The following is a 288,358-nucleotide window of genomic DNA, read 5'->3' as shown; positions in this document are numbered from 1 at the left end:
ATTGATTTTGTTCTGTCAGTTACAGTCATAATAAACAAAAATATAGGAGATAAACGCATTCCACTTGATAAACACAAAAAAACTAATAAAAGATTCCACTGGAATCATTACACTTTTCTCTCACTGTCATTTTGCATAACACAATGTTTATAAACCAACTGACCCTCTTCGTAATTACAGGGACTTTGTAATGTGCATTAGCGTAATGTTTCCCAAATTGTCTGCCTAAGCTTGTGTGAATTTGTCCCAGCTCTCCAAAGCAGCCTCTGCGATACCCTGGAAGGCCTGCGGTGGGACAGGGCGATTTTGAAGTGGACCACGTATTCTCAGTGCAGTTGAGACCTGGCGGTTGTGCGGGAAATTCAGTCCGACCGGTTCTGTAGTCCATTAGCAAGCTTTCGCAAGACTGTGACGATGAGGGTGTGCATTGTCGGCTATCAGCATGAATTTCACTCCTGTAAGTTCACCAAATAGAGCCATGAGGTGCGCAAGGGTTTCGTACCGATACTTTATACCATTCATCCTCTCTTGTATTGGCACAATGGGATGACCTGCGGCCGTACGTGATTCCACCCCAAAATATGACTGAACCGCTTTGATAAGGATGGCGGTCTGCACACAGTTAGGGTGCAAGCGTTGTCTTCGTTGCCTCCACGCACGAATATCAATACTGCCAGGGTGGAGATTGACAAAGGTCTCTTCAGAAAATAGCGTTGTGACCCATTGCTGTCTAGCCCGCAAAGAGTGGTTGCGTGTCCATGCGATACGAAGCCTTCTCCGAACCTGATCTAGAGGACGAGCTTCGAGAGATCTTCTGGCACATAATCCCTGCTTATGGAACCTATTTCGTACTGTTCGTGTTGCCACTTCCATTCCTGTAGCTGTTGGGAACTCCTGCCATAGACGTGTAGCATTGCGTTGAGGGTTTCTGCTTGCAATTATAAGCAGATATCGGCCCTGCACACCTGTTGTCTTCCTTCCGCGGCTACTTCTGTGACGATCCTCAACTGATCCATTCGCTAGGAACTTGTTCCATGTTCTAGAGACACACTTGACTGACAGAGACGTTCGCTTCGACATTCTCTTGTCACTTTCCTCGCTCTATTAGAATCACTACACGGAGCCTCTGGTCGTACCTCATCGTTGTCCGAACCATCCTGAAACAACTCATCTCTCCTAGTAACACACATCACAAAGTACTGCAATGCCTCACAGGAGAAACTTGGACTGTTTCAGTTAGAATTACGCCACAAACAAACCGATGTACTGATATCATAGCGTATTTCTGGATCAAAACGTTCAATATTAAAGTTTCGATAATGTGCAACATTTATTTTGACCACTGTAGTTTAAAACGTTTCTGAGGTACCTCGTCGACAATGAGCAAACACAAATTCAGTGACTTTGCCAACTTGAGCTTGTAAAAAACATTGTAGCCATGCACTAATTTATTTTGCTATAAACGTTTGTTTAGGAGGTACTACCATGCGGCGTAAGGCTATTGTTTAATATTATCATGTCACACTTGCTGTTTCCTGACGGAGAGAGCATTTTTTGATAGTTTAGTTTTGTCCAGTATGGCCAACAGTTTTTCCTCGCCAGACACTCTACCCAGCGAAACCCAAATTGAGATGGGGAATCCATCCCTTACGGTGTCGTAATGCTTGATGAATTTTGTCTTGAGAGATAACTTTTCTTTGCTGTATTAGTTTCGTATAAGATAGATTCCACCAGGTGCTGCAGTCGATGTTACCTTAGTGAATGAATTCTCTTTCTGCAAGAGGGGTTCAGTGGTAAACAATAATCATAATCTACTTTACGTTCAGAGTTTGTCCCGTAGGGACTACTAACAATAGCAAATTCCCCACCCAATTACTTCACCTCTCAACTTTTCGATCGTCGGCTTCAGTCCGTTTTTAGAAGAGAGGGAGAGGGGGGTGACCCATGTGCCATGTGCACCATCTGTCCGTGACTTGCCTACTTTTATTTTTTGTGTACTCTACAAATTTTTTAATTGTCCCCATGTAGTGTTTCATAGGCAAAGATAGGGAACTATCCCAACAGTTTATAAAAATGTGGGACGTCGCACTTATGCTGGTCTGTGTGATCGTATCCCATCAGGATCTGACTCACTGCCTGTCTGACAAACTAGGGCATTGCACTTTACGCTTTGCAAACTGGGCAATAGTAACAGTAATAATAACGTAAGACAGGGTAGCACAAAGGGCTGCAATAAGACGGTACAGGATTAGAGACGGTATTTAAACATATAAGGTTTTGGACAGATAACTGATTCACGACTGTCGAAATCGCATTAGTATCCCAAACTTTTAGCCTTGAGTAAATCAAAATATTAAGACTTGTTGCGTTGCACTGTACCCAGTCAGTCTACGTATTTCTCTATAATTTTTATTTCTGTATTATGGTGGTGTTTTCGATAGTGAACGACGTGTTTAGAACGCCTCAGCCATTAAAAATTGAAATTCTTTTTGTTTTTTTTTTTTTGTTTTTGGAGAAACGGGGGGAAACAGGACTGAAGCTATTTTATGGACAGATGGCATGATGGTGGTGTCCAAGCTGTAACTTAAGTCTACTTGTGAAATCGCTACCAACCAGTGAACTGATTACTTATTTAAATAATTTTATTGTTCCTTACCGATACCGCAATCGAAGAAAACATTGGCCATGGGGTAGTGTAGTACGTTAATGACGTGACTCACTCGTCTTCAGTTGTTGCAACTTTTTGAGCGCCACGATAGCCTGCAGTAAAAACATTACGAACGGAATTGTAGATAAACTCAAGGCAAAAACAATAGGACAAGTGTATGGGCCGTGCACTTACTGTCCGCAAAATATCGTTTTGATTTAGTTTTCACTGTATGATCTGCTTTCAGAGACATAGTCACGAAATACTTTAACATAAGTTATGGATCGGGAACTATTTGCACTCGCATTTGAACGCCACTACCTCGTAGTATCACAGTGTGTTTGAACGTGAAACTACAGCACAAAGAAACGTTACAGAGCAAAGATTGACATTGATTGTGTGAGGCTTTAGGAAGAGAGTACAAGAGATAACAATATATATCGTCGATAATGGTGAAAATAATGCAACTGAGCAACAAAAACTGATATAAATTTATTAAGAGACACGGTATGCGAAGGAGCTTTTACGCAATTTGGAAAGCAGGAGAAGCGTACTGACGAGACTGGAACTATAATTGCGGATCGTGCGCTGCGGCTTGGTAGCTCAGGCGGTAACGGTAGTGGCCACGAATGACAGGATTATGGGTTTCGTGTCGTGTCCGGCACACTGTTTAAGTTCCTGAGGAAGTTTCAATTCGCCATTCGGATCTAATTATTGTATTAGATTTTGTAAGTACTACATTTGACGTAATATTTTATATAAAACAGGACGTGTGTCACACATATTTGTACTGGTTGGATGCCTTACGTGCCAGTTCTGTTTGTTCGTTGACCGCGTTACACTTATCTATTACTGATGTCGTAGAATATCTTGACTGTGTATTAACTGAATATAGATACAGATAACTGCGACCAATCAAACTATTTCTGTAAACTAATTTTCAAGCCCTTTCAGGCTCACCTCCGGTTGAAGCATTCAGAAATTGCATGTGTCGCGCAACAAAACATAAATGTGTAACTTCTTCATTGCACATCCGAAGACGATCCTGAAAAGTCTATAAAACTAGTTTATGGAAATAGAAAAATAGTTCATATGTGACTGGTCGCAGTCTTATGAGTATTCAACGATGAGGAAGAGCTGTGTAGATTCTCTTTTATATTCTGATTAATGTACAGCCGCTAGCTAATGATGGACGTTATGTTCGAGCCAGTAATCGCAAAGAACAATGAGACGTTCAACTTGTGGTTGAAGCTTATGTTTTCTGCATGTTCGCTTTCAAATATAGGATTACGGAAATATGGTTCTGCCTTGAGAAAACAATTTTTTTTGAACGCCCATCCATGTTTCGGTGAAATTTCATGGTCGTTATTGGATTCATTTATTATCTTACTACACATTCTGATGTTTATGTAGCTCTCTAGCTTGCTGTATAGCTGATATTTTGTTTCAGTTTGTCATTTGTTTTCGTTTCCAGTTCTTCAATATCTATACAAGCTGTGCTTTCTAACACGCACAATTTCACTGTTTACATCTTGCACGGAACAACTGAATATCTCGTAAGACGTTAACAGTGACACTATGCGTCTTAGAAGCTACAGTGTGCATGGATGCATGAAAAAGTGGGGAAGAACGTCGAAATGAAGCAAAATTATCAACTGCAATGCAAAAGCGAGGCGCCACATAAACATCAACTTGTGTTATTAAGACAGTATATAAACCCACTGACCATAACTAAACAACAAAATTATTTAAACGTGTAACAAATTCAGTGTTGTCTAGCTGATACACAACTTATCTGACCTAATTTGAACTTATTACCCCACGGGAGAAGGTCACCCTTTTTTCGGCACTCCGTTTGGTAGATACGTGAACCATAAGCAGACGTGTATGTCGAAAACAAAGGAGTGAGATACGGCGGCGAGCGTGACTTCATTACGACTCTCAGTCAGTGAGACAAGCCTGCAACTACTTCGAACAAATTGTAGCTATACGCACAAGCGGCGTTAACAGAGAAAAACTTGCGGTGGCGCCAGCCGGCGGCGTGAGAAAGCTACCCGGTATGCATAAGGCGATGGCGAGTGGCGCGCCAGTAATATTTGTTAGCGCCGGCCAGGAGCAGGTAGGAAGGGCCGCCGGCGTCTGATTTACGCGCCGGGCGCTCGCTTAATTATCCCATTGGCCGCCTGGCGCCACCGTCGCTACTCCTCATTTACTGCCCCGCTTAGCTGATGGAGACCGCTGCCTTCTGAGAACCACATCCGAAAAGGTGCTCGTAATATTAATACGACCGAGGTGCAGCAACGCCGGTAGCGCTTTCCGAGGATCTTGCTGCACGTCTGCCACAAATATAGAGCTGGGCTATCGCAAGGGTCAAGGCACTAGGATCACACTCAAGGCGGGCTGTTCTTATTACACAGCGTGGAAAGTTGCTACTCTTGAAGGGTTAAAGCTGTCACCAGGGTGAGATTAGATCAAGCAGAGTCCGCCTGCTTCGCTGGGTGCTATCGTGCTTGCCTCCCGTCCACTGGGCATGCAGTGCATTCGCTGACGACATACAGGGCCTACCTCAGACTTCATGGTGTTGGAAGCCACCAGTTACTACTCCCGTCTACATTTGGTGTTTCTAAAGAGTAAAGGAACCAGTGCCTGCTACATTGCACCGGCTGTTATCCTCTTGCTACTGCCATTTTTCCGACACGAAGGCAATGTGCTTTTTCAGCATGACAATGCACGTCCACATACGGCCGCTGTGACGTGAACTGCTGTTTGTTGTGTAGAGCTGGCCTAGCCAGCAAGATCACCACATATTCCAACAGCTGAACAGGTATAAGACATGATGAACGGGGACTCACTCGTTCCATTAACAACCATTGCCGCTGTCCGCCTCAGTAGCTGCGCGGTCAGCGTGGCCGGTTGGTAACTGAAGGGGTCCCGTTTCGATTCCCGGCCGGGTCAGAGATTTCTCCTCTCGGGGACTGCGTGTTGTGTTGTCCTTACGTTCGTGTCGTCATATTTCACAATACACTATTTATATTCTCTATGTTCACTACTGAAAGTCAGTAAATTAAAGAAAAAAGAAAAAAATTGCCGAATTGCTACAAACGTCCCGAGTTGCTTCGAAAAATCTTTCGCAGGATGCCGTTCGGCACCTTTATGACCGTTTACATGCGAGAATACACGCCTGCATTGCCGCTAGAGGAGAGTCCACTGTGTTTTGACGCGAGTGTTTGGGCACCCTTTACTGTGAAGTGTGCTTTTCACTTGGTTTGAATTTATGATGTTCTCTCCTACAATAATGTACCACCTTTCACCTCACTTGTCAATAAAATGACCTTGCCTTCAGAGTGATGCAGTTTTTCCAGCACAGTAGATACCGACCTCTAGCGGGAGATTCGAACTGTCAATCTTTCTTCCCTAGTCATAGTTCTACTGGACGTGGATACGCACTTGCCTTACTCAGATCTCTCAACCGTCTTACACAGCAATTTATAGGAGGCACAGGTTCCAGTCTTTGTCAAACTTTCTGGTTTTAACTGCTCGACGATCCCCTAAGGAACTTGGAATTTGCCTGATTATCCATTCAAATTTTGTTAAATTACGCGCAAGTATACATTGATGTGCCAGTTATTTATTTTAGTGTCTCATCGTTATAAATCTAAGTAATTTTCTGTATATTTAGTATTAGCAGTTAATTTTTTAATGGTTATAAATTCTTTGCTGTTTACATTTCTTCCATTATCAACAACAAAATCGTTGTCAGTAACGCTAGACAGGGGGTTAATAACCCAAAACACAAAAATAAACAACTGCTACACTAAACGGCAAACAAGTATTTTTTCTGTTGAGTAAATGTAGTAGAAGTGAATAAATCTGTTCTTGTATAATCGAGAGGTACCGAAAATTTTGACGCCTTAAACGTGAAACATTGCTGACAGAATATTTGTGTTGAAAGAAGTGAAGCAGTAGTCGGACATCTATCGACTGCTGCCATTTGAGTGTAGCAAAATATTTGTCGACTTATTTCTTAGACGTCAAAGAGCCAAGCTTTTCGAACGCAACTGAATGTGTTGTAAGGTTTGTGAAAACTCATCATGTGAAAGTGGCAAAACTCCCGTTATTCACTGAGCTGAAACCGTTCGCGACTTTGCTGTTAATCTGTGCGTGGCTTCTGGATCTCGTTCTGTGCTAAGACACACATCCAGCCAACCTTAAAGAGTAGAATTCGCGCCTTCTACTTTGACTAAGAAGTTATCAGCTGCAAAGTTATTAGACTTCCGCGAGCCCGTTCTCGTAAGCGGAATTTGCCAACGTCGCTCGTCGCCACTGCGAGGAAAGCCAGACAGCCTCTAATGGCGCAGGCCCCACCAACACATGCCGCCGGCGGACCGTGCCATCTTGATCGCTCAATTCCCCCGGACCTGTGACGTCACGAATGCGCCGCCAACTGGCGCCCGGGTGCGTATATATGGCCACGCACCTACCGACGACGCTTCGGCGCACGGTGTTCTCGCGTGATACTCAACTGCGCATGCGCGGCTGCACGCCATCTGTTTTTCTGCACATTTCCTGTGCACAGCTCGGCAGAGGGGCGTTTCCTTCCCAGCAGCACGCGTGCCGGACGGTCTGGAGATAATGTAAACGAGAATATCGCTCCCGATCGTCACAGCTGCTGCCTCGATAGGTTTCCGTGCAGCGCGGCACGAGCTACGTAAATAAAATCTGAACGGTAATTACAGGTAGTAAAACGCGATGTAAATCATTTCAGTCAAACATTTTGGCTCTTGGAGCGCTTGTTTGCCTTCTGTTTGATACCGGCACTAAAATAGTAAGTTTCTTTTCTTGTCTGCAATAATCGAAATTCTCGCAATTTTTTGTTGCTTTTCTGTCATTACTTTCGAAGGCAAAAGTTTTATTGTCCGAGCGACAGACATGACTGTACCCAGGGTGAAACCGAACTTCAGCGACAAAATGTCGAAGATTGTTCTGCGATATTTCCTGAATACTGGTTCATTGTGTTCGTGGTCTCTGGTGACTCGTTTCAGGGTAATTATTATTCGGTTTAGTGCAACAACTGGATTTGTTTATGTGTGAATGCCGCCACATCAGCGAGCCTGTAATATGCAACCGCCAAAATGTACAGCGCAAAACAAAGTGCAATACAACAACCCTCAGATACAAAAGTACGATGCAACTGCAATCGCTGAGGAAAGAGCTCGGCAAAAGAATCGCTGTTGCATTTAAGTGAGTCCATTCGGGACATGGATATCGGCAAACACCTAATCAGTAAACCTATCCATACTGCTTGTGTCACTGTTAACGTACAATGATCGCTGACGGAAATGCAAAAGCGAGACGGAACCGACAAGTAGTGGATGCAATTTTGAGGACGAAATTAGTTTTTGGCAGTAAGTATCCTGAATGATTGGAAAAAATTTGATTTCAAGCAAGACATACGTCGCATACCATCGACTTTTCAACTACTGTGTAGCGATTTTCAGTCCAATACTGGTACAAAAACAAAGGGGGATAAGAAATCAAACGAAATGCAATTGCTGTGTATCTGGTCGCAGGCGACCGTAGGTTCCTTTTATCAAAACACTCAGAAAATATCAATAAACAACTTCTGAATTTTTGTCGGTGGAATTCTGGTTCACTCTGTACAGAAAAATACTAGGCACGTAACAGATTGGTTCTGTCTACTATAATACGACGCTTCTTAGATTTTACAACATAAGGTTTCGGAACTATTGTCACGAAATGTAGGTAGTTAGTTCGTAACATGAAATGGAAAACTTTCCCTGTAGCACTTTTTACATCTAAACTTCGTACGCATCGCGTAAGAGGGACATGTTTTATTGATGACGAAAATTAACTCCTCCTCTGCGATAATTAAGGTGGTTCAATTTCTAAGTATACTTTACGTCTACATTACAAAATCAATATGTTACTGCTCATTTGTTATGTTTTTTTACGTCATGCTATCGTTTACTGCAAACAGCGCAACGAAGTCCAATAACGGACCAGCTCGCATAGAGTAACGCTCCGCGCGCTAGTTACCAAGCAGGAAGAATACTCAGACCCGAATCGAAACCGCGCGTTGGATTAATAAACGTGAGCTGGTAGACCGGCCAGATTGAAATGATTCAAATGGCTCTCAGCATTATGGGACTTAACATCTGAGATCATCAGACCCCTAGAACTTAGAACTACTTAAACATAACTAACCTAAGGATATCACACACATCCATGCCCGAGGCAGGATTCGAACCTGCGACCGTAGCGGTCGCGCGTTCCAGACTGAAGCGCCTAGTACCGCTCGGCCCGGCCAGATTAAATGTTGTTTTTAGGCGATTTCCCCCTCTAGTCTGGCAAATATTGGCCTGGTTCCCAGCTTCCACCTCGGAGAAAATGATACGCAACCAAATAAGGTTTATGAGTTTGACTAACAGTGGTTTATGTGGAGGTTAGGTTATGTGGAGGACTGTGGCGTCGTAAAGGACATCCTGGGACAAAATTTAACAAAAAAGAGTGAAAAACCGGACCCTTTAGTAGACTGAATAAAAGTTAGCGTAAGGAAGGGAGAAGATGAAGCGCAATGTCAATAAGGAATTTCATACTTAAAGGTACCCACGGGGTGATGGTATTAAATTTATTTTGTGCTCTAGACAGGAAGTAAATTTTAACTAGGAGAATGTTGCGAACAAGTAAATCACCCTTCCCCCCCCACTCCCACCCTTCACCCCCCCCCCCCCTCCTTCTACCCCCGTCCCACCCACATAGACACACACAGTCAAGCTTTTGCCCCGTCGACACCTATCTGAACAAAAGAATAAAATCGAAACTACTGAACTCTGCGTAGTTAGCGTTCCATACCTCAGTCAGTAAAAACGGAACCCTCATAAGATTACTTCTTGTCTGAATTTTATCCAAGTGGATACTGTTGAGTTCCGTGACTGTTCCTTTAAAGGGTGTAGAAAAATTTCTGCTACCAGTCACAATAAAAGATTATTTATTCGTCACATGACCGGTTTCGGGCTTGTACCCATCCTCAGGTGTTTATACATTCATGTACACGGTTGTATTGCTGGACATCACTGTTTAAATATGCATCTAAATTGTAAAAAACTGAAACATGGACGTGAAAGTGATAGCAGATGGGCGACAGAGTGGAAAAACGGTCGATACAGCATAATTATAATAAGGATGCTACATCTTTATGTACATACAGATATATTTTCGACAAGTGCTGCCTTGCCACTTACAATTGTTTCCACTTGTATCTTAGTCACCAGCAAATAATTTCTTTGTAATTAAACAGTGATCTCCAGCAATATAAACATGTACATAAGTTTATAAACCGCTGAGGATGAGCACAAGCCCGAAAGCTGTCGTGTGACGAATGAATAGTCTTTTATTGTGACTTCGTTGTCTGTATGTGTGGATCTCCGACTATCAACCTTTTTCTCAGGGATAGCTAGGCGTACCAAGTTGAAATTTGTGTTCATCCTAAGGATTATGGTCCCTTGGCGATGTAAACAATGGAAACTTCTAAGTCAATGCAATAAAAAGATATGGCCATTATGTCACATATTTTGATACTCGAAAACTGACTCATCGAAACTTACAGGGCACTCCCCATTTTATCTAGAGTCGTGAAATATCGCAAGAAGCAAGGCTTCACAGTACAACGAAAGGAAAAAAGGTCCGAAAATTGTTAATTTATAATCACATCACACGATTAGTTTGGTCATTTGTTATCAGACTGTCTGTCTCTTAAGATACTTTTTTTCTCAGTAACAGCTAGGCGTATCAAGTTGAAATTTATGTCACATGTTGAGGTCTACGGTCCGTTGGTGGTGTAAAACAGTTAAGCTTCTAAGTCAATGCAATCAAAAGATTGGGCCTTTCATGTCACATTTTTTGATACTAATTCACTCACGACAATTTATAGGATAATTCCCGGTGACGTAGAGTCACGAAATTTGGCAAGAAGGATAATATCACAGAACACAAGGATAGTTTCACAGTACAAAAGGATAGTTTTACAGTACAAGTAAAGAAAAAATTCCCAAAACTGTTAACTTGTAATTATACCAAACCAAAATTTTTTTCCTTTGTCATTTGTTATCCGAAGTCGAACATGGAAAAGAAAAAACATTGTCGAAAGTCAGTACAAAGAAAAACCAGCCAACTCGGTGACTAGTTTCGCACAGCACTGTAACTGTTCGTTTGCATATTTTTGACGTGGTTTTTGCATGTTCGGAAATACCATTTTTGACTACGTTACGATGAACTGAAAATGGGTCTGGCCCGAACATGTCATCGAGTGAATAAAAAAAGTTAATTTTGCAGCTTTGGCGGGTTTTCTTTGTACTGATTAACAGAACTTGTTGGCCCACTGCAATTCCAGCATACTAGAACTTCGCAATTCTCGAGAAAGTCTTGAAATTCCTGGGACCGACATCTTGCAAGTATCAATGTCAACTACAGGCAAAAATTGTCGAGATTCTCTATTCCCGGCATGGATACACGGTCTACACCCATAAATAAGTTTGTACGAAACCGTCAGTGTGCAAGTCCTTCTCGCAACTGGCTTTTTTTTTTTTAATTATCAAGCAGAAAACATTACGCACGATGTACGCTGATAGTGGCACTGCATTTACTAGTAGTGACTAACGACTATTTTTAAAATTTAGTGCTCACTGACTCCTGTTCCTGGCGGCCGATAACGTACTGGCAGCGTTATGCAAATCGTGTTTACCGAGTGCGCGTAAGTTTTATCGCTAGGCGGGTGCTGGTTCTTCCGGTGCTCGCAGCGGTGACGTCACGAAACACTTTGCGTGCGCCTCCGTTCGGCTCGAAAAGTCTCCCGCAAAATGCTGAAATGAGGTAATATCGCCCTCTGTGTTATAAGCGCCGTAGTATCGGAACAACTGCTTTACTCCTGCTCACGCGTTCGTAAGTGTGGGCGAGTCCGCGTGCGCTGACTCTCACGTGACTCCTCGTGCGTGATCGGTAATTCCGCGGTCTGTTTATATCTTCTCTATGCGGGGGCCGTCAGGTCGTATATCACCCCAGGTACGTAAAGCAATTTAAGTCGCAATACGCTGTGAGAAAATGCCGCCTCTTAACCGGCCAACATTCCAACAGTAATGTGCGGTGTTCCTGACGCCTCACGTTTCGCAGTTTTATTGCCGAAGGTCCTACAACCAAATCATGTCATACAGCATGCCGTTAGAAAGTCGCTTAGGCGTGCGGGAAGGCCCGGAATCAGATCGGACCTCCCTTTTCTCCGTTCACTCGTGTGTGTGTGTGTGTGTGTGTGTGTGGGCGTGTGTGTGCGTCGAAAGCGCAACCGGAGGGCGAAAGGAGGGGAGGCATCGAAGACTTCGGCGAAACGCCTAATAACAACGTGTTTACGAGAGTCGGCTGGCTCTCCGCTCTGTCTGAAGTTATCGCTCCGCTTCTGACACGTCGCCGTTTGCGGTTTGGAACGGCGCTAACGCCGCCTTTCGCGGAAGTGTCGTTTTGGAGACTAAGTGGTCGCTGACACAAACGACGAAACACTGTACAGAGCAGTCTTTTGAAACGGAAAATGTATCTGTGTAACAAAGAGCAATGACTCTACAGTGTCTGATTATAAGGTTAGTGATGCACATCTTGAGCACGTCAAAATCGTATACGTATCTGGGGATAATACTAATATACATTTAGAAAAGACGGACATATAAGATAAAAAAATTTTGGACTATACCGAAGTAATTGAAGGAAAAAAAGGAAGCTATAACTGTGTTGCAGCTTAAACACGTGACGTAGAAAATCAAGACGAAAATAAAGATCCGATCATGTGCGGTTTATTTCCCTCATATGTGAGTGGGCAGTGAAGGAAACAAAAGAAGAATTTGGAGTAGGTATTAAAATCCATGGAGAAGAAATAAAAAGTTTGATGTTCGCCGATGACATTGTAATTCTGTCAGAGACAGCAAAGGACTTGGAAGAGCAGTTGAACGGAATGGATAGTGTCTTGAAGGGAGGATATAAGATGAACATCAACAAAAGCAAAACGAGGATAATGGAATGTAGTATAAGTCGGATGATGTTCAGGGAATTAGATTAGGAAATGAGACACTTAAAGTAGTAAAGGAGTTTTGCTATTTGCGGAGCAAAATAACTGATGATGGTCGAAGTAGAGAGGATATAAAATGTAGACTGGCAATGGCAAGGAAGGCGTTTCTGAAGAAGAGAAATTTGTTAACATCGAGTATAGATTTAAGTGTCAGGAAGTCGTTTCTGAAAGTATATGTATGGATTGTAGCCATGTATGGAAGTGAAACATGGACAATAAATAGTTTAGACCGGAAGAGAATAGAAGCTTTCGAAATGTGGTGCTACAGAAGAATGCTGAAGATTAGATGGGTAGATCACATAGCTAATGAGGAGGTGTTGAATAGAATTGGGGAGAAGAGGAGTTTGTGGCACAACTTGAATAGAAGAAGGGATCGGTTGGTAGGACATGTTCTGAGGCATCTTGGGATCACCAATTTAGTATTGGAGGGCAGCGTGGAGGGTAAAAATCGTAGAGGGAGACCAAGAGATGAATACACTAAGCAGATTCAGAAGGATGTAGGTTGCAGTAGTTAATGGGAGATGAAGAAGCTTGCACAGGATAGAGTAGCATGGAGAGCTGTGTCAAACCAGTCTCAGGACTGAAAACCACAACAACAACATGTGAATGGCTTGAATAATTCTTAAGTAATACGAGCCAGTACGTTGTTCTCGACGGCGATTAGCCGGCCGTTGTGGCCGAGCGGTACTAGGCACTTCAGTCCGGAACCGTGAGACTGCTACGGTCGCAGGTTCGAATCCTGCCTCGGGCACGGATGTGTGTGATGTCCTTAGATTAGATATGTTTCGGTAGTTCTGAGTTCTAGGGCACTGATGACCTCAGATGTTAAGTCCCATAGTGCTCGGAGTTATTTGAACCATTTCGATGACGATTGTTCATCAGAGGCAGGGAAGTGTGGTAGCACGGCCCTCATTTGGTACATACCTAAATAATCAGACGGACAGGGTGAGCAGCAACTTGCGGCTGTTTGCTGATGACGCTTCAGTGTACGCTAAGGTGTTCAAATGGTTCAAATGGCTCTGAGCAATATGGGACTTAACATCTGAGGTCATCCGTCCCCTAGAACTTAGAACTACTTAAACCTAACTAATCTAAGGACATCACACACATCCATGCTCGAGGCAAGATTCGCACCTGCGACCGTAGTATTCGCGCGGTTCCAGACTGAAGCGCCTAGAAGCGCTCGACCACACCGGCTGGCCACTAAGGTGTCGTCGTTGAGTGACAGTAGCATGCGAGATGACTTAAATATAATTTCTAGTTGGAATGATGAACAGCAGCTTGTTATGGTTCAAATGGTTCAAATGGCTCTGAGCACTATGGGACTTAACTGCTACGGTCATCAGTCCCCTAGAACTTAGAACTACTTAAACCTAACTAACCTAAGGACAGCACACAACACCCAGCCATCACGAGGCAGAGAAAATCCCTGACCCCGCCGGGAATCGAACCCGGGAACCCGGGCGTAGCTTGTTATGAATCTATAAGAAGCAGTCAAATGGAAACGAGACACTTGGGAAAAAAGTAAGTAAACTGTTTATTATTTCGAATTTGCGGTTCCGTAGGCAACTGCAAACAGTTTTCCATCACGGTACTGACGTCTCACAGAGGGATAAGGGCAATAACAGTTACTGTGATTACTTATGAAATAATACGCAGTCTACCTACTATTTTTTTTTACATCTGTCTCGTTTTCATTTGACTTCCCGTCATAGAAGGTGTTTCCGTAAGAGCGTGCAAAAATGTAACATGACATAGAGAATGCTGTAATGAACAGTTTGAAGCAGGGAACCTGTGGTCGGAGAAGCCAGATTAAGCAGATATGGAAGTAAATTTGTATGCCGCTTTCTGTAGCATTAATGTTACTTACAACTAATATGCGTACAAGCTTACACGTACTGTGCTGTTTATTTACATGTACGTTCTTTATTTCCTGCAAGGAAACAAGAAGGACGAGCCTGTGTACCAGGAAGTCATGGTGCAGGCTTTGTTTACTTTACTTGTCCACGGTCTCGTGTATCGTCTATATTTCACTTCCATACACGGCTACACTCCATACAAATACCTTCAGAAGAGACTTTCTGACACTTGAATCTATATTCAACGTTAACAATTTCCCCTTCTTCAGAAATGCTTTCCCTGCCTTTGCCAGTCTACATTTCATAGCCTCTGTACTTCGGCCCTCATCAGTTATTTTGCTGCCCAAATAGCAAAACTCATCTACTGATTTAAGGGTCTCCTTTCTTGATCTAATTCCCTTAGCATCACCTGATTTAATTTGACTATATTCTATTAAATTTGTTTTCATTTTGTTGATGTTCATCTTTTATCCTCCTTTCAAGAACACTTCCATTCTGTTCAGCTGCTCTTCCATGTCCTTTGCTGTCTCTGACAGAATTACACTGCCGTCGGGAAATCTCAAAGTTTTTTTTTATTTCTTCTCCCTGAATTTTACTTCGTCTTCGAAATTTTTATCTTGTTTCCTTTATAGCTTGCTCAGTATACGGATTGAATAACATCGAGGATAGACTAAAACCCTGTCTCACTCCCTTCTTAGCCACTACTTCCCTTTCTTGCCCCTCGACTCTTATAACTGCCATCTGATTTTTTGTACAAATTGTGAATACCCTTTCGCTCCCTGTATTTTACCTCTGCCACCTTTGGAATTTAAAAGAGACTGTTCCGGTCAGCATTATCAAAAGCTTTTTCTACGTCTATAAATGCTATAAGCGTAGGTTTACCTCCTTCTAATAAGGGTCGCAGGGACAGTATTGCCTCGCGTGTACTCCGGAATCCAAACTGATCTTTCCTGAGGTCGACTTCTATCAGTTTTTCCATTCTTTTGCAAAGAATTAGTGTTAGTATTTTGCACCCATGACTTATTAAAGTGACAATTTGGAATTTTTAACTTTCTGTATATAAACAATAAATAAAATTTCGTTAGTTCGTATCTTCCTGGTGTTGCACTGTTAATGGCCAGCTCTATACAAGTGGAGAATTCAACGGATACGTGGATGGTGACGCTTTCCTTGTTATTCGACGTAAAAATCTCACCGCCCCCTTTCTTCGCTAGACTCTGGGAGTGCTAGCGAGACAGGACTCATAACGCTGATTAGTCATCGTGGCGCTGCAAATGGAGCGCCACCTGCTACAACTTCAAAGGTCCGCGCGAAGGGCGTGGCCCCGCCGCCGGAAGTTGACGTAACCGCGCTTCTGATCCTTCTGACGGCCATTTACAGCTTTCACACCGAGCCGCAACAGTGCGTGCCCCGGGTACCGCTGCTGCGGTGCTGTCCACTAAGTGGCCGCCCCGAGTGTATTAGGCGCTACGTTTCACCGTAGGACCGGCGTGGGCGGTGACCCCGGACGTGTATTACGGTATGAAGCTGCTCTAAGATGTTGTTGCTTATTACGCCATAACGTCATACTACTGCACGGCTGTGAGTCAAATAGTCATACCGTAGGGGATATCGATACAGCTCACCCTAGTCAATAAACAGACTTACAATCAGACAAGATGAGGGAGTGAAATGATCGTTTAGAAAATAATAAGAGAATGATCGTTCAGTTTCAATGAGAATAACACGCTTATTGGGTCGCCTAAATATGGAAAAGCTGTAAGACAGTTTAAAGGATCTTGTACCTCCTCTTATTATTGGATACAACGGTCAAGTACTTAACAGACAGCAACGTTTTCTACAAATCTAGGATGAATTGACATAAAATGACGCCAAAAATGCGAGGAGGTACCAAATTTTATGGAAGACTGTATGAAACAAACCCAACGAGTTAGCCTTATCTGGCCAGGTAGTGAATTCAACATCAATGAGACAAAATCACAATTTACAATCAAATCGGCAACTCAAGTTGCATATCAAAACAAGTAAGTAATGAGTGGCTCAAAGTAGAGATCGCGCTACTGCAGATTGCGAAACTTATATTTCCCAAACATCGGTAAATAGTGCACACACTAGCACCAGACAGTGGCCAGGAGACCTTTCGCACAGCGGCCAGAACGTGAGTGCTACTGAAACTTGGTTCTCCATCCTCAGCTCTTCACTTTCAAAAAAATACTGAGACAGGAAGATGGACGACATCTCATGAAGAAACAGGCGAACACAATAGAACTTTCCCACTTTCGGCGTTCTAACAGCAATATTAAAAAAAAAAAGAAAACCTGAGGTTGGCACTTGCCTAGAGCAGTGTTTCCTTTATTTGTCGGCCTCTTGCGCCAAACACAGTGGCAGGGCGACTGAATTTGATTGGATGCCCAAAGTTTGGAGCGAAAGCAATTGTGTTTCTCAAGCTGGCTGGGCGGTCCCATGGCAGCTCAACCTTGGTTGTTAATACAGAAAAGCAAAAACTCACGCACAATTTTTCTCTGGGTATGGCGATGGTGGCAAGGCAACCCCTGTCCTCAGCTAGGCCAGGCACCGGCTCTGCCCAGAAAGGTACAAAGCAGGCCACAGCCTCACGTCTGCGAAAAGTTCCCGTCTCCCTGAGAAGGCTCTCCTAAGAGATTCACTCACTGCCTGCTGCCAATAACGAGGTCATACTCACCGCCTGTTGCCAATAACGAGGCCATGCGACCACACTAGGGGTGCACCTACCCAGTGTGAAAAATACAAAGCTTTCCTTCCAAGCCCACATGTCCAGCACTTTCAATAAACCAACCAGCAAATATCGGAAGAAAATGAAGCAATATCTCTTAGCGACGGATAGCAATAATGTCACAAACATAACATTCAAAAAACACGGGATAGTGCATGACACACAGTTAAGCATTCACAAAAACATACCGGTTAAAGGCATACAGCAGCATCAACTTTACAACATCCGCTTTGATGTCGTAACTGATAAAAAGTTCATCAGCCATTCATCAGCCATAATATTTGTCACCTCCTTAAAAGAGCTTACAGGTCAATCTGAAACGCTGTAAATGAAGCAGAAGAGGTACCAGGTGGTTATTTAACTCTCCTCTGCCGATATCAGTCACGGCAGTGGATTTGTGTGTATCTGCAGAACGGTTATGTGAAAAAGCCCTGTAAGATAGGTCGACTTACAGAACTCACCCAATGACAAAGGGGGCTATCACCTTTGGAGGTGCTCTCGATCACACCGTGAATGATGTTGGCCAAGTTATCGGGGTATCAGTGCAGATTGTCCAATGTGTCTACAATGAGAGGTATATCACTCGCAACTATGCAGCATAGCGGAACAGCAGTGGTCGCAAAACGACCCTAACCGACACGGAGCGGAGAAGAGTGTCACACTTTGTCTATGATAATCGGTTACAAATCCGACAGGACATCTTTTCAAACGATGCAAGGCGTCGTGTGTACCGGTGGAAACAAAATCCAGAAGAAATGTTTCACTCCGTTGCGGTGTGCGTGATGATATGAAACTTCTGGCAGATTGAAACTGTATGCCGGACCGAGTCTCGAACTCGTATTCTTTGTCCTTCGCGGGAAAGTGCTCCACCGACTGAGTTACACAAGCGAGACTCACGACTCGTTTTCACACCTTTATTTTCGCCACTACCTCATCCTCTACCTACCGTAATTCACATAAGTAGTCCTACGAAACTTGCAGGACTAGCACTCCTGAAAGAAAGGATGCTGCGGAGACGTGGCTTAGCCACAGTCTGGGCAACGTTTCCAGAAAGAATTTTTCAACGCTAATACGAAACTTTCTGGCGGATTAAAACTGTGTGCTTGACCGAGACTCGAACTCAGGATCTTTGCCTTTCACACGTCAAAGATCCCCAGTTCGAGTCTCGCTCTGGCACACAGTTTTAATCTGCTAGCAGGTTTCATGAACCAGAATGTTTATTTCAGTATTGTGGTAGACAATACAAGTGCTGGCCCTTCTTCCAGATCTTCAGCATCAATATGCTGTGGACACTCCTTTCTTCCATGATGAATACAGCCGCGTTCACGGGGCCGCAAGGAGACGTTCTTGGTTCGACGAACACCTCAGCATCCCACCCCACTTCCAATGCTCCACTACATCCACAGATTTTGAGCCCTTAGAATGTGTCTGGAATTATTTGGTAACAACAGACGAAACATAGCAATCAGCATCCATGTAGTTTGGTAGCTTTACGGGATCTACAATAATCACAGTTTCTGCTGAATATTGCATTTCAGTAGCGCAATATCTCCAGGGGGTCACTACTTTTATGTCCGATGTGTTTGTATCTCTCCTTGAGAACAGAACATTGGGTTTCGATAGCTAACCGCCTCTGTCGAATGTTGCAACCAACAATATATTACTGCTTCTTTACTAAAGGTTTCGTGGCACCGTGCAGTAAATAACATCCTTACGGCGTACGTGTGAGTATCTGTGCAGATAAACAAAGCAGAATGTGAGTCAGTGTGCTAAAAACGTATCTGACTTGGTGTTGCGCGAGGATTCTGCTTCAGCAATTCACGTATAAAGTGCGCATGATCTTAGAGTTACAAATGTCGATAGAGACATCTTATTGCTAATGATCGGCATTTCGTTTTTTTTTGTTTTGTTCCTGTACATAATTTCTGGAAGTTTGTTACATCACAGTGGAATATGGCTATATGGAGAGCACAGGTGTAAGCCTCTGCGGAACTGACCTGGCCTTCCGTTCTCCTTTGTCATACCGCTGTAGCTAACTTACTCTGAGGCCATTAATGGCGTCTCAGTATGCACCAAGGATGCGCAAAGGTAATGAACACCAAAGCGTTTTGAACACGGAGCAAGGTTGGTCATCTTTTTTACTCTCGGCTGCCCTAATTTTCTCCGTCCAATGACAAAACGTAACGGATAACCCGTTCCCCTGGGTCAGGATAATTATCCACACGCAAGTAGGGCGGGCAAAAAAAATTAAAATAAAACCAGACTGTCCAGTCTAAGCAACGAACAGAGAATTAAACGTAGCGGCAGCTCGGCTGCGCCGATGTAAATTGTGTCCTAGAGCGACAAGAAATTCCTAAGACGGGTCAGAAGAAGAGTTCCCCTGCCCTATGCATCCTGGCATTTTCGAGGGTTATGGATGTGAGAATCGGCTTATAAACCATCGTTTAACGTTGTTTACGCACTCACTTTACAACTGCCGGCACGCTGAACACCACGGAAGTAATGTATTGTAGCTGATGCGTCATGTCTAAGGGTTTCTTTTCCTCCTCCCCCCCCCCCCCCCAGATTAAGATGTATGTGATGAACATTTCTAGTGTGCTGCAAGTGAGATGTTAGCTGTCTCTGGTTAAACTAGGAGTACCTTCTCGTGACTTAAATGAACCTCTTTTTCTAGAGCCTATGCTGTATAGCTTTTCAAAACTATGTAAAATGGTAGGTGTTAGTCCTGTGGTACATTTCCCACTTTCTGACATTGTAAGCTTGCTATCTCTGTATATTACTAGACGAGAAAAACCACCTTGATCTTGAAAACGAAGTTTTTTCAACATATACTAACTTTGTAAGCTTATTACTTTTGACTGACCCAGTTTTGTAGACACCAATATCATATCTACTCCTATATTTCAGTACAATGATTGAATGATAGGATACGGACCAGATTTTTTAACAATAATACTAATAATAATTATTATTATTGTTATGTAATACAGCTCGTCTCTGATGTGCGCTTATAGCTTTAAATGCTCTGACTTGATATGTTTATGCCGACCGGGGTGGCCGAGCGGTTCTAGGCGCTACAGTCTGGAACCACGCGACCACTACAGTCGCAGGTTCGAATCCTGCCTCGGGCATGGATGTGTGTGATGTCCTTAGGTTAGTTAGGATTAAGTAGTTCTAAGTTCTAGGGGACTGATGACCTCAGAAGTTAAGTCCTATATTGCTCAGAGCCATTGAATCATTTGATATATTTATAAAACTGACAAACTGGATCATATGAGGTGTAATGCTGAAAAGGGGTAAATTCCAGGTTAAAAAATTTGTTATTAGAACGGCACACGTGCTCTTCTTAATAAGGCATATGAAGTTGTGAGACGAACGTCGAGAAATATTTCCCCCTCATTTTTTATTTGACATGTATTTTGTGGACAGTAATACTAGTTCTTTACTCACACAAAGCGTTTAGTGATATTGACATGGGATTTCCAGAAGCCTTTTGACACTGTACCTCACAAGCGGCTTGTAGTCAAATTGCATACTTACGGAAAATCGCATCAGTTATGTGATTGGATTCGTGATTTCCTCTCAGAGAGGTCACAGTTCGCAGTAATTGACGGAAAGTCATCGTTTAAAATGGAAGTGATTTATAGGGCTTCCCAAGGTTCTGCAGTTCCTTATCTATGTAAACGATTTAGGAGACAATCTGAGCAGCTGTCGTATGTTATTTGGGGATAATGCTATCGTTTATCAAAAAATGGTTCAAATGGCTCTGAGCACTATGGGACTTAACAGCTGTGGTCATCAGTCCCCTAGAACTTAGAACTACTTAAACCTAACTAACCTAAGGACATCACACACATCCATGCCCGAGGCAGGATTTGAACCTGCGACCGTAGCAGTCGCGTGGTTCCGGACTGCGCGCCTAGAACCGCGAGACCACCGCGGCCGGCTACTATCGTTTATCATCTAACAAAGTATCAGAACATCAAAACAAATTGCAAAACGATCTAAAAAAAAAGGAGTGATAATCGCGTGGGGAGAGATCAGCACTATATGGGGGTGTGCAGTATCATAAAGTGACATCACCCTTTGTCGCAGTTTCCGGGATGTTGCTTCCTAATTGCACGCCATAATTTCTCCAGCGTTGAACATTACCGTACCCCAGTGATGGAGACACGACGTTCCCGTTCCTAGAAATGAGTCTAGCCTGCCAGATCGACCGGTGTCTTGTGTCGAATCCCGACCAGCACGGAACTTGGCACACCATTCGGTAACGGTGAGTTTCGAGAGAGATACTGCCCCACACACAGAGTTCATTCTCTAATGGATGTTTGCAAGCCCTTAGGCAGCCAAGAAAGGAATAACAGCACGTTGGTCCTGCTTGGACGCATTCGGTAATTAGTCGCTACAGTTTCAGCGTTTACCACACGCACGTCGGCAAGACACGAATGGCACAGTAATCCCGTACCCACATTTCGGTGCTTGTATACCCGCATCGGAGTGGCACTACGTTATGGCAACGACCTCAAACGGAAACGTTTTGACCATGTCTCATAATTATGTAGTATTTGAAACCTGTCCTGTCACTAGACGACCTATGCAGCTGCAGCTGCTACTACTGTCGGTTACACTGCTACGGTTGCAGAATAACATGCATTTACTTGTCAGTGACTGACTGAAAAAAGGTCAATAAAAATTACGCAGACTGAGTCAACGCCGACGGTATGCTTTTCTAAATAACACTTATTGCCCAAAGGTATCTTTCAGCCGTAATAAACAGTCAAAGTCTTAGTAGTAACACGAAAAAGTAGCAACAGATGTGTCTACCACTGAAGTTCTTTCTCATCTCAAAAAAGACGATAATTTTTAAATAAATCAGAAAAAGCCAAGCTTTGAATGAACGTGAGCCATCGTCACTTGAACATAGTCGATTCAATACGTTATTGAGAGATCTGGCACCCTTTTTGCTGCTGGTTCGGAATCCACTGAAGTTGCAGTAAATGATCACCACACAAACACGTATCGCTAGAATGTCATCGCAGTCCTTTGGAGTTACAGACTGTCTGCTTCTGTTATTTGGCTCTGGCCATCTATTCACACACGTTGTCCTGTTTCAACAGTTAATACGAGCGCGGTAAGTCACCGAAAAAAGCCGTTCTGGAGAGAGGCCACCAGCAGAAGGTAAGTCGCCTTGTTAGGCGCCAGCTGTAGGAAGCGTTTAACTTAATTGCACACCACATGTGCTGCATCTTATCTCCCACAGGCTAGCAGCAGACGGGAAAAAAACCGGACATCTCCTCGCCTGGCACATTTTGGTAATTTCAGCCACACGCAGATGACGTGATAAGCACACTTAGTTTACCGCGCAGAGGCAGCGCGAAGTGCAACCACGCACGTTTGCTGTTCCCTCTCTCTGTACCACCCCCACCGACCGAGGTGGCGCAGTGGTTAGCACACTGGACTCGCATTCGGGAGGACGACGGTTCAATCCCGTCTCCGGCCATCCTCATTTAGGTTTTCCGTGATTTCCCTAAATCGCTTCAGGCAAATGCCGGGATGGTTCCTTTGAATGGGCACGGCCGATATCCTTCCCCATCCTTCCCTCACCCGAGCTTGCGCTCCGTCTCTAATGACCTCGTTGTCGATGGGACGTTAAACACTAATCTCCTCCTCCTCCTGTACCACCCCCTTCTCCCTTGTGTCTCTAACACACACACAGACACACAGACACACAAGTTCGCGCGCGCGCACGCATACACACAGTATCTAACAGATAATGTGAAAAAATTCAATTCACTGATACCAGTATTCCACGAAGTTTCAAAAACAGCCGTATGCCCTCGAACATTTTACACAATAAATGAATAAAAACAACACATAGTGACCTAAAATGCATATAGATCCAGACTGTGAGACGGGTAGCCGGGAAAGGGAAAGAAGATTAGGAGTTAAGATCGCATCGACGATGAGGTCATTAGATACGGAGCTAAAGCTCGGACTGAGCAAGAGCTGCCAAGGGTGTCTGCCCTTTCAAAGGAATTAACCCGAAAGGCGAAGAACAGGAAACCTAAGTTTTGGTGATTTGAGAACCATTCCTCAATGATACAATAGTGTGTTAAACACAGCACTGCCTAACTCTTTTCGTGTTCTGACGAGGACTACCGCGTAGTTTAGTATTATTTGAGATGCCGTGTATTAGATTTCTTAGACTGTATTGTTTTCTACTACTTCTCTGTGGAGGGCACTGTTAAAGACGTTGGTAGCGTACACTTCGATTCCCATTGTTTCTTTTGATTGGGAGCCCGCTTACACGCAAGTTTCATTTCCACAAAGTTCCTCAGACTTGTCTGAGGTGGAAATACACTCCTGGAAATGGAAAAAAGAACACATTGACACCGGTGTGTCAGACCCACCATACTTGCTCCGGACACTGCGAGAGGGCTGTACAAGCAATGATCACACGCACGGCACAGCGGACACACCAGGAACCGCGGTGTTGGCCGTCGAATGGCGCTAGCTGCGCAGCATTTGTGCACCGCCGCCGTCAGTGTCAGCCAGTTTGCCGTGGCATACGGAGCTCCATCGCAGTCTTTAACACTGGTAGCATGCCGCGACAGCGTGCACGTGAACCGTATGTGCAGTTGACGGACTTTGAGCGAGGGCGTATAGTGGGCATGCGGGAGGCCGGGTGGACGTACCGCCGAATTGCTCAACACGTGGGGCGTGAGGTCTCCACAGTACATCGATGTTGTCGCCAGTGGTCGGCGGAAGGTGCACGTGCCCGTCGACCTGGGACCGGACCGCAGCGACGCACGGATGCACGCCAAGACCGTAGGATCCTATGCAGTGCCGTAGGGGACCGCACCGCCACTTCCCAGCAAATTAGGGACACTGTTGCTCCTGGGGTATCGGCGAGGACCATTCGCAACCGTCTCCATGAAGCTGGGCTACGGTCCCGCACACCGTTAGGCCGTCTTCCGCTCACGCCCCAACATCGTGCAGCCCGCCTCCAGTGGTGTCGCGACAGGCGTGAATGGAGGGACGAATGGAGACGTGTCGTCTTCAGCGATGAGAGTCGCTTCTGCCTTGATGCCAATGATGGTCGTATGCGTGTTTGGCGCCGTGCAGCTGAGCGCCACAATCAGGACTGCATACGACCGAGGCACACAGGGCCAACACCCGGCATCATGGTGTGGGGAGCGATCTCCTACACTGGCCGTACACCACTGGTGATCGTCGAGGGGACACTGAATAGTGCACGGTACATCCAAACCGTCATCGAACCCATCTTTCTACCATTCCAAGACCGGCAAGGGAACTTGCTGTTCCAACAGGACAATGCACGTCCGCATGTATCCCGTGCCACCCAACGTGCTCTAGAAGATGTAAGTCAACTACCCTGGCCAGCAAGATCTCCGGATCTGTCCCCCATTGAGCATGTTTGGGACTGGATGAAGCGTCGTCTCACGCGGTCTGCACGTCCAGCACGAACGCTGGTCCAACTGAGGCGCCAGGTGGAAATGGCATGGCAAGCCGTTCCACACGACTACATCCAGCATCTCTACGATCGTCTCCATGGGAGAATAGCAGCCTGCATTGCTGCGAAAGGTGGATATACATTGTGCTAGTGCCGACATTGTGCATGCTCTGTTGCCTGTGTCTATGTGCCTGTGGTTCTGTCAGTGTGATCATGTGATGTATCTGACCCCAGGAATGTGTCAATAAAGTTTCCCCTTCCTGGGACAATGAATTCACGGTGTTCTTATTTCAATTTCCAGGAGTGTACATGCATATGGATCAGCATACAAAAGTAGAGCCGAGGTGGCGTTAAATCTATTACCTTGTACTAGGACGGGATTCACAGAAGTAAATGTTATTATTTCCCTTGGTAACACTCATCCGAATACACACTGCGCGAAAAAAAGGGCAATATCCCCAATGACTGAGTTCAACGTCACCATATTATAATGCGTGAAAACTGAGGGGTTGCAGTGTTAGCGAGCCATTTATCACAGTCACGGGCAATCAGGTGGCGCTCATGAGGCCCGTCTGTGCGGCCTGTGTTTTGACACATCAGGCAGTAACTCTGCTGAGTTCAGAGGTGAAGAGTGCAATCATGCTAGGAAACAACCATGCGTCACCTACGGAGTACGTTCTTCTGTGGAACAGTTTCAGCCGTTTGAACCAGGTCGCATTGTGCACCTGCGGGAAGCTGGGTGGACGTATCTACGGACAGCTGCACACATTGGGCACAGTGTATTGGCGGTGTGTCGCTGCTTTCAGCAGTGGTCTGTGGGACTCTCCCACACCTGCAGACCAGGTTCTGGACGTCCGCGGTGTGTAGACACACGTCAAGATCGACACATTGCGAGGTGGCCAAACGAACACGATCCAGGAACGAAATCTGGGCAGATGTAGTACATGTTGTGCCATCCGGAAACATTTCGAACTGTGTTCTTGAAGTAGGTCTAAGAAAACGCATGCCTTGGGCCAGACTACAACTGAAACCACGGCACCACCAAGCATCGCTACTACGGCGTCGTGAAAGAGCTCACCTGAGATGGAGCGGCACTCTGTGAATAGGTTGTGCCTATACGCGAGTGATGAACGTACACGTCTGTGGCGTAGACCTGATGAGGTGCCTATTCAAGAGTGCATCCCTCCAGGACCCACAGATCCTATCCCAGACTCCACGGCGCGGGCGCCATCCGTTGCAACACCCAGAGATACTGGGACAGCGTTGTTAGAGAGGCCATCGAAATTCGCACCAATGACGACCTCATAAACCGTGACTGTGGCTATAATCTTAGCAAGGCTTGGGAACCAGCGATTGGGTTAATCAAGAGTAAATCTAGCAAACGTATAGTTGTGACGACCACGGCGGACAGAGCCATCACACCGACGTCATCTCAGACGCCGTCGCAATCTGTTCCACCGCGCGACCGTGGCGCGGGGCGCGGACGGCGGAGGGAGCGCGCCGCGGGCGGAGGGTATTTAAATCGGCCGCCGCCGCGACCGAACCCAGTTCCCTCTGAACAGCCATAGCGTACGGATCTCCGTGCCGGCACGTTCACAGGAGCTCAGTCCGTCAGTTCACCTGATGATGGCGACATGTATGATCGCCGAAATATTGTGCCCGTTGGACACTATAGACCGGCAGCACACCCGTGGATATTTTGATTATCAAATACGCCGGGAGAAACTCAAGAATCACAACTCCCATTCATGTTTGTTGTTTCTTAAGAGTAAAGTAACCAGTGACCCCTACATTGCGCAGGCTGCTATTCCCGTACTACTGCGTTTTCACCGATAGCAGGGTGATGTGCTTTTTCAGCGGGATAACGCACTTCCACACACAGCTGCTGCGACACAACGTGCTCGTCGTATTGTACAAGAACTGCCCCGGCCAGGAAGCTTACCAGATATTTCGCCAATTGAAACTTATTGGACACGATGAAGCGGAAACTTACTCGTTTTCCAGGGCCTGCAAGAATTTGCAACGAAAGATGCAAGATGCTTGGGAGTATCTATCACAGAATGCCTTTCAATACCTTTGTGATCATTAGCATGCTAGAATACGCCCTGTCGTTGCTGGCGGAGGTGAGTACACCGTGTATTGATGCGACTGTTAGGCGACGCATTACTGTGACATGTGCATTTAATTTGCACTCAGTGTTTTGTCGCGTACTCGTACAAATATGAACTGCCTGTCATCTCACTTGACCAGAAAATAACCTTGTCCTTGAGGGTGTTGCATTCTTCTCTGCGGTGATTCCATTTCCAGGTAGTTTCTCTCTTTTGATTACGATCTGCACCTTTTTTGGAAAGCACCTTCTCATCAAATGTAGACACGCAGTTCACCTGCGTCCAAAATTGATAAATTGAAAATATGTTTCTTAACAAATCTTTCACTCAATAGCACAGTGTGCGCAGTTTTTAAACTTCCTGGCAGGTTAAAACCGTGTACCGGAACAGGAATGCTACCCGCAACCCTGCCTTCCACACTTGACACACGTTCTCCCGCAAACCTCGTGAGACTAGATCACTTAGAGAGCTAAGCAGGTTCTTTCCATAATGAATCTTTTTTTCTGCAAAGTTGTGTGTGCCGTTTTTAAAACATCCTGATCGATGTGACGGGTCAGGCATTGATGCCGGGAGGTTGCAAATTACAGTTTGTTATTATACGGTCCAGTGACATTAATGTGGCCACCACCAATGTTCAACGTCAACGTGCACTAACCACTCACAAGCGACAGGTAGAAACGCTAGCAGTGGTGGGAATATATGCAGCGTGTCGGGGGGAAGCGGAAAACAATGCAGTCGTTGTCGTAATGTAAAAACGGAACTATTTATCTGATGTGCAAATGGTCATGATCATTGGTTTTCGGGCCAAGGGTGGAAGCATTTCGGCGACTGCTAAGTCTCTAAACTGTATACCGTGTCTGGTACAATGTCGCTGTCCAAAACAGGCGCCGAGGCATCCGTGATGCTCCATGGGCCATAGATGACAGGGCTGAACGACGGCTGCGGAGATGTATACGGGCGAAAAAACGTGCAAGTGTTGAGCAACTTATCGCCCGGATGAACTTAAATGCTAACAACTGTGTCTCCACAAGGACTGCTCCGGGAACGTCGCTGCATATGGGCCTTCCCAGCAGGCTCCTGATTCATGCACCCAAGCTGACAGCTGTTCATCGGCGGTGAAGACTGGAATTTGAGCTCCAATACCGCAACTACACGTCTTCTTAATGACAACAGGTGGCCTTTTCAGATGACTTACGTTTTATGCTTGGCCGTTGGCTGACTCATACAGCGTGAAACGTCTGAAAACAAACATCCTGCAACAGTCGTCGGAGCGTTACGGTCTGGGAAATGTTTTTGTGCCATTCCCTGGGTGATCTCGACATCCTGGAAGGCACAGTGGATGAACGCAAGTATGTATCTATGCTTGGAGACCATGTCCATTCCTACATGTTGTTTGTCCTTTCTCGGTACGATGGCATCTACCAGCAGGACAATGCAACGTGTCACACAGCTCGCAGAGCACGTGCGTTGTTCGAAGAGCACCAGGATGTGTTTACCGTATTCCTCTGGCCACCAAACTTCCCGGATTTAAACCCAATCGAGGGACCAACTCGATTGGGCATTTCACGCCATGGATCCTCAACCGAGGCCACGCCACTGGAGTCGGCATGCCTTCCCACACCGCACTGGAGTCGGCGTGGCTCCACATCGCTGTCAGTGCCTTCCAGAACCTCACTGAGTCTCTTCCTGCACGTCTCACAGCGATCCGCCCTGCAAAATCTAGTTATTCAGGCTCTTGACAGTTGGTCTTTTCAACGTAACTGGGCAGTGTTTAAGATTACCAGATTACCACTTATACGATAGAAAGTTACTAAGTTAATTTTAATAATTATTCATCTTTTCCCACCTGTTACTTACGCATGGAGATAGTGTGTCACAGAAACGCCCGTCGGTTATCACAGTCGCTAGTAATGGTAACACTCGGGATACGCCTAATACAACATGTCTGATTGTTAAAAGAACTATACAGTTTCAAAGAAACTTACATTTCAACCACCAAGAGCTTGTGACAAATAATTCTTATAATTCTTATTCGATCTTCAACTTGTCTTCAGTTGTCTTGTACACCTAGTGAGGAACACATGAGACACGTTCAGTATTTAACTGTAAAGGCAACGGTACGTGGTGCACAGGTTCACGAAAACATTTATAATACGATCTCACATACTCACTTATTTCTATCAGCTTACATGGTAATATTAAAGCTGTGGCGCCCAATCAGAAAAAAAGGCAAAATTTGAGGGATACAAAGTTATTGCAAAACAGAAACATTGTACTTTCAAAATTTAAGGTGTCGATTATTTCATATAGAGTAGAATGTAAAGATATAAATTTGTATCTAAGTCACTTCATTAATGTGTCGCTAACGTATTTGTAATATACATAGTAGGCTGTTGCATGTGGCTTATAGATCGTAAGTTTTTATGAATGATTGTCACAAATGCTCAATGCTCACATACAATTGGACTGTATCTATCTGTGAAGAAAATGGTAAGATATTAGTTCCCGGAATCTTTCCGTAAATATCGATGAATGGAGACTCTCTGCATTCTATACTGTATCAGCTTTGAAAGTAAACTCCTCGCGTACAGGCCATGAAGGCCCAAAGGTACCGACCAGCCGCCGTGTCATCCTCAGCCCACAGGCGTCACTGGATGCGGAGATGGAGGGGCATGTGGTCAGCACACCGCTCTCCCAGCCGTATGTCAGTTTACGAGACCGGAGCCGCTACTTCTCTATCAAGTAGCTCCTCAGTTTGCCTCACAAGGGCTGAGTGCACCCTGCTTGCCAACAGCGCTCGGCAGACCGGATGGTCACCCACCCACGTGCTAGCCCAGATCGACAGCGCTTAACTTCGGTGATCTGACGGGAACCGGTGTTACCACTGCGGCAAGGCCGTTGGCCTCAGCTTTCCATATACTTGTGAACAAAAATCCGTTGTGTATTCGGCAGTGTGTAGAGTGCCTCCGCAGGAGAAGTTTGATCCCGAACTGTAATGTGTAGACGAAGATTAACAGAGGTAGCACGTTTTATACGTGACTGTAACATATACTGTGTGTTGCTATTGACGGCAGGTAACACTGTACAGATCTTTAGTATTTAAGTTTTTCATTGTATGTTTGGACACTGACTATCCTATTACTGTATGCACCTCTATACTCCTAATTTCAGTGATGTGGGATAGTTTTTATTCGCGCCACAGATTGAGTATTGCCCTGTAAGATGATGAAAACAGATTTAAATGAGTATGTAACATTGTTTGAAGAGAGTTTTCTTGAGAATGTTCTATACACAACGCTATACTGACAGTTAAATTTTAAATCCGTCTCATGTGTTTTCTCATTTACTACGCGTTCGGAATATCGCGTCGCATAGCCTTGAAATTCGGTTATGTCGTCAGTGCGTTGACCTGTCATGCGAATTTCTGCAATTCGTCGTTTTGTGGAAAGTTCGAAATGATAACGCAAAGTCTCGTCACCCTTGATGACATTTTACAGAACAGAGTTGTCTGCATTTGGGATTTCAATCGAGTCGTGGCAGGTATCTACGCCAAGAGTTGAATTTTTGGCTCGTGAGTCAAGGGGTACGCGGCACACTTTGCAAACATTTTGCTCTTCTTCTAAACATTCTGCGGAATTTCGTCAACACTTGGTATAGAGATAACGTTCGAATGCGATTTGAGGCAAAACAACTTTGACACACTACGGCCTACTATCTAACAATTAGCCGGCCGATGTGACCGAGCGGTTCTAGGCGCTTCAGTTTGGAACAACGCGACCGCTACGGTCGCAGGTTCGAATCCTGCCTCGGGCATGGATGTGTGTGATGTCCTTAGATTAGTTAGGTTTAAGTAGTTCTAAGTTCTAGGGGACTGATGACCTCAGATGTTAAATCCCATAGTCCTCAGAGCCATTTGAACCATCTAACAAGTGCGTATTGCCAACTGACTGGTCGAATGCACATCTGTTGTTTAGTTGTTAGTTCAAGCTACCTCCGTCATTTCTTTGACGGATAGTACGTCTAATTTACTTAGCGTTCTATCCAATACTTTTGATTCTCTTAGGTTTCAATAGGTGCAGTCTTGCTGTAAATAAAAAGGAATTCAAGACTAAGCCTTCTGCAGCTGATCAATAGTCGTTGTGCGTGCAGATAACAATTTTCAGTTTGACAAACAGTTGAAACCTCGTGTAAACAAACGTTAACTCTGCCACTGATCATCGGCTGCATTGTCATCTTGGGTCGTAATGTCACTGGAAACAGGTCTGACATATGTATTGGGTATTTTTTGTTATTCTAGCGAGAATGAAACACTGACATTTGTTAAAGTATCGCAAGTCTTTAGGTATCACTTCTAATCACTTAACTCATTAATTCTTGTGTTAAATTTCACTGAACATTCTTTTTTTTATATAGTCCTGCCACTTGTGGCCATATGGATGTGTCGTTCGTATGCGCGTATCGGAGCGTATAAAAAGTTGCAGAATGGTAGAGGAGGAGGAAGTGGTGGGAGGGGAGCAAGTTTGGCAGGTCTGCCAGAGGCCCGGGATGACCTCCGTACGCTTCTGCTTGCGTGCGTATGTAAAAACTGATACGCGCGTATTTCGATCGCTGGTTGGCAACGGCAGTTTCTGGCCATTGGCGTGAAGTGGGCAGAGTGCGCTGAAACGGCGCAGAACAAGTGGAGTGGCAGGTGCGGGCAGCTACCTGCTGGGATTGCCAGGATGACGAGCGAGGGAGGAGGACCTCTGCGCCCTCGGCTTTTGTCAGCCTGCCAACGCGATGTTCCGCGACTGATACCTGACCCAGCTGGGCGCACTTCAGGCTGCCGTCAAACCTCTGTTACAGGTCCCTTTCTTTCTCGTTGAATGGGGTTCGGTAAAGTGATCGGGGTTGCCCTCGGCTAAAGGGAGTGCATTTGCGTGTCTCGTTTGGGTGTGCTCACTGCAGGCAGCAACGTGCAGGCGGATCACCAAACGAGCAACCCAGAGATAACAGTTTACATGCATTGTGACTGAGCACGTCACACAACCGTGACACCACAGCTATTACGTTATTTGTGAAGAACGATACATATAAAACTAGCAAATACATACTGAAGAGCTGAAAATCTGACCGCTATTTCGAAACAAACTGGAACGAAAGCTTCAGCGAGACCGGCATTTCCTGTTACGTCGGTGTAAATATGTTTCGCACAAGGACTTGTTTGTGATATACCAGGCTTTATCGCACATCCAGAACATAAAACTAGATTTGCATAAATTTTTATGACAGAGTACTACTTCGGTTCTAATCTCACTGTTAGGAGAGGCACTGCTAAGTAGTTTCGGTCGTTAACGTGCAGTGTTAGATGGCATGTGTGTGATGAGTCTGAAATGTGACTGTTCCTTTGACTCAGCTCGTGCATCACTCAAACTGGCGTACAGCAGATAGTGAGTGGAACCTACTGTTCTTCTTGAGGCTGATAGCAGAACTCACTGGCTATAACGTCACTCAGGTGATGTTTCTATGATGTCCGGCAGCACCACAATCTACGACGAGACTGGAGAACTTTTCTGCAAAAGCACAGTAAAACGCGAAGACGTTTTTCACATATTGGAGACTATTATTGGCTGCCTCTTTAAATAACTGTAAATTTATAAAATGTATGCATATGATATGTAAGCTACGTACGATTAGCTGACTGGACTCCGTAACACTATTCAAGCTGACAATTTTCAGGTACACGTATCGTCGTCGGAGGCGACATGATTGATAGAGAAGAGTAAATATGATAGAAATGACAAAATTTCGAACTCGTGACGGACGTAAATGTCCACACCGAAGTACTGAGCTCCACTTTACAAAGAGAAACTAGCGATGTCTCCATTCTCGCGAAATCCAACTCCTGTGCTTACGTGGGCGCAGGTGAAATATGAAATAAAATGTAGAAATGGTGACGTCGTGGGCGGATACTCATCAATGCCCACAAACATAACTTAATGTATGCTCCACTGAAAGATAGCAGTTTATCATACTCTGTGTATCTGCATTTCCAATACAAACTATTTGCCTTACCAGATATTACAGAAACAATGCGGACAGGCAAATTGTTATTTAAAAAAAAAAGCTTTTTTGTTATCCAGCCTGTCTTGAAAAAGATTTGTATTGTAGTAACTGACGTTAACTGAATATTAAGCACTAAAATGTCTTCATTATGCAGAAAAATGTTACGGCCTTTGACAGCACTATAACAAGTCACAATGACGGATATAAGTTCGAGTACTTAGTAGTAAAGCGACCTTGAGAAGGGATAAGGAGCATGACCTAGGTTCCATCGTGTTTTCTGCAAGTGACAACCTCTGGCTCATTGGAAGATTGTAGTTCATAAAGAACAAGTTAACGAATGTATTGCGTATGACTTAATTTGAGATAGGGTAAGAAAGACCGTGTAAGGCCATTTATTGAGACATTCCGAGTCGTTGTTAGGTCATATAATCAACACGAATTTCTTCTCTTGCACACGTTGGTATCTTTCCCTCTTAAAATATCAGTGTCTTGTATGTTATGTATCTGTTTAGACTATAAAGCAATCAGATTCTAGTGTGCGTGTTTTACTGGGAAAGAGAAATGGTGGAACTTGGTTTCATCATATAAACTGCTCTCTTCAGATATGACAGGACGTTAGAGGAAATCGGCCTAGTCTTTTACAAACGAATTGTCCCAGTATCGCCTTCAATGATGTACTGAAACCATTGATAACCTTAGACCTATGTAACCTATGTAGACTACACTTCCATGCTTGATTATCGGGCTTCCGATTTTAACACTCTCATGGGAGAAACGAATCTCCAGCCGCAGTGTCACATACCAAAACTCTATATGACACTGCACAGAGATTTGGAAATTAATCCCAGGAAAGAAACAGAATCCGGTCTCGCTGGGCAGATTCCAGTTGAACAAAGTTACTACACCACACTGACTCGAAATGACCGTACTTGCTACCGATGTAGTTGCCTGCTTCGTGCCATGTAAGACCATGACGGAACATCGCACATATACAGAACCAAGGTTTGATGATATTACGCGAGAGCGTTAGGGCCACTTTGAATAACTTAAATTGACGAGTTCGTGACGAAATACATCAGGACTTAGGGAATGTGAAGTCATTTTGCTGTAAAGGATTTAGGAATGTCTTACAGTCACACAGGTACTCGGTACCATGCTACAGCCGTGGAGCCCACATTTTGCACTGAACAGCAAATTTGAGATGATGATGATCTCCCTCTCTCTCTCTCTCTCTCTCTCTCACTCACTCACTCTCTCTCTCTCTCTCTCTCTCTCTCTCTCACTCACTCACTCTCTCTCTCTCTCTCTCTCTCTCTCTCTCTCTCTCTCTCTATCTATCCACCTATCTACCTTTGACACAGAAACAGCAAATGTTTGAGGTATATCTCCCACGTCCACCGCTTCCCTCTCTCTCTCTCTCTCACATACGCAACAATGACCTAGACTATGAAGCTTCTTTATCCTGCCCCCTCCCCCTTCCCCTACACAAAACACTAACTACAGTAATGCAGTCCTCTCCTCCCCCCTTTCTCTCTCTCCTTCTCTTACCCACATTTACACACATACTCTCACTCACTTACACTTATTTATGTTAGTCCTTTCACCAACAGCCCCCATTCACTCGCCCCGATATTACTGTCTACAGCCTTCTGCATCACAAGTACACATACGCACTACAGCGTCCTAAGTGCCCACACACAATGACCTAACTGCTGCAGACATACAGACATACACACACACACACACACACACACACACACACACACACACACACACACACACACACACACACATACATACATACACACATTACATAGTGTCGGTATGTAAAAAAGCTTATTAAAATAATTAACATAAAAGTTCCACATAAGATTGCCTCATTGAAAGATGCCCTCTTTGTTATATGAATAGTGACCCTATATTTCGGTATATGAAATAATTTACTGCCGTGTAATGCGCAACCTTCTAATCACCGAAACTACGTCAACTAAGCAAAACATGTGCTCGACTATAACAATACATGGCATAACAACTACTGTTCTGAAGTTCTCTGCAAACTTTGCCGAAAACAATCTATTTCAATTACGCCAATGGTTTTGTTCTTTCGAAACTGTTCATAAAACATAAAAAAATGGCTCCCAACGAAGCAACTATCGTGGTGAAGGCAGAAGGCTATGATCCTTTATCATCGCTATACGAGACATCAGTTCATGTGTATTCATTTAATATGATGAGGGAATGACCAAAAAAAAAAAATGAAAATAAAAAAAATTGATATTTGATTTTAATCTCTGCTAGTTAAAGTCCAGAGAATACAGTTGCTTTACGTAGAACATCAGAACTAGTGTTACATTAATCACGCGGTGCTTACGCCACAGTCAAAGATCTAGCTTACAAACTATTCTTGAAGTCAGAAAAATCAGGGAAACGACGAACGAATGAGAACTTGTCTACTCATTTCAGTTACGAAACAATATACCGTGTAGCAAACAAGAGACTGGCTCATGTGACACGAAAAAATGCAGTTCACACAATGTGAGCTGACATGTTTCGATTCTACTTCAATTTTGACTCGCCAAAGTTCTGTTATATGATCCGGTTTACGCTGCTCGTCTGTAGAGAAAATGCAGTTCGCAATTCTCTTATTATTATTACTGATACAAACCCTGGCTCCAGTTATACATCTCTATGTTTACTTCTCAATATGTTACATGGCAGCCTCCTTCCTTAACGCTCCACAAAACAGAACTATCAAGAATGAACGAGGAAAGCATTGTGTGTTTCAAACTTGCAGTCAATGCGCTCGTTGTAACCACCTTGGAGTTTCATTCGCTGAACAGACACCTTAGTGAATGTAAACCAATGAAAGCACAAACTCACAGATAATCAGCTGGTGGACGCAGGTATTACAGCAGAAGACTGTTCACGAGTAACAGACGAGTGAAACGTAATTCATGGAGTTTTTCAATGTAACAGACACCTTTCAAGACACACACACACACACACACACACACACACACACACACACACACACACACATACCCAAACTGATCCGACTGCTGCAGTTATTTGAGGCTACACACATCACTCCTGTACTGACCTGGATGGTGAAGCTATTCCATACTCACATCCCATTTGGCTCTTCCCTTCTCTTTTTAAACACAGGCGTGACCTAGGCGCCGCAGGTGTTTGGGACCAGAGGACACTGAAGCGGGGAGCGGCATTTGAATTGAATGCGTCACAGGTGGGACAAGCCGGAGGATAGCACACTGATGCAGCACGAATTTGAAATTCTAGCGCGCCGCGTTTACATAAACTGCTTACCATGAGACAGACAGTACGTCCTGCAGGAGCAACAACAACAACAGCAGCAGCAGCAGCAGCAGAGGCCGCGGTGTTCGCCGCGCTTGAATCCCTTTGTATGAAAAGTACGTAATTGGCCGCATTGTGTGTTGTACACGCGGCGGACCCATTCGTATTCTCTTTTGTGCGCCCTCGGGCACGTAGTATGAATAATCCGGAGGCGGCCGCCACCACGCCACAACACCATTTTTTCGTGCTTCGTGCCGCTGCGATTGCAAATCTCGTTCTTCCTCTACGCCGCCCAGCTCCGGCATGCCCACGTGTCAGATACGTTCGCTGATTCCGCATTTACCGCGGTGTACCTAACAATTTCCATATCGGATTAGCCGCCCTCGCTTTGTTACTTTTCTCGGTTTAGCCATTTATTTTAACATTTCAGAACTCTGTCAGGACGGAAGCCACGTTTTATTTGCTTGTGCCTCGGATCAGCCATTATTCCGCAATCATTTGCTTGACAAGATCTGTTCCCAGCGTTTTATTTAAATGTCAGAACCGCACGAGAGGCTCATGTATTCAGTAAATCTTTTCGGGACAATGCGAATTTGTTTGTGTTCCGGAACACATTTTTTTCTTGTCTCGGTGTTCGTTCTGAGACCGGGCTGACTGGCAACACAAGTGTCTCTCCAGCAAAGGGGAATACTTTGCCTTGACAATTAAAACAAAATCGAAACATATAGACACAGAACTTTTTTTCCTGTTGTTCTTGTGGTCTTCAGTGCTGAGACTGGTTTGATGCAGCTCTCCATTCTACTCTATCCTGTGCAAGCTTCTTCATCTCCCACTACCTACTGCAACCTACATTCTTCTCAATCTGCTTAGTGTATTCATCTCTTGGTCTCCCTCTACGATTTTTACCCTCCACGCTGCCCTCCAATACTAAATTAGTGATCCCTTGATACCTCAGAACATGTCCTACCAACCGATCCCTTCTTCTAGTCAAGTTGTGCCACAAACTCCTCTTCTCCCCAATTCTGCTCAATACCTCCTCATTACTTATGTGATCTACCCATCTAACCTTCAGCATTCTTCTGTAGCACCAAATTTCGAAAGCTTCTATTCTCTTCTTGTCCAAACTATTTATCGTCCACATTTCACTCCCATACATGGCTACACTCCATACAAATACTTTCAGAAACGACTTCCTGACACTTACATCTATACTCGATGTTAACAAATTTTTCTTTTTTTCAGAAACGCTTTCTTTGCCACTGCCAGTCTACATTTTATATCCTCTCTACTTCGACCATCATCACTTATTTTGTTCCCCAAATAGCAAAACTCCTTTACTACTTTGTCTCATTTCCTAATCTAATTCCCTCAACACCACCCGACTTAATTCGACAACATTCCATTATCCTCGTTTTGCTTTTGTTGATGTTCATCTTATACCCTCCTTTCAAGACTGTCCATACCGTTCAACTGCTCTTCTAAGTCCTTTGCTGTCTCTTGACAGAATTACAATGTCATCGGCGAACCTCAAAGTTTTTATTTCTTCTCCATGGAATTTAATACCTACTCCGACCTTTTCTTTTGTTTCCTTTACTGCTTGCTCAATATACAGATTGAATAACATCGGGGAGAGGGTACTACCCTGTCCCATTCCCTTCCCAACCACTGCTTTCCTTTCATGTCCCTCGGTTCTTATAACTGCCATCTGCTTTCTGTATAAATTGTAAATAGCCTTTCGCTCCATGCATTTTACCCCTGCCACCTTTAGAATTTGAAAGAGAGTATTCCAGTCAACATTGTCAAAAACTTTCACTAAGTCTACAAATGCTAGAAACGTAGGTTTGCCTTTCCTTAATCTTTCTTCTAAGAGAAATCGTAGGGTCAGTATTGTCTCACGTGTTCCAATATTTTCTACTAAATCATATTCTTCGTCGTAGCTATTCTTGATTTCTATGTAGAGCCGTTTTGCCGCATTGTGGCCTCTTGATTGTTTCTTCCATATTTTCACCCTTTATTACCAAATTGTTAGGCTTAGTATCGTATGTTCCATTATAGAGGTTGTACGGAACACTTCGGTAACTGTGTGAGGCAGGTCTGACTTCTAGGTAGCGAGAGCGAATCCTAGTGGTAGAGGACTTCATCTTCGGAATTTGGCTGAGGGATAGCTGTCGAAGTGACTTTCACGGTTCCTGATGAGAACTCCGTGTTGATGTTGTGCGTCAGAAACGGTCTGAGAGAGAGAGAGAACTGTCGATATTGACCCGCCTGTCAAATGGAGATGTTAATTTCTGCGACCCCGATGGTGCTCTACGAAATGGGTATCTTTGTAGGCTTTGTAATAGTACTGGGTTTTTATCTACCGTTTGTTTCAAACACTACTCCAGGAGTCACTTCTGTTTAATATCTGGTAGTGGACATACGGAGCGAGTTGGAGTGGAACGGCTACATAAAACAAATCAGAAGGGAATCAGATGTCAGACTGAGATTCGCTACAAGCGTCTCAGGAGGTACAGGTCACTATGCTAAGGGCGTAGCCTATAAAACACTTATTTGAGGGATACTTTAGTATTGCTCCTCAGTAATGACCCTTGCCAGGTTGTGTTAATAGAGTAAGTAAGACTAAAAGAAGGCAGCGCGTTTCGTCAGGGGTTAGCTTAGATCGGTAAAAAGATAGAGATTACCGGATAATATAGAGAACAATGTAATCAGATAAGGCTGTAAAGCTTTTAGTATCACTGACCACATGAACTATGGAAGGAAAAAGTGTAAAGAGAATTTAAATAGTATGGGAAATACCGGAATGTCACAAACAGTTTACAACTACAGGCCAGTAGAACGAAGAAGTATTTGAAGACCTAGAAAAAAATGAGAATGATGCGAGCTGGAACTGGTCGTGTGTTTTAGAATCCCTTGAAAAGTGAGAAAAAGAAGTAGGAATTCTTACCATTATAAATTCTTTGTTTTAGACAGTTAGTGAGGAGCCTGTTAGTCATTTTAACCAGGTAAAAATCGACTTTTCAATGATACTATAATAGTGGTCCCTAACCTTCTGCGACCTCTGAGTGAAATCAGATATTAGCCAGTATCTCCTGTTCAGGCCATCATAAGGGTGATGGGTGTACACTAATAGGCGTTCAGATACTTTTATCATAAAGTGTATGAAAGTATTGAATGGATTATGTGAAGAAGATTTTATTCATAGGATCATTTCATAAGCAAAGTGTAACATCCACTAGGTTATGTCACACGTTAATGCTAGTATTTTTAAAAAAAGTAATTTTTAGTAACTTTTACAGAATTTCCAGAATGTCGGGACAAACTTCTAGGAGATTTAGAGGGTGTCTTGAGGAACAAAAAGAGGTCAGTAACCAGTGCCAGGAAACATTATCCAACGATGCTACAAGGCACCACATTCATAGGAGACAAGGCCTGCCTACGCAGCAGCTAGCTCCATTTCTCCACTGACGATCGTGGCAAAGAGTCGCGATCACTGAGTAACGACAACACTGCGAGACGTTCCGCCTACGTTCCGTCAGCGTTCAGAGTCACGTTTGCTGCCTGAGGGTTGGCCTAGTGGCAGGCGCCAGCGCCTACAATTTCGACCTCCACAGAGTTGTTGGATGACGTTTCCGGACAACGGTTCCTATCATCTATTTGTTCCTCCTCTACAACTGGGACATTTCTGGGACAATCTGTATAACCAGTTTTAGAGTCCTACGAAGTGGTGATAATAATAACGATCTTCTAAAATAATTAATTTTGTGACCAAATTGTATTGGAACTCTTTTGTCCCTCAGAGAATTATATTTTACCCCACCTGGGAACCCCTGTACTAGAGAGGGCTGTAAACAGACCCTCATTTTGTTACCTTTCTCTTGGTGATGAACAATGCGAAAGACTTCTGAAAACAGATCACCAATAAAAACAACGAGAAAGTAAGGCGATTGAAAATGTGTGAAATAGCTGATGCTACAGGTATAACAGAGGAGGAATGTGATACAATGCACATGTAAAATAAACAATGGAGAGATTCTGTGATACTTTTGTCCCTGACCCAAAGTAGACAAGAAATCAGTTTCTCCGCAACTCCGAAAAGCATCCGGCTGAATATGTGTGTCAATTTATTACTGTGGACCTGAACCCGCCTCCGTAGCCGAGGTCGCCGACGCATGCCTGTGCGATGGCGCTCCACTCGGCGGTAAGCCAGTTCGAATCCTGGTGATGAATGAAACTTTCACTGCTTGTATTCGGCCAGCAAGAGAAGAAGAGGTGGTGTTGCTAAGTTACTGATTATCAGTCTTTGTGGTAGTGTCCTGGATCAGATTCACAATCTCGCTGCTGTGTGTCATGAAATGAAGGCATGTGGCTCTGTTGATACTGATCCACCCTAAGCTCGACGACCCCCTCGGTGCAATTGGAGAGGCCCAGACCATGTGCCGGCACCGGGTTGTACCGTCTCTCTTCGCTCATATTATCAACATCATCATGACCACCACCACCACCACCACCACCACCATCATCACCAGGTAACGTCAACATAAGGCTACACTACACACACATACATTTCACTCACTCCCTGTCCAAAAACACACATACGACACAACTCTCTCATATCCGCAAGGAAAGGGACCTGTGTATGCGGAGGAACAACACCCTTTCCGCTAGGCGGCTGAACACACATCGTGAGGTGCTCCACCCAATAATGCCATACAAAATTTACATGTTTTTACTGTGGTGTGAAGCGGACCCAACACTTCACAACAGAATCGAAACAGTAGTCAGAGTGTCAGATGAAAATATCTGGTTATTCACCGAAAAAGACGAAGTTGAAGCCGTCTGCCGGCAGTGGCTGGTCTCTGTTAGGAAATATTAACTGACAACACCACTCTAGCGTTTGGACAAAGTAAATGAAAAATTATTTGATTAGAGGCTCGTATTTCAGTCTTTCATCGGTACACCTACAGAGTTGCTTTGGTCTTGAGAAACTGCCGTACCTTAAGCGATAGTTTTTGTAACATCCACCATACTTACCAGTCTTTGTATTGTCATTGTTTTATATGTAGCCGTCTCCATAGAGATTTATGGCAGGAAAACTTTTCGTGTCCAATCAAGAGTCTAAGGCAGCCGTAGACGTATACTTTTTTCCTCGCCCAGAATCGCATTGCGGGTATAGAACCTGTTCACTAGAAAAACGCTGAACAAAATCCAATTCCCTAAAGGGTGCTACGTCAACAAATAAGTGCACTTCGAAATAACAGTCAGTGACTGTAGACATATTCTTCCTGTCCTCATACGCAAAAACCACAGCGAACACCGACCATCCGGTCGTTTTGGCCGCCTCGGTCGCTTTGCCAGGCTGCCGCCATTCCGGCGCAGGCAGAGAGTGTGCTGGTGAAGCCCACGCCCACTGCACGCAGCCAGCATCGATCCCTCCAGGAAGCTGAGCCTGCAGCCTGAGCGCCCGGTCCACGGCGCTCGTCTTTTCGCAGTCGGGCCACTGCTTCCTTCGCATCGCCTGGTACTTCGTGCCTCATCCTCAAAGACGGATATGTTACAACAGGTCGCGAATAAGATACAACTGCAGTGATCGTTTCCTTGTGAGAGTAACCAGGCAGCTTGGTCGACTTTGAGTGGCTTTCCATCCACTTGCTGAAGGTGTACAGACAAAAAAGACAGTAAATGCGGTTGTTACTTCCTAAGTCACAGCTGCAAAATACTAACGCGAATTCTTTACAGACGAATGGAAAAACTGGTAGAAGCCGACCTCGGGGAAGATCAGTTTGGATTCCGTAGAAATGTTGGAACACGTGAGGCAATACTGACCTTACGACTTATCTTGGAAGAAAGATTAAGAAAAGGCAAACCTACGTTTCTAGCATTTGTAGACTTAGAGAAAGCTTTTGACAATGTTGACTGGAATACTCTCTTTCAAATTCTGAAGGTGGCAGGGGTAAAATACAGGGAGCGAAAGGCTATTTACAATTTGTACAGAAACCAGATGGCAGTTATAAGAGTCGAGGGGCTTGAAAGGGAAGCAGTGGTTGGGAAAGGAGTGAGACAGGGTTGTAGCCTCTCCCCGATGTTATTCAATCTGTATATTGAGCAAGCAGTAAAGGAAACAAAAGAAAAATTCGGAGTAGGTATTAAAATTCATGGAGAAGAAGTAAAAACTTTGAGGTTCGCCGATGACATTGTAATTCTGTCAGAGACAGCAAAGGACTTGGAAGAGCAGTTGAACGGAATGGACAGTGTCTTGAAAGGAGGATATAAGATGAACTTCAACAAAAGCAAAACGAGGATAATGGAATGTAGTCAAATTAAGTCGGGTGATGCTGAGGGAATTAGATTAGGAAATTCGACACTTAAAGTAGTAAAGGAGTTTTGCTATTTAGGGAGTAAAATAACCGATGATGGTCGAAGTAGAGAGGATATAAAATGTAGACTGGCAATGGCAAGGAAAGCGTTTCTGAAGAAGAGAAATTTGTTAACATCGAATATAGATTTAGGTGTCAGGAAGACGTTTCTGAAAGTATTTGTATGGAGTGTAGCCATGTATGGAAGTGATACATGGACGATAACTAGTTTGGACAGGAAGAGAATAGAAGGTTTCGAAATGTGGTGCTACAGAAGAATGCTGAAGATAAGGTGGGTAGATCACATAACTAATGAGGAGGTATTGAATAGGATTGGGGAGAAGAGAAGTTTGTGGCACAACTTGACTAGAAGAAGGGATCGGTTGGTAGGACATGTTCTGAGGCATAGAGGGATCACAAATTTAGCATTGGAGGGCAGCGTGGAGGGTAAAAATCGTAGAGGGAGACCAAGAGATGAATACACTAAGCAGATTCAGATGGATGTAGGTTGCAGTAGGTACTGGGAGATGAAGAAGCTTGCACAGGATAGAGTAGCATGGAGAGCTGCATCAAACCAGTCTCAGGACTGAAGACCACAACAACAACAACTTCCTAAGTTAAACGTTTTTTTTCCAGGCGCAGTAAAGCTGGAGTATATAATTTGGAACTTTTCCACATCGTTGAATTGATAACATTTCACTATTAAAATGTTTTTTGTTGCTTCCCGACATAATCACAGTTATTTTTACAGATGACCATTTTCAACCGTTTGAGATGATTTCTTCGAATTTAAATGTTGTTTTGTTTTTATTTATAGTTCGGAAGGTGCCAGTTCGAGATGGACGAAACCGATAGTCAATAAAGATAACTGTGATTGTGTATAAAAATAATAGTAAAAACATTATAATTACTTTAACAATCACAGTCCTCTCAATTCCGTACTCTGTAAGGAATTTTACCATGACATTGCGCCAGATAACTGCACTAACAGACATGTTTGTTGTCATACCTTTTACTGTGAACTCTGAGAACGTTTCCAGGTTCCTACGATTGTACTGCCACTCGTGTGAATTGAAGAGTTCATGAAGTCTCGGGCAAGAACAGTTATTCTGGTGGGTTGTATTTGCGTACAGGTTTGACAACGGCTTCAGAGCCGAATCTGTACAGCAATGGAAAGAAAATAAAGAGACGTTCTACTTCAGAGAATGACACCCTCTGTGGTGTAAGGTTTCGTTCAGAAAATTTGTGATGGCTGTGGAAACCTATTTTACAGCCAATATTTGTGGTTGTTCTGGATTATTCGACTTTCATTGTGAAAAGCTTAGCTAGTTCGCAAGGAACCGTCAAATGAAACTTCCTCGTCCAAAGTTTTGTGCATAATTTTCAGCCAAATGCTTGCTGAGTGCAGAGTCGCGTAAATAATTGGTTTCAAATGGTTCAAATGGCTCTGAGCACTATGGGACTTAACATCTGAGGTCATCAGCCCCCTAGAACTTAGAACTACTTAAACCTAAGTAACCTAAGGCCATCACACACATCCATGCCCGAGGCAGGATTCGAACCTGCGACCATAGCGGTCGCGCAGTTTCAGACTGAAGCGCCTAGAACCGCTCGGCCACACCGGCCGGCTAATTTGTTTCATACAGTCCAATAAGGCGGTCACTGCGATACTGAGTCTCAGACCAGAGTCCAACTATCCGTTTGGTCGTCCAGAAAATTGTTCGTCTTCCACATTTCCTCACCCATCCCTCTAAGGTCTAATACTTGTACGACAGTCGTTCAATGCTACACATATTGTTTCTCGGCCAATTTTGGTTGAAAAATACAGAATTTGTTGTAGGATATAGTGGAATACTTCCGCTGCGGCCATCATAGTTTCATGATGTTCTGATAGGTGGCGGTGCTACAGGTAGCCTTTAAAATGGCGTCTTTTGACGGAAAACCAGAGCATCGCAGGTTTTCATAGGCGCATGCAGAATGTCTAAGGAGACCTAGCACTGAACAAAAGAAAGCACAGGGAGTCATGGGGCACAAACCTGTCGGATCCTTCGCGTGCCAGCCGGCTGCACGCAGCTGTGACCCTTGAACTGCTGGAACATTCGAGGTGGTCGATGGATGCGAACTAACATCTCCTCCTTCGGGACAACGTGAGGCTAAAACAAGTCTGCACACCCGAAAGGAGCTCACAGAACTTCATTGGACTGTTCCTCCTCATCCACCTTACCACCCGGATCTCGCAACTTCCGACTGTCATCTGTTTGATCCAAAGAAGGATACAGTCCGCGGGAAGCAGTACGTGGATGATGGGGAGGTTATTGATGCAGTTGGCTCCCACGTCGACTAGCGGAGTGCCGCCGTAAGGGCATTATGGCACTTCCGGTAAGGCGGCGTAAGGTGTCACATTGAACGGAGATATGTTGAAAAATAGGATTTTGTAACCAAAAGAGTGGGAAATATATGATGTAATGTAACTGAGAGTAAGAAAATATGTTACATTATTTAATGAACGCCCCTCGTATAAACTTCTAGCAAAGAACAGAGCTTTTCTTTGCTCAGTACCTTTCCCTGCTTTCCAACATTTATTACAAAACTTTAACGAGCAGATTTTTTCAAAACTACGCAGTGCCTTTTGCTTCAGTGATACACCGCTGTATGTGACTACCGATGGAGGCTTGAGATGTTCCTGCTCGTTCGTCGTCTCGCAGCTTCCGTGGCACCGCGTGCAATCGCAGTCGCGACCGCGGTTAGGGCTCACGCACCCTTGGTGATACGGGGCGCGCAAGGCAACTTACTGTTCTGCAGACTGGATCGCAGATGCTTACTTGTGGGCCCGGATTCATTCTCTGCTGTGCTCCGCCTGTGAGATCACTTAAACAAGGATCGCCAGACAGATGAGACAAGGTGAAAACTCGTTACTGCAACAAAGCCAACAATTAACAAGGGCTATAACAATAAAACTACTTTCATAAAGTCTGAAGACTGGGATTGAATGTGTACACCGCTTACAGTTTCTACACAGCGTCCAACTGGCTGCAAACAACTTCCATCGACCTTTTTATTGTTCTCTTCTCCTTCTTTTGCATTTATCCCGTACCTACACGTGGTCGACATGTGAAATATCGAATTTGGAATCGCTAATGTTAACAGATTGGTCGGTTGCCCTTTGTGTCGCCAACTACTTACCCCCTAGGAAGGAATCTGTGTACCCAAAACTATCTGCGTGTGGCGTTATCCACGTGTGAGTGTGCGACCATTTTCTTTTTTCTGAATCTTTGCCAGTCATGTAACCGAGGTGCAACTTGAGAACCAACCCGGTGTTCACCAAGTAGGATGTGGGGCTGGGAAACCGCCTAAAAACCACATCCAGGCTGGCTGGCGCACTGTCTCTCGTCGTCAGTATACATTATGCTTACTACCTGAGCCCCCACTTTACTCTGTTACACGCTCCTGTGAACGGGAACGCGTTATGCAGATCTTCGTACGTCTCGCGTCCATCTAGAAAAGGTAATGATTTTACTATTTTATATTTCTAGTTTTTACTGAGTTTAGCGAAGGCGATGTTGGCCTGATATATTCGACGATGCCCTTTGACTACACTGACAAAAGGCTTCTTCTAAGAAATACCAAATTAAGGTATTTGGTCTTTCAATATTTGATCTGTTTATACATGCTTATAGGTTATCCAAGCCTGCACAATGCGATCGCGATCCTTAAATAGATGTATTTGTTTTCTATTTTCTATGTAGATAACCTGAAGATGCCTAAATAAGGCGAAACGCGTCGTTGAAAATAAGAAGTAAAATTGCAACCAAGACTGTTTTTAACCAATACTGTTAAGCACTGGTTTGCTGTATGCCACATATGGATTGGAAGATTTTCTAAACTTACCGCTTCATTAACAGTAAGGGTAGTACTGTGGGCCCCTTCTAGTAACTTGGGCCCTCTCAGTAACTGATGAACAAAACAGCGCATTATTGTTGTGAATATATCTATTAAGAGTAGTAGGTAGGTGTCACGCCTATAGAGCACCCTGGCGCTGCAGTTGATTTTGCCACTGACTAGAAAAGTTATCTTGTTTTCACTGCCGACACAAACCTTTAGATATAGCGGTTTGTACCAAAATTACTGCAGGTTAACCCCTATAAATTCTCGTATTTTCCTATTATTACACTGCAAGGATTACACTGCAGTATTAACTTCCTTTTTGTTTATGAAGATGGTAGTGTTGGTATTACGAGCCCCTTTGGTGCTGGCAATATGAACAATCAATATAAAAGGGCACAAATTACAAATTTCAAATTCAAATGGCCCTGAGCACTATGGGACTTAACATCTGAGGTCATCAGTCCCCTAGACTTAGAACTACTCAAACCTAACTAACCTAAGGACACCACACACATCCATGCCCGAGGCAGGATTCGAACCTGCAACGTGGCGGTCGAGCGGTTCCAGACTGTGGCGCCTAGAACCGCTCGGCCACTCCGGCCGGCCACAAATTACAATCACTACAGAACTTCTGTTCAATTTTGTGATGCAGAAGCCTTATAAAGAGTTAACACCTAGGAGAAAACAAAACAGAAAGACTTGGGATAAACAAGTCGTGACAAGTACTTTAATGGCAGTATCGAGCAAAGCATAGGCCAAAAGAAGGCAACAAAACATTGTACAGCCTTATAACAGTATATGATTCCATGAAACTCACGGCGCTCATAATTCAAGGATAATTTGTTCGCAGAATGTGTGAGGTCCCATTAAATAAATTGCTTTTTTGTGTCATGCATAATACGTCAAAAGTTGTGTGACAAATAAGTGAAAGACATGTCATAGTATGTATTCAGAAAGTCTGAAGTAGATAGGAGAGAAATTGTGACAGTAAGGACAAAAGAAAAAGAAAAGGAAGGCAGGAGGGCCCGTATATCACTCGTGAGACAGACTGCGCGTGGCCACTTGGTGGCTGCGCGGAGGACACACTACCTGTCGGCTGCGTGGTGGCCAGCGCCTGGCGGTGCCTGGCTGCCCGTCGTCGCTTCCGGCGCCGCTAATGCACGACAACAGCCCCAGGCGATAGGCCCGCGCCGCTGACGCTCGAACGCCGCTTCTCGGAAAGTGCATTGCGCCATTTCCGGCCCTGGCGGCGCTACCAGCACACAGGTGACGCACGCGGATTTACGAAGCTGTCGCTGATCTCTTCTTCCACGCCACTTCGATACTTTTTAGCACTGCAACCTGCTCCCAGTGTGATCTCACGTGGCTCATTGGACATCGTTCTAAAATCTAGGGCAGTTGACACCATGATAGTCAGTGGACCGACAACAGCACACTTGTGTTAGCAATCAGTAGACTTACACTACTGGGCATTAAAATTGCTACACCACGAAGATGACGTGCTACAGACGCGAAATGTAACCGACAGGAAGAAGATGCTGTGATATGCAAATTATTGGCTTTTCAGAGCATTCACACAAAGTTGGCACCGGTGGCGACACCTACAACGTGCTGACATGAGGAAAGTTTCCAACCGATTTCTTATACACAAACAGCAGTTGACCGGCGTTGCCTGGTGATACGTTGTTGAGATGCTTCGTGTAAGGAGGAGAAATGCGTACCATCACGTTTCCGACTTTGATAAAGGTCGGATTGTAGCCTATCCCGATTGCGGTTTATCGTATCGTGACATCGCTGCTCGCGTTGGTCGAGATCCAATGACTATTAGCAGAATATGGAATCGGTGGGTTCAGGAGGGTAATACGGAACGCCGTGCTGGATCCCAACGGCCTCGTATTAGTAGCAGCCGAGATGTCAGACATCTTATCCGCATGGCTGTAACGGATCGTGCAGACACGTCTCGATCCCTGAGTCAACAGATGGGGACGTCTGTAAGACAACAACTATCTGCACGAACAGTTCGACGAAGTTTGCAGCAGCATGGACTATCAGCTCGGAGACCATGGCTGCGGTTACCCTTGACGCTGCATCACAGACAGAAGCGCCTGCGATGGTGTACTCAACGACGAACCTGGGTGCACGAATGGCAAAACGTCCTTTTGTCGGATGAATCCAGGTTCTGTTTACAGCATCATGATATTCCAATCCGTGTTTGGCGACATAGCGGTGAACTCACAGTGGAGGCGTGTATTCGTCATTGCCATACTGGCGTATCACCCGGCGTGATGGTATGGTGTGCCATTGCTTAGACTTCTCGGTCACCTCTTGTTCGCATTGACAGCACTTACATTTCAGGTGTGTTACGACCCGTGGCTCTACCCGTCATTCGATCCCCGCGGAACCCTACATTTCAGCAGGATAATACACGACCGCATGTTGCAGGTCCTGTACTGGCCTTTCTGGGTACAGAAAATGTTCGACTGCTGACCTGGCCAGCAAATTCTGCAGATCTCCCACCAACTGAAAACGTCTGGTCAATGGTGGCCGAGCAACTGGCTCGTCGTAATACGCCAGTCACTACTCTTGATGAACTGCGGTATCGTGTTGAAGCTGCATGGGCAGCTGTACCTGTACACGCCATCCAAGCTCTATTTGAGTCAATGCCCTGGCGTATCAAGGCCGTTGTTACGGCTAGAGGTGGTTGTTCTGGGTACTCATTTCGCAGGATGTATGCACCCAAATTGCGTGAAAATGTCATCACATGTCAGCTCTAGTGTAATATATTTGTCCAATGAATACCCGTTTATCATCTGCATTTCTTCTTGGTGTAGCAGTTTTAATGGCCAGTAATCTATTTCAGTGCTTTCCCGTCCTTTCCCTTTTCTTTCTTCTTCTCTGACCCCCACTCCCTGCCTGTTTCTCTCTCTCTCTCTCTCTCTCTCTCTCTCTCTCGCCTCATTTCTCCTTTTTCGCTTTCTCCCCCTGCCAGAAATCTGCCGCTCCACGGAAAAAGTACACGCCAACTGAAATATACTAGTTACGTCTATGGTCCTCTAAAGGCCCCCGCACACGATCAAACAGTTGGTGAAATTTTTCTCTGCTGAATATTTGATCCGTTTATAGTTCTGTTTCACCCGCGTGTCAAACATAGTGTGTTGACTTGCTTGAAAGAAATTTCAACTGACAGAAATTTGACAAAAAGGTGGACGTTGCTGAGTTGATGTTTCACCGCATATACTCGTATTAAGTGCAAAAGAGTTTCATTACAATTTATTCAACTGTATAGTGAGTTTCCACGACTATGGAAACAACGATCAGGGCTGAAAATAAAGTAGCACTGAAAATTACCGAAATGTTAGAATGTTGCTTCTTTCGCAAGCATATACACTAAAGCGCCAAAGAAACTGGTGTACGTATGCGCATTCAAATACGGAGGTATGCAAACAGGCAGAATACGGCAAGGGTCTGGCGCAGTTGTTACTGCTGCAAAAATGGTAGGTTATCAAGATTTAAGTGAGATTCTACGTGGCGCTGTAGTTGGTTCACGAGCGATGGGGAACAGCATCTACGAGGTAGCAATGAAGTGGGGATTTTCCCGCACGACCATTTCACGAATGTACCGTGAATATCAGGAATCCGGTTAAATATCAACTCTCCGACATCGCTGCGGCCGGGAAAAGATCCTGCAAGAACGGTACCAACGAGGACTGAAGGGAATCGTTAGACGTGACAGAAGTGCAACCCTTCCGCAAATTGCTGAAGATTTCAATTCTGGGCCATTAACAAGTGTCAGCGTGCGCACCATTCAACGAAACACCATCGATATGGGCTTTCGGAGCCGAAGGCCCACTCGTGTACCCTTGATGACTGGACGACACAAAGCTTTATGACTCTCTTGGTCCCGTCGACACCGACATTGGACTGTCGATGACTGGAAAAATGTTGCCTTGTCGGACGAGTCTCGTTTCAGATTGTATCGAGTGGATGGACGTGTACGGTTACGCAGACAACCTCATTAATCCACGGACCCTGCATGTCAGCAGGGGACTGTTGAAGCTGCTGGAGCTCTGTAATGATGTGGGACTTGTGCAGTTGGAGTGGTATGGGACCCCTGATAACTCTAGATACGACTCTGACGTGTGACACGTACGTAACCATCCTGTCTGATCGCCTGTATCCATTCATGTCCATTGTGCATTCCGACGGACTTCAATTCCAGCAGGACAATGTGACATCCCACACGTCCAGAATTGCTACAGAGTGACTCCAGGAACACTCTTCAGAGTTTAAAGGCGTGCGCTGGCTACCAAACTCCCCAGACATGAACATTACTGAGCACATATGGGATGCCTTGCAACGTGCTGTTCAGAAGAGATGTCTACCCCGTCATACTCTTGCCGATTTACGGAGAGCCCTGCAGGATTTATGATGTCAGTTCCCTCCAGCACTAGTTTAGAGATTAGTCGACTCCATGCCACGTTGTGTTGCGGCACTTCTGCGTCCTCGCAGGGCCCTACACGAATTAGGCAGGTATACGAGCTTCTTTGACTCTTCTGTGTATTACGCAGGAAAGGGTTAAGAAGGAAATCAATATTCTATGTACAACCAACATATAGTAGAGAGTGCAATAAAGAAAATATCGAAGTTCTTCAGTTCTTCAACGGACTATGTGGGCTAGGTGCTATGTGTTCTTAGGTTGTGATGTTTCAAATAATAGTAATCAAAGGATCAAGTGTAAGAGAATAAATTTTTGCATACTTCTGTCTTCTTTTTCTTTGTGAGAGCGGAGTAACTGTAAAAAGATTATTAAAAACTTCACTGTCCATTCGGAGACAATTGATCTAGTAAAAAAAAAAAAAGGTCCAAAGGCTCTAAGCACTATAGGACTTAACATCTGAGGTCATCAATCCCCTAGACTTAGAACTACTTAAACCTAACTAACCTAAGGATATCACAGACATCCATGCCCGAGGCAGGATTCTAACCTGCGACCGTAGAGGTCATGCGGTTCCAGACTGAAGCGCCTAGAACCGCTCGGACACTCGGTCACAGCGGCCGGCTTGATCTAATCATGAGGTTCCTATTGTAACATTTCTTTTAACAGGTTTTCATGTGTTTATTTCTATCGTTTTAAAACATTTCCTGGACCAACGTCTTATCTCCCCCTTCTTCTACCTCTTCTTTAAACACTCTGCCGAAATTAAAATTTGAAATGGTTTATCTGCATCCCTAGCCATTCCCTCTAGTGTCAAAATACAGCATAAACGAATAGCGTCTGTTTCAAAGGAGAGGTAAAATTGACAAAATCGTGGATATATAAGAGCGACTTTGACAAATGAGCTAGATCGTGCATGGGGGCCTTCACAGTGGCGTTGGTGAACTGCAACCAGCCGCACTGCCTTGAGGCAGGTAGCACACCCAGCGGTAATTGCCAAGTAGGCCACGCGGCACACAGCAGAGGGTCCGCGCTATCTCGTTCTTTTCTGTCCTGTGCCGCTCTGTTCTGGGAAGGCGCCTTATCTCAGTGGCCTACAAGCCGTCGCCGGCTCGCCTCAACCTGTTTCCTGGAACGCCGATTGTCTGCATTTGTTTTCACTAGCCTCTTTCCCTCCCCCCGAGTGTAAATGTCTCGCTGTGAATTATGTAGCTGAATATGATAATATTTTCTGTCAAACGGAGGTATTTACGAGTATGGATGGAACAACTCTGCTAGTTTTAAAACGAACTGTGGCGTCATGCTGCGGAAACGTACAAAAATAAGACATATATTTGCCTAATTGTAATGTAAATGTAGGTTCCGCTTGTAAGTGAAAGTCGTTGCTGGCCTATTCTGCTACTGTACGTTTCTCCCCCTTTGATGTACAGGATGTATCACACGCGGCTCAAGGGCTGTCTGCATGGGACCGATGCCCGGAGGGTGTGTAAATGACCTGTCGTTTTGAGCCCAGAGTTAACTAGACGAGTTACGAGCAGTCTTGTAAAGAAGTCCGAGAAAATCTTTGCTATAATTAGCACTTCAGACTGGTGCCAGAAGCATCTGCTCACATGGAATTGCACAAATTCAAACTGAAACCTTCCAAAGTAACGTTAGTGCACTGACTGATTAATTCAGATAGTGTTCTTCAGCGTGTATACTGCGACTGCCTGTTGCAGTATGAACGTTATGGAGAGTTTGATCGTGTAACGCTCTTTTTTTACTGATGAGGTGTAGCAGCATTTATGGTGACAGGCATGGTGGTTGGGGGAGGGGGTGGGGGAGATGGAAGGCAGCGGGGAGCGGGTCGCCTGGGGAGGGGGGGGGGGAAGGTGATACGTCAATTCGAAGAACAATCGACGACTTTAGGTTTCTGAAAATCCCCATCAGTTACCTGCAGGGACTTATCATGATGTGAAAACAAGATTGTGGTGGTGTAGCGTGGAATACGAATGACTGTATCGATCCTTTTCCATTAAAACCGAATTTCCGAAACGTGTACTATCGGCAGTTCAGCCAAGAAGAGATTCAAATGGTTCAAATGGCTCTGAGCACTATAGGACGACATGTGAGGTCATCAGACCCCTAGAACTCAAAAATTACTCTGAGCACTATGGGACTTAACATCTATGGTCATCAGTCTCCTAGAACACAGAACTACTTAAACCCAGCTAACCTAAGGACAGCACACACATCCATGCCCGAGGCAGGATTCGAACCTGCGACCGTAGCAGCAGCGCGGTTCTGGACTGAAGCCTCTAGAACCGCTCGGCCACAGCGGCCGGCCAAGAAGAGAAGTGAAGGTTCTGAAATATGGTGCTACAGAAGAATGATGAAGATTAGATGGGAAATTCGCGTAACTAATGAGGAGATCCTGAATAGAATTGAAAGAAAATAAATATGTAGTATAACTTGAGTAAAAGAAGGGATCGGTTGATAGGACACATGCTGGAAAACCATGGAGTCGTCAGTTTAGTACTGGAGGAAAACGCAGGTGGTAAAAACTGCAGAGGAAGACCAAGAGACGAATACCGTAAACAGGTTCAAATGGATGTAGGTTGCAACAGTTATTCGGAGGTGAAGGGGGCTTGCACAGGATGGAGAAACACGGGGAGCTACAACAAACCAGTGTTCGGAGTGAGGACCAAAACAACGACAATGACATTTGAATAACATACTGCAGCGTTTCTGTCAGAGACCTAACACCTATCACCGTTTTACGAGGTGTTTTTGACGATAGAGTGGTTCCTACGATTTTCATGGGCTTGCGATAGTGTCCTGTCGGATCTCGATAAAGCAGCTGCTTGTTGGAAGTATCAACAACAACCTCAATGTAAAGAAATGTAATCTTGCGAAAGTATACAAGTATAAAACGGTTACAAAATTTGGCGACTCAGTAAGTTACAACTGTAGTCAGTGTTGTCATATACCTTTGGGTATGTATGAGTGGAGATATTAAGTAGAACAGACTCGCAACCTCAGCTATAGGAAAGTAAAACGCAAATTTTGAGTGACTGTTGAGATGCTGGGAAACTGTTGCTTGACTACGATAGGGATTGCTTATCTGACGCTCTTACAGAAATCACATACAGTCGAAGAGAGAAGCTATGCCGGCCGGTGTGGCCGAGCGGTTCTAGGCGCTACAGTCTGGAACCGCGCGGCCGCTACGGTCGCAGGTTCGAATCCTGCCTCGGGCATGGGTGTGTGTGATGTCCTTAGGTTAGTTAGGTTTAAGTAGTTCTAAGTTCTAGGGGACTGATGACCTAAGCAGTTAAGTCCCATAGTGCTCAGAGCCATTTGAACCATAGAGATGCTATGTATCTCGCGGAAATCTGATTATGAAATTCCAAGAATCAATCTCACGGACGGAATCTACAAGTACTTTTCAGGCCATCTACCACTCCCTCATAGATAGTGAATATAAAACGTTGGTCTAATTTTATATTCACGATCTATGAGGGAGTGGTAGATGGGGAAAAGTAATTGAGAATGATTAATGAGTAATTAATGAGTAATTAATGAGTAATTGAGAATGATTCTTGGAATTTCAAATCAGATTTCCGCGAGATACATAGCTTCCCTCTTCGAGTGTATGCGACTTCTGTAAGAGTGTCAGATAAGTGACCCCTGTCGCAGTCAATATACTTAAATACTCTAAATAAGTTTTTGTCCAAAAGTAAAATGAAAACTGTATAAAGCATCTGTTGTTTGGCTACCAGGGTAGCGGACGTTACTAATATGGCTGCCTTCCACGTAACTTTGTTCGTTACGAAGATATGAACAGCCGTATTCTTTTGTAAGCAGAAGCCTATCTTTTTTATTGAGTAATCAACTTCCTATCCTCACGCCTTGTCGAAAAACGTATGGCATTATACCATTCACGTAAACATTAAGTTGTTAAAAACGTAACAAAAAATCTACTTTGACTCTTCTGCACAAGCACAAAGTGTATTCAAACTCCAGCAACAATTACCATATATGCATACATGGTAATTGTTGCTGGAGTTTGCACTAAACAAATGGAAACGCAAGAGAAATGCACATTTGTCACGCAGTGAACTGCCTTCACTTGAATGCAGTGTACACCAACGAAGAAAAGTAGAAATGCTACTCGTTAATGGAAAATGCAAATTATGACCAGTTGGATCTGTCCTTTTCTTTCCATTTATTTACTGTCAACTCCAAAAATTGATTTACTGTATGAGAAAAGTAGGGTGACATTTTAAGAAAAGATGAACTGCTGTTCATGTCTTCGTAACGAACGAAGATACAAGAATGCCAATCATTCCGTTTAGTGACAATCTGCTGGCTAAACAATATTTTTTTTGGACAGAAAGATATTTGTGTGACCAGGATAAATAGGACACACTCAATAACATATGGTGCTTCCAGGCTACACTTTGCAGTTGTGCACAGTTGTAGATAGCTAGCTGACATCGTTGTGTGATCTGCATCTCAGTCCTTTGTTATTGAACGATTTGGTTTCTGGTTTCAGTTTCACGCTGCTTTAAAGAGCCAGTACATCTACATCTTCATTTATATTCCGCAAGCCACCCAGCGGCGTGTGGCGGAGGGCACTATACGTGCCACTGTCATTACTTCCCTTTCCTGTTCCAGTCGCGTATGGTTCGCGGGGAGAACGACTGCCGGAAAGCCTCCGTGCACGCTCGAATCTCTCTAATTTTACATTCGTGATCTCCTCGGGAGGTGTAAGTAGGGGGAAGCAATATATTCGATACCTCATCCAGAAACCCACCCTCTCGAAACCTGGCGAGCAAGCTACACCGCGATGCAGAGCGCCTCTCTTGCAGAGTCTGCCACTTGAGTTTGTTAAACATCTCCGTAACGCTATCACGGTTACCAAATAACCCTGTGACGAAACGCGCCTCTCTTCTTTGGATCTTCTCTATCTCTTCTGTCAACCCGAACTGGTACGGATCCCACACTGATGAGCAATACTCAAGTATAGGTCGAACGAGTGTTTTGTAAGCCACCTCCTTTGTTGATGGACTACATTTTCTAAGGACTCTCCCAATGAATCTCAACCTGGCACCCGCCTTACCAACAATTAATTTTATATGATCATTCCACTTCAAATCGTTCCGTACGCATACTCGCAGATATTTTACAGAAGTAGCTGTTACCAGTGTTTGTTCCGCTATCATATAATCATACGATAAATGATCCTTCTTTCTATGTATTCGCAATACTTTACATTTGTCTATGTTAAGGGTCAGTTGCCACTCCCTGCAGCAAGAGACTATCCGCTGCAGATCTTCCTGCATTTCGCTGCAATTTTCTAATGCTGCAACTTCTCTGTATACTACGGCATCATCCGCGAAAAGCCGCATGGAACTTCCGACACTATCTATTAGGTCATTTATATATATTGTGAAAAGCAATGGTCCCATAACACTCCCCTGTGGCACGCCAGAGGTTACTTTAACGTCTGTAGACGTCTCTCCATTGAGAACAACATGCTGTGTTCTGTTTGCTAAAAACTCTTCAATCCATCCACACAGCTGGTCTGATATTCCATAGGCTCTTACTTTGTTTATCCGGCGACGGTGTCGAACGCCTTCCGGAAGTCAAGGAAAATGGCATCTACCTGGGAGCCTGTGTCTATTATTTTCTGGGTCTGACTGTTTGCAGATCTGTTATATCTCTGAAGGTAAGCGGAGCTCTAGGAGCACGCTGTTTCGAAGTTCTCACAGTACTGAAAGTTGAGTCACCGACAGCGACCCTAAGTTATTTTCCGTGACGCACACTAAGTGTTGGCACGCAGACCTCGAAATGGCAGACACACCCGCACCACCGTTGAAGGAGGCGTTATTTCTCCATCGGGAAGCCGAATACTGAACGGCGAACCTCATCACCGACGCGCCATTAAAATTCATACGTATGTACAATTAGTTTTTAATTGGGCGGAGAGCGTGCACGTTACCAGAAAAAATAAATTACAGCCGTCATTATCCGGATGATGAAATTGTTACCAAAAAACGTTTATCGGCCCGTTAGGCGGGTCGGGGCGTCTCTTAAACGGTTCCGGGAAATGCGGCGTGCGTGGAGAAGACGTGGGCCGCGGCGTGCGGGAGGGAAACCCGGCGACTCGCGGGGCAGCTGCTCGCTCGCGCATGCGCACCACGATCGCCTCGCCCGGCTCGGCCACGCCGACGTAATTGCGCCCGTCGTAAACGCATTTTTTTGTGCCTCCCGTGTTAACCTCGAGTAATTTTTTTTACAGTCATTATTCTCATCTACCTGTCATCCTAAGCTCAAACAGTGGACCATCCGTAGTCTGAACGCGGTAATATTGGAAAAGACTGGTCTTAACCAGTAACCAGTTCGTAATTGAATTCCACGGCATTCCTATGGTACGAACGTCGTAAGTTAACATCTCACTTATCTTTGTGCTGCTTACTATTTCTTCGTCTAGAGACCCTGAATAGAACTATGTGTTTCACAAGATGTATAAAGGTTAATACTGTCTCTTACGACTGTCAGTGTTATGAAGTCCGAACGCATTTCGCATTATTTTAAATCATCCTCAATGGCCAGTATCTTTTTTTTACGTCATTCTTAACATTCTTTTACATATAAGTGTTAGATTTTTTCGCACAACACTTTCACTGACTCGATAAAATACTTACGATTTTACGTTTTTTACGCTCACAGCCGTGTACAGGCAGTTGCAAGAGGGAGAGGTGGCCATCTCGCCATTTCGTGAACATGGCAGTGGAATTATAAAACGTAAATCGTAAATATATTTCGTGTCATTGACGGTGCAGTGTGAAAAAAAGTCCAAGACATATGTGTAGGAGAACGTGAAGAATAAAGGAAACCTGACCGCAGAAGATGCTTCAAAAGAAAACAAATCGCGTTTGGTCTTAATAATACTTTTATTATAGTCACAAAAGACGGTGTTAAGCTGTATATAACTTGAATAACCGCAAGCTACGGAAAATGAGGTTATAAAACAAATAAGACAATATTAATTAATTTAAGTAATTTTGAGGCGTACGAGTACAGAACACCGCTTCTCCATTGACCTAACATTTCTTCAGTATTAGCATATGCGTGAACTCTGTCCACAGGGCCCTTTGGTACCGACTGACCGCCGTGTCATCCTCTGCCAGAGGCGTCATTGGATGCAGTACGGAGTGGCGTTATCAGCGCACAGCTCTTCCGGCCGTTGTCAGTTTTCGTGGTCTGAAGCCGCTACCAGTCGGTCAAACAGCTGTCCAGTTGGCATCACGAGACTGAGTGCATCCTGTCACAGTCCTCTCGGCAACGAAAAATCCCTGGCAGTACCGGGAGTCGAACCCAGGTCCTCCGCATGGCAATCAGCTGCGCTGACAATTCAGATACGGAGGCGGACACCATCACTACATACACGGCGAAATCGGTTCGCTAGTGAACGAATTCGATTGATACAGATTTCATCGTTTTTCGTGTATTCAGAATGAAAAAATGAAAATTTTAAATATCATTTTATCCATGCTGGATCTCGTTGGACTTCATCACAGCAAATTCAGTTCAGGATTTTTGACGTAGAACAAAACAAACCTTAGGTACTCTTCTTTAAATAAAGATTTATTTTGTTGTCATTGCGGGGTTTGGACTACCATGCCCACCTTCAGATGACTACACTTCCTTTATTACAGTATTATATTTGTCAGCACCGTGCAGTCCGCCCCTGCAATGCAAAAGAATGCTTGAGTGGCGACAAGTGTGCTTTTCAGATGAATCGCATTTTATGGTCCATCGGACAGATGGCCACTGGCGTGTACGGCGTGAAACGTCTGAACGTAAACAGCCTGCAACAATGGGCGGAACGGTTTAGGTCGGCGGATATTCCCTAGGTGGCCTCGTCATTTTGGAAGGCGCAGGTTACCAACGCAACTACACTTCAGTGCTTGGGGACCATGTCCATCCCTTTCTCATCCATTTCTCGGCAGGAGGGCGTCTACCAGCCGCACAGTGCAACGTGTCACACAGCTCCCAGTGCACGAGTGTGTTTCGAAAAGCACCGGGATGAATTTACCGCACTCCCCTGGCCACCGAACTTCCCGGATTTAAACCCAAGATAAAATCTATGGGACCACCTCTATCGGGCTGTTCGCGCCACGGATGCTCTACTATGAAACCCAGGCCATCTGTCCACGGCACTGTAGTCGACATGGCCCACATCTCTGTCGGTACCTTCCATGCTGGGACTGGCTCACTCGTCGCTTATAGGGTGCCTAAGAGATGCTGCGTTCTCGGAATTGTGTTCGAGTTTAATGACTTTTCTGGAGACTAGAAACCTACTCTGTAGGAATCAGCATGGGTTTCGAAAAAGACGGTCATGTGAAACCCAGCTCGCGCTATTCGTCCACGAGACTCAGAGGGCCATAGACACGGGTTCACAGGTAGATGCCGTGTTTCTTGACTTCCGCAAGGCGTTCGATACAGTTCCCCACAGTCGTTTAATGAACAAAGTAAGAGCATATGGACTATCAGACCAATTGTGTCATTGGATTGAAGAGTTCCTAGATAACAGGACGCAGCATGTCATTCTCAATGGAGAGAAGTCTTCCGAAGTAAGAGTGATTTCAGGTGTGCCGCAGGGGAGAGTCATAGGACCGTTGCTATTCACAATATACATAAATGACCTTGTGGATGACATCGGAAGTTCACTGAGGCTTTTTGCAGATGATGCTGTGGTGTATCGAGAGGTTGTAACAATGGAAAATTGTACTGAAATGCAGGAGGATCTGCAGCGAATTGACGCATGGTGCAGGGAATGGCAATTGAATCTCAATGTAGACAAGTGTAATGTGCTACGAATACACAGAAAGATAGATCCTTTATCATTTAGCTACAAAATAGCACGTCAGCAACTGGAAGCAGTTAATACCATAAATTATCTGGGAGTACGCATTAGGAGTGATTTAAAATTTGAATGATCATATAATGTTGATCGTCGGTAAAGCAGATGCCAGACTGAGATTCATGGGAAGAATCCTAAGGAAATGCAATCCGAAAACAAAGGAAGTAGGTTACAGTACGCTTGTTCGCCCACTGCTTGAATACTGCTCAGCAGTGTGGGATCCGTACCAGATAGGGTTGATAGTGGATATAGAGAAGATCCAACGGAGAGCAGCGCGCTTCGTTACAGGATCATTTAGTAATCGCGAAAGCGTTACGGAGATGATAGATAAACTCCAGTGGAAGACTCTGCAGGAGAGACGCTCAGTAGCTCGGTACGGGCTTTTGTCAAAGTTTCGAGAACATACCTTCACCGAAGAGTCAAGCAGTATATTGCTCCCTCCTACGTATATCTCGCGAAGAGACCATGAGGATAAAATCAGAGATATTAGAGCCCACACAGAGGCATACCGACAATCCTTCTTTCCACGAACAATACAAGACTGCAATAGAAGGGAGAACCGATAGAGGTACTCAAGGTACCCTCCGCCACACACCGTCAGGTGGCTTGCGGAGTATGGATGTAGATGTAGATGTAGAATGCTATACAACAATTCAAACAAATAACATCAATAGTTTTATTTCTATAAAGCATAATTGACAATACTTAACTTTCATTACAGCAAATGTCGCTGGCGAGAGGCGACATTCTAACAGTAAATGAGCTGCGCTACAGACAGAGTCCATGTAAGATTGACACACAGTTATGTATAACTGATCTGCGAGTGCTGTCCACTAACGTCTGTATACGGAGCCGGTCTGAGCGGCCGTGGCTCGCAAGAGTGCGCTTATATTCGTTCCTGGCGCGGCGCGGTCCAATTCCGCGCACCATTGGCCGACATTTCAAAGATAGATGGTTCAAATGGCTCTGAGCACTATCGGACTTAACTTCTGAGGTCACCAGCCCTCTAGAACTTAGAACTACTTAAACCTAAGTAACCTAACGACATCACACACATCCATGCCCGAGGCAACATTCGAAGCCGCGACTGTAGCAGCCGCGCGGTTCCCGACTGACGCGTCGATGTTTCCTCACCGCCTCCTCTGGTCTTGCGTTCCGCATCTTCGCACCGGCGCTTGCCGTTACGCCAGAATACTCCAGGACTTCGTTGACATTCTTCCTACACATCTTGCAGCTGTCCACGATAAAAAGGTGGTTATTGAAGCCTTTGACAGGTGGTGACATTAATGTGACTGGACAGTGTATTTGTAACTGGTTGCGTTCTACATCAACAATCCTTAGAAAAACCTTGAAGTTTGCTGATGACATTTTAATTCGGCCAGAGATGGCAAAGATCTTGAAAGATCCGCTGAACGGAAAGGACTCTCTCTGGAAAGAGGTTATAATAAGAACACCAATAGACGTATAACGAGAATGATGGAGTGTACGTGAATTAAATCGGACGATACCTACGGAAGATTATTAGGAAATGAGACACCAAAAGTAGTAAACGAGTCTTTGGAAAAAAAATAGCTGACTGTGGCCGAAGTAGAAAGGACACAAATTCAGACTGGCGATAGCGAGAATAGCGTTTCTCAAAAAGAGAAGAACGTGTAGTATAAATTTATGAGTTAAGAAGTCTTCTCTGAAAGTATTTGTCTGACGTGTATGTAGCCTTCTACGTCAGTGAAATGTGGATGATAACGCGTTCTGACATGAGGGGAGAAAAGATTTTCAAATGTGGTGCTACAGTAGAATGTTAAAAATTAGACAGGTAGATTGGGTAACTGTTGAAGAGGTACTAATTAAATCGGGAAGAAAAGAAATTAATGGCAGAAACTGATTAAAAGAGGGGTTCGGTTGACAGGATCAATGGCTGTTAGGTTTGGTAATAGAGAGAAGTGTGTTGGGGCGGGGCTAGGGAAAGGGTCATAAAAATTGCATCGGGAGGCCAACTCTTGACTAACGTGGAGAGCCGTGTTGTCCAGTCTTCGGACTGAAGGCCGTAGGAGCAGTAAGTTATTGAATATTAAGAAACTGGTCTCAGTCACAACATACTTGTCGTTTTGACTACGCTCGAAAGAAGGTGTATTAGAATTTAACATCCTGTCGACGATAGGGTCGTTAACGAGTGATTCCAAGCTCGGATTGGACGAGGATGAAGAGCGAATCCAAACAGGGCCTTTTCAAAGGAATTATCCCGTCATTCGCTGATATCGATCTGTGGAAAACAGGAAAGCCTAAATCTATATGGCTCGGCCGTCATTTTATCTCCGTTCTTCCCGAATGCGAATCTATTGCTTTAAACATTGTGCGATGTCCATCGGTGAATGTCTTCAAAGCGTTCACATCTGCACGAATGTTAAAGGAAACTAGGTACCCTCATCGGATGACTGAAAAATTGCCTACTGAATGAGGAAAATGGTAATAAAATTAGAGAGATTCCAACCTACAATGAGGCTTCCCGGCATTCGTTTCTCCCGCGGACCATTCGCGGCTGAAACCAGAAAGACAGGAAGTGAGAGTGTTCCACAAACGCCCTGCGCCACACACCTAAAGGGGGTTCGCGGAGTATAAATGTTGACACAGATAAAAGAAGAAAATTTTTTTGCAGTGGCCGTCACAATGAACAAAAGTTGAAATTTATGTGGAGGCAACATCGGATTCTCTTTGAGTTGAAGTCCGGAAGCGAAGACTCTCGACGGATACTGATGGTATCTTAACCAATATCGGTTCCATTTCATTGAACTCTTTCCCTTGCAAAATACTCTGGCATTATCAAGTCTTCTCTTATTACTACAATTCATGATAAACAGTCGTCTTAAACGATCCCCTGCGAATTTGGCATTCCTAGTTTTGCATCCAGAGTACCGTCTCATCGCTTCTTTTCAGGTCGTTTTATTTATGTTTTAATATACATAATTTCACAGTAAGTAACGACAGAGTTTTTACGACATGTGAGTTTTCTTGAGGCAGTTTGCGCTAGTTAGTTCCCAATATCATCTGCAGCTGCTGAAACTGCGCTAGAAGTAAAATGAAAGTTTTTTAAAAATAAAGAACATATTAGGCCTCCGACGAGACGAAATTCACTCGTTCCTCGTTGTCTCTGAGAGCACGACAGTATGGAGCACATCCACTATCGTTTGCGTTACGTTTCGGTCGCCGACGTAACCATCGTAGCCAGTTTCCAGGAAAATTCCCCGTCCTCCTTGTTCCGGCGCGCCGCTGTGAGATATTACGTGTTATAATTTCTGCGCGCGACTGTACGCTCCGTCGATAAAGCTCGTCTAATTACTCTGTGTAAGATTACGTCAAATTATGGGAAACGACTACCAGTAATGACGGCGATTTATCGTGGATAATTTACTTGCCTCAAAATTAGTACCTTTTCTTTGCTAAATTTCAGGCTTGTTAAAATTAAAACTTTACTCTGTAAGGTTATTTAGACGTTGTTTGCCTTATCTATAATTGTTCTTTATGTTGCGTCGGCACGTCATACACTACACTCTCTTTACTGTTATGTTTGGTGGGATAGGTGCTTCATGTTAGTCTAGGGCTTCTAATTTTAACATTTTACGTAGACACAGCAAAGACAGTGACGAGCTTAAAGCAACCGCATTTCGCTTCGTTCCATGGTCCTTCGTCTGTTTTTATCTCGAGATAATATCTTCTCCTTTGCGATGTTTTTTACTCTCAAAACTATTTGTTTACTGTTTCTTAATAATTGTCTGTCTTATCCATTTTCTCCTTCTTCTGCAGCTTGCAGGGCCATGTTTGTTACTGTGGATATCTTACCAGATTTTCTGCCGACCTCTCCCAATTTCCACAAGCATCTCAGTAGAAATCTGTACTCGCCTATCTACTTTCTAGTACTTCATGATTTTTCGTTTTTACCTTTCCAATTAATTAATAACGTGCTTATTTGACTATTATTTGACTAGTATTGTAGAGTTCCAAAGACCATGGGTGCAGTCCTCCGTCTGCCGTATTTTATTTTCTCTAGCAGTTATTAATCCCTTCAGCTCTATCATTTATATACGAGAAAAATACCAGCTTTCGCCGTATTTCACGCTAAAATAACGCTGGAAAACTCGCTTCGAAGGTCAGAGGAAGTTGGGGGCATACCTCCTCCAGCAAGACCATGCCCAGCAAAGCAATGCGGTATTCACACCAGCTCTCCGGTTAATGATATCTTCACATTCTGCAACACTCAACTGTAATTGCTTCTGGTTTGTTATTCTACAACTTTGCATCCAGTGTATTTCCAGTCCATCCAGCACAATTTGCCTCGAGTTCACTATCTGATAAAACGTGAAGTTCACTACTAGATTCTAGGCGCTACAGTCTGGAACCGCGCGACCGCTACGGTCGCAGGTTCGAATCCTGCCTCGGGCATGAATGTGTGTGATGTCCTTAGGTTAGTTAGGTTTAAGTAGTTCTAAGTTCTAGGGGACAGATGATCACAGCAGTTAAGTCCCATAGTGCTCAAAGCCATTTGAACCATTTTCACTACTAGACGCCACGAGAGATGGACCAACCAGCATGAAGGCGGCGGAGAGTTCTGTGTTGTCAGTGGGGAAACAGTAACAGCAGAATGGGTCAGTGAGAGCAGACGTAGAACTATGCATTGGATGTCACATGAGTAACAAATTCATCAGGTAAATTTCAACCAGGCAGGCTTTATGTTCAAAGGACGTGAACCATCGAGCATTGTGGGATGTGGTTGTAAAAAGCTGCATGAAATCAGTGGAAGGAATCACTCGCGAGTTCCAAAGTGCTGCCACTAGCCAAGTTAGCACAGCGACTGTTCGTAGAGAGTTAGAAAGAATGGGACAGACTAGTCGAGCTGCTCCTTATAAACCACTTGTTTATGTAGCCAATGCTAAGTGATGCTTGAGGTGGTGTAAAGATTCTGTGCAGTGGATGACTGGAAACGAATGATTTGGAGCGATGAGTGACGCTATACTCTGAGGCAGTCCGTTGGAACGGTTTGGGTTTGGAGGAATATTTCGGAGACGATGATTGTATCAGCATGACAATGCACTCTGCCACAAAGCAGCATCTGTGATGATGATGTTTGGTTTGTGGGACACTAAACTGCGCAGTCATCAGCAGCCGTACAAAGTCCCAATTTTTACACAGTCCAATCTAGCCACTGTCACGTGCGATGATGATGAAATGTTGAGGGCAACGCAAACACCCAGCCACCGGGGAGAGAAAATCCCAACCCGGCTGGGAATCGAACCCGGGACGCCGTGATAGAGGGACGAAGCATCTGTGAGGCAGACAGTTACGTCACTGAAAATGGTCTAGCCTGATGAGGCACCCGACCCGAACCCAATGGAACTCCTTTGGGATGATGCAGAATGTTGATTTTGCTCTAGACCCCAGCGTCGAACATCACTACTTTCACTGGATTTGGATCGTTAGAAAAAACGGGCTGCTATTCTTCCACAGACATTAAGTCACGTCTTCAAAAGTATCATATTGATGTCCAACTACTATTGATCAGATAGTGTAGTAACAACAATCTGTTCTCGAGACGTCCATTTTCACTTCCATATAACTCTACGTTTCAGACCCTTTCAGGAATTTTTTACTCAGTCCAAATCCATTTCTGATAACATCATCATTGTTTTGGCTTTCTGTCAGAGTCATTAGTTTCTGTTTAATGCATCTACTGTGTATTTGTAAAATGTGATATTTACAAACTTGCAGTGCTCCTTATTACTGCTATTCAGCATATTTGTTATTGCACTGTTTATCCTTAACCGAAATTCAGTGGCTCAAGAATATGGCCACTCAATTCGCCAACTCTTCTAAATCTTGTATGTTTCTGTTTGCAGATCTTATCATTGGACTATGCTCGTTCTGCACTTTTGTTCTTCTTCTGAAATGTTCCTTCTCTTCTTTCGTTGATTTTTCGACTTAGAAGCTATGCTATAACAAAGCATCATATCCTTTTTAATACCAGCACTGATCTCATTTTCCATCTTTACTACTCTCATTAAGTCTTCATAGAATATTGATCTGTTTCCATATAACTCTATTCTCGTTTTCTTTTCTCAGGTCTTCCAACATCTTATTCCAAATTTACATTAATTTACAAAAAAAAGGAAGAAAAACAGTTTGAACTGTCAACAGTTTCAGCTGTGATGTCGTGAAGGAATGAAGTAAGTGTATTATTCACATTTCAGGGTGTTGAGAAGTCAATTATTCTGTCATCTACAAGTACTAGAGACTATAAAACAATCTATGATTTCCATCCTCTATACTCGCTTCGAGGCGGCACTTCCATCTCAAAAGCCGTAATTATAAGGTGCGCTGAGACGCCGGAAGTTATGTCTGCATGCATAATAAATAAATCACTCCAGAACTGTGGAGGCCGTGCTGTGCCTCCGTACTTACGTGTAACCCAGTCCAAGAGGACAGGGGCGTTTAAACCTGTCGCTGTTACACAGTGACACTATAAACGCCTCTCGTTTTGTTTTACCGAGTCACGCACAAAATGTTTATGAAACTGAATATAATCTGTATTTATGTCTGCGTTTAGCAGAAGTCCAGCTTTAAAGAGGCCGATTTTTTCCGTCTTGCTCCCAGTTTTCGCTGTTACTCTGTGATCGATCAGTGATGTGCGTCTCAAAATGTTGCTATGGAAACGCTGGCAAACAGAAAGAGAAAAGAAAAGAAAAAGCTGCTTTGTTGTCCTGAGCTGTAATTCAAAATCCAGACTGCGTATCTAAGGTGATTGTGTAAACAAACGCCTTACATCAAATCTTAACAGCTGAAGTACTCTCACAGATACAGAGCTGACATTAAATTTTTTTGCAGGAACTCGTGTGAAGTAAGATATATTATCGATGGCGCTATTAACGAAGCCAATAAGTAGAATTTATTCTCAGATTTGAGTATACGAGTGGTAAGAGCGAAATAAAACAGTAATGATGAAATTATAACAGTATTCAATGACCAGGTTTTAGCCTTAGGGAAATTCTTCATCGGTTGTGCTTAACATCGTAAATTTTAATGCCATTAACTCAATGGCATATAGATATGCTAATTTGTTCTCGATGTTTCCTCCTACTTGAATTACTTTTTATGTCTACGTTGCTCCTCGTTATTAATATCTCAAACTTAATACTGCTCATACTGCACAATCCTAGTAGCAGAGTCCCGGCAACGCGCGATGTCTACGTTCGCAAAACTCTGAGGACGACAGATTTCATTCTGACCCTCTTTTATATTCTTTGCACATCCATAGTAAGGTAGGAGACACTGGGCTGAAATACACTGGAAAGAATCATCTACATTTTGATTTATATTCTACAATCCGCTGACACTGCATGGCGGAGGGTACGTCGTAGCAGCATTAGCCACAAATACGCTCTCCAAATTTTAGCAATTATCCTGAATGAACGCCGGTATGATTATTTGGAAAGGCATGACCAATTTCCATTTCCATCCTCCCTCCACCCCCCCCCCCCCACCCCCAATCCGACCTTCGTACTCTGTAATGACAGGGTCGTCAACGGGATGTAGAATTACAAACTTCCTCCTTTCTATTCTACTCGAATGCAAAACCACAAAACCCAGTCAGTAAGTGGCAAAATTACTATTTAACGTGGAATTCAAAACGCGGCGCTATTTGGCGTTTTTCACGTACGTGCGGCGTTGACTGAGGTGTAATACGTATCAACTTCCAGAAAAAAAATCATAGCCTTCACTTCCCTTAAATGGACCCAATAACGTTTCATTACCCTGACAAATAACTAACTTGTGTCAGCCGAACACAAAATCATTTTATTCTTGGTGAAGTATAAGCTATAGTAATTATAAATAGGACACGCAGGTGTATCCTTGCCTTTCGAGGGCAGGTTCCCACATCGGGCATAGTCACACACCACGTAGACTGACTGAGAGGTTCATCTTGACACTGGATTGTCTCCATCACTTCACATATGCTCTTGTGTCAACACTCAGCATCAGTGTGGATTACGCGAAGACTGTAACCAAGGCAAATTCTGATTGTTGTATCTGATATGAAACCTTGTGGTAAGTTGACACTCAAGTCGCTATCCGCATTACCCGGTGGCTCAATGGTTTTGTTACGAGTCTGTATCCTTCGTAATCACGATTCGACTGTGGTTTCGATAAAATTAAAAGAAGAGTATTTGGTTTATGAGCAGGACTCATACAGCCATCTTCATATGTGTAAGGTTAATACAGTAGAGAAACGTACACATAGAACTTAATTTTAATAGAACCATATTATTTGTAAACGTTGATCTGCTCTCCCAACAAAAAAGGCTTGTAAAGACGATGTACTCTCAAGTCCTTTAAGCATAGCAATACTCTTACGCAAGTCGGCAAATAGCAATTGTTATGATCAGACGTTGTAGTAGGTGACTGTAGCCTTCTGTCTGGCCGGACAGCCAAAAAGACGTTGACACCCTCTTCCTTACTGCAGTCCAAAACGGCACTGCGACCGGACCAATACGACGTAGATATATCCTGTTATAGCCGTGGTTGAAGGTGAAGCGCCTTAATAGTGTATTTGGGTCTCCTGGAAAAGGCTTGTAATTGGTATTTCAAGTGCTCTCTCTTTGTCACAGACGGCAGCATTGGCTAATTTTTCTCGTGTTCCATTGTCAGGAACGCCACAGTATGATTTTACTCAGCAAATGATAACATCCTGATTCCTAGTTTTGACCTAATTAATGATGTCATATCCTGTTGGAAAGCGGATAGTCCACTATGGTGATGTCTAGTAGTTCTAGAGCTGATCTAGAATCAGGACGCTCTTTAGTACCTTACGCATCTTGAGTTCCATTCCGGTAATATTTGCATATTTATTTATTTATTGCTTGTTTAGCCTCACCAGAACGGATTTAAAGCTTTCTCTTACATCTGACTAGGAACAACACAGACCCAAGATATTACAAAACATTTCCAACAACAGTGATAATAATAATTGTCATTAATAATAATAAAATGCATTTAGAATGATACAGATTGGCTTAGCACTCTTGAAGCCATGTTTATTATTATCAGAAGCGGAGTGGATAAAGGCAGAGGAGATGATTGACAAGACAGTGGCAGCGGCTGTAAGGAAAGAACAGGATAGAAACATAGAACTCTGACGACAAGGGGGAGGGAAGAGTTGTGGGGGTGGGAGACTGACGAGAGCGAGCGGCATGGAATGGGAGGGAGATGGTTATTGTGATAAAAGGTGGACCATTTGCTGTCTTTTGTAGTTTGAAAGCTATTTAATTTCTCTAATATTTTGATAGACATTTTTCCAAAATCTCGTTCCTGGTACAAAACATGATTTAGAAAACACAGTAGTGTTATGCGATGATGCAAAGAGAATTTTACTTTGTTGACAACGATATTTCTGCTGTGCTGTCCAGATTGTAGTGTAAGAGTTGAAGACAAGGGAAAGGTACTGCATTGATGGAGAAGACGATAGAGCAAACATAGAGTATCATAGTCTCTACGCTCATCGGCACGTAGCCATGGAATTCTTCGTAAACTGGTGCGATATGGTCGAAAAAGCGTGCGTCACATATGTATCGTAGCCAAGCATTCATAGCCAGTTCGAGCCTGCGTGAGCTTTATTACGCAAGTGCTTGGAGAATGGCATCACCATAGCCAAGTATGAGGAGTATTAGTATCGATACGAGCTTCTTTTTGACTCCGAAAACAAATACTTTTTTATATTTCTTTACTGAGTGAATTAACGCTTACGCCTTCTCACAGACTGCAGATGTGTCAGTAGTCTAAGCGATGGTTCGCAATAATCCCCAAGTTCTCTGAAGAAGAAGAAAATGTTATTTCTGTACCGTTTTGGATTAATGGTGGAAGAGATTCACTGAGCTCAGTGGTAATTAATCTTTTTTTTAGCGACTAAGTTTGCTTGCGCTTTCGATGGGTTATGTTTCAGATCCATGTCCTGCACCCTCTCTAATAGGGCAACTAAATCGACATTCACGTAATGGATGGCAGTGCACAGGTTTTTTGGATTTAACTTAAATATAACTCAAGGTCTTAAGCGTATATGTGATATTTGCAGTGGAAGAGAATCGTTGACACATCAGTAACATATAATGAGAGGAGTAATGGACCAAGTACTGATTTTTGTGGGACCTCTGCTACTACATGCTTCTATTGTCATCGCTTTGTTCCACTCATTACACACTGTTGTCGAGATGTGGAATTACTGTAGAGCACTTGACGAGAAATTTTGACTTGTGAGTTTAACAAGTTGAATATCGAAGTTGACAGTGCCGGAAGCCTTGCTGAAATCCGAAAAGCACAAAGTAGTTGCTATTTGTTTGTCCATAGCTTGTTTCATTTCATCAATTACGTTTTGTAAGAAAAGTCCTCGTGCTGCAATTTTGCTGAAAATCAGACTGGGATTCATCTAAAAGGTTATCTGATGTTAAATAATCAATAATCTTATCGTGAGCTATCTATTCTAAAGCCTCGGATAATGCTGGTAAAATGGAAATGCGTTCTTTAGTCGGTATGTTGCTCCGCAGTATCCATCTTGGTAATATTTTTATGAGTTCTCGCTTTCAGGCTGTTGGAAAGATGCTGTAGGACAGAGAGTAATTAAAACTGTCCATTATCTTGGACAGTAGTGGATCGACGACAAAACTGATCATTTGTATTGTTGGATTATTGTGCCCTGCAGCTGCCAAAGGAATTCGCGCAGTTGACTTCCTGACCGTGTTAGGGCTTACCGGCTGCAGAGAAAATTCCCCATTTGTTAAGGAAACCGCTGGTTTGCGCCTTTGTGAGTAGGTCAAGTAAAGATATCGGCATGGCAAAACACTCATTTAGATCCTCGACAGGAACTAGAGGTTCAGCTACGGATTTGTATTTGCCTGTTCCTAGACTTCGTGGATTTTCCCATCGGACGGTAGGTCTGAGAAAAGCCTCAGTTAACGAGCGGGCGTACCTGAACTCTGCATTCCTCTCAGACTGACTAACTCGGTTGCGCAGTTGCTTGTAGGTAAGATGATTATCAGAGGTCGGGTGCGGTTTGTACGTCCTCAGTGCTGCGTCTCTGATACTCATAAGGCCTATGAGATGGCCCAGAAGTCGTGGTACAGGTTTTTTCCATACTCTTTGAGATAGCCCAGAAGTCGTAGTACAGGTTTTTTTCCATCTTCTTACTGTCGTGACAGCTGCTGTCCCAAGAAGCACAATCACATCCTCCATTCTTCGAAGCGACGGTGCAGATGATACTTGCATTTCTATGTTTGGAGAGGTACTCATTTAAGAATCGATCACCTAAAAAACCACAGTCAAAGCTCAGGTTTAAAACATTTTGTGGTTCCAGTAAACTGGTACCTTAATCTACTTCAAAGTGAAGCGATCTTTGTGCAGGCAGGCTTGTTTTGATAAATGCACTTGCATCCATGTATGCAGCAACAAGAGGGGGGAAATATTGCTTCGAAAAAGAAAATGAAGTATTTCAATGGTAACTACTGGAAGTAAACAAAGTACTGGCATCAACTTCGTTTCTACAGGGTGATTGAACCGCGTCTACTTATGAGTTTAATGAAGACCACAACACCTTCAAGGATCACACGAGATTTTGAATTTCTCTCGTCCAGTAAGCGCAACCTATTAGTCCCACAGAAAACATGAACAGGACCTTTTTGTAGAAGGTTTAATGTAGTTAAATCTTGTACTGGGATACGTTTTCGCTGGATGGCAGGATTTTCGAGTTAAAGAAAAAGACGGTTTGAAGGTCACTTTTGTCCGTTTCTCTTGAATAATTCGAAAACTATGGACTCCAGCGAAAAGTATCCCGGTACAAAAGTAAACTACATTAAATTTCCGACGAAACGGTCCTGTTAATTTTTGCTGTAGGACTAATAGTTTGCTTGTAGTGAGCGCGAGAATATAAAAATTGTTTATGTGGTTTCTCAAGGCGTTGCGCATTGCATAATACACATATGCAGGGGCAGTGGAACCACCGTGTGTAACAGAGTTTTTGAATGTGAATTATCCACCAGATGGCTACAATCTTTTCCGTTGATTGTGACTGTGTTGCAAGGGAGGCACTAACAAGTAGAATGGGAAGCTTGCTGTGTTGTTAACTAACCCCCTTGGCTAGCGCCCTGCGACGTGGCCGCACTAACGCGAGCTCTTGTTGTGCATATAGGTCCGAGATGGCTCGGTGGAGGTTGTCGGTCTGGCTAAGGGCAAAGTGTGGCCCAGTGTCAGTGTCGAGGAGATCCTGGTAAGTGCACCCACCACTTTCTCTGTCACTCGCTCTCTCTCTGCCTCTGTCTCTTCTGTACCTCCTGCTGCTCGCTTCTTGTGCCTCGCAGCCTCACAGGCCATTCAGAGACTGCGTCTGCTCTCCTCTTCTCTGCTTCTTAACATTTTAGATTCACTTAACGCTTACTCAAAGCTGAATGGATGTTTCCTATGTAGAGTGAGTCATGTTATATCAGCAGGATTGAAACTGTGTTGTCGCCAGAGTAGTACACACTGCAACTCCGCAAAGTCACTCATTAGCCAGTTATTCTGAAGAAGAAAGTTCCGAAAGAATGCAACTTTCTGTTGCTCGTTTTGCTCCACTGTCAACAGCCAAAAGTCCGAAAATTTTAAGTGATTGTTTAAATTTGGTGTAGAAGGCACTGCACAACCTACGTAGTTCTCAAATAGACACGTTATGGATCAGTTATATCTCGTACATGCGAAGCAATGCAACAGTAAATGCGCAAGGAAATGCAAAAAGTTTTAATTTTAATTATTGATTTGACACTGCTAGAAAAGTTCTAAATATCTACTTCTATTCCTCACTAATGTTCCTCACGCATTCATATTCTGTGCAGGGGTTCCCACACTTTCTTTCACTGTGTAGCACTTTACATTTTTAGAAAGTTAGGTGTACCACAATGGTTAACGAACCCTTGGTTGAGGAGGGGTCGGGTGGGGTGGGGGTGTGGAAGCTTGAAAGGCGACCGCCGCAGAAGTGAGGAACGATACGGGGGGAATAATTATTTTGGCCACCTTGCTCAGCGCTGGCAACACACATAAGGGTTTGGCGTCGTGCCGATCAACTTTCATGTATGGCAGAAATGCGACGCTGACAAGTAACGAGATTTCGTGGCAGCGCTTTTAAAGAGTCGTTCAAGTTCGCGTGCGGTACATATTTGCAGTAAACAATATAAAATTAAATTTAGCCGGTTCTGATACAAATATTAAATGAGTAAGATAGGTATGACGTTTAAAATATTTATTTAATTTTAAGGCACAAATAATATAGATCAATTGCGCAAAAGAATAGTAAGGTGAATATGGAGTATAGTGAATTAGAGTCCAAATAGCAAAAAAAAAAAAAGTCAGTATCAAATCAAACGTTGACGGTAATTCAGACTGCAAAATCAATTCCAGACGCCAGCTACCTTCGTGTAACGATGCCATTTAACGTAACGCCCAACAAAGCGTCAATAACAACAATAAACAGTTCACTGCATAATGCCTAATGCAACGCCACACGTTGGTGCAGCGCGCAAGTTGGCAGCATTTGCATAGCGGCATGAAAACTTCCGCGTAACCACCGAGAAGGCCTTATCAAAATATCGCCAACGTCCAAGCAAGATGAATAATTCCCAGCCAAGACAGCGACGGCATGGGTGGGGAGAGTACAGTCCGCTTTTGATGTCTCCTGCGTACACTCCAAAACAAACATCCTGCGGAAACTCCACTTTCTTTAAACTTCTAAGAATTAGGCTCTTATCAGTCAGTTTTCCCACTGTCATTTTACTTCAAGAACAAAGTGCCGTAAGAGAATGATTATATCAGTACACGTTTTGTTTACTGGCACGCGTTCCGCCTAAAATGTCCTCCTGTACCACAAGTGGCAGGCGTACCACCGTCTGGGAAACCCTGGGCAATGCGACCTTAGTTTCATCAAAGCCTACTATGCTTCTCATTCAGATAACGGAGTTCGACACCATATCGTCCATTAATTGATAAATAATCTATCGATCTGAAGTAGCCGGCCGATGTGGCCGAGCAGTTCTAGGTGTTTCAGTCTGGAACCGCGCGACCGCTACGGTCGCAGGTTCGAATCCTGCCTCGGGCATGGATTGTGTGATGTTCTTAGGTTAGTTAGGTTTAAGTAGTTCTAAGTTCTAGGGGACTAATGACCTCAGATGTTAAGTCCCATAGTGTTCAGAGCCATTTGAACCATTTTTGATCTGAAGTAAAAGGGAAGATGTTAAACCTCAAGTCAAGGTAAAAAAAGAGATGAAAATTCAATAAATATTACCTTCTTAACTAAAGTTGTACGGTACTTGAGTAGTAGACTGCGAGCTGGTTCAGCCTGCCCAATCGCGAAAGTTTTCATAATCTGTACGGTACGGATCGGACCATTCATACGATCTTAAAGAGTGAGTCCAATGAATGTCATGGGACGTGTATACTGCAGTCTTGCGTTTGATTTATCGTTGATGGAGGGTGAATACGAGTCACGACTTACAGCACACTGCCGCCGAATAGTGGTGGTGTTGATGATGGCGTTGATGCTGCTGCTGATGATGATTATGTGCCTAATGGGACTAAAGTACCGGGTCGTTAGTCACTCCCACCGAACAAGGCAGAGGGGTGAATCGAAATTAAATTCCTTATTGGGACATTGCGCCCACAAGTACCTTATGCCTACGTTGTATCCGATAATAAAGATATGTTGGAAATTAAACTCCTCCCATTACCGTTATTATTCATATTCCGATCATGAAATTTCATCCCCAGGCTGGAGTGAAACTGCAGACCGTTACTTATCACGCACTATCTTTGAATTATGTTGCATCAGCCTAGCAGTCCTCATGTGACGGAAGTAAAATATGGATCAGGTTACTCATCGCTTCAACACATACGATCCTAGAGTAATTAAACCAAATTTGTATGAAGACAGTGAAACCACGTCGGCAGCAGTGTCGCGGCAAAAAGACAACAACAGGAGTAAAATAAAAAAAGCCTTTGTTTAATGTCAAATAGCGAACTATTGTAATCTGACAGTAGGATTAACAGCACTCTCCTATGAGACTTTCCATAACAGACGATCAGGCTACAATTTAACCATACGTTTTTCTAGTCAAATGTCCTCTGAGGCACATTACATTCCCAATACAATCGACAAGTGTTTGTTGGCACATTATGCGTATTTATTCGATGGACATTGCAAATATAGGAGGTTATTCGGAAAGTAAGATCTGATCGGTCGCGAAATGAAAACCACAGCGAAATTCCGATGAAGCTTGGCACAGATGCGTTGGACAGTTTCTCTAGTATGCCCGTCGATCGCGCCATGTCGTTCTTTTCAGTTCTGAACGCACAGTGAACACGTGTAGATAGCTAGAAAATAGTGTCTCCAGCCAAGTATGATTGCCTGTGACAGATTTCGTCTGATTTTATGCAGCCCACAAAACGTAACTATGACAATTCTAGGCCGCACACTACAGGGGTAATGAGGACGCTACTGCAGCGTTTTCAATGGGAAGTGCTTGACCACTCGCCATACATCCCTCTGATTTTCATCTCTGATCACATGAACCTCTATCTACGAAGACAACAAGCTGCAGGTGGGCGTAGAGAATTGGAAGAAAGCACAGGTGGCTACCTTCTCTGACAATCGTATTGTAAAGTTGGTACAATGTCTGTCGGAGCGGCGATTATGTAGAGAAGTAGCGGGAAGATGTAGCCAACTGTTGCAAATAAAACTCCTTTGATTTTCACTATGGTTTCCATTTCACGACCTATCGGATCTTACTTTCCGAATAGACCTCGTAGATTACATCGTAAATAGATCCATTCATGCAAGCCAGCCTCTTAAACACATTTCAGTAGCGAACCAATTACCTTCTCTCCATAACGGCAGAAATCATGCTCTGCAAACCACTAACAACGTGATTTATTATTTGTAAACTACTGCTAATACTTTATTTGCCTGTTCTCTTATAGGAATTGACTTTATGCCATTGTCTTCTCTTTTTCAGTATGTCACTTACTGTAACTGAGAATTATGCCATCAACACCACATCGACATCCGACTAAGGACGCCAATACGAACTGGCATTGCTCTGTGGCACAGCTTTGCTGACTTTGCAGTCACTGCGACATTGACAGGCACAAGAAATAAGCTCAAGCGAATCCAACCGACTAGTGGTCTGTTAGACGCAATAAGTATACATCCCGTAAAGTAATTCCTGGTCGCAGGAACAATTCTGTTACGTCTAAGACCGTATCCCACTCTCGGAACCGGTTCCTCTGTCATTTGTTCTCCCGAGGCAGGCTTTTTTGTTCAGTAAACGCCTGAGCATTTATTGCCGTGTAATTTCCCGACCCATAGGCCGAAGAATAAATACGCACAAAGAACGGCCTCAGTTAATTGAAGTAATATAACAAGCGGATCTATTAAGCCGCTAGAAAAGACCGCTCAGATTTGTTAGAGGTGTCTGGACGTAAAATATGTGCAAACGGCTGCGACCACGAGGGTTCGAAAAAAATTACGCTGTATGCATTTCCCTCGGGATTATTGGTATTCTGACAGGGTACATTCGCTGTTTTTATTTTTGTACACATTTTGAATTTGGACTTTAGCTTGCATAATTTCTACCTATCACAAGTTAGGAGGTTCTGCAAATAGAGTGAAGTATTTAGTCTTCATTTTAAGATAGAATTGTGAGTTGAGGGTACATGAACACTGTTACACAGTTATACAGGGTAAATCGGTATATCTGCAGAGATTTCTATTGATGACCGAGGACGGTGTACTGAACATTACATTAGTATTTAGTTCATCTGCAGACTAGTAATTGTAGCTATTACAAGTTTATTGTTTTTTTGGTTCGTTAGTACCTCCAAGTACATGGGGCAAGAGCAAGACATTACCGTTTATTTTCCTCCGGGCTGCAGGTCAAGTGTTGAAACGTGAATATGTAGACGCAAAATGGTTAGGCTATACTGACAGGCATAATCCAATTTTTTGGTATAGTTACGACCATACTGAATACATCAGGTCGTAAAGTTTGTGTTGTGTGTGTGTGGGAAGACTGTTCGATGCAGGGAAAAACAACCAACACACTGGTGTGTGTACATATTAAGGTATCATATAATATAAAATTATCTGCACTTATACCCATTAAACGCTATGTATACTATAGATACAAGATACTCGCCAGTAATACCTACTGTCACACACCATTAGAACTCTCCAATAACGATACCTAAAGAAAAAAATTAATAAAATAGAACAGTTGCTTGAGAATACGAATCTCAAATTTGTTATCAGTTTAAAACTATTACAGAAATACAACAATAGTAATACATAACAACTGTTGGCTAACCAGCTGTTGAGAGGACCCCGTTTGTTGCATTAACTCAACGTATATGTTTCCCTTTCGATTTTTACAACTTCCTTCGTTATAAAACCGGAAACTGAAAGTTTGAAGTTTTCATGTTTTTTCCCAGCCATTTCAAGATGACTGCGTGTGATGTTCTACTAATTAGCCTTTAGTTTTTTATTTAAGATTTGTAAATTGGAGTACATTCTAATATGGAGAATTCATAAATATTGTTTTCAGTGTTCATTTCATTCTGAAATTTCCTATTTAATTGATTTGCTCTCTCTTAATAAGTTATGTGAAAGTTCTAACATATTTATGACATTGTGTCATTGAGACTGATATCCTGTTCAATAAAAGTTAAGAAATAAATAAATAAATAAATTTGCGCCACAGGCCATCTCGGCTGTCTCACTTCACAAGGACTGTAAATCTGTATACAAGGACCCAAATTTAAGAGCTCATTTGAATATACAGTGTGTAAACGATAACTGTATAGCACATACCACAGTGGTGCAGGGAAGTTCGAGCGAACAACAGGACACTTGCGGTCTATTAAATTGGGAAATAGCCTCAAATCGGCATACAGAAGCCACTTATGAGAGACATTCAATATCCTCTTGATCTCTTATGCCAATGGCTCGGTCTGTTATGTCTATAACATTATCGACTTAAACTTCCAACTGAGGAGGATGAAAGTCAAAAACTTTCGTAAACCTCATGTAAAAATGTGTATATGCATACTGAAGCTACAAATGAAAATTTGTACGAAGGCTGGGATTCGAATCCGGGTCTCCCGCTCACTAGGCAGAGGCGCTAACCGCTACGCCATCCTGGCGCAGTGGCTGTGTATAGTGGCACAGTACATGGGGCGTGCTCGGGTAGTCTGTCCAGTTGTGCAAAACCACTCTGTTAGGGTGGGGAAATGGTTAGCTCATCTGCCTAGCGAGCAGGAGACCCGGGTTCGAATCCCAGCCTCCGTACAAATTTTCATTTGTAGCTTCACAAATGTCTGAGAGTTGAATAGGTCTCTGGAACCATATAGTTTCATTCGATTATGTAAAAAATAATTACGTTTACAGTTCCATCTCTACGTATCACTTACAAGCAAAGTAGTTTCATAGTAAGAAGATCAGACAAACAAAACTATTTAATTATTAATTCTAAGCTGCGAAAATCCTCAGTATTTTGAGACAAAATTTAGAGAAATGTCAGCTCTACACTTGGAGTTTCAGGTCCGTACACTTCCGCATTATTTCAGTAGTTGGTCTGTCATTTCACGGCACTTACTGCCTACCCCGCTTGACACTGACAGGATGGGGACGTCGTCACCCCACTGTCCGGCGTGCTGACGTCTCACGGCTGGCGTCCGTCCCTCGTGTGGCGAAACGGAAGTGAGTCGGCGTGCGTCCTTTTACGCGACGTCGCAGCTCGTAAAAGTTGTTTACCGACCAGTTTAAAGCTTTAATAGTGATAAGTTGGAGCTGTGTCCACATACGATTTGCATAATGGCGCACGGGCGGGCATTCGGACAAATTTACAGCCCGTGGCCCCTGGGCTGGCTGCCGCCGCCGCCGCCGCCGCCGCTGCCAGTGGGACGGCCGGACGCCGGGACCTGCCTGCCGGGTGAGTGACGCCCGCCCACCTGTGGCCGCGCCGCCCAAAAACCTGCGGTGACGTACTGGCTAGCAGACGCAGGTGTCACTCACCTACCGGCCCCAGTATCGGTCACTCGAAATTGCTGATTCCGGGAGGACGCAAGGAGTACTCCCAAACGCTGCCCAGATGATAACACAAAATCAAATGAAACTGTACGATTCTACAGATATTTTCAAGTCTCAAACATCTATTATGTATATACACGATTGACCATAAACATTGCTGCACCGAGAAGACATGCAGATGATAAACGGGTATTCATTGGACAAATATATTATAGTAGAAGTGACATGTGATAACATTTTCACGCAATTTGGGTGCATAGATCCTGAGAAATCAGTACCCAGAACAACCACCTCTGGCCGTAATAACGGCCTTGATACGCCTGGGCATTGAGTGAAACAGAGCTTGGATGGCGTGTACAGGTACAGCTGCCCATGCAGCTTCAACATGATACCACAGTTCACCAAGAGTAGTGACTGGCGTATTTTGACGAGCCAGTTGCTCGGCCACTATTGACCAGACGTTTTCAATTGGTGGGAGATCTGAAGAATATGCTCCTCAGGGCAGCAGCAGTCGAACATTTCCTGTATCCAGAAAGGCCCGTACAGGACCTGCAACATGCGGTCGTGCATTATCCTGCTGAAATGTAGGGTTTTGCAGGGATCGAATGAAGGGTGGAGCCACGGGTCGAAACACATCTGAAATGTAACGTCCACTGTTCAAAGTGCCGTCAATGCGAACAAGAGGTGACCGAGACGTGTAACCAATGGCACCCCATACCGTCACCCCGGGTGATACGCCAGTATGGCGATGACGAATACACGCTTCCAATGTGCGTTTACCGCGATGTCGCCAAACATGGATGCGACCATCATGATGTTGTAAACAGAACCTGGATTCATCCGAAAAAAATGACGTTTTGCCATTCGTGCACCGAGGTTCGTCGTTGAGTACACCATCGCAGGCGCTCCTGTCTGTGATGCAGCGTCAAGGGTAACCCCAGCCATCGTCTCCGAGCTGATAGTCCATGCTGCTGCAAACGTCGTCGAACTGTTCGTGCAGATGGTTGTTGTCTTGCAAACGTCGCCATCTGTTGACTCAGGGATCGAGACGTGGCTGAACGATCCGTTACAGCCATGCGGATAAGATGCCTGTCATCTCGACTGCTAGTGATACGAGGCCGTTGGGATACAGCACGGCGTTCCGTATTACCCTCCTGAACCCACCGATTCCATATTCTGCTAACAGTCATTGGATGTAGAGTAACGCGAGCAGCAATGTCCATACGACAAACCGCAATCGCGATAGGCTACAATCCGACCTTTATCAAAGTCGGAAACGTGATGGTACGTATTTCTCCTCCTTACACGAGGCATCACAACAACGTTTCACCAGGCAACGCCGGTCAACTGCTGCTTGTGTATGAGAAATCGGTTGGAATATTTCCTCATGTCAGCACGTTGTAGGTGTCGCCAGCGGCACCAGCCTTGTGTGAATCCTCTGAGAAGCTAATCATTTGTATATCGCTGAATCTTCTTCCTGTCGGTTAAATTTCGCGTCTGTAGCACGTCATCTACGTGGTGTAGCAATTTTAATGGCCAGTAGTGTAGAATCCATGTTTCGGTAAATGTTACAAGTTCAATATGTGTTCGAGAAAGGACTAATGGATGGGATTTAGGTATTGGGAGGCGGGTGTGATTTCGGCTGGCCAGCATATTCTCCAGATCTCTCACCAATTGAAAACGTATGGTTAATGGTGGCCGAGCAACTGGCTCGTCACAATACGCCAGTCACTACTCTTGATAAACTGTAGTATCGTGTTGAAGGTGCATGGGCAGCTGTACCTGTACACGCCATTCAAACTCTGTTTGACTCAATGCCCAGCCGTATCAAGGCCGTTATTAGGGCCAGAGGTGGTTGTTCTGGACACTAAATGCTCAGGATGTATGCACCCAAATTGCATGAAAATGTAATCCCATGTCAGTTCTAGTATAATATATTTGTCCACTGTATACCCCTTTATCATCTGCATTTCTTCTTGGTGTAGCAATTTTAATGGCCAGTAGTGTAGAAACAACAGTACATCTGAGTCATATACAAGCAAACGTCTTATTAAAGAGGGGGATTGCCGCGCAAGCCCACCCTCTCGTCATACCATGAACTAATTAGTGTTTCATTCCACTATAAAGTATCTACATGTACATAAATTCTCCACTAGCCACAGAACGTTGCGTGGCGGAGGGTTTCCTGTACCACTACTAGTCACTTCCTTTCCTGTTCCATTCCCAAATACAGCAAGGAAAAATGACTATCCTGTAGATAGGGGGGGAGGGTTGATTTGGGAGTGGGGACCAAACAGCGAGGTCATCAGTCCCATCTAATTACGGAAGGATGGGGAAGGAATTCGGCCGTGCCCTTCCAAAGGAACCATCCCGGCATTTGCCTCAAGCGATTTAGCGAAATCACGAAAAACCTAAATCGGGATGGCCGGACGCGGGTTTGATCCGTCATCCTCCCGAATGCGAGTCCAGTGTGCTAACTACTGCACCACTTCGCTCGGTACTGTCTATAGGCCTCCACATGAGCTTAAATTCCCTTTTTTTTTTTCTCGACCCTTTCGCGAAATATGTGTTGGCGGCGTAAAATCGTTCTACAGGAAGCTTCATATGCTGGTTCTCTCAACTTTCTCAGTCGTGTTCCTCGTAAGAACTTCGCCTTCTCGCCAAAGATTGCCATTTGAGTTCCCGAAACATCTCCGTAATACTTGTGTGTTGTTCGAACCTACCGGTAACAAATTTACCAGCCCATCTCTGAACTGCTTTGAAGTCATCCCTTAATCCGACCAAGTGCGGATCCCAAACACTCGTATGAGTCCCATTAGTGTACTATATGTGGTCTCCTTTACAAATAAACCACACTTTCCTAAAATTCTCCCAGTAAACCGAAGATCACTATTCGCCTTCCCTTGTACAATTCTTACATGATCTTTTAAATTCATATCCTTTGCAACGTCACAGCAGATATTTAATGTACGTGATAGTGTCAGGCAGCACACTACTATTGCTGTATTCGAACATTACAGGTTACTATTTGTTACTCATCTGCATTAGCTCATGTTTATCTACATTTAAAGCTAGCGACCTTTTATCACACCAACTACAAACTTTGTCTAAGTCATCTTGTATCCTCCTACAGCTATTCAACGATGACACCTTCCCGTCCACCACTGCATCATCAGCAGACAGTCGCATACTCCTGTTCATCCCGTCCGCCAGATCATTTATGTTGGGATGGGTTGTTTTGGGGGAAGAGACAAAACAGCGAGGTCATCGATCTCATCGGATTACGGAAGGACGGGGAAGGAAGTCGGCCGTGCCCTTTCGCAGGAGCCACCCCGGCATTTGGCTGGAGTGATTAAGGGAAACCATGGAAAACGTAAATCAGGATGGCCGGACGCGGGATTGAACCGTAGTCCTCCCGAATGCGAGTCCAGTGTGCTAACCACTGCGCCACCTCGCTCTGTAGATCATTTATGTGTACAGATAATAACAGCGGTGCTGTCACACTTCCCAGCCTATATTACTTTCTCTTTTTATAAACAAAGGCTGAAGGACGGCAACTCGGCCGCTGTCAGCCCGGTCTCTAACAAAGGGGAATGTAAATTACGGATACTTTTTTTGCAAACTGACTATTTAACTCATGGGCTATAAGAGTTTGTGCTGTTTTGGTTAAAGGTTGTGTTCCGATCCAGGAGAGAGTAGTTCCGAAGTAGCGAATATTCAGAACTGTTTGCCTCTGTGCACAGTAAGTAGACTGAGGCACCCTTCCCGGAAACTGTGGGCCACCGCGTGTTACTGATACCCGACGACGACGGATGTCCTTAAGTCATAGCTCGCTGTCGAAATACGCTCGGGGCATAAAGATTCTCATTTACCACAACAGATCGTATGGTGCCACAAAGCTGTCATGTACTCAATATTGACAAAATATGTTAACTGAATTCGCTCAATATTGTCTAAACTGGACAACTGAACTACTTGCATAACTTGACGGGCAGGGTGCTAGCTTGTGGAGAAGGTAGGTGGTCCAGACCTGGATCGAATCCGCGGTGCAGACTTATGACCTGTGGTCTGGTAAATTAGCCAACCTTACCACGGATTTTAAGACGTATTCCGCACTCGTTTGGACAAATTTAAATCTTGAGATAGCTGATCACATTTGATACGCACCGCAGATTATGATCGCCTCATTAGTCTGTTAACTCTCCACTGAGTGACCACTTGATGTTTGTAACGAATCATCACAGAGCTCCATGGTGATGACTCTGTTAATTTGGTCGCTCGTAAACAGCAGAATAGGATGGATAAGCAAAAGGATTTATCGGTATTTGATAAAGGGAAGACAGTGGGGGCGCAAAGGACTCTTGTATCAAATGCTGGCGCGCCTGCATTGGTTTAGAATTGCCGTTGCGTATCAGTGTCTGGTAACGAGAAACAGTTGACACAGCTGAGACGACTAACGATGCATTATTCGCATTCGATTTGAATACCAAACGTGTAACTATACTTCTTGTCTCACACATGGCTGTAGAATATTTCAAGACGCCAACGCAGCTGGTCATTGATCACGCCCATTAGGGGAATAGTGAATATAGCTAGAAAGCTTAAATACGGGAACTTTAAAACCTCATTTTATGTGCACTAAGCTGTTGGACAGTTTTTGCCCAATGGTAAAGACAGCACTTCAGCTTTGGAAGAGTGTGGAATATACAATATCACTTGCAATTGTGGGATTTTCTATATAGGTCAGTCTGGCAGGGTAGTGTGCACCCGCTTAAAAGGACACCATAGAAGTTGGTAACTTGTAAAAGGAGACTGTATTTTTGCAGAACACCAGCTTAAAGAAGGACATAGTTACGAGGTGCAACATGAAGTATTACATCACATCCATAAAGGAAGGAAGATGAACTACCTTGAAATAATGGAAACTTGTAAACTTACTTCCATCTTCCCAAGCTTATTACTGAATGACCAGACACAGTTCACCTACTCACCACGTCTACTGCAGATACTGCTCATAATTTCATCCAGGCCACATTGTAAATTAGCCCTCTTACTCACATGCACGATTTGTCCCTCAATTTCAGTTACTATACCGTCTCTTGTCCTGTTAAAAAATTTGCTTTATCTAATCGTAGCTTATTCACGCTTAATCTCACTAGCATACCTTAGCTGTTTGTAACTTAGAACATGTTAAAGACAAGATTATTTTGTTCAGCCTCCACCTTGAAATGTGTCACCAAACTTTATTCTTCAATTTATTTTCTTCTAATAACAACTGTTGTAATTTTTATAGAGTTCGTTAGTTAATTATCACATATCTTAGTTAAATAATCTTACATCGTCTTTTCATTGAAATAATTCTTCTCATTTTATTACTAAATCTAACATCAATTAAATTCATCTTTGGAAACGGAGATACTCTATAGACGCACTAGTGTATAATCTTTGATCCTACAAAAATTTCATTACAGCACATATTTATCTTTGTACCTGATGATGGAGTAACAGCCGAAAACCGAATTGTGAAATAAATAACAAATATTGTAGAATATTACACCAGTGTCATGTGTGCTTTCATTTATAAAGTGGATAAATTACAGGATGGACTTCGATCATCTTAGAATTGCTCTAAACTTAACAGCTCTCCTTTATACTGTTCACGTATGGGACCTTATGTAACACTTTGTCAATATGGGACACCTATAAGTCGACTTATATGTCCACGTGCATGAAAGAAAGTTGGGCATTTTACAAGGCCATGCTTACAACATTCAGTCGGGAAAGATGGTCTGAGTATAGCCTGCACGATATTTAGAAGGCATATTTAATACACTGGTTGCTTCGTCATATCTTAAATAGATCACATTTTGAAAAAAATGTGAAATACAAAATATTCAGCTGTATCGAAACACTGTTAACTTTTCTTCTCCCAAAACTTCACTGGCGATTGGGAGGCGAATAACCTGTGATGCAGTCACAGGTTTTCTCGGGCGAAACTCCATTGGTGGAAGGGAGAAAGTCAATTTCTTTGCAATAAATTCCTGCGTCAGTCTGCGTCATCTGTTTAGCGTGGTGATCTAGTACAGCCCTTATGTATCAGTATGCGATGTTCATAAATACTGGTTTACTTTCTCCACATTACAGCTCACTGGATAACTAGATAAAACTCACGAATGCCGATACGAGGGGAGCAACACACCACAGCATTTGCATAATTGACAGCCGATCTTAAATCATTTCATAACATCTGGAAATGTGCCCTCGCAACGGTACAAACCGGACCTCGTAACGCTTGTATCCGAATTTATACTCAATGGATTGGAGCGCGTTGATACACCTTTAATCCGCCGTAATTTCAGAAATCGTCTAACTGTACTTGTGAATTAGCTGAACAGAATATGCCGAATCAGATATTATTTATTGATAACCTGCACAGTTATATATCGTTCCTGCTTCAGACTGACGTTTCAAATGCCGGATACATTACAGGTTCTCCGTGGCTTCATTCCAGGCTTCCTGTTAATAATATTAATGAGATGTATACTTTTACATTTAGCGCTCGCCTTGGAATAATAGGGAACTCTAGCTCAGAAGGGAGATATAATAACGTGCATAAAGATGTGTGTGAACGTAACACTGGCCATAGAACAGTAACTCCCTATCTGATCGTGTCACTCCGAATTAATTCCTTAAACTAGGTGGAGAGCGTTGGTGTCTACAGCAGAGAAATCTTCAGTAAGTTAAAACGGCACTAAATCTCACTTAACATAATATCCTCTTTCTGTAATGGTCTAAGAACGCAACTACACGAACCCTTCGAAAAGCAAAACGCGCTCATTTCGATTCCAGGGCACCAGGATAAATTTTCAGCTTCAAAAGACTTTTCTGCGTGTAGAAAGTTATTGACTTCGCGAATTACTACAGTCTGCACAATCGCCCAAGATTACTGCATCACATTCAGATCCATTAAATATGCAGCGAAAGACGTCAATGATGAATCGTGCACATCTTCCTGTAGTCATACTTTCTAACATTAACTTAAATTGCATGTAGTAATCGCTGAATGTTTCTTCGTAGTGACAGTGGACGAGAAAAGCGCCGTTGTCGAAAATTTCTTGGTGACTAACGTGCGCTGCACACACACTATGCACCAGTTTGGTCTTCTGCACAGTACTGGTGGTGGAGTGTCTCACACGTCTGTCTACGTATTCTTTCCGTGAAGGTCCTAGCCTGTTTACCCTGAATGTAGACGAAAATCATGTGCCGGCCGCGGTGGTCTAGCGGTTCTAGGCGCTCAGTCCGGAACCGCGCGACTGCTACGGTCGCAGGTTCGAATCCTGCCTCGGGCATTGATGTGTGTGATGTCCTTAGGTTGGTTAGGTTTAAGTAGTTCTAAGTTCTAGGGGACTGATGACCACAGATGTTAAGTCCCATAGTGCTCAGAGCCATTTGAACCATTTGAAAATCATGTGATATGTATAAGCACATTCGGTTAGTATGACGTAATACCACTCCCATCGGCATTCTGCAAGCGTTTCTCATTTGTAGAGCTTCTGACTTCTCGCTTTTCATTAACACAGAACTAGCAAAGAGGTCTCTTCCTTGGGAAGATGTAACAACACGGTCGAAACACGACGAGGACTGAGCGTAGGATTAAGACATATAGTAAAAAGTGATAAAATAATTTCATAGAAAACTATGATAAGTAATGATACACTTACTTACGGATATCTGTAACGATCTTTTATTTTCCCGTTTTGGTATTATGAGCATGTTTCTCAAGGTCGTATTTGTCTCTGTAATCTCTGATGCTGTGTTGAGAAACAATGAACTAAGTGCTGCGTGTATCTGTCTAAACCATTGAAAAGCCTGACATCGAGTTGCATTTCCCGGTTTATAAGCAAATGAGCAGACATTCAAAGTGGTGCCCGCCTAAATTCGGAAGTGTATAACAATGGACAGTAAGCCTTATGTACAGCGTGTTAGGGGTATAAGTGTAGATACTGTGATAATTGGTACTTTAATATGTACCGACTTTAATGCGAGACTTGTTTTTTCTCTGCATTTACCAGTCTTCTAGCAAACACATGACATATATTGCTACCTGATTTTCTCTGCACTGTTGTAAATAAACTGTTAAGGGAACTACCTGGTAGCACAGACTATCGTTTTGTGCTCTCACATCCACACTTCAGTATCTGATCTCCTGCCCAGGGGATATTATGCGTTAACGGCTTGCTTGTGGCAAGCCGGCTTGGAGATACTAACCAACCTAAAAGCATATGACTCATAACAGCTATAATTGTATTAGTCTGCAAATGAAGAAAATACTGATGTAATGTTTCGAGTTCGCTTTCCTCAGTCATAAGTAGAAATATCTACACTTATATCTCTAACACCTACTAAGGTATATGAAGTGGTGAGAGGGTGGAAAATAGATGCTCTTATAGGTGTATTTATTTATTTCGTTATGTATCCTATTCAGATTATAGCCTTCTGCCATTTCTCATACCATACAAGGAATTTCACAACAAAAAATTCTTACAATACACTGTCAATTTTTATGCTCATTCGTGATCCAGTTATGCCATCCGAGACATTATTTTAATAATAATAGGGTAATTATAATGATCAATACTAACAATAGTAATAGAGAATAATAGTAATCATAATAGTGCGAATTAGTTTACCACTTTTGGAGTGGCCCTTAGTATCATCAGAAACAGAATGGAAACGACAGAGGAGAAGATTGTAGAGAACTCTGTAGAGTAAAGCTGTCTTCATACAGAACATGTTAGCTAACGTTGACGTGGAGCTGTAAGAGTTGTGTGACGTCACTTCCTGGTACTTCACATTGAGGAGCCATTTCGTCACGTGAAACACAAAATAAGTTCAGCGATGTTTCGGCAACGTGCCACGTAAAGTAGAGCCAATAGTAAGGAAGAATACTCTGTGCTTGACAAGCAGCACTTGCGATACGTCGTATTTCATTTGTCATTTTCACCTGAAGTCCATGTTTTGGTTGGTTTTGTATTATAACTTAAACGCTATGAATATATATGCTGTTTCTAATCACCAGCACATTCAAGATCTCTCTAAAACGCCTCGTTATTGGCACGATTTGTTGCAGTAAAACGACGGGAAAAGCCATGTTTGTGGTTAAAGAATTTTCGTTTTTAGTTATCTTCTGATTATAGCTCACGTGTTACAAAAGTAAGCCATTTTAAGGCAACGGGGCATTGAAGATTCATAAAAATTCGTCGTTCTCGGAAGAATTTGTGATAATTAAAGATCATTTAATAAGACGTCGGTGAGCAAAGCCTTCAGCAGATGGTAAGATAAAATACAGTGTCATTCGTCGCATGACATCTGCGTAGCGTAGATGATAGAGGCGCCAAGTTACGGACCGGTGTCTAGGAGGTTCTTATCTCGCTGCATATACATTTTTTTCGTCTTTTCCGTATAAGCTGATGTTTCGTAAATATAGTGCTCTCTCTCTCTCTCTCTCTCTCACACACAGACACACACACACACACACACACACACACACACACACACACACACACACACACAGGAGAGAGTTTGTCCAAATTTGTGAAGTTTTATAAGTTGATTCCCTTATTGACGGACACTGAACTCCGATTTTGTGAAATTTTATAAGCTGATTTTCTTATTGACGTGCACTGAACACCGACTTTTGAAGCTTTACAAGCCGATGTTCTTATTGACGTGGATATTGTAATTTTTATTTATGCACACTACAGACAGAACGGCATGAGTAGCATATGGACAAGCAAGGTACTGTTTGTTTTAACGGAGCTAACTTAGGAATTTTACAGGCGTCCATTTTCGTTAGCAAACAGTGTGCCTTACGAACTAGATACAGCCGCTGCAGAGCGCCGCCGTCGCGAATCACGTTAATTAGCACGTCCCATGTGACGTGGGCGCTGTGTCTCGAGAGGTCGGTTTTCCCAGATTCGGCCACGTCAACGTTAGCTGCATTGTCCGGTGTGAGGACGGCTTGAGAGAAAGCTGAGATAGGTTGCTAGCATAAGTTACAGATAAGTATGTGGAATACAGAACTGTTGTGTTAGAAGGTCTGGACAGAAAATGACACATAAAAGTCTCTATCGTGTCTCTTGCTACAGGGGGCAAAAATGAGAGAAATTTTGATTAATCTTGGTTACAGCCCTTTCTGCTATGACCAGTTCTAATCGTATGTTAGTTCTGGTGAGAAGAACATTTGAGATTAGTAGGTCCCACTTTTACTCGTTCTGTTAACTGCGTCCCTCAGGATGAGCCGTATGAGAGATGACTGAACGGCCACGTCGTGTTTGTTGGTTTCTGCGAGTGCTACGGAGCGGTAGGTCTGGCTGCCCGGAGTGGAGCCGCGCAGCCTTGAGCCTTGAGCCGCTCAATAGAGCCGGCCAGTCCCCGTAATGCCCTCGGAAATGCGACACCCGCCCGCGCAGGCACACAAACTGTCCTTTGTCGCAAGGAACTGTGGCGACAAACACGCTCATGGCTAAATCTCGAGGTGCGCTGCAGATAAGGTCCTGGGAGCGTCTTGTTACAGCGACCGGCGCTGTATGGGACCTCTCTGCGGAAGTCCCATTTCAACGACGTTTCCACAGTGGTCGCGGGCACTGTAACACGAGGCCTTTTGTGCGGTAACCGCCGCATTCTGCCGGCGACTTCCGCTCGATCGGCGTGGGAAAAGCGGAAAGCAGCGCTCTTGTGCTACGGTCATAAAGTACAGCAAAAAAGCTGATTTCCTTCCAGACTATGCTATGTGGCTCTGATCATTCCCAAGTTCACGTAAATGTAACGCTTCGTTATTCTACTAAAAACAAAAAGAAAGACTGAATACAAGTCTACTGCGATACAATTGGTTGTAAACGTAGACGAGGTACACTAGCTTTCTCCGCAAAACCTCAGAGTTCATAGCACTTTGTGACTGTGGATGCAGGCCAATGGGAAACCACCGAAGTTCAAACACGAACAGTAACGTTTTCCTCCGACTGCGAAACACTCAACGCATAGACGAACGTAGTTTGTCAGTGCGCCAGCGATCTCTCTGCCAAAGGTTTAGAGAGTTAGAAATTTATCGAACTCCAAATTGTGCGTTATAAAAGAAATGTGAGCGATGACGATAGGGAGCAAGATGACACAGCCTCCTTTTAGGATTTCTGAATTGTACTGAGAATACCCTCATACGAGCGCCAACACGTGTAATCTCCCTTGTGTTTCGCGTCTGTTCGCAGCCTCCCCTATGCCCTCAGGCAGCTGTTGTGTGCTGCTGAGTCCTCTCTTGTGTTTTGGAAATGACACCTTCAGCGGAACACAATTTCATCGTCAGTAACTTTGACTCACGTAAGTTCCCTACGGACCGAGGTGGCGCAGTGGTTACACACTGGACTCGCATTCGGGAGGACGACGGTCCCGCGTCCAGCCATCCTGATTTAGGTTTTCCGTGATTTCCCAAATCGCTCCAGGCAAATGCAGGGATGGTTCCTTTGAAAGGGCACGGCCGACTTCCTTCCCCATCCTTCCCTAATCCGATGAGACCGATAACTTCGCTCTCCGGTCTCATTCCCCAAAAAACAACCCAACCCAACAACCATAAGTTCCCGACTTGTTGCATCGTCATCAAAGGGTTTACTTAATTTAATTTACTCAGCTCTGCATCGGGTTGTCCGCGTCGCTGCTTACGGTGGATACAGCACGCGTTTTCTCTCTGTGTTTTGTCATTTTACAGTTTTCCCCCGACCTCCAGTTAAAATATTATCTAGCCGTTTGCAGACGAGCACTCTTCTCGAAAATTTCGTGACTTTTAGTTTTGTTATTGCTCGTGTTTAGTATGACGGGGAAACATCTGTTTCACTATGTAAAGACATGCACTGTTTTACTGCTTACTAGGCGATCATCCGTGACCCACAATTATGCATATCCCATATGCCATATAAACAAACAAATGTAGCTAAGCAAATGAAACAAATTCACTGTTGATGTCAAAGCATAACTCAGTAAAGACGGAAGACTGTAGAACTGTGCTCTGCGCAAGGTTATTCCATAAGATATAATGAAACATGTTTTCTATTTCAGGTAACAACTGAAAGACGAAATAATACTACCTGAATGCACAGTGTGCAGGAGCGATGAATGAGCGTTGTATAACTTTCTAAACGTACTGCGACTGCAGCAGAACAGAGAGAAAGAGTCCTAGAATATCGCGAGGCACTGTTGAATACGTGAGTCCTTCATCGTGGACTGTCGGCTTCCTGGTAGACTGTCGGCTGTTGCCGGTGAATCCCTCTGGCCCTCATGTCCACTGGCTCACTGGCTCCTCGAGCAGAGCACAAGGGGCCAAGTGAGTGGGACGCGGAAATCGATGCGGCCGGCCAAAGGCGCCCCGAATGTTGAATTGGGTGGCCCGGGCCTAGCTGCGTAGTTCCCCTCTCCGTCGCTCTTCTCCAGGGCGGCGCCACTGGCAAGACCCCCCTGTGTACTGCCGCGTCAAGGGGCAGAGGCAACAAAACAACCCGGAATTGGTGTAGTGGTCAAATGACTACGAAATAGGACTGTCGGGCAGCTCTCTATACTATCGCCAAGTTCGGTTCTAGAATACATCGTAGCTGAAACGCTTTCATCAATGATATTTTCAGATGATGCGGTAATCAGCACCTTGTTAACATAAATACGGCAGTGGGTTCCTAAATATGGTACCACCGCAGTAGTATGTCCTCGATAGCTTGAATTTAATGAATGAATTTCCCAGACAGTTATAGAGGGAACTTCAGTTTAAGGTTATTCCGAACCACGACACAACTTGTCAGTTTTCACTCACACAAAGCCGGCCGCGGTGGCCGAGCGGTTCTAGGCTCTTCAGTCCGGAACCGCGCGACTGCTACGGTCGCAGGTTCGAATCCTGCCTCGGGCATGGATGTGTGTGATGTCCTTAGGTTAGTTAGGTTTAAGTAGCTCTAAGTTCTAGGGCACTGATGACCTCAGATGTTAAGTCCCATAGTACTCAGAGCCATTTTTGAACTCACACAAACCACTGTCAGAGATGAAGTTTACTATCAGCCCCCTAAGTTCTTGTCCCCTACCCCACCACTCTCACTCCCTAAGGAATCCTACCAACGATAGGCATTCAACAGCAATGTTTTGGGACTTGTAGTGCAATACTCGTAGTTACTCATCCAGCCACCAACTACGGTTCGTATTGAGCATTACAGAAACGACCAACCTAAAGGGAAGACTATTCAAGAGGGCCTAGTTCTCCATAGAAACGTTACTCGAATGTCTAATTTATTCACGGTCTCTATCGCAACAGAAACTTTTGTAATATCAGTTTCGCTAGACATTTTTCCATTCGTGACACGTGTTATGTGTGCAGTAGCGTATACGGTAACTAAAAACAAGTAAGATAGATTATAATGTACTTAACAGAACCGTTGACTGCCGGGTCATTGCGTAGCGATAAGACAGAAAATGGGTTGCAGTAATTCCGAAGAAAGTTGGTACTTTTGATTCAAATCGTAACAACCTTGGAGCAAGGCAGGAGATGTTACCAACTGGAAATATTTGGGAGAAGATGTGTGAAAGAAGGAAGGAACATCATACTTTAACGTCTCGTCTACCACGAAGTCATTAGCGACAGAAAACTCGTTTCAGGGAAGAAAACCATCCTGACGTTTCATGCATATTCCCAACCGCTACATGTCTTAGAATAGAGAAATTTGGGTGGACGTAGGAACATCTCCATTAGAAGTTAGAAGCATGGAGTAAGGTCGCCTGAACGGATCACGTACACGTTAATATATACCGATGTCAGAGCATGTGGACGCCCAAAATCACATGAAATGACGCAACCTGCTTGGTAACAGCATATCGTTCAGGAAGGTGATGAGGACTTTCTCATGTACAGAACGATTGTATGCGACCAAATGGGAACTCTGATACGTCTACCAACACCTCTCAGCTGCGGACGATGTCGTAGTCTGCTGTGCGACCATCTGAACTCGTTTGTACGGTTGCAATATGCGGCGCGCGAGGTCTTTCTTTGTCAGGCCGTTGCCCCAGTTCATAGCTCCTGAAATATGCCAGAATGGTTCCACGAATGGTCCACAAACATGGAGCGCTTCTGTCTGCGACCCCCCCCCCCCCTACAACCCCAGTTGTCCGTAGAGTTAGTTGTAAGCACCTGAGTCTGCTAACACTGGCACTAACATCGGTGCATTTCGACGACCGACATCGGCCGAAGACAGCTGATCTTTTCAAATCAGTACTCCAGACGTGCACGGCCGCAATGCAGCCGATCTCATCGCCCGAACGTACAGACTTCTGATGACAATCGGTGAAATTCAAATCACTTTGTTTTCTTCGGTCGAATCGGCCGACTTCCTTGCACACGAAGTATGGACTGTGAGGAAATGGTTAAGTTTAATCCGAGAAAGGAACCTGTGGCGTCCTGGGGTTGAAAATTATCATAAAAGTTACGTTTACGTCTAAAGGCCTCTCTGCTGAGAATTACTCGCTGTGTTCCGTTTGTAAGATAATCTTCAATCGAATCACACAGTTGTTCTGATATTCCGTGCGCTCGTATTTTGTCCATTAGGCGGCAGTGCGGATCTATATGGAACGACTCCCGGAAGTCAAGGAAGACGCCGTCTACTTGGGTGCCGGCACCTACTGCTGTGTGGGCCTCGTCGTCGCACTACCATTTTGTTTGCGAGTTCCTCTACAGATGAACTGCATAACCATCGTAACACATCTAAGTCTTTGATTTATCTTCACTAATATCGAATTTATGTGGCTGCCGCTGTCCGTCCTGGTGGTCTAGTGGTAAAGCGCGTTGCTGGAAACCGAGAGGTCGCGAGATTGGATCACGATCGGACGAATGGATTTCTCAATCAGCGTTGTAAACTAGCATCCACCTGTCAACGATGTGAGGATTCGCCATAAACGACACGTTGTTCGGATTCCACGTTAAACTGTAGTCCCCTGCCCCCGGTTGGAAAACCCAAATTGTGTCCGGTTGAAAGACTTGCACCAGGCAATTGAGCTACAAAAAATTTTCATATCGCTTCTTATTATTAGTCCCATCGGAAGTGCTTAAGGTGTTAACCACTAATCTTGTAGCCGTGCAGTCCAAAAAATGGCTCTGAGCATATGGGACTTAACTTCTGAGGTCATCAGTCCCCTAGAACTTAGAACTACTTAAACGTAGCTAACCTAAGGACATCATACACATCCATGCCCGAGACAGGATTCGAACCTGCGATCGTAGCGGTCGCGCGGTTCCAGATTGTAGCGCCTACAATCGCTCGGCCACTCCGGCCGGCCCAGAAAGTCAGATAGGAGCAGGTTCTTTCTCTGCGTTACAGGTGTGGTCTTACACTTATCCACATATGAACAGAATTTTCTTCTCTTCGAGTAGAAATCTGGGCCAACTCTTTCTGCAATTCTTTAGCACCGCCTAAAGGCGGCAGCCGGCCGGAGTGGCCAAGCGGTTAAAGGCGCTACAGTCTGGAACCGCACGACCGCTACGGTCGGAGGTTCGAATCCTGCCTCGGGCATGGATGTGTGTGGTGTCCTTAGGTTAGTTAGGTTTAAGTAGTTCTAAGTTCTAGGGGACTTATGACCACAGCAGTTGAGTCCCATAGTGCTCAGAGCCATTTGAGCCATTTGAAGCCTAAAGGCGGTACGTTTCTGTAAGTAACAGTATCCTCAGCGAACAGTCTCAGTAGAGCTGCTTATCCCATCTGATAAATCTTCTACTAGAGGTTCAGAAGGCCAACGGCCTTGCCGTAAGGGTAACACCGGTTCCCGTCAGATCGCTGAAGTTAAACGCTGTTGGGTTTGGCTGGCACTCGGATGGATGACCTTCCAGGTCTGCCGAGCGCTGTTGACACGCGGGCTGCAGGAAGCCGGCCCATTGAGAAGTAGCGGCTCCGGTCACGACAACTGACGACCTGAAGATGACACGGTGGTCAGTGCCATAGGGCCTTCAGAGGGCTGTTCGGACGGATTTTTTAAAATTTAATAAAGGTCCTATTACGCTTCATTGGGCCACAATGGACGCTACTGTCATTTCTATGAAATATTCGTAGCGTCAAATATTTCTCTTGACATTCACGCGTTTCCGAAGACACTCCATGTGATCCTAGCTTGGGCAGCAGTTCATGACACGGCGAGGTCGAACATCTTTCGGAAACACAGGAAGAGAGAAACTTACTGGCAGATTAAAACTGCTGGCCAGAGTGGCCGAGCGGTTCTAGGCGCTACAGTCTGCAACCGCGCGACCGCTACGATCGCATGTTCGAATCCTGCCTCGGGAATGGGTGTGTGTGACGTCCTTAGGTTAGTAAGTTTTAAGTAGTTCTACGTTCCAGGGGACTGATGACCTCAGAAGTTAAGTCCCATAGTGCTCAGAGCTATTTGAACCATTTGCAGAATAAAAGTGAGTGCCGGACCGAGACTCGAACTCGGGACCTTTGCCTTTCGCGGGCAAGTGCTCTACCAGGTGAGCTACCCAAGCACGACTCACGCCCTGTCCTCACAGCTTTACTTCTGCCAGTACCTCGTCTCCTTCAGGAGTGCTAGTCCTGCAAGGTTCGCAGGAGAGCTTCTGTAAAGTTTGGAAGGTAGGAGACAAGGTACTGGCAGAAGTAAAGCTGTGAGGGCAGGGCGTGAGTCGTGCTTGGGTAGCTCAGTTGGTAGAGCACTTGCCCGCGAAAGGCAAAGGTCCCGAGTTCGAGTCTCGGTTCGTCACACACTTTTAATCTGCCAGGAAGTTTCATATCAGCGCACACTCCGCTGCAGAGTGAAAATCTCATTACAGGATGAGAGAATTAATGCTCCGTGTTTCTAGGTTGATGAGTCTGATTAAATTACTCGCGAATGTAGAAGGTAATCGAGGAGGGGAGAAGGCATAGAGAACACCGAACAGTAAAACTCCGCGGAAGTATGGACGACCTGTCAGCTCGGGAGCCCGGGCATTCAGCAGCTGTGAGAACGCAGCGTCGGGGGGAACGTGGAACAGAGGAGCCGTCGGTTGGCGAGAACGTGCTGGAGGACGGCTCGGCGGCGGCGGGCAGTTTTATGGAGGCGGCGGCCGGCCGGACACCCAAATTGCTCGCCGGCCGCTGATGGATCGGCGCGCCTCTCATTTCGCAACCGCAGCAGCGGCGGCGAGGAAACGCCGACCGCGACCGCCGCCGCTCTGCCCCGGCCGAGTCGCCTCGTTGTCGATCTATAAATCGGACTGTGAAAAAGGGGCGGCCGGCGGGGCGCGATTATCGTGTGATTAAGGTCGCCCACCAGACCGGCCCGGTGGTCCGCCGCCCGGCTAACCAGCCCAGCTGCCAGCGGCGCCCCCGAACACCAAACTGTCGAATGATGTGCGGCGGCGGCTCTGGAGTGGCCATTCATAGCCGTGTGGCCATTCTCGACGGCTGCCTCTTACTGCCAATGTAATGGAAGTTAAAGAGTGAGACCGACGTCTGTTCTTGCTCCCACGACAGAAAGGTGAACAGGCATCTGTCCTCGCTGCTTTACTTCCGCCTGTATTCTAGCCAGAGGCCCCACGTTCGAATCCTCGTCGGGCTCTTAGAGATAAACACAAGTTCACCAGCAGAACTGTACAGTTTTGTACTCATGATGCCTTAGATGGCGTCCATACTGACAAATTTAACAGTATTTACATGTCCACACAGTGCCAAACGCTGGTGCAACCTATTAACAGAATGTCATCTTTAATAAATCGTACTTTTTGATGTATAGAATGTATTTATTTTTAACTGTAGACATGCGAGCCTACACTGCAGCTAAAATATAGCACACTACTACCAAGAGTGCTAACTACTATTACAACTATTTGGAACCAACTGTGAAGTACTCATGTCGTGCGGATGGACATACCGAATACAGTGCTACTTTCGTAGGCGATACAAGTCATACACGATCTCAGTTATGAAGATGTATGGTACACATTCATGTATCCCCCCAAAACCTAGCAGACATTGTTTAATTATACGCTTTAATTCATTCTGTTTTCACAAGAGCTCAAATGAACTTCCGCAAGTCGTTTGCAGACGCTGCTTCTGTTAATTATTTTCCGCGCGGGATTAGCCGAGCGGTCTAGGGCGCTGCAGTCATGGACTGTGCGGCTGGTCCCGGCGGAGGTTCGAGTCCTCCCTCGGGCATGGGTGTGTGTGTTTGTCTTTAGGATAATTTACGTTAAGTAGTGTGTAAGCTTAGGGACTGATGACCTTAGCAGTTAAGTCCCATAGATTTCACACACATTTGAACATTTTTTGTTTGTTAGTTATTTGAAATGGAGGCATCCCTAACAGGTCGACCTCCTCAAGTTCCGTTTACTTGCAAGAGCAGCTTCCCTAAGGTAGCGGAAACAGTTTCTTGCATCTCGCTGCGAATACTTGCAGACCTTACCAGCCGCTGGAAGTTTTTCTCAAACTTTCAGAAGTTTTTATGTGTTCAATGCCGGTACGACAGTATCAGCGTGGAAAAGGAGAATGGCACAAAAACAGATGCAGCGAAACAAATGTACCAAGTGAACCCACAAACATACGTACTTGGCCAGAGTCAACAAAGCAAGTTCGAAATCACCTTGCTTTGACCAGAAGGGAAAGTGGAATGTCGATAGAGACGCCTTTAAATTTTAGCTGATTTTCTGATCTTAAACGTAAAATGAATTACGTTTGAAATAAATAATTTTCGCAAAAACTGTAACGTCCCCTTAGAAAAATTTATACAAGACTGTGCTTAAACTGACACACAATGTTTTTAGAACCACGCAATCTGACTATCAAAGATCCCTGCAAAAGAATGGCCCTGAGTAACATTAAACTACACCTTTCAGAAATCACTTACCTCACAAAAATATTCATTACTCGAACTACTGCAATACAGCGAGCACCACTACTGCCAGCTAAATAAAAGATTCAAACTACGGAAGGCACTAACTACTGATAGGGATAGTTAGCAAATGAAAGATATTAATAGATAACAAACAATGTATTTACCTTAATAGTCATAATATATATATAGCAGTTCATGACAAATTACAAAACTCCGCCATCTCTCTTCCCTCATCCACCACTGCTGGCGGCTCTCCTCCAACTGCGCAACGCTACGCGCTGTTCACATCCAGCTGCCGCTGCCCAACACTACAATGGCAGACAACAATGCAAACTAGCCACAAGCTGCACACAGCACAGCCAGTGATTTTCATACAGAGCGCTACGTAACGTTGCCAATAAGAAAATATAAACAGCCTACTTACATAGCCCCTGCTTGCAACATTTTTGTATCCTCTTCTGGACTGTGTTCTATTTGTAATAAAAGTGATAAATACTGAATGAGGCATTGGCGGAATTGAAGCTGTGAGGACGGGTCGTGAGTCGTGCTTGGGTAGCTCAGACGGTAGAGCACTTGCCCGCGAAAGGCAAAGGTGCCGAGTTCGAGTCTCGGTCCGGCACACAGTTTTAATCTGCCAGGAAGTTTCGTGATAAATACTGTTCACAAAAATTGAGCAATAATTAAAATGTTACCATTTGGTGATACAGCTCAGAGCATTTTTACATCCTGGTTTCAAATATTTCATGGTAAGATAGACAAGAGAATTTGAGAATTGCATACGACATTCTGAAATATGTACAGCCTTATATCTGTTTCTTCATCCGAATATTTCCTTATTTTCTTAACATTTTGCTCTTCGCCAGAATGTTCCTTCAGTAACAATAATGCTACAACAATGGCGGCTGCCCTGGTATCTAGCACAACACTGTGAACATTCGGTCACTGATCTCAGGATGCGTCTCTAGTGGGAACTCTTGCAGCAAGTAGCCGAAATAAAGTTTCCCAAGCTACCTGCGGAAGTAAACATGCACAAGTTCTCATTGTAATGTAAATAATCAGTAGGTACTCGCGGAATTACTTGATAGTGGACAAGTACCTTTTTACATTGCCTCGAATCATAAAATCTGTGAGGATTGTGCACTAACAGAACTAATGAGGAAACTGTTCATTGTTAACTGTTTTATTTAAATGACGAGACCGGAGATAAAAGAAAATACAACGTGGAATAAAGATAGTATCCAAGGTGACGCTAGACTCGTTTGAGCGCCGATGAATCCCGTTGACAAATAACGTACTTACAGAACTCTACTTCTCCCCTGTTGCGAAATACTGCCGCATTTGTAGAGCAGTTTCGCACCACCTTAACGATGCTGCTGCAGTGGTTCATGTACCAGGCGCAGTGAACAGATACACCGGGCAATAACACTCCCCAGAGAGGGAAAGCCTCGTCCGTACGTGGCGGCCATTAGCGCGTGACCTGACCGGGCGTGCAGCTGCGGAGGCACGGCGGCGCGGTCCATCCATCAGGGGCGAGGCTCGTTAATTGCTCTTCGACGCTCTGTTAACGAGCCGGTTCACATAATGTTTTGCTGTTCGCCCCGACCATTGCCGCCGATCGGCCCGAACAACTGCAGCGGCAATGACGACAGCGTCCGCTGCCGTAGCCGGCGATATTGTCCGTTCCGTGCGCTGGAATTGGACGAGCGCCCTCCAGTGAGGCTGGAGGGGGCGAGGGGTGGGGTGGATGAAGGGGGGGGGGGGTCCGGGCACGAATAAAAAGCGAATAAATGAAACCGGCCTACGAAAAGCGTACCACTACAGACTGCGCGGAGAGTTAACCCACAGTCTGTTTTACGAGACAATCGCTTGTTGTTTTTAGTCGCAGTTGTGCTCCCTACTTCTACATTAACTTTCCGTAAGCTTCAGTTCAGTGCATGGTGAACATTACTTCTTCTACTGTTCCACACGCTGTTCAAGGGCAGAGGAGTTAATTGTCCTTATACCTCAACACACATCACAAGCTATTTTATATTATGGGAAAAAATGGACTTTTTTGCACCCGTTCCACTACGTATTTATTTTGCCGATCTAGTTTTCAGATTATGAGTTCATTGGGTAGTATAACTGATAAAGATGTTTTTGCGCACCTTTGTCACTTAAGCTAGACAGTGGACTGAAGACCGAAAACCTAGGTCGCAAAAATAAATGATTACCGAAGGTACAAAAAACCTTTTGTTTAACAATATAATCATGTTTCATCAAGTACACGCAGTAAAACCAATATAAAGCCGTTTGTGTTGTCACTTCTTTGTCCTCAAGGCGAAAAAATGTAAATATTTATCTATTTAACCTGATCATATTTAGACCCTCTGGTTCTCTCTTACACGAGATCAGAGATTTACACATACAGTACTTTTTACGTCACAGTTACGTGAAAAATAACTATACTTTCCATGTGTTACATAGTAACACAATGAAATTTTATCCATTGTGGACGTGGAACAAAGTGACAGTGGTGAGTAAAAGTTTTCAGAAATAACAGTCGCCTTTTGTGAGGGTTCAATTTTTTGTATACCATAACAGGTTTCAAATCGCCTAGCGACTCATATGCAGAGGATACACACATTTTAATGATTGTTTGTAGCATTTTGGGGGTCCTATATAGTTACTATCACCCATGGATTTAATCCCGGTGCACACATTGCTCTGGGAAACGTAGTTGCTGTTTTCGAATTATGTCACTACTCTACATAAATTGGCCACAAGTAAAGCACGTTGGCGCTGTTCGTTGTGGTAAGATTTGTTTATTGGGTGTCGCAGTACCTGAAACTCCATTTCAGCGATGGCAGCCGCGGTTTTCTGACTCGTATTGGGAAGTACGTTATCGTATTGCAAAAGCACTTTTCTTGACGGTGTACTGTCGCCACACAGTGCCACCAATCGCCGGTGAATATCCGCAGTGTTTACACGCTCCTTTCACGGAAACCATGTCGTTCAACGCTGTGCTTATTGATCACACCTCGTCTTGTCTACCCACGTAATGACTGCAGTTGGAAAAATGGGATGTACTGTGCTGGGATTACAATTGCAGTGATTGTCCTGTCACCTACGTTTGTACCAAAGAACTACATCGTTACAACTGTAATTATGAGGGAAATGGCGCATCGTGACTAATGGGAAATAAATAAAATGTAAATTAAAATGTAATATTGGTATATTGAAGTGTGATTTTACAACCTAGTGAGTTCTGAGGGAGAGAAATCGAGGTGAACTGCAAAAGTAATTGACTGTGGATAATGAGGAAGGTCTGGTTGTAACGGGGTAAAGAAAGGCGCTAGTACGAAAACACACATTATTATTGACTTAGTAGATAGATTAAGAACTGTCTTTTGAGTTTAGAGGTGTTATCCCGTTCTCTAATATAATAAGCGAGATCATTCCAGAGTCCGGGCCCTCAGAGGAAGCGAGCAAGGTAACTGTATGCTGGCAACCATAGGAACTGGAAAACTACGGTAGGCGAGGTGCCTAGGCAAACTGTTAGTTTCGATGGGTAAATTGAAAGTCGCCTCAAGTTTTCATCTTCATTCCCACAGATGAAATAGTCTTGTGAAATTGGATGAAACTTTTCGAAATTCGCTGTATTGTCCCAGATTAAAATCCATGACAAGGGAATATCTAATACAATATTACCACACCCAAACATCGTGGCTTTTATAGCAACCTTACGGTCGACTGCTGCTTTACTTTCTTCTCTGCAGAATATGGAGATAGATGGGTAGACTATTCTTAAACAAGATAGCACATTCTTTCTTTCTTTGGCTTGTGACTTTTCCCCATAATGACGCAGGGTCGGCATAGTTAATCGGAATTGGCAAGGTTAATTGCAGGGGTGGCTGGATGCCCTTCCTACCACCACCCCATACCCCCCCGCCCCCCCCCCCCCCGGTACGAAATTAGTGTACCCCAACTGTCTGTGTCAAGTGTAATCCATGGAATAGTGCGAATGTGGTCAGATGTCTGCGAGCCGTGTAACTGATGCGAGACGTGGGGACCAGCTCGGTATTCACCTAGTGGGATGTGGAAAACCGCCTAATAACCACATCCAGGCTGGCCGGCACACTGGCCTTCGTCGTTAAGCCGCCGGGCGGACTCTATCCGGGGCCAGCGCGCCTACCCGAGTCCAGGAAGCAGCGCATTAGCATACAAGACAGCACATCAGTGATGTAAATAACAATCAGCTTGACTGTCCATCCCAAGAATTAAATAAAATATTTTTAAGACCGATGTTGTAATTTCCTGCAGTAGGTTAAGGATAAATGACGGCCATTGGTTAATTCGCTGATGCAGGCCACAGGAAGTAAACTGGGATGTGTGTAAGATTTTTTATTGAGAATAGAATCTACATCGTCAAGGCTACAATCGTTGCTACAGCTGCTGGACCCTCCTCAGGGGGACGCATGCGTGTTTCGTTAGGGGACGGCGGGAGCAACAGACTGCGGCGGCGTGTCGTAGGCGCGGTCCGTATTTCGTGATATCGGCGGGTCCTGGCGGCCGCTTTACATATCTCTGGCGTGGACCCCCGGGCACCGCATGAAAGTCAAATGAGGTAATTACCCCCACTGGACACCCCTGGCCTCGCACTCAATAAAACATCTGCTTGTGCTGCCACGCCGCGTCCTCTTGGCGCTGTCTTGCCTGAACACGCACTGCCGCCCTCGTTTCGGCTATCGCTCTCACTGAAAGTCATCCTCCACGCTATCTTCCTCGCGACTTATTCTCAAGGATCATGTTCTAGGGTCGTCATTACCTTATGCAACGTAATTACCAGACCTGCTTTTGCACGTGGGAAATGCTGATTTAGAGGTCTGCAAAATGCTACCCAAACGACACTACAGGGGTGGACAAAAATACTGAAACACCACGAGAAATGCATGCTTGAAGGTAAATGCAGATACTAGCCTGCAGGTTGCGCTTTGGTATTTGAACGCGAACGCCACTTGCGCAGTGTCGTCTGTGCGTTCCAAGTGTTAGTCGAGGCAGAACAGTTTTCTCTGTAGTTGTGAGAGCATTATATCGCAGCTAAGTGAACTTGAAAGTGGGTAAATTGTTGGTTTAAAACATGCGTGGATAAAAATCCTACGTCAAGATCACAAATTTTCTATACTGATTACCAGTTTTAGCTAACTCATGAGGCATCTTTAGATCAGTTTAAAATGTTGTTCAGTGTGTGACATCGTAGTATTTATTCTTAGAGATAAGTCCCTTTAAAATGAAAAACCGGAGCTGGTGTAAACTGACAACGTTAATCAGTAATCAACAATTATCATTGTGAGTATACATAGCCAACTACGAGTTTTCATTTTAGGGTGACGTAGCTCTAAGAATACGACGATGTTTTGTGATTGTCACACTCTGAATAACATTTCAGATTGATCTGAAGATGGGTCGTCGCTGAGCCGAAACCGGTAAAGAATAAAGAATATTTGCGATTCTGACTAAGGATGTTTATTCACACGATTTAAATCGACAGATCTAGCATCTCCCCATTGACAATATCAAAGAATAACATACGTTGTTGGTTTTCGTATGGTGGGTGCTTCCACAGAAAAGGCAGCCAAAGTCTTTGGTGTTTCAAGAGGCACCGTATCGAAGATTTGGGTCGCATACAGGGACAGCGCTAAGTAACAACGCAGATAAAAGTGTGTACTAAGTGATCATGGCAGTCGTTCATTGAAGAGGATTGCGATGAAAATAAAGAGGGCCGCAGCTGCAAAAGTCCCTACAGAACTGAATGTCGCTCTCTCAAACCCTGTCAGCACCAAAACAATGCGAGGGCTTCATAAGCGAGGAATTCCAAAGCCACTCATCAATTATGTAAATGCCCGAACAGGAAAAAATGGTGCCTAAACCATAAAACCTGGACTTTGGAGCAATGGATGAATCTCATTTGGTCGGATGAGTCTTGTTTCACATTCTTTCCAACTTATGTTCGAGGCATGGAGGGGATTCGGGCAGCCAATTGTGGTATTCCATGGGCCTAATGAGTACTCTGCAAGGTCACATTACAGCCAAGAATTAGGTGACCAGTATGGCCGATAAGGTCTGTCCCGTGGTACAGTGTTTGTTCCCCGAAGGTGATGATGTGTCCTAAAACGACAGGGACCCTGTTTACACAGGTTGCATGGGACATAGCTCGGATAATACGAGTATTGGAATAGAACACAGTGTACTTTTTCAGGTCTTGGCATTCACCCAAATGGAACCCACAAGAAACCTAAATATGGATGGCCAGTCTGGGGATATGAACCTCGCTTTTCCGGAATGTGAGTGCAGTATGTTAACATCTGCGCCATCTGGGTTCCAAATTAATTGATCAGTAAGAGCACAGTTCAAAATATATTAATACATTACCTGATACCACGTGATACCTCACGACTTTTGGAAACAGCAGCAATCGCCAGTGAAAATGACTGGCGTTTGTTGTGAATGTAGGAAACGTCAGAGTGCAACCATACCCGCAACAGCTTTCGCAGGTTCCAAGCTACCGAAGACTTTCCGGGGGTTTCAAAACTGAGGATTTTGTAAGCTCGTCACAAGTAAAGTGGAAATGGGGTGCAACATTTTATTTTGGCTTCTCCAGTAGCGTGCTGCAGCGTTGGGACAACAGTGTATAGCAGGGCTGCATACATGTATCCGCCTAAAATATGTATATAGGATATTAATTACGTAAGTCTATTTTTTGGAGGTGATAGTTAAAAGTGTATGACTAACCATTGAAGACCATGCCCGGTCAGATATGTCTGTACGTACAATACGGTTTCTAGATACAATCCTTATGCATCAAAAGCAACAATAACTGGGCTGCGTCAGCAATTTTCAAGAATACTTTCTCTTGAAATTTCCTCACGTTTCGTTTCAGTGAAAAGCTGCCACCAACATCCAAAGCTCTTCGCTGTCGGCTATTATGTTTGCTGTAGAGCTTTGTTGTGGCTGTAGGAGTTCAGTGCTGTGCCATTGATGGGAGAAACTGCGCCAACCTTCCACTGCAAGATTCCCACTAATACCTGGCGGTATGACGGACACTTCTCGTGAACAAAATCTAAACGTAAATGCCACGGAGGGATCATGCTTTAGACCTGTTCTGAGTGGCCAACTGCTGCCACAATACAGCACGGGGAGCCAGCTATGATCGTGGGACTTTTTATCAGTATGTCGCCAATTCCTCCAGCTGTCAAATGGTCCGAATGGCTCTAAGCACTATGGGACTTACCATCTGAGGTCATCAGTCCCCTAGACTTAGAACTACTTAAACCTAACTAACCTAAGGACATCACACACATCCATGCCCGAGGTAGGATTCGAACCTGCGACCGTAACAGCAGCGCGTTTCCGGACTGAAGCGTCTAGAACCGCTTGGTCACAGCGGCCGGCTCCAGCTGTCATTGTCAGTAGATAATCCTGATGATGCCGCTGCTTCTTTATCCAAGCAGCGTCTCATTTGGCTGCACAAAAACTGGGTACAACCCTTCCCAAGCCCTCCTACCCCAGATAACAGGTGAGATGTCGGGAATCAAACCCGGCTCCTGCCATACCAAATGTAGCGATGCTAACTATTCGGCTATGGAGGCATCTATCTGACGATCAATAATTGCAATAATTGGATAAATTCAGCTCATAGAAATACTTTCTCTTCGTAAATGTCAGTCTTCGACTTCGCCAGTACGTTTAAAATGCAAACAACTCTCGCCAAACATGTCCTTCAGTTGTGGGGCGACCATTAGGGGGCGTAGATCTATGCTGGTCTAGAGCTCAACAAAGGTCCAGACACATCAGAGATGTAATCTCACCACCCACATATCTTATTAGTGGGACTGATAGGTTTGAGGTATAGCTGTGTCATGACTGTAAGTATACCTGATGATTGAGGGAGAACACGAGCCTTTCATCATTGGAGCCCCTGGAGAGATTTGTTTGGACTTGGAGTTATATTGAAAGCTTTAATCCACTGATATGGCAGTGCAATAATTAGATGGAATGAGCATCTCGTCGGAATACTTTCTTTACAAAAATTCCTGCCTTCTACCCATTCAGTAACGTCAAAAAATAAGCCACTCTCACTAACCACATCCCTCCGTGGTCCGGCTGACGATAAGGGACCAGACCAGTTTCATGACCGTGGGAATGCTGTGGAGCTCTGTGTTGGTGCAGACGGTGCGTCAGAGGTCCTCTGTTACCATCTTGCTAACGGGACTAATAGGATTGAGGTAGATAAGTGTCGTGACTATAGGTATCCCTGATGTTTGAGGGAGCGCACGAGGCTTCCCTCGTCGGAGCCTCAGGACACACCTGTTTGGACATGCAGCTATATTGAAAGCGTTGAACCAGGGACGTGGCATTCGCCCCTGGCGCACAATAATTGGATAGAATTAGCATCTCACGGGAATACTTTCTCTACAAAAATCCTTGCCTTTCGCTTCGTCAGCAAGGTAAAAAAAAATAGACCACTTTCGCTGTCCGCTTCCCTCACTTGTGGGGCTGAGAGGTAGGGGGCAGGGCGATTTCGTGGTGGTCGGGAGAGTGTTGGCGGGCGGGCCAGCAAGTCGCTAGCCGGCAGTTGCGTGCAGGCGTCGCGTGAGGTGAGTCTGCCGGCGGCTACCGGGGCGACGCACATGCCACCCGCCACCCGCCACCCGCCCGCCCGGCTGCAATTGGGCCCACTTAGCAGCCGCTTCCGACCGCAGACCGACAGCGGTCGGCACAGGCGCGCCCCACTTCCTAGCGACCCGGCGGCCAGCGCCTCGCCGGCTCGCGGCCACCTCGCGCGCCGGGGCTGCCACGCCAGCCACCACACTCTAAGGAATCCGGGCTCCTCCTCTGACAAAACAGCTCCGTCGCCGGGCAGCTGATTTACGGACAAATCTTTGTGCTCTACTTGCTGCACTACCGGCTACTAAAACTACACCACCATCAGCAGGTCGTGCTATTGTGGCTGGCGTTGCTGACTCTCGATTCCCTGCGAGGTCTGGGATTTTCTTCGCTCGGGAGTGTGTGTATGTGTTTTTGTGTGTGTGAGTTGTCCTCATCATCGACGGGCAAGATAGTCGAACCTCCCAGTTGGTTCTCTGGCCAGTAATGCGACACATGTATTCATAAACTGCTACACTATATCAAGCTTCTTGTGAAAGTCCTTGCTGTTCCATGACACAGCGCCCCACGGCAGACTTTTATCGAAGTCCCACAGAGCGAGGTGGCACACTGGTCACTAACTGGACTCGCTTTCAGGAAGACGAGGGTTCTAATCCCCTTCCTGCCATCCAGATTTATGTTGAAACTTCCTGGCAGATTAAAACTGTGTGCCCGACCGAGACTCGAACTCGGGACCTGTAAGGCAAAGGTCCCGAGTTCGAGTCTCGGTCGGGCACACAGTTTTAATCTGCCAGGAAGTTTCATATCAGCGCACACTCCGCTGCAGAGTGAAAATCTCATTCTGGAAACATCCCCCAGGCTGTGGCTAAGCCATGTCTCCGCAATATCCTTTCTTTCAGGAGTGCTAGTTCTGCAAGGTTCGCAGGAGAGCTTCTGTAAAGTTTGGAAGGTAGGAGACGAGGTACTGGCAGAAGTAAAGCTGTGAGTACCGGGCGTGAGTCGTGCTTCGGTAGCTCAGTTGGTAGAGCACTTGCCCGCGAAGGCAAAGGTCCCGAGTTCGAGTCTCGGTCGGGCACACAGTTTTAATCTGCCAGGAAGTTTCATATCAGCGCACACTCCGCTGCAGAGTGAAAATCTCATTCCAGATTTATGTTTTCCGTGATTTCCGTAAACCAGTCGAAGCAAACGTCGGGGTGGCTTCTTTCAAAGGGGACGGATGAGTTCCTTTCCAATCCTTGCAACATTTACAACTTATGCTCCGTCTCTAATGACCTCGATGTCGACGGGACGTTAAACGTTAAGCTCCCTTCCTATAAAGGAGACCGCGTATAGAACATTAGCGCGACGCATTCTTGAGCACTGTTCGAGTGCTTTCACTCCGATCAAGTCGGATTAAAAGAAGACATCTAACCAATTCATGGGTGGGTTGCTAGATTTGTTACTGGTGGGTTTGATCACAGCGAGAGGATTATGGAGATGTTTCGAGAACTCAAACGAGAATCCCTGCAGGGAAGAGAACGATCTTCCCGCAAAAGACCACTGAGAAAAATTCGAAAAGTTGCGTTTGCGGCTGACTGCAGATCGATTTTGCTACCATCAACGTACATTTAGCGTAAGAACCGCGGAAACAAGGCAAGAGAAATCAAGACTCTTACGGAGGCAAGTAGACGGTCGTTTTCTCAACACTCATTTTGCCAATGGAACAGGAAAGGTAATGACTAGTACTGGTAAGAGGTATCCTCCGTGACGCAGCATACGGTAGCTCGTGAAGTAGTATGTGGTGCAGATATTTAGTGAGCTGAAATAGCTAGTTCTGCTTTGTGTAACCGAAGACGAAAGAAGTAAAAGGAAGATTTGGGTTTAACGCCAGTGATGTGTGTACAGTGTATAATTGGTATTAGGGCAGATGTTTTTCTGTGTGGTATTTTAATATGTACAGACATAAGTCTCTTGGTTGTTTTTTCTATGCGTCAAACTGTCTTCACACAAACATATTACAAAATTTACGACCCGATGTTTTCTGCCTCGCCGTAAATGCACCACTAAGCGGACTACGGATGATAGTACAGATTCACCATTTTGCGTCCAAGTATCCATACTTCAGCATCTGACCTGCTCCCCAGGGGAAAATAAGCATCAATTGCTTTTTCTTTCCATGTGTGCTTGAAGATACTAACCAACTCAAAAACGTACTACTCCTAACAGCTATAATTTTTAGCCTGCGAATGACGTAAATACTGCTGTCATGTTGTTCAGCGCACTGTCCTCACTCACCAATAGAAATATGTACTCTTACACAGATCACACTCTGTATTTACCGCTGTAATAGTGACCGGAGTTAACGACTGGTGGACGACGAAGCCAGTCACAGTGATTGTAAAGTAAAAGTAATCTAATGAAATAAGTGACAACAAACAGTGCTTCAAAATTCGTCGTCAAGATCGCCAGAGATGGAGTGTTGTCTCTGTTGGACTAGGAGAGGGAACAATAGGGCGTGAAGTCCTGAAGGAGACACTGAACCGTTCGCCGCAACTGAAGTAGGGTAATCATATAGAAAACAAAGCAAACTTGTCTCACGGAGATTTCAACACCTCTTCTTCAAAATGATACTACAGTTCATTTAGCTCTGCGCAACGGCGCCTGGTCAAAGAAAGTGCTATCATTTATTGCAAACTCCAAGCAACCAGTACTTAAAAATGTGTTCCTTCCACTCCAGCTGTCGGGACTTGCCGAGAATCTTTAACGCACTCCTGACACATAGGGCGTTTACGGTACTGCTTTTATCTACCGCGTACCTACCGCTGTTGGCAGCCTGGGACGTAACGGGGGACACGGGAAAAGTGTTGTCTAGGATGAGGAATTATCTGCAGTGAAAGCCGGACACGGCAGGGGTGGGTCAGCAGTGCTGAGCAGATAGCGAAACGAACCGGCGGGCTCCCGCTGTGGCCTAATGAAGCCCACCAACTACCAATTATTGATAACTGCCTGTTGCTACGCCGCAGCGAACCACGGCCGTACCTCGCACCGGTACTTTTTTTTTTAACGAGTGATGCGAGCACTCGAGATTACGCGCCAAGTGGATGAAAGTCCAGCCAGGATTTCCGGCTTCAAAAAAGCCCGGTGAGCTAAGCTAGAAACTGCCTCTGACCTTTAATGTGCCGAAAACTTAAGAGAAAACATCCGCAAGTAGTTTAAAAGGCACAATGAGCTGTGCATTCGTGAAAATAAGCACACGTCTGAGCACGTCACTTCTGGTTTCGATGTACGCGCCTATTCGGCTGGGAAGTTGACGTCCGACATGATCCCACACATGTTGTACTGGGGGCAGATTTGGGTATCTCCGTGGCCGGAATAATACCTCAACAGCACTCAAACAGTTCATAGAGACAGCTGTCATGCGTGGACGAGGATCGTCCTGCTAAAAAATGGCACGGCTATGCTGTCACGTGAGGTGTAACACATGAGAATGCAGAATGTTTGTGACATGCCGTTGTGCCGTCAATATTCCGCCTATCACTACAGACATGACCCCACACCATGACGTCAGGAATAACACCGCTGTGCCTCTGTAGAACATTGTAAGAATGTGACCTCTGCCTAGGCCGTCGCCGTACCCGCATCCTGCTGTCTTCCAGGGTAGTGGAGAACCGCAAATCGTTGCTGAACACAACTGGAAACTCTTCATCAGCACTCCATGCTTCCCGGTACGGCACCACTGCAGACACAGCCACTTGTGTTGTGGTGTTAACGACAGCTTACACATGGGAAGGCAATTCCCGGCTCTGGCTGCTCCTAGTCTCCGACCAATGGTGTGGGATGACACAGAATGGTTCAGGGAGTCCATTACTTGTTATCGAATGTTCAAAAATGTTCAAATGTGTGTGAAATCTTATGGGACTTAACTGCTAAGCTCATCAGTCCCAAAGCTTACACACTACGTAACCTAAATTATCCTAAGGACAAACACACGCACCCATGCCCGAGAGAGGACTCGAACCTCCGCCGGTACCAGCCGCACAGTCCATGACTGCAGCGCCCTAGACCGCTCGGCTAACCCCGCGCGGCGTTCTCGAATGGTAGCGGCGAATACGAAGGGGCTATGATACGCTTGGTGCACAAGACGGCTATTCTCCGTAATTACGGTCGAATGTGGTCAACTCCGAACCTGTTCTCACGTTCCTAAGCAGTCCAAAACTTGCCCAATGGCACTTCCGAATGCCCCACAATTCTGGATTCTGCTCGATTCGACCAGCTGGCCAATTGGAGACCTAAAATGAGGCCCCTTCCAAATTATATCACGTGCTGCTGATACAGCGGCATCTCCGTATCGATCACAGTGATCACAACGTCTGACGTCGCTCACGCTCATTATACACATTACCAGGCTTGCTAACTGTACTAACTACGAGCAACTCTGGTGGCTGTTCTACCTTTCTCCGAGAATCGCAATTCTAAAACCATTTACATACCACCAGCACGACTTCTGGAGGATGTCATTTCCATTGGGGAATTGGGAGAGACACGAAGCAAGAAGGAATACAGATCAAGAATGCGCTCTTAAGCCACAGCTGTCATGATACCTTCGACTATTCCAAGAGGTGCTATGGAGGCCCAGGTGAACGTACGCCACAGCACATTAATGGCCCCACCGGTCTGCGTCCGTGGCGCGGACACGTTTCAAGCAACCGTTCACCTGGATGGTCTCATACGTGGTCACGACCATCGACCTGGAGTACATAGGAATGTAATTCACACAAGAATACTTTATGATTCTATTGATCCACGGTACAATTTCGTTGGTCTCGTGCGCACTGCAATCGTAATTGACGATGTTGGGCCACCGTGGATAAACGTCTGCTGTGGAGCTGCACGTTCGACAGTGTGCTCTGAACGGCGTACTCCGGTGCACTTGTGCCCGCACCGGCACTGTGCTCTGTCTTCAGATCCGACACGGATGGACGCCGATCTGCACGCTGCGATCAGCTGTGGACGTTGAAAATGTTATCGCCTACTTGTGGCGACCGTCCTAAATTGCGTAGATTCTCACGACAGTAGCACGCGAACAGCCAACCGGCTTCTCCGTTTTCTAGATGCTCCTTCCCGTGTACCGCACAGTAACAGTCCGCCCTTTCTCAACATGCCGCCAATGCTGTGTGTGTGTAAAAAATTACACTCACATCCGACCATATCTTCTGGTGCTTCACTTTTGTTGTCAGTCAGTATAGAGGGTGTTACAAAAAGGTACGGCCAAAGTTTCAGGAAAAATTCCTCACACACAAATAAAGAAAAGATGTTATGTGGACATGTGTCCGGAAACTCTTAATTTCCATGTTAGAGCTCATTTTAGTTTCGTCACTATGTACTGTACTTCCTCGATTCACCGCCAGTTGGCCCAATTGAAGGAAGATAATGTTGACTTCGGTGCCTGTGTTGACATGCGACTCATTTCTATACAATACTAGCGTCAAGCACATCAGTACGTAGCATCCACAGGTTAGCGTTCATCACGAACGTGGTTTTGCAGTCAGTGCAATGTTTACAAATGCGGAGTTGGCAGATGCCCATTTGATTTATGGGTTACCACGGGGCAATAGCCGTGGCGCGGTACGTTTGTATCGAGACTGATTTCCAGAACGAAGGTGTCTCGACAGGAATATGTTCGAAGCAATTGATCGGCGTCTTAGGGAGCACCGAACATTCCAGCCTATGACTCGCGACTGGGGAAGACCTAGAACGACGAGGACACCTGCAATGGACGAGGCAATTCTTCGTGCAGTTGACTATAACCCTAATGTCAGCGTCAACTGCTGTACAAGGTAACGTTGAAACGTTGACCACATCACTGTATGGAGAGTGCTACGGGAGAACCAGTTGTTTCCGTACCATGTACAGTGCGTGCAGGCACTATCAGCAGCTCATTGGCCTCCACGGGTACACTTCTGCGAATGGTTCATCCAACAATGTGTCAATCCTCATTTCAGTGCAAATGTTCTCTTTACGGATGAGGCTTCATTCCAACGTGATCAAATTGTAAATTTTCACAATCAACATGTGTGGGCTGACAAGAATCCGCACGCAATTGTGCAATCACGTTATCAACACAGATTTTCTGTGAACGTTTGGGCAGGCATTGTTGGTGATGCCTTGATTGGGCCCCATGTTCTTCCACCTACGCTCAATGGAGCACGTTATCATGATTTCATACGGGGTACTCTACCTGTGCTGCTAGAACATGCGCGTTTACAAGTATGACACAACATGTAGTTCATGCACGATGGAGCTCCTGCACATTTCAGTCGAAGTGTTCGTACGCTTCTCAACAACAGATTCGGTGACCGATGGATTAGTAGAGGCGGACCAATTCCACAGCCTCCACGCTCTCCTGACCTCAACCCTCTTGACTTTCATTTATGGGGGCATTTGAAAGCTCTTGTATACGCAACCGCGGTACCAAATGTAGAGACTCTTCGTGCTCGTATTGTGGACGGCTGTGATACAATATGCCATTCTCCAGGACTGCATAAACGCATCAGGGATTCCATGCGACGGAGGGTGGATGCATGTATCCTCGCTAACGGACGACATTTTGAAAATTTCCTGTAACAAAGCGTTTGAAGCCACTCTGGTACGTTTGTTGCTGTGTGTTTCCATTCCATGATTAATGTGATTTGAAGAGAAGTAATAAAATGAGCTCTAACATGGAAAGTAAGCGTTTCCGGACACATGTCCACATAACATATTTTCTTTCATTGCGTGTGAGGAATGTTTCCTGAAAGTTCGGCCGTACCTTTTTGTAACACCCTGTATATTTACTATATGATTTTAAAAAATTATGTTCTTTTAAGAAAAGTGTAACTCGATACTGTAACGCTCTGAAAAGCAAATGATCTATGCCAATAATCCCGCAGAAAGACTAAGGTTCCTTACATTTACCTATCTAAATAAATGTTTCTGTTACTTGTTATTTTGTAATTTACAAGCAAAACAAAATGTCTTCCTGAAACATTCTCTGTATATGGAAGATATGAGTCTGGTCTAAGGCGTACATTAACGAAGGTAAGGCACATAGTACCAACGCGCTGATGACGGCTCACCGTTTGAGGAAACTCTTAGCGGAGCATTCCGGCCGGGAAAATTTATGTAAATCGCCGTGACCTGGAAAGCAGAAGTTGAAGCGAGCGGAATGCCGCTGACGCGTGCTTCTCGGAACACACGCCGCAGCGCTCTCTCGTGTCGTTGGAGGGGCTGGCCTCTCGCCTTGGGTGCAGTCCCGGCCGGCTGCGCCTGTGTGCTGGACCGACCCGGTACCCCTCCCACACCCTCCCCTCCCTCTCACAAACTCCGTGCCTCCCACTCCCCTCCCCTGCTCCCCCGGCCCGCGCACTCCCCTGATTTATTTGGGCGTGCGAGAGACAATGACCACGGTGACGGTTTGATTCATCGCGCCCACACTGTCCGTTCCTTTCCCAGCGACGGGTCCGCCGCGTCTTTTGTTTCTTTCGTTTTTCCCACTCGATGTTCGATTCTTTCTCCTCTTCTTTCTCTTTTTGTACGTCTCTTTGCCGGTCCCGCAGGTTTTCACAAGGAGACCCAATGAAACGAAGCAAGCCGGACTGAGTGGCCATCTTGCGCATCACATTGGAACGCCTCGAACATTGGGTCACACGCTCTGTGTGGCTTTTCTTCTCTTTTTGTTTCATTTTCAGCGATTTTTTTTCAATCTTTGCGACCTCCTTAGCTAGGGCTCCACAAAGCCTGTATTTCCAAGTATTTGTCAGTACGGAACCGACTCAGAAACACCGTTTCTTACCCACTGCACGGGCTTTGTATGTTAAGTTTTTTAAATGTATTCATTTATTTCCCATTTGGGTTACATACTTATTAGCTATCAGAATTTAAGTGCTTCTAGCATACAGTAAAGAAACCAATAATAATTTTAATTCACGTAGTTTGAGGTGCACTAACACAGTGCAGTACATTGAAGCTCCTTTAACCCACAATACTAGTTCTACATCTATACTCTGGTCTGGCCAGTCCGGTTAGCCGAGCGGTCTAACGCACGGCTTTCCGGAGTGGGAAGGAGCGCCTGGTCGCCGGCACGAATCCGCCTGGCGGACTTGTGTCGAGGTCCTTTGAGCCGGCCAGTCTGTGGATGGTTTTTAGGCGGTTTTCCATCTGCCTCGGCAAATGCGGGCTGGTTCCCCTTATTCCGCCTCAGCTACACTATGTCGGCGATTGCTGCGCACACAAGTTCTCCACGTACGCGTACACCACCATTACTCTATCACGCAAACATAGGGGTTACACTCGTCTGGTTTGAGACGTTCGGGGGGGGGGGGGGAGGAGAGGGTGGGGGGAGGTCCACCGTTGGCCGAACTCTGGGTTCGGTGTGGGGCGGAGGAAGGGTGAAGTGGACTGCGGTAGTCGTGATGGGGTTGGCCACTGCGGCTGCGGCGGCGCGAACGGAGCCTCTCCGTCGTTTCTAGGTCCCCGGTTAACATACAATACAATACTGTGGTCTGACATTACGCCTGCTGTCAAGCTGAAACAATTACAGAAGTACGATTCCGCTACTAGCTGCAGAATGACAACGTACCGTGCGGAACTGTAACACTGAAGTTTACTAATTCGATCATTGCCTCAAACTCGAAGTCCACCTTTCCTTTTAGATTTTGTGGCTTCCTTTTCTATGTACCGTATCTGGCTATCGTATCATATGCAGTTCTGCATAGATCTCTAACACATGTACTAGTGCGATGCGACAGGAAGTGACTAAGACTGAAGAGTTCCATTAAAAAATTAGCGCTGGTTCTCTTGTTAAAATTTGCATTGAAGAAGTCTGTGATTTGCATCGCCGATTGTTAGGTCATCGGACAGGCTGTGAGATATGTCCAACGTGCCGTTTTGTGAAAGTGTGTGTGTTGTGTGTGTGTGTGGGGGGGGGGGGGGGGGGAAGAAATGATAAATTTAAGCATAAAACCTAACTGGTTGGTGATTTAAATTATAAACCATTGCACCAGTTACGTTTTTTTTGTGGATACCACGATGCATTTCAAGAACTTGGTAGCATTTTCAAATGCTATTGTTTACATTAGTATTGTACGTGATATCTGTACGTGTGTGTTATTCTGCTTCTCTTATCTTGTAGACATTTTTAACATGGTACCATGTTATGATTTTACGCGAAGAAGTGTGTGTGTGACGTTTTGCTTTTGTAAGAATTTCTGCGTAGTAAAGGAGGCGCAATACCTTGAAATCACAAAAAGACAACGGCAGGCCAAGGGTAGCAGAATAACACACATGCTAAGACACACATACAGTATTAATGTAAACAATAGCACTTGAAAATGAGAATAAATTCTGAAACATGTCGTACTTCGAATGAATAAATTTAAACTCGTAAAGTGTTTTATTGTTTAGATCATTAATAAGAAAGTTTCAGCCTTCCGAAAAACATCGATTATGATTTATGGAACTAAGTGGGTGGTCTGAATATTTAAGGATAGTCAAGCGTTCGCGAACTAATGATGAAGAGGCATTTTCATGTCCTCTTATATGCAAGTGCTGTGATGGGATGTGTGTAATAGTGCTACATGTTCTTGTGACGACTGGATTTTGCAAAAGATTGTCCCCCTTTTTTTTGTCATCCTACCCCTTTAAAGGTAAGTTCAGAGTAGGGCCATCTGTCAACACCATAAAGATTCGTTAAGAGCACAAGAGTACTAGTCATATCCCTTGGAAGTAAGTCAAAGGAGACAGTTATGGAGCGATCAGTCAGGTTAACATGAGATCCACATCGAAGAACGGCCTCAAATTTCTCGCATATGCTAAAGCTAATAGAGTTTTTTAGTTCGGGGGGGGGGGGGGGGGAAGCGATACAACCACAAATCCTAGCTGGAAGTATACCGGTCCTCTTCCACATCTTTTATCTTGAGAGACACATTGCGCAAAGCTACGCATGACAGAAATTTTACACGCTTGCATATTACTTGCACCTGTTTCTGTGTAGAGCTATTTACCTATTTACTAATGTAAATGAAGTATGAACCGCAAGGTTGGTTTTAACAACGGGCTCTGCACATATTCCTTTCTCCAGTCTGTCAAGTAGATCAGCTAGGGATTTAAGGGAAACCATATAGTTTAGCATTGGATACCAACGTCCATGCAATCTGGCACGTCGTATATACATGAAGGATTCCTACAAACGAAAGTCAATTATGCATGAGAAAAAAATTAAGACCCTCTCGCGATCGAATCCAGACACTTTGTAACAATTTTCTCGCCTGTATACCATAGGATGCCTAAGGATTATTACACAGGCTCCTCCAGCGCCGATATTCGTAGTTGCAGTTACAGTGCTCCGAGATTTTAGAGGCGGAGGAGTAGAGTATCCTTCTCGAGCACCAACTGTCGTATGTGGGCGTATTTTATTGAAAAGTATGCGAGTAAGAGACTGCCCAAAGCGCGTTGACCGACATTTCCAGTCTGCATACGCAACTGCTCGCTTTGACGAAATCAGTCACCGTGACATTTACAGCACACCGCCGGGCGGCGGCCGCCGAGCCGATATAATCGGGAGCGTATTACAACTCCACGCAACTGCGTTCACTTTTCCCAGTCCACACGAGATCTGTATCACGTGCTGATCCTGGCGACCGCAGAATTGCTTTTCCATGCGTTTACATTGACCCAGTTACCGAAGCCGCGATACAGAAAAAGTGGGAGCGCGTGGTTTCATCATTAATGCCGAACAGTTGACTTGCAGCACCAAAAACGACGTGGGCATCGAAAAGGTTTGTTATGTAGACTTCCTTAACCATGTCTGTAAGTGACACTTTAGAATGTTCAAATGTGTGTGAAATCTTATGGGACTTAACTGCTAAGGTCATCAGTCCCTAAGCTTACACACTACTTAAGCTAAATTATTCTAACGACAAACACACACACCCATGCCTGAGGGAGGACTCGAACCTCCTCCGGAACCAGCCACACAGTCGATGACTGCAGCGCCTCAGACCGCTCGGCTAATCCCGCGCGACACTTTAGAATGGAATTCGGTATGTGTGCGTAATGAACGAAAAATATAGGAAAGAGGTGTTACCTAGTATGGTGAAAGTAAGCAGTCACATTTGGTTAATCGTTATTTTGCTGAAGTACAGTGTATTTCGAGTCTCATTTTGAATGCGATCACCACTAATTAATAAGCGAAATCCGACACGGATGAAAGTATACCACAATACAAACAAAAACATCCGAGCAAACATCGACCCTTAAAAGTACTGTCTGCGAAACAATTGCGAATTCGTGATTAGCAGCCGCCACTGACTTTGGTCTTAGTACGAATGTAACTGAAATGCAAGTTTCGCTGAAGTCTCCAGTCATAAAGTGTAGAGCAGCTAGTTATCTCATTCCAAAAAGAAAGAGAGAGACAGAGACAGAGTGGAACAACTCGCCGTAGCGTATTAGTGAGTGACTGTCTCGAATTTGGTCTGTGTTCTTAAGAGGTAACAAGTTTCATCAAGATCGGACGATTGCACGAACAAGATACTAGCGTTATATTGGAAGACAAAAAGGAAAAGTTACTGTACAGTCTCACAGAAAACGACACAAAGAAATAGTCTGTGCAGTCGTAGGAGCGAATAAAGAAGTGTATGAATTCAGATGAGTCTCATTTTGAAGCCGATCACGACTAATGGAACACATTCCTAGGTAAAACCCTTCCGAACAGGTCTCGGAAGGTCCAGTGCGACTGACCGCTGTGTCATCCTCAGACGATAGTGATCACTGAATCACTCAGATATGAACGGACATATGGTCAGCACGCCGCTCTTCCAGTTGTTGTCAGTTTTCGTGACCGGTGCCGATACATCACTGTCAAGTACCTCCTCAATTGGCTTCAAAAGTGGAGAGTGCACCCCGCTTGTTAACAGTGGTCGGCAGGCCCGAAACGTTGCCCTTCCATGTGCTAGCCTAGCCCAAAAGCGCTTAACTTTGGTCATCTGACGGGAACCGATATTATCAATGCACCAAGGCTGTTCGCACAGTTAGACTCTTTTACTCAGGATAAAAAAAAAAAAATTACTGCGTCAGTCCTGTTTCTTTTTGTGTTAGTGTTCGTCATTTTACGACGAAGTGTAAGACCATTGCATTAGTAAACAATTATATTCTACATTTGGGTATGTAAATAGCATTTTGGTAACTGCAGAACAAATGACAGAAAATTTGATACTCCTTTTCTCGATCACCTTCGGAAAACTGCAGCGTACTATGTGCAGGATAATAGTGACCTGCTACATTGGTTTACATGGGATACAATTGTAGTTCGTTACAAGTACTTACGTTCTGGATAAGTCCCCAGCACAAAGATGACCTTTCCCTTTCTCACTTGTGCAAGAAACGTAGTTGATGCCAACTATTCAGAAAGCTTCATCTACATTTCCTACTACATCACTGATCAGCTGTATAGTTTGAGAACTGTATTACTTATCCAATTACATCATGAGCCACTGCGTCTTCTCTATCCGAGGCATCGACAAGGAAAGCAAATATGTAGTTTTGTAAAAGCTTCTGCAATAGTGGAGCGTACAAAATCGATCTACATTAACAAAAATATGCATGTATGTATACAAGTATTTATATATGTAATATGGATGTTCCACATCTCCTCCTGAATCGCTCAACCGATTTGAACCAAACTTGATACCAATATCAGTTACTGTCTGGAAAGAGTCATTGGGAGGGGGGGGGGTAAGAACTATTAACTTCCTCCCCCTCTGTCCGTCCATCTCATCCTCTCCCCTCTCTTTGTGCATTTCCGCTATCCTATCCTTGTCCATAATTTCCTCCTCCTATTTGTGCCTATCTCACCCTTCCCCCTCGCTATCAGACCATCTCCGAGTCCTCCCTTCTGTCTCCACGGCATCTCTTTCACCCAAATAGGAGGTTAATGGCCTTACCCCACAATGACTCTTTCCAGACAGTAATTGATATGGGTACCAAGTTTGGTTCAAATCGGTGCAGTGATTTAGGAGGAGATGCGGAATGACCATAGTACATATATACGTACATACCTGTATACATACATTTTTATAATGTGTATGGATTACTTTGTTAATGTAGATGGATTTTGTATGCGCCAGTACTGCAGAAGGTTTTATAAAACTACTTATTGCTTTCCTTGTCGATACCTCGGATAGAGAAGACGCACTGGCTCATGATGTAATTGGATAAGTAGTACAGCTCTCGTAGTGGACACATCCAGCACATTGCTTGTGAAGCATACAGCCACCTCCCACCCCGTCCAATTGTTGGTAGGTTATCTTGCATTGGTAAAGGAGTGGTCAATGGTCGTACTACTTCCATTGGTGCTGTGCCTTGTGTCAAACCAGCCTTTACCCTAACCATCGCTTTATTTATGAATTCCAAATTATGTTATGATTAGCTAAGTGACGCTCATATCCTTACACAAGATGATTTCGTGTCCCCAGGGCCACCCAGAAAATCGATGTAATGTTTTAGCTAGTAGAACCGCGTAATGTGAAACCTATGACGCGAAACTGGCTGGCTGCCCGGCTAAGGAAAGAGCAGACAGCAAGCAGCTCGTGGCCGTAATGAAGGCTCATTAGCGGCGCCTTGTAGGCTCACCATGGCCGTATCTGCCGGCCTATCTGCCGCCAGTCGTTCAGTAAGGCAGGGCCAGAGTCTGCTCGCTCCTAATCGCCGTAATTATTTTAATGGCAGCCGGGGCTACGCGCCGACCCTGGGCGACGGAAGCGGACGCTTTGCGCCGGAAAATGACGAAAACATATTTCACTTCCCCACGCTGTCTCCACTGCTCAGCCGAAACACTGAAGTTCAGGCCAGCTTTCTTGCACCAACACTCCTGAGCACAATCGTATTGCTTTCGAAGGAGCATTGATCCAGTAGGAAATCTTGACCTTTAGTGAACTGTTTTTGTTCCTGTCTTCAAGAATAAAGGTCCTAAAATTTCACAAAAGCGAGCAATTTATTTCACACGTCTGATGCTAGAGTGCATGCAAACGCTCACGGAGCAAGGGGCGCATTGGTCCTCTCATTAGAAATGGCTGAAGTTCACATCTTCGTATGTCTATCGGGACCTACAATTTCCTAAATTGCGTAAGCGGAATGCGGGAATGGTTCTTTTGAAAAGAAGAGAGCCAACTTCTTTCCTCGTGCTCCTCTAAATCGCGGGAGTGCAGCGTATCTAATGACTTTATCGTCGACGGAACGTGAAATGCTAGTCTTCCCCTCTCCCTCCGATCAACTCTAGTTAATGAGTAGTTTACTATGGATGTGATCTAGTGTTCCAAAGTAAAATCTCAGAACTCTCAGGCACGTCGTTTGCCACTCATGTGCGCAGAACTTGGACATTTTACCTTCCATTGACGTACGAGAACATGTCTCCAATACATTGCTCGTCCACTGCAGACGACCACTTCGACGTTGATGAAACTTGTCACAACGAAAGGTGAGAGTTCCAGAAACGATAATATCCACGTAGTAATAAGCCTCGATAAAAGCTATGTACTGTGACAAGTCTCCTTACGTTTGTCTCAAGTTATTTTCTCATGACTAAAATAATACCGTATACACGCGAGAAAAAAAGCTGCAGTCTCTTATACTTTTAGGTGAATACTTTATTCCGTCATGATTAGTTTCGGACTTGAGCCCGTAGTCAGAAAGTAGCGAGAATTTCTTGTACAAATCTCATATTATTTAGGCGTTTAGGAAAGTTTATTTTTGTGTATTACAGCATAGCGATCTGCATCAATTAGGTGTGACACGCTGAACATGAGCTTCACTAAAGACAATATTGGGACACATGTGTTTACACCTGACATGAGTAACTAAAGTGTCGTTAGATGAAACCTCATGTGTCCCCGTCTTGTCTTTAGTGAAGGTCATGGTCAGCACGGTACAGATAATTGATGCAGACCTCTATACTGTAGTGTATGAAGAAAAACCTTCCCTGAAGGCCGAAATAATGTGATATTTGTACAAGAAACCTCACTGTCTCCTGACAGTGAGCTTATGCCCGAAACTAATTACGACGAAGTAAAGCATTTCAAATGGGTCTGAGCACTATGGGACTTAACATCTGTGGTCATCAGTCCCCTAGAACTTAGAACTACTTAAACCTAACTAACCTAAGGACATCACACACATCCATGCCCGAGGCAGGATTCGAATCTGCGACCGTAGCAGTCGCGCGGTTCCGGACTGAGCGCCTAGAACCGCTAGACCACCGCGGCCGGCAGTGAAGCATTTATCAAAAAGTGTGGCAGCTAGTAGTTTCTGTTTTCTTCAGTGATATTTACGAATTCAACTGCGGTGTTGTCAAACCATTACTGATAGAATAAAAAATAAATAAACACGAGATTAAAAATAGCCGGCAGTACTTTAGATACCTAAACAGGCTTTTCAGAACCAAGATTCCGATGATAAGAAAGCTTTGCTATCACTGTCTGTGAACAGTTCTGCCTTACAACAGTGAGACGCGGTCTGTTAATGCGAAAAATATAATAAAAAGTCTAGACTAGAAATTCGGAAATGCATCGCATATTCGAAATTATTAGGAGAGCCAAGGAAAGAAAACTTTCTGGGAGATTAGAACTGTGTGTCGGATCGGGGCATAAAACCAGGGCCTTTGCCTTTCATGGGCAAGGGTTCTACCGACCGAACTACCCGAGACAACACTCGATCCGTCCTCACAGCTATACTTCTGCCAGTACTTTATCACCTGTCTGTCAAATTTCACTTCCTTCTAGAAGTACAACTCCTGCAATACGTTTCCTTTAATTTACGTCTATGGTCACAAACTTTTTGTTAACAGATTACCGGTTTCGGTATATAAAGATCATCATCATATCTGCTTTATAAAAAAAAAAAAAAAAAAAAAAAAAAAAAAAACAAAGTCCTAATGTACTGCAGCCATAGTGGCATCGTCAAATGTTAAATGCAGAATCAGCACCAGCATCGTCAAATATATATAAATAACATCATATGTACGAGTCATGTTGTGAGTAGCACTGCAAGTTTCGCAGGAGTGAAGCTTGGAATTTAGGAGATGAGGTAGTAGCGGAAGTAAAGTTGCAAGGACGGATCGTAAGTCGTGTTTGGGTAGCTTTTCGGTAGAGCAGTTGCCTGCGAAAGGCAAAGGTCCCAGTTTCGAGCGCCGATCGGCTCACAGTTTCAATCTGCCCGAAAGTTTCTATGATAATGATGCTGATGGTAACTGGTCTTCCGATAGACACTGCCGTACTGCGAACGAGAACAGCTTGTTCGCTGTTGGCCACAATTTAGTTTAACTCGTAGATCTAAGAGATCATTTTATCAGAAGTGTCACACTTTCCACTTACAAGGCACACTGTACCTCACTTCGCCTTCCTTCATCGGACGAGGAACTGGTCAGTAGGCGGACAATAACTCACGCCGACTCAGCACCATATTTCGCGCTATATCCTTTTAAGAGCACTGGGGGCCGCAGATAATCTGTACCACTTTGGCGGGGAGCCGCCTTGCAGCTGGCCGGCAGACCTGTGTTCCGCGCCCGAGGCCCTCGGACGCCGCCAGATGTTGCTCCGTCACGACTACAAGCGGCCCGTAGCGATCGGCCCACGGCGTTCCGGCTAGAGCCGGCAGGGACTCCCTCATTGTTCTGCCGCCGTAAAACTAATACGGCCCCGCCAGCGCCGCTGCCGGGCCAGCGGCTACCGGCCTTTAAGCGCGCATAATAACAGAGCCGGGCCCGTGACGCCTTTTGTTGCGCTGACGGACGTCTTCCTCGGCCAGAGGTGGTGTTCTCTTAATGACTGAGATTACACGGACAGTTTTTTCTTCCTCCTTGCTCCAGAACTTTCTTCTCCAGAGTGGCGACAATTGATTCGAAACTGTTAGGCGCGTGCTCGTATCTGTGAACTTACCACGAGGAGAGTTAAGAGTACGACGTATTTGAATCGAGATATAATGTTGTGTCAGATTTACTCTGCCTCACGCCAATAACCAGAAAGTGAGGTCAAATTAAGAAAGCCGGCCGGAGTGGCCGAGCGGTTAAAGGCGCTACAGTCTGGAACCGGACGACCGCTACGGTCGCAGGTTCGAATCCTGCCTCGGGCATGGACGTGTATGATGTCCTTAGGTTAGTTAGGTTTAAGTAGTTCTAAGTTCTAGGGGACTTATGACCACAGCAGTTGAGTCCCATAGTGCTCAGAGCCATTTTTTTTTTTTTTTTCAAATTAAGAAGAAGCATCATCAAGAACCAATTACAACTTATAAACATTCCGAAATAGAAGCAATTCCCAGCTAACGCAAGTTTCCATTTTCGTGACGGGCCAAGCTGTTCAGACTTCAAAGAAATTTAGTTCATTCGCAAATATCAAGCGTTTCACGGTACAAGACCTTCTTTCGTTTCAAGTTACAAACTGATGCAGGACAGACGGATTGTGGCTTAATTGCCCACACCTTATGTAACTAATTATACAAACATATAGAATGTCACCACTAAAACACTTTCAAGCTGATGAATTACGAATATCTCCCATATAGCTTTCATACGAGGGTTGGAAGTTTAATAGTGACAACTATTTATTTACAGCTCGTAAAAAAAAAAAAATACGTACGTGTTTCAAAGTTTTACTGACCCAAGCAGTCACCAGCATTGTGTATAACCCTTCGCCAGCGATGTGGATACTTTTAACAGTGCGAGTTGTCTTGACAGTTCGAGCGGCGCGGTCTATCGCCCGACGAATTTGTAGCAGTTCTGAAGCGAATGCCGTGAAATATTTCCTTCCGTTTCGAAATCGAGTTGAACTCACGAGGGCTTAAGCCAGGGGAGTGCAGTAGGTGGTATAGCACTTAGCAGCCCCATTAGTCAAACAAATCAGTAACAGCTTGCACTGTACGTGCTTGAGCATTCTCCTGCAAAATGATGGTCAGGTCCTGCAGAAAGTGACACTTCTGTCTCTATGCTGTTCATTTTTGGAACACAACGTACGACCTACGACATACACAATGCTGATAACTGCTTTGAAGGTCAGTAAAACTCTGAAAGACGTATCTATTTTGTACGAGCTGTAAATAAGTAGTTGCCACTATTAAACTTACAACCCTCATATGTTATACAGCACTTCAGCACGTAGAACTCTTAACATTTACAAGCGGTGCAGAAAACACAGTCTCATAGGTCACAACAGGCAAAACAGTTGAAAGTGCCGGAAACTGTTTACGGGGGGGGTCTACAGCGCATTCCTTCACGCGATTTTAAAATCATACCTACCAGGGAACATCGTGTGCTCTTAGGTACGCTATCCTCCAGGTACACCTCTCTCATAACGTTTAGTTGTTTTGGAGAGTGCCCAATACGGTCGCTCCTGTTTGGAAATGTCGCTATAGTTCCTCTTCGGTAATGAGATTTTTTCGTCGAACTGTCTGGATATGGCGCTTATGGAATTGCTGTGCCTTAGCGCTAACACTACTTGCAATGGTGAGCGTCCTAGGGCGGTGGGAGAAAGAAAAACGCACGTGACCCGTGGCAGTTCCGCTGTGGGGGAGTCTTTTTACCTATGAACCACAGTTTGGCCAGTAATGAAAAACTATCCAAAATACAATCTCCTTAATATCCTCCTGGACCTATAGCCACGTGAACTTAAGAAAATACTTAAATGCTAAAATAATAAAAAGCCGATGTTTCGGAGGAGTCGCATTGGTCTTCCTAAGAACGCCCTGAGGAAGACCGCTACAACACCGCTGAAACATATTATAATTTGAAACTTTTTGCGAGATGTTGCGGTAGTGTACTTAGAACAGTTTTAATGAGACACACACCAGCCGTGGAAATTTACGTATTTATAAACCACAGGAGAATTGTTATACCGCTCGAAGGTGGTCCATAGGTGTTGTACATCGGAACAGTTTTTCGCATTTAGAAACACTTTACTTTTCCGCCGTAAATGTTCTAATTTAAGAAAAAGACAGCTTCACGCATGAAGAAAAGCCTATCATTTCAAAACGCAATAAAAAAAGTGTTAAATTTGTAGTGTGAAAAATGTTCTGCAGTACAACACTCTATCCTACATTGTAGTTTAGAATATGATAGAATGCATGCTTTTCCTCCATAACCATATCATCAGAAACTACACGATAAGTGGTTAGATTATCCCCCTTTTACTACTTTCGGAAGAAAATAGTCTGACCATTTACTGGTGCACGTAATCCATAAGAAAAAAAATTTTTAGTAACCAAACAGTGACATTCTTTTACCACCCGAATGTTTTTAGTAACCGGTTTCCGTGGCGTAGAGAAAGATATTGTAGCCGAGGTGAAAGATCTCACCGGAGGCGCGGGATCCACAAATGTCGACTCCTTCATTCTGACAGTTTTCCTCGACGGTCTTCAGGCCGTTAGAAACGTAAAATATCATGTCCCGGAAATGACTGTGGACCTCTCCGTTAACTGGCACTTCAGAACCTGCTGTTGCTGGTATAAGTTGTATAAACTCTAGTCTTGGAATGCGCATCTAGCTGGTACCGCTGGTAGTGTTCAGGCACTCAGGAGTTGAAACTCCTGGCACACCTGAAGTCCCTGGTTCAAGCCTGGCGTCGATGGGCCACACATATTTGATAAACTGTAATTGTTTGCTGTTCCTCTTATCATTCTGGGTCTTCAGTAATGCACTACCGTTGGTCGTAACCGAACTTCTTGTTCTCCTTCTCTCCGAAGATTCATTGTTGCTCATTTCTGAAATTTATTCAGGGCATTGGATGCTTCTTCGTCACTAGTTTCGTAGTACAAACTGTGTGCTCTTAAAAAAGAGGGGGGGGGGGGGCAGACTCAGCATACCTGGAAAGAAATTAACGATATTGTTGGGCAAGGAACGGGGACGAAACTCGCCGCAGCGTCGACGTAGGCAGGGCCGGGGCATGGCCCTGTTGGAGGGCAGCGTGCGTGGCCGACAGCGATCTGCTGCAATTACTGTGTCAAGAGCCAAGGCCGCCTGGCGGCCCGCCGAGCGCTCAGGAATGCCCAGGAACCCTCCCACCCCCTCCTCTCTTCCCCCCCTCCCTCCCTCTCCCTATACTGCTACAGAATACCCTCCCTTCTCGTGCATGGTGTCGATCTCGACCTCCCCAAGTCCCACACAGTGCTGCGCCGTATCTCCTTTCACTTTTAGATCCTGGACTGCCTGACGTATTCAGTTAACGATCCATCAGCTTCCCATGCCTCATTAGTGATGATCTCCTCGACCAAATTACATCACCTACCTTATCGCTCACTGATCAGCTAGTATGAGACACGGAGGCGATCTGGAGCAATATTGAATCTAAGTACCGGTGATATGATATACCGAGGTGCTGAGATACGTTCTTAGGCAATTTACCACGTCTGCCTTGGACGGGCAGATTGTCTGTTGAACTCTAGACGTCCTTTGATGCGGTTCTCGATTCATATCGCTTCGTTTCATCACAAATCTTTCACCCTACATAATCAACGACCTGCCTTAAGTACTCAAAATTAGGTCTGCCCCTCCCACTATTTCCATCCACCATGCCAATAGCTACAGCTTTCGCCAAGAAGTCAGGTCCATATCAGAAACCAATCACATTAAAACTTAAATCACGCAAACACAAAGAATGTTATTCACTGGGTTCGCCGGTAGATGTTGTTCTTGACTTTCCAGCTATTTTCAGTTAAATAACAGTACTGTGTTAGGAGCGGCCTACGATCGCGGAAATATAATAATTCCTGAATCCAAACTTGGAGACTGCCCATCACCTGCGAAGCCCGGAAACAGAGATCCGCAGAATGATAAAGCACTTACAATCAGCTTGTCATTGCGTAGCATCTAAAGGGACATCGGCAAGTAAGTTAAACGTGCCGTCCAGTGCTAAGAATGGTTCAAATGGCTCTAAGCACTATGGGACTTAACATCTGAGGTCATCAGTCCCATAGACTTAGAACTACTTAAACCTAACTAACCTAAGGACATGACGCACATCCATCCTCGAGACAGGATTCGAACCTGCGACCATAGCAGCAGCGCGGTTCCGGACTGAAGCGCCTATAGCCGCTCGGCCACAGCGGCCGGCCCACGATAAGATCATTGCGGAACAAGAGTGGCGCAGTGTCAGAGGAGGATACATATTCTGGGTTCTCTGGAGACATAGGTCTGCCGTAGTACAGATGACAGATCCGTCACAGCGTGCGAGTGGAACAGTGTGCAAATGTGCCGGACAGAAAGGTTATTGAGGGCGAAACGTCTAATTCGCACACACATTCACCACGCAATTCTGGCGATGTATGGACCAAATGCAATTTCGCGTCCATATGTAGTGAAATGGTTCCAACAATCAACCAAGACCTCACAGACGTGTGTGATGCTTATCGGGATTGAAGTGCGTTAACGACCACAGCCGATAATGATCACAGAGTCGAAGAACTGACTCACAGCAGTCACATATTTTCTAAAGATGAAGACGTTCACACAGCGATTATCGAAAGTCTCCGTGACCGAGGTGTGGATTTCTGTTGTTAAGGAACAGAACGATTGGTAGATGCATTTCGACCGTTATTTACAGAGACTGGGCGAGAGTGTGGAAAAACAGTGACATCCATCTGCGTCGCTTTGGTGTAGTACAGAATTTAATAAAAGTTACTTCGCCTGTCCTGTTTGCGTGAAACGTATTTTATAAGGACTCTCGTGATTTTGTAATGGATACGGAGAATGGATGACGGAGAAAGCGTAGTAAAAGCACGATCCACTACTTAGTTACATAGGAAACACTAGAAGTAACCCTACAAAATTCCCAAGATCGCCATTGATTCAGTTTGAATTATCTTTTGAGACTGGCGTCTTGTCCAAATAATTTTTGTTTAGCTAAGGCAATATTGTAGAAAATCGAGTTACATCGCCTTTAATATTCTAACAATGTTCAGTGAGTGATTATTCGGAATAGTAAAGGAACGAATAGTGGTTAGAACTTAACGCCTCATTAAGACCATTATAGTGGAAGGTTATATGGGAACGAGTCGTGCAAAGGCAAATGTTGTACGTGGTTATTTTCAGTGAAACACTACAACGGGAAGTAGATCCTATTTCACCTTTAGACTTTAAGGGTAAACTAGTCAACCGCGAAAAATGTGGACACAATGGATCTTTCTTTTGTTTATACCTGTAAAGAGGGTATGTTCAAATGTCTCTGAGCACTATGGGATTTAACATCTGAGGTCATCAGTCCCCCAGAGCTTAGAACTACTTAAACCTAACTAACCTAAGGACATCACACACATCCATGCCCGGGCCAGGATTCGAACCTGCGACCGAAGCGCCTAGAACCACTCGGCCACACTGGCCGGCCAAAGAGGGTATCAGACTGTGTGTTTGTGGGAGTTTTAAACTTGATGCAGGAGGCAGTTGGGTTATTGATTGAATGCGGCAGCTTACACCGAGCAGATGATGAAGTGAGTTACCTAATATGAGCAAAAACTGAAGAGATCTTTTTGACGTATTATCTAAGCAATTCGCGTAATTAATTTAATAATGTCGTTTGCGACTAGACGTTAAACAATACTTGGAAAACTTGTTGATTTTCGAGCTTTCTCATATCTTTTACTTTGACTTTCCGTGGTACACATATACATTCCTTAGGCAGAAATAGAGAAGACAGAACCTATGTAAAACTGTAACCCGAATAATGTGTGAGAGATGTATTGGCAAATTTTTATCTGTCCGACGGATGCACAACTGAAGAACAGTTTCTCTATTCGCTTCCCGCGGTAAGATCTGTTAGTCACCAAACTTGTGGTCCGGAAATTCCAGGCGAGGAGTTTCTTGAAAGTCGTGCTGCAATAATCTTCGTGCGGGATCGGGGTAGTGACCAGTCGTTGCCACCTCCTAGAAGCGTCGCTCTCTCGCTTCTTAATCTATTCGCAGAATAGGTCGACTTTCAGCTTCTGTGTATGGCATGTCACATCATCCGGCAGTACGGTTACAGAATACTCCACTGAACTGATGACGTTGGGAACTGAAGGAAATGTGTGGTGTGGAAAAAAAAAATTGCATATTGTCAATTTACGGCTGCGACAGCTAGGTTCTAAAGTGAAGTTGCCACTTTCAATGCCTCATACGACTTTTATCAATAACGTAAAAATACAAGCGTGGGCTTCCGCGTCCGTTGTCACAGTCAATAAAAGTTTCTCTGGGTATATGACCGCACTGTCACTATATAAAATTCTCCGTCGCTTCTGTCACTAATTCAAATGGCCTTTCTCAAATACTTACCGAAGACTGACCGAAATCTCATGTAAGTTGATTTTCTTGTGTAATATATCGAACTTCTGAGTGAATACCTTTTAACACGTTAAGTAAGCATAATATTAGTGTTATTACGTATGGAAAAAGGGAGGCTGTGACTACCACTGTCGACTCTGTGAGAAACAACGGCCTTCCAGCATTAGCGTATTTATCTCAAGGAATGATCACTTTCTACATTTTCCTCTCTTTTTCTCTTCAAAAGACAGAGGAAATGAGAATTTAACCAAAGGTACTGGCATACAGATCGTTTAACCAAACCACACTCGGTTCACCCTATTGGGTGCTAATTTCTGCCGCGATCTGTTATAGGGCTCTATTAATTCTTTGTGCAAACCAAATTTCCGTCAACGTTTCACGATGCTGAATGACCTTCCCATTGCAACTCGACTTTAAAGCGTTTCACAGCGACGTCAGGCGTGAAGATCGTTGACGACTTCAGAGATTTACAGTAGTAGTAAAGCAATTAGAAGATACAAAATAGAAACCAAAATTCCGTAGTGCTATCCTGTCGAAACTGACAGGAACGACATGGCGTTGTGGAGCGAGCTCGCTAAGGACCCCAGCACTAGCAGTCAACAGCATGGCTGAATACTGTTCGTCTCTCTGAATGAAAACTTTACACATAGCTACAGTGGATATCCAACTGAAGGAGGCAAAGCAGATAATCTATGGAAGCTTCTGGGCCACTCCATATGCCTGGCTCCACGTTCTAGTAAACATAGAGCCCCCTGAAATTAAGCCATCATAGTTACTCACAAGAGCTTACAGAGAAATCGTAGAAACCCAGAATTCCCTATTCACCAAGACTATGTCTCCTACAAACAGGCTTAAATCTAGGTTATCTTTACAGAAAATCGTCGAGTAGCTGCAAGGCTTCGACTCGAAGACGGCTTGGAACAAACTATGGACTGTAGATGGACATAAGAACCAAACTTTTTTGTACGACTCCCAGAGAAGATTGACGGATTCAAACTCTCGAGGAAGTTGTGGACAATTTTAGGCCGTTTCGGAACGAGTGTTGGTAGATGTAAACATTTAATGAACAAATGGGGCCTACCAGACAATCCTAAATTTGAGTGCGATGAAATCAAATCAATGGACCATTTACTTGCGTGTGAAGTGCATGGCTGTAAAGATGAACTGAAGGACATACACTGACTCTCTGACTTAGTCATAGGACGGCAGAACAATATTTGTGATGTTGTTTAATGTAATAAGAAAACAGTTAAGCAATATTGTAATTCAGTAAAGAGCTATAAGAATACTGTAGTTAATGCAATAAGTTAGAATCTGTTCTATGTAGGAAGCTGGTTAGATTTTAATCTCCAAGGGTGCCATGAATAGCACGACGCCTCTGTGCTTGCAGATCAGTGCTGCGCAGGAATCGTGAGTAAAGAGAGACTAGGACTCGCACAGGGCATTTACACAGTCTTTTTTCCTCTCTCAGACAGCGATAGGACTTGGAAAGAAAAAACCAAACTACGAGTAATTGTAGGATGTAGTCTCCGTCTTCCGTATTTATGTAGAGACAGATTATGACGCTTCAAGGTTGTCGGACTATAACCCGTCTCTCATGACGACAAACGCACGGACGGAGACATCTACGCGCTTTAGGCTCTATTCACAGTGGCACCGACAATTCTCCAGACGCCGTCGCCAGAAGTCGCCCGACAACATCGGCCGACAGCTCGGTCACATTGCATCCAATCAGCTTCATCAGTGTACGAAACTGATTAGATTTTAATCTACTAGGATGGGATGAATAGCACGACATCTCTGTGCTTGGAGTCGATGGCTGCATTGCGGCTTTTGCTGCAAAAAGGCCGCCAGATGCATGTGATGAGCTATATCTGTCTCAAAAAGAACGTGGCGAGTACTGTACACGCTGTCTTCAGCTACTCGAATAACCAGTTTTGTTAAAAACTCGAGATAATTCGTCGTAAGTTGGAAAAGCAATATTACAAACACTTTGTTTTGCTTTATTTGTTTGAAGATGTGCAAAAGTACGTCTGTAAAAAACCTTCATGATTGCCATTCAGCACACGTGTGAAAGAAAAACATAAAGTTTAGAATGAGATACATTGAACATCTAAAATACTGAAAAGTGGAAACCCACATTTTCAGACCCCTTTATTTAACATAATCACCACGTTATTCGCCTAAAAATGCTGGTAAGCAGTGATAATATTGTGTAGATAGCTAATACCCACCTACCGCAACCCAGAAAATATTCACTACAGTAACTACACTACTGGTCATTAAAATTGCTACACCACGAAGATGACGTGCTACAGACGTGAAATTAAACCGACAGGAAGAAGATTCTGTGATATGCAAATGATTAGCTTTTCAGACCATTCACACAAGGTTGGCGTCGGGGGCGACACCTACAACGTGCTGACATGAGGAAAGTTTCCAACCGATTTCTCATACACAAACAGCAGTTAACCGGCGTAGCCTGGTGAAACGTTGTTGTGATGCCTCGTGTAAGGAGGAGAAATGCGTACCATCACGTTTCCGACTTTGATAAAGGTCGGATTGTAGCCTATCGCGATTGCGGTTTATCGTATCGCGAATTTGCTGCTCGCGTTAGTCGAGATCCAATGACTGTTAGCAGAATATGGAATCGGTGGGTTCAGGAGGGTAATACGGAACGCCGTGCTTGATCCCAACGGCCTCGTATCACTAGCAGTCGAGATGACAGGCATCTTATCCGCATGGCTGTAACGGATCGTGCAGCCACGTCTCGATCCCTCAGTCAACCGATGGGGACGTTTGCAAGACAACAACCATCTGCACGAACAGTTCGACGACGTTTGCAGCAGCATGGACTATCAGCTCGGAGACGTTGGCTGCGTTTACCCTTGACGCTGCATCATCGACAAGAGCGCCTGCGATGGTGTGCTCAACGACGAACCTGGATGCAGGAATGGCAAAACGTAATTTTTTCGGATGAATCCAGGTTCTGTTTACAGAATCATAATTGTTTCATCCGTGTTTGGCGACATCGCAGTGAACGCATATTGTTGTTGTTGTTGTTGTGGTCTTCAGTCCTGAGACTGGTTTGATGCAGCTCTCCATGCTACTCTATCCTGTGGAAGCTTCTTCATCTCCCAGTACCTACTGCAACCTACATCCTTCTGAATCTGCTTGGTCTATTCATCTCTTGGTCTCCCTCTACGATTTTTACCCTCCACGCTGCCCCCCAATACTAAATTGGTGATCCCTTGATGCCTCAGAACATGTCCTACCAACCGATTCCTTCTTCTAGTCAAGTTGTGCCACAAACTTCTCTTCTCCCCAATCCTATTCAACACCTCCTCATTAGTTATGTGATCTACCCATCTAATCTGGCTCTGAGCACTATGGGACTCAACATCTCAGGTCATAAGTCCCCCAGAACTTAGAACTACTTAAACCTAACTAACCTAAGGACATCACACACACCCATGCCCGAGGCAGGATTCGAACCTGCGATCGTAGCAGTCCCGCGGTACCCATCTAATCTTCAGCATTCTTCTGTAGCACCACATTTCGAAAGCTTCTATTCTCTTCTTGTCTAAACTATTTATCGTCCATGTTTCACTTCCATACATGGTTACACTCCATACAAATATTTTCAAAAACGCGTTCCTAACACTTAAATCAATACTCGATGTTAACAAATTTCTCTTCTTCAGAAACGCTTTCCTTGCCATTGCCAGTCTACATTTTATATCCTCTTTACTTCGACCATCATAAGTTATTTTGCTCCCCAAATAGCAAAATTCCTTTTCTACTTTAAGTGTCTCATTGCCTAATCTAATACCCTCAACGTCACCCGACTTAATTCGACTACATTCCGTTATCCTCGTTTAGCTTTTGTTGATGTTCATCTTATATCCTCCCTTCAAGACACCATCCATTCCGTTCAACTGCTCTTCCAAGTCCTTTGCTGTCTCTGGCAGAATTACAATGTCATCGCCGAACCTCAAAGTTTTAATTTCTTCTCCATGGATTTTAATACCTACTCCGAATTTTTCTTTTGTTTCCTTCACTGCTTGCTCAATATACAGATTGAATAACATCGGGGAGAGGCTACAACCCTGTCTCACTCCCTTCGCAACCACTGCTTCCCTTTCATGTCCCTCGACTCTTATCACTGCCATCTGGTTTCTATACAAATTGTAAATAGCCTTTCGCTCCCTATATTTCACCCCTGCCACCTTCAGAATTTGAAAGAGAGTATTCCAGTCAACATTGTCAAAAGCTTTCTCTAAGTCTAGAAATGCTAGAAACGTACGTTTGCTATTCCTTAATCTAGCTTCTAAGATAAGCCGTAGCGTCAGTAGTGCCTCACGTGTTCCAATATTTCTACGGCATCTAAACTGATTTTCCCCAAGGTCGGCTTCTACTAGTTTTTCCATTCGACTGTAAAGAATTCGCGTTAGTATTTTGCAGCCGTGACTTATTAAACTGATAGTTCGGTAATTTTCACATCTGTCAACATCTGCTGTCTTTGGGATTGGGATTATTATATTCTTCTTGAAGTCTGAGGGTATTTCGCCTGTCTCATACATCTTGCACACCAGATGATAGAGTTTTGTCAGGACTTGCTCTCCCAAGGCCGTCAGTAGTTTTAATGGAATGTTATCTACTCCCGGGGCCTTGTTCCGACTCAGGTCTTTCAGTGCTCTGTCGAACTCTTCACGCAGTATCACATCTCCCATTTCATTTTCATCTACATCCTCTTCCATTTCCATAATATTGTCCTCAAGTACATCGCCCTTGTATAGACCCTCTATATACTCCTTCCACCTTTCTGCTTTCCCTACTTTGCTTAGAACTGGGTTTCCATCTGAGCTCTTGATATTCATGCAAGTGGTTCTCTTTTCTCCAAAGGTCACTTTAATTTTCCTGTAGGCAGTATCTATCTTACCCCTAGTGAGATAAGCCTCTACATCCTTACATTTATCCTCTGGCCATCTATGCCTAGCCATTTTGCACTTCCTGTCGATCTCATTTTTGAGACGTTTGTATTTCTTTTTGCCTACTTCATTTACTGCATTTTTATACTTCCTCCTTTCATCAATTAAATTCAATATTTCTTCTGTTACCCAAGGATTTCTACTAGCCCCCATCTTTTTACCTACTTGATTCTCTGCTGTCTTCACTACTTCATCCCTCAAAGCTACCCATTCTTCTTCTACTGTATTTCTTTCCCCCATTCCTGCCATTTGTTCCCTTACGCTCTCCCTGAAACTCTGTACAACCTCTGGTCTAGTCAGTTTATCCAGGTCCCATCTCCTTAAATTCCCACCTTTTTGCTGTTTCTTCAGTTTTAATCTACAGTTCATAACCAATAGATTGTGGTCAGAGTTCACATCTGCCCCTGGAAATGTCTTACAATTTAAAACCTGGTTCCTAAATCTCTGTCTTACCATTATATAATCTGTCTGATACATTCTAGTATCTCCAGGGTTCTTCCACGTATACAGCCATCTCCTTTAATTCTTGAACCAAGTGTTAGCTATGATTAAGTTATGCTCTGCACAAAATTCTAGCAGGCGGCTTCCTCTGTCATTTCTTACCCCCAATCCATGTTCACCGACTACGTTTCCTTCTCTACCTTTTCCTACTACCGAATTCCAGTCACCCATGACTATTAAATTTTCGTCTCCTTTCACTATCTGAATAATTTCTTTTATTTCATCATACAGTTCTTCAACTTCGTCATCTGCAGAGCTAGTTGGCATATAAACTTGTACTACTGTAGTAGGCGTGGGTTGCGTGTCTATCTTGGCCACAATAATGCGTTCACTATGCTGGGTTTGTAGTAGCTTACGCGCATTCCTATTTTTTTTATTCATTATTAAACCTACTCCTGCATTACCCCTATTTGACTTTGTATTTATAACCCTGTATTCGCCTGACCAATTGTCTTGTTACTCTTGCCACCGAACTTCACTAATTCCCACTATATCTAACTTTAACCTATCCATTTCCCTTTTTAAATTTTCTAACCTATCTGCCTGATTAAGGGATCTCACATTCCACGCTCCGATCCGTAGAACGCCAGTTTTCTTTCTCCTGATAACGATGTCCTCTTGAGTAGTCACCGCCCAGAGATCCGAATGGGGGACTATTTTACCTCCTAAATATTTTACCCAAGAGGACGCCATCATCATTTAATCATACAGTAAAGCTGCATGCCCTCGGGAAAAATTACGGCTGTAGTTTCCCCTTGCTTTCAGCCGTTCGCAGTACCAAAATGGCAAGGCCGTTTTGGTCAGTGTTACAAGGCCAGATCAGTCAATCATCCACACTATTGCCCCTGCAACTACTGAAAAGGCTGCTGCCCCTCTTCAGGAACCACACGTTTGTCTGGCCTCTCAACAGATATCCCTCCGTTGTGGTTGCACCTACGGTACGGCTATCTGTATGGCTGAGGCACGCAAGCCTCCCCACCAATGGCAAGTTCCATGGTTTATGGGGGGGGGGGGGGGGGACGCACATTGGAAGCGTGTATTCGTCATCGCCATACCGGCGTATCACCCGTCGTGATGGTATGGGGTGCCATTTGTTACAAGTCTCGGTCACCTCTTGTTCGCATTGGCGGCACTTTGAACAGTGACGTTACATTTCGGATGTGTTACCACCCGTGGCTCTACCCTTCATTCGATCCCTGCGAAACCCTACATTTCGGCTGGATAATGCACGACCGCATGTTGCAGGTCCTGTACGGGCCTTTCTGGAAACAGAAAATGTTCGACTGCTGCCCTGGCCAGCACATTCTCCAGATCTCTCACCGATTGAAAACGTCTGGTCAATGGTGGCCGAGCAAGTGGCTCGTCACAATACGCCAGTCACTACTCTTGATGAACTATGGTATCGTGTTGAAGCTGCATGGGCAGCTGTAGCTGTACTCGCCATCTAAGATCTGTTTGACTCAATGCCCAGGCGTATCAAGGCCGTTATTACGGCCAGAGGTGGTTGTACTGGCTAATGATTTCTCAGGATCTATGCTCCCAAATTGCGTGAAAATGTAATCACATGTCAGTTCTAGTATAATATATTTGTCCAATGAATACCCGTCTATCATCTGCATGTCTTCTTGGTGTAGCAATTGTAATGGCCAGTAGTGTAATTTTCTGAAAGAAAAATTTTCTGAACCAACCCGTCCCTTGTGGCGACGGCGCTGTGTCTCGTGATGCTGGATATCCTGTCTGCGTGCACGTCGGCGTTAGCTGCCTCTTCCCGTGTGCCGACGGCCTTAGTCGTAGAGCTGGAGACGGAACATGCGACCACCGCGCTCCATATACCACGGAGGAACGGCAGCCGTCGGATCGAGGCAGACAGCAGAGCAGAGCTGGGCACGGATTGCCATAAATAAGGAGCCGGGCGTGAAAGGCGGCCGTGGCGCTATCGCGATGGCCCTTTACTGCGGCTGCACGAACGCCCAGGGCGCCAGCCACCGCTGCCGTGCTGTGCTGTGCTGTGCTGCGCTGCGCTCCGACAGTTAAACTTTACGGACACTGTGCTCGTAAAGGGCCACCGTGCCGCTTTATGGACGACTGTCGTTCGCCGGCGGACTGCCCTCTCGGGGAAGCCCGTGACTGCCCGCCCAGGGAGTCTCCAACAGTCGGGTAGTTTCAGGTCTTTTTTACGCGCAGCTGTCATTATACAGGGAGGTCGGAAGGACTTCTGTCGCATACTGCCTCAGCGGTGCGCAAGTGCTCGTTACGGTAGCAATCCAGTTCGCCGTTTAGGATATACCGTACTGAAGATGCGCCTTCCAGCGTCTGGGGAGGGTAGGGGAGGGGGGTGGGGGGGTAGTGGGAGTGGATCTGTGATTCTGTGATATAGCAAGCAATGGGCGACACTGCAGAGAGTGTGGATTGATCACGTGCAACGATGACTTTCACTGAACATTCGGCCCTTGGACTCGGGCAATACACCGAGCGAGGTGGCGCAGTGGTTAGCACACTGGACTCGCATTCGGGAGGACGACGGTTCAATCCTGATTTAGTTTTTTCGTGATTTCCCTAAATCGCTTCAGGCAAATGCCGGGATGGTTCCTTTGTAAGGGCACGGCCGATTTCCTTCCCCATCCTTCCCTCACCCGAGCTTGCGCTCCGTCTCTAATGACATGGTTGTCGACGGGACGTTAAACACTAATCTCCTCCTCCTCGGGCGATTGCCCCGTTGTGTTGCGACACTTGGTGCGGAAACGTACGCACGAGCGAACTCGGCTCTGTTCGTGGAAGTCATCGCTCCACGAGCGGAAACACTACGCAAGACACTTCTTGACGAAATGAAGCAAGCATTTCCGACACTTCTAGTGGATATGGACTTTTGACTGGCGCTGGTTAAGTTAGAAGGAAGTATTTCAGTTTACTGTTAAATTAAAGCATAGTTTTTACTCTTGAATTGATTTCGCGTGTAATAGGCAAGGGTCCGCCTCCGTAGCTGTGTGGCCAGCGCAGTTGACTGACATTCGGAGGTACTGCGTTCGATTCCCGGTACAGCCAGGGCGTTTTTCCCTGGCGAGAGGACTGGAACGGTGCGCACTCAGCCTCGCGAGGCCAACTGGGTAGCTACTCGACCGAGCAGTAGTGGCTCTAAGTCATGAAAACTGACAGTGGCCGGGATGCGGCGGGCTAGTCCCACGCTCCTCCATATCGCAACTAATGATGCCACTGGCGATGGTTGGCACGGCGGTCGGTCGGTATCGATGGGTCCGTCAGAATCTGTGGATGAGATTTACGTTTACGCTAAAATAGGCAACTATATGTTACTACAGCTCCGTTCTGAAAAGAAGCAGCCATTTGTGTATTTTATTACGATGACCACTTCTTCCTTCGTTGGTGGGAGTCGACAAAGTATTTTCGTGTTAGAAGGAGGAATTTGGTGACTGAAAATTCGTTAAAAGGTCTTGCCGCAACAAAAAAAAAAGCCTTTGTTGTAATGATTGCTATCCCAATTCACGTATCGTACACGATGTTTCCGTAAGAAAGTGCAAAAATGTAACAGGACGTAGAGAATGCTCCACTGAACAATTTGAAGTGGAGAACCTGGGATCGGAGAAGCCAGCTTAAGGAGATATGGAAGTAAAGTTCCTACCACTTTGTCTGGCGTTACTGTTTCCCATCTTATTTACAACTGACATACGTACAAGTTTACGCGCACAGTGCTGTTTATTTACATGTACGTTCTCTATTTTCTGCAAGGAAACAAGAAGGATGAGCCTGATTACCAGGAAGTCATGATGCAGGTTTTGTTTACTTCACCTGTACTTAAGATGGACCTGTTGTATCGTATTTACATTGTCCCATGATAGAACGTGCTATGGATCGACGACAGACCCATTCATTACTCAGTGCTATTCAGGGAAGTACAGTACAATACGATGGAGCAGTACCGCTACAGTATTTCCCTATTCCATGGCCTGAGAAATCATCTGACCTGAATCCACTTGATTATTTCCTATGGGGATATCTAAAGTAACTTCTGTATGAGACCATAGTGCATACAGAGAAGGAATTAGTTGCCGGATTTGTAGCTACCTGTTGTGTGACATAACAGGGATATTTGTCAGGGTGTGACAGAATCTTGTTCGCCAATGTCTCGCTTGCGTTGAAGTTGACGGATTGTTTAGTGGAGCATCCTCTGTGCCCCGTTAAATGTTTGCACAGTTTTACGGGAACACACTGTATAAGTGACAATCTCTCCCGTTTTCCCAATCATACAAAACCAGCTATCCTTCTTTGAGTATCTTCGATGTCCTTCGTCAGTCCTATCTGGTAAGGATCCCATACTTCAGAAAAGGACGGACAAGCGCAATGTAAACAGTCTCTTTAGTAGATTTGTTACACCTACAAAGTGCTCTGTCAACACTACGCAACCTTTGGTTCGCCTTCCCACAACATTATCGATGTGATGGTTCCGATTTTAAGTTCCTCGTAATTTTAATCCCTAGGGATTTAGTTGAAATGGCAGCCTTTCATTTTATATGACTTACTGAGTAACCGAAATTTAACGTATTCCTTTTAGCACTCACGTCGATGACCTCACGCTGTTTATTTTTTAGAATAAACTGCTACTTTTCGCACCTTACACAGATATGTTAGAATAAATCATTCTTGCAACCGGTTTTGAATTACTAGACGGTAACAAATAAGGGATGAGGATATACAGAGTTAGCACAGTGGACTCGCACTCTGAGAACAGCAGTTCAAATCTCCGACTGGCCATCCAGATGTTAATTATTTTTGGTTTTGTAAATCGCCCCTGGAGAAATCTGGGACGATTCCTTTGAATAGGATACCGTTATTTCCGTCCCTTAATCTGAATTTGTATTCTGTTCCTAAAGAATTTCACCGTTGACGGGATGTTAAACTGTAATCTTCCTTCTTCTGTTCTAAGAATTCTGAAAGAATGATTTAGCTCTGACCTTAGGGAGCTAAACCAATTTACGCATAATCAAGGACGAAGAAAACATTCCCGGCAGGCACTGGGGTGTTTAGTCTTTTCCCTTCACCATTACAGCGTTGATATGCAAGACATTCGTGTTCATCTCCCAATACAAAATTTTATGTTTTTTCGTACAGCATCTACCACTAAGTTAACCCACCTCTGATGACCTTGGTACCGAGGTGACGTTAAATTCTGATCTTCCTTATTTCTTCTTGATGTTAATCTACACACCACATAGAACAAAGATGTGGTATCGTGATTTGAAGCACGGTCTTCTTAGTGACAAAAATATTTCTCGGTGTGCTGTTCATACCTGCGAGCCGTGAGACAACCTCATTTATCCGTACCTCAAATGGTTCAAATGGCTCTGAGCACTATGGGACTTAACATCTGAGGTCATCAGTCCCCTAGAACTTAGAACTACTTAAACCTAACTAACCAAGGACATCACACACATCCATGCTTGAGGCAGGATTCGAACCTGCGACCGTAGCTGTCGCGCGGTTCCAGACTGTAGCGCCTAGAACCGCTCGGCCACTCCGGCCGACTTATCCGTACTGACTGAGTCGATGAGATAGATGTGAATTCATCTATTCCAGACGGTTATTCTCGTAAAATTTATTCCACCATGTGTATCAAATACGTGAATAATTAAATGTTTTGAATAATCGGTGTAATTCGACACTGACGCAGCAATGCGCCACCGTGGAACATCTATAATGCAAGCGCTTATTTAGACACATTATGTTCATTATTAGAAGATGTTCATTAATTTTTCGAGTTTTCTTGGTACTAGAAGGGCGACCGTGAAGAACGGCTGCTGCTGTTAAGTCGCCAGGACAAAAAGGTGATTCGGTTGAGAAGCAAAGAAGGTTAGGTCATTAGGCGAGCGCTACGGGTTTTCTTTCAGCCGATGCAACCTTAATGAAGGCGACTCTCCTTAATTGATCAAAGGGGTTGAGGGTGCGTTGATGACAGAGCCAGGAGCCCTTTTAACGACGGCATAGTGCAGGAGGGCGTCCCTGCACGATGAACTTTGACCCCTGGCTGTACCGCGACCTGTCTTAAGGGAAAATTCCATCCCCGAGTAGTACGTGTAAACCCTACGACAAACACTTTTTTGAAAATGCAGTTGCAAATATGTTTCACTTCTCATTGCTCTTCGTCTGTCGCACAGCTCACAACGAACGTATGTTCTTATATGTAATGTGTACAGCACGATCTTTTTGTTCTTCCTAGCCTTTTTTCCTGTGTTACAACGGGGACAGCGTGTCTCTTCGTAGGTGGCAATATTACTGGTACTAGGGGCGAGATGCTCTTACTGACGCCATTACTTCCCCCTGTGTGCCCCATCAGGCAGCGTCTAGTGTCATCTCGTATTCAAGTGTGCGAACTTGTTTCTAAATGTAGAGCGTATTTGAGCCGGGACGTAGGTACCAGCCCGGAATTCACCTAGTCACACGTGAGAAACCACCTAGAAATCACATCCATGCTGACCGGTACATCCGACCGTCTTCGTCAATTCACCGAGCTGACCAGATAAGTGGCTGGTGCCCCTCTGCGTATCCCGGAAGAGGGCGGTGTAACGCACTCGGCTGTCCGGATTGATGTGTACAGTTACGGTAAAAGTGTGAATGTTGATGATTCGAGGGACTTACAATGTGAGGTTACTTGTTCTTCTAGTTATATCCAGAATCATAGGAATATATTGGCGTACTACATTAATGATTTTTAGGTTAGAACCATCTGTAACCGCCTGAATAAAGGCAATATTTGTCTTGTCAAACGCTTTTCGTTTGAATTTATTAACGTACAAAAAAATCAAAGTTGTATGGCATGACTGGCTGGGAGACATAGAGCTGCAGGTTCAGCCGCCTGTTGGAAAGCTTTTTCCTGTCCCTTGAACACAGTGTGAGATTTGTGCGTTAAAGTGCACCCGATATGTGTAGATAACTGTAATGGGTGTGGGTGTAGTGTAACGTCATGTCTGCCTTGTGTGATAATGAGAGAAGAAAGAGGGTGAAACCGATGGCAGCACATAGTCCATTCCTCTCGAATAGCACCACCGGAGGAGCCGAACTTAATGACTCTATCGGACGGACGGTTCACCGTCAGCTATTCGCATGCTCTCAGCCCATGAAACACTGCAGAGATGTTTGGAACTTAATTCAGAACACTGGCACAAATTCTGGTGATCAATAATTGTACACCACAGTGCATCCTCTCTTTTTTCCGGGAGGCAAAGGGATAGTCGCCAACAAAGGGTTACGCACCAATGCGGTTACCCATCCAAATACCTTCCACGCACGGCGTTGCTTGAGGCATTGTCAAGTGGTCTGAAATACATATACATTCTCATTTGTATGCATCACTTTTAACTTACACATTCTTCTAGTGTACGTGTAAGTTACAAACTGTTCTGACTTAAACATCTTTTGTTGTCTATATCTCTTGGATATATGTGTTCTAAGTGGCTGATAATGCTTAAATAAACTGAGGCGAAACGCGTCCGGCAAAACAAACATTACCTCTTTTCGATTCCGTACTGACGGCTCTAGCCCGAAAACCATTAATGTGGTATCAATAGCAGCTGAGGTCTGACAGAGCTACAACATTAAGGATATCGCTTTATGTTGGCTGCAGTCTTCGGTGAAAGCTAAACTGCAAAGACAGCTTTGCCCCAACAGATATTACAGCTCCTCTTTACCGAGCAAGATGGCACAGCGATTGAGACGTTGCATCCGTACTGGGGTTCAGCTTCAAATCTTTGTCCAGTTACCTTAATTTAGATTACCTCTCCTAACTAATTCTGCACTGAGACGATGCATTCTCTCTAATAACCTCCATGTGGACGCAATGCTATGTCATAGCTCGCCGATGGCAAGTAGCACTGCTCCTAAAGGCAAGATCTGAGTTTGATGTGCGAACGAGCACAAAACTTTTCCATTTTACGTGTGTTCAACAGTAGACATTATTCATAGATTGAGTTACATATTACGCGCTTACAAGGTTAACTGTTTTCGTAACTTGCATGTTTGATTTTGTAAAATGCTAATCAATAGGAGTACACAGCTTGGTTAGAAAGTTGAAGCTTGCAGTGTTTGACTGGATGCATCTCAGGTAAGAGATGGACGGCTGAACGAAAACAGTCGAGAAGTTAAGTAATTATCCTAAAATAGTCGCCTGGTGCGGTTTTCAGAAAGAGATTTCAGTTATTAGTAAATGCGTTTCCTTCAAAATCCCTAAATGTGAGTCTTCAAAGATTCCTGATTCATAATTGTAGTCGAACAGCTTTTGCCGCCCCAGTGCAGCGTTCTGTTGCCGCGCGTATAACAGTTTAGGTAAGACACTGAATAATATTTTAAGTAAGACATTCAGAAAATGCAGTATAGCATTATACAGTGAAGATAAGCTGAAGACACAGTTCCGCTGTGAGGTTAATAGAATACTGGCGCCCTAGCTCCTGCTGAACAGAGCTGAGAAAATGGTTTCTTTGGTGCATGCAATAAATTTCAGCAACTAGAAACACCATTTAGAGCGCGTTGTGCCAGTTACTACACTAAAGAACGGGATAGCATTTAGTTCAGATGTCGATGCAACAATATTGGGCTGTGTGATAAGGCATGTACAATCGTTCGCTTATGCTACGAGCTCCAGCTGAAAAACGAGTTCGTCTTGCAAAACCCTTGTATAGATCGAACACGTACGGCTGAACGCATCTGCGCTGCATGAAGGATTTTCACTTCGCTTTCTCCTTGGATGAAAACTTTCGAGTGAATTCACTAGCATCTGCTTTCTCCTTATAAACTTTTCTCCAAAAGTGTGTTACTTATTATCCCAGCGCGAGCTGGCAGCCTTCGTGTACACTGTTGAGCCAGAAAATTATGACCACCTGCTTAATAGCTTGTTTGTAAGTCTTTGGAATGAAATATATCGCTGACTCCGCGTATCAGGAATCCGACAGTTTGCTGGTAGATTAGTGGAGGAGGTATGTGGCATCAGATGTCTACGCACAGGTCATGTAATTCGCGCAAATAACGGGCCGCTGATTTGCGTACGCGGTGATTGTGCCCGATAGGGACCCAGATGGGTTCCTTACGATTTACACGGACATAAAACTTATGTTCTCTTCTTGCCTGATCTGTTTATCTTCCACGTTTTCACACCCGTACAGGCCTGCGCTAAGAAGAAATATCTTCGGAAAAGACTTCCCAACATTTAAATTTATGTTCTATACTACCAAATGCCTCTTTTTAAAGAAGCCTTTCTTCTTATTACCAATCGATGTTTGATATCCTCTCTACTTACCCATCCTCAGTTATTTTGCTGGCAAAATATAAAAACTAATTCCTATTTTTAGTGTCTCATTCCGTAAGAAATAAGGGACAGACAAACGAAACCAAGACAGATAGAAAAAAGTGAGTCAACTGTTTATTATTTCAAAAGTAATCGTCATAGCTGCTAAAAAATTTACTCGATTGCGAGTGATGACTGTCAGTGCCTATTTGAAAATATGTTTGCGGTTGGCTACGGTACCATAGGCATGCATACCCTTCGTCCGAAGCAAATCGGGCGCCACGAAAGTCTTTCTTCAGAGCTCTAAAAAATGTGGAAATCGCATGGTGAGAAATCGGGAGTGTTTGTTTCTACTAATTTCGTATGGGTGTCGCTGAGCGCCCCTAACCTACGAGCACAGACAGCTCGGCCCGTGTGGAAGATGCGTAAGGGAGTTCCAGCGAAACTTCTGCAGTGTAGTAAAGACAGCCGTGGCAACATTTTGACCAACATCTTGCCAAGGTTGCATCGACTATACTGGAGAAACTTGAAACTTCCTGGCAGATTCAAACTGTGTGCCGGACCGAGACTCGAATTTGGGACCTTTGCCTACTGGAGAAGTTTCGCTGGAACGCTCTTACGCATCCTCCGTGATTTCCACTTTTTTGAAGCCGGGATGAAAGACATTTGTTGCTGACTATTTGCTTGGAACGAGGAGGCGCACGCCTGAGTGTAATCATGATTCCATAGGCAACCGCAAACATTTTTCCATGAAGGCACTGACGGACTTGCCACCTAGTGGGATAAATGTATTAACAGTTATGGCGATTGCTTTAGAAGCAATAAACAGTTTACTTAGTTTTTTCCGTCTGCCCCGATTTCATTTGACTGCCCTTACAGTTCCGACAATATTGTCTTATTCAATTCGCCTTCATTCTATTACCCTTGTTTTACCATTCGTATTATGACATCGAGTAGCAAGATATGCTACAACCTTGTTTCTACCCCTTCTCAACTACTGATCTCCTATCATGTCCTTCGATTCTTATAACTGGAACCTTGTAGCAGTATAAGTTTAACACAACCTCCCTCTCCCAATATTTCATCCCTACTACCTCAGAAATTCAATTAGTCATAGAAGAAGACTAGTATTTTGATGACCTTCTTCACACGAGTGCGTGCTCACGTAACGTCAAAGAGAATAGGGTTTTAAAGGCGGCGCAACTCACAAATCAGGGCGGCCTCTAGGTGAGCCGGGGTGCAGCGTCGCCTCGGGCAGTGAGGAGTTATTATATCGCCGGCTCCCTGTGTTTCTTCCCGCGGAGGGTGTCGGCTGCGGCTGGCATGGAAACGAATTACAGTGGCGGTGGCGGGTGGGGCAGCCAGCCGTGCAGAGTAGAGGCGGGCATAGGAAAGGACAGAACAGGCGTCGCCATTGTCTGCCGCAATTAACAGCCGTCTTGTCAACAACAGCTACCGTACAGGGCCCGCCGCGTGCTGCCTGCTGCAATGCTGCCTCGCTATACACTCCTACCTCTTTGAACGAAACAGCTGCGACTATTTCATTTTGTAGTCTGTGCAGGCTGTCAGCCATCAAGCCATTTGAGACCTTCTGCTGACTGAGCATCCCCTCCAGATTTCTCCCCTTCACCTTTACGTTTCTTGTTTTCTCGCCTCATCAGTCCACCTTCCGTTATGTCTCAATACTGTTCTCCTCTAACCTCATAGAATTCGGCAAAGAACTTTATTTTCCCGTGTACGATTAGTTCTGCCATACACTGTGACACAGTCCTTTGTTTACACAGCACAACAAAGAAAACTGCAGCACGATTTCAGAATCAGTTGCGTGGAATAGCTAAGCTGTCTTATGGCATACAACGAGAAAGATCGGTGATTCACCAGCATGGTCCTTTGGCAGGTACATGTCGGTGTAATAACGATATGCAGAATGGACAAAATAAAATTGGCCAGAAACTGTTTATGAGAGTGACGTGGATCTGACACTTGTTAATGAACAGTGAAAGTGCCCATCATTGAAAATGCTGGAAACATCGATGCACCAATCGGTTTTATTACATGTCTGCACGTGCACATCTTCCGCATGACCTGCCCTGTATACTTCGCTGTCTCATTACATTTCAGTTCCTGAGACGAGCAGACGTGTTTAGTGACCAGGAATGGAACAAAAAATGGTGCTCACGATAAAAAAGCGCATATTCATTTTCAAGTGTTATGCGAAGCGTAAATCGTAGAAAATTATTTGCGCAAGAGTGTAGGATTGGGCGTGTTTTGGCAAAACCTCAAGCAGAGTCTGGAGTGCAAATCTCAGTGGCAAAATGACGCGAAACGAACTATATAGCGAATAAAACTCATAACTATCCGAAAAGTGTTCGAACCCCAGATAACAGTGCTCCAGTGAAGGAAAGTCTGGAAGACTGTTCGACGAAGTTTCGTGTGCAGGTGGGAATTACGAAATCGATGTGTCGATACATTATCAAAACCGGCCTGCATCTGTACCCTTGCAAATCTATTGTTGTGCACGAGTTAAGGTGTGTGTTAAAGCGCCGTGTTGAGTTCTGCCGGTAGGTACTGAATGAAGTCGAATCGGGACTGTGTGGAGCCTCAGTTTTTTCAATTCCTCGTGGTTCAGTTTGTCAGGGTGTGTGAACTCACATAACTTACTGCCAAAGTAGCGCAAAACAGACTCTGCAGGGAATAAAAATCGTATCCGAAAAAATGTCAACACTGTTTGTCAGTGCAAGCGGGCGTTATAAGATCGTGTTGTGTAAACATTTTCAGAAAGGTCCTGCAGCTGCATTCTTACAAATTTACTGTTGTGCACGAGTTAAGACACCCGGTCGAACATTCGGGTCTGATGGAATAACATTCTTCCACGGAGATATGAGTCTCATCTTTAACTTCGATAACAATAGAAGCTGAAGCAATGAATTAAAATTCGTTCCACAGCCAGGACTTGAACCTGGGCTTTTGCTTACCAGGCAGATGTGCAAGCCATTTCAGCATCATAGCGTTGTGGCTACCACCCCTGCACGAGTCCAATGCCCTCCCTAACACAAACTCCTTCAGCCCGTATTCCCCTCTGCCTAGAAAGCAGGGGAGCCAGGTTCAAGTCCCAGACATGGCACAAATTTTAATTCATTGCTTAAGCTTCTACCCTTTACGAAGAACTTTCGGGTTTTGAGATCTGCCGGCGGATTCAGAGTGAAGTGTCATCAAGACTGTTGCATCCTCAGGGTTTCATTTCTTCCGATGAGCCGTGGTTCAGCCTGTTAGGGTATGTGAAATGAGAGGATATGCTCCATTACGCATCAGAGAATCCCCATCAGCACTATAAGAGCTGCTGCATTATCTCAAGATTGTGTTTGATGCGCAATGTCTGGTGTTCGCATCGCAACGCGATTCTTTCGCCAAGGTGTTCATGCTAACCGGTATGTCCAGAAACTACGTAGTCCATATGTGGATCAACTCAGAGAAGATTAACGGCTGTATGCATATTTTCAATAAGATGAAGCAACATCACACACCACTTTGACAATACTGTCACTTGCGAGTGAGGTATTCTGTGAAGAGAGGACTATCCGGAGACGCAGTGCAATCTTCCGACTACCTCGATCGCCCGATCTTTCTCTCCGTGAGTTTTACCTGGTCTACCAGTTCGATAAATCGATCACAGCACTGCATCGACGGCAACGGTGGCCTTTTCCAGCATTCTCTGTGACGTTAATCAATAATGGTCAGTCTCATGTGAGTCTTTTTTAAAAATTCACCGGGGCGGGTTTATTTTTTCCCCATCCTGTGTACAACAGTCCGGCGGCGCTTCGATAGAGGGTACAGGATACTACCAGGCTTGTACACTCGTAGGCGAGTTACTGGCAGGGTTGAAGCAGGCACCATTGTGGTTCGAGGAGCCTGCGAACTGACTTCAGAAGTGGAGATGTGCAGCACCGGACCATGCACTGCGACTCGCCGCTTAGCTCGCGTGCAGAAGCAGCGACGAGCGCCACCCACTGATGGCTTGCACGGACCTCTGACCAGTACGCATATCCATTTCAGCATCGTTGTTTATCTCAGACCGGGACACAAGACGTTAACCTGGCTACATATACTGCCTACTTCCAGTTGTCCCTCAATTCTCACGTACGTATATTAGTCCAGGCTGTGCCTGGTCCATTTGCATCTTCTCCTGTATCTCTGAATAAGTCCAAATATGCATCTGTATGTTGTTCATAGAACGATCCGCGGTTTAGAAAAAAACACCTGAACTTCTTCAACGATGTTTTGTTAAGCTATACAACTTGCTTTTAGGTATTTTAGTCTTATTACACTTAATTTCCAGTCCTGCTTTCAGACTTGTTGCATAGTGTAGATTTACTCGTTTCTAAAATTAATGTGCATTCGAGGAAGCACTTCAAGTTGGTTCAGGTTTGTTGCTGTAAGATGTATACCGCCTCCTTTTCGCCCGTTCAGGAACCTGAACACTTCCTCGTAGGTGACAGGGAAAGTCTGAGCAAGGCTTCCCTCTTGAAAAATGTACAAATGTGTGTGAGATATTATGGGACTTAACTGCTAAGGTCATCAGTCCTTAAGCTTACACACTACTTAACCTAAATTATCCTAAGGACAAACACACAGACGCATGTCCGAGGGAGGACTCGAACCTCCGCCGGGACCAGCCGCACAGTCCATGACTGCAGCGCCTTCCCTCTTGAATTTCACCTACGCACTCTGTTTGTGACTCTGATTGCAGCTGTAGCACTGTTGCACATATCAACGTAAGTTGCGCCAGTGTCTTGTTTATCAAGGGCTTTGAGTTCAGACTTTGTTGTAATTTTCTCAGAAGATGTCTTACGGATCTCATAATCATTGCAACGGAATACAACTTCGATCACAGCTTGACAACAGTCCAGCGTGTATGTAATATCCACACTCCATCCACTTCTGACGCCAGAAAGAAGCCGTATTCAGAAATAACAGATGACACCTGGTTTTAAAATAGTGATGACTCACAATCATAGAAATTTTCCGCTTTTCGGAGCCACAGAGATTTACACGCAAATTTTCTTGACAACAGTGCTGTCCCGTTAATCAAAATCATCATCTTCCCTAAACTTGGACATCGAAGGAAATGCGTTATTCTCTGAGCAACGTTGTTTATTTAACTGCACTCTCAAGGTAACGCAACCCAATGAGGAAAGTTTTAACATATACACTTCCTAAACGTAGCAGATAAAATCATACTGAAGACTGGCGGAGCACTGTCACCCAAATGTTTTCGCGTCAGAAAGATGACTGAATGTAGGAATGTTAAGTTCAGTATTACGTTGACATTTAGTTCATCAGTCACTTTAAATTTACATAGTGTAGTAATACTGAGGGAACAAACCAACAGTGGCGTTACTTTAGAAATCAGCCTAACATTCACCTGTAATATTTTAGAAAAACGACTGATCTGGAAGTGAGCTGAACCTCGCACATCCTGAATGTGAGTCCAGTGCTCCTTGAACCAAACGCAGTCTTTCCCGCTCATGAGGATAATACCACTTTCGTCACTAGGTTCCTTCTGTTACAGTCTTCCAAAAATACAAAATGGTCTCTTACCTTATCTTTCCATCGTCTATGTATCTCGTAAGTGGCTACGCACAAGTGCTACATTTCTCTGCCGGCGTATTCACAAACGCGTAGAGCTTTCGTAACGTCACCTTATCTCGTTTTTTCTATAGTATCTGTAGTTATGCACCACGTTTTTCAGTACGGGCGGCTGTCTCAGCTTTCTTATTATTCCCATTTCACTATCGTAAAGCAACAGCGACCCTTGATAGCAGGCATTATTATGTCGTGTCCTGTTTCTTCTTCCTTTTTCTGTTGTTTCCGTAGACAGCACAAAATACCAACTCCACTTTGTTTCTTTAAAATGTATGTGACTCATAAGGAGAAGGCGGGACACTGTATACTTAGATGCACTGTGTTTTGATATTCTGGTTATCGCGTACGAACACGTGGTGCTTAGCAGTGGGAGTGCAGAGCTTCCTGCGAGCGGACACCCTCGGGTCATTGTGGTACAGTGTTTACGCGCAGCTGCAGCAGGTAGCGGTGTTTTCGACGAGTGGACACGCCGCCGCCAAGCACCGCCATTGTTCGAGACGATCGATACACTCAGCGCGACAACGCGGCCGAGCTACCTCTGGTCGGAGCGGTCCGCCATAAGCAACCTGACAGATGGTGCGTTAAAAGCGGGGAAACCCGGAAGCCTCGGTAGAACTCTGTCGTTTTCATATCTACTACGACTAAATTCTTTGGACTTCTTCCTCGGTGTTTCTTTTTCGGCACTTTTTAGGCCATCCTTCGCGTATGTTAGGACTGTATATTTGGTATGGACCTAGCTTTGGTGAGGTGACATGTGTGCCTCAACGATACAGATGACGGTACCGTAGGTGTAGCCACACTGAAGGGTGACTGTGGAGAGGCCAGACTGATCTCTGGTTCTGAAGAGGGACAGCAGCCTTTCCAGTAGTTGCAGGGGAACCCGTCTGGACAGTTGAATGATGCGGCCTCGTAACCTACGCCAACATGGTAGTGCTGTACTAGTACTATGAAGGGCGGAAAGCAACGGGAAACTGCAGCGGTAATTCTTTCTGACAGCATGGGTGTTTACCGTGTGGCTAATGTGCAGAGCTGCATCAAACCAATCTTGGGACTGAAGCCCACAATAACACAAGTGTGGCAGAAATGCTTAATGAATTCTGTTTTATAAGTGACATTCTCGTGATCGTATAACAAAATGTGCCTCTGTTTACGTGACTGTCGTATTCCAAGATCTTCTGCATATGAAAGCAACGGTACTCAGAATAAGTAAACGTTCAATGCCGTCTCATTGGAAACGTTTCAAGAGATGCCTTCCGCACATTTTAAGAGAGATACTGAAATCATAATTATGGCTCAAATGGTTCTGAGCACTATGGAACTTAACATCTGAGGTCATCAGTCCCCTAGAACTTAGAACTACTTAAACCTAACTAACTTAAGAACATCACATACGTCCATGCCCGAGGCAGGATTCGAATCTGCGACCGTACCGGTCGCGCGGTTCCAAACTGAAGCGCCTAGAACCGCTCGGTCACAGCGGCCGGCTTTACAGTTTGTAACGCGTATAAGTGAAGATATTTTTATATGTGGTGCCTAAATATTTACACACATCACTGTGTTCATTGTTTCTCCTCTCTGTCGAATAGTCTTCCAACAAACACGACACAAACTTTACGCCCTTATGTTTTCTGCACGGTCGTACTGCACCACTAAATGGACTACGCCTGTCAGTATTGACTAACAGATTTCTGTCGACGCCTGCCCACACTTCAACGCCTGGCTTGCTCTTTGTCAAATGTACTAGGAGGTACTAACTAAGCTAAAAACGTATGACTTGTTATGGTTATAATTATTGGTCTGCAAATGACGTACATCCTGATGTAATGTTGATCAGTGCACCGTCCTGTCACCAATACAAATATCTGCACTTACACCCATTACACTTTTTATATAAATGATCTAGTAGACAACTTCAGAAGCTCCACAAGCCATTTTGTAGACGATGCTGTTGTGCATAGAAAAGCTGCAACGCCAGAAAACTGTAGCGTCATGCAGATGATCGACGATTGAGGCAGAGACTGGAAACTACCATTGAACTTTAATAAATGTAGAATATTGCGCGTAACTAGACGAATAGTACCATCACTGTTCGACTACTCTATTTTACAAGAATAACTAGAAACAGCAGCAGCCGTAAAATATCTAGGAGTAACCGCCCCAAGCAACCGCATGAAAGTAATTGTAGGAAAAGCCGATACGAGTCTGAGATTCATTGCAGAAGCCTTAAGGAAACGTAGTACATCCGCGACAGAAAGGACTACAAGACAATTGGCCGATTCTTGAGTATAGCTTAAGCGTCTCTATCCCTTACCAAATAGGATTAACAGAAGAGATAGAGATGATCCAATTAAGAGTGGAACGTTTCGCCAGGGGATCTTTTAACTAGCCAGAGAACGTTATGGAGATGCTCAGCAAATTCTAGTGGCAGTCACTAGGAGACAGGCGCCGTATACGTCGTAGGGACATTACATTCGAAGACGATTCGGGAATCATAGTACTACCTCACACATATTTTTCTTGAAATGACTAAAATGAGAAAATCAGAGAAATTAGAGCTCATTCAGAAGCTTATGGACAGTCGTTCTTATGAAGCGACATTCGCAGATGGAACAGAGAAGGGAGCAACGACTGTGCTATCAGGGATACCCTCATCCACGCACTGTAATGTGGCTTTTGGAGTATAGTTATAGCTATAGAACTGAAGTTGCGAAGGAAGGTCGTGAGTCGTGCCTGGATAACTTGATCAACCCACGAAAGGCTATGTTGTTGGTTCGAGTCCCGTTCCTTGACACAGCTATAGCCTGCCAAAAAGTTCTCTCGGAGTCTGGTTCCAAACTCCTATAACTGTCAGGAGAGGGCTGGGCGGGATGTGGTGGTTAGGATCTACTCACGCTCGAGAGCACTAAGAAAAGAAACATTGACAATAACACATTTAGTAGGCAGTAAGACAGGATTATCTTCCAAAGCATCGTGCCACAGTCGGGTCGGCGGAGCACAGCCTCGTCAGCAGTAGAAGGCTGGCATGTGCTCGACGTGCAGTACTGCCAGCACATCGAAACGTCGTGTGGCTGCTGTTACGTGACGGGGCCGCCGTCGACTCGTAGACTCCGGCGGGCGTCAGCTATACAGATCGATCACCAAAGTGCACTGACTGAAGTCAAAGATTTTCACTCAGGTGTCAGGCAACAGGTCCACCTAAAGTACTCGCTGGCTCACAGAGGTTGGCTTTCAGCCGTCATTTAGGAAGCAGGAGCCGGTAGCATCGGTGTCTGCCAAAGGTACAGGGTGAGCAGCAGCATGCCCCCTCCCCATCCCTTTTCTCCAGAGCAGATGACTTCCAGTATCCAGATCACGCAGGTATAGCCCCCAGCAGACCTGCAAGGTGAGGGCGGCCTCCGCGCCGCACCAACGTTGTCTCGAAGTTGGCAATGCAACCAGTAGCGGCAGCGTCCTTCCACTCGGATACGTGATCCGTAGACGAATGGAGACAGCAGGGCTGACCTCCATAGCCTTCCCTCACACAGGATAACTACAACTGCCACAAGGGCTGAGACTGTAAACTGAACAGAAGGCAACCAGCACTCGGCAATCAGACATTTGTTAAGAAGGGTGGGATATTTATGTAGAAACTTCCTCTGCGCTCTGCAGCGATGGGGCTGGCTACAGTATTATGTGTCCTGGTTCTTTCCCGCAGGTTTCCGCTCTTCTAGTGACTTCAGACTTACTCTTCATTTTTCAGTTGTAAGTAGGCTGTTTAGGTTTTTATATTGGTAACTCCACGTAGCGCTCTGTGTGAAAATCACTGGCTGTGCTGTGTGCAGTCTGTGGCTGGGTGGCATTGTTGGAATAGTTGCTATTGTAGCGTTGGGCAGTTGGGTGTGAACAGCACGTAGCGTTGCGCAGTTGGAGGTGAGCCGCCAGCAGTGGTGGATGTGGGGAGAGAGATGGCGGAGTTTTGAGAGCTGATGATCTGGACGTGTGTCCATCAGAGACAGTAAATTTGTAAGACTGGATGTCATGAACTGATATATATATTATGACTTTTGAACACTATTAAGGTAAATACATTGTTTGTTCTCTATCAAAATCTTTCATTTGATAACTATGCCTAGTTAGTGCCTTCAGTAGTTAGAATCTTTTATTTGGCTGGCAGTATTGGCGCGCTGTATTGCAGTAGTTCGAGTAACGAAGATTTTTTTGGGGTAAGTGATTCATGAAAGGTATAGGTTATTGTTAGTCAGGGCCATTCTCTTGTAGGGATTATTGAAAGTCAGATTGCGTTGCGTTAAAAATATTGTGTGTCAGTTTAGTGATGATCAGAATAAGTAAAGAGAGAAATGTTTGAGTACGTTCAGTTTTACTCAGCTGTTTGAAAATCAAATAACGTAAGGGGTTTATCATCACAGTAATTCATTGATTTTTCTAAGGGGACGTTTCACAGTGGCTCTTTTATGCTGCCTCGGCATCTCAGTACTTGTTGCGTTGTACCTAGCCTTCCTTGCGACACTCTGCGTTGTACCTAGCCTTCCTTGCAACACTCTGCTTTGTCACTAGTATGGCGCTATCTCTCGGCTTCCATGATGTCATTATGCTTCTCTTGCAGACTTGGCTGCTCGATCGATCTAATGTGCTGCGATAGCTTCCGTGTTTGACGCAACTTTCTCAGCATTTCCCCCTGAAAGGCAATTTACTGGTCATCGACACAGACGGTTCGGCTTCCGCGAGCTGCCAAGGTATAGCACAGACGTAATTTTACTGTCCGCAGGGGATACTATCACGGGGCATAACTCTTCCAACGCATCACACACTACTCTAAAGAGTGAAAGATCCATTATTGGTTGGTTGGTTTGTGAGGGGTTGAAGGGACCAGACTACAAAGGCCCCGGTCCATTGTTCAAATGATTCTTAATACCCTCCTTTCCTCAGATTCCTTCGAGCGGTCCTGTCTCTAGGGCTCCAGCGTCCATGAAATTAGCGGAGGACCGCAAACGGAACCGCGGGGACGCTCGAGCTCCGGCGGGCGACCGCTGATAGCCGGAATCACGGCGGCTAAGTGGCGGACGCATTAGGCGGCCGGCGGGAGCGCGGCTGCCCGCTGCGGCCACGCGGCCGGCTTCCGGGCCCCTGGACGGCGGGCGGTCCCCTGATGGATGCGGTGATCCCGCAATTTGCCGGCTCCCCGGGCCGCTTGTATGAATACATTACGGCCATATGCCGCGGGGGCCGCGATAGTAAATCACGCTCCAGTGGGCGCCGCCAGAGGTCGCGCGCTGGGGTTGGTTTAGCTAACGGCTCGGGGGTTGCAGTAAGTAGGGGGCGTGGCCCGCAGCTCCAGCCTGCTAATGGCTTCCCGGCGTCCCCCGCGCGCCGTCTCGCCTCCGAGACGACGACGCTCTCCTCGGCTTTACTGCTCTGAGAAATAGTCCCTTGTGTAACGCGACGCCCACCCCCGGAGTTTCCCCGGCTCTGTCTGTACAAGAGAACTTCGCTCACAGTCATATTTACGAGGTGTGTGAGAAAAGTAATGAGACAGATTTTTTTATCTCATAAAGATTTTTTTTTCAACAACAATATCGTCTCCTTCAAAGTAGTTGCTTTCGGCGTACGTTCCAGTCTTGGTAACAACTGGTAGGGCCTTTAATATGTCAGTCACATTCTTTTGAATTTTCTCCGTAGTCGTTCAAGGAATTTTTCAATTCCGGGAAAAGGAAATGGCACGAAGGCTGAGATCAGGTGAATAGGGGAGCTGTGGAGCAACAGGAATACCTTTTGAGGGCAAAAGTTCCGTGATGGAAGTTTCTGTTTGACATGGGGCGTTATCATGACACAGCATCCACTTGTTTTCAATATCCCCTCTCACGCAGTTCACCATTTTAGTCAGCCTTTCAAGGACTTCTTTGTAAAACACTTTGTTTACACTTTGTCCCGGAGTAACAAATATCCTTAATGTACCATACCCCTTCTGTCAAAAAATCAAATCAGCACTGTTTTGATCTTAGGTTTGCTCATTCGAATTTCCTTTGGTCGAGGAGATGTCTCAGTGTGCCACTCATCACTTTGCCATTTTGTCTCCGGATAGTACTCAAAAATCCAGGATTTACCACCTGTGATCAGGTGATACGCTCCTGTGACGGTTCGCCCCTTATAAGCGTAATCTGTTGCATTACAACTGGTAGTCACAGAAAACACTCAACATCACATTCTACAATGATTAATGGGTCTTCGCCTCTTTCGGTGCTGCTGAATCCACATGTTGGCACTACTTGCTTTGCTCATGGTGATAAACCCTGCACTCGAGGATAGTGAAGAAGCAACTAAAGATGCCGTCTGGATTGCCTTAAGACAGCTGTAGCAGTTCCACTGTTGCTTCGCTTCGTCTGATTTCTTGAATTGGTGTGAGCAATCGCAGAACCCAGCAAGCGGCGACCTTTGTAATGTTCAGAATGTTGTGTAAGATGCTGAAAACGTATCCGTAACTCATTTTCACTTCTTCCACTGTTGCCTCGATCGTGATGCGCCGGTATTCGAACACCAGGGTCTATATTTCTCTTCTGATTCCCGATTCTTCGTAGAGAGATGGTTCCACTTGGTTCTTCGTCATTTAGACTTATTGACCATACTTGATGCGCCTCCATCGCCGATCCTGTGTGTCATTTACAGTGCATTGTTTCACTAACTCAGCTTGAACTGTTGCAGTGTTCTCCCCTTTGAAATACAATTTCCCCACTCAGTTGCGGTTGTTGTTTAGTTTCTTTCCATAGCATTTTACAGCTTCATCCTGCGGCACGTAGGCACGGTTATCGTGAATGAAATGCACCGCAAATAAAGTAAACAACAAACACAGTTGAGTGAAAAATTAATATGAAAGTAGTCTCTGTGCTCCCAAACTCAACTCACTCTGTTTGGCCATGATATCCACAGCGGCGTGGACATCGGTGCCGAGGTTGATGCCGTATGTTTAGTCTTTAGGAAGGTATTTCATTTAGTCTTTTAGTGAACAACTTACGAGCCTTACCAAGTATCGGACTGGATTTGTGACTGAATTTAGGACTTTTTGAGACAGAACTCAGCACGTCACTTTTGAAGGAATAAAATGGACAGATGTAAATATTTTTTTAGAACTACCGAAGGAAGTGTGAACGCAGTAGTAAAAAATGTTATGTAAGCCATTTCTTCCACTGACTATTAAAATTTTCTTAAAATCCTTCCAGTGGATCTCGGTTTGCCATCTGTTTCTACTGCAGTTTGTTTTATACCGTCATTTCTCTTTAGGTCGATTCTGCTGGTTAGTGTTTACAGTGTGTTTTAAATAACTAGTGGATAACGTCGGTAACTCTACGAGGCTGTTCGCAGATGATGCGCTGTCTATAACCAGGCAGTAACGGCAGAAAAGTGTAGAGGAAGGCGTACAGAGGATCGATGATTCGTGCTGGGACAGGCTGTTGACTCTGCAAGTAAACAAATATAAAATACTGCGTACAAATAGGCGCCTAAATCCACAACTGTACGATTAGACTATTGGCGTCAAACGGCTGGAGTCAATAAATACCGTAATATACCGAGGAGTAACCATCTGGAGCGAACTAATCTGAAGTGACCACGTCGAACAAACTGTAGGATCAACAGATGTCAGACTGAGATTCACTGGAAGATTTTAAGGAAATGTGATTCATTGAAGAAAGAGATGGCTTACAAAACGCTTGCTACACCGCTTCTATGGTGTTGCTCATAAATCAGAAGCTCTTACTAGGTTGAATTAATGAAAGAAATAGACAAGACTCAACAAAGAGCGGCGTGTTTAAGTGGCACGAGAACATTACGGAGGTGCTCACCAAATACTAGTGACAGTGTGAAAGTATCGGGTAAAATAATTACTTCTTTGAGAAATTATTTCAAGCAGAAGATCAAGAAATTAGAGCTAATATCATAGAACACCCACGATCACTCTTCCCACGCGCCATTTGCGAATGGGAAAGGGGGGAATGACAGTGGAACCAGAATTACCCTTCTCCACGCACCGTAAGGTGGCTCGAGAAGTTGAGATGTGGATGTTACAGCTCACGTCTAGATTATTCAATCTAATGGGAGTAGCCAAAAACGTTTACTCGATGAATGCACTGGACCTCGATACATCACCGAAGTTAAGCAACGTCGGCCGTGGACAGTACATGGGTAGGTGAGCGCCTGAGTACTACACGCGCTATTGGCTGCTTTTAGTTTGCATTGCGGCAAAGGAGAAGAGGGAGTCCTTGATGACCAGCATTTGCGCCAGTGTCGTGGATTAAATTCCATATCTCTACGCAGTGTCTTAAGAAGTGAGGGTATGTGACACTGTTGGTGGTGATCCGCCCGTCGGATGGACACTTTGTGATCGTCGACCCTCGTCAAGAAGATTAGGCTATGTGCCGGCACAGAGTTTCAACCTCTCCCTTGTCTCATCATCATCATCATCATCTCCTGAATGATATTTTCACTCTGCAGCGGAGTGTGCGCTGATATGAAACTTCCTGGCAGATTAAAACTCTGTGCCGGACCGAGACTCGAACTCGGGACCTTTGCCTTTCGCGGGCAAGTGCTCTACCATCTGAGCTACCCAAGCACGACTCACGCCCCGAGTTCGGTTCATCACACAGTTTTAATCTGCCAGGAAGTTTCATCATCATCATACAACACAAGGGTGACCCCACACTACACACATTACAGCCCCCTACAATTATCAGATACTTAAACACACAACACTCTTTGCGAAGGAAAGGTGCCACAGTACGCGAAGAATACAAAAGCCTTTCTAGTTAGGTGTATCAGCCAGTCCTTCGGGGTATTCCACCCGACAGTCCCATACGATGTTACTTATTTTATGGAAATAACAAACTGATGGTAATGTTTTTAGCCCTTGAAAGTGAAATTACAGCGGTCTGCAGAAACTCTTAATGGGTGTACGTCCGGTAACTTATTGGCGCGCAATTTGTTGACAGGATCACCCGAGCTTGCGCGGCACGCCGCTAGCGATGCTGGCGGCGCAGTGCAACAAGCTGTCCAGCAAGTCGCCGCCCCCGCTGGCCGACGCCGCCGTCGGCAAAGGCTTCCACCCCTGGAAGAAGTCGCCGCAGCAGGGCGGCGCCGCCACCACCGGCGCCAGCGGCGCTCCCGGCGGCGGCAGCGGCAACAACAACAACAATAACAACAACAACAATGGCGCGACCGCGGGCGTGGGCGGCGTGGCGCGCTCCATGGCGGTCAGCTCGAGCGCCAGCTACACGGGTCGACCCGTCATGACGACGGCTGGCTGCGCCGTCGGCGTCGGCGTCTCGTCGGCTGGCGGATACGGCGCGCCCGTCTCCACTGGCGGAGACCTCTACTTCCCCGGGCAGCCCATGACCACGTCGCCAGAAGCTGGCGGCGGAGCCGGGGGCGGAGGCACGCCTGGCGGCGGCGGCGGGGGCGGAGGCGCCGCCGTCGCTGCGCATCAGGCAGCTCTTCTGGGGAAGGTTCGTAAGCATCGTTGGTTCTCACCCCGGGGATAGTCACCCCCTCAAAAACAAAATGAATTTTTTTGTGAGTTGGATATTAATTAAAATGGTTGCATTATGTTTCAGTTACGAAACTAAATTCTTGTTAAAAGATCATTATTATTATCAGTATTTCGTAAGAATATAGTACTGATTAAATGAGTTACAAATATTTTTTTGCCAGTTACTAGCTTTAAAGCGTGACACAATGTTGTGGAAGTTATAGATCTTGAAAAGAAAGTATGGAAAGCTTCCTTACACTATCCACCCTCTACACACATACTTTGTACTTAGTAACACCAATATTGACTCTAAATTAAGATACACATACGTCACATATGCTGAAATATCTCATTAAAATGTCTTCCTCTAGTTTTAGGCAATTTCTGCAACAGACCAGGGTTTGAGTAAAGCAAGTGTTCGCTAGGTAGGGGAGTGGTGCAGATGATGCATTTGTTTGACAAGTGTCCAACCTCAACGTGGACAGATTTTTTTGGAGGAGGGGTTGTAGGTGGCATTGCGCCCTCTCCTCCCCCCCCCCTCACCCACTCTCCCACGCCGGCTACCAAAAGAAAGAAAGAAAGACATAAAAAGACACGAAGTTAAATGGAATGCAAGAGCGGGAAAGAATCAGAAATTACGACATGCATCGATGAACGTCACAAATGTCCACATCATATTCGTGGCCAACAGATGTCCGCCTTCGAATGCGCGCTAAGTGTGTTTCGGTCCGGCAGCCAATACCTCACAGGCTGTGACACGACATAAGCCGATCCCTGGACTTCCGGCAGCGCGGAATCTCCGTAGAAACCAAACACTGAGTTTCGCTGGAAAAAATGGGCCTTGAAGAGAAACTAATTATCTTACTCAGAGAAATAGCAAAATGAAAGTTCTTTGCTTGTTTCCTGAAAAAGACGCTGCAGAATCTCAGAGGGCATTTGTCAGTCAGGGGCAAGAGACACAATGGTCTTCCAATATCTAGAAAAAAAACTATCTGTTTCAGTATTTAATTAAAGTTTACATTGGGCAGTGTGCAGCATTTATGATGTGTAACGACCTAGGGAGGAAAACTGTTTCAGGTATTGATACACCAGAAAAATAATTTCAGTACTATGTTTCGCTCCCTTTCCTGTTATCAACTTAACATCACAAGAAACACTGCTCTTCTTGCAGTATGTTACGATCCATAGCGGGACAACGACATGTCATGACGCTCCTGATAAAGGTTTCGGATAACCATGGTTTTAAGGGCACTACTACCCCAGTTGATAGATCAAAATACAGAACAGGGAAAGTGCTTCGTTAACGCGCGTTTTGCCACTATCCCAGCATGCATAATACATTGAAATGTACAAGCGTAACTATTAAAGTGAAATCGCATATTTACTTTTTTTCCGCACACCGATGTGTGAAATATAACATCATGCAAGCATAACAATGTTTATTATGTTGCAGCTCGACAATACCCAAGCAGGCGAAATTAGCTAATTGCTGATTTGTGAAACAAAGTATCTACTTCAAAATAAAAGGAAAGCTAATGCCGGAAAATGGCTGTCGTTAAGAAAAAGCTATCCTATGCTCAGGCAAGGTCAACCTTCATAGCAAAATCATTGTTTCTGTCGCATGAAGTATTTAATTTTTATGAAGATTTAAGAGTTCATCATTATCAAGAAACAATACTTTAAGTCAGGACGACTTTACGTTAGGAAGAAGATGCACTTTTATTTGGAACACATTTTTCCTTTGAGAAACAAGGGTTTATTTTTGGAGTACTCAATGGTGGAGGTACTAATCGTAGAGAACTGGAATTTAGGGCGAAAAAGGAAATTTAATGTGTGTTTCATGTAACGAAGGAGATTTTTTGTATGAAACAACCCACGGAAGGGCGACTGCCTTCGTGTACTTGCTTTTTTCGTCATTCACGTAAATATCAATTAAATAAAAAGTATAATTTCTAAGGATGCAGTAATATGATTTTTGTAAACATGTAATATTTTAACGATACCCGCAAAACTTTTAGCTACGAATGAGAAAGCACTTATGTCACATAATTCATTACATTAGAAAGAAGACTGAACTTACGTTACAATTCCTTTCAACTTTGAAAAACGAAGCTTGGTTTTAAGACTATCAATGGTAGAGAAAGCCAGTCCAAGAAGAGAATAAGTCGAGCGGAAACAAGGAATGAAGGGGAGAAAGGAATCCTTTTCTGAAAGTAAGTTGTGGTCATGGCGTCTGCCTGCCACGAGGAAGACCAGCGTTCTCAAGAAATATCGGCTCGGAGTTGCCGGCAGCTGACCCCTCCGCCTCCCCCCCCTCCTTTCCGTAATGCATCCGAATGACGTTATTAACAGAACGTGACACGGCGGCTGGTCGGTAATATATGGTCCATCAGAGCCAGGGAGCTGATGTGGTGTATTTATTAGTGCCTACCGATCCACTGTTGAACGTGTGTGCCCCTGTCTTGTTAATTATATAGTAAACAGTGAATGCTGCCCCACCCCATCACTAGGTGTTTGAAGGCTCGAACTCCCAGGTATAGAACATCTGTTTTACATATCTTAATGTGTTGAATGTGTATGACGTATTGTCGTCTGAACCATGTGTCGTACTATAACAAATTTGCTGGTACATTCAGTAGTGTAAACAAAATGTATTGCTCATACAGCTAGTAGGAGATATGTAACAAATTAAAACGTTATGCGTAACGCTGAAGTTTTACTGCACGAATAGCGAAAACGTAGTAAGCGATTAATTTTTTTCCTTTCATGATTTTGTCGAAGTGTCAGCGAGAAGAAGTTTCGAAAATGTTTTAAATTACGTGTAAAGATAGTTGCAATTCGTCAAGTGTTCGCTTTCTCAAATAGTAGACGAATGTAGTGTGGGTAATTTGTGCAGCATGAATTACGATGCCTCAAGCCATATACACAGTCTCTAATTTTAATACGTCACTTATTGTGTTAAACCTTCACCGTAAGATTATACATCATAATGAGAAGATTATGAAACATCTCGAATTTTTAAATTTGGTCAATAATCGTACACTATATTGAAAGTTAAATTTTTATTGCCCCTGGAAGTCAGTAGATACGGAACTTCCAACTGGCCTTACTGAACGTTCTAGCCGTTTAGTAATCCAGGATGTCTCAGACATGTTGTGGCAGACTTCTAGAAATAATAGAAATAGCTCATGGTAATGATGATATACAAGGTGCCTCAGAAATGTTGTGACGAAGTTTGAGGGGTCTTGGGGAACACATCGAGGGTAGTGGCCCGTTCCAGAGGTGTCAGCCAACATTGCTACAGAGTGTCGAAGTGAACAGCGCCTGCCAATAGGCCACCCATTCGGCAGCAAGCATTGCTTTGTACGCCGACGGACAGTGGGCGGAGCGTCTCGCAATGTCGTTCGTTATTCAGTGATCGCGACTGATTGCCAAGATCGCTTGCGAGGAGGATGGAGATAGCTGCTGCGTATGCGGGCCTTGAGTCGTACGAATGCGATGCCCCGATGCCTTGGTCCATGAAACTTGCGAACTCAGAATTCCAACTGCAGTTTATATCGCTCCTGTATACCAGAAGGGATCGATTGGTACGACATATTCTGAGGCAGCAAGGTGTCACCAATTTAGTATTGGAGGGCAGCGTGGAGGTTAATAATCGTAGAGGAAGCCTAAGACATGAATATCCTCAACAGATTCAGAGAGAAGTGGGTTGCAGGAGATACTGGGAGATGAAGAAGCTTGCACAGGATAGGGTAGCATGGACATCTGCATCAATTCAGTCTCTGGACTGAAAACAACAACAACTAGAAATCATTGGAGATTTTAGAGGGTCCAGATGAAAAATTAACTGTGAGTGCGAACCCGTGTCCGAAACCGTCATCGAACGAGGCAACAGTGCATCGTTTTCGTACGAGACAATGCCTTTCTGCTCTTCAGCTAGCTCCTCCCTCACCACTGGCTTTCGTGGCAATCAGTCGAGATCACTGAATAGCGAACAACAATGCGAGACGCTCCGCCTATGGTCGGTCAACGTACACAGTCACATTCGCTGCCGAAGGGGTTGCCTAGCGGCAGGCGCCGGCGCCTATACCTTCGACGCTCTGTAGGGTCGTTGGATGGCGTTTCTGGAACGGGTTACTATCCTCCATTTGTTCCTCAAGACACCATCTAGAAGACTGTCGTAACATTTCTGGGACACACTGTGTAGTTAGATACAGAGGGGGCTGTACGACGTGCGTGGTTTCCAGAGTGTGTCTTTGCCGGTGCAGGTGGACGTGTACCCGCGGCACCCCTACGAGTCGTGGCCGTTCAACGCGATGCCGGGCGCGGCGGCGGCGCACCCGGGGGCGCTGAAGGCGGCGGGCGACGCGTGGTGGGACGTGCACTCCGCGGCGGCAGCGGGCGGCTGCGGCTGGCTCGACATGAGCGGCGCCACGGCGCACGCGCAGATGGCCGCCGCCAACTACGCCGCCGCCGCCGCCACGTCGGCCGCCGCCGCCTCCGTCGCCGACTACTCCACGCTCAGCCACACGCTCGCCGCCAGCAACCACCTGCTCTCCGCCGCCGGCGGACACAACCTGCTGCAGGTACGGTCGTCTCGTCTAACGACAGCTCAAGCCTGCTTTCGATCTTAACGCAGCTCGTTTAGGATTGTCAAAGAAACATCCATTTATACAGGGTGGTCCATTGATCGTGGCCGAGCCAAATATCTCACGAAATAAGTGTCTAACGAAAAAACTACAAACAACGAAACTTGCTAGCTTGAAGGGGGAAACCAGATGGCGCTATGGTTGGCCCGCTAGATGGCGCTGTCATAGGTCAAACGGATAACAACTGCGCTTTTTAAATAGGAACCTCCATTTTATTACATATTCGTGTAGTTCGTAAACAAATATGAATCTTTAAGTTGAACCACTTTTTCCCCTTTATGATAGGTGGCGCTGTAATAGTCACAAACATATGGGTCACAATTTTAGACGAACAGTTGGTAACACGTACGTTTTTTAAATTAAAGTACAGAACGTAGGTACGTTTGAACATTTCATTTCGGTTGTTCCAATGTGATACATGTACCTTTGTGAACTTATCATTTCTGAGAACGCATGTTGTTACAGCGTCATTACCTGTAAATACCACGTTAATGCAATAAATGCTCAAAATGATGTCCGTCGACCTCAATGCTGTTGGTGAATGACGCTTCGTCGCTAAATAGAACGCGTGCAAAAAATCTGTCATCGTCCCGTAATTTCTCTTGTTCCCAGTGGCAGAACTGTACATGACGTTCAAAGTCGTCGCCATGCAATTCCTAGTGCATAGAAATATGGTACGGGTGCAATCGATGTTGATGTAGCATTCTCAACACCGCCGTTCTTGAGATTCCCGATTCTCGCGCAATTTGTCTGCTACTGATGTGCGGATTAGCCGCGACAGCAGCTAAAACATGGCATCATCATTTGTTGCAGGTCGGTTGATGTTTCACATGTGGTTCAACTTTTCCCGTTTCCTTAAATAACGTAACTATCCGGCGAACGGTCCGGACACTAGGATCATATCGTCCAGGGTACCGAGCAGCATACATAGCACACGCCCGTTGGCCATTTTGATCACAATAGCCATACATGAACACGATATCGACCTTTTCCGCAAATGGTAAACGGTCCATTTTAACACGGGTAATGTATCACGAAGCAAATACCGTCCGTACTGACGGAATGTTACGTGATATCACGTACTTATACGTTTGTGACTGTTACAGCGCCATCTATCACAAAGCGAGAAAAGTGATCCAACTAAAAACATTCATATTTCTTTACGTACTACACGAATATGTAATAAAAATGGGGGTTCCTATTTTTAAAAAAACGTAGTTGATATCCGTTTGACCTATGGCAGCGCCATCTACCGTGCCAACCATAGCTCCATTTGGTTTCCCATTCAAGCTAGACAAGTTTCGTTCTTTATAGTTTTTTCGTTAGACGCTTATTTCCTGAGATATTTGGACTGGTCACTATCAATGGACCACCCTCTATATAGTTAAGGCTCACCGGCCATTCGACCATCTTCTTCTGTGCGGATGCACACGCAGTGCCCGAACTCTTATGGCAATCGGCAATAAGCTGCAAGTAATGAGTATAATGGGTAGGGGCACTATGAATATAGTGCAGGACAATGAGTTGGGAATGTGGGTCTCACGGGAGGCGTTCCGGAGATAAGTCCCTGCAGTCGCACTGCCCTCTGTGTCCACGGTGGCTCAGATGGATAGAACGTCTGCCATGTAAGCAGGAGATCCCGGGTTCTAGCGCCGGTCCGGGCACACATTTTCGACTGTCCCCGTTGACGTATATCTAAGCGTAGTGATTTCACTGTAATTTCAAAAATCGCTTTAGCGCGAATATCAATATTTCGTAGAAAATTAAACTGTCGACATATCGACAATATCGATGCCTGCACCCGATATAATGGGTGTTTTGTTCTTCCGTCCACGGTCTTCCGGCCTTTTTAGTTCTTCTTTCGACTTGACTGCTTTCCAAAATTTGTACTGTGTTTCGAAATATGTCCGTTTCTAACAAGAGGGCTTCTGGGGGTTGCCCCTCCTTGTCCTTTCCGAGTTTCTATAATCCACGTAATCATGGTCTTCCTGTTACGGAAGTAGTCAAATATATCAACGAAAGTAATCAATTTTTGAAAATGTAAGTAAGTGGACAGATAAAAAAATTTTCGCACTAAGCGACGCGAGGAGAATACACGAATAAAAGGTGTTACAGTGAGCAAGCTTTCGGAGCCCGTGGCTACTTTCACTGGCAGAAGGACTGAAGGGGAAAGAAACGGGGTGAAGGAAAAGAACTGCTGAGATTTAGGACAAGGGGTAGAGTTCGGAAATGTCGCCCAGAACCCCGGGTCTGGGACAGAATGAGAAGGAAAGACTATTGCGGACTGCACGGACGGGATTTGAAAACCTGAGAGCTTAAAGAGGGAAGATGGGTAATATGCAAGACAAATTCTCGCTTATTAACTCGTGCACGATGTTTTAGCTGTGATTTATGTCTTGTATGTTACCCTATCTTCCACTTTTAAGCTCTCAGCTTTTCAAATCTCTTCCGATGCAGTCCTCAAAAATCAGTGTTTCCTTCTCATCCCGTCCGTTAAGTGTTCCCTTACCCAGGGATCAGTGCGACTTTTCCGAACTCTACCGCTTTTCATAAACCTCAGTAGTCCTGTTTCTTCAACCCGTTTCCATCCTCTTCAGCCGTTCCGCCAGAGGAAGGAGCCACTGGCTCCGAAAGCTTGAAAACTGGAATACCTTCAATTTGTGAGTTCCCTTGTCGCCTTGGTGAAAAACATGTCTTGGGACATTCTGCTTGTGTCCATTCAGTACAGCAGTACAATAAATATCGCTGCGTCTACTTCATGGTCTGCAATTTTAAGTTGTCCGCTTATTTCTTTTCCACTATTCGTCATTGTTTTCGTTTTCTTGAGTTTACCTCTGTACTCTTTAACAGTTCGTTCTGGCTAGGTCGCATAAAAATTCATACAGCAAGTGAAGACTGGCTTTATTGGTCACAAAGTATGCTTGAAGCGTTTCGGAATTATTTCCGTCCTCACAATTCCAAGTGCAAAGGTAGCACAAGGAAAAGAGTGATACCAGCTGTACTACCTTTGCACTTGGACTACTGGCGATGGAAGTAAATCTGAAACACATTATATATACTTTGTGATCAATAAAGTCATACTTCACCTGCTATATAACTTCATACGCGACGTAGCGAGCTTAACGACACGTCTACGCGTATTTCCTATCTTAATGCTTACACTTACGTCTCAGCCTGATTTATTTATAACCACTATTTTGGTCTTGTTTGTTGTCTTTTTGATATACGAGTATACAATACCGATATTTTACTTGAGATATATCGTCAGCTTCGACTCCTTATCACGTGTTTTATCTAAAAGTCGATATAGATATCGATTCTTGCCTCTAGGCGCAACGACAGAGTGCAGAGTTGACGGTGTGTGGTCTTGCTCGTGCCGGCAGGACACGTACAAGTCGATGCTGCCGGGCGCGGCGCAGGGCGCCTTCGGGCTGCACGCGCACCACGCGCACGCGCACGCGCACGCGCCGTCGCCGTCGCCGGTGTCTGCCGCGGCGTCGCTGCCGCCGCAGGTGCCGTCGCCGCGCTCGCAGCGCCGCTACACGGGCCGCGCCACCTGCGACTGCCCCAACTGCCAGGAGGCGGAGCGCCTCGGGCCCGCAGGCGTGCACCTGCGCAAGAAGAACATCCACAGCTGCCACATCCCCGGCTGCGGGAAGGTGCGTACCGACCGTCGGCTAGCGCCCAACTGCCCTCTGCCCCATTTCCCCGGTCCTACAACCCTTGTGCGAAATCAGCTCCTTTCTTTCTTGTATCTCGTCTGGGAGGGAAGTAGTAACAGAGCGCCGCTTCCAGGTTCCTTTGTAGTTCAGTTCATTCGGTAAGATTCGCGGTCCGGAACATGGCTGTAGCCTGTCAGGAGTCGAAATCAGCTCACTGCTGAACATGATCCAGGAGACGCAGCAGTAGAATGGAGCTTTGAGCTAGGAAAAGAAGAATGTTCTTGTTTCTCTATCTTTAAAGATTCCGATTTCGGAGCAGAGCTATAGCTGGTCACTCGTAGGAAATCAGCTCGTTTTATTGTCCGTCCCCGGTAGCTGAATGCCGGCACGGTAGCTCAGCGTGTTCGGTCAGAGGGCTGCTCTCGCTCTGTAATAAAAAACTGAGTAAAAGAATCAACGATCAACGTGAATGGATGTCTTCTGATACCCGCGCAGACCAAACGCAAGGAACAATACCGAACAAAACGAAAAAAAGTGGCCAGCACGACAGAATGTCAATCCTAAGGGCCCGGGTTCGATTCCCGGCTGGGTCGGAGATTTTCTCCGCTCAGGGACTGGGTGTTGTGTTGTCCAAATCATCATCATTTCATCCCCATCGACATGCAAGTCGCCGAAATGGCGTCAAATCGAAAGACTTGCACTCGACGAACCTTCTACCTGACGGGAGGCCCTAGTCACACGACATTTACATTTATGTATTTTAGCTCGTCTGACTATCGAATATGGTCTGAGAGAGAAATTTACTGAAAGGGTGAAGCATCCATTGGGCATGCAGGCTACCTGTATGGTACATTCTGTGAAATTCGCAAACCAGGAGACGTTTTTTTCATGGCAGAAAGTTAACTACTCCATCGTTGTACCTTTTAATCTCCTGTTGGTCCCATCCAAAAGACGTTTGATATCTCCACAAGAAAAATGTTTTTCATTATTTTCTTCATTTTGGTGAAGAGATGTTGTTAGATCTGTAGCGGACAATGATGATTCCACTTGTTAAAAGACATTTATCCAGTCATTTCAGCTACGTATGCAAATTTGATAGCTGAAATACATGCACTTGAGACGCTACAAAATAAAAATAAGTATTCACTAATGTACTGTACGTAACATAAAAAACTTGGATGTTTACATACCATAAATATTAGTTACAAAAGTAAATCAACTGCCGCACAATAGCACGAGGGGCGTTAAATAAATAATGCAAAGAAACATTTCTTTTGGCTACTTTTCGTTACAAGCTCTATTCAACGCGACGGTCTTACGCCACTTTACTGTGAGGGCCTGTACGGCGGCATGGTACCACTGTACGGGTCGACGTCGGAGCCAATGTCCTGCTGCATCAGTAGCCTCTCCATCATCCACTTGCTGCTTCCTGTGGAATGTATACTTCATTGGGCCAGATGCAAGTCGGAAGGTACAAGATCCGGGGTGTAGGTCCGATCTGCAACAAAGCCACATATTTTCTATCGAAACTTGCCGAGAAAATATGTGTTACATTACTTAATGAACATATTAATAACAAGCTGCGTTATGTAGAATTGAGAATAAAGAACCAGACTAAACAGCAGTAAATCGAAGGCCCAGAACCAAATAGAATGAAATGACAGTATATAATAGTTTTCGCAAATAGAAACCAAGACTGTTCATATCTGTTCAGATATATCAGTAACCATTTACAGCAAGATAATAGTTGCAACGGTTTCTTCTGTAGGTAATCGACCGAGTTACTAAGTTATTGGACTTAGGTGTGGGAGAATTGCGGTTCATCCAGATCTAGGCGCATGTCAAGGAAGTTCCCTCAAAATGATCATCCCATATGTCCTGTCCCAGCCTTGTCCATTGAGAGACTAAACTCAGTCTCTAACGACCATGTATTCGATGGAGCGTTAAACCCTCTATACCACTCTTTTGCTGAAATTATAAAATGTACTGTCCTATGTACAGAGCTTGTAAGACCACAAGATTAGTGTTTCTTTGTTACTGTAAAATGTGTTTAGATTTTTAAAAACAAATTAATGATCCATAGAAAAAATTTCTGCTTATACTATGCTTTGCGCTTGGATTTTATTACTGTTAAATTAACGAGATGCTGATCTCAGCACACTGACACTTGTGTGGTTGTGCATATGGTGAAATTTTGAGAAAGTTAATTGAAAAACAAAAGCAGCCTGCATTCTGATCGGCATGTTTGGAGATACTGTAGTGATGACAACCTCGTAAGGAAAAGTCATTCGTAATGAGCATGAAGGTAGTGATAACTGTAGTGTATTGTGCATGTAATAATAATTACGGTAGTTTGCAACCATAGAAGGAGATACCAGAGTGTTAGCCCGAAATAAAGGATACCTTATTACTATGCTGTAGTAACGGATCAGTAACGTTCATAAGTAAAGTCTGTGTACTGCATATGATTTGATGTGATGTAGACTTGCAAGCTGGTTGGTAATATTTAGGAGTATTTCTAAATTCTTTACGTATGTGTTATTTCTTGACTATGTTTCTGTATCCTGTTCCTTCTTGTCGTATTGCCAATTTCTTGTCGCATTACTGATTTCTTGTAAATGTTTGAAAGGCATATTGCCATTTCTTATTTTCCATTGTGTTCATTTCTGGCAATGTAATTTATAGTGCGAGGTGTCTAAGATTTTCACCTCAAATAACTTTTGACTCGTTGAAGTTACCTGCAGTCCCTTTTCAGCTAGATGGATAGTGAGCAAGATCTCATGAAAAAGACTATCCCGTTTTCTGAGCTTCATTAATTACCGAGATGTAACGCTATTTTTTTTCTACCAGAATAGCAGATCTATATGAGACAAATTCACTGATACTGACCTTTTATGTGTCTTACGAGAAATTGGAAAACAAAAAATATCGAACATGAGTATTTTGTACTATTGTTGCGCCCGTTTGTCAGGGCGTTAGAAGTTCATGCCCCTCTCCATGGAAACATGCGCTGCCTGGTTGAGACGTAAAGTCATGACTGAGTGCTAGACTTTACACAGGCTTAAACATATTTTTTGTTATTTTTTCTTTTTTTATTTAGTCGAAAGTCATTCAGCCTGATTTACGGCCAGATAAAGTATCTCTTATCTGGACGACGCAGTTAACAGGTGGAGCTACTTTCCGTGGCGAATGGAGCTACCTGAGTGCGTTCCACTCGAACGCCCCAACGACAGCACAAAAGTCCTCATATTCAATGTATTTTCTAGTCAAACTTACCAATGAAATATGTTATTGAATTTGTCTCATGCAGATCTACTGTTGCACGGCAAAAAAATTCGTATGTCTCGTTTTAAGAGAGAAAGTTGATGGCTCTACCTTGGTGATTAAAGAAGTTGCGAAGTCGCTTCAGTTTCATGAGTCCCTAATCCCTGTTCGTTTCAGCGAAGAGAGATTGTAAATTCCTTGAAGGAGCCAAAGGTTATTTGAGGTGAAATAGTTGAGTTCATCACCCTGGATATACAGGGTGTACCATAATTAACAGCGAAAGATGACACTGGTGAAAGCACACGATAATTGAAGCAAAATCGTTCCAGTACATATAGGCTTGCAAAAGAGCCGTTTTCGAGAAAAAAACAATGTGTGGTTACGAGCCTACAACGACTGCAGCGAGAAATATTGTCTTTACTAGTAATACCGCAATCAGTTCCCGTCACCACGTCATCCTCTTCCATGTGACGTCATTCCGATGCGGAATGAAGGGGCACGGGGTCAGTACACAGCTCTCGCGACAGTCGTCGGATAGCCAGACCTTAGAGCCGATACTTCTCACCATTCAAGTAGCTCCTCTTCCGGTTCTTCCACCAAGCAAAAAAAATCCTTCGCAATACCGCGAAATAAACTCGGGTCTTGCGCGTGACGTCAGGTGCGCTGACCATTCAGCTACGGAGACGGAGGAAATATTGTCAAATGCAAATGTATTTGAAATGTGAACGTTTCGTTTAATACTTCACTTATCTAGTCTCCACACTTTCAAGCATTATTGAACTACAATACTACTTCAGCGCGATAGCTGCTACAATGTACTGTACGCTAGTATCGCCCCCCCCCCTCTCCTCGCCCCCGCACCCCACGTATTATCTCGTGAAGCTTGATAAGGCTATACAATTCGCTTTCGCTGCTCCATTTCTTAAACCGAATCAGTTGGAGAGCTGTACATTTTTGAGATGAACCCAGACAGAAAAATGCAGAGGGCCGAGGTTAGATGGCCTCACAGGCCACATTACAGACCCTGCCTGACCTGTCTGTCTTGGACCATATCGGCGCATTAGATGTCGTCTGTGGGTGTCCCAGCATGCGTCAACCACATTCCTCAACCATGGTCTGTGGGTGAAATTTGACCCCAATAAAAATCGAAAAGCTTACGTACCCTATTCGTTTTTACTGCTAGTATAATACTTTACAGTGAAGACAGTGGTGGCTCGTATCGCTAAATCCGCAATTATCTCGCATCCGGCTCTGTAGCGGGCCCATGGATACTGGAACTTTACCGCTTGTATTATCGTACACTTCCACTCGTGCCAGTCTTCGCTACTTATTGTGATACTCCCTGCATATGTCTGACACGCTGTCATTCAAGTTGGACGAAGGAGCAAAGTGATTTGTCTTGTGTGAGATTTGTCACTGCCTAAGCGTACCACTAGAGACACTCCTGGCAAAGACAAGCCGGCAAGCGGCAGCGGCTGCAGGCGCCGTCTGCCGGTTTGTTTTGCCGGAGGTGTTGCCAGCAGTGTAGCCCTCCTGCCCCCGCTCCCCGGCTCGGAGACTAATACCCGCCTCTCTTTTCATTCCAGTGCCAACCCCCTGGCACGAACCTCCACAGCTGCCACATCCCGGGATGCGACAAGGTAAGCACCCAGTCCAGACCAATGCACCTCCCAGGAGGCTCACGCTGTCTGTCGACACCTCCACACGCTCACGCGCACATACACGAACGCACACACACACACACACACACACACACACACACACACACACACACACACACATGCTCCTCCCCGCTTTGTCTCTCTCGTAGTACTGCAATAACAGCTCCCTGCAAATCACCGGTTACTCATTCACGAATATCCGCCCTCACTCCTTCGCTTTTGTAGTATATTTGGAACACTTACTCTTGCAGTGCTCATACCTCTGCTGTTTGCTTCCTTTCCTGCACTTAGTAGCTCTCTATAATCCCTAACTAGTGGCGGTTTCCTTGCTTAGTGGTAGAATCTCTGCATGCTGCTGCCTTGTAAGAACTTAGCTTAACATGGAACGTTGCTTACATTAACTAGTACACTGCTGTAAAATAGGTATAGACCTAATATATTGTGTGCTACAACAGAGGTCCCGAGATGATGCCTTGTGGAACGACAGAATTCAACGATTAAATGACCGCAGAACCAAGCAAGTATTTGTTTCCGTGAAGTTTACAGAAACAGCAGAAATGAAGCTATATAATGTAGAAAACGAACTTGCTGCAGACTGCAATGCAATAAGCTGTATTACAGGTAGACAATGAAATTTAAAAGTCCAAACAGACTCTGCTTACGTAATATCGGAGTCGTTTCTTAGAAACTTTTCGATACAAATACTTGGGATCTCTGTGTTACACGATGTCTAACCAATGAACGCTTTGCAAAATAAAATAGAGAAAAACTGAATTATATAGAGGGCAGTCAAGAGGATATGAGACAGATGGAAAAATTAATCGCCATAACTCTTGATACGTACATTTATGCCACTGTGAGACAAAAAGACAATCAACCCCTTCATGGGAAAATGTTTACGGTTTCATGATTGTATCCAGGCGTGCCGCCACAAATCGACGGACGCGAATGTCTTTCTTCATGGCTCCAAAAACTCAGAAATCACAAGGAGAGAGATCGGGATTCTATGGAGGATGAGTATGAGCTCCCCAGCAAAACTTCTCAAGCGTCGTCGGAACAACCTTGGCAACATGAGGGCAGGTGTTTTGTCCGCAGGCTGTTTAGAATATGCTGTAGAAGTTTCTCTGGGAAGGCCTTACAAATGGTTCAAATGGCTCTGAGCACTATGGGACTTAACTGCTGAGGTCATCAGTCCCCTAGAACTTAGAACTACTTAAACCTAACTAACCTAAGGACATCACACACATCCATGCCCGAGGCAGGATTCGAACCTGCGACCGTAGCGGTCGCGCGGTTCCAGACTGTAGCGCCTAGAACCGCTCGGCCACCTCGGCCGGCGGAAACCCTTACACATCCTCCATTCAGTCCTGATCTCGCCCCATGCGATTTCCGTATTTTTGGAGCCTTCAAGAAAGCATTCGTGCCCGTCGATTTACTTCAGACGAAGGGGTGCACACCTGCGTACAATCATGGTTTCGTAGACAACAGTAAACATTTTTGCACGAAGACGTTGACCATAGTGTCTCAAAGTGGATAAATGTACGTATTAACAGCTACTACGAAACATTAAACAATTTATTAGCCTTTTCCCATCTGTCTCGTTTTCATTTGGTTGCCCCTTATATTATAATAATAGGTAACATGGACTGAAAGTGGTTATTGCGATTACATTTGAAACAATAAAATATTTATTAAATTTTTTCCATTTGTCTCGTTTTCAATTGATTGCCCCTTATGCTATAATAATAGGTGATACGGTCCGAAAGTGTCACTGGGGTTGAATCCGACAGAACAAGAGCTAACAGCATGCAGAGATTTCATATAGCAATTAGAAAATGTACTTTCTACAATAACATATTCATTTCCTGAAGTAGACACACTGCTATGACAACGTTTTTACAGTGTTTAAGCGAGTCTTCATTGGTTGGTTGGACAACATATGACACATTTTCTTAACGAAACAAGCAGACGACTCAAGAATTTTACTTCCGATGTATATCCGACAGCTGTGTGGGTCATTAAGGTGCAGAAGAATCTGGCAAGAACAACGATGCGTAGAAGCTTACAGGATTTTGTATTGTATGTCTAAGAGCTCTTCAGTTATAGAGAGACAGCTAGAACGTCGAAGGCAGAATTACAGCTCATCAGCCTTTTTCAGTAGAGAATGTGTTAATAAACTGCCTTGAATTATTTTCACTAAGGGTACAGTAACAGAATTCTCCAGCAGTTCTGGACTAAGAAGAGGAGAGAATATAAAATGAAAATTAATAGGCTCGTAATTGGGTAAACGAATAGAAATAACCATTGATCTGAAACTTTAGTTTTTGCCGGCATGTAAGATGTTCAAATAACTTATGGGAACACGGCCTAGTGACGACTTCAGCAACCGCCGATATTTCCACATGGCATACTTTCATTTTCAAGGCACAAGTATAGCAAGTAAGTTGTGTGGGAGGGAAAGCTTCCTTGTTCCATTTGTACCTTGAAAATCACGGAGTGTGCATATTCCCTTTAGTTATTTGTGTAACTATTGATTTGTAAAAAGATAAAATAAAATTAATAATTATTGGTGAAGGAACTGATCGTCGTAGGGACACAGTCGGTAATTTTTGTAGTGTCCCATGTGCAAAGGGTGGTAGTAATTTTATTTATCTCTTGATCACATTTACAGGGATAGCGATCGGAACATGTCCAAAATACTCTTCGCTGCGTAGTCTACAGTTGCTTGTTGCGTGTTTGTGTAGATGTTGATGTCAATCACATAATCAACTGTCACTAACGACGTAGTAGAAATGCATGAAGTTGTGACCAATTTATAGTATTACTTTGTAACTATAGCGTCTCCACTATATTTATAATGTCTTTTAAAACCTCGATGTTTAATATAATGATGCAAAATACACTATACAGTGGCTTGTAGCGTATTTGTGTAAATGTAGATGTCACTTACAGAATGTACCATCCTTTATAGGGTATCAGTCCTAAAGGGCATGTGACAGTTATTTTAGTGCTTGTTTGACATTACAGTGTCGTCCTACATTTTTAAAGTTTTTGTAAAATCTCGATATTTAATATAATGGTGCGAAGTACCCTCCACTGTGCATTCTACCGTGCCTTGTGGCGTATTTGTATAATGTAGATGTCAAATACATAATCCACCGTCACTAGTACCATACCAGTCATACATGCCCATGACTTTGTGACCGATATTTTAGTGTTTGTTTGGCACTAGAGCGCCTTCACTGCATTTCTGAAGCCCTTGTAACGCCACGATATTGAGAGGATGGCGCGTGTGTTGCAGGTGTACGGCAAGACGTCGCATCTCAAGGCGCACTTGCGTTGGCACACAGGAGAGCGGCGGTTAGTCTGAAACTCACTACACTCGCTAATCACATACTTGACTTCGTGATCGATATTTCAGGTGAAGGTAAATTCTTCTGGGAGATTTGGCAGCGGCGCATTCCTCTTCAGTCTACTTCTCCAAAACACGACGTTTCGTCGCCTCTGCTGGGATCTTCGTCAGGAGTCTTCTGGTGTTCGCCTGGGTGACGTAACACTGTCGGAAACCTGTGTCGCGTTCCCTTGTAAAAGCACATTTTGCTGTGCTCTTTACGAAGAAGTGGAGAACTGGGTAAAACTTCTTACATTATCACTGATGGACCATCGTCATTGGTATAGGCCTACAACTTCAGTATTTATACAATGCAAAGACGGTGGACTCGCACTCGAGAGGACGCGGGAACCAATCCCGGTTATCCAACACAGATTTGCTTTTTCCTTAATTTCCCTAAACCGTGTAAGTCGAATGATTGCTTTGAAACGGAACAGCCGATTTCCTTGCCCCAATCGGAGTTTGCGTTTCTTCTCTAATGACGCCGTCATCGACGGGGCGTGAAAATCTAATCTTCCTTACCTCTGTTAGTTACTTCCTTGATGGCGAGAAGCCACGAGCCAAAAGTATGTAGCTACCACCTGTGTAGAAATTAGGGTCATTCTTAGAGATATCTTCACGCCATCAAGAAAGTAAATGCCTAGTCAAGGTGCGCGAAGTATATGAACTATCAAGATGGCGGCAAAATAACTATGATATTTCGGCAATATTCTCCCTCTCTTTTGCCTCCAGCGATTAGTGCTTACGCAGTGACGATGGCCCACCAACAGCAGTGGAATGGAAACAATTATCAAGGAATCACCTCGGCGGAACGATAGCAGTATTCAGGGTGACCTACTGGAAGAGTTTTCAGGCGAACAGTAGTATACTGATTTGTTGGAAACAACTTCTATTTGTGTAGTGTTGCAGTACGGATAGACTGGAAGGGAAAGAAGTATGCGCCGTCTCCCTTCCATCAATGACAGCGGTATACTAGCCATTCTAAAAACGTCAATTTCCCTTAAGCGCACGTATGTTGGTAACATTCTTCCTCTCTTGTTACCAGCTATTATGACCTAGCCAATGTAACCAGACGAATTTTATTTAAAATATTTTCTGTAAACAGTACAACACAGCTGTTATGTGTTTAAAGAACGGTATAATGTAACGAATCAAACTTGGAGGATGGGCGTGAAGTCTTTCCTCCATTAGAAAAATTATTAGATACTGATACGTGGTTTGTTGCAAATGGTAGCTTAACTCATAAAATGTTTTTATGGATACAGTTCCACATGCGCTATGTTGTTTGCTCGCATAACGTACGCGGTATTCAACTTCTCTCTATGTGTTTATCAACATCTTCCCGTCCCCGCCTCTGCAGCATCTCGTATTCGTACCACAAGAGTTCGCACATTATTAAGTGGTGAAATGTCTGGTGAACGTGGGGAAAACGATGGCCCGTCTCTACCGATCTGCCTGGAAAGGTTTCATCCAAGAACTGGCGAACAAATAAACTGCCTGTGTGGCGGTGCGCCGCAGTTGAAACTTCCGTAACTGAGGTGTCAAAAATGTTCAAATGTGTGTGAAATCTTATGGGACTTAATTGCTAAAGTCATCTGTCCCTAAACTTACACACTACTTAACCTAAATTATCATAAGGACAAACACACGCACCCATGCCCGAGGGAGGACTCGAACCTCCGCCGGGACCAGCCGCACAGTCCATGACTGCAGCGCCTTAGACAGCTCGGCTAATCCCGCGCGGCAACTGAGGTGTCAGGACACATGTAGAAGACGGTGTCACCCCTCCAATACCGACACGGCTGCAAGAGAAGTAGACACGACATTTTATTTTTATTGTTCTTGTTTACGTTGGTCGTTTTTAGAGATCCTTGAACAGTAATTCTGACGATGAAGACCTGACCTTCAAAACGCGTAATTCTAGTGTATATGGGGTGGAGCGCCATCGTGCATAAACATCGTACTTTCCGGCAGGTGTTTATCAGCCGGGCTGGGGATGACGCGATTCTGTAACATATCGACGTACCTCTCACCCGTCACGGTAGCAGTTACAAAACCAGAATCACGCATTTCCTCGAAGAAAAATGGCCCGATAACGGTAGATGTGGTAAATCCAACCCATACCGTGACTTTCTCGTCGTGCAATGGAGTTTCCACGACAGTTCTTGCATTTTCGGTAGCCCAAATTCTGCAGTTGTGGGCATTGACAGATCCTCGGAGCGTGAAATGAGCTTCGTCGGTCCACAACACGTCACTCAACCAATCGTCCTCTTCCGCCATCTTTTGAAACGCCCACACCGCAAATGCCCTCCGCTTCACTAAATCGCCAGGTAACAGCTTATGATGCCGATGGATTTTGTACATATAGCATCGGAGGGTACGCCTAAGTGCCAACCAAACAGTAGTTATGGAATGCCGGTGCGACGTGCGACTGCACTATGGCGATAGGATCGTAACGCTGAACTAGCACATTCCCCATTCTGATAATACAGCTTCACGAAAAGCGCCTTTTCAGGTAACGTCAACATGCTGCGACTGGTGGCGCATCTGATTCTCTCTCTCATTACAGCTCCTTTTATATACGATTGTCATGCACAGTCACTGACGTTTTGCTGTCCAGCGCCATCTGTCGGACATTTTGTGAACTTTGTTTTTTTTTTGTTCTAATAAAACCCCATGTAATTCCAAGCACGTGTGTCAGTTTTTACCTCTCTATCTACATTATTCCGTGATTTATTAAGTTTTCAAATTTATACTGACTTTTTGATCACCCGGTACATTTCGCTACCCTTTTACATTTGTCACCTCAGTGTAAGATCTTTGATTGGTTCCATGATGCCATTCTATGAAGAATTTTGTCCATCAATTCCATTTCTTCGGAAAAAGTACAGAAATACACAGTTTTATGAGTGATCACTGCGTTAGTTTCCAATTGTCCGGTCACCCAGCAGCACCAGAAAACTCCTGACGAGGATCGAAGCGGAAGGGACCGAAACTTCGAATTTCGGAGAAGACGTTTCAAGGGGGACGTAAAGCATCCTGATCTCTAAGCAGATTTTACTTTCAATGACAACGGCCACGAAAGCCTCTGCAGACTTAGATATTGCAGGTCTTTGTCTGGTGCTACAGCGCCTTCACAATAGAATTTTCTCTTACTAAAGTGGCCGTGAAGCTGCCGTGTGTAAAAGAGAGGCGCGCCCGCTGTTGCAGGTGTACGGCAAGACCTCGCACCTGAAGGCGCACTTGCGCTGGCACACGGGGGAGCGGCCGTTCGTGTGCAACTGGCTCTTCTGCGGCAAGCGCTTCACGCGCTCCGACGAGCTGCAGCGCCACCTGCGCACGCACACGGGCGAGAAGCGCTTCGCGTGCCCCGTGTGCAACAAGCGCTTCATGCGCTCCGACCACCTGGCCAAGCACGTGAAGACGCACAACGGCGGCGGCTCCGGCTCCGGCTCCAAGAAGGGCAGCTCCGAGTCGTGCTCTGACTCGGAGGACGGCGCGTCGCAGCCGGCGGCGTCGCCCGCGTCCGTGGCGCACACGCCGCCGCTCGACGACGTCAAGCCGCCGGGGCTGGTCTGAGCCCGGTGGGGTCCCGCGCTGCTGTACCCGCCCTACCACCACTAGCAGCCGCCGGACCCCGCCCCGGACACGACGCCCGGCCTCCCAGCACCGCTGCCCGCCGACGCCCACTGCCGGGGAAGACGCCCGCACGAGACGCCGCCGCCTCCGGCGTCAGTGTCCGATCCGACGTTTGCCGCTGTGCTCCGGCGCCAGCCGATTACCGAGTACACAAATCCACATCAGACATGTCTGGTATTCCTCCTTTGCGGACCTTCGATCGTCTTTGAGATAATCGAATAATGGAACAGAATCGCGGTTGTCTACATTACATCAACACACAAGTTACGTCCGAAACGCCAAACTATATAACATTTCCCTCGTACCACGTCTGCAGCTATAATCAGAACTGATCTAATGGTAACTTTACATCTATTATCAACCGTCATTTACACGGGACAATTTTTCACTGAGTCGGTGAAGAATGAGACTTTTGGGAAGAGTCCGATTGATTTCGTAACAGTAGTGCATGAGTTGGAGTGACATCTCAGACAGCTCAGTAATACTATTTTCTGCAAAATATGATATTCCAGAATGAGATTTTCACTCTGCAGCGGAGTGTGCGCTGATATGAAACTTCCTGGCAAATTAAAACTACCGAGACTCGAACTCGGGATCTTTGCAAGTGCTCTACCACTGAGCTACCCAAGCACGACTCACGGCCCTTCCTCACAGCTTTACTTCTGCCAGTACCTCGTCTCCTACCTTCCAAACTTTACAGAAGCTCTCCTCCGAACCTAGAGACCACTCGCCCGCGAAAGGCAAAGATGCCGAGTTCGAGTCTCGGTCCGGCACACAGTTTTAATCTGCCAGGAAGTTTCAAAACATGGTAATGTAGGTTCCAGTCCCTGGCCAGCACACGCCCTTAATGTAACAGTGCTGCAGAACGTATTGCAGTTACCTCAGTAAAAATGGGGCTACGTTATCAATTGAATAGAAGAATTCATTTATGGACACATTATAATGTGTAGAACCGCCTTTGTTGTTCACCAAGAAATCGTGTTTCCCGTTTATAGTACTTCGTACTTTCTCAAGATGTCAGTAAGAACAAGCACTGATGGAGCTATCATGTCATCGTTACAATTGCGCCTTTTCGACGTAATAACAGAGCAGTATTGAACGAGAGTGACACTCTACACATCGTAAAATGATGTAAATTACATGAAATATTGTCAATGTAAATATTCTTATCGCTAATCGCAGTGAATTGTGTCTAAGAACATAGCTTTATTGCGATATCTGTTAAGCGTTAACTGCGCCAATAGTTCATTAATTTACAACCTATCATGATATGCGGAGTTTTACGCTCGTTTAGTTCTTCTTACGCTGAAAACTCTCAGTTCTGACGATGACATGTCATTTCAAAGAATACCCCTCTCCTTTCTAGTCACCCTTGAAATCCTTCACACCACTATCCTCCCCACAGATTACTATCTTCACCTATGGAAACCTCCAAAATACTGTTTTCCTCGAACCGCACAGGCTCCTACTTGTACTTCCTCCTATCGTCTCACCTGCCTCATCTCACTCTGTAGTAAGATCTTCGAATCCATGCTCTCCCGACGCAACCATTACACCTGAACCAACATCACATATTACTGTTAACCAGTGTTGCTTCCGTCTCAATCTCTCCTCCAATGACCAGCTCTGGACCGCTCCCATCTCCTGTCCATCCAGCTCAACTCCCGTTAATACACTATTTTTGCCTCCCTCGGTCGAGAGAAAGCCTGCGACTATGTATGGCACTCTGGTCTCCTTTTTAAACTCCAGACCTATGCACTTCCAGGTAACCATGTCCGCCTTATTGAATCTGTTTTATCTAATCGACCTTCCTTTGTAACTGTTAACAACACCAGTTCCCGTACCTTCCATCTCACTGCAGGAGTGCCACAAGGCTCTGCCCTCTTTCCTCTCCCCTGCGATATTCCAAAAACACCTCCATCAATCCACTTCCTTCAAGGGCTTCTTAAGATAAACCCTGCAATACTCAGCCAGTAATTTCATGACTAACCAAGCGTACCTTCCGTCTCCATAACTTTTTACCTTCCCAATTACGACCCTTCTATCCAGTTAACTAATACACTGAAGCCGGCCGAAGTGGCCGCGCGGTTCTGGCGCTGCAGTCTGGAACCGCGAGACCGCTACGGTCGCAGGTTCGAATCCTGCCTCGGGCATGGATGTGTGTGATGTCCTTAGGTTAGTTAGGTTTAACTAGTTCTAAGTTCTAGGGGACTAATGACCTTAGCAGTTGAGTCCCATAGTGCTCAGAGCCATTTTTTTAATACACTGAAATATCTTGGGCTGATGCTCAACCTCTAACTGACATGGAAACCTCACCTACTAACCATCCAACTGAAAGCCCACAACATACTAAAAGTACGAAAACTTCTAACAGGCCAAACTTGCGGATTACAACCTCTCCAACAATTCTCCACACCTACAAAAACTCGATGCGACCCATCCTCTGCTATGCAAATGTTGCACGGATCAGCATCCAGGCAAAGTTCCCTTCAAATCCTCGAACGCCATGCTCTCTGAATCGCCTTCCACATCTGTTTACCCGCCTCCACATGGATGCTCTACTATCTTATCACATCTTCACCACTCCGCATCCACATGGAACACCTCTGCACTCCTATACTATCCGCAGACTAGATTCCTATAACCGACATTGTCTACCTTCTGATCAGCAACCCTGGTATGCTGCCGCACCTTTATCAACACTTCCCGCCGTCCGATAGACTACATTTCTTCTCCCAACGCAACATCAACCAACTCGCTCTTCCGGAAAAGGAGATCCGCCGGGAAGTTTGTTCCTAATATCATCTTTATCTCTTTCCCATCTTCCCATCTCTGTATCATGGCTCCTTTCTCCCTTTCCCTCTCTATCCCTCCCCACCCTTTTCCTTTTGTTACCACTACTTTGTCCACACACCAAACACCTCCCCACTATATGTATTTTCCACCTCCTGTTCTCCCTCTACCCACCCACCTCCATATCTATCATTTTTCGGCCTGACAGACCCCTATCGTTTCTGCCCACACGTCTCAATCCTGAGGAACATATTCTCTCCTTCAGAGATCACTCACAGTGCAGGTCCTTCAGCTTTTTCAGGGCAGTGCTTCATTGCTTTTTCTCCGAAAAATTTCATCATTCTGCCATGTGATTTTAAAATGGATACATTTTCGTTTCCTATACGTCCGTCTTTGATTTTAAATTAAAAAAACAGACCTAATGTGTTTTTTCTTCAGGTCTTTCATATATTTCTTAAAAAATTCTCATGGCCGATGAGCGGAATATAGTACCACTGACAGCCCACCCCTCACCCCATATGGGCCGAAGGGTGGGCTGTCAGTGGATGAAATAACAATAAACGGAGAAAAACGATCACATTTATACATATCGGACGGGATTTTAAAGTCTGACAGGTGTTGAAGCAAAATCTTTTGCACTACGCTTGATAATGGTCTTAAGGTACGATTGATAATGGTCTCAAGGCCGAAATTGTAATTGTGAAATAAATAGTCTCCACATTTAACAGAGAATATAATGTCCTTCAAAAAACTTTACATGACTGTTAATGCAAACCACGAGAAGTTAATCATTGATGGAGACGTTTTTGTTAATGTACAGCTTTATACGTTACTTTGCGTCTCAGTCAGGAAGGACAGCTATTGATACCATACATTCTTATCGACTCTAAAAATGACCAAAATGCGCTATGAAATTCTTTTACCGCTACAAGTTTCAGGACTAAATTAAAGTTCACTGGGTGAAGTATTTAGAGAGAGTAATTCTATTGGTCGGTCGTGAACAGGACTGTTAGGAAACGACATGTGTGCTGCGTTGGTTTCATAACCGTCTTCGAAAAGTAGGAGGGAGATGTTGGCAGATCCAAGATCTGAGTCCTGCTTTGAAGCGTAAATAGGCAGCTAAGGAAACCATGGTGGTGTAAGCACGAAACAAAAATATTGAGTTGTAGCGTAGATCGCAATGCTTAGATTCCACACTACCCTATTAGGCATTAAAATGAGATTCCTGTATCGAAAGCGAAGCTTAAACAATGTGATGTGACGCAACTGTTCCGTGTTTACTGTGTTGTCTTCGAAAGAGCTATACCTGTCGATAATTACAGATGCAAAGGACGTAACTTAGTGGAGCTGATGTGATAAAAAATACACCGCTGGTAGTAGATTTGACCACTGTTCATTTCCACCATTACTTCTCAGCTAAAAATTTAAGAAGTTACACTTTTTTGTCGTTCGACGTAACGAACGCAGACGAAATTTAAATTTCTTGTGACTGACTTGAATAATAATGTCCTTATGTGACTCAAGTTCTTATGAAATAGTCTCTTCAGATCCTCAGCCAGTCGAGCACATTTCTCCCAAAACTAAATTATTACATCAGTGAAACATCCTGGGTTAATACCTGACCGAATAGTAGTGTACAGCTAAAGTAACTTTTCAACTAAGACATTATCATTGATTTAGTATTTCACATAAAAGACGTTCGCTAGGCGAATAGTGCCCTTTTCACGAAATCGCAGTGTCGTGTGCAAGAAAGAATGAAAGGCTTGTGTAGTTTAGCAGCTGACCTCGTGGATGCTGTTGAGGTGGAAGTGAGGAGAGAGAGGTTTTGCTGTCGGAAGTGATTCTGGAAGTTTCACCTGGCAGTCTAGGCAACTGGGCGAGCAAGGGTGCGTGATGGGCTAACATATCTCTGCCAAAGAGATACGCTTTGCATGGAAGATTAACACTGCAGCTTTCACAGACTACTGAATTATTTGAAAAAGAGTTTCTGTCATGTACATACTATACATATTATAATTAACTTGTATTATACGTATGCTATATATTATATAATAATAGTAATTACGAATTTAATGAGAAGACCAATATGGGGTTGAGTCATAAGGTGAACTGTGAATATTTTTGAAAGGTGCACGTCGATTCAGCCCTCTCCTACTACTACTACTAAATGTGTGTATGTGACATTATGTATCTGTATATATATGTATCTGATTTCCTGCAAATATCTCACAGTATTTGGTCTTATGTACCCGACAGACACAAACCAGTTTCACATATCAGAAAAAAAGCGGCAGCAGAAGCCTGCAGCTTTTTGCTGCACTTGTAGAGGGACAACTCCCGCTTGAAAAAAAAAATTATTTAATTTTAAAAAAGAAAGAATGACAAAATTTTTGTATTGCTTCTTGCAAATGAATTAATGTAACTGAAAGTGAGCTGATGTTTTCACAAATAAAATAACTTGATGGAAGAATACAAACTATGTTGTACGCATTGTCTTATTGACTCCTACACGATACGAAGTAGTTCCTTCCATTTTCCCCTGATACAGATTTGTTTCAACCTGTTCACCGTTTAGACAAGATGTTCAAGAAAAATAGCGTTGCTGTTTTTTTTTTAATTTTCTTTATGATGCTTACATAATTTTAAAAAAAGCTGGTCTGCATTCTACCACTGAATATTTATTTCTACACTAGTTGACACATCCGGCACAGCCTGGGCGGTCCGTTTTACCAGTTTTCTATCAGAAACGTACACAATAAATGAGCTGTGTTCGTAGCGAAACATAGAAAAAAATTAATTCCCATGTATTCGTGATAACACCTTCAAAACTATGAAACACTCGCAGAAAAAATATGCATAATGTACAAATATATAAGTACTGTATCCAGTTCAAGAAACAGGATTCTGAACAGTTTCTATGCGCTGAGGCAGCTGCTTCGCGTGTCTAAAACGCGATTGTGTAAACATCTCTATGGCAACCCCTCTTCATAACTCGGCTACGGTTTTCGCCTAAAGCCGTTTGCGCTTCAAAGTTGAAAGTTGACAAAAGCGCTGCAAGGTTCAGGAATTTGCTTAAGCTGACTCGACTGTAAGAGTGTCGCAATAATAAAGAATAAATGTAAAAAAAAAATCTTCATGTAAGATGCGGCATTTTTTTTTACGTAACTCAGTGTTTATGACGTTACGAGAGGTCTGTTAAAAAAATTCCGGAACTTTGTCCACAAAATTTTCCTACGTCGTTTACCTTTTATCTATTGTTCATGGTCCCCTTCTAAATACTCCCCTCTACAACTGATAACACCTCTCCAAACGGCGTTTCTGCTTCCGGAAGCAGCCTTGGTACGCCTCTTGCTGGATCGCACTAAGTGCCGTCTGCGAATTTTCTTTTGGTGGTGGTAAGTTACTATGGGACCAAACTGCTGAAGTCGTCAGTGGATGAGAGTATTTTGAAGGAGACCACGCACAAAAAGTAAAAGGTAAACGTAGGAAAATTTTGTGGACAAAGTTCAGGAATTTTATTAATAGACCTCTTATAATGTCATAAACACTGAGATACGTAAAAAAATACCGCATCTCATACGAAGTTTTAGTACATTTATACTTTACCATTGCGACACACTACGTAATCTTAAACTAACTTACCTTATGGACAACGCACCCATGCCCGAGGGAGGTCTCGAACCTCCGACGGGGGTGAGCCGCGCGTACCGTGACAACGCGTCGAATTTTCTTTTATCTTGTCTGTCGTTGCAAATCCTCGTCCTTTCAACATGGTTTTGAGTTTTGGAAATAAAAAAAAGTCTACAGGGGACAGTTCGGGAGAGTACGGAGAATGAAGCAACACAGTGATTTCGTTTTTTGTGTAATAGTCACGCAACAACAGGGATGAACGCGCGCGTGTGGTATCGAGATGCAAGAGCCACGAATTGTCTCGCCACGTATCAGGATTCACACGTTTTCTCGCAGACGTCACAACACATCCCTACAGTACCATCGATTAACATTTTGTCCCAGTCACACGAATTTTTGATGAACTAATCCTTCAAAGTCAAAGAAAACCATCAGCATGGTTTTGACATTTGACCTGCCCTAACGAGCTTTTTTTGATCTTGGAAAACCTTTTCCGATCCGTTGTGAAGACTGGACCTTGTTCTCAAGATCATAACTGCAGAACCACGTCTTATCACGAGTTATGATTCTCTTAAGGAACATCATGTCCTTATTTGCGCGATCGAAAAGCTCTTCATAGACTGTGAGGCGAAGGTCTTTCTGGTCTCGACTCATGAGCCGTGGGACGAACTTGACGGCAACACAATGCATTCCAAGATGCTGTGTCAGGATTGCATGACACGATCCAACTGAAATTTTATATTATTCTGAAGTCTCTCGGACAGTCAGTCTGCGATTGGGTTGCACAATTTCGTTGACTTTCCTGAGATGAGCGTCGTGGGTAGGCGTCGAAGGGTGTCCTGAACGACGGTCATCTTTAACTTCCGTCCTATCATTTTTAAACCGTGTGAACCATCCGTAACACCGAGCAGAACATAAGCACCCATCACCGTAGGCAACTAGCATCATTTGGTATGTCTTTGTAAGGTTTACTTCAGTCTGACGCTAAATTCAATGCAGACACGTTGATCCTCTAGCTCTTCCATCTCGAAATTCGCAAAGAATGCGACAAAACGTTCTACTCAATACACCACTGAACAATAACTGCCGTGCGGAGTGGCCGCGTGGTTTGAGGCGCCATGTCACACATTGCGCTGCCCCACCCGCCGGAGGTTCGAGTCCTCCCTCGGGCATGGGTGTGGTGTTGTTCTTAGCATAAGTTAGTGTAAGTAGTGTGTAAGTCTAGGGACCGATGACCTCAGCCGTTTGGTCCCTTAGGGATTCACACACATTTGATTTTTAACAGTAACTAACAGACATACAACAATGAAACTACCGTTAGTTACACATTAAAAACAGGAGTGTGCAGGGATGCCAACCGCATTTCGCTCCAAGACACCACTGACGCGAAATTACGAATGTTCTGGAATTTTTTGAACAGACCTCGTATCTCTTGAACTGTGTGTCGCACAATACTGTGGATACTGTCAGCTAAATATGTTGCGTGTGTACTTAGTAACAAAGAAGTAATAAATTTAAATGTCTCGCATAAAGCGGCAGTTTTGAACGAATCTCAGCGTTTATGACGTCATGTTTCCTGAACTATGATAAATGGTTCTTACTCCCACAGTGACTGTTGCGCGACAGTCAGGGTTATGTGTAGGAAGTTTGGTTGAAATCGGTCCAGTGGTTTAGAAGGAGATGTGGAACACACACTGCGCGGGGAGTGGACTCGTGGTTAGAGGCACCGTGTCATGGACTGCGCGGCCGCTCCCGCCGGAGGTTCGAGTCCTCCCTAGGGTATGCGCGTGTGTGTTGTTCTTAGCATAGGTTAGTTTAAGTAGTGTATAGTCTAGGGTCCGATGACCTCAGATGACCTCAGCAGTTTGGTCCCTTAGAATTCACACACATTTGAACATTTTGGCACACACACACACACACACACACACACACACACACACACACAATCACACACACTTTCATATATACATATATTTTTATAATATGTATGAATATAGAACCTGATTTCACACAGTAGGGACGAAGTGCGGGAGACTATCCAGGAGATGGAAAGGAATAAACACGAGACAATGTACATAGGTCCAGAAACACGTGTGCGCTGCATATCAGAGGAGGATGAGACTGTTCCCATAGCGACAGCTGTTCTTTTCGTTGCACCGCATTTGTTCCTAGTCGTGCCAGGAATCACCGCTCATCAGTGACGCCATACAAGTGACACGCATCTTCACTTCGTGACGGAAGAAATGCCTATGGGATTACGAAATTTCAGTTACCACAGCCCACTTCCAGTGTTTGACAGGGAATGAGATCGAGTCGTCTCCTGTGACGCGATTAAGCATGGTACGAATAAAATGGCCTCAAAGGTAAAAATCGTAATTTCCAGGATATAGATTTCTCAGGCCTCTTTGTTTTTCTTCTGAAAGGGTTAGTCTGTCGCAGATCCTCCCCATTTTTTTCAAAAGCCTTCTATACAGCGTGTAGCGTGTGTACGTACAGCTACTTCTTCTGGCGATTGAGGACGTTATACGGAACAACGTCACACAAGTATTTACGTCATTTGCAGAATAATAATTATAGCTATCACAAGTCGTATGTTTTTAGGTTGGCTAGTAGCTTCAAGTACATGCGGCAACAGCAAGACATTAACGCTTACATTCTCTTGGGCCGTAGGTCAGGTGTTGAAGCATGCACACGTGGACGCAAAACTGTTGGGCTATACTGATTGAGTAGTCCTCTTAATGGTACGGTTACGACCGTGCAAAAAAGATAAGGTAGTAAATTATGTGGCATATTTGTATGAAGACACTTCGACGCAGAGAAAATAAAACCGACACACCGACCGGTACCACATATAAAGATATCTGTACTTATACCCATTACACCCAATATACTGTATGTTAATACAAAGTGACTATCCTTTGTTACTTGATTAACCTATTCCGTAGACCCAAAATACTAACGATTTAACTCAAAGGGAACATAGATATCTCATCCAAGGGCTGTTGTTACTTTAGATTCTCAAGCTCAATAGGCAGCATTTTAGATGAAAACTTAATAACTGTGGGAAACATCACACTAATAACGTGTAAAAAATGTCCCGTCCTTAATAACGACCTCAAGTCGGGGAGGAATGAGAGAATCCATGTTTGTTCAGATAGATCATACCCAGATGAAGCCGCTCATCGGTTATTCCATCTAGTAGAGCTACTAAATTGCCATGATGTTGATTGCAGCTTTGCCACCGCTATTACTAATATTCCATACATGTTTTATTGCTTTAGGACTGGGTGACTTAGAGTAGCAGTCTAGGTGCGTTATGGTGCCTGACTGTTGGTCACATCAGGGCCGTATGGGCAGATCCTTGAACCTGCTGGCGTTTAAGTCCGCTGTGACTTAATTCTGCGGTGGTATGTTGTAGGACTACCTGGCAGATTGCCCGATATTTTCGCGTCTCATTGAAAGGGCAATAACTGGTCACTGAGGACTCTGAAATAGCTTTCTCGTTCATGCTCACGGCAGTCTGAATGACTACGAAAAACGCCCCGAGAAAATCATAAACCCACAGGCGGCCTGAAATATACTCTCCAAACACGGCGGGTTAAAGGCCTCGTTTGCCTTTAGGTACACTCGACGCTTTTCACGTAAAGTCGAAACTAGGTAGACCACCTACACGTCCCCAGTCAGCAGCTGTCGAATTTCTGTTTGTTTGTCTCACTGAAGACGAGTAGCATTTTGTGCCGCTAAGAGTAACGGCTTTTTCCGACTCCAACCAATTCCCTTCGCACGGTTTTTTTTCGGAAACTGGTTGAGATGATCTTACACTCATTGACACCAGCAGTTCCTGTCGAGATTGATACCGCGTGTCACTGACAAGTCTTGACGGTGGTTCCCGATCCCTGTCGGTCAGGGTCTTTTTAAGCCAATGTGTTACGTGACTGTGTGTTGTATATTATTCCTTATAGAGAGGTTGATAGTCTGTGTTTACAATGTTTTTAAAATTACGTGTATAGAAGAAAATATCGCTTGAACAAGTCCAAATAGGAAAGAAGTGCGATTTATTTACACTTTAGACTATAACCAGGATGATCAGTACATCGATAAATGACGCAAGTTGGCATTTTTGGGACACCACTTCCACCATAAGCTAATGTTCGTGGAAACTGACACTACAGTGACGGTTTCACGTTTGTGACGTTATGACAACTCCCTTTATTGTATATATCTCCGAGGTTCCCACTACGAAAGAGAAAGAGCCGCGCGGGATTAGCCGAACGGTCTTGGGAGCTGCAGTCATGGACTGTGCGGCTGGTCCCGGTGGAGGTTCGAGTCCTCCCTCGGGCATGGGTGTGTGTGTTTGTCCTTAGGATAATTTAGGTTAAGTAGTGTGTAAGCTTAGGGACTGATGACCTTAGCATTTAAGTCCTACAAGATTTCACACACATTTGAACATTTTTTTGAAAAAGAAAGAGATTTAATGGACATCGACTTTAGCTTCGTACTAGACTGGACGTAATTTTGCGTACAACGATCAGACGTTTTCCTCTGGCTAATATCCGCACGATTCTTGTTATGTGCTAATGTTGATTACGCGTGAGAAGACAGAGAGCGGCGTGGAGTGGACGCGTGGTTTGAGGCGCCATGTCATGTATTGCGCGGTCCTCCGTGGGGCATGTTCTTAGCATAAGTAGTTTAAGTTAGTTTAAGCAGTGGGAAAGTTTAGAGACCGATGACCTCAGCAGTTTGGTCCCTTAGGAATTCACACATAGTTGAACAAGACTGAGAGAATGAAACAGTGCTCTGGTGATACAGTTCTATAACAATTACTGAATTTCATTTCATCATCATCATCATCATCATCATCATTTAAGACTGATTATGCCTTTCAGCGTTCAGTCTGGAGCATAGTCCCCCTTATAAAATTCCTCCATGATCCCCTATTCAGTGCTAACATTGGTGCCTCTTCTGATGTTAAGCCTAATACTTCAAAATCATTCTTAACCGAATCCAGATACCTTCTCCCTGGTCTGCCGCGGCTCCTCCTACCCTCTACTACTGAACCCATGAGTCTCTTGGGTAACCTTGCTTCTCCCATGCGTGTAACATGACCCCACCATCTAAGCCTGTTCGCCCTGACTGCTACATCTATAGAGTTCATTCCCAGTTTTTCTTTGATTTCCTCATTGTGGACACCCTCCTGCCATTGTTCCCATCTACTAGTACCTGCAATCATCCTAGCTACTTTCATATCCGTAACCTCAACCTTGTTGATAAGGTAACCTGAATCCACCCAGCTTTCGCTCCCATGCAACAAAGTTGGTCGAAAGATTGAACGGTGCACAGACAACTTAGTCTTGGTACTGCCTTCCTTCTTGCAGAAGAGAGTAGATCGTAGCTGAGCGCTCACTGCATTAGCTTTGCTACACCTCGCTTCCAGTTCTTTCACTATGTTGCCATCCTGTGAGAATATGCATCCTAAGTACTTGAAACCGTCCACCTGTTCTAACTTTGTTCCCCCTATTTCGCACTCAATCCGTTTATATTTCTTTCCCACTGTCATTACTTTCATTTAGGAGATGCTAATCTTCATACCATAGTCCTTACATTTCTGATCTAGCTCTGAAATATTACTTTGCAATCTTTCAATCGAATCTGCCATCACAACTAAGTCATCCGCATATGTAAGACTGCTTATTTTGTGTTCACATACCTTAATCTCACTCAGCCAGTCTGTTGTTTTCAACATATGATCCATAAATAATACGAACAACAGTGGAGACAGGTTGCAGCCTTGTCTTACCCCTGAAACTACTCTGAACCATGAACACAATTTACCGTCAACTCTGACTGCTGCCTGACTATCCATGTAAAGACCTTTAATTGCTTGCAAAAGTTTGCCTCCTATTCCATAAGCTCGTATAACAGACAATAACATCCTCCTAGGAACCTGGTCATATACCTTTTCTAGATCTATAAAGCATAGATACAATTCCCTGTTCCACTCATAACACTTCTCCATTATTTGCCGTAAGCTAAAGGTCTGGTCCTGACAACCTCTAAGAGGCCTAAACCCCCACTGATTTTCATCCAATTGGTCCTCAACTAATACTCGCACTTTCCTTTCAACAATACCTGAGAAGATAATACCCACAACGCTGATTAAAGAGATACCTCTGTAGTTGTTACAATCTTTTCTGTTTCCATGTTTAAAGATTGGTGTGATTACTACTTTTGTCCAGTCTGATGGAACCTGTCCCGACTCCCAGGCCATTTCAATTATCCTGTGTAGCCATTTAAGACCTGACATTCCACTGTATTTGATGAGTTCCGACTTAATTTCATCCTCCCCAGCTGCTTTATTGCACTGCAATCTATTGACCATTTTCTCCACTTCCTCAAATGTGATCCTATTTCCATCATCATTCCTATCCCGTTCTACCTCGAAATCTGAAACATTACTGATCGTATTTTCACCTACATTGAGCAACTCTTCAAAATATTCCCTCCATCTGCCCAAGGCATCCACAGGATTGACCAGCAGTTTTCCTGACCTGTCCAAAATACTTGCCATTTCCTTCTTACCTCCCGTTCGAAGACTGCTAATTACACTCCAGAATGGTTTTCCAGCAGCTTGACCCATAGTCTCCAACCTGTTTCCAAAGTCTTCCCAAGATTTCTCCTTGGATGCTGCAATTATCTGTTTGGCTTTGTTTCTTTCTTCAACATAACTTTCTCTGTCTACCTGAGTTCTAGTATGTAGCCATTTATGATACGCCTTCTTTTTCCTTTTACAGGCTGCCTTGACTGTGTCATTCCACCAAGCTGTTTGCTTCATCCTACTTTTACACACTACAGTTCCAAGACATTCTTTAGCCACTTCTAGTACTGTGTCCCTGTACCTTGTCCATTCCTTTTCCAATGTCTGTAATTGACTACATTCAAGTAACTGGTACCTTTCTGAGATCGCTGTTATGTACTTGTGCCTGATTTCCTTATCCTGAAGTTTCTCCACTCTTATTCTCCTACATATGGACCTGACCTGCACTTTCGGCCTCACAATCCCAATTTCACTGCAGATTAAATAATGATCAGTGTCATCAAAGAATCCCCTGAGTACACGTATGTCCCTCATAGCCTTCCTGAATTCCTGATCTGTTATTATATAGTCAATGACAGATCTGGTTCCCCTGCCTTCCCAAGTATACCGGTGAATGTTCTTATGTTTAAAAAAGGAGTTTGTGATTACTAAGCCCATACTGGCACAGAAATCCAAGACTTGTTTCCCGTTCCTGTTGGCCTCCATATCCTCTCCAAATTTACCCATAACCTTTTCATACCCTTCTGTTCGATGTCCAATCCTGGCGTTAAAATCACCCATGAGCAGAACACTGTCCTTGTCCTTTACTCTAACAACTGCATCACTGAATGCCTCATAAAAACTATTGTTGCCAGCATCATATTTAAAGTACCAGGGAAGCAGGTTGCTAGCCTTACTTGCCCCGAGTCCCATTAGGTTTTACCCCTAACGGCTGAGGGACTAACCGGTGGATTTCGTAGTCTTTGCCGTATGCGCATAAAGGTGACCACAACTCAGAATATGTCCGAGATGCCCAGCCTTATTCCAAAGTAACTGGTATCCCGACTGTCGGGACCACTTACTTGGCCACTCATACGTTGCCCGTGGTTCATGAACTAGGACATGACTACAGGAACCCACACCATGAACCACCGAATTTCATTTAATTAAATTTAAATACCCAATTTTCCCAGTTGATAGTAATGTACGCAGTGTGGATGATACAGAAGGACTAATGTATCAGTTTGAGATAAGGGTCCCTCTACCCGAAACAGACGAGTCGAAAGCTATGAGCTAAAATCGTTCTGATACCTCTAAAAGTGGAATACATATACTGGTTGTGTTGTTTATAAGTCTGTAGGGTAGTCGATTTACAAAGCTGGTAGTATCGACCAAAACAAGGAAAAAAGTCCAGTAAATATAGTCACTAAAATGCATACCTGAGGAACATGTCCATCTTCGCTAGTGTTAAACTCGCGTCCATAGCTCTTAAAGTATGCATTTTAGAACACATATTTACTGGACATTTTTTCCTTGTTGTAGTCGATGCTACCATCTCTGTAAGTTGCTTCACCTAGAGACTTAGAAACAAAAGTACCAGTATATAAGTATTACACTCACAGAGGTGCCAGAACTGTTTTGGTTCAAAACTTTCGACTAATTCGTTACCGATCCAGGGAAACCTTCTCTCAAATTGACATATTTATCCTTCTCCATCATTCTAGAAAGTATGTAACATCATCATAGAATTATCCTGTCTATAAACACGTTTACAGGAGTTGGCGCCTATAACTTTGACTCTCTGTGGCGTCGTCGGACATGGGTTCCTATTTGAATTGTTAAATCCCGTAAAAAACCTCTGGAACTGTGTAATGTGAATTGTGAAACACCCAGTATAATGTTTTCTGAGTAGGAGCCGTATACAAAGACAATTGTTGATGCGTCAGCAAATCGAGCAACTTCATTCACGGTGTTGTCAAGAGCACGTCCAAACAAGATAGGTCGTTTCTGTCACACGGTCATACCTCCACATCGACCCATGTTACTACACTGACACCATACAACCAACTGTCACATACACGCCACTTTACTTCTGTGACTTAAGTATGCGGTGGTAGGTAGTATGACCACCTGGTTTCAGTTCCACCTCATCTACAGGACTCCAAACCAACCAATCTGCTGTTTTAAGGAGGTGAATATTATTTTGATCGGTGAACTTATTTTCACGTAAATAAATATGTATGGTAACATAAGAATATATATAACATAAATATGTATGGTAACAGATTACTGATATTTCCCTGTCCATCGTTGACCTTAAATTTCTAATAGAGAGGGAAGGGAATTAAATCTGTCTGTAGTGTAACAACAGAACCTTCGAAAATTTGTAAAGGGTTTTATTGGTATGTAAATTTCAGAAACTTATACAAAGATACGTTTACGCTGTTGATGTAAAAATTCATTCTGAATTACACTAGTCATCATGATGATCTGAAAACTTTGTATTCCATTTTTACATTTTCTCCTAGGAATGAAGCGCGGTCGCAACTGCCAGAAGCGAGCCTAACGGCGCAGAAAATTTCGGATTCGAGACTAACATCAGTCGTTTTCCAATGTATTCCGATATATTAATATTCCTCCGACACCACTGACTCGCAACCCTCACCTCTAAGTTTCAACGAGATCGTCGTATGTGCAATATCTTTTCTTCCGATTATTACGTCCTTTGTGTAGAAGACTTTGGTAAAACTTTTCCCTAGAATTCATCATACCCCTCGGTATGTGATCTGGTACTACGAGATTTTTTTCTTTTTATAAAATAATCTTATTAATGCTGCCTTGACGGAACGTTTGTGAGTGTAAAAGTAGTCGCCAGGAATTAAGGGCAGTTGTTTGGAGTCACAGTTTTTATACCAACAATAGAGAGATACATGGTTCTTATTTTAAAATATCAGAACTATTAAATTGTTAAATCGACTAAAACACTCTATAGCCGGGTGTAACACGTCTGGTAACACCAGACGCTTTTTCCGGAATGATTTGTATTGACCTTATCAGCAGAGTGGATTATATGTGACTACTCTAAGCCATCATGGGTAGAGCAACAGAATGGAAGGTTCGCCAGTCCCACGATTATTTTCTTTGGTGGCCCTTCCATTCAGTCTGCGGAGAGATTGAAGGGTGAGCGCAGCTAGGCTCCGTGATTGCAATAGTTCGTTACGTTAGTATAGAAAGGGGTGGAATCTAAAATTGGGAACTAAGAACGCTTCTGTTTCTAACTGGACATTAATTAAAAGGAAAATATCTACAAACAGGAAGTTCCTTGGATGGCTGAACTATAATTTTATGATCTGATGTTCTCTACGTTTTTTTGTCCCATGCAAGCCTCTTTATCACTGGATAACTACTTCAACTTACATCTGTTTGAACCTCCTTACTACGAGTACATTCATGCTTAGATCTCTCTCTAGAGTTGTTATTTCCTCCCTCGCCTCCTAACCCCCCCCCCCCCTCTCTCTCTCTACCACACATACACACAAAGACACACACACAAACTGACTGTTTCACAATTCATCATAATGTGTCCTGTCAAACGATTTCTTCCTGCATGCATAACTTCATTTTCTCCGCACTTCTATTTAGTACCTCGGCCTACGCGTCTAATCTCCTGCAACAGCACATTTTGAAAGCTTCTATCCTCTTCTCGCCTGAAATGCTTTCGTCGACGTTTCATTTCCGTACAAGGCTGCAAAAAACTCCCTAACATTTAAATTAACATTAAATGTCAGCAAACTTTTTTTTTTTTTTTTTTTTTTTTTTTTTTTTTTTTTTTTTTTTTTTTTTTTTTTTTTTTGAGAAATGCTTCTCCTGCTATTGCATTTTACATCCTTCTTAGCTCGGCCATCGTGTGTTAATTTGCTGCCCAGATAGCAAAACTCATCTCCTATTTTTACTGCCGGACCCGAGGTGGCCGAGCGGTTCTAGGCGCTACAGTCTGGAACCGCGCGACCGCTACGATCGCAGGTTCGAATCCTGCCTCGTGCATGGCTGTGTGTGATGTCCTTAGGTTAGTTAGGTTTAAGTAGTTCTATGTTCTAGGGGACTGATGACCTCAGAAGTTAAGTCCCATAGTGCTCAGAGCCATTTGAATCTACTTTTACTGTCTCATTTCCTAATCTAATTGACTGAGCATTTGGTAATTTGATTGTGATACATTCCATTGCCCGTGTTTTACTTTCGTTGATGTTCAACCTCTTTGCAGTACACTACACATTTGGTTCAACTGCTCTTTGAAGTCCTTCGCCACCTCTGACAGAATTTCAATGTCATCGACAAATCACAAAGCTTTTATTTCTTCACCCTGAAGTTTAATTCCCCTTCCAAATGCGCTCTTCATTTTTTATTGCTTCCTCAGCTTACAGATTGAATAACGCTGGGGACCCTCTACAGCCTTGTCTGCAGTCTGATTTCTGTAAAACTTGGAAATAACATTTTGCTTCGTGTATTTCATCCCTTATACCTTCAGTATGTCAAACAGTCAAAGTTGTCAACAGATTTCCGTAAATCTACAAATACTATGAACGTAGATTTGCCCTATTTCAGCTCGTCTTCTAAGATCAGTCGCAGGGTGAGTCCTGTGTTCCCACATTTCTGTGGGGGCTTTAGGGACTTATTACGTGTCCAAAGATAGCCTGAAGTTGCCGATGATGCACGTTTGTAACATAACTAAGGTTTGTCCGCTGGAGGGTGTCATCTGCTGCTTCGGTACAGGCGGGGAGACGCCCCCCCGCCAGGGAATATTATGAAACTTTATCTAGAGTCTCTGCAGTTAATGAATGGTACTTTTAAAGCCGCAGTTTGCGTGCAAACTGTACGTGAATACTTCTAGGTCTACAACTTTACTTCCGCCTTTTTTTTCTCGAAGTTCGTGGCTTTATTGTGAAAAACTTGCAACAAAAATGAATCATAGTATTGCCCATTGCTGGCCACTACATTCTCTCATCTTTCGGATAGCATACGAATCCCATGGCGGAAGAACTGGGCGTCTTTTCTGGGGCTCCACGAATCGATTCAATTTTGCACTTGTTCATATGATCGGAAGTGCTGGTCAGCCAGACTGTATACCACTGATCGAAAAAGGTGGTAGTCAGAGAGAGCAACGTATGGGGAATACGGCGGTAGGGATAGGACTTCTCATTTCAAAGTTTCATGTATATTTTTACGGGTTTGCGACATGGGTTCGAGCACTGACCTGCTGCAAAATTACCTTTACGTGTCTATCGCTCTATTGTGGCCGTTTGTGTTTCAGTGCTGTGCTCGAACGCATCAAGTGCTTTCGATTATGATGTCCTGTGACTGGCTTCGTCTGTTTCAGTAGCTACGAAAACGTTCTGTCTTCCCCCGCCATGCCGGTCTTCGACATCAAAATCACCGTTCTTAAGGCATTGAAAACATTCTCTGCACGTTCTTTCACAAATAGCTCCCTCACCATTGGTCTTACCCAGCATTTTAAGAGCCACAGCCGCAGATTTCTTCATGTTGAAGCAGAAAATTAAAACTTCCCTCAAATAGTGAGAAATGGGTACGTAAGTTAACGTACTTAATCGAGAATAACCTTATGATGCAATCACAAATCTACTAATATTTTTATGACATTATGTTTATAGATGCCTAAGCTTATTGTGTTACGCCTATGACCAACCACCTGAACCCGACTTGCCGCTACTGCCGTCTATTGCAAAACGGCGGAAGCAAAGTTGTAGACCTAATACACACAAAAGGTACCCATTTTTGTGATCGTAGAGCGTCATCCATTAACTAGTGTAGCCACATTTAGGGACACAGAAAATATATTTTCACCTCGATGCGGATACTGTGTTAGTTGATACTTTTCAATTGATAATTTTATTGATATCAGTACCTTACATCAGATATGATATCTAATGATTCTAGTAGTGATCTATTAAATTTTTATTATTTACCCAAAACTGATGATTCAGTTCCAACACTTTCAATAACTGAACTCGGAAACACCAACAGGCCAAAATTGAACGCACGGAGGGCGTGCGAGAGACGGACCGAGTGTACGGAACGACGCTTCGCCAACCTTGACAACAAATCGTTAGCTGTTCGTTCATTAGGAGTCCCCTTGTTTTCACGATTCGAGCTGCTTGTTTGTTTTTGTATTGTTGTTTAAAGCCTATTACGTTCAACAATTACTCAACCAGCAGACAGAATGGCACCTAACATAAGTGAAAATTTGCAGTGTTTTGATAAAATGGATAATGATTTAGTGAAAGGCAAAAGCTGTTTCAAAAATTGTAAGTCCTCAGGATTGCTTCATAAATGAAAAAAAAAATTAAGAAAACACCCCAATACAACAGCAAAGTAAAACTATTGTTATAACAAGATAATAAGAGAGTAAATAGGGCGTTACAGATTTGTTAGGATCAATACATGATGATATTGTTCCAAAAAGGGTGCAAATTAAAAAAGTAGTGCTAAGATAATCGAGTTACAAAAATTACGGTATTAAGAAGGTGTCCTAAGAAATCTTATCTTAGCATTGGGATCTGCCATGATAAACTTGATTAGCCAGAAGGATCTAGTCTACATTTTTACGAAAAAGAAGTATCGATATCTAAAGGTATCGATACGTTCACATATCACCCACGAAAAAGGTATCGATACCTTTCCATAGGTACCGTGTCCCTACCCACATAACTAGAAAGACACATACGCTTCCCTCGCTCTGAACCCTATTAACATCTAATGGCTAAGTGCAGTGCTCCGACAGGTGAAGCCATTTATCGAAATGTCCTGCAAATATATTAAAAGCGTTTCGATGCATTAGCCCTATAGTCAGGTTCCAGCGCCTAAGAAAGTCACTGAAATTTACCGATAGAATGTTCCATACGACATTTCACATAGCTTTCCGGTACTCAATGGATATACAGTACGAGCCAGCATACGTGAATAATGGATCCCTGCTTTCCTACTATTGATTATACAGCGTTTCTATAATACCTGAAATCTGGGACTTTCCGACGTTATAGAAACGCAGTGTAGTTAGTAGTGCGAGACGCACCAGTTTTTACAAAAAAATGTTTCTCGAAAGGGATGTCAATCTATTTGCGAGGAAGAAATTATAACGGTAAGTAAAAACTCCGATTCCTATTTCTGATCATCATTTACGCGAGAACTAAATCTCTTATTTATTGCAAGGAGCTTGCTAAGTGTGTGTAACACAAATTTTCCAGATCTCGAACTCTGATAATTAAAAGTGTCACCTAAATGAAGGTTTCAAAGGGTGCTCTATGATGATAATCCTGATCTGACATCTGAAATAAAATAACGGATTATTTTTTGGCGTATGACAAAACCTTCTTTAAGTTAGTAGCTTCCATATTCTGTATAAGAGTAATAAGAAATCGGTGAGTTCAGTTGTAATATTAATATCCGTGATTTATTTGTTTGTAGCGGTACTCCACCACGATGACTTTGCCTCAACAGGAACGGAAATGGGTTCATCTAATGAAAGAACCTGCCCGTTAACATGACACAGTTCTTCTCAAAGGTATCGTGTATCCTTCGTCTTTATATAAGGATTAGCCGGTACGACGTAATCTATTCACACTACAATCTGAAAGTCATATTTATCATGGTTGGTACCGTAGAATGATGCGACGACTACCGACAATGTCTACACACAAGGAAACTATCAAAATGCCATCGTGTATCAATGCAGGTAGTTAATTTAGCTCCAGTTAGATTTCTCTAAGCAGTCTAAAAGAACAGCCATATCAGTCATAACACTGTCCGGAAGATACTGACACATGAAGGCATTATCAACTGCGACAGGTAAACGAAACAGCATTACTGCAACATACATCTGAGTACGTCTTGGTTCCGGTGCTTTTCTCTCAGTTTTCAAAAAAAAAAAAAAATGCCATGTACAGGACATTACACCGAGAAACGATGACACCGAAGAAAAAGCCGGATATGAAAAAAGCGTGCAAACTGCACAAAATCCACGTTTTAAAGGTGTAACTTAAATCTAGCGTTTTGGAAATCACTGATATTGCAAATCGAACTACGCCCCACATTATGATAATAACGCCTTTCTGATGACGTCAACCTCCTGATATAGGAAAAAAGGCGGAGATATCATGCACTCAAGCATTATTTTCAGAATGTGAACAAGCCTGCGACATTAACAAAAATATTTCGTTTCGATCTCACAGAATTTTATTGCCTTATTTGGAGCCCCTGGATATCGACAAAGAGTATCATTTCTGGAAACTAGAGCGTTCAAATCGAATAATAACTGGTAACTAGAAAGGAATAGTTGTAAGTGTATTTCATTTTACCATTTATCGACGAATCAACGACAAGAAGAAGAACGACATCTTCAAGTGGAGTTCATCGCTATCATGAAGGTAAGACGTAACAGATTTTACACACATGTAGCAGAACACTTCTTCGAAGTACAAAATATATCAGAACACTGTTTCACGATAAAGAGTCTAGTACATGTAGCCCATGTCATAATAGTGTGCTTCACTGAATATTTGGATATTCTTGTCGTCTGTGTTGAACCTTCTCGGTACCAAAAGGCCACTATTATTGTATAACAGTTTAATATTTCCCTCGAAACTTCCTGGGAGATTAAAACTGTATGCCAGACCAAGACTCGAACTCGGGACCTTTGCCTTTCGCGGGAAAGTGCTCTACCATCTGAGCTACCCAAGTACGACTCACGCCCCGTCTTCACAGCTTCACTTCTGCCAGTATCTCGTCTCCTACCTTCCAAACTTCACAGAAGCTCTTCTGCGAACCTTGCAGAACTAGCGCTCCTAGAAGAAAGGATATTGCGGAGACATGGCGTAGCACTTGCCCGCGAAAGGTAAAGATCCCGAGTTCGAGTCTCGGTCTGGCACACAGTTTTAATCTGCCAGGAAGTTTCATATCAGCGCACACTCCGCTACAGAGTGAAAATCTCATTCTGGAAACATCCTCCAGGCTGTGGCTAAGCTTGATATCATAGCTGACTGACAGCTGGGATTTTCTTCTATAATCTCATCGATCCACAAAATAAAATGTTCCTTCCTCGCGAAGAAACGGAATTATTTTCCTCTACTTTATTATCACCACAACTTGTCTACTAATCGTTACCCTTCCAAGTGAAGTTACATAATCCGTTGAAGTTCTGAGAGCTCAGAAAGGGAATGAAATCTAAATTCTTCTTATACCATTCAATTTACTAACCAGCATTGTGCTCAGGTAGCATTAATACTGATTGTAAGTACCTGGGCTGTATTGATCAAATAATTTGTTGCCATCCTGGAAGGTATAATGGTAAAAAAAGTAAAATTCATAGTTAGTATTGTTGTAGTGTAGGTACATTAAGCTCACACTTACATTACCATAAAATGTCTGGGATGTTCTAAAAGTATTTATACACACCTTTACATTGCATAATTATCTCTAAGTGAAGCAGACAGAAACGAAACGTTTTTGGTATCGTGTTCCAAATGGTTCAAATGGCTCTGAGCACTATGGGACTTAACATCTGAGGTCATCAGTCCCCTAGACTTAGAATTACTTAAACATATCTAATCTAAGGACATCACACACATCAACGCCCGAGGCTGGATTCGAACCTGCGACCGTAGCGGTCGCATGGTTCCAAACTGAAACGCCTAGAACCGCTCGGCCACACCGGCCGACCTGGTATCGTTTACATTAAGGCGTAATTTAAGGTGGTATACGCTCAAAACAGCCCCCCCTCCCCCCAACCCCGAAATGAATCGTCGACAACGAGTTAGAACAGAACGACATACCAGTTGTGTTATTTCTAATGGAATATCTCCGAAGGCTGCTCAATTTGCTCTCTTATAACATCCAGCGTTTGTGGTTCTACAGCGTACCGTGTTTTCTTGATAAGATCCCAAAGGCAGAAGAGTAAAGGGTATAATCTGATAATCGGGATGGATACCCCACAGCACTTCCTCCTCGTCATAGACTATTCATCTCCAAGACAACGTGCTATTGAGAAATTTCCTCACAAGTTGGAATTGAGACTCTACTACATACTGTTGAAAGTAATAAGTTTCATTGCCAAAATTGTCTTAAGACAAGAAGTTATAATGTTTTTACTAGCCCAGTACACACAATTTGGCGGTTAATTGCTCCGTTAATTTTAGAGGTCGCCCTATCCGACTAAATAATTAGACCTCTGTAACGTTCTTCTTCTTCACAAATGTTGATGTAACACTCATAAAATTAAGTTTGCCCGTCAGGATAATCTTCGTTCAAGGCATGGATAAGTGTCGGAATGTAATGCTCCATCTCTCTGACTCCACAAAATTCTGTGAACACTGGTGTTGTTCATCCCAGTCTCGCAGTCTTTTTCGGTGAGCGTACGCCGAAAGGACTGCATCAACCCTTTAGTTATCTGCTGAATGTCTCTCTTTCAACCACTACGTCTCTTCTTCCCACCGTGCATCATACCGTCGACTAATTTGTCTCGGATTCCTGTAATTATTAACCGTCAAGGTAGTGCCGTTATAAATTCAATCCTCCAACGTCGTCCGACCTCGCTCACATTCTCCGTTGTCCGGTAATAATTTAGCGCTGACTTCCGTTCTCTAAATTCTCACATCAAAAAAAAGTTTTGCATCACTCGACATTATATGGGGCTCCTCATGTCTTTATTTAATGAAAAACTCCATCTACCCTCCAGATGTAAGTAGTTCTACGGTTGGCTCTCTCGTCAACCTTGCTTAAGACTTTCATTTTCTCCAACCCATTATTCGGGAAACAATGTTATTCAAACACACCAACAGAAATCAATAAGACTGTCTGTTCACTGAGACTTCTAAGGTTTTAAGAAAGGGAGGAAGGAATAATACACATATCAAAAAAAGTTTTGCATCACCTCGGTTCCAAGAGAGTTCCGGAATCTGTACATAAAATTGGAATAGAGATCAACATAAACATCATTTCCACCCTTTTTATTACTCATGAAAACCACACATTCCATGTTCTACCACCATACAACGAGACCTTCTGAGGTGGTGGTCCAGATTACTGTACTCACAGGTACCTCTAATACCCAGTAGCACGTTCTCTTGCATTGGTGCATGCCTGTATTCGTCGTCGCATACTATCCACAAGTTAATCAAGGCACCGTTGGTCTAGATTGTCCCACTCCTCAACGGCGATTCGACGTAGATCCCTCAGACTGGTTGGTGGGTCACGTCTTCCATAAATAGCCCTTTTCAATCTATCCCAGGCATGTTTGATAGGGTTCATACCTGGAGAACATGCTGGACACGCTAGTCGAGCGATGTCGTTATTCTGAAGGAAGTCATTCACAAGGTGTGCACGATGGGAGGCGCGAATTGTTAGCAACGAAGACGAATGCCTCGCCAATATGCTGCCGATATGATTGCACTATCGTTCGGAGGATGGCATTCACGTATCCTACAGCCGTTACGGCGCCTTCCATGACCACCAGCGGCCTACGTCGGCCCCCCGTAGTGCCACTCAAAAACATGAGGGAACCTCCACCTTGCTGCACTCGCTGGACAGTGTGTCTAAGGCGTTCAGCCTGACTGGGTTGCCCCCAAACACGTCTCTGATGATTGTGTAGTTGAAGACATATGCGACACTCATCGGTGAAGAAAACGTGATGCCAATCCTGAGCGGTCCATTCGGCATGTTGTTGGGCCCATCTGTACTGTGCTGCATGGTGTCGTGGTTGCAAAGATGAACCTCGCCATGGACGTCGGGAGTGAAGTTGCGCATCATGCAGCCTACAGCGCACAGTTTGAGTCGTAACACGACGTCGTGTGCCTGCACGAAAAGCATTATTCAACATGGCGGCATTGCTGTCAGGGTTCCTCCGAACCATAATCCGTAGGTAGCGTTCATCCACTGCAGTAATAGCCCTTCGGCGGCCTGGGCGAGGCGTGTCATCGGCAGTTCCTGTCCCTCTGTATCTCCTCCATGTCCGAACAATATCGCTTTGGTTCACTTCGAGGCGCCTGACAATTCCCTTGGTGAGAGCTCTTCCTGGCACAAAGTAACAATGCGGACGCGGTCGAACCGCGGTACTGACCGTCTAGGCATGGTTGAACTACAGACAACACGAGCCGTGTACCTCCTTCCTGGTAGAATGACTGGAACTGATCGGCTGTCAGACCTCCTTCGTCTAGTAGGCGCGGCTGATGCATGGTTGTTTACATCTTTGGGCGGGTTTAGTGACATCTCTGAACAGTCAAAGGGACTTTGTCTGTGATAAAATATCCAGTCAATGTTCCAATCTCGCAACAAATAATTATTTCTGTCTGATACAGTTACTGAGAGGTTTAGTTTCGAAGCGAGTATACTTTATTTTGGAACACCTTGTATAGTAAATGACATGTAATGGACTCTTTTGTGAGTCTAGTTCTGTAGCTATGCTTGCACATCTCTGGCGCGATCAGATTGTTCTATTAACGAGCATCGCTTTTCTTTCCGTCATGTGCTTTACTCATTACAACTTTCAACACTGGTCAGATATTCCGCGTTCTGTGTATCGTAGAAATCCTCCCTGATTTCAGTTTTAACAATCAAGTAAACAAATGTGTGGTATCGGCAGCTGATTTCCTTATCTCCACAGGTAGGAAGTCCGACAACCCAGCGCTCAATACTCCGAATCGAACCACTCAAATATTGACTGCTCGCGGTTGCCAAGCAGACGACGTTTTTACTGACGCTGATAGTAAATTACGCAACAAGAACAGGAGAGTCATACATAATCTTATTGAATTTACCATCAATATCACTAAAAAAGGCAAAACACTGTGAAGCATAGCAGTAAACATTCCCAGTGAACTACAGAGCGTCCGTTTAATACAATTCCGTTCGAACTTACGCCGTGTAAAACAGCTGTGTTTTAGCCGTTACTAAATAATCAGTAGAAATCCGCGTATTACCTTCACCAGTTACACTAAATACGTAGTCTATGAGAAAGCAGAGACTCTTACTTTTTCATATACAGCTCATAACATCAAAATAAAACGTCCTTACAAGGGACTGAAAGGATGGAGGTGAATGTTTTTGTTCATGGTTAGTACGGAGGACTACCAAGGGACTGGAATACATATGGCACTTTTTAATGGGAGGATGCGCTTCTTTTAATGTTTTAATGTAAATCCAGAGCCTTAAAAGATTATTCACGCTAATGCTATGATACAATTTACATTTTGAGAGAAAAGTTTCGTGCAAAAAAAAAAAAAAAAAAAAAAAAAGAGAGTGATTCTTGCGTGATAAATGTTTAGGCTACGACACTTCAGATGCCACCGTTTCAGCGTTTTATCTAATTTTTACATGGAAATATGGATGAATCTAAGATCCACCATCAAATTTTCCACACTTGCGTATCAGTTTTCCGAGATGCAACATCGTGGTTTGTCTGGTATGTTTTCTTGTTTTAGCGCTAGTGTATTTTATTTCTGACACGTTTATTGACGTCAGCGTACTTTAAACACTGCAGGAAACACATAAAATTAGGTAGGTATTCAGTTTAGGGCTTGAGAGTATACTGTTCATGTGAATCATTGAAACAGCGCCTGTAACTTCCACAGCATCGGCTGCACAATGTGCAACGTATGTGCAACCAATTCCGCTGCAGTGGCGGCTAAAGCTTATTGTTACTAAGAATGAATATAAAAATGTGTTTGTTAGGGTTGTGTTAACTACTAAATAACTTTTGAGAAGGGATTTCATAGATTAAGTCTATTTACAACTTCAGAATCATCAGACTAATAATAGATAATGACAATGAAAATGATATACATATCAATAATGGCTGAGTGCCAGATTAACAAATTATTTCGATTTGAAAGTTACATTACCGTTTGAGAACCACAGCCTCGCAGGGTAGCCGAGCGGTCTAGGCGCCTCGTCACGGTTCTCGCGGCTGCCCCCGTCGGAGGCTCGAGTCCTTCCTCGGGCATGGGTGTGTGCGTTGCTTTTAGCGTAAGTTAGTTTAAGTTAGATTAAGTAGTGTGTAAACTTACGGGCCGATGACTTCAGCAGTTTGGTCCCATAAGACCTTACCACAAATTTCCAAATTTCCTTATAACCACAGCATATTATTTAGATGTGGAGAATAATTATTATTATTTGGAGGGTAAGGAGGCTTCTTTAACTGACAAACAAAACATGGGATTATTGCAAATTTGCGCTATGCTTGCGAATTTTACCTTTAATTCTATCTTCAAGCGTAGTTAAGCCTTCTAAATCTCCCCTGGCTATATAAATGAAATCAGGCCTTGAGTGTGGTAAGATCTGCCGTCACCGACGTGAGGGCAGCGTGACACGTCTTTTGTCTCCGAGCTCTCGACCGGCACTACTACTCCCACCGTCCCAGACGACAGACCTCGCCTCACAACTATGCTTAGAATCGCGCTCCCATGTTTCGCTCTCAGATTGGTACTATCGATATCTGAGTGCTTACACAATGCAAAGAATAGCGTTGACTGTTGTTTTGAATGTAATGGAGAGTTCTGACACACTCCTTACAAATGATAAGTGCATAAATAATTTCATTGTAGCTAAAGTTCTCGCAAAACTTATATTAGAGTCCTCTGTTTCTCATACATCCGGTAATTTGAGGTTGTATATATGACGGTAGTATCTGTTCCCGAAAGAACAGTTACCGTGGATGACCATGCAGCTTTGCTAGAAATGAAATGATAATTAAATGGACACCCTAGCTGCAAGCAGGCGTTGATATACTTCATTGGGGACATGTTGAAAATGTGTGCCCCGACCGCGACTCGAAGCCGGGATCTCCTGCTTACATGGCAGACACTCTATCCATCTGAGCCACCGCGGGCACAGAGCATAGTACGTCTGCAGGGACTTATCCCTTGCACACTCCCCCTGAGATCCACATTCCCAACATGTCCACACCACTAAATTCGTAGTGCGCCTAATAGATGTTTGCCCATCATACTCATTACTCGTGGCAGATTAATCTACCAAGTCCCGTACGAGTTCGGGCATAGCGTGTGCGTTTGCACAAGAAGGTCAATGACCGGGAAGCCATATTTTTATCTATATATGAAGGTAGTATCTGTTCCCGAAAGAACAGTCGGGGCACACATTTTCAACATGTCCCCAATGAAGTATATCAACGCCTGCTTGCAGCTAGGGTGTCCATTTAATAATCATTTCATTTCTAGTAAAGCTGCGTGGTCATCCACGGTAACTGTTCTTTCGGGAACAGATACTACCGTCATATATAGATAAAAATATGGCTTCCCGGCCATTGACCTTCTTGTGCGAACGCACACGCTATGCCAGAACTCGTACGGGACTTGGTAGATTAATCTGCCACGAGTAATGAGTATGATGGGCAAACATCTATTAGGCACACTACGAATGTAGTGGTGTGGACATGTTGGGAATGTGGATGTACGGGGAGCGTGCAAGGGATAAGTGCCTGCAGACGCACTATCCTCTGTCCCCGCGGTGGCTCAGATGGATAGAACGTCTGCCATGTAAGCAGGAGATCCCGGCTTCGAGTCCTGGTCGGGGCACACAGTTTCAACATGTCCCCTATGAAGTATATCAACGCCTGCTTGCAGATAGGGTGTCCATTTAATTATCATTTCAATTTGAGGTTGCTCTATTGACTGTCCACATAAATTTACGATTTGGGCTAATTTTTGGTTTTATTGAGAAGCCAGACGACGTTTCCCGTTGACACTGCACGTCGTATGAAACATCACACTATTTGTTTGGACTATCTCCACAAACACATAAGAAAAACAACATTAACACTATATTTAGAAATACCAGAGAATGTGACATGTTGTTTTCTATTGAAAGACTCTGCTGTTTCTATTTGATTCCTAAACGTAGAATTTTCAAAATGTCACGACTGGAAACTGCTAATGAACTAAAAAATTGTGCTTGATTTCTGGTTCCGACACCCAACATATATTTTTAAAAAAATAACACTGGATGGGGACAGAGATGACTTCCTTCCTCGCTCTTGAAATGTTTAAGCAAAACTGAAAGAACAATGTGTATAAAAAATTCAATAAACAACTCAGTACAAGCTACAAAATATATTAAAATTATTGTTTTTGATACTGTTCTTTCTTTATATAAGCTACAATGTGAATCTGACAGTAAGTAACACTTATTACCGTCATTTCAAACAGCTCGATCTTGATTCAAATTTTGCAAATGGAGCACATGCATAGCAATCCTTACTTCTACATTTACACTTGCGGAGAGGGAAAATTGTTTCATTATTGAAGAAAGTGTTGATCTTTTACTGCTGGTTACAGAAGATTTGGTAACAGAGTCAACTGATGCTGTGTAATATTCAACTACAGAGTACGTGGTCTGCACTGATCATTACACATGGCTGCCAGCCACACGTAGTGTAGTCTTGAGCACCTGTCGTTTTAAGTGACAGATATAACTTGCTCGATGGAAGAAAACAGCAGATAAAATGAGATGCCTTCTTTTACTTTCCTTTCACCTTTGCCCGCATCTACTCGATGTCGGTGCGGTCATTTATTGGGTTTGACATGGTTGATTTGAAGGATGACCGGACGCACTTCCCGTCGCCAGGATCCAATGAGATGCGAAACAATGAAAATTAATTAATCGTAATTGGATTATTCCAGTGCATACAAGTGGGTGTGTTGAATTCACTCTCTAAATGAACAATCCTGCAGGAACCGCATTTTCTCAGAAAAAAAGAAACTGTTACGCTTTTTTTATAATTCTGACGAACCCACACCTTTTACGACAGCTGGTGAGACAAAATCGAATCGTAAGTCATGGGCTATTGAAATAAATGACCTAGTAGCTCATGGACATGCTAACAAGAGACAACATTTTGATAAACAGTGTATTCAGCAGCAGCAACTATATCACAATTTCGACACCAACAATCACAGTTTCCAGCCGCAATTCTTGCCGCAGCCGCAGCAGCCCGGAAATATCCCACAACAATACGGTCGACAAGCCCAACCGAAAGTCAAAGAGCTACCATCCAGCTTTGACAGTACAGCCCAGTCAAGTAATTTTACGCAACTACAAGGGAATAACTTCTCCATCAAAAACCAATGCTCACAGTCACACCGAAACGATCAATAGAAAATAAATTTTCACCACAAGCGAGGTGGGAATAATCAACAATCCAAGCGTAATTTTGGCAACAGCAAGTTTCATCACAATCAGCCCCAGCAGTCACAGTTCATTCTTAATGAACCTAATGTTCGTTTCCACCCACCGCTGTATTCTGCAGACCAAAACAATCGTACTCTGAATATCATTGAACCATCACAGCAATCTTCTGCCACCAATCAGCCCACTAGTAATGCATGACTGGAAACTGACGGTATGCAGGACTGTTTAGTCGGAAAAGTGCAATTCAATTCCTCTACTCATAATAACCTTCAGCAAAACGTCATAACTTTCGACGACATTAGCGACACATTATTACAAGAGAGACAACAAACTCAAAAGAATATTTCTCATCCTGTAGTTGAAATTAAAATTGGTATGTATTTATTTTCTGCAGTGATCGACTCTGATTCACCAAGTGACAAATGAAACAGCATTCCAAAAATGTAACCCTGACAATACCTGTCCTACCACTCCACTTGGGAAGACCAAAGTTCGAGGTGCAATCTCTAACGAGGGAGTAGATGTGAAACTGCAAACCCACTTATCTTTTATATTTGCTGATCACACATTTCATGCTAATTTCTGGATCGTTCCTCTCTTAACAACCACGTCATATTGGTACGGATTTCCTTGTCGAACATGACGCTGTTATCAACTTTAAGAAGTCATTGCTTATACTGAAATCCGATACGCAACAACTATCTGTCACTTTTCAGAATACTTTGTCAACTTAGGAGCAAGACATTAACAGAGTAGAGGTCATTTCAGCATCGGAGAATACTAACTGACATACAACATTCTTTACAGACACTTGTTTCCACAGTAACAATATCTCTGAGGAAGTAGATTATGGCATTGTGCAGAAGATCAACAGTAAGGTGAACGAATGTAAGGCTTCGACCGACGAAGAGCGTCAACAGTTGCAGGATATTCCTTTACAGCACTATGAAGCATTTAACAATGTACCAGGAACCATGTACAGTCTTGTTTACGAATTTCAATTAAAACCGCATGATACATTCAAGGCAAAACATTATTCCATACCGTTCATCTATAGAGATCAAGTCCAGCGAGAACTTCAGGCTATGGGAGACCAAGGTATCATTGAACCAGCCGTTAGTCAATATATTAACCCTCTTCACGTTGCTAACAAGAAAGATGGCTAACTTTTGTGTTGCATTCACGTCAGATCAATCATCCTTACTGAAACCGATACTCCGCAAAAGCTGGAAGAGCTCTTACAAAAATTTCACGGAACGTCAGTCTATTCTACACTGGACCTAAAATCTGGATTCTGGCAAATTCATCTGCATCCTAATTGCAGAAAATACACTGCTTTGCTTTGTTTCGGTAACAGCTATCAATTTGTAAACTGCCTTTTCGTTTAACATTTAGCTCCGCTGCTTTCATCCGTGCGATGAATACTATTCTTCCAAATGAATTAAAAGACAGAAACACCACTTACATTGACGGCGTTCTAATCGCGGAACCTTCTTGGTCGGAACATAATTCTGTTCTTCGCATGCTATTGCAAAATTTTCTTACAGAAGGTGTTACCGCAAACCTCAGTAAATCTCATTTTGGCAAGACTTCCATTGAATTTATAGGTCACGTAATTTCGGCTTACGGCAGTACGCCCAATCTCGACAAATTTCCATCCATCCGTGACATTAAAATTCCGTCTACCAAAAAACAGCTTCGCAGCTTCCTCGGTTTGATCAATTTTTTTCGCCGTTTCATACACCACTCTGCTCTAGATACCCCTAGATTGTGTTATCTTACTGGTAAAAATACTATCTTGTCGTGGGACGACCAAGCACAATCTGAGTTTTTCAATTTAAAAAATGCTTTACTTAACACTCCACTTCTATCACACCCTGACCCGACAAAGAGTTTTCGATTGCTACAGACAGTTCCAGGACTGCTCTTGGTGTCCATGTATTTCAGGAAATAGAGGAAAATGGTACAACTGTTAAGAGGAACATCGCGTTTGCTAGTCGCATCCTCACATCGGCTGAAAGACATTATTCTATCACCGAACTCGAAACATTATGTGTTGTTTGGGTTTTCACTAAATTTCTCCACGTTTTATATGGCAGACACACAACAGAATACACAGATCACAGAGCTATTCAGTTTCTTTTATCAGTTAAATTTACAAATGACAGACTCAGTCGTTGGAAACTTTATTTACAGGAAGTTGATTTTACGATTGTCCACATCGCAGGAACCCAGAAAACTGTAGCAGATGCGCTTTCTCGCTTACTGTGCAGTAACCGGCAAAAAATCGCCGCTAAATTTTGTCTAACTAATTTCAGCCTTCTCTATATTAAACAAGCAGCTTTTGAAAATAAATTTTATTTCAGCATCGTTAAAACACATCGCCAGAGAGCAGAGCAAGGACGACGCCTGAAAGAGATAAAACTTCTCTGGGTGACACGAGCCAGACAACAATCAGAAATTACTACACCGTGCACAATAATATTCTGTTTCGCCGCGCTCGCCCAGGCAGCGGTAATTAGACTCTCTGCAAACCTGAGGAAGAACTTTTGAATAAATTAATCTGGTATACAGACTTGAGTTACACCCATTATGGTGCTCGCAAATTCTTTTTGATACTACGACAGAACTGTTATTTCACGAACAGCCCTGACGCAGGCCACGAGCGCTTTTCGCTTGCTGTGTTACTATATAAGTAATGTAGCTCGTAATTAATCGTTTTTCTGTATATTCTATAGAATTTACGTGCATTAGTGTCAGATAGACGTGATAAATTGAAGGTTTCAGTTTTTATTTGCGTCTGAATAAGATAAGCGAAGTTTTTGTTTAGGAAAGCTTCGCGTGTACGCAAACATTTGTTTACATTTTTTACTGACGTTAAATACGCGGGATTATCAATTAAGTCAGTGTACAATACTCAGTATTTAGTTTATTAGTGTCATTTAAACTCGATACATTGAAATTAGCAGTTTTTATACGTTTTATTAGGAAAAGCAATACTTACAGTGAATTCTAACCTCACTTGTATACGTTTGATTAGCGCAACCTGCGACCGTTAACAGTTAGGCAAATGTAAAATAGGTGGTAAATTAGTGTTACACTACAATATATGAGTAAATCAGTGTTACAATACAATTTATGAGCCCTTACGTACGGCTTAGTTAGCAGAAAGCTAAAACTCTCCTCGCTGTCTGCTTAAATTCCTTAGCTTGTTGTGGGCTTTAGTGACCGTGTACTGTAAGCCCATCGGTTCCTATAAAGTAGAGTTCGTATTTGTGCTTTGCATTCTGAACTCTTATTGACAGCTAAAGGCTTTGTTTTGTACCTGCATCTGTTAGTGTACATTACTCAGTATTTATGTTTATTCGTGTCATTTAGACGTGGTTTCATTAAGGTAGCAGTCTTTATAGTTTTATTAGGTCATTTTCGCGTGTACGTAAAAGCTTATTTACATTGTAAATACGAGGGATAATCTGTAGGAGTAGCTTACCGTAGATTACTGCTTAATTCGTTAATAATACTAACTTTATAGCCCCCTAGCAGAAAAATAAGCACCAGATCTAGTTTCTACCATATACACTCCTGGAAATGGAAAAAAGAACACATTGACACCGGTGTGTCAGACCCACCATACTTGCACCGGACACTGCGAGAGGGCTGTACAAGCAATGATCACACGCACGGCACAGCGGACACACCAGGAACCGCGGTGTTGGCCGTCGAATGGCGCTAGCTGCGCAGCATTTGTGCACCGCCGCCGTCAGTGTCAGCCAGTTTGCCGTGGCATACGGAGCTCCATCGCAGTCTTTAACACTGGTAGCATGCCGCGACAGCGTGGACGTGAACAGTATGTGCAGTTGACGGACTTTGAGCGAGGGCGTATAGTGGGCATGCGGGAGGCCGGGAGGACGTACCGCCGAATTGCTCAACACGTGGGGCGTGAGGTCTCCACAGTACATCGATGTTGTCGCCAGTGGTCGACGGAAGGTGCACGTGCCCGTCGACCTGGGACCGGACCGCAGCGACGCACGGATGCACGCCAAGACCGTAGGATCCTACGCAGTGCCGTAGGGGACCGCACCGCCACTTCCCAGCAAATTAGGGACACTGTTGCTCCTGGGGTATCGGCGAGGACCATTCGCAACCGTCTCCATGAAGCTGGGCTACGGTCCCGCACACCGTTAGGCCGTCTTCCGCTCACGCCCCAACATCGTGCAGCCCGCCTCCAGTGGTGTCGCGACAGGCGTGAATGGAGGGACGAATGGAGACGTGTCGTCTTCAGCGATGAGAGTCGCTTCTGCCTTGGTGCCAATGATGGTCGTATGCGTGTTTGGCGCCGTGCAGGTGAGCGCCACAATCAGGACTGCATACGACCGAGGCACACAGGACCAACACCCGGCATCATGGTGTGGGGAGCGATCTCCTACACTGGCCGTACACCACTGGTGATCGTCGAGGGGACACTGAATAGTGCACGGTACATCCAAACCGTCATCGAACCCATCGTTCTACCATTCCTAGACCGGCAAGGGAACTTGCTGTTCCAACAGGACAATGCACGTCCGCATGTATCCCGTGCCACCCAACGTGCTCTAGAAGGTGTAAGTCAACTACCCTGGCCAGCAAGATCTCCGGATCTGTCCCCCATTGAGCATGTTTGGGACTGGATGAAGCGTCGTCTCACGCGGTCTGCACATCCAGCACGAACGCTGGTCCAACTGAGGCGCCAAGTGGAAATGGCATGGCAAGCCGTTCCACAGGACTACATCCAGCATCTCTACGATCGTCTCCATGGGAGAATAGCAGCCTGCATTGCTGCGAAAGGTGGATATACACTGTACTAGTGCCGACATTGTGCATGCTCTGTTGCCTGTGTCTATGTCCCTGTGGTTCTGTCAGTGTGATCATGTGATGTATCTGACCCCAGGAATGTGTCAATAAAATTTCCCCTTCCTGGGACAATGAATTCACGGTGTTCTTATTTCAATTTCCAGGAGTGTATGTTACATGTTTCTACAACAAATCGATGTCAGTGAAATTGGCCGGTAATTATGTGCATCCGATTTCTACACTTTTTATAGATTGCTATGACCTGGGCCTTCTTCCAGTCCCATAGAACTTTCCACTGTTCCAATGATCTCTGATAGATGATGGATAAGAATGGTGCTACATTTGCAGCATAGTCAACGTATAATTTGCGGTTCGCAAAATCCGCACATCGTCACTGAACATGTTCGTGATAGCCCTAAACTAAACGTCTGGCTCGAGCTAATGCACGACAGAACTGTTTGACTGTTCTTCTTTGCGGAACAGACAGTGAATGGGTCAGTGTATCTGGACTTGTTGGATCAGTATGTGTACTCTCAGATACAACACTTGCAACCCAACATCATTTTTCAACAATATGGAGCTCTGCGGCATTAGTCAACGGCTGTTCGCAAGTTCCTGGATAGAAAGTTTCCCAATCGTTGGATCGGGCGCAGAGGACCCATTGCCTGGCCATCACGTTCACCCGACATTACGCCGCTTGATTTCTTCATGTGGGGATTAGAGAAAGACCGCGTGTATGCGACCAAAGTGAACGATATTCCTACGTTTCGACATCGTATCACTAGTGTGATTGGAACAATAACAGAGGAAATCTTACAGATAACTTGACAAGAAAGTGAATATAGACTCGATATTCTTCGTGCTACAAATGGTTCACATGTAGAGGTGTACCGATGATAAATAAATAAATTCTTTGAGATGCTCTACAATGTGGTGAATTTTTCACTGTCGTATCTACTGTATTTTTTCCTGGGTCTTTGAAATCAGTGAGATTTGAGTGGGATACCCTGTATAATATAAACGACGAATGTCTCTGATATGCTCGTGCCGGCCGCGGTGGTCTAACGGTTCTAGGCGCTCAGTCTGGAACCGCGCGACTGCTACGGTCGCAGGATCGAATCCTGCCTCGGGCATGGATGTGTGTGATGTCCTTAGGTTAGTTAGGTTTAAGTAGTTCTAAGTTCTAGGGGACTGATGACCACAGATGTTAAGTCCCATAGTGCTCAGAGCCATTTGAACCATTTTTGATATGCTCGATAATGCGGATCGCTGACTGTGTGCGACGGCAGAGCCAAGGTTACTGTACTACTTTGTTGGAGTAAAAGAGCGCTTGTCGCTCAGTTGTAGGTAGCTGTCTGTGAGGGAAAGGCGATGGAGTAAGCTGTTTTTGGGGTGTGCTGTGTCAAGCCACCAAGAGTAAGATTAATGTAGGTATGTCAACATTGTTGAACATGGAAGCAGAAGTCTTCATGCAACCAAGGTAAACATGTTAAATAACTATGATTTCTGTTTTTGCCAACTCATTAGTATAGATGCCTTGGCTGATAATTTGTAATTCTTGAGTAACAGCAGAATGTATGTAAACTGTTTTCACAAAAAGGCTAGTTAGATATTTCATTCTTTGTAATGCTTTTAAGATTTGTTAACAGAACTATGTGTAATTTGATGATTTGCATTTATGTTGGATTATTGAAGTTAGATGATACTTGCTGTTTAAATCTCATTGTTTCTGAATAAATTGTGAGTAATGTAACTTAAATTGTCAGATGCTTTTTAAAAGCCAAACTTAACTTTCTATATAATTTTGCTAAAGAAACTGAGTGTTAGTAATTCACCATAATTAGTACCGCCTCCCAGTACAGGTCACATTTTTTTAAAAAAAGAAGAGAAGTTGAATTTTTTTAAAGGTTCTCTTTTATCAGCCAAAGGAATTTCAAGTGCATTTCAAGTATTATGACCAGCATTGTGCACTGCTGAATGTATTTTGCACTGACTGTATTTCTTTATTGGTATTGGGAGTTGCATTTCCCAATCGATTAGTAGAGTTTTGCTAAGACAGGGTAAGCACACTACTTGCACTTACGACACGCAACACAGCAATTCGAGTTCTGTACCCATTCAGATCAGACTTCATTCAACGATTCGTAAAGTTTATTACATCATTATTAAAGAACGTTACAAAGTTGCATGTACTGTGAGCTGCTCCACTTTAGTTCCGCATAAGATGCCAGTGGTCCCTACAAGGAATTTCTGCTTTTCTATCTAACGGTAGCCCGTAAAATATGGCAGTCAAAGGCGTTATTGTACAAATCTCCATTCTCCTTCGATTTTGACCTGGGAATATTGTCGCTGTAATGCTTATCAACCTCCCATGGCAGTTTTTCAAACTCAGTGAGAAGGCAAACTGCAGGATTACCCCCAACATAAGATTTGTATCAGTTAAAACTCGAATCATAGGACCATATCATTTAGCGTGCTGCCTCATATGGTACATGTTTACTGTGAAACTAATGTGCGATGCTGCAGGTTCACATTCACAGTGGGTCACAGGAGCGAGGATGTGTTTGCAGTTGGCATACACCACAAGCGGGCATCGCTTCTGATGGCGAACATTCTTAAACTAAATGAATTTATTTCCCTCAGTTGGCCTTATAATATGTATTGGCTTCTTGGAAGCACCATCTACTAGATGCTTTGTTATAACTTGTTTGAGGAAAAGTCATTCAGACACTTTAAGCAAATAGGCACTTCACCATTTTTTTTACACAGTGGTGATGAAAGGAATAGGGACGTGTCCCTGATTCAATTATAACGATGTCTGTCTACATCAGAGAATGTTCACATTTTAATGAAATGCATGAAATTTTTCATTAAAGAATAATAATAATCAGATACCCTCTTTTAAATTTTTGCTTTTAGTTAATTAATTTGCCTTTCTATAACTTTCTTCTATAAGTACGAACTTTGTTGTAGAACCTTTCTCTTATTTACGTGTGGTAATAAAAATTCATTTTCAAAAGAATTACGTACATTTAAAAATTACGTGAACTCATATTAACTGATTAAGAATATTTAGTTGAGAATTAAATCCTTTACATAATTCGGCCTTGGCACACATTTTCTAAAAGCAGTGGGTTTTTTTTTTAAATATTTACTGAATTCTTTCCCGGCGTTAGCTATGGAACACAAGACTGTCTCTATTAGCAGAAAATGGTTAAATATTGCCAAGCCAACATTTAATAATCACTGATAAAACATACTTCGCTATACATTTAAGTTATTTGAAAGAACCAAAATTGTTAAATTTCAACATTAACTATCCGCCTACGAATGCACAAATGTATAATTAGTTTAAAATTCATCAGTCTCAGGATCACTGTAAAAGAAGAACATTTTCTTAATTCACTGCTAATTTTTATCTGTTCCCGATTTACGGGTTTGGTTGATTTTTCTTTAGCGGAACAATTTTTAAAATGTGCCGCCGCTGCAAATCGATCGGTCGCGGCACAGCCCAGCAACACCGCTAAAAATGCTGAAAATTCTTTAAAGAAATATTATAGATGACATGGGCAAGCTAATTTACATTAATAATACACACTTTTGATAAATTATGATATATTTAGACCCAACAATAATTCAACTCACATTAGTTTGTAATTTCTCCTCTAATGGCGGCTAAATCTAGATACAAACAAAAGAAGTCTACCCATTCATAAAACGCTTCGTCACAGCTTCCTCTCGCATTCAGCTCTACACGGAGATGACCAAAGAATACACAGTACGTGGTGCTTTTATACTACTGCTGACTATTAACATTTCTTTGTAATCTCATAACATTATTTTCCTCTGGCTGAATTTCACATCTCTGTTATCGCAGATATTGACACATTTCGCAATTACATAATGAATATAGAAATATTACCATCCTAAATACAGAGAGAATATTACTACAAAAAATATTACAATAATAACAAATGTCTTTTACACAAAATTCAATAATATTTTTTGTTCAATAATTACAGTATATACAAATTGCTCAGAGCGGCGTATATGGTACAAATAAATTTTAGTTCATTAATAGCGTGAGTTTGCCAGGGAACGTTACATTGCCCCCTGGCAACATTTGGCAAAGAGTTTCTATACTTTGACACAATGGTGCCAGTAACGTTCTTTACAATTCTTTATTTTTTAATGGAATGGCTCTTTTAATTAGTCCCAGGGTTATATATGTTCATGGCTCCCCCATTTGGGCGAAGGCAGACAGGAAACCTGGGCAAAACTGTGCCGGAGCCCAGCCATCCCAGTTGGTTCATGATTAATCTTGTCTCTTTAACAGTCATTCTTTTGAATTAATTTAGCAGTTTGTCATCAACGGTTACATAATATCACAGTCAGATACAGTTCAACGAAAGTTTTTTGTGTGTGATTAACAACTCGTTATTATTAATTTTGCGATATACTGCTAGGTCACTTGTTCTAGGATATATCACTTAGTTTTTTTTTTTTGACATCATTTAGCACAGCATCACTATTCATAATGTTTCCACTACCTACGTGTTACAAATCCATCTCCTACACTTGTTAGTGTTCATTTTCTCTTATCAGTTTACGGATATACATAATAAATGTTCAATGTTTATCAAAAATGGAGTCATTGACATGTTATGCAGTTTGTGTAAATATTTTGGAAAATGTTAATAATTCTGTAGTTGGTGAGCGGTGAGGAGTGATTGTTGAGCGGCGCTCGGCGCGGCGCGTTGGCTCCGTGTAGGTCACCGCCCCCGGTGTTGACAGCTACGGCGCGGAGAGGCGTGTGGTTGTCTGGTCTGCTACGGGCTGCTGCAGCCGCTGCATGGCTGAGGTTGCCGGATGCGCGTTGTATATCAGTTCGTCCGTGTGACATCTTCTTGCAGTGCTCCAGCAAACATGCAACAAGTTCACAAACAGTGTACTATCCTTATGGGCATTTTTCCTGCTGTGGGAAAAAACGCACACAGTTATTGGCAGTTATTACTCAGTAGGCCTTCACTAGTCTGGTTTGCACAATGTTTCGTTGTCACAGTAACACGTTTTATGGGCACACAATATTTTTTCACCATGTCATGACTTGTCATTCGTCACACGCGAGTTTTCACCTTAGGACAAAATGTATCTCTGTAGTCAATGCGCTTTCCTAGCGTCCCTTGACACACAAAGAGTTAAAGTTTGACACTAACTTGGTCCACCGTCCGTTATCGGCTCACTGTTCGTGTCGTGCTAGTTCCTTGTCCACTTGCACACACGGCGATGATACAGTTTCTTATTGCTTGTACAAAACAACTTCGTGACGTATTGCTGCAGGTTTAACAGTCACTGTTTGTCTCTGCTACACAATACTGCACTTTTGTTTAAGTTTTTTTTTTTTTTTTTTTACAATGTCCGTTGTGCAATTTTTGTAACAGCACATTCGTAACTTCTTTGTTCGCTCTTTACCAAGGTGTGTGATATTTGCGTACATGGTAACAAATATTAAAATTTCGTATTAGTTTGCCCAAAAATCATCTATATTCATGTTCGAGTAGATTTTATTTGTGCATTCCAGCCGGATTCAGGCATATTGTTCAATAACTCCTTTGAAATTATGTCTCACTTTACTTGCAAGGTCCTACGTAACTACAGTGTAGTGTCTGTAGGCTAAAATTGACTTGGACTGTATCAGGCTAGCTCCTTTTTTACTGATTGAATCTGCACATGATTCAATTGAAGCTTCATTGTGCGTAACTTTGCGTTACTTAAATTTGCAATAAGTTTGCCTCCCATGGTGCCCTCGGGTCACTACTGGGTGCATTATTCTCTTTGATAACACTGGTTTGATAATAAAGTTCTCAGGGCCTCATATTATTGATATTATTCTGGGTTCGAATCTGTCAATCTGACAGCTACACATATATACATATATACAAATATAATAAAAAAGATTGTACCAAGAAATATTTCAAGTTTGACACACATATAGAATATTATGCAGTACACAAACTAATCACTACTAAAATGTTCCTCCTGACTGATCTCTGTCACAATTTAACACTATAAATAATTGCACTAATCAGGTTATCTGTGCAGACATCTAGAGCATGTTTAAGCTAACCCTAATTAAAAGAAGACATAACACAAATATTCATAAACAAAAGAGAAAGTCAATCATATTCTTATAACTAAATACTTCTACACTAGTACATTATCTCTACAGATCACACATCATTAATGTTCATTCATTTTCAAAAGAATGGTGTCCACATAGGACTATTAGTCATTTACTGTAGGAATATTTTCACATCCTTACGCGGATACAGTCCCCGTACTCTCCCTGATTGGGGATCTGCTAAGAGATAGCTACTATTTCCTTCTTGGACCAAGGAATGGAGTATGAGGCTCGACAGTAGGTTTTGTGAGGCTTCACCTCGATATTGTATTGATATCCCTTAACAATTCCTGTTCGTTCTGAAAATACATCTGCATAGTTAGATAATAACTGTACCAAATCCTGCTGTTGCATTGAGTTCAGATTTTCGGACTGTGATACTTTGTTCACAAGTGCGTCCACATTTGCTTTTAATTGACCACTTTGTACGTCTGGATAATAGAGATTTTGTCCTTGACAATGATTGTCTAAATGTAGTATCCACTGATTCCTACATTTTATGTTAATAGCATTACAATTAGGCACAGGTACCTCTTCAGATCTGAGCATGGACAATTTTATCTTCCTACCCGCGTTCATCAAACTTAATTTTCCCCGAGAAAGGTCGATTACTGCGTCCCTTTCTCTCAAAAAATCTGCCCCCAAAATGCAGGCTACCCTTAAACCCTTTACTACCAGGAATGAGCACGCTATGGCTTCTTCCCCTATATACATCTCTACCCGCACTTGGAGTTTAATTATTTGTCGCTGTGCACTTATGGCTCCAGTGACTTTGCAATTGTTCACAGGAAAAGTCAGCATACACTTTTCTTTCCCCAGTACTCTGAATAAGTCCATACTCATGACACTGACAGTAGCACCTGTATCTACGATCGCTTGCACATCAATATTGTTAACTTTGATCTCTATTATCGCTTGTACTTTGTCTTCGTGCTCCTTTATGCACGTGGATGGTTCAGTTATCAATTCATGTCCCATCTGTACCCCGTCATTATACCTGAGGATACAGATTCCCGATGTTTTGTTCTGTGTCGGGCTGCTCTCACTCCAAACCTCAGCCGACGATGGAGAGCGTATCTCGGCTGAATCTAGTTTGTTGAATTATTACAGGTGGATGGGTGTGGCTGCTCTGTGTCGCTGACCTCCACTATGTGTAAGTTGTGTTGCGTCGGCCGCCACGGTTGCGCAATTGGCGCATTTTGTGGTGGCGGTCGGTTATTGTCATATCTTTCACTGTTTTGCCGGTCCGGACTGGGCCTCTGGTTCTGTGGCCAAGTTCGGTTTGCATCATTATAGGTATTAGTGTTCCATGGCCCCCTGGCATTTTTCCATCTACTATTGGTTGGTGGGCCTGTTTCATATCGGTCATCAGACCTCCTTTTCCGGTCATTATTCACCGGCGGACTATTGCCGTTCCGGTCTCTACCTCTATTCCCGTTTTGTACATAATCTTGTCTCCTATTGTTACCTCCGCCGTTTCCATTATTTGGTGGAGGCGTGTTATTTCGACCATTTCTGTAACCGTTTCCGTTACTTCTAGCCTGTTCAGAGGCTGCCTTAAGATCCTCCTGAATCAGGTCAATTGAGTCCAGAACAGACAAGAAATGTTCCATGTCATTCTCCGGCACGTGTATAAGTTTTTCCTTTACGTGTATCAGCAAGTGTGATTTCAAAAGTCTGATCAAATCCCGGGATGAAATCTGCTCGTCCCAATAACGGGTCTTATTAATGTACTTCTCAAAATATTTTCGCAAATTGCCTAATCTTGGAGAATACGGCTCTGGATTATATACCTCTTTCCGTAATCTCTCCTGAATACATGTTGACCAATATTTGGCCAAGAATGCCTTTTCAAATTGCTCATATGTGTCGCAACTGTCAGCTGCTTCGGTTGCCCATAATGCAGCATCTCCTTGTATGTAAGACATAACGAACTGTATTTTCTGTGTATGACTCCAAACGCTAGGCAAAATGTTTCTAAATCCCTTGATAAACACTACAGGGTGAACAGATTTCTTCTCCGTTGTAAAGATCTGAAACTGTCGGTTTCTAATCAGGCTTTCTTCAATCACTATTTTGGAGTGACATTTATTTGTTTCGGTAACATTGGTTGCCTGTTCTGTCTCGCAGTCGCAATTTTTTACTGCTGTATTTATATGCCTATCATTGTTGGACCTGGCTGGCGTGACATACGCCTGTGGGTCGTCGTGCCGCAAGCTGATTTCTAGCTCGGCAAGACGACGGTTGACATTCCGCTGGCACAGCGGAATGTCAGTGTGTACCACCTTTTTTAGGTCCTGCATTTCCGCATTTGAGCCCACATCTTTGGCTTCAATCGCGGCGTGCACTTTCTCGTCTATTTTTTTTATAAATTCGTTTTCAATTTCGTGCACTTGTTCGGACATTTTGTGCTCAATTACTTGATTTGTGTCAACTTCTAATTGTTCCACCCTGTTAGTCAGTACACTGATTTCATCTACGATACTGGCGTTAGCCACTTGGATACTATCTACTCTTTCGCTCAGTTCTTGCAGCGTTTTGGGTATGGTTTCATAGTTTTGTCTCAAACTAACAATCTCATTTTGCATAGTTTCCAAGGATTGCATTAACTGCAAGACTCTCTCATGCAGGCGTCGATCACGCTCTGCTTGTTTAGCATCACGTTCTCTGCTCTGCTTGTTTAGCATCACGTTCTCTATCGCGTTCTGCTTGCATACGTACAAATTCAGCTTGGAAATTGAGCATGCGCTCGAACATAACTCTTAATGATTGCAATTCTGACACCTCACCACTCTTTGGTCCGTGTCCAGTGCTTGCGGGTGGCACAGTATTTCCGCTATCAACTGAATCACTGGCTGGCAGTGGCAACATTTCTTGCCCTTCTGCCCCCAGATTCTCATATTGTACTTCCTGAACTACGCCACTAACATTACTTTGTGTCCCACTTTCTAACTCGGTATCACTACTTACTAACTGTTGTTCATTATCCATGTTGATATCTTTCTGACTACGTAATCTAACCATAGTCAACAAAAGAAACAAAATCTGAACTAAATATCCTAACACTCAGGTTTCACTGACATAATCACACAAGAAATGGTCATTTGTTGAAACACACTTATTATATACTACAGTGACTAACTACTCAAATGTCCTGTTATTTTTAGAAAAAGCACTAACAACAAGCACACCACTAATGATCCGAGAACACTGCACTGAGGCTACTTTACTACCCACAGGACAACTACACTGTAGCTTTACCTTTTGGTGATCTATCTTGGGTGCAGCTGCCCCCTGATATTGTGGTAGGTAATTAATTTTTCGATATAATGAGCTCTCTTCTTCAGCTTGCCTCTGGGTATATAGTGTTCTCATGCAAAAAATCATATGCAGGTATTACCACACAATATTGGTTAGGCAATGCATACAATACATGGAAAAATTATTAATTGTTCTCCAACAAAGTTCGACTATAATAATTCCCTAGTTATCTCATGGGTATTTAGTGGCCACTGCATATTCGAGCCCCACGTTGGGCGCCAATTTAACGAAATTGCATGAAATTTTTCATTAACTGGTTTATTTAATAATCTAATTTGTTTGTTTTAGTTAATTAATTTTTGTCTTTTCTTTCCTTCAGTAAGTACGAACTTTGTTGTAGAACCTTCCTCTTATTTACGTGTGGTAATAAAAATGCATTTTCAAAAGAATTACGTACATTTAAAAATTACGTGAACTCATATTAACTGATTAAGAATATTTAGTTGAGAATTAAATCCTTTACATAATTCGGCCTTGGCACACATTTTCTAAATGCAGTGGGTTTTTTTAAAAAATGTTTACTGAATTCTTTCCCGGCATTAGCTATGAACACAAGACTGTCTCTATTAGCAGAAAATGGTTAAATATTGCCAAGCCGACATTTAATTATCATTGATAAAACATACTTCGCTATACATTTAAGTTATTTGAAAGAACCAAAATTGTTAAATTTCAACATTAACTATCCGCCTACGAATGCACAAATGTATAATTAGTTTAAAATTCATCAGTCTCAGGATCACTGTAAAAGAAGAACATTTTCTTAATTCACTGCTAATTTTTATCTGTTCCCGATTTACGGGTTTGGTTGATTTTTCTTTAGCGGAACAATTTTTAAAATGTGCCGCCGCTGCAAATCGATCGGTCGCGGCACAGCCCAGCAACACCGCTAAAAATGCTGAAAATTCTTTAAAGAAATATTATAGATGACATGGGCAAGCTAATTTACATTAATAATACACACTTTTGATAAATTATGATATATTTAGACCCAACAATAATTCAACTCACATTAGTTTGTAATTTCTCCTCTAATGGCGGCTAAATCTAGATACAAACAAAAGAAGTCTACCCATTCATAAAACGCTTCGTCACAGCTTCCTCTCGCATTCAGCTCTACACGGAGATGACCAAAGAATACACAGTACGTGGTGCTTTTATACTACTGCTGACTATTAACATTTCTTTGTAATCTCATAACATTATTTTCCTCTGGCTGAATTTCACATCTCTGTTATCGCAGATATTGACACATTTCGCAATTACATAATGAATATAGAAATATTACCATCCTAAATACAGAGAGAATATTACTACAAAAAATATTACAATAATAACAAATGTCTTTTACACAAAATTCAATAATATTTTTTGTTCAATAATTACAGTATATACAAATTGCTCAGAGCGGCGTATATGGTACAAATAAATTTTAGTTCATTAATAGCGTGAGTTTGCCAGGGAACGTTACATTGCCCCCTGGCAACATTTGGCAAAGAGTTTCTATACTTTGACACAATGGTGCCAGTAACGTTCTTTACAATTCTTTATTTTTTAATGGAATGGCTCTTTTAATTAGTCCCAGGGTTATATATGTTCATGGCTCCCCCATTTGGGCGAAGGCAGACAGGAAACCTGGGCAAAACTGTGCCGGAGCCCAGCCATCCCAGTTGGTTCATGATTAATCTTGTCTCTTTAACAGTCATTCTTTTGAATTAATTTAGCAGTTTGTCATCAACGGTTACATAATATCACAGTCAGATACAGTTCAACGAAAGTTTTTTGTGTGTGATTAACAACTCGTTATTATTAATTTTGCGATATACTGCTAGGTCACTTGTTCTAGGATATATCACTTAGTTTTTTTTTTTTTTGACATCATTTAGCACAGCATCACTATTCATAATGTTTCCACTACCTACGTGTTACAAATCCATCTCCTACACTTGTTAGTGTTCATTTTCTCTTATCAGTTTACGGATATACATAATAAATGTTCAATGTTTATCAAAAATGGAGTCATTGACATGTTATGCAGTTTGTGTAAATATTTTGGAAAATGTTAATAATTCTGTAGTTGGTGAGCGGTGAGGAGTGATTGTTGAGCGGCGCTCGGCGCGGCGCGTTGGCTCCGTGTAGGTCACCGCCCCCGGTGTTGACAGCTACGGCGCGGAGAGGCGTGTGGTTGTCTGGTCTGCTACGGGCTGCTGCAGCCGCTGCATGGCTGAGGTTGCCGGATGCGCGTTGTATATCAGTTCGCCCGTGTGACATCTTCTTGCAGTGCTCCAGCAAACATGCAACAAGTTCACAAACAGTGTACTATCCTTATGGGCATTTTTCCTGCTGTGGGAAAAAACGCACACAGTTATTGGCAGTTATTACTCAGTAGGCCTTCACTAGTCTGGTTTGCACAATGTTTCGTTGTCACAGTAACACGTTTTATGGGCACACAATATTTTTTCACCATGTCATGACTTGTCATTCGTCACACGCGAGTTTTCACCTTAGGACAAAATGTATCTCTGTAGTCAATGCGCTTTCCTAGCGTCCCTTGACACACAAAGAGTTAAAGTTTGACACTAACTTGGTCCACCGTCCGTTATCGGCTCACTGTTCGTGTCGTGCTAGTTCCTTGTCCACTTGCACACACGGCGATGATACAGTTTCTTATTGCTTGTACAAAACAACTTCGTGACGTATTGCTGCAGGTTTAACAGTCACTGTTTGTCTCTGCTACACAATACTGCACTTTTGTTTAAGTTTTTTTTTTTTTTTTTTTTTTTACAATGTCCGTTGTGCAATTTTTGTAACAGCACATTCGTAACTTCTTTGTTCGCTCTTTACCAAGGTGTGTGATATTTGCGTACATGGTAACAAATATTAAAATTTCGTATTAGTTTGCCCAAAAATCATCTATATTCATGTTCGAGTAGATTTTATTTGTGCATTCCAGCCGGATTCAGGCATATTGTTCAATAACTCCTTTGAAATTATGTCTCACTTTACTTGCAAGGTCCTACGTAACTACAGTGTAGTGTCTGTAGGCTAAAATTGACTTGGACTGTATCAGGCTAGCTCCTTTTTTACTGATTGAATCTGCACATGATTCAATTGAAGCTTCATTGTGCGTAACTTTGCGTTACTTAAATTTGCAATAAGTTTGCCTCCCATGGTGCCCTCGGGTCACTACTGGGTGCATTATTCTCTTTGATAACACTGGTTTGATAATAAAGTTCTCAGGGCCTCATATTATTGATATTATTCTGGGTTCGAATCTGTCAATCTGACAGCTACACATATATACATATATACAAATATAATAAAAAAGATTGTACCAAGAAATATTTCAAGTTTGACACACATATAGAATATTATGCAGTACACAAACTAATCACTACTAAAATGTTCCTGCTGACTGATCTCTGTCACAATTTAACACTATAAATAATTGCACTAATCAGGTTATCTGTGCAGACATCTAGAGCATGTTTAAGCTAACCCTAATTAAAAGAAGACATAACACAAATATTCATAAACAAAAGAGAAAGTCAATCATATTCTTATAACTAAATACTTCTACACTAGTACATTATCTCTACAGATCACACATCATTAATGTTCATTCATTTTCAAAAGAATGGTGTCCACATAGGACTATTAGTCATTTACTGTAGGAATATTTTCACATCCTTACGCGGATACAGTCCCCGTACTCTCCCTGATTGGGGATCTGCTAAGAGATAGCTACTATTTCCTTCTTGGACCAAGGAATGGAGTATGAGGCTCGACAGTAGGTTTTGTGAGGCTTCACCTCGATATTGTATTGATATCCCTTAACAATTCCTGTTCGTTCTGAAAATACATCTGCATAGTTAGATAATAACTGTACCAAATCCTGCTGTTGCATTGAGTTCAGATTTTCGGACTGTGATACTTTGTTCACAAGTGCGTCCACATTTGCTTTTAATTGACCACTTTGTACGTCTGGATAATAGAGATTTTGTCCTTGACAATGATTGTCTAAATGTAGTATCCACTGATTCCTACATTTTATGTTAATAGCATTACAATTAGGCACAGGTACCTCTTCAGATCTGAGCATGGACAATTTTATCTTCCTACCCGCGTTCATCAAACTTAATTTTCCCCGAGAAAGGTCGATTACTGCGTCCCTTTCTCTCAAAAAATCTGCCCCCAAAATGCAGGCTACCCTTAAACCCTTTACTACCAGGAATGAGCACGCTATGGCTTCTTCCCCTATATACATCTCTACCCGCACTTGGAGTTTAATTATTTGTCGCTGTGCACTTATGGCTCCAGTGACTTTGCAATTGTTCACAGGAAAAGTCAGCATACACTTTTCTTTCCCCAGTACTCTGAATAAGTCCATACTCATGACACTGACAGTAGCACCTGTATCTACGATCGCTTGCACATCAATATTGTTAACTTTGATCTCTATTATCGCTTGTACTTTGTCTTCGTGCTCCTTTATGCACGTGGATGGTTCAGTTATCAATTCATGTCCCATCTGTACCCCGTCATTATACCTGAGGATACAGATTCCCGATGTTTTGTTCTGTGTCGGGCTGCTCTCACTCCAAACCTCAGCCGACGATGGAGAGCGTATCTCGGCTGAATCTAGTTTGTTGAATTATTACAGGTGGATGGGTGTGGCTGCTCTGTGTCGCTGACCTCCACTATGTGTAAGTTGTGTTGCGTCGGCCGCCACGGTTGCGCAATTGGCGCATTTTGTGGTGGCGGTCGGTTATTGTCATATCTTTCACTGTTTTGCCGGTCCGGACTGGGCCTCTGGTTCTGTGGCCAAGTTCGGTTTGCATCATTATAGGTATTAGTGTTCCATGGCCCCCTGGCATTTTTCCATCTACTATTGGTTGGTGGGCCTGTTTCATATCGGTCATCAGACCTCCTTTTCCGGTCATTATTCACCGGCGGACTATTGCCGTTCCGGTCTCTACCTCTATTCCCGTTTTGTACATAATCTTGTCTCCTATTGTTACCTCCGCCGTTTCCATTATTTGGTGGAGGCGTGTTATTTCGACCATTTCTGTAACCGTTTCCGTTACTTCTAGCCTGTTCAGAGGCTGCCTTAAGATCCTCCTGAATCAGGTCAATTGAGTCCAGAACAGACAAGAAATGTTCCATGTCATTCTCCGGCACGTGTATAAGTTTTTCCTTTACGTGTATCAGCAAGTGTGATTTCAAAAGTCTGATCAAATCCCGGGATGAAATCTGCTCGTCCCAATAACGGGTCTTATTAATGTACTTCTCAAAATATTTTCGCAAATTGCCTAATCTTGGAGAATACGGCTCTGGATTATATACCTCTTTCCGTAATCTCTCCTGAATACATGTTGACCAATATTTGGCCAAGAATGCCTTTTCAAATTGCTCATATGTGTCGCAACTGTCAGCTGCTTCGGTTGCCCATAATGCAGCATCTCCTTGTATGTAAGACATAACGAACTGTATTTTCTGTGTATGACTCCAAACGCTAGGCAAAATGTTTCTAAATCCCTTGATAAACACTACAGGGTGAACAGATTTCTTCTCCGTTGTAAAGATCTGAAACTGTCGGTTTCTAATCAGGCTTTCTTCAATCACTATTTTGGAGTGACATTTATTTGTTTCGGTAACATTGGTTGCCTGTTCTGTCTCGCAGTCGCAATTTTTTACTGCTGTATTTATATGCCTATCATTGTTGGACCTGGCTGGCGTGACATACGCCTGTGGGTCGTCGTGCCGCAAGCTGATTTCTAGCTCGGCAAGACGACGGTTGACATTCCGCTGGCACAGCGGAATGTCAGTGTGTACCACCTTTTTTAGGTCCTGCATTTCCGCATTTGAGCCCACATCTTTGGCTTCAATCGCGGCGTGCACTTTCTCGTCTATTTTTTTTATAAATTCGTTTTCAATTTCGTGCACTTGTTCGGACATTTTGTGCTCAATTACTTGATTTGTGTCAACTTCTAATTGTTCCACCCTGTTAGTCAGTACACTGATTTCATCTACGATACTGGCGTTAGCCACTTGGATACTATCTACTCTTTCGCTCAGTTCTTGCAGCGTTTTGGGTATGGTTTCATAGTTTTGTCTCAAACTAACAATCTCATTTTGCATAGTTTCCAAGGATTGCATTAACTGCAAGACTCTCTCATGCAGGCGTCGATCACGCTCTGCTTGTTTAGCATCACGTTCTCTGCTCTGCTTGTTTAGCATCACGTTCTCTATCGCGTTCTGCTTGCATACGTACAAATTCAGCTTGGAAATTGAGCATGCGCTCGAACATAACTCTTAATGATTGCAATTCTGACACCTCACCACTCTTTGGTCCGTGTCCAGTGCTTGCGGGTGGCACAGTATTTCCGCTATCAACTGAATCACTGGCTGGCAGTGGCAACATTTCTTGCCCTTCTGCCCCCAGATTCTCATATTGTACTTCCTGAACTACGCCACTTTCTAACTCGGTATCACTACTTACTAACTGTTGTTCATTATCCATGTTGATATCTTTCTGACTACGTAATCTAACCATAGTCAACAAAAGAAACAAAATCTGAACTAAATATCCTAACACTCAGGTTTCACTGACATAATCACACAAGAAATGGTCATTTGTTGAAACACACTTATTATATACTACAGTGACTAACTACTCAAATGTCCTGTTATTTTTAAAAAAAGCACTAACAACAAGCACACCACTAATGATCCGAGAACACTGCACTGAGGCTACTTTACTACCCACAGGACAACTACACTGTAGCTTTACCTTTTGGTGATCTATCTTGGGTGCAGCTGCCCCCTGATATTGTGGTAGGTAATTAATTTTTCGATATAATGAGCTCTCTTCTTCAGCTTGCCTCTGGGTATATAGTGTTCTCATGCAAAAAATCATATGCAGGTATTACCACACAATATTGGTTAGGCAATGCATACAATACATGGAAAAATTATTAATTGTTCTCCAACAAAGTTCGACTATAATAATTCCCTAGTTATCTCATGGGTATTTAGTGGCCACTGCATATTCGAGCCCCACGTTGGGCGCCAATTTAACGAAATTGCATGAAATTTTTCATTAACTGGTTTATTTAATAATCTAATTTGTTTGTTTTAGTTAATTAATTTTTGTCTTTTCTTTCCTTCAGTAAGTACGAACTTTGTTGTAGAACCTTCCTCTTATTTACGTGTGGTAATAAAAATGCATTTTCAAAAGAATTACGTACATTTAAAAATTACGTGAACTCATATTAACTGATTAAGAATATTTAGTTGAGAATTAAATCCTTTACATAATTCGGCCTTGGCACACATTTTCTAAATGCAGTGGGTTTTTTTAAAAAATGTTTACTGAATTCTTTCCCGGCATTAGCTATGAACACAAGACTGTCTCTATTAGCAGAAAATGGTTAAATATTGCCAAGCCGACATTTAATTATCATTGATAAAACATACTTCGCTATACATTTAAGTTATTTGAAAGAACCAAAATTGTTAAATTTCAACATTAACTATCCGCCTACGAATGCACAAATGTATAATTAGTTTAAAATTCATCAGTCTCAGGATCACTGTAAAAGAAGAACATTTTCTTAATTCACTGCTAATTTTTATCTGTTCCCGATTTACGGGTTTGGTTGATTTTTCTTTAGCGGAACAATTTTTAAAATGTGCCGCCGCTGCAAATCGATCGGTCGCGGCACAGCCCAGCAACACCGCTAAAAATGCTGAAAATTCTTTAAAGAAATATTATAGATGACATGGGCAAGCTAATTTACATTAATAATACACACTTTTGATAAATTATGATATATTTAGACCCAACAATAATTCAACTCACATTAGTTTGTAATTTCTCCTCTAATGGCGGCTAAATCTAGATACAAACAAAAGAAGTCTACCCATTCATAAAACGCTTCGTCACAGCTTCCTCTCGCATTCAGCTCTACACGGAGATGACCAAAGAATACACAGTACGTGGTGCTTTTATACTACTGCTGACTATTAACATTTCTTTGTAATCTCATAACATTATTTTCCTCTGGCTGAATTTCACATCTCTGTTATCGCAGATATTGACACATTTCGCAATTACATAATGAATATAGAAATATTACCATCCTAAATACAGAGAGAATATTACTACAAAAAATATTACAATAATAACAAATGTCTTTTACACAAAATTCAATAATATTTTTTGTTCAATAATTACAGTATATACAAATTGCTCAGAGCGGCGTATATGGTACAAATAAATTTTAGTTCATTAATAGCGTGAGTTTGCCAGGGAACGTTACAACATGCATGTTACGCTCGCTGGCAGATTTTGACACGTGGGGGTGACTGACGACTATACGTTTATCTTGCTTGTTTTGCTCATCTGACGTGCTTTCCGCCAGCCAATAAACATGAACTGATATTCAAACTTAAGTATGTCCTAGATCTTATAACACTTATTACTGTTATGGTACCTAACAGACTTGTGCTGTGGATTTTTTGTGTAATTTTTCTCGCTAGCCTGGACTGACCATGCAAAACGAGCCTCGTCGGTTTTATTTTCGACATTAATACATGCCTTCTTAACAGCTACATCCTGAGAAACCTGATATAGCTTGACCCTCCATTTACTGGATCGTGGGCATGTGTATACATGTCAAGGTGTAGTATTCGACTGAGTGTTTCAGCTCACCCTCTAATTTCCATTTCGGAAAACCAGTCCCACACAGCACTGAAAGTGGACTCACCTATCCACTCAGTGACTGATATGCTCCGTGATATCACGTCACGCCCCCCCCCCCCCCCAAAAAAAGATAGTGGAGTCCTTTGTCAACAATGCCAGAGGCCTTTTTGAGCGGGTTGCAGCAGTTCAGTGCACAACACACCACAGCATTTAGTGACAGGAGACGGTGAATCATTAAGAACCTTGAGGAGCACCGTTCGAACAACACTGCAGTCATAGACTGTGCGGCTGGTTCCGGCAGAGGTTCGAATCCTCCCTCGGGCATGGGTGTGTGTGTTTGTTCTTAGGATAATTTAGGTTACATAGTGTGTAAGATTAGGAACTGATGACCTTAGCAGTTAAGCCCCATAAGATTTCACACAGATTTGAACATTTTTGTTTCAACAACAGGAAGGCACACTTTCAGAAACCTTACAGGGTCACAGTAGCCTCCTGCTTGGCTCCCAGTCCTACTGAACGAGACTCGCTCTTCAGATGCGTATATAACCACCAAGTATCCTAATTGCAGGGTCGTTATACAAATATGAAGTCCTTCACTAAAGGGATTTGGGACGAAACTGCCACTGGCCAAAGAAATTCTAGTATTACTACAACTACAACTAGTTGAGGATGCTGCTGCTGGGTGCGACGATAATAACGATTACATGGAGGAGCATGGAGTTGCATGCACCTTACAGTTCAGGCGAGAATGTGGGGGAGGAGATGGTGCATTGCCTCAGTTTTAGCAGTGTGGCTGTGGTTGCATATGTGGAGGTGGTTGTCACCGTAACCCTGAGCCAGTTGCTGTAGGGAGCACCAGAGCGGAGCTGGTGCAGGGGCAGTGGTGGTGGAGGCGGCTGCACCTGCAGCTGCTGTGGCGTCCCATACAGCGACGAGTGACGTCTTATACGGTGGAGTGTGACACACAGGACTGCGTCTTGTAGGCGGTTTCTTTGCCTCCCCTTAAACGAGTACCCATGCCACAGTGTATGGTGGTGAGACACCAGAAGAAGAACAGTATAGAAAAATATCAGTTACAACGTTCTACACATTGCTTGCTGCTGCTACTGTTGCAAGGCAAAAACACTTACTACAAGCAAGCAGTATGAATGGGGATAAAAATTACCTATATATCTGTGGTTCTGTGACGTACCTCCTAGTCATTGAGAATGACCTCCACATCTCCTCATATCAACCAGATTCCTCTCCATCTCATCCAGTCATTCTGGCATGTCATCATTCTCACTCAAACCACCATGCAGCCATCGATCCGGCTCACCAAAATCACCTACAAAAGAAACATATTTACTCAAGGAAAAAAGCGTTTACACATACAAGACTTTTGCTTGGAATATACACTTACACAATAGTTGTGTAGTCTACCCTCACTGCCTCTCTTCCCCAAAGTCATATACAGTAACAAAGAACATGTCTCAGACAAGAACATATTACATACACACTAAGATGAAATTTTTGAAAGAAATTTTCTTTAATGAGAAGAATGTCTCAGCAACATATTAAGTATACACAGATCACTATGAAGAAGAAAATGTCTTATGGTGCTGATGCTGCTGTTATTCACAGAATGAGAGTTTCACTCTGCAGCGGGGTGTGCGCTGATATGAAACTTCCTGGCAGATTAAAACTGTGTGCCAGGCCGAGACTCGAACTCGGGAAAGGCAAAGGTCCCGAGTTCGCGTCTCGGCCTGGCACACTGTTTTAATCTTCCAGGAGGTTTCATATCAGCGCACACTCCGCTGCAGAGTGAAAATCTCATTCTGGAAACATCCCCCAGGCTGTGGCTAAGCCATGTCTCCGCTATATCCTTTCTTTCAGGAGTGCTAGTTCTGCAAGGTTCGCAGGAGAGCTTCTGTAAAGTTTGGAAGGTAGGAGACGAGATACTGGCAGAAGTAAAGCTGTGAGTACCGGGCGTGAGTCGTGCTTCGGTAGCTCAGATGGTAGAGCACTTGCCCGCGAAAGGCAAAGGTCCCGAGTTCGAGTCTCGGTCGGGCACACAGTTTTAATCTGCCAGGAAGTTTCATATCAGCGCACACTCCGCTGCAGAGTGAAAATCTCATTCTGGAAACATCCCCCAGGCTGTGGCTAAGCCATGTCTCCGCTATATCCTTTCTTACAGGAGTGCTAGTTCTGCTAGGTTCGCAGGAGAGCTTCTGTAAAGTTTGGAAGGTAGGAGACGAGATACTGGCAGAAGTAAAGCTGTGAGAACGGGCGTGAGTCGTGCTTGGGTAGCTCAGTTGGTAGAGCACTTACCCGCGAAAGGCAAAGGTTCCGAGTTCGAGTCTCAGCCTGGCACATAGTTTTAATCTGCCAGGAAGTTTCATATCTGCTGTTGTTGTTGCTACCTCTCAGCTTCCAACTGATCGAGTATTTCATGGATATATAAAGAAACAGTAAAAATAAGACATGTATTCAATACAATGAAATTCCTAGTGAAAGAATTGTGAGAAAAATAAGGTACAGTTACCGACTGGAATGTTTGCGCTCCTGATAACTTTCCTCAATTAGGGTGTTTGCCACTGGCACCACTGCTGTTGCTGGTTGTATGTTTCAGCTTGCAATAGGTGACTAATAAACACAGATAAATAGCACACAAGCAAACATATAAATACTGGGAACGCCAATAAGCATGGAGGCAAACTGATATTGTCCACAGACGATAGCAGTGTGAGGACGACTGGGGTGGGGATGGGCTTTATATAGGTTCCTTGACTCACCATTAACCAGTGGGAACAAAGTAGTCTGAGGATGGATGGAAACCTCCGTCTGCAGGTTTGGACATGTTGGTTCATGCAGTTGTTCATACAAACAGGAAGTAACAACTTAAGAGAGACACAGACAGAAAGCGAGTCTGGAATTTCCCAGTCAGAGGGATGTCAACATCAGATGCTGTGTTCAGAGGACATAAGAAGAAACGCAGTTCCCTCAGGTGCGTAGGCACACAAAAAATCGGACTGGTACCGTTGTGCACGGCTCCAGGAGGTGGCGAGCTGTGTCGTCTCAGACAGTGCCTTCTCTATGGCAGGCAGTGTAGCCCAAGACAGGGGTTTCTCTGTACAGCGCCGAGGATGGGTGCCTCACACACACACACATGGTCTCATGGCAGTTCCATTGCCCGTTGCTCGGTGACACTAGCGACACACGCTGGAATGGGCGATCTCAGAACTTGCCATTAGCCTGCAGCCTTCCACAGCGAACGGAGCTGTCAGCACTCACTGCTCCACCTGTTAGCAGCAGTGCCCAGATGGCAGTGCTCTTGGTGCCCAGCTGGCTAACATTCGTGCAGCCGACCAAAAACGGCGGCTAATATATTGAACTTCACTCCATTCCTTGGTTCTTACAGTTATTGCATCATGGAAAGTGGGGGCGGGGGTTAGAGACACGACTTCTACCTAAGTGGGGAAGGGGAGGAGCCCTGTTTCCTGTAAACTGATTAAATAAAGAATATTCAAATGGAAATGAACTATATATCATTGTTTTAAGTGACAATGATTTGAATTTCATTTTGTGATATCCTTCCATACCAATATCTCAGTCCAGACTGAGTCTTTTTCCTGCCAATTTTGGGGTGAGGAGGGGAGGGCTGAGAGATTTTCCAGTAGAGGAGGGGTGACAAAAAAATGTCAATTTCCCATATGGATGCGGTAGAGGAGGGAGGATGGTAATGAAGGCTTCTCAGAAGGACAGTTTAGCCCCAGGGGTCATAAATCAGCCCCAAAAGGGTCGTAAACCAATTCCATATTTCATAAACCACTTAGCAGAACAGTAGATTAAGGGCAGGTGGACTAATTTGCCCCTTAATGTGTACTTGCCCCTGAATGTAAGCATCCAACACAAACAAAATATGCCAAAACTCTCGATCACATTGCTTACTCATGGCTCTCATTGTACTAAATTTGGTTTCATTTACTTTTTGTTTGTCTATGAGTCCTGTGCTTTCCTAGCAACTTGCTGGCATGGTTGTTCAACACAGTGGATCTTTTCCATCCCTCACGACCCTGTTTGGCATGTACCTGCCTAAAGCTTATTGTTTAATGCTCCTTAACATTGTCCATCTATGCTCAACATTGTCGGTGGTGGAGATAAAATTTTATATGGACCGGTCAGATAATTTGAAATCTGTGTCTTGTCGCCCTTGTTAAATGGAAATTTCTTCCTACCCTTCTTTCTGTCTATACTATTTTTTCCACTTAGGCCTTGAGTCTTGTGATTTGATCTGGGAAAGGCATATTGTCTCTGACTCCAGATTGTACTGTTCTTACTTCCAATTTCATCGTATTTCTGTTGAGTATTATCGTTGAGAAAATCTTGACGGGGCAGAGAACACTAGTATTACGACTGGTGAGGTCCTCTTCCTTGCATAGCTGCATGAAAAGTCCAAATTTAATTCGCTTTGTCCTTTCTTGTAATGCCCAGCCACCTAAACATGAATAGGAGGACGTCGGTAGGAAGAGTAGTTCTGTCTAATATGATATTCTGGATGCCTTCAGTTTTCCGGTCCTGTTTAAATAATTTGGAGGTTTCTGCTCATTTAGAACTGTCAAAATCAATTTATACGTGTTATCTTAGAGTTCGGTCTTCTTTGTCACTCCTTTTGTCGTTTATTTGGAGCATAGCAGTGTCAAGATGTTCTCTTCTTTTTTTGGGGAGATCGTTCTCATTGGTAAAGGTCTCCCCGACTGTTCTCTTAGTAGATTTTGTTTAGGTTGTTGTTTGAATGTACTCTCCCTTCTTGTCAGTGCTGGCAGACTGCGTCATCACATGACTCTTTCATTTGTTCAGATTCAGGGGCTTTCCACTGCCCACAAATGAGAATATGTAACATTGAAAGGTAATTTAATAAAGGCTGTCAGTAGAAAATTCTTTTGTAAAGCATCTACTGTAAGTGTGTAAATGAAGTAATAGTAGTTTTCTTCCAAAAGATAACTTTGTCATTCACCCCTGTTTGGATTTAAGTCTGGTTTAGTTGAGAGTAACGATGATTGTATTTTCTACTTGGATATTATTTACAAACGTCTTGATTATTTTTAACAGTGAACTGTTTACGATTAATTTTGTCCAAGTTTACAGCTGCTGAGGTGCAGCAGTTAAAAGAACGTTATACATGACTTTCACGCACTAGTTCTGCAGTATGCATAATGAAAACTCTCTAAAGGGTGTGCTACTAAATATTATTCACAACACATTTGCGAATGAAAGTTGATAAAAATATGGTCAGTTATTAAATGATTTGTCTCAGAGATAGGAAACGACGTGGATTGCTAATGTTGTCGTATATTCTACCTTAAAAAGCTGCGCAATGTGTTTTTACCACTTTAACTTCTCATCTTCAGGCACACAAGAATATTTAGAAGATGTTACTCTGCACCACTTGCTCCTGATGAAATGGTTAAGAGTCGGTACTTATTCTTGTCTTACCTCGCTCCACTAGTCAGTTCCACTCCGTAAAATGGAACTGACTCGAGAAGAACTTCGATCCCCTTGCGGAATGCGGGTTGTTCTAAAACTGTCACAAAAAGTGGAGCGGCGGCCACGGTGAGTAAGGAAAGCCGTCACGGAGAGATTCTTAAAGAGCTGAAAAGGAGACGTAAATCAGAATGCCTCAGGGTATTGAATGGTGTATGTATGAAGCGAAAGTTGGACATTAAACAGACTTATGGCAGACATTGCGTTCTTGAAGGAGATTAGAAGTGTTCCGACTGTTTTTCCTAATTGTTTCAAAAAAGACAGAAAGATAACCAGACTCTTCGTAAACGGTTAATTCATTGGGAACAATAGCGAATTTGACAATATGTGCCATGAAATTTGAGTATATTCATTGTGGACGACGAACTGCGACTGTGATTTAAACTGGTGATTTATCTGGTAATAAAAATGCAACCAGTCGCTTTTTTAGTTTTTTGATACGATTTATTCAACCATAAATACGTTTTCGAGCCAATGCAGGCTCATCGTCAGATGGAGGTGGTCCAAGTGGTAGCCAGACGCTGAGCTCATGAGTGCACTGCCTTGTGGTATCCATACCAGTTTCTCAGGGACGTATCTTAAGCGCTTTGTGAGTTTTTGTATTGAGGAGACAACAGTTAACGATATATGTTGATGTTGAACAAATGGTTTTCATGTAATACCACGTTGTTCAGCGTAAATATGCTAATGGTGAACCACACTCTCGAAACATCTGTGACAGTGCTGGCAAACGCACACACTACCGTAATATGTGCATAGAAGGCATATTTTGTGCTACATGGGAGATGTAGGTTTTCGCATATAACTGGGACATTTTTATCGACATCATGGGATCCTAAATATTCAACAGTTGCATGTGTTCACTGCAAAAAGTTGATAATAAAATGCAATGCCATCAAATTCTTACAAACAAAATGTTTGAAACCGTTTAACAATAACGTTTAAGAAAAATATGTAATTAAGGGAGTAGAGGTATATGTTATAAAATAAATTTGGTGTATAATAAAGTCTGAAAACAAGAGTGCCGCAGAAAAATGGGAAACATCGTTTGTCGTGCACAAAATCTTTAGAACCATGCGCGAGGAGACACATAGGTATTTATGTTCTTCGTGGAACTCATAATCCAAAAAAGGCCTACCAAACGGACTGTTCTTCTTCTTCTTCTTCTTCTTCTTCTGTGGCGCTACAGTCCACGATGAACCTTGTCCTTCCCAACGAGTTTCCGCCATTCATCATGGTCACATGCTACCCTCCTCCAGTTTCTGCATCCGCGCTCCCGTAGGTCTTCATCGACTCCATCCAGCCACTTTGCTCGAGGTCGGCCTCGCCCTCTTTATCCTCCTGGATTACCAAAGAGAATCTTCTTTATCACATCAGACTCTTCCATTCTTGCCACATGAACTGTACATCTTATCCTTCCTGATCGTATGATTTTTGTTACAGGAGCATCGGCATATATAGTATACAGTTCTGCATTGTACCTAGTTCTCTGTGATACACAGGGGCAATTATTTTCCTCAAAACTTTCCTCTCAAATCCGGATTTGAGATTTCCGTCAAGGGCCATGTTTCCGAAGCATAAGTGAGAACTGGTCTAACAAGGGTTTTATAAGTAATGAATTTTGGTCGGTGGCTGAGGAATCTTGACCGGAATAAATTACTCAAGGCGAAATATGCCTTATTTGCTGATGTCAGATGGTTCAAATGGCTCTGAGCACTATGGGACTTAACTTCTAAGGTCATCAGTTCCCTAGAACTTAGAACTACTTAAACCTAACTAACCTAAGGACATCACACATAACCATGCCCGAGGCAGGATTCGAACCTGCGACCGTAGCGGTCGCGCGGTTCCAGACTGTAGCACCTAGAACCGCTCGGCCATCCCGGCCGGCAGCTGATGTCAGCCTAATCTTAATTTCAGTTGAGATGTCATTAAAGCAAGTGACTGTGGAACCAAGATACTTGAAGCTATCAACTCTTTCAGATGTGTATCCATTCACACTGAAAGTTGACGGCATATTATATTGGTATGCTTACCCACAGGCGATGTATTTAGTTTTATCTTCATTTATCATAAGACTCATCTTCTTACTTGCTTGACTTAAGTCTCCTTGCTATGACGTCTACGTCATCTGCATATCCTAAAGTTTGCACTGACTTGTAGAAGATGGTGGCTCTAGTCTGTAGGGCTGCTTCCGTAATCACCTTCTCGAGTGCCACATTAAACAATAAGCATGCTAGTGCATCTCCTTGAGGTAGCCCATTTTTTATTTCCAGGGGGTCTGAGTAATTTCCTCGAACTCTAATGTAGATTCTTACGTCAGATATAATCATTTTAACCATTCTCAGGAACTTTCCATGTATCCCCATCTCCTGTAAGGCATGAAACAACTGGTTTTTATTGACGCTTCGTATGCAGCCTTAAAGTCAATAAAGAGGCGATGTGTTCCTATTCTATATTCAACAGTTCTACCTAAAATTTGACGTAGGTTGAAAATCTGGTCTATTGTTGACCTTCCTCGGCGAAATCCGCTTTGGTAAATTCCAATTTCTTTATCCACCTGTGGGAGTAGTCGATCAAAAATACGTAATGTGTATAACACGTTGTACCCCAGGTTCAGGAGGGTGGTTCCACAGTGGTTTCTACAACCCATTCGGTCGCCCTTTTTATGTATGGGACATAATATTCCTTCATTCCATTCATCTGGTATCCTTTCCTGTTCCCATATGAGAGTGATAAGTTTAGACAAACACTGCTCTAATGTTGCTCCTCCACATTTTAGCAATTCTGCAGGAATGTTATCAGTGCCGGAGCCCATGTTATTCTTTAGTTTCCTTAAAGCTTTTTAACGTACTCTAATGCTTGGCCATCCAGTGGCTGTTCATCACCGTATCCTTGCTCACAATCATTAGAGATATCCACTGCTTCCTCTATCTCTCGATTCAGCAGGTCATTAAAGTATCTTCGTCATCTTTCCAGAATTTGTTTATTCTCACTTATTATGTTTCCTTCTTCATCTCTAATCAAGCTAGTTATTGGGGCAAATTGTCTTCTAGCATTGTTTGCTTTTATAAAGAACTTCCTTGTTTCGTTCTTCTTCTTGGACAACTCCATACATTCTATTTCAGCCTTAGTCCATTCCCTCTTCTTTCGACGAATGTGTCATCTTTTCGACCCTTCTTTTGTCTCGGTAATCCTGCAACTAGCTTCTTGGGCAGCTCGCCTGTAATATCTTTTGGTATATAGTGTTCTTTTCTTCAGTCACTCTCTTACACTCTTCATCAAACCATGTGGGCCTTATTGATTTTCTCTCCGAACCTAGTGTTTCCTTAGCTGAAACGTCTATAGCTCTTTTTACAGTCAGTCATTTTTGTTCTATGTCATTACTGTCTCGCATTGTTACTTGTTCTTGTTCTAGGGCCTGAGAAACTTTCTGACAGTTCGATTCGTAAGTTTCTGTTAACTGCAGTGCTGCAATATTGTACCGTTCTTTCGCAGTATGTCTTTCTTTCTAAGCATTTGATATCCTTGTTCGTATCTTGGCCATTAAAAGAAAATCCACATTAGGGCCACGAAAGGTTCGAACATCCAACGAGTTAGATTTATGCATCTGGCCTATCAGTACATGATCAATTTGATTAATGGTTCCACCATCAGGTGACTTCCATGTGCCTTGCGTATCTCCTTATGGGGAAACCTGGTAGATCTCACATCATATTCCGGGAGGCTGCGAAGAGAAACAATCTTATTCCATTATCATTAGTGCATCCATGTTTACTATGGTCACTAATTATGGGCTCTAACATGCCTTCTCTTCCAAATGGTGCATTAAAATCCCCCAGCACGATCTTGATGTCATTCCTTGGACACTTATCATAAGCTTTTTCAAAGGCGTCACAGAAATCATCTCTTAGGTCTTCAGTAGATTCTTCTGTCGGTGCATGTCCGTTGATTATAATATAATTCAAGAATATTCCTTGAATTCTAATTACTGATAGCCATGGATTAATGGGGGCGAAATTCATCGCCAAATGTTTCAGATCCTTATGAACAAGGAAACCTGTAATAAACTCAAGTCTATTATCATCACAGTTACAGAACATACTGCAGTCTTTCTTTTCCTGTAACCCACTCCCTGTTCAACGAATTCCTTGGATGGCAATAATGCTCTCCGTGAGCTTCCACCTTTGGTCTAATAACTTGTTTAGAGAACCTGCGCTATATAAAGATCGAACATTCCAGGTACCAATTCGAGGATCATTCTTCAACTATTTTACCATTCGTTGTCAAAAATCCATGCCTTGTCGTCGTCTATTAATCCGTCCGGCTTTGAGTTTTCGTAACTTTACTTTTTTTTGCAGGAAGAGTGTGTTAGCCTCGAGCCAAACCCCCAACCTGAAGGACCAGGATTTGTATTAGGTTTACTCCCCTAGGGAAGCTGGCTTCACTACGCCTCTGGAGCCCTCCCTGCCCTAGGTTGTGGAACACACTCTGTCTGGCTCCTCAGTTCAGACAATTCGGCTTGGGTGACCATGCCAGTAGCTACGCTGCCACCGGCGCAGCTCTCTACTTCACGGAAGCACGCAAGCCCTCCCGCCCCGCATTTTATGTGCCTACTACAAAGAGATGTCCCCAGGGATGGACCAAACGGGGAATGTTACGTAGCAGTCTCCAGTCACGGATTTAACCAAAACCACTATCAAACTCAAGCAACATGCAATCAGAATAACCCGTCTAACCCACAAAACCAGCAAAATCATTCAAGTAATGACTGGCGTAATAATCCACCAGTAACTGAGTACAAAAAATGGAAAAGGGTTTAAGTGTCAAAAATTTAAAAAAATGACTTTTATAGTGAAAACGATTGTATAAGCCAAGCGTAATGAAACGAGAAAGTTTTCAAGTGCTAGAAACATTCCAACTAGTTTCAAGAGCAGTTTGAAGATATCACTGTCCAAGCGCTAGCGGGGCTGAGAAGGGAAGGGATGTATGTGCCACCACCATGATGTATGTGCCCCAGCTACACAATTGCTTTAGTTGGTGACAGTACATTGTCACGGCAGTGATTTCGGTCGTTTCACGTGTGTGTTTTAGAGTGTTCTTCGGTTGTGTGTTTAGTGTACCAACCAGAAAATGGAAAATCCTGTTAGGGAGAAGGTGATTGTTCGTAAGAGACGTGAAGCAAGAGAAAAGAGCCAGCCCTACACTAACAGTCGTGGGAAAGAGATACTTGCAAAAGAACCACCAGCAGAACAGGCAAGCTGCTCCTGTAAGTACAACTGTAAAATCATAAGCAGTGAACAAAAACAGCTATTGTTTTTGGAGTTTTATAAAGTTGATGAAGAAAGCCAAGGAACATATTTGTTGAATCATATTCAAATGCTACCTATGGGTCTCAGACGTCATGGGACGTTCGGAAGTGCACCAGAGAGTAGGCGGACTTATACTTTTGCTTATAACATCCCCGATAGTACAGGAAAAAGTGCAAGTGTGCAAAAAATCTTCAAAGAAATTTTTCCATATCTGAAAGGAAAGTGGTTGTTTTACAAACAAAAAAGAATTCAGGTTGCTTGGTTTTTGAGGACAAAAGAGGGAAAACACCTGCATCAAATGCACACAAGTTTAAATTTACAGAAGATGATCGAAATCTTGTAAGATATCATACAAACTCATTCCCCAGATGCGACAGTCACTACAGCCGAAAAAAATCAAGTAATGAGTTTCTGTCACCTGATCTAAATAAACATGGAATGTACGTGGCTTTTAAAAAACGAAATCCTACAAGTGATGTTTCATGCAGTTTTTACGCAAGTGTTAAAACAAGATTTTCCAAACCTAAAATTTAAAGCTCTTGCTGTTGATACCTGTAAAAAGTGTGACTTTTTGAAGGCATAGTTGCAATCTACGACCAGCGAAAAGGCAAAACAGGAAGTAAAAGCCCAGCAAGAGTTCCATCACCGAAAATGGGAAAAGGCTCATAAGTGTATGAAACAAGATATTACATCTTCACAGCTTCCAAAGGCTTCTTATACAAACTTATGCATGGACCTACAACAAGTTATGTTTGTTCCAATGCTTACACATAGCACTATGCTTTATTGTAGACAGCTATCTTGCTACAATCTAGGAATACATGTTGGAAACAATGGCTCTGCATATATGTGTATATAGCATGAAGGGATTGGAGGCCGTGGCGCTAACGAAACAGCTTCTTATTTGTTCAAAGTTGCTTCTACTGGAGGCCATTTCCTTCGTAAAAGGCTTGTGTTATGGTGCGATAGTTGCGGAGCACAAAACAAAAACCAGATGATGTTAATGTCTATATTTTATTTTGTCCACAAAGGAATTTATCGTTCAATTGATGTGAAATATCTTGTAGTGGACACAGCTACATCAACTGTGACCGTGATTTTGGGGTGATTGAGAAAAGACGCAAAGCTGCGAAAGCGATAACACCTAAAGATCTTGAAGCATTAGTTGCAAGTGCAAAATTGACAACACCTTTTACTGTAGCATCTATGAATACTGATCACTTCATAGATTTTAAAGGTCTTGCTAAAGACTACCTAAATACAAAAGATCTGGCTATAAGTAAAAGTTCCCACTTCCGCATTTCCCACAAGAATCCTAGCATAGTGAAAGTGGCATCAGTTTTGGGTCTTGAAGGTGATGTTATGGTAATTTGGAAAAAAGTTGATGATTTAAGGAAAGGTGCTAATCTTGACAATGTACCGGATATTCAAAACTTGCCAAAGATACACTTTAAATCCAAAATCTCTCAAGAAAAGGAGAATGATCTTTTGGGAATTATAGATTATATAGAGAAAGAAGAAGACAAGGACTTCTACAAAGCCCTGATGGAGAACAAAAATGAAAAGCCCTGCAACATTGAGGTGTAGGAAGAAGATGAGGAATAGGACTGCTTGGAGGAAAGAAGTACAGTACTGTAAGTTTAATTCGGTTACTAAATGTAGATAACTCTGCATTTGATTTCCCGCACGTATATGTGTGTTTTTTAAATAAAACTAATTTCGTCAAAAACGATCAGCTGCATCAGAACCAATTTAGAAAGTGAATAAAAAGTCAAAATATTATGTGTATAGCTGAGACACTCAAAATAAATTTAGACATCTGATACAGTTTTTGATTTTCAGGCGGCTTATATTTACCGATGATAGAAGAAGCGGAATAAACTGAAGACAAACAACTTTGCTTCAAAAAACCATCCAAAATTTTAATTTATTTTATTTATAATTTATTTAATTTATAAAATTGTATGTAAAGTTATTAAACGTTCTCAAAACTACAATGTACTTACCATCTTTTTTTTAAAACATAAACCCTTGAATTACATCCTTTTCACTAACTTGGTAAGGACTTACAGCGTTTTCCAGAAAACTAAAGGATGGCACTTACTTGTTTTTCCATATAAGTTTTGTTCTCTTTATACATATTCATCAAAAAACTGTTTTCATGTTTTGTAGAGGTATTTTGATACACACATATTTTTTTCACAAAATTAATATAATCATCCAATATTTAAGACACATTTATTTGAATATTGAATATTTTAGTTTGTGGCACTTACATCCTATTCCATTTTTTGTACACAATTACAGAAATCGTCTGTGACACACCGAACACGTCAACTAAGTGACTGGATCGTGCCCTGGAGGAACGGTTGAGGGAGCTGAGAGGGACTCTGGAAGCAATTTCAACATGTTTCCCTGTAATACAGGAGAAAACCTAAGTGAGGAATTAACTGCGGATATAAGCAGATGCGAATCGCACGATTCCGGCAATATTAGCAGATGTTCATTGCAAAGTCATGAAGGTAATCCTCGACACTGAAGCTATTGTAAATGCAATATCCGGTACGCTCTATGATCAGTTATCGAGGTAACAGAAGCTGCCGACATTCCCGGTCACTAATTGTCAAGTTGTGGATACGATAGGCACCAAGGCACTTAATATTAAGGTACAGACTCTCATTGACTTAAGGATGGGAAATGCAGCCATACAGTGCGCGTTCCTAGTTATAAATCGGTCGATTGAGGACTGTATCCTTGGAATTGATGTTATCGGGGAGAGAGATATGAAATTTGACTTCTCCAGGGGATGTGCCTCATTGTGAGTAATGGAGATATAGTAGTTGTAGATTCGATGAGGGAATAATGCAGCCATGCCATACTTATACGTTACTTTAAGAACACAGAAGAGCTTCAGAGGATCACTGTTGTAAAATTTTTACCTTGATCGATGAAATAGTAAGGAAAACAGCCGAGTCAACATGCTTGGATAACTGTCAATGAAATCAACTATCAGATCTGTTATTGATGAGAAGCCTGGTGTAATCAGTGGCTACGAATGCAAGCTTGAGGTGTATTCACACACTACGTATTGCCACAGTTTTTATCCTACACCATGGAAGTTGAAACACCCGGTAGTCGAAGAAGTTCAAAGCGTGCTAAAATGGAGTCTTGTTGAACCATCTACTAGTCCGTATATGGAAAGACCACATAGAACTGTTATCCAGAGTCATTATAACTTTTGAAAGCTCAGGAATCACTGTGAGCCTACAAAAATCTTACTTCGCACTCCACCAGATCAAGTTCCTCGGACACATGACAGACGACAAAGGAATATTACCCGACGCAGATAAGATCAGTGCAATAAAGAATTTTCCTGCTTCATGCAATAAGAAAGAGTTGAAATCTTATCTCGGCCTGACGTCATTCTTTCACCGTTTCATTGAAGATCAATCCATGAATGCGGAGGTTCTGCATCAGTTATTGAAGAAAAATGTACCGTGGAGGTGGACGCGAGAATGTCAAACTGCTTTTCAGAATATCAAGATTGCTCTTGTAAGTGCAAGACTACTGCACCACCCTGATATGAACCTTGAATTTGGACTGATGTCTCACTCATCAACCATTGGACTGGGACCGTGCTTGGTCCAGATCAAGAATATTGATGGACAACCAACCTTTAACCCCATCGCGTTTGCGAATAGAGTTTTATGGTGTTGCGAGAGATCGTACACTACAACGGAATTAGAAGCACTGGCGGTGGGTGGTGTGGGCATTCCGTAAATTCCATTATTATCTGTGCCTAGCAAGAACGACTGTTCACTGCTACCACCAAGCGTTGACCTTTCTTCAACAATGCAAGTTACATCATGCAATACTCTCTCGATGGACCTTGGCACTTCAAGAGTATAGCTTGAGGGTAGTATGTGTTCAAGGGATGCACTACCAATTTGCAGAATCTTTGTCACGTCTACCTGAAGGCATGGAATTCGATCTTGGAACTGTGAATGAAGAACAGGAGCGTAAGATACTATAACAAATAATTACCTAAATGAACATAGTACGGAAAACTGATGGTAGGCACTGTAATGTCGCGAGGTATTTTCACGAAATTTTATATATTCTGGCGACCGTGACACAAAATAAATTCATGTTTACGTCACACTAAATATAAAGAGAGAAAGAACTTTAAAAGCTCACTTACAATTGATGTACCACAAGGCTTCGCTAGAAGCCATTTAAAATATTAAAACAGACCCGTTGTAACGTCACTGTTCTTATATTCTTGTACAGTGAACTCATAGTAAGAATGATAGTGAAGACACTTAAAATTACTACAACTTACCTGTGGAACAGAATGAGACTCAAAGAGTAATTTCAGTTGTTCACGTCGTCTGACATTACCAGCTGACCTCATCAAGAGGGGAATGGGATTGAAAAAAGCAGCGAACAGTCTCTCCATATTCGTGTGCCAAGGACACTGTAAGATAGCCGTTGTCTGAGTAGGTCACTAAGTTACAAAGAAACGACGGTTCTGGAGGAACAATCGTTAAATAAAATTCAGAGGAACTCCGGACGAAGTATATGAATGTCTGTGAACATGGGAATTGTCTAAACGTGCGTCAGAAAAGGAAAGGAAAAACAAACAAGAGAGTGTAGTACTGCTACCGTTGCTCATCAGGACCTGTTTCATTTCTTAATCTGTGGTCTCAGGATGTTAATCCGCAGAATTGTCGAGGATGAAAATTGGAATGAGCAGGCCTCCTGACGTAAAAAGTTTCAGGTTGCTTCAGATATTAGTACTGGAAAAGAATACGTATACAGCTAACAAAAATTCGTTAGATTTACACTTCTCATAGCATACGGCTAAGAAGCAAGAACATGTGTCTACGTGATAAAAATGATGACGGTTATAATACTAAATTAAGGTATCCAGTAACACAAACAAGAACATACACACAAAAGTGATGTAAATGAGATTCGAAGAATTAATGGTCTATTAAATCTCGAAAACACCATCACAGATCGGAATCTGCTCGTTCCCACTGTATCATACCCGTCTCTAAACATTCATAGCCACTGCGCACCAATAACAATATGTGTTCGCATAACAAACCTTCATAACTGGTGTTAAAAGCTGACAACTGAAGACTCGGATACCTTCTGACAGAGCAATGAGGCTACATTACCAGTAAAAATAAATAAATAAAATAAAAAGAAAAACCAAATGTTTAGATATCATACTTAAGTATCCTTCGTGACTCATAACGTCATGAACTAAAAAATAACTCTTATAATTGGTACAACGCTCTTCTTTTGTCAGCAGTCATGTTTTCGATGGGATTCATGTTCTTACAATTTCCTCTTGCTGTGTTCTGATCTTTTCACTTTTTAATATGTTCCTGTTGCACCTTAGTGTTCCATCCTTTGTTCCTCCATTTACTCTGAACGTTGGCTGTTACGTTAGCAACTTTCATTATTTAGTCTACAACTTTCACTATTCAGTTACTTCGCTTGGTGGTTCCGGAAGTAGTCTGTCAGTTCCGGCTGAGCTGACCAACCAGGTCACAGCTCGCTTATTGGGATTCTGGGCTGCAAATTGTAAGAAGCACATTTATATTCTGACGTGCTTTGGGTAAGTCTTGTTTTGCATTCTGATGGAGCCCCTGCCTGTTTGCGGTTTTGCAGTGTGGTGAGAATTCCTTTGACGTTGTGCATCCTAGGCAATTTTGTAGCACGAGTTTGCTATTCGTTCGCGGGAATCGTGTGGTTCATGGTAACTATTTTCTTGGTTTGCAGCCCGTAGCTGAGGAATCGAATATAGAGAATTTCACGGAAACTTTCATGGCTTGAGTCACGGCTCCCATATAGAGATCTGTTCTCTGTCCTTTAGTGAGAAGAGTAGGTTTCACTGCTTGGTACAAAATCTCTTTGTTTCTAATTCGTCTGAATTGCTGAACATTTAAGTCTGTCACATTCCCTTTCAATGTACCTTTGCAATTGTTTTGGGATTCGTATAGGTTTTGGGCACACTGTGTCCCATATGGCTCATGAGCAATGACGTTACGTGTGCTATAGTGATTTAACTCACTTTGGATACAATTATATTGGTTTATATTCAAACGTTCTTTCAAAGATATTTTTCCTTTCCAATCGCTCTCCTAGTTAATAGAGCTTACGTCGACTTCTGCTCAGCAGCCAGCATACAATCACTCGCTGCGAAACGTATAATTTATCTTCTTCAATTGCTAGAATATTATAGCTGTCTCACTGAAATTAATATGGAACCTAGATTCAACCTCTGTGAATTTATACTTTGCGTTTCTATGCGTGATCTTTCAGCAGGGAAGCAGATGTTGACGATGACGCAATTATCAAAGTAGTTGTCCTTCATTCTACATAAAGTATGATTATTTGCTGTGCTGGAATTGTGAGCTATTGTAACAGATTGGGTCAACAAGCACACAGTACTGTGCGTGGTTTAAGTCACTTCGTTTTGCACATTTTTTACGCAAGGTGAGATATTTGTTTTTATTATATTGGTTCACGTCGATGTAGTTTCCCTTTGCTGTGCCAATTAATCGTTGTGTAACAAAGTGTTCATTGCCTAGAAAATTTTCTACAGGCTCTTTGCAGTCAGATTTTATTACTAATTTCATCCATGGATTTAAACGTAGTATATCAGATGGCATTAACCTTTTAATTCCGGGGATATCCAGACTTACTGTCAGAGGTAATCAGTTGATAATACCAAGCGAGGACCTTAGAACATTTCACTCTACTTTGACTTTACTATAGTTTAAAATAAGTAGCACTTCATCGAATCACAGTTATACTTCATTGTGTACAAATAAGCACAATGAGTCTTAAAATGTCGCACTGCTGTGTGTTTTCTCGATAGAGTAGCAGTGTCCGAGTCATTCAGAGCTTAACTTTATTTGATTTCACTTACAGAAAGTGGAGTAATTATTTCGCAAAGCTCATATTGTCTGAGATATTCTCACCTTAGCTTTCTGTCAATAAAGAGGTGGTCCTAAACCCTCAGAGGCAAAATTGTAGAGAAGTTAGAGAAAGGTAAATAGAGTCTTTTGAGGAATCAACGTTCGGAAATTTAGTATCGGCGCCGGTGGAACTATTTTTTGAATAATACACAATTATCTGAGGTGTCCGCTATGGAGTTCATAATTGGTTGTCGAAGAAGGAGACTTACTCATTACAGGATCTTCCAGACATGCATCTAGTGTATGGTACAGAGGGATGTAGTGCTCGCAAAGAGTTTTGATTTTGGTGTGACGTTTGATTTATACTGCTTTGTGTTGTTTTCCTGTTTGCCTTTGCGGCGATTTCTGTGAAAGTTTAAGAGAAACTGAGGGAAAAGTAAGTGTGCTGACAGCAGCGGCCTTGAAATCTTCCATACTTCAGTTATGCTGCTACGGTGCATGTATAATTCGCGTTGAAATAGTGAATACCTTAAGTCTGTGTCACAGGCAAAAGCGATTTGTCCCAGTACGCTGATAAACGTTTCCCCGCTAATCAGTCCTATTATACTTCACATAATTTGTCTCCTAGACGTAACTGAGATTTCTCGTATAGCTTGGTATTTCGAAGGACAAAGTCAAGAAACGCAATGGGCCTCTGGACGTTCTCCACCATCCAACCTTGCAGAATTGTGGGACGCACCTAAGACTTCTTGTCTTCAGATACAAGTCAAGGCCAATAACAAGCTGACTCGATCCGTTCGAGTTCTTCTAGATGATTTGCATCGAAAATGAAAACTGTTTTAGGTACCTGCGCCTAGTTTTACGTAGGTTCTTAGGGAATTGGTGATTATTTTGTAGTAATGGGAAGTAGGGAATAGGTTTGTTGCTAATGGTGTGGTGGAAGGCTTATTGTACTTATGTAATTTATCGGTTGCAAGCTAACATCCCAAAGATGTCCGGGCTCACATGCGGTTTCCGTCAAACTCGTCTAGGCGTTGAATCGCACATATCGCATTACAGGCCCTAAATTAGACACTTTTGACCGTTTGGTTAAATTGTCTACCTTATGGCAAGTTTGCAAAATACAAAGTTAAAATAACATATAATAACAGTAATAATAATATCGAGAGCTAAATTTACGACCCATAAATGATGTAGGCCACACAGTTGCTATTTGGTTAGAATAATGTTTATTCAGAAAGCAAACTAATAGGGAAAGTGGTCGTATTTAGAGTTACTCTTACACTCGAGCGCATATACATTTGACACAGTTCGATCACTTACAGTATTATCGCGAAACACAAGCCCGATACTCCACTTCGTCATTTTCACGAAAAGTTAGAGTTCATTTCAGGTGCGCTGCTGCTCACCGCTCCGAGACAAAGTCCCGGCATACTACACAACGCGAAATTTTCTAAGTCGTTTCACTTCCTAGCTGCCTAAAGACCAACTGTCTCCTTTCGCATCTCAATCCGAACTGTCCACTTTAGTGTCTCCAGCAGAACTGTCCGTTTTCGAGTCTGCACTAGCACACTAGCATTGTCCCTTTGCCTGTCCCCGGCCGCGTTTCCCCCGCTTCGAATATCCTCGCTCAACTGACTAGTGCAGTTCCCTTTCCTGAAGCCGTCCATCTGATTGGCTACAGCTTATTCTACATTATTTTACATTTTAACATATTTAAATAATCAGAGCTTGACCACTTTCACGTTCTAAATAAAGTAACGATAATATGCATTACATAATAAACGTTAAATTCTTTCACATAAAACCAATACGATTTCCTTCTTAGCGTTGAATGCCACAGCCAGTAGCCTTGCACCAATGTGCTTTATGATAAATAAATAAAGAACAAAAGTAACTATTATCCACTAAACTTTACAAGAAATATTCTATTATCTAATGATTCAATAAGGTGTCATCGGTCAGTGTGTTTTGTGTGGACGAAATGATGATCTGATGCTTAACTGAAAATAATGATAATTTAAATTTACTATATCTTTTAAACAAATTAAGTTACCGAGTTGATATTTCCTACGTTTGTCATTTTATTGATGCGTTTCTACAGGGTGTTACAAAAAGGTACGGCCAAACTTTCAGGAATCATTCCTCACACACAAATAAAGAAAAGATGATAAGTGGACATGTGTCCGGAAACGCTTAATTTCCACGTCAGAGCTCATTTTAGTTTCGTCAGTATGTACTGTACTTCCTCGATTCACCGCCAGTTGGCCCAATTGAAGGAAGGTAATGTTGACTTCGGTGCTTGTGTTGACATGCGACTCATTGCTCTACAGTATTAGCATCAAGCACATCAGTACGTAACATCAACAGGATAGTGTTCATCACGAACGTGGTTTTGCAGTCAGTGCAATGTTTACAAATGCGGAGTTGGCAGATGCCCATTTGATGTATGGATTAGCACGGGGGAATAGCCGTGGCGCGGTACGTTTGTATCGAGACAGATTTCCAGAACGAAGGTGTCCCGACAGGAAGACGTTCGAAGCAATTGATTCCTGCCTATGACTAGCGACTGGGGAAAACCTAGAACGACGAGGACACCTGCAATGGACGAGGCAATTCTTCGTGCAGTTGACGATAACCCTAATGTCAGCGTCAGAGAAGTTGCTGCTGTACAAGGTAACGTTGACCACGTCACTGTATGGAGAGTGCTACGGGAGAACCAGTTGTTTCCGTACCATGTACAGCGTGTGCAGGCACTATCAGCAGCTGATTGGCCTCCACGGATACACTTCTGCGAATGGTTCATCCAACAATGTGTCAATCTTCATTTCAGTGCAAATGTTCTCTTTACGGATGAGGCTTCATTCCAACGTGATCAAATTGTAAATTTTCACAATGAACATGTGTGGGCTGACGAGAATCCGCACGCAATTGTGCAATCACGTCATCAACACAGATTGAACGTTTGGGCAGATTGAACGTTTGGGCAGGCATTATTGGTGATGTCTTGATTGGGCCCCATGTTCTTCCACCTACGCTCAATGGAGCACGTTATCATGATTTCATACGGGATACTCTACCTGTGCTGCTAGAACATGTGCCTTTACAAGTACGACACAAAATGTGGATCATGAACGATGGGCTCATGCACATTTCAGTCGAAGTGTTCGTAGGCTTCTCAACAACAGATTCGGTGACCGATGGATTAGTAGAGGTGGACCAATTCCATGGCCTCCACGCTCTCCTGTCCTTAAGCCTCTTGACTTTCATTTATGAGGGCATTTGAAAGCTCTTGTCTACGCAACCGCCGTACCAAATGTAGAGACTCTTCGTGCTCGTATTGTGGACGGCTGTGATTCAATACGTCACTCTCCAGGGCTGCATCAGCGCATCAGGGATTCCATGCGACGGTGGGTGGATGCATGTATCCTCGCTAACGGAGGACATTTTGAACATTTCCTGTAACAAAGTGTTTGAAGTCACGCTGGTACGTTTTGTTGCCGTGTGTTTCTATTCCATGATTAATGTGATTTGAAGAGAAGTAATAAAATGAGCTCTAACATGGAAAGTAAGCGTTTCCGGACACATGTCCACATAACATATTTTCTTTCTTTGTGTGTGAGGAATGTTTCCTGAAAGTTTGGTCGTGCCTTTTTGTAACACCCTGTATATGAAATTTCGATTGTTAAAATCGACCAAAGCGTTCAGATTTTAGCGTTCAGGTCTTTGTTACAAAACTTGTTAGTTTCACTTTAACAGTAAATCCTAAACTATTGTAGATATGATCAATATTCAAGTTTTATTGGGATCACCATGACAATTTATGGAGGATGGCAGATTAAAATTACTGTGGCTTAATTCCCTGAATTACTACAGAATTAAGTAGTTCCCACAAATGTTTCCTTTTATGGCCGATCTTAGGTCCGCCATATTTAACACTGCTACGTCTCCCTGGCCACAAACGCCTTCTACTGGGTTTCCCTACGATGTAGGTTCTCGTCTGTCTCATTCGCACACTACAGCACTTAGGCCTCCACAGACAATAGACGCCTGTGAGTTTCCCCATCTCGTGGTGAATCTGCGCCCTTCGTGGCACACGGTCCTGGATGACAGGGTTCGTTTCACAATTCCCGAAGGCTGACTCTTTCGGCCATATACTTAAATGAGAGAGAAATGCTCGTTAACTCACACGGCAGTATAGTGTTGAGGTTGGTACATATTGGTCTTCAGTTCTGGAAGTTGTTTGCATTGATAACATTTCTGGTGTGTCGCTGCATTTGCTGCTAATGTGTGAGCGCATGTCGTTCATGAGCCTTCAGAAATTAGAGGTACAGTCGACAGCACTCACGGAGGAGGCATAGCACAGGGAATGTGGGGCAGTGACAACAGACAGGTTTGGTTGCGATGAGGCGTGGAATGTTGCTGAAGGAAGGAAGAGGCATTAGGGATGTCATCCGGTTGTTCAAACGTTACAAGACGGCTTCTTATTTGCTTTTCTGTGTATTGAAAGTAGGTCTTTCCGTTTGTGTAGAAGTAATCTTGGATACATTTTGGGCTGATGTTCAGAGTGGGAATACAGGTGCTATGTAGGAGATAGTGAGTACCATGGATAAGTGATCACTTTCGGTCGGATCAAGAATTTCTGCAATAATGCATCCCAGTAGATTGGGAAATTCTAATACAAAATCAAGGGATAAGTAGCTTGTAGGATGGGTATGCCGTAGGATAGCTATTGTATCGCCTTGGTTGGCATCAGTACACAAGGGTCGCCAAGGCGTGCTAAACTTCACACATACACAATGTGCTGTCTGTGTGTGGTCCTTGCTGTCTCGGATTTGCTCTATTCTTCTCGATATATCGTGACATTTTATGTAGCAGTGTGATGCGACAATTTCTTGCAGCATTTGGTGCAGCTTATTGAGGTCCGTACAACTTTCTTCAGTTCGGCAGAACCGTGCTGTAAGCCCTATATATCCTTCACTATTTGTTCGTGGTATAAATGAAGTACACGGATCCAGTAGCTTTTTCCGCAAAATGAGGCAGCTATCTATCATCGCAATCCTTTAAAAATCAATGGGAATCACACAGAAGGTGGATGAGAAATCTCAGTTATCTACTATGTAGTCGTATAATCGACAGGTACCACAAATTTGTATGAAACAGCATTAAAACAGCATTACAGCACCATGCAGAAAGAATACAAAGATAGTTCACAGTGACAGACCTAAAAATTATAACGGGATTCATTGTTCTGTACAGCAAGATGTACTTTGTGATAAATATGCAGGTGCGGAACACATGAGGGAATTGGTGGCACGAGTAGCATATTTTCTGAAGTCACATGCGTTACTATGTTGTCCATTGAAACAGTTTGTGATGGAAATGAACCAAGAGTATGGTGACATATGCTGGGTGGTTGTAATTAAACTGACAGTGCCCCGGGTGCTGCAGTGCGGGCTGTATACATCGCAGGATGCTGCAACATCGTAGGAACGTCCATTGATCGGTGTGTTCGCGGAGTGTGCAGAAAAATAATAGTTCCACTTTCTGCCACCAGGTGAAAATACGGCGCTGCAAACAGTCAGAATGTGGTATGGATGCAGATAAAGGGTAGGAACGATCAAACACATGATAACAGTCGCTATGGCACATTTATTAGGATATAGTCAAGTTAAAACATGTGTTCATTATGGTCTCCGGACTCAACAACATGCTACATCCGTAACACGGCATGGTCGACAGTGTCTCGCAGCACATTCAGTATAATCAGAGTGATGTGTATTGTGTGCTATCCTTTAGATCAGGAAGAGTCCGGATACATGCCTGAAAGACACCATGTTTCCGATATCCCTCAGTTAGAGGTCACTTGTATGCACTTAGGGGATTGTGGAAGGCCTCATATCTTGAAATTGCCTGTAGATGACGTGGTCGTTAGCGAACGTTTCTAGAAGCAAATCTTTCACCTGGCAAGTGACATCTAGCTTCGTCCTATGTTCCATGAAAATAATGGTAAGAATCCAGTTGCGTTCTTGCAAAGCTGGAATCAAAAGGAGGTTCTTATAATATGCAGACGTCGCCATACAATCAACAGTTCCGCAGGGCAGGGTACCGTAGGTCCTTGGACGGGCGAAGTCTTCCTGATCATTGGAAAAAAAAAATCACAGGTCAATTCCGTTCTGAAGGTGGGTCGTCGAACAGTCCCACAAAACTGACGTCGGTTGGTTGTAGAATTTTGGAACATGTTTTATACCTAGGCGTGTTATGGTATTTGTGTTGTCCGAAAATTCTATTTGTAGGAACACAAGGATCATGTGAAGCTCAGCTGGCTGTGTTCATCCTCGAGACTCAGCAGCTAGTGGATACCGGCGCCCAGATAGACCATGTCCTCTGGCTTCCGTAAAGCATTCGATACAGTTCCACACTGCCACCTAATGAACAAAATAAGAGCGCAGGAAATATCGGACCAACTGTGTGACTGGATTGAAGAATTCTTACAAACATAACACAGCAAGTCGTTCTTAACCCTGAGGATAAACTAGGAGCGCGTCCGAAGGGAGGGTTATATGTCCATCACTTTTCACAACACGTATAAATGAAATAGTCGACAACGTTGGAATTCCAATGAGGCTTTTCGTTGATGATGATGTTGTATACGGAGAAGTCGAGACGCTTGGAAATTGTAGAGATATCCAGGAAGACCTGTAGAGGCTCGACGCTTGGTGCAGGGAGTGGCATTTGGCCCTCAACTTCCAAATGTAACCTACTGCGTATACACAGACAGAAGAATTGTGACTGACACTCATTGGAAGAGTCGTCAGAAAATGTTGTCCATCAACAAAGAAGGTAGCTTACAAAACTCTCTTTCGACAAAATTTGAATAGTGCTCCCCAGAACAGGATGTCTACCACATAGGACTGATAAAGGAAATAACGAACATCCGAAGAAGAGCAGTGCATTTCATTACAGATTCATTTAGTAAGCACGAAAGTGCCACAGGCATGATCAACAATCTCCAGTGGCAGATGCTGCGAGAGAGTCGTTCTGCACCATGGTGTGGTTCACTATTAAAGTTCCAACTTATAGCAATCGTTCTCCCCGCGAAGCATTCGCGACTCGAATAGGATGAGAAGGGGGGGGGGGGGAGGGGAGAGGAGAGGTGACTGTGTCTCTCTTCCACTCAGCGTGGTGTGGTCGAGTGAGCAGTGTGCGCTTCGGCGAGAGAGACTGGCACACACGTACAAGCATATAAGCAGTGTCCTTCTTCGTCCCTGAAGTAAACAGAAGTTATCGCCAGAGTTCAGCAAGGAAACAGCTGTGTATGTTTCGGATAGCGGCTATAATGCAGTTCGAAATATTAAAGTTTGGAATAACTAGCTAAAGATGAGACGCTTTGTTTAAAAGTATAGTACTTAAGTTGTTGCCGGACAGGTGTCTCCTTTCGGTAGCCTGTGGGAAGTAAGTCATCCGAATATACTTTTTGTATGGCCATTTTTAAACTCACGAAAGCAATGTCCTGTCTTTGCTTCAATCATTACTGTATGTCGATGAATCTGAATCTCTACATATCATTTTTCACACAATAATCGAATTACAGCACACACTTCGCAAGTGGCGTGAGCAATGATTTTCGAAAGCATTGTTTGCATTGATCCGCAATCAAAAGACTACTGAATCAGTTACTTCTGTGGCTTCTTCAGCAGTCAACATATGGCGCCTAATTCTTGCAATGTTTAAATATAAGGAAAAGTTCCTTATTTTTCGAATACGCCTTGTATACACAGATCTCAAACAGCGCTTGGATACTTTCCAGCTGATGTTAATGTGTTAGTATATTTCGCTTAAAAGCCGTATGTTAAAACGTTACAATGTTGTACTTTACCTATCACGGTATAAGTTTATTAATTATGTTTACGAGTTTGAAATGTGATATGATGTTCCATAACTATTATTTTGTTATTACTCGAGAATAATCGTTGAAGACTACGCAAGTCTTCTGGCCCACGTATATGAATGAATGTAACGGCCTCAATTTAAAAGAAAAAAAAATTCATTGTGAAAATGAATGACTGTTTTATTGGGACAATTCACCTGCCAACACGAGGCTATTGAACGTGATGAAGGCAATTAATGAGCTCCTGAATAAGTAAGCAGTGAAACTGACATGCATGCTGCCGAAATGGCGACAAATCGGAAGATTTGCAGCAGTCTGATAGTAAATAACGTTCTTGTATAAGTGAAAATGAACATTTAATTACAAGTTATTGGCTGTTCATGCAATGCAGTAGAGTTATTACCGTCTCTACCTACGTCCAAAGAAATGTGTAGCTGCAAAATGTTTTGCGTCTAATGGAGAAATAATGGCTGCCGTTAATACGCCAAACAAATCATCTTGAGCTAAAAGAGGACAACAATAGAAAAGAAATTCATGTTTGCACTAAAAGCACAATTTTTCACAGCCTGGCAAAAATATTTTACATTGCCCTCGTACAGTAGATGGCCTTCTCGGTTTATCACAAGAACCAGAAAATGGTTCCGAATGAAACTTAAGCATTGCCTCATTAACCAACTCGTCTGTGTCGGGTGAAATAACATATCTATCTGTGTAAATCAGTCCATTACTCATGGAATGATCACAATGGGCAGGGGAGGAAATCCCACGTTGGGTAAGGTCCTAGTGAGGGTGTTTTCCCCTTGTATTCCTCTGTTATTAAGTATCGTGTGGATTATAAGGATGAGTGCTTGTACAGTGTATTGTTGTACTGATACACTAATCCGCCACAACACTATGACCACCTGCCTAATAGGCGGTAACCCAATCTTCGGCACGGATAACAGCGGCGACGCGTCGTGGTATGGAAGAAATGAGGCCTTGGTAGGTCGCTGGAGGAAATTGGCACCACATCAGCACAAACAAGTCACCTAATTCCCGTTAATTCCGGGAAGAGGGGCGACGAACTCTGACGCCACGTTCAATCACATCCCAGATGTTTTCGCTTGGGTTGAGATCTGGCGAGTTGGGGGCCAGCACTTCAACTGAAACTCGCCACTGTGTTCCCCGAACCACCCTATCACACTACTGACCTTGTGACGTGGCGAATTATCTTGCTGAAAAGTCTCACTGCCGTCGAGAAACATGATCGTCAGGAGACGGCCGAAGAGGCCGTGCGGTTCTAGGCGCTGAAGTCTGGAACCGCGAGACCGCTGCGGTCGCAGGTTCGAATCCTGCCTCGGGCATGGATGTGTGTGATGTCCTTAAGTTAGTTAGGTTTAACTAGTTCTAAGTTCTAGGGGACTAATGACCTCAGACGTTGAGTCCCATAGTGCTCAGAGCCATTTGAACCCATTCTTTTGATCGTCAGGAAGGGGTGTACGTGTTCTACAACACAGAGGACGATACTCCTGGGCTGTCATGGTGCCTTACACGAGCTCCACCTGAACAATTGATACCCCGAAGCATATTGGATCCGCCGCGAGCTTGTCTATGTCCCACCGTACAAGGAGCTTATTTCCCTGGAAGTCGACGGATTTACGCCCTCCGATCGGCGTGATGAAGAAGATGTCGGGATTCATCAGAACACGCAACACTCTGGCACGGTGCCAACGTCCAGTGCTGTTGTCATGTGCCCATTTCATTCGTAGGTGCCGATGTCATGATGGTAACATTGGCACATGCATGGATCGTCGGCTGTGAAGGCCCATCGTTTGGAGTGTTAGGCGCACTATGGGTTCCGATAAACTTATGCTCTCTCTGCCCAGCATTAAAATCTGGTGTTAGTTCCGCCACAGTTCGCCGCCTGTCCTGTTTCACCTGTCTGCCCAGCTTATGATATCCGCCCAGCCCCACGATGTGTGGACGTGGTTTCACTTTGGTTTCGCCATGCGTTGAAGACATTCACCACAGCACTCGTCGAACATCAGAGAGTTCGTGTGGTTTCCGAAATGCTCATGCCGAGCCTCCGGGTCATCACAATCTACCCTCGATCAAATGCAGATAGATCGCGCACCTTCCTCATTCTACACATGGACAGCACGCTCACCGATACTACATGCACCGTGCTGTGTCTGACTAGCAGTCATTCCTCACCAGGTGACGCTGCTATCGCATGGATGGGTTTACATCGATAGTAGGTAGGTGGTCATTATGTTCAGGCTGATCGGTGTGTGGATGAATAGGACGAAGGGAGGGAACTCGATGACAATGTACTTGGCTATTTAGCCCTACACTGAGATCTGCCAAATCTCGAGCTTGAGGATGGTTTATTGGGAGACAGTTATTCCAGAAACACAATACAGTATGTGAAAACTGTAATGTTGACCAATATGGTATAAACACTACTGGACGGCACATACTGCGTTGTGATCACACACTGGGTGCATGGCGGATCTCGTGAAACGATACAGAGACACGTTTCCTCATTTGCTATCCAGAACACGTCGTCATAAGGAAGCGTAGTATTTTATGGCCCCTGATTGGCAGGATTCGTGAACAGGGACTTCAGAGTTGCCTGACACGAAGTATGTGAATATGTGTGGAGAAAGACGTACATAGAACGAGAGAGCTTTTTCTATTTTAATTGTGTGTCATAGTTTTCAAGTGCTTACAATTACGATTGATACGCATTCCGCATGGTTGGTGATTGTGATAAATAAAAAGAATAGAGGTATTTCTCATATATTATTTCAGTACACATTGTCAATAGCCAAGGAACCTATGTGCAGCGATCCTAATTACAGTCAATGTGAGTACTATCAACTGCAGCGCCAGACGAAAAAAAAAGAAAAAAAGAAAAAGAAAAAAAAAGAATTTCAGACATTCGAAACGGCACTGTAGTGGGTTCCAGCAATCTTAGATTTACTGATAGACGAAGTCGAGGAGATATCACAAGACACAAAACATATTTTATCACAATATTAAAACTAGAACACTCCGAAATACTCGTATTTAAATTGGAAACCATCCATGTCTGCAGCAATGTCTATGTATTTGTTATTGTCACTGAACTCTATCACTTTATTCAATGAAGAATAATAGTCCATTCTAAAAACGCAGTTGATTACTAACTTCAGTACATTTCTGACTTCTAATACACCTTGTCTTGCTGGATGACCGTCGTCGTAAGCGATGACTGCAGACTGGGCTGAGTGGCACTGTCATCTGACGTAAGTACTCTTCCAGTCTGCTCACTTATAGCGTAGGGTAGAGGCCTGGCATAAAATTGTGATTGTAAATCGTCTTTAGCACTTCCTAATTGTGGTTAAAAAGTTCACTATACTTGTTACACAAGTCAGAAACATTAGTTTGAGGCACTGAAATAACTGATTTGTATCCCACTGTCTTGTATGCAGATTGAACAAATCAGGTAAGTCTAAAAACAGATTGCATCTTTGTATCATCATGTTAACTTGCTGGCAAACTGAGCATTCCAGATACTGGAACTTCGTGTCCGTTATTTGCAAACAAAACATAAGGAGGCTCGGCAGCCGTGGGCTACAGGTCATTTCATCGGAGTCTTTATTGATAAGGGGAACAGCAGACGCACCCGTGTCTAACTGAAATTTGTCTTCCGAGCCAGTCCTAATTGGGGAAAAAAAGTATTTTCTTCTGTTTGTGGATTACAGCAGAAGATTTCTGCGACGCGAAGCTGCGAGTCTTCGGTGGCACTGGTGGTAATGGCAGTGCCGACGCAACAGTCACTTACTGAAAGGTACGCTGAAGCCGCGCTCGCGATGGTGCCTGCCCCGACTGCCTCGTAAACAGACAGTCTGGATATGACACTGCTTACCGCACTGGAGACACTTAGCATCTCGGTAAGGATATGCCTTTTTATCACGATCTGAAAAGCACTGTAGACAAGACTTCTTCGCCTTATTTTGATGTGACCGAGCGGGGTGGCGCAGTGGTTCGACACTGGACTCGCATTCGGGAGGACGACGGTTCAATCCCGCGTCCGGCCATCCTGATTTAGGTTTTCCGTGATTTCCCTAAATCGCTCCAGGCAAATGCCGGGATGGTTCCTCTGAAAGGGCACGGCCGACTTCCTTCCTAATCCGATGAGACCGATGCCCACGCTGTCTGGTCTCCTTCCCCAAACCAACCAACTGTAGTGTTGGCAGAAGAGCCAACACTGTGTTGCAAGAGGAGGCCGAAATGCACGCGTCAACTCACGCAGGTGGGCGGTAGGTCTGAAACAGGATACGTAATGAATGCTATAAAGAAAAGTACGTAGCTGCTGGAATACTTAACTTTAATCCATCATTTGTATACAGCATTCTGGATGATACAAGTGAGACTCTCTCTAGAAATGGTTAATGGCGCCTTGCTAGGTCGTAGCCATGGACTTAGCTGAAGGCTATTCTAACTATCTCTCGGCAAATGAGAGAAAGGCTTCGTCAGTGTAGTCGCTAGCAAAGTCGTCCGTACAACTGGGGCGAGTGCCAGTACGTCTCTCAAGACCTGCCGTGTGGTGGCGCTCGGTCTGCAATTACTGACAGTGGCGACACGCGGGTCCGACATATACTAATGGACCGCGGCCGATTTAAAGCTACCACCTAGCAAGTGTGGTGTCTGGCAGTGACACCACACCAACCAACCTTATTTTGATGTACACATCGCGTACCACGATACACAGTAAGTTTATCTTTACGTGTACTGTTACCGCTGTTTTTAATCACTTTAACAAGGACATGAACCAGAGACTGAGTGCCTTGTGAACTACGAACAAGAGGTGTAGACAGAGCCTCAAAATCAACATCAGTTCTGTCCACAATACTCTGAGACTCTACAGTCGATAAAACTATTTGAGATCCAGGTCTGGCAGTTTTAAGACAGCAGCGCGAATGGATGCGTCTAACACACTTTGCATGACTGCAACGCGTAACATAATTCAGTATAATTTAGTCCATAAGAACACTTCAACCGACAATAATTTGTTCTACCTTTAATTTCAGCAACCAACTGTTTGACGAGTATTCAGGGTTCTTCTTAAAACGAATAAACCTAAATCTCAGTGCAGCGACATGTATCTGTGATTCGTAACGTTCATCGAGTTTACGGACAAGTTCCTTATTAGCAACGTCTTCTGGACCCAGTTCGCGATACAATTTAAGAGATAGTCTGTATACGTCGGCTCCGAGTGTCGATAAGTAAAAACCAATGCACGCCATACCTGCAGTGTTGTATGCTGTGAAGTGTGCAACTGCACTGTCCAGCCACAATAATGTAATCGCCTGTCAAAAGCCTGAAAACACCTTTTTCAGTTAGTTAGTTGGTTGCGTGTTCCATTGATCAGTCGCACGGTACGGTAGCCGCTATGATGTGAAACGCGTCAAGTGCACAAGAAATGCACATATGAAACAAAATTTTCTATTATACACTCCTGGAAATGGAAAAAAGAACACATTGACACCGGTGTGTCAGACCCACCATACTTGCTCCGGACACTGCGAGAGGGCTGTACAAGCAATGATCACACGCACGGCACAGCGGACACACCAGGAACTGCGGTGTTGGCCGTCGAATAGCGCTAGCTGCGCAGCATTTGTGCACCGCCGCCGTCAGTGTCAGCCAGTTTGCCGTGGCATACGGACCTCCATCGCAGTCTTTAACACTGGTAGCATGCTGCGACAGCGTGGACGTGAACCGTATGTGCAGTTGACGGACTTTGAGCGAGGGCGTATAGTGGACATGCGGGAGGCCGGGTGGACGTACCGCCGAATTGATCAACACGTGGGGCGTGAGGTCTCCACAGTACATCGATGTTGTCGCCAGTGGTCGGCGGAAGGTGCACGTGCCCGTCGACCTGGGACCGGACCGCAGCGACGCACGGATGCACGCCAAGACCGTAGGATCCTACGCAATGCCGTAGGGGACCGCACCGCCACTTCCCAGCAAATTAGGGACACTGTTGCTCCTGGGGTATCGGCGAGGACCATTCGCAACCGTCTCAATGAAGCTGGGTTACGGTCCCGCACACCGTTAGGCCGTCTTCCGCTCACGCCCCAACATCGTGCAGCCCGCCTCCAGTGGTGTCGCGACAGGCGTGAATGGAGGGACGAATGGAGACGTGTCGTCTTCAGCGATGAGAGTCGCTTCTGCCTTGGTGCCAATGATGGTCGTATGCGTGTTTGGCGCCGTGCAGGTGAGCGCCACAATCAGGATTGCATACGATCGAGGCACACAGGGCCAACACCCGGCATCATGGTGTGGGGAACGATCTCCTACACTGGCCGTACACCACTGGTGATCGTCGAGGGGACACTGAATAGTGCACGGTACATCCAAACCGTCATCGAACCCATCGTTCTACCATTCCTAGACTGGCAAGGGAACTTGCTGTCCCAACAGGACAATGCACGTACGCATGTATCCTGTGCCACCCAACGTGCTCTAGAAGGTGTAAGTCAACTACCCTGGCCAGCAAGATCTCCGGATCTGTCCCCCATTGAGCATGTTTGGGACTGGATGAAGCATCGTCTCACGCGGTCTGCACGTCCAGCACGAACGCTGGTCCAACTGAGGCGCCAGGTGGAAATGGCATGGCAAGCCGTTCCACAGGACTACATCCAGCATCTCTACGATCGTCTCCATGGGAGAATAGCAGCCTGCATTGCTGCGAAAGGTGGATATACACTATACTAGTGCCGACATTGTGCATGCTCTGTTGCCTGTGTCTATGTGCCTGTGGTTCTGTCAGTGTGATCATGTGATGTATCTGACCCCAGGAATGTGTCAATAAAGTTTCCCCTTCCTGGGACAATGAATTCACGGTGTTCTTATTTCAATTTCCAGGAGTGTATAAATATTACAATACAGAGTTAAAGATTAATATTTCTGTTATTTACCCCATTCCCTTAAATGGCACAGAATGCATGTACTGTAATTATAGATTTATTTATTCCTATTTAAGAATTCATCTATGGTATAGAAGGAGTTGTCAAGTAGATATGATTTCAATTTATTTTTGAAGCTATTACTGTTGTCTGTCAGACACCTTATTTCATCTGGTAATTTGTCTAAAATTTTTATAGCAGCATATTTTACACCTTTCTGTGCCAAAGATAGGTTGAGCAAAGGATAGTCTAAGTCTTTCTTTTTGCTGGTATTATAATTATGAATATGACTGTTGTTTTTAACCTGGTTCATGTTGTTGAGAAGAAATTTCATTGGTGAGTAAATGTATTGTGAGGTTGTTGTAAGAATTCCCAATATTTTAAAAAGATGCCTACAAGATGCGCGACTATGAACCCCACACATTATTCTAAAAACTTTCTTTTGAGCAGTGAATACTTTTTATCTAAATGTTGAATTACCCCAAAATATTATTCCGTATGACATCAGAGAGTGAAAGTATGCAAAGTATGTTAGCTTACTAATTTCTATATCCTCAAAATTGGCAGTTATTCTGATAGCAAAAGTTACTGAACCTAGTCGCTTTAGGAGATTCCAAATACGAATTTTCCAATTAAGATTCTCATCTATATGTACACCCAAAAACTTAGTATGCTCTACCCTGTCTACTGACTTCTGCTGTTTTGTTATATTTATTGAAGGAACTGTACTCTTTGCAGCAGAAAATTGGATGTACTGTGTTTTTTCAAAGTTTAGAGCAAGCTCATTTGCAGAGAACCAATTAATGATTTTTCCAAAGACCTTGTTTGTATATTTTCAATTGAACTTTCTTTTACTGGATTAATAATTTTGCTCGTATCATCAGCAAACAGTATCAGTTCAGCTTCCTGTTTCAGGTAGGAACGGAGGTCGTTCACGTATATCAAGAACAGAAGAGGCCCCATGACTGAACCCTGTGGAACACCTAATGTAATTTCACCTCAATTAGATGAAGTGGAAAACTTATATAAATCACTTTATCCACATAAGGAAACTTTTTGCTTCCTGTTCTGTAGGTATGACGTAAACCACTCATTGTAATTTCTGTAACCTAATGTCATGATTCACACAATCAAATGCTTTGGACAAGTCAGTGCGAGACGTGCAGGAAGACTCCAGTGCTGTGGCCAACTGCATTAGATTTCTTGGTTGAGGACAGATGGCATGAACAGCCCCCTTGATGTGGGCCAACAGACTCTCGATTGAGTTTAAGCCCGAGAACTTTTGCGACAAGGAGTGAAGAGTAAACTCATCTTACATTCCCTATACCATTACTCTCCGACGATTGTTGCAGGGTGTTTGCTTTTAGACGTTTCGAGCCATACACGCCAACGACCATCTGTCCGATGGAGCATAAAACGTGACGCATCTGAAAAGACCGCCGACCGCTGTGACCGAGCCGTTCTAGGCACTTCAGTCCAGAACCGGGCTGCTGCTACGGTCGCAGGTTCGAATCCTGCCTCGGGTATGGACGTGTGTGATGTCCTTACGTTAGTTAGATTTAAGTAGTTCTAAGTCTAGGAGACTCAGATGTTACGTCCTATAGTGCTCAGAGCCATTTTAACCATTTTTTGAAAAGGCCACCTAACGCCACTCATTGGACGTCCAGCTACGGTATTGGGGTGCAAATTTGAAGCTTCGTTGCCAATGAACAATATTCAAAAAATGTTCAAATGTGTGCGAATTCTTATGGGACCTAACTGCTAAGGTCATCAATCCCTAAGCTTACATACTACTTGTTGTGGGTTGGCAAGAGAGCCAACCCGGCAGCCCTCTCACGTGTAGGACGGGGGTAATAGGTCCTATGGGGCAGAGTTGAATTATTGAAACCGTTTGCGTGAGACGTACGAGGGTAAGACGGGAGTCGTGGGTTCGGGAGAAGGAGCTGAGGTTTTAAATGTGCTACGTTTATGAAGTTGAGAATGAGTGATTCTCGGTCGTTGTCATGTTTTCTTCTCCCTTATAACTTAAGATTTTTACCCGTTTTTGTGTGTAGAGAGTAGATACTATAAACCGGTTTGAGGTGGTGTTGTGACTGCGATGCTGGTTTCCCAGTCCAGTGGTCAGATCTGAGAGTATTTTGAAAGTAGTTGCTACAGAGCGTTGGTTACTGCGCTGGAAGTTACTGTTTTATCCATGTACCACAAGAAAAAGCGACGCTAGTGACCCCTATTTAGCGCGGTAGTGTATGTGTAGCGAATAGAAATAGTCTGTGACTGTCAACGAACGTTTCGGAGAAAGTCTACGGAGCAATATGTTGCGTGATTCGGCCCGCGCACTGCACGGCGCTAAAAGAGTGTGGATTCTTGCCGCAGGCAAAAGTGGAACTTAGCCTGGCGCTATGGAAACTCCGAGACGACGGACGGGAGGGAACGTTCCACCTGAAACGCAGAGGAGACGTTATTAGTTTCTCCATGTGCGGAAAGTGCTGTAATCCTCTATACGTTATATTTATTTAATAACACGCCGCTCCAGTTGCTGATATGTACCTTTATTTAAGTCCAAGACTGGCCGGTTTCGGTCTTCACAGGTCATACCTTTTTCAAGTCGATCTGAAAGTTGCATCGTTAATATACACTGTCCAGTCACATTACCGTGAGCACCTGTCGAAAGCGTAACTAACCGCCTTTTTGCAATGTGGACTACTGCGAGACAGCAGGAGAGTCAGTGAGGTTCTGGTAGGTACCGAAGCCGATGTGGGGCCATGCCGACCCCAGCTGCCGTGGCCAGCTGCACTAGGTTTCTCGATTGAGCATCTATGGCGCGACTAGGCCAAGTCGAGGTGGTCTCTCAGCACCTCGACGACTTCAATAGGGCCAGTCGGGTGGCAAGGGAGTACGATTAACTCACCCTGGTGCTCTTCTAACCGCGCATGTACCTGCAAGCTGTGTGACACGTTGCGTTTTCCTGCTGGTAGATAACATAGTTCCGAGGAAAAACAAACAGCGTGTAGGGTTGAACATATTCCCCAAGGATAGATACATACTTGTGTTGGTCCACTGTGCCTTGCAGAATGACGAGCTCACGCAGGGATCGGCCGCGCGGGATTAGCTGCAGTCATGGCCTGTGCGGCTGGTCCCGACGGAGGTTCGAGTCCTCCCTCGGGCATGGGTGTGTGTGTTTGTCCTTAGGATAATTTAGGTTACTTAGTGTGTAAGCTTAAGATTTCACTCACATTTTTGAACACGCAGGGATTCTCCTCCGGCCTGCACACTTCCGACGATTCTTATAGGGTGTTTTCTTTCAGACATTTCACGCCGTACTCGCCAACGGCCATCCATGCAATGAAGCATGAAGTTTGATTTGCCTGAAAAGGCCATCTGTCGCCATTCAGTGAACGACCACTTTCGGTATTGCATTGGAATTTGCAGCCGTCGTTCTCGATGAACAGCAGTCAGTATGGGTGCATGAACTAGGTGCCTGCTGCGGGGACACATACGCAGCAGCCTTCGCTAAACTTTCGTTGAGGAGACGCTATCAGTAGCCCCTTGGTTGATCTGGGCGGTCAGTTGCTCAACAGTTGCATTCGCCCGTACGCATCTCCGCAGCGTTCCTTCGGCACAGTCATTTATGGAATATGGGGCACCACAGTTGCCTCGCAACCAGTCCGCGATAGAGCCATTTTGCCTTGTCCTATATTCTTTAACCACGACGGCACGTGAACAGTTTACAGCCCTTCGCCGAAAAGCCAATGACCATGACTTTGGACGTCAGATAAATACTGGGTATTTGTGTTGTCCTCATCATTTCATCGTCATCATCATCATTCTTGACAGTGGCTGGATTGAATTGTGTAAAAATTGGACTGGGTAAAAATTGGGACTTTGTACGGGTGCTGATGACCGTGCAGTTGAGCGCCCCACAAACCAAACACCTTCAGATAAATCTCTCCGTTTCCGGATTACGAAAACGACTGCATTGTTTACCGCCTTCAACTAACAAGCTGCTGGTGCTACCATCTGCCGTATGTGAATGGTTAATGAACGTTGACATCGAACATAGGCGGCGCTCATATTTATGGGATAGGACCCTGTATGATATGATGGATGCATAAATATTTTGCAGAATAGGAGATGACAAACAAAGCTTACACTCGTCCAGCGTAATTACAGGAAGAATATTCATCTTACATTGTGTTGTGAAGCAAAGTCAAATGATGAAAAAAGTAGTAGTCTGCTGGATTTAAAAGTTTATCTCCGCTGATCTGTGCGTGTGTCATGATTGTAAAAGCAGCCCGATACATTAAAAGTGTTAGCATGACTGAGCTTTAAAAGACGTTATCTTCTGACTGTTTTTATCGATATTTTTCCAAACGGGGATATGCGATAATTTTATTGTTTATATAAATGTCTATTACGTCCAGAATCACTTAAAACTTGCAGTATTGACTTTACTGGTTGCAGGATTTTCTTTCTATCTCTAGATGTGATTAATTCACTGTCAGCTTCGTCAAGATATAGAGAAATTTCAAGTAAGCATTCTGAACATAAATGGCTCTGAGCACTATGCGACTTAACTTCTGAGGTCATCAGTCGCCTAGAACTTAGAACTACTTAAACCTAACTAACGTAAGGACATCACACACACACCCATGCCCGAGGCAGGATTCGAACCTGCGACCGTAGCAGTCGCGCGGTTCCGGACTGAAGCGCCTAGAACCGCACGGCCACCGTGGCCGGCTCATTCTGAACATAATTATGTTTTATAGAATATAAAATATGGCACTGAATTATACATCACATCGTCACATATCGAAACAAACTAGAAATCATTGACAAATTTTATAAGATTTCGTGGTGTTCTGAATGGTTAATTGGGATTTTTATGTATCGTGACGTAGTTGTCAGTGGATTAGTCATATTTGATGACGATAAAAAACTACTGAAGATAGACATGTGAACATCGTGATTCTTAAGCAGTGTTAGAGTAATGAATTATTATATATTCTGACATCTTCCAAATTCCGAATTGCATGTTTTACCAATATAAATCAAAAACTACATTTTTAGAATTAATAAGTCTCATATAGTTACAGCGGACGGTGCACCTTAGTCGAATGAACGATTACTTCCTCTAACTTGAGCAGACAAAAATTAAAGGACAGAGGACAGTTGTAGGCGCTATTGTGCCTTGAACGCAACTTGGAGAATATGTTTATTAACATCTAGTTGCAGCTGAGTAGAGATTTCAGTATTAGCCCAGAACTCTGACACAACGTCTAGTGATCAAGAACTATAGGTCACCATCTCTCTTCTGCATGCTGACTAAATATCGGTGGCGGGAATTTCCTTCAGCACTAACAAGGAAAGGTCCGCAGCGATAGAACCGACTTTTTGAAACCGTCTATGCTGTGATCCCAGCTATCACACCAAGCAGCCGTTCATCCTGGCAGACTCTCATTTGCGAGTTACTGACAAAATAAATTTCGAAATTTTCCGTCACGCTCAATGTCCTTAAAATAAGCATCATGTTGACTGGCTGAGTGGTGTAATGGATGGGGTAAGACGTTGACGTGGAGAAGTTGGTGGCTTCGAATTTTGTCTGGTACATTAATTTCTTTTTTAATACAAAATTTTTATCGAAATTACTTTGAACACTATTTTTATTCAGTTACTTGGTTTAAATGTATTTTTTTATTTCTATTACTTCGTCTCAACATTTTATTCATCATATCAGCTTCTTCATTTTCTATCCTTTTTCTTTCTATCAATCTTTCTTCGCTTGAAATCTTTGTCCATGTGATTTTACTTAATTTTATGTATTAATTTAAATTTAATTTCTTTCGTTTTGTCATCCTATTTTTTCGTCCATGTTATTGATGTCATTATTTCTATTCCTCATTTTCCTTGCATTTCGTATTACTTTTAATCTCTTATTACTTTTAGTCTCTTTTTTCGTTTAAATCTTCATCTCTGTTATTTTGTCATTAATGCAATAGGAATTTAGGGTATGTTCAAATGTTTGTGCGACGATTACCATCCCAATATATATATAGAACTTGTAACGAAAAATACATTTTTGGTACTATTAGATTATTTCATCTTTTGTTATTTAACTTATAAATTGGCATTTTCAAATATTTAAGTATTATCGTAGGTAAGTATAATTTACATGCAGTTTCACAAAAATTCCAACTGAAGAAATTATGACGTTAACAAAAACCTAGAAATTATGAAGAAATTCATAAAACTCACGAAATGCGACAAAGAGATACAATTAAAAAATTACGCTGAAACCAATTAATTGAATAAAAATCATGATCGACATAGTTTTAATAAAGATTTAGAAATAAAAATATTTTAGGCAGTTGACGAGATTCGAGCCCACGAACTTCAGTATTTAATGTCCTCAGCGTAGCTGTTTCAGCATACACTTTTACACAATTGTTGAGCGTCACATAAAATTTAGATTTTTTCCGTCGATTGCTCGCAAACGAGGACCCTCCAGGGTGAATCGCTGCTAGGTGTGATACCCGGGATCTTAACCAAATAAATGGTTTCATAAAGTCTATCCCACTCTCCTTGTAAGATACAAACCAGCTACGTGACCTCGGCTACAGATACGGAGCGGTTCTAGTACTGGCCATTAAAATTGCTACAACAAGAAGAAGTGCAGATGATAAATGGGTATTCATTGGACAAATATATTGTACTGGAACTGACATGTGATTGCATTTTCACGCAGTTTGGGTGCATACATCCTGAGAAATCAGTACCCAGAACAACCACCTCTGGCCGTAATAACAGCATTGATACGCCTGGGCATTGAGTCAAACAGAGCTTGGATGGCGTGTACAGGTACAGCCGCCCATGCAGCTTCAACACGATACCTCAGTTCATCAAGAGTAGTGACCGACGTATTGTGACGAGCCAGTTGCTCGGCCACCATTGGCCAGACGTTTTCAATTGGTGAGAGACCTGGAGAATGTGCTGCTGCAAACGTCGCCGAACTCTTCGTGCAGATGGTTGTTGTCTTGCAAATCTGTTGACTCAGGGATCGAGACGTGGCTGCACGATCCGTTACAGTCATGCGGATAAGATGCCAGTCATCTCGACTGCTAGTGATACGAGGCCGATGGGATCCTGCACGGCGTTCCGTATTACCGTCCTGAACCCATCGATTCCATATTCTGCTAACAGTCATAGGATCTCGACCAACGCGAGCAGCAATGTCGCGATAAACCGCAGTCGCGATAGGCTATTTCTCCTCCTTACACGAGGCATCACAACAACGTTTCCCCAGGCAACGCCGATCAACTGCTGTTTGTGTATGAGAAATCGGTTGCAAACTTCGCTCATGTCAGCACGTTGTAGGTGTCGCCACCGGCGCCAACCTTGTGTGAATGCTCTGAAAAGCTAATCATTTTCATTTCACAGCATCTTCATAATGTCGGTTAAATTTCGCGTCTGTAGCACGTCATCTTCGTGGTGTAACAATTTTAATGGCCAGTAGTGTATATATGCTATATGATCAAAAGTATCCGGATAAGCCCAAAAACATACGTTTTTCATATTAGGTGCATTGTGCTGCCAACTACTGCCACGTACTCCATATCAGCAATCTCAGTAGTCATTCGACATCGTGAGGGAGCAGAATGGGGAGCTCCGTGGAACTCACGGACTTCGAAAGTGGTTAGGTGACTGGGTGTCACTTGTGTCGTACGTCTTACACGACAATAACATCCGTGTAATGGACTGGCCTGCACAGAGTTCTGACCTGAATCCTATAGGATACCTTTGGGATGTTTTGGAATTCCGACTTCGTGCCATGCCTCACCGACCGATATCGATGCCTCTCCTCACTGTAGCACTTCGTGACGAATGGGGTGCCATTAAAGAATCCTTCCAGCACCCCACTGAACATATGGCTGCGAGAGTGGAAGCTGTCATCAAGGCTAAGGGTGAGCAAACATCATATTGAAATCTAGCATTACCGATGGAGGGCGCCACGAACTTGTCATTTTCATCGAGGTGTCTGGATATTTTTGTAGTGTAGGTCGTAATAAAGTGATTCGGCAGGGCGTTTTCTAGTGGTGGTAGCTGGAGTAGACGCCGATCTGCGGAGCTCTTACGGTGGCTACAGACGATGACACAGTCGGCGACGGCGCCGGGAGCCAGCGGGTTGTCTCGTGTGTCTCCCCTGCGACTCTGCGGCCCGGCTATCGCATTAGCGGCGCCTGGGGTCGCGTCTCGCTGGCTGCTGAGGCAAACCGCAGCACAATGGGCGCTGCCGCGCCCGGGTCGGGGGCCGGCGCTCTTGTTTTGGCTCCCCTCGCGGCCCGCCGCCTTTATTAGATCACTCTCGTTCAATCAGGGTGTGATCACGCCGAACGGCGCCAGCGTAAACAAACGCGCCGTAACGGCCCACTGCGGAATCACATTACGTCCGCGTCAGCTGGCTCCGGACGGCTCGTGCGTGCCAGATGCCGCGGCAGCGCGTCGTACGCGACACCGCCACACACTGTGGACCCCTACTTGACCCCACTCGATAGCGTCCTCCCTCGGAGTGGGTAAATATTTTATTACTTTCATACGATACCTAATACGACGTATCTCGACGACGCTAGATGTATGAGTCAACAGTGATTCTTCTTCATCACTGAGGTGAGTATCCGCATCTTGATACACATGGTGAATAATAAATAAGGGGACAGAAACCTAAGGCGATTCACGACACGGAAAGGAAAACAAAGAAGTTCACAATAACGTCAGGTAATGAACAGTGAGTCTGCAATTTAGCAACAGTACTTTCTTTCTTTCACTGGTGCCATTTCCCGTACTGACGCAGGGTCGGCATTGTTAGGAACGGATTTGGCAAGGTTGGGATGAAGGGGTGGCCGGATGCCCTTCCTGCCGCCACCCCATACGCCCCGGGACGGAATAAGTGTACCCCAGCTGTCTGTGTCTAGTGTAATTTATGGAATAGTGCGAACGTGTTCAGATGTCAGCGAGTCGTGTAACTGAGGCGGAACGTGGGGACCAGCCCGGTATTCACCTAGCGGGATGTGGAAAACCGCCTAAAGACCACATCCAGGCTGGCCGGCACACCGGCACTCGTCGTTAATCCGCCAGGCGGATTCGATTGGGGGCCGGCCCGAGTCCAGGAAGCAGCGCGTTAGCGCTCTGGCTATCCTGGCGGGTCAATTTAGCAATAGTACTAGCACATTAAATTTTTCATTCTTTGTGTGATGATATAGCCTCTAAGTTCTGGAGATATGACTTTTTTTTTGTACAGTCTCGTACTTGATGTTGAAAACCAAACATGTCTTGTAAAACTTGACGTTCACGTTCCTGATGTTTATACAAAATTTTCAAATAATCGAGCCTGGAAAGAACAGTCTGACTCGGAAATTTGTTCTGTCGTGGTAGCACCTTAGCGAGCGCAACAGCGCATCTTTTAAGCATTTTTAACTGGGACAGATTGAGGGGCGACAAATAAGTAATGCAGCTCATTTTTTGTCTGAAAGCAGGTTGATTTTATTCAGGAACCCAATACACACTGACTAAGCAAAGACCGACGTCTAATAAACTTTGCCTTATAGCTTGGGTCATGGAGGGCAGTGAGCTGTGGCGAATTTGAAAATTACCAAACTACTGCTCTGTTGTATTATCTTTAGCCGTTTTTATGTCGTCTCATTGTCTCTGTAGAGCTGTACCATAGGAAATAAGAGAGGACGTAGGTCAGTCGCCGGTATCCTGCACGCAATTAACAACTGAGTTCTTTATTCATAAACAAAGAGCTACTTAACTTAAGTTTCCATGTGCTGTGGTACAAGATTTTTTCTATATAGTCCACATAGCCTCAGTGCTGTTGAAGTAGAAGTCCGGTATGGTAACTATAAGGTTGCTACGTTCTGCCTGTCTATGTGCTACAGGCTAAGTCTGTGGTTCCTTCTCGGTGACACACTGGTACTCGATGGCGTACAGACTCGAACTAACTCGAACTGGCCCTCCGGTCCGCGGCGGCGATCCCAAATACTGGTGGCTGAGAGCGCGTTGTCGGCACGTTTCCTGCGAGTCTTGTCGTTGGCCTCTATGGATACTCTCGTAACCTCTATGCTGCATGGTGTGCTGGCGCCAGCGTACGCCAGCGCATGCTCCAAGTTGCATATGAGGAACTGCATCGCTACGCCCTTACCTGACTGCTGCAAAATACTACAAAAGGCAGCTGGTATGTACATTTCTTTTCGGCTTGGTGCTTTTTGTTTTCAAAATAACCCACACAGGAAAACGGCGCTAGTTATCATGAGGCCATCTAGTGTCGATACGTATGGGCTAAGCCACATGTCTACATATGTGGTCAAAGGATGGTCTCTGGCAATAAATGAGCATATGAAAGAATGTGAGTGGTGCTTGTTATCAATGTTCGAAGTAATAGGGTCGAAAAACGTTGTCACACATGAACAATACAAATCATCAGTACATGTGATGAACAAATTCACACATAATCAGTTCATGAAACCCGTAATGAAAGCTACATAACGCTTCCTAGGCTTTTTTACGAGAGATATTGGAAGCCAATTATACTTAGATGGAACATTTACGTGACGTGAGTTCGTGGATTTGAACGGGTCCCAAACGAATAGAGAAGTCCCGATGCAAATCAACAAACGTGTAGTACAAGAAGCTATTCTGAGTAAACTTTACTTGACACATGAATCACGAATGAAGCGCGAATGAGTTATGCATCTAGAGCCTACAAAATGCAGCCACCTCGGCCAAACAGCATGCTGAAGCACAGATGATTATGATTTGTGTTTTAGGGCGCTAGACGTCTAGGTCATAAGCGCTCTTGCATGAAATACATAGAGAAGAGGATTGTCAAAATCTGTTAAAAATGATTACAAATTTTAAAAGCAAGCTCTATCAACAAACAAGAATTTAAAATACAAGATTGACATTTTAAGACACGTAAAAGACAAATAAAATATAGCAGAATAAAAAGGTAAGATCAAGGGTAACACGCCAGTACAAATACATTGAACGGTACCGGATTATTGTGACTAGGTGAATCCTTAGAAATAATGAGTGATCAAGCAACTCTACGACACATTAAGATCTCACACCCATTATTTTGGGAAAATGTGCTCACATCACACAAAATCTTAAATTCAAGGTCGAACCACTCTCAACTCATTAACTGTTAAAATGGACGGCAGCTCATGTGGGGGATCCAGGGCTGCCCTCAGATCTTCATATATGAGGGCCGTTAAACAGCTAGCGCGGCTCACTTTTTTTTTAAAGCAGGTTGCCTTGGGCTCTGACCACTTAACATCTGTGGTCATCAGTCCCCTAGAACTTAGAACTACTTAAACCTAACTAACCTAAGGACATCACACACATCCATGCCCGAGGCAGGATTCGAACCTGCGACCGTAGCGGTCGCGCAGTTCCAGACTGAAGCGCCTAGAACCGCTCGGCCACCTGGGTCGGCTCTGGTTGGCTTTATTGAGGATTCCAGTTCAGCACATTAGTCCCCGCTCTTTGGTTACAAAACCCTATTATTCAACATAATCTCCGTACAGTGCGTTGGTTTTACTTCACCTTACTGGGAGGGCCTGTGTGCCTTCGTGGTACCACTCCACTGGTCGCAGACTACGTCTTGCGGCATTAATAACGTCCCAATCACCCACGGCCGGCCGTTGTGGCGGAGCGGTTCTAGGCGCTTCAGTGCGGAACCGCGGGACTGCTATGGTCGCAGGTTCGAATCCTCCCACGGGCATGGATGTGTGTGATGTCCTTAGGTTAGTTAGGTTTAAGTAAATGTGATTTGAGACTTTCTCGGCGTATTCCATTCGTGAAATCTTCTCGGGTGATCAGCCGAGTAAAGGCGTCGTCTTCTCGCAACGTTTCGAAGGGTTTCGTACCCATCATCTTCAAGCGAAGTGTTGTACGTTCTAAGGGACTGATGACCTCCGATGTTAAGTCCCATAGTGCTCAGAGCCATTTGAACCATTTGAAACATTACCCACGTACTACTTCCCGCTGAGTGCGTCCTTCATTCGGCCAGTCAGAAGTTAAATCCGGGTTGTAGGATGGATGTGAAAGAACACTCCAATGAAGTCTTCTGAGCTCCTCTCTGGGGCACGAACTTGCGTGAGGCGTTGCCGTTATCTTGGAGAAGGGAAGTTCGTTTGCGTTTTTGTCTGCCGAACACGCTGACGTCGTTTCTTTAGTTTCGTAAGATTAGCGTAATACACTTTTGAGCATTCCACAATCAGGGAGAACATAAAAAAGTATAACAGCTACAGAGTCCCAGATGACTGTCACTATGATTTAACTGGCTGATGGAGGTGGAGAGGTGGTGTGGCTCCACTCTATGGATAGCCCTTTTGTTTCCGGTCGGAGATGATGAACTCGTGTTTCATCTCCTTTGACGATGTTATGTTTCACCTCCTTTGACGATGTTCGACAAAAGATTGTCACGATCAGTCTCGTAGCGCAAAAGCAATTCCGCACACCTTCGTCAGTGTTTACAATCTTCTGTTGAAACGTCCCCTTACATTATTTGCTTTTCAAACAGCTGAGCAAAACTCAACGTACTGAAACATTCACTAAACTAACACACAATATTTTTAGCGCAACGCAATCGCTACAAAGAATGGCCCTGACTAACATTAACCTATACCTTTCACAAATCACTTACCTCACAAAAATCTTCGTTACTCGAACTACTGCAATTCAGCGAGCGCCACTACTGCCAGCTAAATAAAAGATTCAAACTACTGAAGGCACTAACTACTGATAGGCATAGTTAGCAAATGAAAGATTTTGATAGAGAACAAACAATGTATTTACCTTAATAGTGTTGAAAAGTCATAATATACATAACAGTTCATGACATCCAGTCTTACAAATTTCAAAACTCCGCCATTTCTCTCCCCACATCCACCACTGCTGGCGGCTCACCTCCAACTGCGCAACGCTACGTGCTGTTCACATCCAGCTGCCCAACACTACAATGGCAGACAACAATGCAAACTAGCCACAGACTGCACACAGCACAGCCAGTGATTTTCATACAGAGCGCTACGTGGCGTTACCAATATAAAAACCTAAACAGCCTACTTACACTGTTAGGTGGCGAAGAACTCAACGGGTTCATATCCTAAATACACCAACTAGTGGACGAATGTGTCTGCAAAACCAAGAGAGACGTCTAGTTGAGCAGTGAAATGTTTGACAGAGCTCCGCCCACCACGTCAACTGAGTGTGTCCGCACCCTCCAACATCCCAGCAGTCACAGTTGGGGTGTGCGGTCGGCCAAGAGACCGGACAGGTTTGCGCGGCCTCTTTGCGATGATGACAGCCGCCACACCAACCACTGACCGTGCTTTTGTTGGGTGCCAGGTCTCCATTAGCGCTCTACAAGCGTCAATCAATATTAGCGATGCTCTGGTCTTCCGCCAAAAGAAACTCAGTGACAGCTCTCTGCTTGAAAAGAATCTCCGTTACAGATGCCAATTTGAAGGCTATGTATAGCGCCGCCACCTATCGGGATTTCATGACACTGTAAAGGCTGAAGCAGGAATATTTCACGACGTTTCACAAAAAAATTCCTCCTCAGATTTTTCTGCCGAAATTGGCCAAGAAAAGAATTGTGTTGCATTACTAACTGGACACCCCTCGGAAAACTCGCTTCATTCAAATGTGTCTTATCGACAGCTGTGTTTCACGTCTGTGACAAACTGGTGGTTCCGCCCAATCTAAGACAAAGTCACGTGTCAATAAGCAATATACTGTTCCAAACCTTGTGAGGGCTACTTCTTCAGTTCGTCGTGGGCTAAGCCACCGTCGCACTGATGGTTTCACTGACAGCAGCTTATTATTCTTCACTCACAGTAACTGAGCCTTCCACCAACACATAGTCTCCGGGTCACGTACGTGGTAATATTTTACTGGAGGCTGAACAGCTAACACGAGCTGGATGGGAGGAAATCTGCATGGGAGCCGCATCGCATGTTCTTTTCCCCGGATCCCAGTGTGTTCTGAAACCCAGCAGAAAATTCTTTCCTTTTCCTGCCTTTGCATGAGAAGGAAAGCGTATTGGACTTCTTGTACCATCCTGTCCGCTGCATACATTGCATCAATAGCAAAAAGGCATCAGAGCAGATGAGGAATTTGTTCCCATGATGTCGTTTCATCTGGGTCAGTGACTTTAGGATAACCAACAGTTACGCATAATCAACGGGAAACTGCCTTGAGAGCAAATTCGTGGAATACGACGCAGCAACCGTGAAAGTCCCCAGACCCATCGTTGTAAACGCTAATGAAAAACGGGTGGCGATTAAAACTCACATAAAATTTAATTTTAAAAATATAATCCTGAGTACACTTTTTCCTGTAACCATTCAGTTCAAAATTAACGAGGGTGTGTTTAGTGGGGCCGGCCGCGGTGGTCTCGCGGTTCTAGGCGCTCAGTCCGGAACCGCATGACTGCTACGGTCGCAAGTTCGAATCCTACCTCGGGCATGGATGTGTGTGATGTCCTTAGGTTAGTTAGGTGTAAGTAGTTCTAAGTTCTAGGGGACTGATGACCACAGATGTTAAGTCCCATAGTGCTCAGAGCCATTTGAACCATTTTGTGTTTAGTGACCTGGGGGATTCCACACTCCATCCATGGCTTTGCGCCTTACGCCTTCCCCTTGTAATAACTCAAGACTGCATCCCAACTGCCTCGATTGTCCACAGACAGTTACGGAATGGAGATGGCTGCTGCCGAGTTTCTAACAGGCAGAGCCCTGTATGCTTGGCGTACCACAGGTAGAAGACGTCGAAGAGACATTGGAGGCTCACCAGCTAGAATCTGGACTCTGGAAATAAGCTTCTGTTCAAAATCTAATGCCCTCGGGATGATCCGCATCCAGTTTTTTTTTAGGTATGAATGCTTTGCTTGGTCATAATATCGTATCCGTTTCCAAGTCGGGTCGCGCGAAGGCTTTATAAAATTGGAGCAAATGCGCCCTGTAGGTTCCAGAAGACCTATGACACATTTAAGAATGTTTCATGCCTTGAGGAATCATAATTTCAGTTCTTTAAGGTGTGGCAGCCAAGTAAGTCTTCCATCAAAGGTAAGGCTCATAAATTTCCAGTTTCCCTTAGACGAGACAAGAGCATCACCCAATTTTAAAACATTGGTAAGCGAGCAGAAGGGACAACAATAAAGAAAAACAGTTTTCTCCAAAGAGAACTTGAAACCTGTGGTGTTCTCCCACTTCTCCAACCGCCTGACCTTCAAGTGCAACTGTCGTGTAGCTGTCACAAGATTAGAGGACGCACTGGTGACGGAGAAGTCGTCCACGAATAAGGAACACTGTATGGAACTTCTTATAATGGATGTAATAACGCTTATCGCAATGGCGAACGCTTTCTATTGAAATGTTAATAGATCCAGTTTTCTTGTTAGTCAACAATCGGGGATTAGCTACAGATATTTTAATGAGTTGGTTGGTTACAATAGTAATATACGGCTATTAACAAATAGAGACGAAAGATGAGGGTGGCTTACCCTACGACTTTTTGTATGGCTTTTGGAAGGGCTTACCTTGAGGAGCCACCTGGATCTGATGGATGTGGAGGGTCTGTTGTGAATACTCGGGGGCTGAGCGATGTAATCGGCATGCGGGATGAAAGGGACAGTAGAATAAGGATTTTGCTTATCAGTAGTATAAGACATACACTCCTGGAAATTGAAATAAGAACACCGTGAATTCTTGTCCCAGGAAGGGGAAACTTTATTGACACATTCCTGGGGTCAGATACATCACATGATCACACTGACAGAACCACAGGCACATAGACACAGGCAACAGAGCATGCACAATGTCGACACTAGTACAGTGTATATCCACCTTTCGCAGCAATGCAGGCTGCTATTCCCCCATGGAGACGATCGTAGAGATGCTGGATGTAGTCCTGTGGAACGGCTTGCCATGCCATTTCCACCTGGCGCCTCAGTTGGACCAGCGTTCGTGCTGGACGTGCAGACCGCGTGAGACGACGCTTCATCCAGTCCCAAACATGCTCAATGGGGGAAAGATCCGGAGATCTTGCTGGCCAGGGTAGTTGACTTACACCTTCTAGAGCACGTTGGGTGGCACGGGATACATGCGGACGTGCATTGTCCTGTTGGAACAGCAAGTTCTCTTGCCGGTCTAGGAATGGTAGAACGATGGGTTCGATGACGGTTTGGATGTACCGTGCACTATTCAGTGTCCCCTCGACGATCACCAGTGGTGTACGGCCAGTGTAGGAGATCGCTCCCCACACCATGATGCCGGGTGTTGGCCCTGTGTGCCTCGGTCGTATGCAGTCCTGATTGTGGCGCTCACCTGCACGGCGCCAAACACGCATACGACCATCATTGGCACCAAGGCAGAAGCGACTCTCATCGCTGAAGACGACACGTCTCCATTTGTGCCTCCATTCACGCCTGTCGCGACACCACTGGAGGCGGGCTGCACGATGTTGGGGCGTGAGCGGAAGACGGCCTAACGGTTGCGGGACCGTAGCCCAGCTTCATGGAGACGGTTGCGAATGGTCCTCGCCGATACCCCAGGAGCAACAGTGTCCCTAATTTGCTGGGAAGTGGCGGTGCGGTCCCCTACGGCACTGCGTAGGATCCTACGGTCTTGGCGCGCATCCGTGCGTCGCTGCGGTCCGGTCCCAGGTCGACGGGCACGTGTACCTTCCGCCGACCACTGGCGACAACATCGATGTACTGTGGAGACCTCACGCCCCACGTGTTGAGCAATTCGGCGGTACGTCCACCCGGCCTCCCGCATGCCCACTATACGCCCTCGCTCAAAGTCCGTCAACTGCACATACGGTTCACGTCCACGCTGTCGCGGCATGCTACCAGTGTTAAAGACTGCGATGGAGCTCCGTATGCCACGGCAAACTGGCTGACACTGACGGCGGCGGTGCACAAATGCTGCGCAGCTAGCGCCATTCGACGGCCAACACCGCGGTTCCTGGTGTGTCCGCTGTGCCGTGCGTGTGATCATTGCTTGTACAGCCCTCTCGCAGTGTCCGGAGCAAGTATGGTGGGTCTGACACACCGGTGTCAATGTGTTCTTTTTTCCATTTCCAGGAGTGTAATAACACGGGGTACTTCGAAAATTATGAAAGAAATTGGCAAGGTACACCGAATTTTGAGATGGATCCGCCGAAACGAAGTAACAATGACCGATATGCGACTCGCCGACATGATGATTTTGACTATAAGCTGTTTATTACTACACGTAAATTCAAAACAGTTAGATGCCGTATGGCATTGCGTTCAGAGAATGTTTCAAATTCATATGACATGAACTGACGGCTGTTGTACGACACTATGACTTCAGGCAAACCTTCCAGGAAAAAAAAGAGTACAACGCCTGAACTGTGCTACAAGACGTTGTCGAGTTCATTGGCATAGCAAAAGTAAACTTGCTTTAAGAGTCTACCACAGACAACCAACGAATGTTCCAAAAAGCACCCGCAAAGTCTATGTGCACATGATTGCGACTTAGTCCAAGCAGAGAATTTTTGTGGAAGAGTGGGCTTATTGTCCGCATGTGAGTGACACTCTGACGTCACGTGTTCTATTTGGGTAGACGCGCTAGCTGTTTCGTACGAACAATCCCTAAGTGTCCATGGTGAAGTAACTGCAACACTTCTTTTTGGAAAGCATTGGGGATCAACACACGTGACTGTCCACTGTCATTTTGAACAAGAATCACAACTTGCTATACAGCAAGGCTATGCTGACGGGAAAAGTATCGACGCCATACACAGTTCTTTATACTACGGAGTGTGCGAGGCCAAGATGTGGGAATGTATTTTAGCAAAATGTTCAAATCCAATTCAACTTCTGTGGCTTGTGCAATTTTCGTATAGTTCAGAGAAAAGGAGTGAAGCAATTCCGAATCGTGAACATCGATGTGACAACAAGATGCAGCAGAAGCGTCAAAGTCTGTACCAGGGCCAATCGGAAGACATGAAAGTGCGTCCGCATTACCATGCCGACTTGTCGGACGTTACACAATCTCGTACTGCTATTGAGACAACAACAAAGCCCATATTTGCGATTTTTGGGCTGTTCGTATGGAAACTGGCTTAATCGGATGAAACAAGTACTGCAATAGAATTTTCTGCCATACAAATAGTGGTGGAATTTGGTGACATAGCTAATGCCTCTTTCTCTGTTTGTGAATACTTATACTGAGCTTTCGACAACGCTTTTGATGTGAAAGCAATAGGCCTTTCTTTATCACCAAATCTTTGCGAAAGCATTGCACCGATTCCGTAAGGGGAAGCGCCAACTGGCAGCACAAATGGTTTGTCAGGATAAAAGTGAACCAAGCACCAATCACTGAGCAACACATCTTTAATTTTTTGAAAAGCTTCTTAGCACTCATCTGTCCAAACAAAGGGGACGTTCTAGCGACGCAAGCGACACAATGGAGCTGCGATTTGTGAAGCATTCGGTATGAACCGAATATAATAGTTCGCTTTGCCTAAGACTGACTGCAATTCTGCGACATTGCGAGGAACTGGCAGGTCACGTATGGCTAACATATATGAGTGAAGAGGATGTACAGCTTGACTGCTTATGACATGACTTAGACACTGCAACTCTGGTTTACAAAAATCACACTTATGCAGTCTACACTCTAGTCCAGCATCAGGTAACACACGAAACAAAGCACGGAAATTTGCAATGTGTTCTTCAGGTATACGACCTGCTACGACAATATCGTCCAAATAGTTTGAACAGTTTGTTATTTGGGCAGTCAGTTGTTCCAAATACCGTTGGAAAATGGCGGGTGCGAAAGCACTTCCTAAAGGCAAACGCAAATATTTAAACAAGCACAAATGAGTGTTCACAACACACACGGTTTGAGATTCTTCGTCTGGTGGTATTTGAAGATACAAGCAGCGCAAATCAATTTTTGGAAAGTAGCGACTAGCGCCTAATTTTTCCATGTGATCCTCTGGGCCTGGCAATGGATAAGTATCAGTCACAGTTTGTAGGTTGACGGCAGACTTAAAAGTCAACACAGAGGGGAATGAGATCTGAAGGTTTTGGGAGCAAAACCAGTAGACTTCCTCACTGACTAGCTGATATGGGCGCAATAGTTCCGCTATCTTGCAATTCTTTTATTTCAGCAGCGACTTTGTTCTGTAATGCAATGGCAACAGTTCTTGCCTGGCAAAATTTCGGCTGAGCATTATCTCTCAGAGTAACATGTGCAAAAAAAATTGTTAGCCTTGCTTAAACCTTCAGAAAAGAGACCAAGGAAGTCTTTCAGCAGGCTAGCTACACTGTCTTTGGCATTGTATGCACTTATTGACAAACCGTTGTCCTGAATTTGAAAGGCAAACAAATCAAACGAATCAAGTCGAAATATGTTCTGACAGTCGCGTGACTGTACTACAGTGAAAGTCACAGTTCGCGCATGTGCTCGACGCAAGGCAGGCAAAGTACATTTTCCGAGAATGGGAATGTCTTGTCCATTACAAACCGTCAAGTGCATGCTAGTTTTAGACAGGTGTGGGGAACCTAGCAGTTCATATGAGTTACGATTCAGCAACGTAACATAGGCACCCGTGTCGAACTGAAATTTCACACGTTTTCCACTAAGATGCAAATGAACAAAAAGTTTGTTGGACTGGCGTAGCGCTGAAGAAACAGTTCGCTTCCTTGCTTTGCTAATGCCTGCAGCAGGCTTTGAATACACCGCATTGATTACATGGGCCTTGTGATTAGATTTTTGTGAGGGGGCAAAATTCTTGCGTTTGGTCATGACTTAATTCTATTCACTGATGTAGTGTCTGTTTAGAGAAAGGTTTACACGGGTTGGCACATGCATACTGTTGCTGCCTACTGGACCGATCGTGAACAAGGGACGACTCAACCCACTAACTGGTGGTTGCTCAAATTTACCGGCCGCTACAGCACCTGCATCACACTGTTCTACGTGATGAGATGACGGATCTGACTGTTTCAAAATCTGTTCTCTAAGTCTGACATTAGTTACATTATACACGATTTCATGAAGCAACATAACATCTGAAAATAAAGCAGCACAATCACATTTGAATTTGCATTTCCCTGTCATACCGTGCAAGTCTGTTACCCACTCACGACAGGTTTGTCCTGACCTTTTCTTGCAATGAAAGAATTGTTACTTGGCTGCCACCACATTAACTTTTGGTTATAATAGTTAGTTAGAGAACCTACAACCTGATCATGACAATCGGAGTAGTGTTAGGGAACAATTTCTGAATGAGGCGAAAGACTGCACTTCCTGTCGTTGACAAAAAGTAATGTACTTCCACAGTATCTGTCGCTTTGTGAGCAATGATGTGGGTTTCATACTGTTGCAAGCACTCGAGCCATTCCTCTTTTCGTTAAACTGGCGAAAAGGCAGTATGGCACTCGGAGCTACAGTTGATGCATGCTGGTTGGGTGGTCGCACTGCATTTCTTTCTTGGTTGGTCAGTAACTGCTGTACCGTCTTTAGAAGGGTTGCAGTCTGCTGCGTCTAAATCTGAAACATCATGTTAGCTGCATTGCATCTACCAATTGCAGCTGAGGTGACTGAACAGGGGGTGGAAGAGGGGAGTTGGAATAGTCAAATGCAATAAACAGACAATGCAAGCAATGAAAGAAGTACATGAACAAAGAAAATTTCTGCACTGCCCACCTGGGAACACCGAATAGAAAAAGCACTAAAAGAGACACTGTTAAAAGAAGGAAACACAGCCCCGCAAAAAAGATAAGGTAGAATTAAGGCGCCAGCAAAACACAAAAGTCTACAACAAAACAAAACGGAGACAATGTGTGGCCGTTGGTGGCTCTGGGTTCGAAACGTTAACAGGATGTTGCTATGTTATTGCTCCTATATCATCGGCACCATGTTATTCGTACATCTCGTCGCCATGTTGTTGCGTCTAGGAATTCTGCCTACTCGGTACGCTGGACAAACAATCAAACAACTTGTATAAATGAGTTTTATTACAACAAGACAGCCGGCCGGTGTGGCCGAGCGGTTCTAGGCGCTTGAGTCTGGAACCGCGCGACCTCCTGCCTCGGGAATGGATGTGTGTGATGTCCTTAGGTTAGTTAGGTTCAAGTAATTCTAAGTTCTTGGGGACTGATGACCTCAGATGTTAGGTCCCATAGTGCTCAGAGCCATTTTAAACCATTTTTGTACAACAAGACAAGTACAAATACTTAACATTTTTCTCAGAATTCTTATAGTCCTTTATACATGATCATCCATAAGTGCAGTTACACTGATGTGTTGCAAGCAAAAGGCGATATACAAAATAATCAGTCTTCGGTACTTAAGGTCGTAGCGACTGCTTCTAACAAAAGTCTGTCAACTGAACTGCAGTGACTGCTGATCTCTAACTGTGCTACGTAGAGATTGCTAATGATAGAGGCTACGATGCCTCGGCTCACAATGTGGCAAACGTTGAGGCTGCTATCAAAGTGGGTGCCACCTGTCGTCTTCATCTAGGGGCCGTTGCTGCAGCGTTGTCGTCCTGGAGGGAGGTCTCTGTCGTTCCCGACTGGCATGCCGGCGCTGACTTAACGCCGTGACAATATACGTGGCGAGTGCTGAAGATTAGATGTAGAGGTCACGCAAGTAATGAGGAGGTACTGAATAGAATTGGGCAGAAAAGAAATTTGAGGCAAAAACTGACTAGAATAAGGGATCTGTTGATACATTCTGAGACATCAAAGAATCACCAATTTAGTATTTGAGGAAACAGGGTGGGTAAAAATCGTAGATGGAAAGGAAAAGATGAATATAGTAATCAGTTTATGAAGGTTGTAAGTTGCAAAAGTTAGTCGGAGATGACGAGGTTTACGCAGGAAAGAGCAGCATAGAGAGCTGTTTCAAACCAGTCTTCGAACGGAAGTCCACAACAAAAACATCTGACTGGCTCGAAGACTTGTTAAGTAGTGGAACCGAGTAGACTGTCCTCGACGGCGAGCGTTCAACAGAAACAGGGGTATCTTCAGGAGTGCCCCATGGAAGTGTAACAGGATCGCCACTATTCCCTGATCTGATGGCAGGGTGAGCAGCAATCTGCGGCTGTTCGCTGATGACGGTGTAGTGTACGGGCGATTGATTGTAGGAGGTTGCGAGATGACTTATACAAAATTTCTAGTTGGTATGATGAATGACAGCTAGTTCTACATGTAGAAAAATGTAGGTTAGTGCAGATGAGTAGGAACACCCATCCAACAGTATTCGAATACAGCGCTAGTAATGTCCTGCTTGACACAGTCATGTCTACTATATATCTAGGCACTACTTAGCAAACGACCACATAAGGCTTTTAATATTGGGGGCGAATAATCGACTTCGGTTTGCTGGAAG

At 43.8% G+C, this 288,358-nt stretch overlaps 1 protein-coding gene and 1 pseudogene across 1 annotated transcript; one reads left to right on the top strand and one right to left on the bottom strand.

The window, feature by feature from the left end:
* Positions 1-29,751: 29,751 nt before the first annotated feature.
* LOC126098973 (5S ribosomal RNA) lies at positions 29,752-29,869 on the bottom strand (annotated as a pseudogene).
* Positions 29,870-57,087: 27,218 nt separating this feature from the next.
* LOC126186145 (transcription factor Sp8) lies at positions 57,088-180,014 on the top strand. Its single transcript, XM_049928189.1, has 6 exons — positions 57,088-57,210; positions 72,125-72,202; positions 159,272-159,784; positions 164,076-164,393; positions 167,840-168,115; positions 179,645-180,014. Exons 1-6 carry the CDS (start codon positions 57,088-57,090, stop codon positions 180,011-180,013), a joined length of 1,677 nt encoding a protein of 558 aa, XP_049784146.1. The 3' UTR covers position 180,014.
* The last annotated feature ends 108,344 nt before the right edge of the window (positions 180,015-288,358 follow it).

The sequence above is a fragment of the Schistocerca cancellata genome, chromosome 1, assembly GCF_023864275.1.
Source record: "Schistocerca cancellata isolate TAMUIC-IGC-003103 chromosome 1, iqSchCanc2.1, whole genome shotgun sequence".
NCBI lineage: Eukaryota > Metazoa > Arthropoda > Insecta > Orthoptera > Acrididae > Schistocerca > Schistocerca cancellata.
The sequence above is the reverse complement of the archived record's forward strand: the minus strand, read 5'-3'. Positions and strand labels throughout refer to the sequence as shown.

Bases quoted from the DNA above. Each gene is read 5' to 3' on its own strand.
- LOC126186145 (XM_049928189.1), top strand. From the start codon at position 57,088: ATGCGGCGTGCGTGGAGAAGACGTGGGCCGCGGCGTGCGGGAGGGAAA. The intron at 72,203-159,271 runs GTAAGTGCACCC...ATTTGTTGACAG, and splicing joins TCAGTGTCGAGGAGATCCTG to GATCACCCGAGCTTGCGCGG. The intron at 164,394-167,839 runs GTACGGTCGTCT...TCGTGCCGGCAG, and splicing joins GCGGACACAACCTGCTGCAG to GACACGTACAAGTCGATGCT.